A 288358-nucleotide genomic window follows, 5' to 3' on the forward strand; every position below is an offset into this window, starting at 1 on the left:
CGCTACACCGTGCTGCCCTCTTGTGGCAGCATGACGCCAAACACCCGCCAAACCAGCAGACAGGGAAGGCAAGGCCATCTTCCTCCCTTCTCCCTGGCTGCCTGCTGGCTCAGTGCGCCTCTGCCACAGGACCTCTGACCAGGGACAGGTGTCCGGCAGCACATGGGACAGTTCTACAGCAGCGTCACCTTGTCTTTCAAATACAAAATGCAAATCTTCTAATAGAAAAAAGTCCTACACTTCACATAAGTTTCCCTTATTATCCTAGGTTGGCTTTTGACAGCAGGATCTGCTGATGGTTTTGGTCTCCTTGCCTCCTGGGTGAAGTGACACTGAGTTCTACAGTGTTCTCTGAAGTAGTGAGGAGCTGAGACGACTGAAGCAGCGTACACCTCCGTGCTGCAGAAGCCCTTCGTTGCCAAGGTGACTGACGCTGCACCTGGAAAGACACTAACCACATGAACAAACGCTGACCCCACAGCGTGACCACGCACACGACGGGGAAGACACCGCTAGAGACAAACTCTAATCACGTCCCTGCTCGGAGCAGGGACACAAGTCTCCAACATTTCAGTCCCACAGTGATGACAACTTTTCCACCATAAAGCACACACACTCTCCTGCCCCTGCATTCCAGAAATCAGCTCAAATCCATGTCCCAGAAGATTCCGGACCACACCTACTGCGTTGCTGTTCAACTGCCTAGTCCACACGCTTCAACATTGAACTCACCTTCGTCCCACCACGCTCACTGCCCTCATCTGCCTTACCCTCTGTCCTCTTGGCTCACAACTATACACCATTCCCTGCCACGTGCTTGCTTCCTAGGCACGGTGACCGCAGGCCACCTCTGGGACCATTTCCCTTGAATAAATTCTTTCTGGCTACGAGTTTGCACCCCATCTCCTCCCTGTTTCGTGCCCATTTTCCAACACCTTGCATGGGGTACCCAGGCTGATGGATGTGTGCTGACACCATGGGCTAGCGCATCCTATGCAGGGGAGGCAGGGGAAAGCCTCGGAGTAGCATCCCATGGAACATGAGGAGAGTGACAGCCACTTTGGAAAGCAAGAGTCAAAGTGTGCATCAGGATTTTAGAGCACCTGACAGAGGGGTGTCCCACAGCCGGACTCCTACGCCTCTTCTAGTCGATGTGGTTAACTCCTTGCCAGACAATTAGAACACATTTCCTCCAACACACTCATCCAAACTCGACCGCTCTCAGGGCAGGCATTTGGCCGAGCAGTTAAACCACCAGGTCAGACACCCACATTCATTTTGAATGACAAGAGTGTCATCCCTGAGTCCAGCTTCCCGGTGAGGTGCACCTTAGTGGTTGGCAGTGTCAGTCCTGCCACTCAGCCGAGACCTGGAGCAATCCAGCTCCCCATTCCTGCCTGGTCCAGCCCGGCCACACGTGCACCTGGGGGGTGACCCACAGAGAGGACCTCTGTTTCTCCCCCACCTCCCTTGATCACCTTCACTTTTGTCTCTCCAAATTGAAACGTGGGCCCGGAGTAGTGGGCTAGCGGCTAAAGTGCTCTCCTTGAACACTCCAGGATCCCATCTGGGTGCCTGTTCTACTCCCGGCAGTCCCTTCCCATCCAGCTCCCTGCTTGTGGCCTGGGAAAGCAGTTGAGGATGGCCCAAAGCCTAGGGAACCTGCACCCACGTGGGAGATCTGGACAAAGTTCCTGGCTCCTGCCTTCAGATTGGAGCAACTCTGACCATTGCGATCACTTGGGGAGTGAATCATCAGATGCAAGATCTTCCTCTCTTTCTATCTGACTTTACAATAAAAATACATAAATGTTAAAGAATGTTTAAACTTTGCCAAGTTCACAAAAATTAAACTCAAATTTTCCTTTGCCACCTTTAATTCACATAAATGCTGTATGGAATTAGAAAGAAAATGCTGTGATCAGAAAGATCAGAAACTGGAACGAACCTGCACAGAGCAGGGAGAGAGGCAGCTTCATAACTCTCAGGTGGAAAGAAGTCCCTGCAGCACAGCCCATGATCTGCTGCTCTGAATGGCAGCTCCGATGCCCTGAGCACGCGTGAGCCGGTGAGCAGGTCCTGTGCCCTGCGCATGCGTGAACCAGTGCATGGAAGAGCTCTCTCTGTAGCACCCACCTTTCCAATAAAAATGGTTCCCAAATAACTGACTTCCCCCAAGCACCCCTGGGCACTAGGCAGCTCAGAGGACGTTAGGCAGCACATTTCCCCCGTGTTTTCTTTGCTCCCAGCGTCAACCTGACAGCACACAGACACCACACACAAGCAAAGGTTGCCACTAAGGCCAAAGCAGCCCAGCCAGCAGGGGCCTGCACACGGCTCGGGGTACAGATGGGGAGGCGGCTGACCCAGCACACTCCAGCAAGGGCCCTGCTCCTGTGCCCCCACAGCTTCCTTCTAAGAGGACTGCACTCCGAGTGACGCAGCATGTTACAGGGGAATTTAGGACACATGGCAGCTCTCACTGTTCTGATCACTTCTCTTTCAGTTCAGCCTTGAATACTTGATCACTTTTTTCTGCAGCAAACACTTTCAGGCACTAGAATACATGCTGAACAAGGCTTGCATTCAGACACATTTCCGGTGCAATGAGCAGCAGCATTAGCAAGCCACTCCCAAGAGTACAGAGAATCCTCCCCTCACTCCCTTTTCCTTCTCAGCGGGACACTCCTCCTAGAACTGGCCACTCCAGGAACACCAGGCACCACTGTCCTGTCCACACAAAGCGCTGACGGGAGCCACCAGCCAGCAATGACGCAGATGCTTTCAACACAGGAGGAGGACGGCTGCACAGCCACGCTCCCCTCAACGCATTGGCAGCATGCGCTCTCATACCACTGGGGCCGCAACAGCCACATTCCCACATTCTCACCACACCGCAAAAGCACACACACACCACGGCACAGCTGCCACACGGCACAGATCCCAACAAGCTGACATCGCTCTCACTAACAGCTTGAGCACCTACAACCTCTGCTAAGACTTGATTCAAGGTACATTGAAACACAGAATGCACCATTAAGGCAAAAACCGTAACTCACACTGGACACCACCATCACACATATCCTGCTCCAGAACATTCTACCACTGCCATTCTGTGCCTTCCCAGGGATGGGACAATCCGTGCATCCAAAAGTCTCTCACAGCAAAATTGTCAAGATTGCAGTTTGCTTCTTGCACAGCCAGACACCTTGCGCTACACCGTGCTGCCCTCTTGTGGCAGCATGACGCCAAACACCCGCCAAACCAGCAGACAGGGAAGGCAAGGCCATCTTCCTCCCTTCTCCCTGGCTGCCTGCTGGCTCAGTGCGCCTCTGCCACAGGACCTCTGACCAGGGACAGGTGTCCGGCAGCACATGGGACAGTTCTACAGCAGCGTCACCTTGTCTTTCAAATACAAAATGCAAATCTTCTAATAGAAAAAAGTCCTACACTTCACATAAGTTTCCCTTATTATCCTAGGTTGGCTTTTGACAGCAGGATCTGCTGATGGTTTTGGTCTCCCTGCCTCCTGGGTGAAGTGACACTGAGTTCTACAGTGTTCTCTGAAGTAGTGAGGAGCTGAGACGACTGAAGCAGCGTACACCTCCGTGCTGCAGAAGCCCTTCGTTGCCAAGGTGACTGACGCTGCACCTGGAAAGACACTAACCACATGAACAAACGCTGACCCCACAGCGTGACCACGCACACGACGGGGAAGACACCGCTAGAGACAAACTCTAATCACGTCCCTGCTCGGAGCAGGGACACAAGTCTCCAACATTTCAGTCCCACAGTGATGACAACTTTTCCACCATAAAGCACACACACTCTCCTGCCCCTGCATTCCAGAAATCAGCTCAAATCCATGTCCCAGAAGATTCCGGACCACACCTACTGCGTTGCTGTTCAACTGCCTAGTCCACACGCTTCAACATTGAACTCACCTTCGTCCCACCACGCTCACTGCCCTCATCTGCCTTACCCTCTGTCCTCTTGGCTCACAACTATACACCATTCCCTGCCACGTGCTTGCTTCCTAGGCACGGTGACCGCAGGCCACCTCTGGGACCATTTCCCTTGAATAAATCCTTTCTGGCTACGAGTTTGCACCCCATCTCCTCCCTGTTTCGTGCCCATTTTCCAACACCTTGCATGGGGTACCCAGGCTGATGGATGTGTGCTGACACCATGGGCTAGCGCATCCTATGCAGGGGAGGCAGGGGAAACCTCGGAGTAGCATCCCATGGAACATGAGGAGAGTGACAGCCACTTTGGAAAGCAAGAGTCAAAGTGTGCATCAGGATTTTAGAGCACCTGACAGAGGGGTGTCCCACAGCCGGACTCCTACGCCTCTTCTAGTCGATGTGGTTAACTCCTTGCCAGACAATTAGAACACATTTCCTCCAACACACTCATCCAAACTCGACCGCTCTCAGGGCAGGCATTTGGCCGAGCAGTTAAACCACCAGGTCAGACACCCACATTCATTTTGAATGACAAGAGTGTCATCCCTGAGTCCAGCTTCCCGGTGAGGTGCACCTTAGTGGTTGGCCGTGTCAGCCCTGCCACTCAGCCGAGACCTGGAGCAATCCAGCTCCCCATTCCTGCCTGGTCCAGCCCGGCCACACGTGCACCTGGGGGGTGACCCACAGAGAGGACCTCTGTTTCTCCCCCACCTCCCTTGATCACCTTCACTTTTGTCTCTCCAAATTGAAACGTGGGCCCGGAGTAGTGGGCTAGCGGCTAAAGTGCTCTCCTTGAACACTCCAGGATCCCATCTGGGTGCCTGTTCTACTCCCGGCAGTCCCTTCCCATCCAGCTCCCTGCTTGTGGCCTGGGAAAGCAGTTGAGGATGGCCCAAAGCCTAGGGAACCTGCACCCACGTGGGAGATCTGGACAAAGTTCCTGGCTCCTGCCTTCAGATTGGAGCAACTCTGACCATTGCGATCACTTGGGGAGTGAATCATCAGATGCAAGATCTTCCTCTCTTTCTATCTGACTTTACAATAAAAATACATAAATGTTAAAGAATGTTTAAACTTTGCCAAGTTCACAAAAATTAAACTCAAATTTTCCTTTGCCACCTTTAATTCACATAAATGCTGTATGGAATTAGAAAGAAAATGCTGTGATCAGAAAGATCAGAAACTGGAACGAACCTGCACAGAGCAGGGAGAGAGGCAGCTTCATAACTCTCAGGTGGAAAGAAGTCCCTGCAGCACAGCCCATGATCTGCTGCTCTGAATGGCAGCTCCGATGCCCTGAGCACGAGTGAGCCGGTGAGCAGGTCCTGTGCCCTGCGCATGCGTGAACCAGTGCATGGAAGAGCTCTCTCTGTAGCACCCACCTTTCCAATAAAAACGGTTCCCAAATAACTGACTTCCCCCAAGCACCCCTGGGCACTAGGCAGCTCAGAGGACGTTAGGCAGCACATTTCCCCCGTGTTTTCTTTGCTCCCAGCGTCAACCTGACAGCACACAGACACCACACACAAGCAAAGGTTGCCACTAAGGCCAAAGCAGCCCAGCCAGCAGGGGCCTGCACACGGCTCGGGGTACAGATGGGGAGGCGGCTGACCCAGCACACTCCAGCAAGGGCCCTGCTCATGTGCCCCCACAGCTTCCTTCTAAGAGGACTGCACCCCGAGTGACGCAGCATGTTACAGGGGAATTTAGGACACATGGCAGCTCTCACTGTTCTGATCACTTCTCTTTCAGTTCAGCCTTGAATACTTGATCACTTTTTTCTGCAGCAAACACTTTCACGCAGGTGACTACATGCTGAACAAGGCTTGCATTCAGACACATTTCCGGTGCAATGAGCAGCAGCATTAGCAAGCCACTCCCAAGAGTACAGAGAATCCTCCCCTCACTCCCTTTTCCTTCTCAGCGGGACACTCCTCCTAGAACTGGCCACTCCAGGAACACCAGGCACCACTGTCCTGTCCACACAAAGCGCTGACGGGAGCCACCAGCCAGCAATGACGCAGATGCTTTCAACACAGGAGGAGGACGGCTGCGCAGCCACGCTCCCCTCAACGCATTGGCAGCATGCGCTCTCATACCACTGGGGCCGCAACAGCCACATTCCCACATTCTCACCACACCGCAAAAGCACACACACACCACGGCACAGCTGCCACACGGCACAGATCCCAACAAGCTGACATCGCTCTCACTAACAGCTTGAGCACCTACAACCTCTGCTAAGACTTGATTCAAGGTACATTGAAACACAGAATGCACCATTAAGGCAAAAACCGTAACTCACACTGGACACCACCATCACACATATCCTGCTCCAGAACATTCTACCACTGCCATTCTGTGCCTTCCCAGGGATGGGACAATCCGTGCATCCAAAAGTCTCTCACAGCAAAATTGTCAAGATTGCAGTTTGCTTCTTGCACAGCCAGACACCTTGCGCTACACCGTGCTGCCCTCTTGTGGCAGCATGACGCCAAACACCCTCCAAACCAGCAGACAGGGAAGGCAAGGCCATCTTCCTCCCTTCTCCCTGGCTGCCTGCTGGCTCAGTGCGCCTCTGCCACAGGACCTCTGACCAGGGACAGGTGTCCGGGAGCAGATGGGACAGTTCTACAGCAGCGTCACCTTGTCTTTCAAATACAAAAACATAAATCTTCTAATAGAAAAAAGTCCTACACTTACATGGGTGATGACTCTCCTGTCTGCGAGTTAATCTGATGCTCTCCACTGCTGGGATTCTAGCTCTGCTTTGTTTCAGAAGGGGCCTTTCTTCCGTGAGACAGCTCCTTTTCCTCTAGGAGTGAGCCTCCAACGGCCCTATCCAAGGGAAAGCCGGGGGATCCTGGACGTCTGGACCCCAAGGTCACCGCCAAGACCTAGGCTGTGTACCAGTCACTGCACTCGTGGCCAGAATAGCAGAGATGAAGGGAAAGTGTAACTTCGGTTTTGTCGTTCCAAACAAAAACAAAGTTCCATCTCAACTTCTGGAATTCTATGAAACGTGATCTCAACAGTGAACGCCTTGAAGGACCAAATAGGTGAGGGGTCCGGCGTTCTTCCTCCCTGCACCTGCCCTGCGCGACCGCCCAGCGTTTCCCCCACCCAAGTACTTACCAGTGGCGTTTCCGGGCGCCAAGGCCGGGATGACAGCCGTCACAGCGCCTCCCTGGTGTGGTGAGGGTCTGCTCCATGGCCGAGGTCCCTGGGCAGCAGAAGAGCGGGGTTCGACTTCCCCCGGATCACCACGCGCCTCAAGTTGTAGCCTCCCTCGCTGCTCATTGCTCCGCCGCTCCTGGACCGCCCACCGTCCTCCGGCCTCGGCTGAGCACTTGGCGGGCTACTCCGCTGTGATCTGTCTCCGGGAGCCGTTGCCTGCATGCCCGTGGAACGGGAGCTCGACTCGAGAGCGGGGTTAGGGCAGTTCGGCTCCCACTCCTCCTGCCGCAGCCAGCTCTGCCCGAGCCGGGCGCCTCAGGCCAGCCTTCAGCCTGGAGAGGCCGCCCGGGGCGCGTGCCCAGCCAAGCGCTCGCACCCCGCCCGACTCGCAGCAGGCTCGCCCGGAGACTCCGCCCCGCCGCGCGGCCGGCCCTCCCATTGGTGCAGCCGAGCCGCTCGGTGCGCACCTGCGGCTGCTCACCTGCGGCGCCGAGGACGTCAGCCGCGCCCCGGGCTCGGGAAGGTGGGCCCGGTGCGAGAGACGCGCGTGGATGTCGGATCTTTTCGCGTCCTGAACTCCGCAGTTACCCGTCTCGGACGAAGAGTGGGGCGCGCGTGCCGGGTCAGCTGGAGTCTCCCCCGAGTCGTCCACGGGCTCTGCGCTCTTCCGCAGGCGTGCCCTGGGCCTGCCCTGTGCGGGGCACAGGGACTCAGAAGGGCTTGCGTGGGTGAACGAAAAGTCCTCGGTGTAATCCGAACCTCCTCCCTCACGACTTTGTTAGGGATGCACTTCAGACTTATTTCCCATTGGCAGGTTGTCGTGTGTTTTTAACACTGGCTACAATAGTGTTAAGACAATAAGCTTCAAGACAATAGCGTTTTAAGTACAATATGGGCAGCTGCCCCCCACGGTGCTCGGAAGTGGCCCTGGCTCCCAGACTCAGGCATTCCGATATGGGTTACAGGTGTTCTGAGTGGTGTCGACATTGGTGCCAAACTCCAGCTGCGCTTAGGAATCTAATAAAGGGCAAAAGGATGTCTCACTGCAGGTGTTTGGGGCAGCCGATTTTCTGCCTCCTCTTTGAGTTTTATTTTAAATAGGACCAGATTTCTAATTTCTTCATTTTATTAGATGTATTAACATTTGACTTCTTTTGTACATATTCCTAGTTCTTTCTTCAAGTTGTGCACATTTGCGTGACACTGTGTTAAGGCACATCAGTGGATGTGCCTATTCACAGATGGAATACAGTCACATGTGTGTCTCATCTGGCATTACCCTTCTCCTTGTTTCTGCTGCTGATTGTCTTCCCAAAGAAAGCATTTCCAACGGACTTTGCATTTGGCAGCTTTGTTCCACAACGCTCCATCAATCCAGTCAACAAAACTTCATTAATAAAACTTCAACTTACTGTAGGTTAGAGAACAAACTGTTGAATATCATCTTGGATGTGGTCTTGACCTATTCTGCATTTTCTTTATCAGGTGTGCCACTAATTTGTCAATACATTTTCAATGAACAGTGGGCAGGGTCCCAGCACAGGATGCTGAGTGCAGGATCACCCTGTCTCTGGCAGACACAATGCTAAGTGCTAGCCAAACCTTAGGTCTTTCCCTGGGACACACAAGGACACTGTAGTTGAGCCTCCTTTTGCAACTGAATTCTGATTAAAATGTCTTGGCCAGCAGTGGTCCGTTCTCCCTCTGCCCCAGCCTGGCACTGATACAGTGAACCTCTCCGCCTGCCTCCTGAAGCCCCACAGGGATGGGGGAGGTCGAGGGTGGGGCCTGGAGTTCCACACTAGCCAGAACTGCCTTCCATGCACAGGACGGCGCTGCGAGCCCAGAATCGCCCATTTCCTCAGTAATGGACATATGAAATCATCCTGGAAGAATGCATGGGAAATTTTTTTCATACATGTGGTTTTGTTTCAACTTATTTTTTACTTGAAAGGCAGAGAGCCGAGAGACAAAGGCCCTCTTATCCACTGGTTTACTCCCCAAATGGCTGAAATGACAGGAGCTGAGCTGATCCAAAGCTAGGAACCAGGAGTTTCCTCCAGGTCTCCCACAAGAGAGCAGGATACAAGTACTTGGGTCGTCCCCTGCTGCTTTCCGAAGGCATTAGCAGGAAACTAGAACAGAAATGGAGTAGCCAGGACACAAACAGGGCACTGAAAGGGTTCCCTCATCCTTGGATCAGCGAGATTGACAACATCTCAGAACTATTGAACCTACCTGGGCAGGACCCTTGGAGCATGCACCATATTGGGACCCTGGGTCAATATTGGGTGGCTGTTCCTCAACCTCGGGTGCTGGGCTGGGTGGAAAGCTGAGTGTGGCTTCTTCCTTTATATTCCCCTTCCTCCCAGTTAAAGGAAGAAGAAATAGAAAATTTGGAAACAATGATCACACCCACCTTTCCCTGATGCTCGATCTTCCCCACTCTGATCGACTATGTATACATCATTTAAAACATTTTTTTTAAAAATCCCCCTCCCCCCAACACCAGCCCAGGACACATTGCGAAGCCGGATGCCCCAGCGCTGAGCACCTGGTGAGGCAACCATCACCAGCCATAAATGGGCAGGTCTGTGATACTGCTCGACTCTCACATCCCTCACAGTGGTCTGCAAGGGAATGTTTGCTACATTCAGTATCCATGACTACCATCTGAGACAGAAACAAAGCCCCATGATGGATGGGAACTGTAGAGAAGTGATTTATTGATGTGCCCTACCTCTGTGAGCACCCAATACCAGACCCACAGGGATCCCTTGCCTGGGGGCCCTCCAGGGTAGCAGGAGTCCCACTTTTCCAGTTCTCTAATTCTCCACAAAGTCTATCTTAGATACAGCCTTTGCTTTTGACCACTCTCATGATCCACGTTTTAATTCTTCACCATGAGATGAGAAACTGACTCGGATTCCCAAAACACTAGGCCAAACACCCACTTAATCTTAGAATCTCAGAAGAGAAAAATGAAATAATACATCATTTACTGTGGCAAAGTAACTTAAATCACCCCTTGGGATACCTACCACTTTAAGTTTTGGCTCTTCTACTTCCCAACTAGCTTCCTGCTAATGCATTCTAGGAAGGAGTACATGATGGCACCATGCTTGGGGCCCTGCCACCTGTGGGAGACTTGGCTGGAGTTCCAGGCACCTGACTTCAGCACTGCTCAGGCTTGGCTGTTGTGGACATTTGGGAATTGAGCCATATCTTTTTATTCCTGTTATTCTGCCTTTAAGTAAAATTCATAAACATCTCAAACATGTACTCAGAAAATTAACGATAAATCTTTCAGTTACTCTCGTTGATGCATCACTGGGTAGGGATTTAAAGAAACATTATCAAAGTAATTAAGGTCACTGCAAGGAATGAATCATGCTGTGTTGGCAGCACAGGGGTTGGACACACAGGTGATGTCTTAGAGCCCTAATTAAGCAAGATGATGCATTTCTTTTAACAGGAACTCAGAAAACTATAGGATATTCTGAACTGGCAAAAACTGAAATATCTGTAGTTCTTAGTGTGTGTGTGCACGCAACTTTATGCAAGGGTAAGCTAGATGTTTATTTTGTGCAAAAACCACTTGAAATCCATGCAGTTTCTTCATAATACACATTTCCATGTCCTTTTTGAAGACCCCCTCCTATGGTTTGGCCATGTGGATACAAAAACCCCTCCCAGAGACTTTGCATAAATGTCGGTTGTCACCTGAGACTGCCATGGTACAGGTCTGACCTTATACTGAAATTGGCCACTATTGCCTCAGAAAAGGAAGTGGTTGATCAATGTCTTCTAAAAGTCATTTGAGAACTGGAAAGAAAGTATTTCGTTTCTAAAGCGAACAGTCCGGCCTCATGGTGCCTAAAGCTGCAGAGCCTAGAGGATGGCCAACCTGAATCAGGAGGAACTATGCACAAGTCCGAAGGAGGGGAGGCCTGAAGGTGAGTTAGTGTGGAGAGTCACTCCCTGACAGGAACACAGGGAGAGGGGGGGGAGGAAAGGATGGAGAGAGAGAGAGAACCTGCGTGCCAGAGACAACACCCCAATCCACTGAAGCAAACCCCACCCCTCCAGCTGCCCACGGGCTCAACCCAGGTCTCCCGTGTGGACGGCAGGACCCCAACCATCTGACTCATCACTGGAGGCCTCCCAGGATTTGCATTAGGAGACAGGATTGCAGCAGAACCAGGATTCCAACCTGATAGGGGACTCTATGGAACACATGCATCCCAGGCAGCATGTTATCCCAAGGGCTTGCACCCAGATGATGGCTTCTTTTTTGAACACAGCAGGTGTCTCCCACATTTTGTGACTTCATGAAAGAGGGGACTCCTGACCAAGAGCCTGCGTGAGCTCTGCCAGCGTCAGGCTGTACTGCTCACAGCATCCTGAAGTCATAACGCTGACACTACCCACACTACCTCACCCCGTCTCTGCTGATCTAGAGGATATTTAACAATTGGTTCTTGAATAATCTGTTCAATACCTCAGGCAGTTTTTCCACCTGAAAATAGACTCAGTCAGCAGTTCCGGGGTGTGTCCCCTGAGGTTGAGTGTGAGTGTCCTGACAGCCCCCTGTGGAAATATAAATATCGATCAGTTAAGAGTGGCAAGTACCCAGACAATGTATCATCCAGCACATGTTCCAGTTTCCCATGATTGGTATTTGGTGTGATTTTCCTTGACTGGTTGATCATGCAAGAGTTGAGATTCCATTGAGATATGTAGATGTGGCTAATAAATATTCATGTGCTCACAGCCTTATGAGTTGGCAGTAGAAATAAGACTGTTTATAGGGGAACAGTGTGCTTTGGTCACAGGCAGCATTATTACTGAGAGAACACAAAAACGGATATCCATGGAGCTCACTGGAGCTTATTTAATGTTCACCATAGAATAACACAAGGTTGGGCACTAGCGGTGTGGCGTAGCAAGCTAAGCCTCCACCTACCCAGCATTTATCTCATGGATGCTGGTTTGGGTCCCAGCTGCCCCACTTCTGACCCAGTTCCCTGTTGATGTGCCTGGGAAAACAGCAGAGGAGGACCCAGGTGCTTGGGCCTCTGCACCCGCATAGGAGATCCAGAGGAAGCTACTGGTTCCTGGCTCCTGGCTCCTGGCTTCATATTGGGCTAGCTCTAACCATTGCAGCCATTTGGGGAGTGGCAAAAACAAGCACTTAAGCCACTCTCCACAGCTGCTCGATCGTGTGAGCAGGGAGCTGGTTTGGAAGCAGATTAGCTGGGACTAGAACCCACACTGTGATGGGAACCACAGACACCTCAGTTGTGGCCTAACCTGCTGTGCCACAGTGCCCACTCCTCACTCCCAGGGTTCTGATCCCATGCACTGCGTATACAGACCGCCGAGATGTAAGCCATGCATCTGTCAGAGTGCAGAAGGGAAATGGCACGGGCACCACATATTCAAATGTGGACTTTGGAATAGTCAACATCCAATAAAACATATTCCCAAGGAGCATCTTGGAAAATCTTGCTTTTCCCATTAATCATTCTGATCACAAATGGACATGACAATGTCACAGATGCTGGCATGTTGCCATTGTCCAGTCCAAATAGCCAGGTGCCTGAGAAAGCATATTTTCAAAGACACCCTTAGCCTGAGTTCATGTGTGTAGTCAAAAATCACAAAATTTAGCAATAATTGTAACGAACAGTAAAGTCAGTCTTATCTTTGTACCTGTTGAGCTTTATAGAATTTTTCACTGGAAATAATTGAACAGACTTTAAAAAGGTAAGATTTTATCATATGGCTTGTATTTCATCTTTGATATTTATTAACTGTGCATGGCACTTATCTGGGCATAGAATGTGATAACACTGTTCCTCTAACAAAAACATTTAGTCACATGATTTTATTTTCTAATTAAGCACTCAGAATTAAGACAACTATTCATGGAAACAAAGTTGATTTTAAACATATCGTAACCACTATTAATTCTACTGAAAGAGCCCAAGTTTAAATTTTTTTTTTAAAGATTTATTTATTTTTGTTGCAAAGTCAGATATATACAGAGAAGCGGAGAGACAGAGAGGAAGATCCTTCGTCCGATGATTCACTCCCCAAGTGACCACAACGGCCGGAGCTGTGACAATCTGAAGCCAGGAGCCCAGATCCTCTTCCAGGTCTCCCACGCGGGTGCAGGGTCCCAAGGCTTTGGGCTTTCCTCGACTGCCTTCCCAGGTCACAAGCAGGGAGCTGGATGGGAAGTGGGGCTTCCGGGATTAGAACCAGCAACCATATGAGATCCTGGCACAAAAAAGGCCAGGACTTTAGTTGCTAGGCCATGGCACCAGGCCCTAAATTTGGTTTTATACAAATTCAACGAAAATGGTAACATTTGACAGTAAACAGCTCATGCAGAACTTACCAATGTGATAGTATCTTTTTTACCTTGGCATGAGCAAGTTTATGGGAAAATATTTGAAAAGATACCCTTATTTTGATAGAAAATTTGAATGGAAGGGTATTTGAAGCAGGAAGGAGATGGAACAAAGAACTAGAAGAGGAGTGGCCATTTGGTGCAGTGGCCAAGGCATCACTCAGGATGCCTGTGGCACTTGTTGGAATGCTTGGCTCAAGTCCCAGTTCTTCTCTTGACCCAGTCTCTTGTTGATGCTCCCTGGAAGACAGCAGTGACGGCTCAAGCTTGGGGACCCAGTCACCCACATACAGGAGACCCAGACGGAGTTGCAGGCTCCTGGCTGTGGCATGGCCCAGCTGTTTTAGGGCATTTGGAGATTGGAGCAGCAGACAGATCTCCCTCTCTCACTTACAATTACCTGCTGACCAATGGCATTTTTAGATTTCTTAGAATTTTGAAAAATCTGAACATATGTAACTCAGTAGTTTCAAAACCTGAACCGACCACGATGTGTGTTCACCTTTGCACGCCAGCTAACAGTTCCATGTTTCAGCTTCTCCCTGCCCAAATCTAACAGCATCTTTTTTCCACTGTACTTTTCCCAAATCAGCCTGATCATTTATCACGTTCATTGTATGCTCCCTCTTTCTTGTCTACACACCTCAGAAAGCATGAGCCTTCTTAGTTTTTTTTCCCCGATGCTTAAGTCCCTAGACCAGTATCTGACACAAATGTGCTCTCAATAAATATTTACTGAATGAATGTATGTATATGTGAATGCATGCATGGCAACCATGACAGTGCACAGCAGAAACCTGAAGTCTAGATACTGAGTCATTAAAAGGCAACAGTAACTACCAAAGCTAAAACATTCTTTTAAAGCTGTTAACACATTTCATAATAATGTTCGTAATAACTTTGCCAGGTAGACTTTTTATCCTCCTATTTAACATGAGACCATTTTTGGAGTGGATAATCTATTTCCATGGTGGATGAAGCAAAAACAGCTTTATCCTTTACACAAAGGCATTCACTGACTCAGGGGCCTGGCTGCCTTCCAGTGTTGTTCCTCCATACCTTTCACAATGGTACAGAGAACCGTATCTACAGGTCCACACACCAGGACTGCAGCTAAAGCAAAGAAAAATCATATTGTTTAAAATAAAGATGTTTATTTTTATTTGAAAGGCATAGTTGTAGAGAGAGGAGGAGAGACAGCTATCCTGCAGCCACTGCGTCTCTCCCCAAATGGCCACAGTGGGCAGGTCCGAAGCCAGGAGCCAGGAACTTTCTCCACATCTCCTACTTGGATGCAGGGGCCCAAGCTCTTAGCCTTTCACTGCTTTCTCAGGCACGCTAGCAGGGAGCTGGATCCACAGTGGAACAGCCAGGACCCAAATCAGTGCCCATCTGGGGTGCTGGCACCATAGGCAGAGGCTTAGCTGGCTACAGCATGGTGCCAGCCCCAAATTATATTATTTATTCCCTTTCATATGTATAAAAAGCCCATCTTTTCAAGGTCAGTGAATTTCAGTTAAATAATAATTTCTCTTCCTTTAGATTTATTTGTAAGAGAAGCCACTTTGAATCACTTAATCTTTGGCTAATAGCTCTTGTAAGGGAAGCAAATCTTACTGTGACACTTAATTGATATTATTAATAATTTACAACTTTAAAGGAAGTCAAATTATGAAGGTATCTGTAGAGTTTTTAAATTAGTTTTACTTCAATATGCACTAATTGAAAGGCATACTGCTGCTGTTTTAAAAATTTGAAGATTTTTATAACCTCAGCGCAGCATGGCATGGATGTGACAGTCACTGTCCTCTGGGTTGAAATGTTACAGCTGCACTGGATTATGCGGAAGACTCAACTTTCTAAATCTTTGATATATGACCATGAAATTTCTACTCTAGAACCAAAACACATTATTTTTCTTCTAGGCACAGAAATGGTGAAGTTCCTGTCGGTGTCAACCATCCTAACTTGGTGACCATTCACCTTCTAGAAGGGCACAACAGGGACACGCATCGTCAGGGACATGCAGACCCCAGCAGTCACTCAGAACCCTCTGTTTGGAGGGACCTCCAGGATGGCTGTTAATGCTCTGCACTCATGGTCTCAAAAATGTTGATTTTCCTTAATTTTCATTAATTTATCTGAGAGGCAGGCACACAACACAGAGGCCACTTCTGTATGCTGGTTCAGTCCCCAAAGGCCTGCAACAGTCCAGGCTGGGCCACACCCAGGCCAGCAGCCAAAATTCAGTCCACATCTCCCAGGTGGGTGGCAGATCACTAGGTAGCTGAGCCATCACTTGTCGCCTCGCACGATGAGCCTCAGCAGGAAGCTGGACTTGAATGAGAAGCCAGGTGTTAAACCCAGGTACAGGCAGGCAATGTGACAGAGAGGGTTAAGCTGCCATCGGAAAAGTCTGTGTCCTACATCAGAGTGTCAGTTCAAGTTACAGCTGTTTGCTTCTGATCCAATTTCCTGTTACTGCATATCCTGGGAGGCAATAAATGATGACCCAAGTACTTGGGTCTCTTCCGTCCAAGTGGGAGATCTGCATAGAGCATAGAGTCCCTGGATCTTGGTGTCTCCTCTCCGCAGTGTCCCTATTTAGAGCATGGACTAGCAGATGGAAGATTCTCCTGTCTCCCCACTTAGATGCTCTATATAAATAAATAAATAAATGATCTTCTTGCTGGACTATCTGACAATGTACAAACAATATCTGGGTACACTTAAATAAGAGATTGATAGAATTATGATTCCATATGAAGGACTACACCATTGTAGTAAAATGAGGAAAATCTGTCAGGGGAGGGAGTTTGGGGGGAAATCTCAAGCTTTATGAAATTGTACCACATAATTCAAAATTCAAAATAGAAATACATTAAAATAAATAAATAATCTTCAGAAATAAATAAGGCAAAACACTAGTTTTTGGAAGAGAAAAGTGATCTTAAGAAAAATCTACACAATGATTTCTGGCATCCTATTTGCATAACAGACGGGTAAGTAACTTTATGATGTCTGTTGGGTGCCCACAATGGGTAGAGTTGATTAGTTGCAACAAGGATTGTATTCACGGTTTCTTCTCATCACAACCTCATGCTACTCCATTTTCTGTCTGGTTCTTTTCCTCCCCAGTGTCTAAGATAAAAATCAACTCAAGGGGCTGATATTATAGCATAGTATGTTAAGTCTTCGCCTGCAGTGCCAACATCCCATAGGGAACTGGTTCAAGTACCGGCTGCTTCACTTCCAATCAAGCTCCCTGTTAATGGCCAGGCAAGGCAGCAGAAGATGGCCCAAGACCTTGGGCCCTTGCACCCACGTGGGAGATGCAGAAGAGGCACCTGACTTCTGGCCTCAAATTGGCACAGCTCTGACTGCTATGCTCATGGGGGAATGAAGCAACAGATGGAACATCTCCCTCTTTCTCTGAAAATCTACATTTTTTACAAAAAAATAAATCTTAAATTTTAAAAAAAATTGACTCAAAGCAGATAGTTCCCAATCAGCTGGGTCTGCTATAAGATGTGTCTGTAGGAGCCAGCATATTGAGCTCTTGCAGCGGTATGAGACTGTGCTCTTCCTACATGACAGGGAACACCACCCCCACCTCCCACACTGCCACCCACGCAGTGAGCACACACTTCTTTCATTACCATTTGCTATTTCAGAGCAGCACCTTCTTCATGTTGGCACTTCCTGGAGGGATCAGCTCAGCAGGTCCTCCTACCCCCAATGCGCTTTGGGAAGGGGTCCAACTAGGAGAGACAGTGAGGGACAGGAAGGGTGATATGGGGCACAAGACTTTATGGGGACGAGCAGAAATGCAGTTGAAGCAGGACATTCAGTTTTCAGGTCAAACAAGTTCTCACTGTGAAAAACACGTCCAGTGCAGAGAAGTTCACTTTCTGTTGTCTCTTGTATAAGTATAAATCAAAACGACATACACGGAATTTGCTGAAACTGGCGATCAGTGATGAGATGAACAAAAGATAACCAGTTTATTTACTGGAAAAGTTATGTATGACACCATATTCAGTTGGGTAACATAAACCAAGATAAAGGGACCAATGCATTGGCTTCTAATTATTTACTTTGCACCGGAGTGCCTTTTCCAACCATGGAGAGCATGATCAGATCCACAAACACTAGCACACAGTACACGGCTTCTGCCATGAGACACTTAGGATTGTCCACAATAAAAACCTGAAAAGACAAGCAATCATAAATCATAAGAATTCTTTGAATAAATTCATGTCTTTGAGAACATTTTCTTTGAAGTTAGGAATTTTAGAAATAATTAAGAATCAAAGTAATGTCCTAGGTAGCCTTTAGCCGTGTCTTCATGTGGTTATTATCATGAGGTGGAAATGCTTCACATAATTTAATGCCGAAAGGCATAATAATAAACCTGCAATTAAAGGTCAGATTAGGTGAGTTACACAACCGTCACAGTTTACAAATCAGGGTTGGCCATACACGACACATATACTAATGTTAGAAAGAAATACAACACCTGACTCATGTTTGGTTTATCACAAATATGCAGAATCTTGCAAATAAAAACACGAAGTTGAAGACAAAAAAAGTCATAAAACACTTTCAAAGAATCATTCCATTGACCTCAACAATCAAACCACTGAGCTTGAAATTTGTGGTAAGAATGTGAAAACGGTGTCACTCCTCTAAGATCTGGATCTCCATGGTCAACTGACAGATGATTTTCCCACAAACATGATGACATTTCCCTTGATACTTGTGTGATCTTTGCTTTCAAACTTTAAAAACACACTTCCACTAAGAAGCATCAACTGACTTCCCAGTGTTCGCGCCAGAGAACTGTTAACACTCAGAGAGTGACTCTGAACGGAAAGAAGTTAAAATCAAAGTGTGTCCCCAGTACGTGCTCTACAGCAACTCAACTCCATTCACAGAACTAACCGGGCTCAGCAGTGTAGCCAGGCATCAGTTGAAGCAGGGCCCATTTCAAATAACTCCAGAGGAGAGGGAAAAAAAAAAAACACTGAGGGTCAAAAGCATGCATTTCAGTGTGGTAAGGAGAGCAGACAGGAGCAAGCATCCCTTGACACTGTTAATGCAGAGCTCACTAGAGAAATCAGATTTCTAGAATATTTTTTAAATAAATACGAGTAAGCTTACATGATGTGAAATATCTCATGCAAACATTTTACACTGCATACTTCCATGCTCTCTCTGCCTTACACTAACGGCAGTATAACTGCTCTTCTTCGTCAATAGAATGCTTTGCGGAGAAAATTCTCAATTGGAAAATCTATCTGATGCTAACACATCTGTCCCGTGGACATTATGAGCAGTGAGGACAAAGGGAAGGCCAGCTGAAATCTCTCAGATAGCGACACAATAGAATCAGGCTACACATGCTGTCCTTCACGGATTATGGCGGTCAAGATGGGCATTCAAATCGAAGATGACTTTAACTGCAGACACAACTCATCTGAGAGCAGTCCACAATGATGGGAAGGGCCACTCGGGGCCCACTGGGCTAGTCTTGTGTATCCAGAGACACCGATTCTAAAGGGAAACAGGGCCAAGGTCAGCACTGATGTTGCCACTGTAACACTCACTCAACAGCGTTTGGAGATGTAGGTTTCCCTTGCCCCCGAACAGACACGTGTTAACTCTCTGGCAAACTCGAATGCAAGCATCACCTAAGATCACTCTAGCTGGTTCATAAACAAAGAACTAGAGAGTAAACTTCTCAAAAATCATGACCTTTATCCTAAGAATCTCTTTCCAACCTTGTCCTGACATCTACAAGACCTATGCGTGTGTGGCATCCTTGGGTGGTCAGCTCAGCTTCTCACGGGAAAGACATAGGTCACATGCTCACTTCGGCAGCACATATACTAAAATTGGAATGATACAGAGAAGATTAGCATGGCCCCTGCGCAAGGATGACACGAAAGCCATAGGTTTCTCCCACTGGGACGGATTCCATCTTTTTTTCTGGTTGATTACTATTATAAATTGACTCTCATCTCAGTAGAAAACATATTTTATTTCTTCTTTTTCAAACCTTGTAACCTGCACTATAGAACTACAGAGTTTTCTTTAAGACGGCATATTGGGAAGTCTCCACATTCTTAGTTTATCGGTCCAATGTGTCATGCGGATTTCAGACAGAAGTATTTATCTGGCAAAAATATCCTCCACAGCATGAAAAAAGCAAATGCTGTAGGTTGAAGATCCTTTTAAGAGAAGAGAAAGCTTGAGAAGCATTTCCTCCACCTAGGAGTTACATACCTTCTGTTTCTGGACTATCCCCAAGCAATCTGGGTCTTCAGACTTTTAACAAGTGAGGGATTCTTTTTAAACAGCAAAATTGCCACATTCTGGACAGGTTTTAAAGATATTATGAAATACAGATGCAAACAAAATGTATTTTTTTAAAGCAAGCATCTTGGAAGAATTGAGATGGCTATCCTATTGCCAAGGGATGTAATCTTTTCTGACTAGCCAGTAAAACTGCAATGTATGTTAAACTTTAAAACTGAAGGATGATAGATTGCGGATTCTCAAAATGATCACGCGACAGAATTGTACATATCGTAATGCTTACTAAATAACAAATATTCAGTTTAAGAAATGCCCTTATGATTACAAACGTCAATGATTAATCTTCCATGGTTAAATATCCTTTTCCTAGAATTAATGTCAATCCCACATGAAGCCTTAGTGATGATACCCACAGCTCCTTTTTTGAATATCACTATTGCACCTTTTCTTCCTTAAGCTAATTCAAGTATAACTTCTAAACAAGCCCTTTCCAGATGGTTCAATCACATTGTTTTCCCAGGGTACTCCAAACTCTTTTGATTGGAGTCCGGAAGCAGATTACTGAAGGATCTAACGAGTGGGAAGCTGAATAAAATGATGAATCCAAGGTCCAATACACTCTCAAGCGTAAGGCAATTTATTGCTTCTTTCAGCATAAGTTCTTCAGAAAAAAAAAAAATCCTGCCTTCTTAGGAAGGCGTTTCTGCACATGAACTATTCTTTTCCAGCACTAGAATTGTGCTTACTTAAAAAATAAAACTAGCCCTCTCCTTAGCTATGCATTGGTTACCTGGAATCTTCTGTGCCCGCTGGGTTTGCCAGCATTTCAGCCTCATTTCTGTGGTCTGTTTTCTTCCGCATGTACGCCTGCAGTTACTTCGAGGTTCATGCTGCTTCTCACCAACGCTTGAATCTTTCACTGTCCTTGTGACTCCTGGCGTTCTCTTTGCAGGGACTGATTGTTGTCACCACTGCATGCGTTTGTTCACTTTAAATGTTGATACACAAACACAGCTATGACCCAGCTTCCGCTGCTAGCTGAAGCCTTAGTCGAAGAGGTATGGGACTTTCTCTTCTTGCCCATTTGGTGCTTAAAATGGGAAATACACTGCTACGTTTCTCGATCCCCTAGGTAAAGGTTTGTGACACCTCATATTTCCATAGAACTAATACTGAAAAAATAAGCATTTCCCACTCTACAGAGATTTGGAATAAAATGAGACCCTAACAGAGTTCATGATATAAGCTTTGTCACTGGAAGAAATAAGTGTTCTGGAACTCACCAGCTTTAGGAAGGGAGTGGGAGGCAATGTCCAGCTGTGAGGGCAAACCACCCTGGAGTGACAGACAATTCTGACCACCAAGCTCCTCACCAGACAAAACGGAGAGGCAACAGAAAAGATGTTCTGAGGTACCAAAAAAACAAAAACCATGTTTTCCCTCAGGCACCAAGAGTTTTGAATAAAGTCAACCTAGCAGCTAAATCATTTCTCGAGTCAAAAAGGGGAAAAAGAACCGAAGCAGAGACAGGAGCAAGCTTTCTTCAGCTGAACTCAACCCAAGCCCCATGGTGTCATTGATGGCAGTGGACGGGGACAAAATAGCACCACAAGGCAGGGGACAGGAGCAGCAGGAAAGGACAGGGAGGAAAGACCAGGCAGCCAGGCTCCTGTGAGCGGGCCTCGATTCATTCCTGCTTTTGCACTAGAATCCCAAAACCTCAAGCTGCATGATAAATGGCTCCTGGGAAACAGCACTCCTACCAGAACTGCAAAACCCCTCGGCTGCTTTAGTATCAGCCACCACTTCTTAGCGGGTCTGTGCCTGATCAAAGCTCCCTGTTATGGGCTTGCTAATTCAGCTCTGCTTCCCCCGGCCACTCCACTAAGGTGTGATCTACCTCAGCAAGACAAATGATCTACTGTTGGGTCTATACTGCTAATTCCCTACTGTCGGGTCTACACTGCTACCTCTCCTATGTTAACAGGGAAGATGGTTTTACGTTTCCAAGAGAAGTTACGGATGCCGCTGCATGAAAATGTCAAACCTTCGTGGTTTTCAGTGCATTAAGACTACCTGACAAAGACAAGGACTAGGGCGAGGAGCCATGCTGGGCTCCCCTCATGGAGCAGGAGCCCGAGACTGTCCAACCTTCCAGCTAATGCGCTGTCCTTGTTTGTCATTTCATGCGCAAAATAAACTCCACCAGGAAAATCCACGATCCAGAATCAAGTCACAAGCACCCACCAGCAGAATGGGTAAGTGAATCAAAAACATGTCTTAGTTCAAGAATAACAGAAGCACTGTAGGTACCTGAGTGTTTGTCAAAAGGAGACAGTGAGCTAAGGTTTCTCGTCTATTCCTTTTGTCAAGAAGAGTCACTATGGGGAAAAAAGGGACCTTACCAACAAAACACATTGTCTTGATCAAGATCTGACCACTTTCTGGGTGAACTAATCAGCCAAAGCCTACCTCACATCTACCCCACATGCGTTTTTGCCTCTGTACTTGAGGATGTTTAGCAAGAAAGACGCGTGGTCAGGATCCTGCATTTGGGAGTACGATAGGAGTAAAAAATATATGGTCATTAACTATACCATTTTTCCCTTCGAGTTCTTTAACCTTCTTTGAGGTTATCACTGTACGCGCGCACACACACACATACACACACACACACTCTCTCTCTCTCTCTCTCACTCACACACACACAGCAGCACCAGTACAGCTAGCTATAAACCGCATTTTCAAAAAAAACCAAAGAGGTCATGAAAACTCAAATGAGTCAATAAATCATAACTCAGCCTCTTTCTTAGTTTACTTAGTAATGTCCAATGAAGAACTCTAGTTTAAAAACAACAGCAGTTAATGAGCTACTGATTAGAAAATAAGAACACAGACAACATCAGCATAGCAGCAAAATACAGGTCTCGTTAACATTCGGATGGACCTCATTTAACATTTTGTGCAAGAAGAATGATCCCCCAGCTAGCCAATTCCAGGTTCAAATTAAATTAAAACTCATACATAATCGAGCCAATCAGGCTTTCTGAAAAGAAATGAGTTAAATTTATCTCTTGCAGAAATTTTTTATAGACATAAAACATACAGCTGAGAGAGTACAAGAACTAGTGGAATCAACTTCTAAAGGCGAATGTGGAGTGTGAGGAAAGACGACATGACAGCACACGTGTGACACGGTCTTGGTTCTCTCTGATGCTATGGAGGTAAAGTCAGCGATCTGACATACAAGCTTCCTGTTAATTTTGTATTTTTTTGTAATTTATCTGATCTGGATTCATTTGCAGAAGTATATGTGTGACGAAGAAAAGCCATGAAATGTCTTGTCACTCCAGGGTCTGTGCTTCATCCTGATCTTCTCTCGTCTTCCAGGATACCGACGATGGGCAAGAATCCAACCGCACATCCATTGCGGGAGAAGCAGGTGCCAGCTGCACGGTGGATGGTGTCGGAGCATGGTCACCAGGCTTCCACCCCAGGCGCTCATCCGAGGGAGGTGAAGACTAGGGGTAAGGAGGTTTGGAGAGACATTGGAGAGGGGCACACTGTGAGCTGCATTGGGGCTGCTCCTCGGAGAGGGCTATGTCAGGACTGGAAACAAGAAACAAGCCATCAGCAAGAGACAGGTGGCCACGCGTGCTCGCAACGTTTAGACAGGGACCTTCCCGTAGAGTTTAACTCAATCAGAAAGTCTGCACAGAATGAGGTTCCAACATAAAGCATGCTAAGATACCCGCAGCACCATAAAACTAGGCATTGACAAGAAAAAAGGGGAGGAGGGGTGGACACACTTGTGCATAGGTGGACATGCATTCCATATTTGAGTTGCCCTCAGAGCCAGGATGCCAGTTTCCTGCTAAATGCAGACACCACGAGGCAGTGGTGATGACCTGCCAATCAAGTGAGAGACCACGACTGAGCTCCCAGCTCCAAACCTCAGCCTGGCCCAACCCCGGGTCTTGCAGGCATTTGCGAGAGGAAACTGGCAGATGGGGGAGCACTCATTGCCCACCAAATAAGTGAATAAAATGTAAAAACAAACCCTAACGGGGAAAAAGCAAACAAAGGTGAGAAACATTAGGGAAGTGCTCCACGAATGCACAGTCCCAAGTGGCCCATTCTAGTCTGTGTGTTTCCTGGGTTTCAGAGTTCACAGTGACATGTCAGTCAACAGAGCCTTGGCCATCTCACGGTGCAGCAAATCCCCTGAAGGTCCCGACAAAGCCAGATGCTGATGCAACAGGTGTAAGGGCCTGAGACACTAGATTCCTCACAGGCTCCTGGAGCTGCGGACAGTGCTGGCATAGGGACCACAGCCTTGGAGGCAGAAAGACTCTGCTGTCCCCTTCTGGGTCCAGATCCCACAGGGTTCTTCGCCCCCTGTGGAAGGCAGGTGTCCTTTGCTTATTTTCACTTGGTGGCTTACAAGTGACTCCAGTTTTATCCCTCCTATTTTCACACTTGTCATTTACTAATTCTATAAGGTGCTCTCCCAAAAGACCGCCTCTGAGAGTCTCCAGTGTATTTTGTTTTTAAAGATTATTTATTTGTTTGAAAAGGAGAGTTACAAATACAGAAGGAAAGACAGAGAGAGGGAGTTCTTTCCTTCGCTGGCTCACTCCTCAAATGGGCACAACAGCCAGGGATGAGCCAGGCTGAAGCCAGAACTAGGAGGTTCATTTGAGTTGTCTACTTGTATACAGGGGCTCAAGCACTTGGGCCATCTTCCACTGCTTTCCCAGGCCCATTAGCAAGAAGCTGGATCAGAGATGGAGCAACTGGGACACAAACTGGAGCCTACATGGGATGCTAGAAGGCAGCTTAACTTGCTATGACCCAACAGTGGCACAGAGGCTCCAAGGTACATTTGATTTATCTCAGAGGCAGAGGGCTATAGAAGGGAACAGACAGGCAGATAAAGGGAGAGAGATGCCACCTGGTGATTTACTTCTCAACTGCCCACAACGACCAGTGTGAGGCCAGTCTGAAGTGGGATGCCAGGAGCTCTATCCAGGACAAACATGCAAGTGGCATGAGTGATGGCTGCCTCCCAAGGGTACATTAGCAGGATGCCGGAGCCCAGAGCCAGAGTAAGGAACTGAATGTAGCCACTGCACACAGGAGGTAGCTGCCTTAACCACTAGGCCTCCAGCTTAAATGAGTCACATGCAGGCTCATGAGGGTCTGGAATAATGAATAACAAAGTAAAATTATAGACTTTTTTCCTAGGGCAAAGCTAAACTCCAGATTCTTTTTAAAAAATGTAATGAGCAGTGGGGAAAAAACTGTACCATGGGGAACATTTTTTAAGTTGAAGAACATCAGGGTTTTTAAAAGACTTGGTTGAAAGAGAGAGAGACAGACATATTCCATCTGCTGGTTCACTCCTCAAATGGCCACAAGGCAGCAGGGTTGAGCTAGGCTGAAGCCTGGAACTCCATCTAGTCTCCTGTGTGGGTACAAAGGCCCAAGTACTTGGGCCATCTTCAGATGACTTCCCAGGCACAGAAGCAGGGAGCTGCATCAGAAGCAGTGCAGCAAAGACTTGAACTGATGCCTGTTGTGGGATGCTGACATCGTAGTCAATGGTTTAACCTGCAGTGCAACAATGCCGGCCCTAAGATCAGTACTTTTTTGTTACTTTTAACATATTGGTTACTCATTACTATGTCAATTAATTCCATAATGATGTAAATTTTTGCTGATGCTATGTTGGAGCTTTCAATTGACTGGGATGATACTCTGCTGGCTCTGTCTTCAGACCAGAGAGGGTATACCTAAGAAGCCATTGAACCTGACTGGACAATAAGATGCTGGACTCTATGTTTGGTATACGCTTGCAATGGGGGAATCTCAACTGAACTTGAGCTGTGGTTATGCAACAAGGTGGAGGAATCCACCATGGTGGGAGGGTTTGGGGAGGGGTGGGGAGAACCCAAGTATCTATGTAACTGTGTCACATAATACAATGTAATTAATGAAGTTAAATAATAAATAATTATAAAAAAAAGATTGATTTATTTTTATTGGAAAGGCAGATAAAGAGAGAAAAGGAGAGAGAGAGACAGAGAGGAAGATCTTCTGTCCGATGGTTCACTCCCCAAGCAGTGGCAAAGGCCGGAGCTGAGACAATCTGAAGCCAGGAGCCAGGAGCTTTTTTGTGGGTCTCCCACATGGGTGCAAGACCCCAAGGTTTTGGGCCATCCTCGACTGCTTTCCCAGGCCACAGGCAGGGAGCTGGATGGGAAGCCAAGCCGCTGGGATTAGACCTGGCACCCATATGGGATCCCAGCATGTTCAAGGCGAGAACTTTAGCCTCTACACTATTGCGCCGGGGCCCCAAGATCGGTATTTTAAAAGCTGTGCTGGTTCCCTTTGATTTGTGAAATTCAGTACCATATAACCCGTTTCTACCAGGAAGCAATGTTTGAAGGAACTATTCGAGGTCTATTATTTTCACTTTAAATAATCAGGCTGAAGTCATTAAAATCAGTATGAAATAGCATTTTTAAAGTTCTCCAACTTTTATCTGTTAATTTGGAAGTCAGAATGATATATATCAACTTAGAGACAGAGACACAAGAGAGAGGTCTTCTATTTGCTGGCTCACTCCGCATTTGCCCACAACAGCCAGCTCTGGGCCAGGCCAAAGCCAGGGCCCCCAACTCCATTCTAGGCTCCACATGGGCAGCCTGGGAGTAAGACCATGACCTGCTACATCCGGGGTGTGCATGAGCAGGCACTCGAGTGGAGGCGCGACTCTGAAGGCAGAGCAGCCCAAAGTGGCAGGTCAGCACTGACCACTGTTCTTACCTCTCCTGGATCTGAATGGAAATCGTAACTGTGTAAAACACTGCGTGTGCTTGGGGTTATGCTCATTGCCTGACCATTTGGAACTGCTATGTGTTCAGCCCAAGAGCAGACTTGGTGTTCTGTGCTGGTGAGCAAAACCAGGCTCAAGAATTATTTTTTCAGGCTTCTTTTTAAAGGTGGGAGGGTTAGAGTGTCAGCAAAAGAATGAAAATGGTGCAAGGTTTTGTTGGTTATTTATGTATCTCTATATAGGCTGGTCCTGCAGTACAGCAGTGAGTAAAGCCACCTCCTGTGATGATGGCATCCCATATGGGCACAGGTTCTAGTTCTGGTTGCTCCACTTTTGATCCAGCTCTCTGCTAATGGCCTGGGAAAGTAGCAGAGGATGGTCAAAGTCCTTGTGCCCTCGAACACAGGTGGCAGACCTGGAAGAAGCTCCTGGCTCATGGCTTCTGATTAGCTCAGCTATACTATTATGGATATTCAGGGAACAAACCAATGGATGGAAGATTCCTCTCTGTGTCTCTCCCCCTCTCGCTGTAACTTTTTCAAATAAAATAAATATTTCCCTAAGAAGTAAATAAGTCAATAATATTTAAAAACAGAAAAAAAAAAAAAAAAGGAAAGGAATCATGGCAAGCAGCAGCTCTGGCCTCCTACAGCTGGGGTGCCTGGGGACACAGTTCCGGCCAGTGGAGTGGTCGCTTCACCCTAGGTGAGTGCACTTTGCAGACTGTATGGTTCAATACTCACATTCTTCCCCACAGCACACCCTCATAGGGGATGAGGCATAATTGTTGTTTTTTTAAGTTTACTAATTTGGAAGGCAGAAAGACAGAGAAGGATGGCAGCTTAACTTGCTGCATCATAACACCTGCCCCGCGGTGATCTTGGTAAAGGAGGACAAAGGTCCCAGCTTGACCAGTGGGCGTACTCCAGCTTAGTTCAGATACAGCTGCACCTAGCCGGATCTGACCCTTCGGCTTTATGTCCCTCATGATGGCTCAAATTTGGTTTCACTGTTCAAGATTTCTCAGAATCACATTTTACAGCATAGTATTACTGCTTTAATTTGCATAAAGGGCAATCATAGTGTGCATACCATGTCTACACAACCTGCAAGAACACACTATTATGGGTTAAGAAGTTGTTTCTTGGGTTGGGCCTGAGGCTCAGCACGCTAGGCCACACCTTGGGGTGCTGACATCTCATACTGGAATGCCTCGAGGGGAGTCCTGGCTCTTTTTCTGCCATTCCAGCTCTCTGCTAAAGCATCCTGGGAAGCAGCAGAGAGCGGCTCAGCTGCCTGGGCTGCTGCCACTCACATGGGACATCCAGATGCAGTTTCCAGCTCCTGCTTTGGCCGGGCACAGCCTCAGCTATTACGGGCTATGTGGGGAGTGAACCAGGAAGAGGGAGAATTCTCTTTCTCTGCCTCTCTCTTTGTAAATCTACCTTACAAAAAAAAAAAAATTCTACTTTTTTTTTTTTTAAGATCTCCCCCCTGTGTACTCCACGCTGGTAGAGATCAGGTTTTCTGCCAGGCAGGATCAAGAAGGGAAGGGAAGCGTTGGCTGAGTCCCTCAGGGCAGAGGGGGTGGGGTAAGGATGCCAGCCTTTCCCAGGAGCTCAGACAGGGACCCTCTTCCACCTGTGCCCATCTCCCCACTGCTGTGCATGCCCCGGGAAGGAACAGCAGTGCCCACTCTGGGCCACACCGCATGTGGGTGGGCACCAGGCGTAGTCACCATCAATTCACTTGCTTTTCCTTCTTAAAATTTTATTTATTTATCATCACTTTATCTGCGAAGGAGGAAAAGCAAGAGAGAGATACAAAGATCTTCCAATTTGTGGTTTACTTGCCAAGTGCCCATAATAACTAGGATTGTATCAGGCCCAAACCAGGTGGCCAGAATTCCATCCGGGTCTCCCGCATGCTGGCAGACACCTGTCGCCTCCCATGGTGCATGCCAATGGGAAGCCAGAATCAGCAATTCTGGGACTCAAATCCAGATGTCCCACTGTGGGGAGGACCCTCCCAGCAGCATCCTAACTAACCACTGCGTCAAATGCATATCCTACCATCTGCTTTTCTTTAAGTGACATCACCCCTGTGGAGGTCGCAAGGAAGTTGAACTGTACAATTTCAAAAGGATGGAAGTGCGCACGCAACTCTTTAGTCAAACTGATTCTCAAAAAAAAAAAAAAAAAAAAATCAAAGAAATAAGACTCAACTTATTAAAGTTTCCTCCCAGTCTTCCCATTCACTGCCTTCTACCAGACCAACAGTGATGGCCTTATACACTCTGCCCAGCAAATCAGAGCTCAGGGAAGACACTGCTCTGCTGTGAGGGTCCATCAGGTGCTGCGTAACGGTCAGGACTGGTGACAGACACATGGTAGACCCCGTGGGCCAGGCCTGTGCCTCATCGAACCTGCCCAGTGACAGGTCCCCTCCCTCCCTTTCAGAGCAAAAAAATGGACGCAAAGCCTATATACCCAGCAGGTGCCACAAGTAGGGCTCACAGCCGAGCCACCTGTCCCCTCAGCTGCTTCCTGCCATTGGTTTCCACCCATCACGGGTCGCCTGCCCAGGACACCATCCCTGGCCCCCAGCGAGGCTGCAGGGGCTTTGTGGAGAACGGGCTCTGGACTGAGGGTGGGTGCTCTCCCTGGCTACTTGTGCGCACTTCGTGGGGTGTGGGTAAACAGCAAGAGTCACAGTCAGCTCCCTGCACTGTGGAAAGGCCAGAGTAGAGCCAGTGGCTAGCAGAGGACACTGTTAGTGGGTTAGCAAAGAACGTTCCTGACACAAAAGCGCTGCTGCTTGAAGTGGGGAAGGGGGAGCAAAGAAACACTCCTAGGGAGCCCTTCCTGGCTGCCTTGCTGCTAGTTAGCCAGAGAAACACACTGGAAGGACAAAATACGACCGTCAGATACACATCCTAACACTACCAGCTTCTGTATTTGGGAAGGATAGAAAGCTCTGGACTGAGCCAAGTTACACACCCACACACTCTAGCTCCCATCTGCCCACGGGGAACACCTGTCCCCAGGGGCCCCAAGGGTGTGTGGGCAGCCTTGGTCAGGACCCAAACACTGGACAGTCTGACTCTGGGTGAGCAGTGGTGGTGTTGGGGGTTCCTGGGGGCAGCATGCAGGCGGGTGGGAGAGAAAGGAGGCGTGTTTACCTGACCGTCGGGCAGTCTGTCCTCCCAGCTACTTGTGAGCACTGTGGCGGTACGGAGGGAGCAGGCTGCTGACAATCTACAAGAAACTGATAAATTAGGCATGGATACAGAGAGACGGCACAGCGAGGTGTTAGTAACAGAACTAGAGAAGCTGCTGTGAGATTTAGTGAGGAATGTGTCACACAGAAAGAACTTGCTGAGGTCTCCCCACCTCCCCTCCCCCAATAAAAAGAGGCCTTCTTTTTTGTAATTAAAAGCAGTATTAAACAATTAGTGACAAAAATTAGAAGCAAGATTTCTCAAGTACATTTGGACAGATAGGGCCGTTCCTATCTGGTGTTCTGATAACATCTACAAAGAAAGGGTCTGTTCAAATAAAGGAAGACCTTCAGGTTCTGAAGTTGACCACGCTGGGAGCTCTGGGCTCAGCACTCAGACCTGCTGTTCCTAAAAGGAATATGTTCTGATGCCTGCCTTTACTGCCAATCCCATCACGACACAAAAGAGCATCTTTTCTGTGATGAATAACAGGTTACTGGACAGGGAAGTCATCTTTGTAATTTCTTGAAAACTGCTTTCATAGGTTGGAAGAAATAACGGTTTAATTGATATTATTTAGCATGCTTCTTGTGTTGTAAATTGTTAGCAACTTGACTGATGGAGAAGGCTAGCCTGGGTGAACAGGGACTCCAGCTGGCTTTGTTTTGGCCATTTGTGAGTCACATCATGTTGAACTCACAGCAGGTCACCCACGGTCAGCTAGCGAAAGTGCATGGTTCAGCTGACCGAGCTGTTACTGCCTTTGAGAGAGGCTGTGCGCTTGCCTGCTGTTCTACTGACATCAGCTGACGGTACTGACAGTATCTGAAAAGCTGGGGAGAAGTTCCTACATCCTATTTCTGCAGAAAGATTTTTGCAAATGGGTTACAACTAGAGTTAGAAGTAGCCTTCAGAGAAGTATTTCCTGATGCTCACTGTGTGGACCATGCACCGGCTAAGAAAACTTCTCTCCCTATAGTTTTGTGGCTGCAATTTCAGTGCAATGATCACAAACTGGGTTTACAGCCTTGGGTCCATGAGGTTCCTCTAGAACCTAGAGTTGAAATGTGAGTTCTCAGTACCAGTTCTTTAAACCCAGTCCAATCTCTTGTAACAAAACCTGCCAATCTCACTCTAGAATACCAAAATTCACAAAAGTGGTTGATGCTTTTAAGAGGTTGTAGAAACACTGAAGCTATAAACTAGAATTCGGCATAAGGCAGCCTCCACGTGAGGTTATTCGTGACAACGCCGTGACAGAAGAGACCCCGATGACTGCTGAGTAACAAGAGGAGACAGGATTCGCGTGGAGTGTAATGTTCAGGTTATCTTTCTCAGAACTATTTCGACAGTAACAAAGGTTTCATTTCCTCAGATTTGGGGAATTCACTTCCCTCCCATTAACTCTGTTCCCATTTTCTAGCTGTTGGAGAGACTCCTGGTCTTTGGGGGAGGCATTCCATTGCCCTTCCTAATCTTTACTGCTTTTATCTTTTCCAACACCTTTCCTCTCTGAATGGTCATTTAGGCACGTGTGGACTAATGCACATAACCATTTAGACAAAGTCTTGATCTGGCAGGTGTGTGCTGCCCTCCGGTGGTAGACTAGGGTAAATGCGGTGGATGTACTAGAGCACCTAGAGTCAGAGAGATGTCTCCTGAGAGAAGGTTGGCCTCTGTGGAATGCTGACAGTTAGAAATCAAGGCTAAAGATGGCTTAAGTCTTTTCTGTTCAGCTCACTTATCCTAGAAATGCTTTGCTTTACAGGGAGGAACTGTGATTCACTCGAAACCCACTGAGGAGCTCTGGATGCTGCGGATCCCAGTGTGTCTTCCCACATCTTTCCATCTTCAGCATTGATGCCTTTCGACTCGCTTAGCACTTTTGCCTGTATAATTTCTAAGCGCTTAGTCAAGTATGTCAGCCTTAAGGAATATAAAGCCAAATCCACAGGCAAGACAGGGATAGCTGGAAACACTGAACCTCACTCTGACCTGGTTGTCTTCTGACACCACAGCCCTCCAGGCCTGTTCTCTTCCACCCCACCTTGTGGCAGATGCCTGCACCTGCACCTGAGCATGCAGGGGCTGGATGGCTCTCCGAGATGCTCCTGATGTGCCCTGCTCAGTCTGGAAGCTCCTGTGCTGCACACCCGGCTGCGCGACACCTGTGGGAGAGGGGGAGCACCCAGTGCAGATCCCTCACAGCCACAGCTGCTGTCGAGCCGGCAGGGCTCGTCTCTGTCACTCAACAGTCAAGTCAGGACACTCCCCCTGGGAGTCAAAAACTGTTAAGACACAAAAGGAAAGCAGAGAAAAGACAGGCCCTGCTTGGCTGAGACGGACAGACACCCGATGCCAAACTCAAGGAGGCACGATGATGCTAGTGCTGGCTGACGGGGAGGATGGCAATGACATGGCATTGATGGGACGGGAGGTGACAACTATGAGAGCATCCAGCGCCTATGTATGTGTGCCAAGTGTCAGACTCTGTGCAGGCACTGAACAGGCCGGCCCTCCTCTGACTCTTTCTTTACAGAGGGAGGAAGAGGGGGATTCAGGGAAGGAACTTGACAAAGTCCACCACGAGGCGGAGGTGGCAGTGGAATGCAGGGTCTGATGGCTGCTGTGACAGGGGACATGCAGGGATGAACTGAGCCAAACCCAGCTCGGCTAAGTTTGGATGTTTGGGGAATGCTTCCTGCACCCTGTGCCACTGAAGCCGGCACCAAACAAAGCCCAACTGCATGTTGGCAGCCACACAGCTGCTGGTGTCAACTAACTGTAATGAGACACTTTCTCATTACATACAGGGTTTACTTGAAGTGTCCAGGATTCGCTGAAGGCTGCAGGGAAAGGCCTGAAGAGTATTACAGCACCTCAAGAGACTGTCAGTGACCCAGCAGCAGGCTCAGGGAGGTCAGAGCTCCAAGCATGCCTAGGTCTGTCCGGTCTGCAAGGGAAGAGCATCCCATTGAGACAGGAAGGTGTAGAGCCAGCAGGAGACAGCAGAGCCCAGAAGTCACTGATCCAGCAGGAAGCCATCTTCCCAACACATTAGGTATCTGGTCCAGGTCTTGGCAGTACTGTGCAGTTCTTATTTCCACTGTTCCCGTATTGAGGATATTCGTGCATTGGCATCTGAGACTGTGTCAAAATCTCACACGTTTTAAGTTAACTCCCTCTAACTTCACTCATGGTCTCTCTCACCAGTAACACAGAGCCTGGCACCCCAGGATATGCTCCTCAAAATTCTACCTCTATATACCTGGACTGGCCCAGGTCACATGGCAAGGAAGGAGCAAAACCAAGGTACAGGTGTAGACATTTCAGATGCAAAGCCCTATTTTCTACTCTTTCTCTTGTCTTCTTTCAGAGTGATGAGGGTTAGGAACCAGGAAGAGAGAAGCTGTCAGCATTCAAGACAAGTGGTCCAGGAATGAGCTCCTATCCAGCTTTTAAAAAGAGGAGGCCAAGGGGCATGCGTCTGCCTGGCAGGGAGACGGAGCTCACCAAGTGGCCTTCTCTGAGACCTCTGCCATTTTGAAACCACTCCATGCTAAAATCCAACATCTGCAGAGTTCCAGGAGCCTCCATGTGGCTGTTCTGGAAAGAAGGCAGAGACCAGGGTAGGAGACAAGAGCCCAGGTGGGCTTGGGCCCACGTGGCAGCAGTGGGTGTTGATGAAGCTGCAATGCAGAACCATACCCAGCCACACTGAGCAGCGGGGCTGAGGCTGGCATGGGGCCCAGACGCAGCAGCAGAGCAGGCCTTCACTGTGGCCAGTGTCACCTGCTGCATGGCTCGCAGCCCACCCTTTGGTCTTCCCTCACCTAACAGCTATGCATCCCTACCTCTTCCTGAGACCCTACCATCTGTAGCATCTCGCCCCCTCTGGGACCATAGAGTGCTGGGTGCTGCTGCACATACACTCCAGAAAACATCCTCGTGTCCCCCCCGAGACCAAATAATCCACGTTCTGCCTCTGCAGGCATGATGTCAGCTTCTCACCCACCCTAAGTGTGGATCCTTGCAGACAGCAAGTGTGTGTATATGGAGGGGTGTGGCATGCGGACAGGGTGCGGCTGGTGGACAACAGAATGGCCCAGTCTGGTCTGCCCTCGTACATCCCAATTCTATGGATGCTGCAGAAATTAGCATGGCATTGGCAGCAGTGACATCACACTGCTGTCTCAGGTTGAGTGGGCTTGAGTCACAGCCCCACCATCCTGTACTGTAGACTTCAGAATCCCAGTTACCCGGGGGATCCCTTCATCTTTGTGCTAACCCATAATGCCTTCTGCCTTTCCCTACCCACTGCCACCACTGAATCCCACTCTGCCATCTAGCATCCGCCTTCCTCTTCCATTTCTCCTAAGAAATGGCAAGGCAATCATCAGGACTGTGATATATGACTTACTAAGTGAGAAGAGCCCACACTGTGTAACTCTCCATCAATGAATCTGGACCCACTGCCATGTGTCATCTACTACATTTGAATCCAAACAAGTGCATTATTATGGAGAACTGATTTCTCCAGTTATCTCCAGAGCATTAACATGGGCCTGTTAGCTGTTACGCAAAGGTCGGGTATGCGGTATTACTGCTCTCGCTGATTGTAGAAGGCAGAGAACTAGGGCTGTCCAGCTAGCCTGCATTGTTCTGGATGAGCTCATGCTGCTTTTCACAGCCGGCTTTCTGCTCAGCAGAATGTATGCCGGAGGGAGGGGATGGTGACCAAATCCATGGTGTTGGGGGAAACTAAACTGATGGAAGACAGTGAAATTTAAGTACTTATGAAAGCAGACAACTTTCTGCACAATGCATCTGGGCAGAGATAGAAAAACTGCGTTGCTACAAAGGCTCCCCAAACACAGGCACCCTGCACATCCACAGACATGTCCTCTGGGAAAGGGTTTCTGCAAAGCCTCATGGGAATGGGGGAAGGAAAACTATCCGGCGGCAGGCTCCTGTGGTGCCTAGCCCTCCTCTTCCTTTTCTCTCTCCCCACTCCCAGTAGGCACATTAGGGTGCATTAGGGACACGCCTCTATTCAGGCCCCAGCTCAACCAACCAGTAACCAAGGAACACTAAAGAAGTAACTTCATTCTTCTGAGCCTCAGTTCTAGCCTCTGGATTAGAACAGTACATCTCTATCTTGCATGGTTTGTGATTGTATCAAGTGAGGGTACATGAGGGCACATATCCTAGGGTCTACCTACTGGATGAGGAAAGGAGGAAGTCATGGGGGACCTTCAAGAACACCGTGAATGCTGCTGGCAATGAGAAAACAGAAAGATAGGACTGTGTGCTGGATTCATTTTGGCAATATGGTTCCCCGACAGCTGTACTCATCTGAAATGTTGTCCCCTCTGAATGCAAGCAGCTCCTATTCGGCATTTCTTGCACAGCCCTGGGCCCTGTGCTCCTATACCGTGTCTGCTCTCCCAGCCTGCCCACGCAACTGAGGCAGGATCCTGCCTGGTAATTCTTGGCATCCTTATAGCAGTTTGCCCTGGCCCTACTGGTTTTCTAACGCCGTGTTGACTCCATCTTCCTGAGAGGATCCTGGGCTGCAGGTCTGCCCTAACACCTCATTAAGGCCAGGGCTGGATGGATCCAGTGAAGAAGCAGGGGCTGACAACTGAGGCACACCTGTTGCCATAACAACACCCTTCTAACAAATGGAATCAGAAGGAGAAAGTACTACAGCTTGATATAGATTTTAAAATTAATTTAGACATATTAGAGCATCAACTGTTCTTCTTGGGGTGTTGTGAGATTCTAATGCACAAATCTTGAAAATAATTTTAATAGCCATTACTTAAGACATTGAAAAGCATGAGTACTAAATTATTCCTCACTAAATCTACGAAACGATGGTGTGTTAGTGAAATAACACAAAAGTTAATGGAAAGAAGCATTAAAACACATTCTCCTTGTAATAACCATTTGAATGTTTAAGTTGTCCTATGGACTTCTTAACACATAAACTGAAAACACAGTCATATAGAGAAGAGAATTTAGCAAAAACAAAAATCTGAGATAGCAATACTATGTAAATAAATATGACCACGTGAGACAGAAACATTTACATTCGTATTAACAGCATTTAGAGAAAGATGTTTTAAAATTTAACCAACTCAAGAGTACATTGACATTAGTGAAATGGCAGCTGTGAACAATGTTTAGCATTTTATAATCAAACACACAGACCCTCATCCCTGAGGGTCAGGCACGTGTCTGCCCTGAGAGATCCCAGCAAAAGGTCAACTGAGTCATTTTCAACTTTGCAGGGTTGCTAATCTCTAATCCACCACACAGCTGAGACTTAGCTACATCAGTGTTTAACACAGCCAACTGCATAACAGATTTATTCCTTTGTTAGAAACAATCACTGTTTATTAAACATTCCTGAGAATAATACACGGCATGGTGGAAACATCAGAAAGCGTTCATCTGCCAAGGTAAAACCTGGGACAATCTTTGTGGGCATCTGACTTTGCCTTCAGCCTGGGGTCAAGAGCAGAAGTGCCGGCCCCACCGAGTTCAGCATTAACCCATCTTGCACAGCATAGAGTCCCGGCAGCACCTGCCAGGACGCAGCAAAGGGGCACTGTCTGGCCTTGTAGCAGCCCTCATCGACAGCCAACTGGTCCCTGCTTCATAGTTGCACAATAGTCGCAGAAACTTCTCTTTTCTTTCAAAGGTCACAAAAAAGAAATACGAAAATGCCCATTTGTACACTTGATTTTTCTGCTTCTCAACAATTTACAGTTCACCCATAACCATGTGTGTTTTCGACAGCTTGAGTGGGAAGAAAAGAGATTTATAAGGAGGAGGGATCCACAAGGAGGCAGGAAGAGGCAAAAGGCTACTTGCTACCAGATCCTTTGACCAACGCAACAGTTCTTGGGCCAGGACCATTTGGTCAGAAAGGGCCCTTTCCAGAACAACACTGGCTGGCCAGAAGGGAACATGAGCTGATAGGGTGATCTGCTCTTGTTGAGTTATCCACTTATCCACAGTGCAAATCAAAGCAAGCCTGGCCACCCTTTGCGGCATCAAAATTAATTCATCATCAAAAAGGAACAAAAGAGAAATACGTTAAACAAACTACATTCAGCAGCCACTAAAAGGATCAAATACAATGACAGATCAGAAACAAGGAATAATGAGACACAACTCGCTGCGATGTGCTTGATCGTCTCATTTTCTATTTTGTTCATTTCCACATGACAGTGTATTCTGAGGGGTTCAGAGGAGCCTCTGTAAACTGATGGGTCAGACAATTACAGGCTTTCACCAAGGTCAGTGGTTTCTTAGTGTGTTTGCTCTGAGGAGAAATCATGATGACTTGTAATGTACATTTCTAGGGGAAACAAGTCACAAGTGCCAAGCTCGCCAGAGCAAGCACCCTAGCTGTGCGCACAGGTGGGCAAAGGAAAGGCAGCCAGTGTAAACACTGGATGGTTCTTAGATCCAAGCTCTCAGAAAGTGTTTATTCCTTAAAAAAAAAAAAAAAAGAAAGAAAAGAAAAGAAAAAGAAGGAAAAAGGTTTCATAATAACAAGCTTCCTAAAAATCAAAGTGTTTGATTCTTGCAAATTCCACTAAAGCAAAGCTGTTCAGAATACATCTACTTAGGAGAACACAGTTAACCTACAATCTTATAGACAACTTACCTCTTTTTGCTTTTGATGTCAAGTAGTGCATAAAAAAAGAAAAAAGTTTAACTGATTCTCTTGTTGTTACACAATGGCTTACTCCAGAAATAACTATTCAGGGTCAAGTGCTACACTGGTTTTCAAAGGAAGCTATGAAAAGTGAGGAGGCCAGGACTGCCTGGGGCGTCAGAGACAGCTGCAGGTTTGCTGGGGCAGCCTTGTGTGGGGTGTGGGCACCACTGGACACAGCGAGAATGGCACCCTTTCCTACCTTAACTTCCTAGTCTCCATTGCCATGATCTACACTGATTTCCTATGCACAGACAGACCGACAGGATCTTAAGTACAGGTTAGGACAGAGAGAGGGGGCAGAGATTCACCCTCCTTCCAATCATGCTCTCTCCAGCTGCCTGCAGCAGTCAGGACCGGGCCAGGCCAGTCAGGAGACCAGGGCTCCAGCTGGCTCTCCCATATGAGTGACAGGGGTTCAAGTACTTGGGTTGCCATGTGCTGCCTCCAAGGACGCATCAGCAGGAAGCTGGATGGGAAACAAAGGTGCCAGGATTCAAATGGTCACTCTTACACGGGATGCAGGGGCCCCAAGTGGAGGCTTAACTCCCATGCCACAATGCTGACCAGTTTATAACTAGAAGAAAACAGCTCCTTCAACTAAAACATGAAACAAATCCAGGGTGTATATTCACTAAAAACAAGTTTAGTTGAAACGACAGTCTTGTTTTAGAGATCATGATTCTGGAAGATAAGTGTATTTTCAGGTTTATCTTTAAATGCAAATTTTAAAACTTATGCACAACTGTTTCCTTAAAATAATTATTATAAGAGGAACGATGGAAGCCAGCCCATGTTCCTAGAACATTCCCTGCCTCATGCTGACCCAGAGCAGCCCTTTGGAGGGAGAGGGGCTGGTGCACATGACACAAACATGTATATATGGCAACAGATAAGGAACAGTTGTTGGGTGCAGTTAATGAGAAAAAGCAAAATAAAATTGCCTTTGTCAGGTGTCACGTACAAAAATCCTTCTTTGTATAGTGCTGAGTGCCTGTCAGTCACTGAACTGCTGGCTGTGAGGTGACAAAGGACAATGAATGGAATGGCTCTGTGACATCTTGATGACTTCATGCTTTCGAAGGTAAAGACAGGAAGAGATCAGGCTGCCCATTTTGAGTTGCATTTTTTTCCCCTTTTCCCTCTCTGGCCTTTGAATCAGAATGCTCTGGGGAAGCAGCCATGAACATCAGCAGGCCAAGGAGAGGGGTGTGGCAGGAGGGCCATGCAGGGAGGGGACCTGCCAGAGGCACCTTGCTGTCCCATAGCGAATGCGCTGTTTAACTTCTAGGCCACTCTAAGTAGTTTAAATGTAAACACTACATTTCCACTCAGTCAGTTAAATGAGCAGGGGGGCCTCCCATGCGTGGGCTGAGCTCTTGGCCACAGATGCTGCTCAGTGCCCTTGGGGCTTGGGAGAGCCCCTGAATCTAGGGTTGGCACAGACTACAGAAATGTGCTCACAATCACCCAGGGCAGCGTGGGACTGCTGGCGGGCACCACGACAGCCTCCCTGAACACCATCAGCGGTGCCCAGACTCATGAGGCAGTGTGTGTGTACTCATGGCATCTACACCCTACCTGTGTGGGCAGGGAAGGCCCACTTTCTGCTTTGAACACTTAGTCCCTAACACACAGACACATTAGAAGCTTTGATAGACCCGAGAGTCAGACTTTCCCTTGGAAGCTGAAGAATGTGGTGCTGAGACACTATTTTTCTCCAGACCAAGTGATACAGGGAATAGCTTGGATCCCTAGCACCAGAGAGCCTCAAAGCTGGAAGAAGCCTCTCCAGGACTCCTTCAGTGGGCAGGAGGACGGTGAGCCGACTAGCAAGGGCTTCCCTGGCTTCCTGTGGGAGTCTCCAAGAACTTCATGGAAAACGAGCATTGTGATAACCACCCAGGGATTACCAAATTCTTTGCACCAAAATAAACTTTTCATTTAAAAATTAATAGATGCGTGTATTTAAAAGGCAGAGTGACATAGAGATTAGAGTCTGGGAGGGAGGAAGAGAGGAGAATGAGTGAGAATTTTCCTTTGGCTCATTCCCCAAATGCCTGTAACAGGGGGACATGTACATTACAGGGACCTAAGTACTCGGGCCAGCATGTGCCACAACCCAGGAACAGTAACAGGGAAGTTGACTGGAAGCATAGGAATAGAACCAGCACTATGAGATGGGCATGCCAACAGAGGCTTAAGCTACTATGCTACTTTAACTTGCTCCTTTAACTACCTTTCTCCATGAAGTTTTTAAAGTATGCTCATGTTAGGACTTTCTCTTAAATGTGCCAGACATAGCCTGCATATAAGACATCAAGCTGGAGCAGGTGTTTGGGTGCAGTGGGTTAAGGTATTGCCTGTGATACCAAACCCCATCCCAAACTGCTGGTTTGAGGTCTGGTTTCTCACTTCTGATTCCAGCTTCTTGCTAATGTACTCTTGGGGGCGGGTGGCAACAGAAAATGGCAAGGTACTGGGCCCCATGTGGGAGACACAGATTGAGTTCCAGCCTTCTGGCTTTGACCTAGCTCAGTCCTGGCTGTAGCAAGCACCTAAGGAGTGAATCAGCAAGCGCAAAATCAGTCTCTCTCCCTGACTACACTATGAGTGTCTTGAGGAACAGGGGTGGCACTTTGCATGAATACCATTGTACTACATCAAGTGCCAAAAGTATCCGACACCTAACAGGTGCTCAAGGAGCCGGATGCATGGTAAGTCCTTGGTAAATAAAATTCATCCAATCCTGATGAAAAAAGTCAATGAGAAACGTGCTTAAGGAACATAGGATTGGCAGTGCAAGCAAGAAGCAGAGCACTCCATGTCCACTGGTCTGACTTAAAGAAAATGCAAAGACCATTTTGCATGATGGACACATCTCTGCGTATCGTCGTCTAACAGCAAACTTTTGCATGTAAAGCAAGCATGCTTCTGTAAGCTGCTTTAGAAGTCAGTACACAGAAGAAAACCCTCAGACTTCAAAATAACACCTTCTCTCACAGCAGTTCAGTTGTGGTTCCAGAGAAAGAGGGAGGGAAAGAGGGAGGGACCGGAAACACTAGGAGAAAGCTAAACACCCATGAGGAAAGCTCCCACGTGGAAGGCAGGGAGTGGAGCACTGGGCTGCCACTCCACAGGGACATGCTCTGCTCATGCATTGCAGTCAGATGCTCACGACAGAAATAACACCACAAGCCCGTGCCTGTGAGTGGTACAGACTCCCCCCACACATTCTGATTGGCCATTTTCACCTTTTGGTTAAATGATAAGATACTGTTTGGTTATGGTGACTTGACTTGTGTAGGCCTAAGTAGTGAAGGCAAAACATGAACTCACTAAGGGTTGCATGAAGACACACAGCCTCTTGCCTAGTTACTGCCTCCTTGACAACCACAGGGTCCCTCCAGATTCAAGGGCATCAGAGCTGTCAGGCCCCCTCTCAGTCTCACTGGCCATGGAGACCGCAAACACCGAGAAGGGCACACAGGACACACTGGTGTCTCAGAGAAGCAGAGGGATGAAGTCAAGCGCAAAGAGCCAAGTGTGACCTTCTAGGAAGTCTAGCACTCCAGGGCCTGAGGCCACAGGAGCTGAGCCAAAGGGGAAGACCAGGGCCCAAGGTTCCCCCACGAGGGTCTCACCATACAGCAGATCAGCTGGGGCAGTGCACCGCTCGGTCAGTGCAGACGTCCGTGTTTGAAAGTCAGTGTTGTTTGAGAGCGGATCCCCAGAAATGAGACCCTGTGTGGTGGGATGCTGGGCTTTTCTGCTGCCTGCCTCACAGACGTGGAGCCAGCACAAACGCAACTCTGGGAGGGTAAGTCATACATTCCATGCTCTAAATTCTTACACAAGATTTATATATATATATCTCAAGTCTTCCAGTGAAGGATAAAAAGCAAATTAAACTCATTTAATTTTTACTTATATAATGACTTCAATGCTCCCCAACAGTAAAATAACCTGTATTTGCCTGTAAGAATAATTAAAGTCATCTAAGAAAATATTAAAACTATATTTTAGAGAACAAAGCTTGTCACAAAACACTCTCATAAATAAAGAAGCAACTGTCCTTTAAAAATGATTAGTGTATATTGTTACTAGCAAATACATTTCATAATAATCAATAATTTATATTAAGGTCATAAATAAAAAATGCTCATAAAAGCTACCATTTCCAATGGGTTCATGACATCTCTTGCACACAATACAGGATTGGCTTTATATTGCATATTTCCTTCTCTCAGCTTAATGAAAACATCTTCTACAATAAAAGCATCACAAAAAATAATTTAGCTAATAAAATACTACTGAAAAGGCAAGTATTCATGAAATAAGTTTGGTGTACAGAGTTTCTATAGTAATCCATTTAATAGGACTTTTTAGAAAATGCTATTGGACTTATCTAGAAAGAAAGCATTCAAGATTGATTTTGTTGGATCCAAGATACAGAATTTAAAGTTCTTCAAAGTATAAGAAAAACTTGCTATTTTCCCCTCTTTTACTTAAAGTTCAAATAAATGCTGAGACATACGAAGCACATTAGGTAGTCATTACAGTGATTTCCTAGCCTTGTCATGATTCTGAATCCCAGCTAATCCTCAGCGCTCGTCTTTTATGTAGTTATCCTGGGAAAAGCCAAGGACAGTCTCTGACTTTCCAAAACAAAAGAACGTAAGGTGGCAGGCTGGCCCTCTCACTCATATCAGCTCAGCAGCCAGAGCTGTGCAATGTGTGTGGTGGGTAGGAGAGACGCATGAAGAACTGGAATGAGTGACAACAGGAAGAACATTTGGTCGGGCTTCAAGTGCCCTGATGGATCCTTTCTGAAGGCAACATCAAAATGGAGCCAAGCAACATCAGGGTGGTTCAGTTTTAAAATAGTTGGTTCCCATTTGAGAAGAAACTGAACTAATGAGATGCCAAATACACAAGAACATCCCCAGCAGCCTTTGAGAACATAACAACTAATGGAAAACAGCAGACAACCAGAGGGAAGAGGTGATTGGTGCAACACCGCCTGATGTCAAAGCCAGCATGACAATAGCCTTTCAACATAAAATAAGACCAGGCAGCAGCATGGGGAAGTTGATGATATGACAATGGCTCAAGAATGTAATAATGAGATAAATACATATTCATGCAAACAAGAGTCAGACACACAGAAATGAAAATAGCTATTGTTAATATTTACTCTTAACTTTTAATCTTATTGGCATATCAGTTATTAAATTTAAATACAGCAGGAATGATATTTATGGCTCTTACCTATTTCTTTTTTTAAGTTCTAGGAGGTAGTGTTTGAAATATCAAAAAGAAAAAGTCTCCTGGGAAGTTCTGTCTAAGGCATGTGTCCTGATCAGTCATTATGACTAAGGTGACTTCTGGAATAGTCATTTTAGGATACCTTGCAAAAGGGCCTAGACCAAGAGGACTGCAATTATGAAAGCAAAAGAGCAGCCACCGTTCATGTAAGTGTACAGCTTGGCTGTCGGCCATTCCAAGTCATGATCGCTCCTATAAACTCTCCAGGGGTGTTGAGCATCAGCGTGCATTTCCATACTACGTCTTTCAACCCCAACAAGTAGGCTACTGATAACGACTCAGACTAAGGAAAGCATCTGAGAACTAAAGGCTGGGGGTTTCCTAACAGCAATTATGGTAAAAATGAAAGTAAAATTTTTAAAAAAAAATTCTCTGGCAAAGGCATCAAATTCCAATGCTACTGCAGGGACCAGAAAGTAACAGAGGTTCCTAGAGCAGGCTGGGGACTGCAACAGGGAGGGGTGGGGCCGGGAACAAACTGCAGAGCTTGCCTTGTCTCAGAGCAGCAGCCAACACAGAGCTGCCTGGGTTGGTAGGAATGCAGGCTCCTCTAGAATAGACCATAGTTAGAGACATTCCTGGGATGCCTCTGAGTTTGTAACTCCTGACAACTAAGTTGAATGCATTTTAACAGCCGAATTACGGCCATCCCTGGGCTTTCCAGTTTGTCATCTCTGACCCACATGTAAGATGCTGGGATTTCTCAAAGGATGATCTTGATCTGCCAGAATCACATTCTCTTTATTAGCCATAAATCACAGTTTAGGCCTTTTCTCTGGGGAAAGTAAGAAGCAAACAAAAGCTAAAGCAAACAGGAGCACATTGGTAAGCATAAACCCAAGCTTGCAAACTGCAAGGAACTGATCTTAAAAAGCAAAACCTTCGAGGATTTGTGGTTTATTTTCTTCCTCATGCCTGAGGAGACATTCTGAGACTCTGCAGAAGGTCAGCACAAGGGCAAGTTATCAAGGCAGCTCCCTTTGCTGAAACTACATTAAAGATGTCAGAAACACAACATGTGATCAAGAAGTGTCGGCACGAGCCACCAATCCTGCATAGAGTCCAGGGTCACGCCCTGCATTGCACCTGCCGCTAATGTCCCTTTCCTATCCCGTTCCTTCCAACTCCCACTCTCCATCCTTGGCTGTGGGAAGGCAGCCCATGACACTGCCGCGGAGGGATGTCCGGCTGCGGCTGAGGAGCCAAAAGAAAGCCCAGTGCATGGCAGTCTGACATTAGTGCAGGACTCATCCAAGGCCGGCTCTGTGGCCGAGGGGTGGGCAGGGGCGCTAGGGAGGAAGGGGAGAGCCCTCTATCTGGCTAACCGCTTGCATCACATGCACCCAAGGAAAAAATGTTTACCTGGTGGAGCCACGGTTAACCTTTTTTCCTTGCTGAGCCGCTGCCCTTGGAGGAATTCACTCATGGAAGGGGGGCCCTTCGGAAGAAATGATTCTGTGGAGGTGGGATCAGGGGGAACTCTTAATAAATGCTGTAGGTAGGAAGCCCCTGGTGTCCTGGGACGGCTCTGATCACAAAGGGGAGGTGAAAATTGTCTTGCAGGAGATCCAAGAAAAATACATATAAAAAACAAAAAAGTTTCACTTTAATTATCTTTCAATGCCTCATAAGTGACAACATCATTTATATCTGCATTTACTTTAATATTTATATATATATGCACATATCTATAAATTAAAGTATTTGCTAATTGCTTTAGTTTTCACATCAACATAAAACCCTATAAGAAAATACGTCTGGATGCTGGAAAAGAGATTTATCACAGTTAATATGATCCCCAGATAGAAAAGTATCTGTACTATTTGATTCTTAAAAGAAAGTTCCTAAAAATAAAAATGGTTACCACCAACTGGGAGTAAAGGGTCAATAACTTGACAGCTAGGACTCTGGACAAAGCTTATAAAACTGAGCCACTTGAACATTTTGTGAGAAGTTTCTCAAAGCAAGATACATATGCTGCAAGAAAAAGCACAAAAACCTGCTTGTAAACAAGGACTGTTTGTATTCCACTCCATTTCACAGAAGCAGAGTTGCCCCAGGCCAGTCTGTCACCAAAGGTGGTGACGTGCAGACGTGGGCAGGCCTCTCCCCAGAAGAGCCCATCCATCCACACCTGCACCCCGGCACAGAGCAGCAGGGAACCAGCACTGCGGGCAGGGGCTTGGTAAGGTTGAGAATGGCCTTGTGCCCGGCGTTGAACTTTTACCTGCTTGTTCCCTGCCCCCCCTTTTTTAAGACTGGGGATAAAGGACAAGCACACTAACGCGTATCAAGAGCAGCACAAACATCAACAGACGCTTCCAAGTGCTATTGTTAAGGTTAAGGGTGAGGCAGGGTCCGGGACAGGAAGGAGCACACAGAGTCATCACAGACCAAGAGGCTCCCCGGCAGGGCAGCCAGGGCCCACGGGTGCACCGCTCCCTCCCGTGGCCACCGCCCCCCCGCTAGTGAAGATCGCTGCATGCATACCTTTTCCTCTGAGTGCCACTGCTGACCCGAATGTTGGGTGTCTGTGGGCCCTGACTACGCAGGAAGTAAGTGTCTATGGCGGGCAGGGTGACTGATGCTTCCCCACTTACTTTAGGGCTGCCGAGCTTGCTCTTCCCAAGCTTGCCTTTGCTGCGTCGGGACTGCTCATGGTCAAACTCTAAGTCCTCCAGCCGCTGCGTCAGGGCGAGTTTTTGCTGGATAGCCATGCGCAACAAAGTGTTTAGAGTCTTCTTCTCATCCTCTGCGGCTGCTAACTGCCGCTGCATCTCATCCAATTGGGTGACGTATTCATCACATCTGGACCCAGGAGAGGAAGAACGATCAGAGCGGGAATCTCAGTGACACCAAAGGAGGGAGTCTCCCCACAAAGCCCAGCCGGCCGCCCTGGTGCCCAGCCCTGCGACCGTGCTCAGCGGAGGCCTAAACACAAGCATTTAGATGGCCAGGGCCCACTCATGTCATTTTCACCACAGTATTTCAGTGGTTGTCCTACTTTGGTACCAGTTACTGGTAATGTCTTGCTGTGCCTAACTTACAAATAACACTCAGCCACAGGTATGAGTGTACAGGGGAAAAAAAACCCACAGTGTAGACAAGGGTTGAGTATGATGCAGTTTCAGGCACTCACTGGGCGTACCGGAATGTATCCCATGGCAAAGGGGGAACTACGTAGTGAATGAGACTGGGATTTGGAGATTAAAACAAGCCATCCCAGCCACAGCATGACAATAACCTGCAATAGAAGAACTACAAAGAATGGAGCGGACAATGGAGACACGGGTCTACTCGGGGCCAAATACACCCAGGGACAATGACTGTGGGGCTGCTCTGTGGTAGCCGAGGAGCACATAAGTGTCCCAAATGTCCCCAGCCTGTGCTGGGAAGGACAGCAGCTCTGTCTATGGCATAACACTCTATGGATCCATGTGCAGGTATGCTACAGTCTATGCCCACTGCCTCCCAAAGAATCAGGTATACAAGAAGACATTTCCCTCCTGACCTATGCTCTCAGGTTTTATTTTAATCCGCTGCAGACTGCGGATGCTCCAAGTTGCCTGAATTAGAAAACACTATTCTCAACGACATTCTCACATTATTTAAGAAGCTAAGATGTGCCCAGGGTCTGATACAGATGGGACAGGCTGTCAGGTTTTCCACCTGTCCTGTAGCACAAACGCATGTCCAAGGACCTTTCTTCCCCACCAATGGACAAGCTGATCCCAGTTACATCTGGAAGGAAGTGGGGTGGAGGAGTCAGCTTGTTATTCGGTTATCCCCTGAGTTTACCGGCCTACTAGGATCTGAGTTACAAGCACCTTTCACTCACCCGCACAGAGCGACTTCAGGCAGTTATGCACAAGGCACGGGCTGCCCAAACTATGCAAGTGGCTCTAGCCTGGGGCCCTGCAAGGGGAAAGCAGGCCCTGAGGTGTGAGAAGCTGATCCCCGGGAGGGGCCTGTGATGGCTGATGCTGTGTGTTAAGCAGCACCACCGGGAGATCGAAACTTAGCAGAACTCCATGTGACTTTCAGGACCCGGGACTGACTGTCGCTGGTCAGATGACTACAGTGCAGTGGGAAAATCCTGTGGAGCAAGGCTGCTCCCATCTCTGAGCAAACATTTGAAAATGGATGAGCTGGGGGTGATGATTCGTACCTAAAGAAGACTGAGGCGTTAAAAGTCCAGTTAAAATCATTTTTACCTTCTTCTCAAGAGGAAATTTGTATTTATCTGATCCTAAATGCAATGCAGACTTCTTTCATTAAAGGGGGCTGTATTCTATCCCCCAAATGCCAACCTCTGAGTCCCTCCAGCCAGCTCCCCAAATATTTATTTGGATCCAACCTTCTCACTGCCACCTGCCAGGATGTCAGTGATCAGGGTCAAGTCTGCACCATCTCTCACCTAACACACAAAGGAAGCCCAGCGGACTCTGGGCGATTCTGACAGAGCCCAGCTTTTCTCTCCTGTATGTGGGTCACCTACAGGTAAGTTACACTTAATCTGCAAGTACAGTCAGCAGTGTTTTGTGAATTTTGTGTCACACAAGTTGCAGAACTGTCCTTTGAGGAGGGGTATTGCACTGCGACAGCAAAGGAGGCATTTCAGTGGTATATACTGAGAATCTCAGCATGCCAAGCCTCTGGAATCAGGGCACGTTTTGCTGACTGCTTCAAGTCAGAAAGCTAAATACAGCAGTGCTTTATAATGAAACTGCTGGGAGGAGGTTGAAACTAGTATTTGCATAATCATTTGGACTATGTGAAAATTTTGCATACATATTTAGGCAATATATACATAAATACACATACATGATTACATTTTAGAAATTATAACTTAGGGGTCATTGCTGCGGCTCATCAGGCTAACCCCACTGGCTTGCAACAACAGCATTTCGTCTCAGAATTTGAGTTCCAGTTGCTCTATTTTGCTTTGGCATCCTGCTAATGCTCCGGGGAGGTACCCGGAGATGGCCTAAGGGCGTGGGCGCCTGCTCCCACATGGCAGATCTGGATACACCGATTTAGCATTGGTTGTTTTGGCTATTTGGGGAATGAACTATAGGATGGAAGATCTCGCTCTTCTCTGAATCTCTCTCCTTCCTTCTTCTCTTTCTTTTCTCGTCTCTACCTTTAAAGTAAATAAAGTTTAAAAATAGTAACTTAATTCACAAGTCATGAAGTTTTTATTAGCTGCCATGATAAATACTGATCTGATAATGAAGGTATCTTCTCTGGAGAACATCTGTTCATTTATTTTTAAAAAATTGTTAACTTTTATTTGAAAGGCAGAGTTACGGGGAGAGGAGAAACAGAGATCTACTGCCCAGTTCACTCCCCAAATGGCCACAATGGCTGCAACTGGGCTGGTCCAAAGCCAGGAGCTTCTTCTGGGTCTCCCACATGGGTGCAAGGACTCAAGCACTTGGGTCATCTTCCACTACTCTCCCAGGCACATTAGCAGGGAGCCGGACAGGAAGTGGAGCAGCAGGGATACTGGCACCAAAGGCAGAGGCTTATCCTACTACATTATGGAGCCCACCCGTGTTACATTAATTTAAGCATATTTTTAGGGAGCAGAATTGCCTCATTGAGGGGGACTAGTATCGGCTCTGGAAAGCAGTATGGGTGCTTGTGGTTCAAACAGTGGGCTTGGAAGGTCAAGGGCTCTCCTCATACCTCAAGGTCCTCGGCCATGCACCAAACTCACTCAGGGCCTCTGGCCCACACCCAACTTCAGGAAGGCAAAACAGTTACCTTGTGGCAAACATGGCTCTCAAGGATGAGAAGGTGGCAGCGTCCTCTTTCAAAGCCTTCAGTTCATTCCGAAGTTTGGTCATGGTTTCCGTCACCATCGCCTTTTCATTTTCATACTTGTTCTTGAGGTTGGCCAGCGCTACCTCAGCTGTCTGCAGCAGAAACAGCACAGTGCTTACAAGGTGCACACCAACACCCATACCACACACACCTGCCTGCCACACCTGGTGTGTCATTTCACAAATGGAAAAAACAATTGGTTTAGCTACCATTACTGATTTGAAAGGCAGGGAGAGAGAGAGAGACAGAGAGAGAGAAAAAATGAATCTTCGATCCACTAGTTCATTACCTAAGTGCCTACCAGGAGCCTAGAATTCCATCTGGGCCTGCCACTCATGTAAGAAACCTGATGGAGTCCCAGGCCTCTGGCTTCAGTCTGGCCCAGCTCTGCTGTTGAAGGAAATCGGTAAGTGAATCAGCAGATAGAAAATCTCTCTCCCTTCCCTTTCTTTATCTCCCTTTCTCTGTCTCTCAAATAAATAAATCTCTTTTTAAAAAAGAAAGAAATTGGGCCCGGCGGCGTGGCCTAGCGGCTAAAGTCCTTGCCTAGAACGTGCCGGGATCCCATATGGGTGCCAGTTCTAATCCCAGCAGCTCCACTTCCCATCCAGCTCCCTGCTTGTGGCCTGGGAAAGCAGTCCAGGACGGTCCAAAGCCTTGGGACCCTGCACCTGCGTGGGAGACCCAGAAGAGGTTCCTTGTTCCCGGCTTTGGATCGGCACAGCACTGGCCGTTGCGCTCACGTGGGGAGTGAATCATCGGACGGAAGATCTTCCTCTCTGTCTCTCCTCCTCTCTGTATATCTGACTTTGTAATAAAAATAAAAAAGTCTTAAAAAAAAAGAAAGAAATTAGCAAAGAAACATGGCTTACAACTATATTCAAGTATTTCTGTATGACTGGCACTCTGAGGGCCTGAAACATAAATAAAAGACATAGATCACTGCAATTTATTATATGTTCATGTTATGTCTAAGGAAAAGAACTAAAAAAGAACCTATCATTTTCTTAGTCTTTGTATGCAACTTGCTCAAAAAAGTGGATCATAGTCAAATTCATTTTTTCATAACATCTGTAAAAGCAGAAGTTCTAAAACATTGGATGAAATGAAGTATTTATTTGAATCTGGTATATGAGCATGTCTGAAGGTCTTGGAATTACTAATGTTTCAGATCAAGAGCTAACCTGGCACACAGTAAAAAATGAAACACACACACACACACACTGAATCAATGCACAAAAGCAACAGACCTTTAGGGCATGCCTGTTTGAGGCAAAGCACATGGCATGCATCTGGGATCCAGGCCAAACACGCAGGTTTTACGTAAACCAAGGCAGTGCATGATGTAGGAAAAAGTCCAACACCTAATGAACAAGTCTGTCCCGAGCAGGAAGAGCCTTTACTGTGGGATCCCCAGAAAGACCACCTCTGGCTTTTAACATTTCCTTTTGTGCCTGAAGTGAACAGCTTCAACTTATTAACACAAACTGCTGGCACTGATAAAAACAGACTGCTGCTTTGTTTCAATGAAATCAACAACAGGCTGGGGAGGTCTGGGGACATTTTGATTCCTGAATGGCTTCTTCCTAGTTTTGGCTGAATTTAGCTTCATATTAAAATGAGGATTTTCTCATAAGATACTTACATATTTTCTAGAGCACTAATTTTTGAAGGGATCTTCAGAAATATTACAATTTTTTAAAAAACCATTCAAAATACAGGAATGGATCTAGTGGAAAATGCCAGCTGTTGAGTTTGTGGGTTTTTAAAATTGATTTGCTTAAAAGGCAGGAAGAGATGAACAAAGAGATTTTTCATCTGTTGGTTCACTGCTCATACAGCCATAGTAGCTGGGGCTGGTCTACCCTAAAACCAGGAGCCCAGCAACTCCACATGGAAGGTAGAAGCCAAGTATTGGGCCATCTCCACTGCTTTCCCAGGTACATTGGCAGGAAGTTGGATAGGAAGCAGAGCAGCCGGAACATGAACCTGTGCTTCAACATGGGATGCAGGCAAGTTCCAGGTGTGTCTCAAGTGGTGGTTTAACCCACTGTGCCACAATGGTAGCACAATGGTAGGTTACTATTTTTTTTTTTAAGTTTAGATACATTTTCTTTCTTTTTTTTTTTAACAGATCATTAGTTTTTTAAGTTGTGAAAATGTAGATGCAACAAATACTGAGCCACAGAGTCACAAAACTAGTGTCGGGAGGAATGGGAGGAGGGAGATGACAGGGGGCGAGATCTCACCAGGAAGACAAGCCCATTCATGATCTGCGAAAAGCCCCAGTGCCAAGCTCTGCTTGTGCTTCTGTTGGCTGGCACACGGCACCAACCTTCTGCAGAACCAAGGCGTCGTAGACAGCTAACCGACAGCACAGGCTCACCACATCCTCCACGCCCTCCAAAGCAAACTCGCTATCCAGTGTGTTCTAAAACACGACATATCCGGCCACAGAGGTCAGCACAAGCACCCCGTGAAGGCACACAAGGTCCTCTGTGCGTCCAGTCGTCTCTGCAAAACCCCTCCTTTTCCTTAAGAAACAAGTTCGGGAGTGACTGGCTCTGTGCTGTCTTTTTCAGCTCCTTTAGGAAACACGGGGAGCTGCCTCTGCAGTGTCCCCCTCATCAGACATTGGGTGGGTCACCCAGCCGAACTGAGCCAGGGAGCCCTCTTGTGGGCGGGAGGAGCTGTGCACTTGGTTTCTCTGAGTCTTCAGCAGCTAACAGAGTGGGCTAGGACAGCGGACTCCACACATTTGCTTACTTCATCAGAAGGCACCATCTACCAAAATATCCCCATATACAATAACAAATGTGAAGAGCACACAGAACGCCTATTTTAAAACGGGAAGATTCATTTTTTCTCTGTACCACGGATCTCTCATTTTAGCATTCATAATTAACTTTTCACGGTGTCTGAATCTGACGGGTGACATCTGCTAAGAATGACGCTATTTATGGGACATCAGCCCCAGCAATAGGCCTAGTATCAATCAAATGTAAGAGGGGTCTTCAACAATTTCCTGGAAGACACATATCAAGTTTGACGCCCAAACAAAAGCCACTTTCTATTTTCATTCTATTTTCTCACAGACTCTTTGGAGGGTGCTCCTTTGACAACTGTGTGGCTAGAAATGTGCTTCCCTTAAGTTTTTCTTACTGAGACCATGTGGGTGGTGATCCTATTGGCACCACAAACTACCAGGAGAAGCATGGTTTATGTCACTCTAACAGGCTGGGAATGCGCTGCCTGTCAACAGTGACAAGCTGTGTGGAATTCCTAGCAGGTGTCTGGTCCTTCATTTCTGCATACTTGCTACCTCCTTGGAAATACAGACTCGCTGAATGCTTGCTGGTCTCTTCTTATCTATCCCCTGCTTCAGTTATGCATCTGCACAGTTTCATACATCAGGGTTCTGGCTTCCGGGTATTCAATCTTTAGGAAAAAGTCAAGAGAAGTGGCTTGACCAAGAATGCTCCAGGAGTTCGTGTCCTGGGTAAAGGTTGCTAGTCTTACCAACATGGCATTGATGATGTATTAAATACTCTTCATCATCGTGTCTTTGGATCGCAGCAGAGTAGTGTTAAGAAATCTCTTTATTCTGGCCTAAGTTGGCAAGAGATTCCTCAAATTCAACATTCACCCAAACCATTTTTATTTCCTTAGGGTGACAAAGTCCTATTTTGATAAATAATATTTTTATCTTTGCTACCAATCTCCAATTTGGCCCGCTACACTCTGTGAACTTGAGATGAAGACTAGAAAGCTGCCTGGTAGATGACTTAATGATGACGTGGAGTCCCCCAGACGATGGGCAAAACAGAACATCATCTGACTCGGACGTAACCTCATCTCCAAAAGCACGCATTCCCACGCCCTGCTGCTCACCTGCGCTGCCTGCTTTTGCAAGAAAACACCTGACATTTGTTGCTTTTCATTTCAATGCCAACATTTACTTAGCTCCTTTCTCAAATAGGTGCATCAAAGGCTATATTTTAGAGCAATAACTGAATGGAAGCTCAAAGTATTTTTCCCACCCATATTTCATAGCACTTCTACCTAGGTGCAACACATGAATAGAAAATAAAATTAGTCATCAAGGAGACCTCTATATACATCAGATTGGTGAATGCTGTCACATTCCTACTTATTCCTGAAGGGCAGAGCAACGGCTGGGACAACCTCCTTGTGGCTTAAGGCCTGAAACAGGCGACCCTATGTTTCAGGCCCGAGGTCACTGGTGCAGCCGAGCTCCTGCTCTAGCTTTCCCACTGCTGACACGCTAACACGGCTCCATACTGTGTAATCCACATGTAACTAGCTTCCTGGTTTTGTGTGCATCTCTGAGTTCTCCCCCACCTCCACTGCTCCATCGCCTCCCTCTGACAAGTAATCCCTGAGTTCCTCATTCCTTGGATTAACCAGGACTTTTTGTTTCTCTAGATCTAAGACAAAGGGCAAGGTTCTCCTCCTTGATCTTGTTTCAACTCTAGAAATCACATCTTGACTCTCAACTCCCCCAGTTCCAAAGCCAGGGCCTGATTCTCGCCTCTCAGACTCCTGCATCCTGTTGCCCCAGCTACCTGCCAGGGCACCTGTTTTTCTGGCTTTGTCTCCCTGGAAGTATAAGCGACCATGCCAGCCCATCCCACCAGCTCTGGTTTCCATATTTGTTTAGCAGTGCCCAAAGTGCACCTGCAGCTGGTCACCTCCTGCATTCCTGCTTTAACTTCTCCTCCTCTTCCTCCACCACGCTGGGCACACCTGCTCCTGCTCTTCCTTCCACCCACTCATTTAGAACAATGACGCCATTCTGGTTCAGCCCTGGGACATGGTCTGTCTCATTCCCCCACCACCCAGGGATCTAAGCTCTGGCCTCAATGACACTGGATACCCAACACATCTAGGCAATCGGAGAGTTTAGCAAGCCCTGCGAAGCGGGTTACCTGCTTGTTGGCTTTCAGCACTGCCCGCAGCGTGGCGATCTGCTCCCGCTTGGTGCTCAGCAGGGACTTGAGCTTGAGGATCTCTTCCATTAAGGCCTCCTTGTCTTTGTCGATCATGGGGGCCAGCTCCCGCGCCGCTGCTCGCTGGCGAGACAGTTGCAAGGACCGGTCCACAGCCTTCTGCAGATGCTTGATTTGGTCCCGGATTATGGCATTGAGGTTGTAGATGTTCATGGGCTCTTTGCGGATGTCACTTGTATCCAACACGGGAGAAGATGGTGGAGCGGTGATGACAGGAGAGATGGTGGGGGTCTTGGTTGGACTTGGTTCTTTGCTGGTTTCTGTGTTTTCCTTTGAAACAGATTCAGATGAGGTCCTTGTTTCTACTGGGGATGACACACCCCTCCTGGCTAATCGTGGTGACAAGAGTCCCCTGGGATCATCAGGCCCTTTAAGGCTGCCACTGCGCGTGACTCTGCTTTGCCTGTAGTAGTCCAGCATGACCCTGTTGGGAGTCTCGTTATTACACAGACACACATGGTGGTAAAGCTGGGCCAGTTCCTCACTGAAGGTCACTAATTCGTCCTGGGCTGTGTTAAGGGTATTGTGATTTTCATTGGCTATGCTGGTCATCTTCTGCAATTCCTTCTCCATGTGGGCCATCTTCTCACCACTCTCCTTGCTGGTCTTCTCCAGGCTCGTGACCTGCTCGTCATACATTTGGATCTTACTCTCATACTTGGCCTTCTCCTCGGTATGGTTTTCTACAGATTGATTGTATTTCTCCTTGAGAGCCTTAATTTCTGCTTTCAAATCAATCACCTCAGTCACTGCCACCCTGTACTTGCACTCCAGGATCTCTAAGCCGTTGATGTCCACTTCATAGTCATGGGCCTCCTCCCCGGAGCCCCGGCCCTTCTCGGTGTCCAGCTCAGTCTTGTGCTCCTTGCTGCTCTGCAGACCCCGCATGGCGTTGACGTGCTCCGTGAGCCGGTGCACGCGCTCGTGCTGCTCCGTCAGGGCCCCCTTGGTGTGCTCCAGCTGTGTCTGGGACTCCTGGAGGTTGACCAGCAGGATGGCCTTTTCCCGCTCTACCTGCAACAGTGAAAGAGACACTGAATGACCTCTGCGCAACACGGCTGCAGCCCCAGACCGCTCTTGGCAGGGCAAGGACACCTCTACAAGCCCTATTGTTGCAAATGAAACTGCAGTGCGTTTTCTCATTTCAGCAGTTCTGGTAAGTCAGTCTAAAAATATCTCATTCATAATACAGTATCTGATGAATAGCCAAGCCAGTTGAAGGTTTCATAAGGGTGATTGGAAATCTTTCAGATATTTTGCTATGGGCATTACATATAATCTCAGTGAACATGGATTTCACAGGATTTGCTGCTTTTCTCTTTCTCTTGAAAAGAAAACAAATTTCCTCAGGAAAAAATAAATCTAAATACCATTTGACTAATATCATGGTTCCAGATAAAAGCATTTCCAAAAATCCCTTCAGTAGGAGAAGGCTGCAGAGAAAACAAAAACAGGATTTATAACATGTACTGACCAGGTCTCAGGTTTGTTTTAGAGGCAAAAGTGTTATGATAAATGAGGCAAGGACTTGAGAAGTTTACCAGGTATATTTTGCCAGTTCAAAATTCACAGAGACATTTTCCAAGTCTAAAAGGAAAAATACCCATTTGTCCAAGGCAGCACCTCCAGATAGCACCGAAGAGAACATGTGTGCTCTTTCCACACATGGCATGGCCTTCCACACTTATTTCTGACGAAACCAAACAAACAGCATCCAGAATTTATCTATAGGTCATATCCTCCACCTTAGACAATTAAGACTGATGTAACAACAACAACAACAACAACAACAAAAAAAAAAGACAATGACTGCTAAACCACAGATAATTCTGTGATAGGGTTAATTGTCAAGGTGAATGTGTCTCTGAAACTTGGGAATCTCCTAAGAAACACCTGCACCCTGTTTATGGGAAAACCCTGTTTCTTCTTCTTCTTCTTTTTAAAGATTTATTTATTTTTATTGGAAAAGCAGATATACAGAAAGGAGGAGAGAAGAGAGACAGAGAGGAAGATCTTCCGTCCAATGGTTCATTCCCCAAGTGACCACAACCGCTGGAGCTGAGCCAATCCGAAGCTAGGAGCCAGGAGCTCTTCCAGGTCTCCCATGCAGGTGCAGGGTCCCAAGGCTTTGGGCCATCCTCAACTGTTTTCCCAGGCCACAAGCAGGGAACTGGATGGCAAGCAGGGCCGCCGGGATAAGAACCGGTGCCCATATGGGATCCCAGTGTGTGCAAGGCGAGGACTTTAACCACTACGCTATCGCGCCGGGCCCAGGAAAACCCTGCTTCTGTGAACACCAGGGAGCGAGACAGGAAACAGGAATGATCTTGGAGTTTTTAGAATTCCCAGAAAGGACAGTTACCTTTGAGGCATGCTGTTTACTGTCTACATTGAAGTGATAGGATTGGAATCCTGAACTTTTGCATTGCAAACCTTTATTGAAGTAATTGAATCAGAATCCTAAACATTGCAAATTTTTTACCTGCTTTTTGCTCTGTCACAACATAACCCTTCATTATATATTTATCCAATATCATATAGTTATTGATTTTTTCATAGATAATTGCTATTAAAAATATTTACTTTGATGCGCTTCTTGTTCTTAGCAAAGAGGCAGCTGCCCAACTGGATGGACATTAAAATCATTTCACTTGCCTTGGAGACTTGTAAGATTCCTTTAAACTCCAACAATTTCACAAAACGCCACTATTATATTTTCAGTTATTAACTCAAGAGTACTTTAAATGGTATTCAGATTTTAAAGAGTAGGTGCTTAACATTCACTGTGTTCTGCATTTATAAATGTGCCTTAAATTTAAAATTACTACATGTTTCAAGTGTTTCTATTTTAATCTCCACTTGCAAAGATCGTATCCAAGGAAGACCTGCTGAGCCGATTACTGTCTTCTGTGTGACCAGGAACAGCTCTTCCCTCTCCCTTCCTACAATCTCCATCTTCTTTCTAGATCTGGGAATTTTGTTTCTTCATGACACATCTGGTTATTTTGCCAGAAAACCCAAATGCAACCTTTGTAAACTGTTTAGCATAAGTATATAGCATATATTAGCTATTATTATTATTATTGTTATCATACTCCACAGAAAATATTTTTAATTTCATGATGTGTGCATTGTTTACAAAACATTGTGCTCTAAATTCTTTTTAGAACGTATAGCAGTTACCATTAACACTTACCACCGTTAAGGAAAAATGAAATGACCTTCTTCTGTAGAAATGATCTGTTCCTTTAATTGAAAGGCAGAGAGATACAGGCACGGGGGGGGGGGGGCAGTGGGGGAGGGTGTGGGACGCGAGGCGGTGGCAGGAGGGAAGAACAACACGACTTAGACAGGCATGTGGAAGTCAGGAGCTAGGAACTCAATCCAGGCGACCCACCTGGAGGCAGAAGCCAATACCACTTCCTCCCTGGATCTCTAGTCACAGCAGCTGAAATCAGAAGCTGGAGCTGAGTGTCACACCCAGCTACTCCAATAATGGGACCCCAAATCACACCTCTACTGCTAGACCACGTGCCCACCCTAAAACTGACTTTGAAAGAGCAGATCAAAACATAGTATGACACTACTTCCTTCATATCCATGTGGATATGACAAAGCATGTCAATTTTAGTCTTACAGAAACAATATTTTTTCTTCTTCCATGTGAAACAATATACACAGTTGTAATGCTGGAAAACAATCCCAACGTTTTTCTCCTGCTGAATCTGTACAGACATAAAGTTGAGGCTACGGATCAAAGGCCAGAAATTCAGCACAAGAACACAGGACTCCTTTAAACCTATTAAATACTTAATTAGTTTTTCCAGACAGGAGCCACTTATTTTATTCTAACAAAACTCATTAAAGCACTTGGCTGTCACTGGAAAACGTCAAATATAATCTCTTTGGAATAACTGGGTCTTAAGAATACCAAAATACTTTATCCAATAATATCCTGAGATATTTCAGAGGATAAAGGATGACACTAATTGAGCTGCCTGCTCTCAAAGTATATTGTCAGGTTCACAGAAATCCTGGAAGGAATAAAATGTTCTTTTATTGTATTTTGTACTTCTGTGTTATGTGAAAGCCAGCATGACTAAGGACATTCAAAATAGTTTTCTAATTTGTTATATGAGCTAGAAGACATATGTGGGCATTTCCAAAATTGTGAGGAATCTTTTAAAAAGTTCACCAGTTTGAGCCTGTATCACATTTAATAAGATATTGTGATGTAATCAATGAACCAATAATCAATGTGAGTCAGACTGCTTATGATCTATATCAAAGAATTGTAAAACCTAATACACTCTTAAGACCCTATGCTTCTCGGTAATGGGGCGGGAGAACAGAGAAATCTTCCATCTCCTTAGAATGTGTGAGGAAAACATGAAGTATAACCTATCAGGAACATAACAGTTAACTTATAGACAACAGACTCAAATCAGCATTAAACAATAGTAAAACTACAAAGACATATAGGGGGGATCAAGAGCGATCCTGACAACCTCTTATCAGCAGGTCATATGCACAGAGCAGGGGGGACCACAGAGTGGAGCAGGCGGAGGACCACAGAGTGGAGCAGACCACAGAGTGGAGGAGGCTTGTATCCCAACCCTGGAGACTCCCGGATCCTCACCAAGGACTATCAGTATGGGCACCAAGGACCACATCCCAACTGCCAAGGAGACCACGGGGAATTGGAGTGCCTTCGGAGGCCGAAACTCTGAGGTCATTCACTCCTGTTTGGATCTACCACATGGGATGGAAGAAGCCCAAATCCTTCCTCGCAGGATCCGATGTCATCGGAACAACAGCCAGGAGCCCTGAGCAGTCTGCAGAAACAGAAGAACAATAAACTCCCTTCGGGACTAGGGAGGGGAGCTTTTTCTGGTCCTTACTTAGTTCCAACTTTAGATCCCCACCCTCTCCTGCAATGACCATCAGGGTCGCTCCAGAGCCCGCTGCCTAAAAACAAAATAAAATAAACAAACAAAAAAATTACAATAGATAGAGAATAACAAGGAAAGCTTAGAACCAAACAGATAACCGTCAGCGTGGACTCACATACACCTATTAGGTAGTACATGAAAGTAAGTTACTCCTCACTAGGGTATTGAAGATTTCTCTGCACACCCCTCCTAAAACTGTTCTGTGCCTTAACTGTTGACATATGCCTTGTTAAAGTTATAAGCCAGTTTGGTCTATCCTAAAATCCTCCAAGTTCAGTAAAAATTATGCTTCAACCCTATAAATTGCTAAATGCAAAAATGAAAATAGACACGAGACAGCTGAATAGCACCCTATAGCCATTTTAAGGTGTATAGCAGCTGTTGTGTTTAAACCAAAATAGAAACATCAATTAAGTAGTCACAGGAAGTGGTTAAGAACTTGCATTTTCTAACATATCAGTCACTCAATACCATGTCAATTAACTCCATAATGTTGTAAACTGTTGTTGATGTTATGTTATGGCTTTTAATTGGTCGGGACGATATTCTGCTTTAGACCAGAGATGTTCTCCCCAAGAAACTGTTGAATTGATCTGGACAATAAGATGCTGAACTCTATGCATGGTACATGCTTGCAATGAAAGAAGCATGACTGGATTTGAACTGTAATACTGCAACAAGGTGGAGTAATCCACCATGGGGGAAGGGTATGGGGATGGGTTGGGGGGACCTCAGAGCCTATGAAATGGTGTCATAAAATGAAATGTAATAAAACAAAAGAAGAAATCTTTTTAAAAAAAAAGTTCACCAGTTTGTATTTGAGTTTGTCTTAACTAAACGCGGAGCCAAATTGGGAATGCAAGCCCCTCCTACTCTTGCTCCCTACATCTCAGGGACTGGCAGCACACCCCTGGAGGCCCGGGGTGAAGGTGCGTGGCACACCGCTTCCTGGGGTCCTGATGGACAGTCCCTCATGCAGAGATTGCCCTTGCCAAACGTTCTGCTAAGGGAGCAACCCTTTTCAGACCTTCCAGACCAGCAGACCTAACCACCATGCAGCTGTCTTCCTAACACAGGAACCACATCTCCTCCTGAGATCAGTGCAAAAAACAATGGCTAACAAAAAATAATAGTAAGACACCAGAAAAACAACCACAAAGCATCATCAACTCAAGGCCTTGAGCATTTCCTGGGCAGCAGGCCCACTCAAAGCCTCAGCACTGACCGTCTCTTAAGCCTTCCCAACACTCTGAAGGGGGAGGCACCACTGGGACTCATTTCACAGACAGCAAAGCGCTGTTTCTCTAAGAAGGGCTCGCACCCAGCAGCTGACCCTGGAGTACTCTGGGTCATCACTTGGGCTAAGGAGCAGGAACCAATGTTCGCTGGTTAGAACCGGAGAAGCTACCCCTCCAGGACCACAAGGGACAGTGGCAGATGGCGAGCAGCAGTCCACGTCCAGCACAGATGACCACCAAGAGCCACGCTCCTGCTGGAACTCACTCAGCTGCTCTCCACCGTTCGTCGCAGTACAGGGGCCACCTTTCTCAGGCTTTTGTTCTACCCAGTTTCTACCATGCTGAGAACTAAATGTGACAACTGCTCTCAAGCAACAGATGATCTGGTTGGAAACAGCCTGGCCCCCCTGAGCTCTTCTCTGGACAGAGAGCAAACAGCCTTAACCTGCATTTTTTAAAAATAAAAAACCACCAATAGAATACTTCAAAAATATGTTAATCTAACTTAATCTGGGACACTCTTATGAAGATACATATCATGTAAAACTTTTTTGAGAAAATTTATCTTTTCTATTTTCACTAAGCTGTTGCCTTAGTAAGTGCTGGGCAAAAAAGATAGGAAAATTACTATCTACGTGGATCTTGATTTTGCGGCCAGGGGAGTCTGTATGACACTCATTATTCTTACAGATTTATTCCATTTGAAAGGCGAAGTGACAGAGGGGGAGAGAGAGAGAGATCTTCCATCTGCCAGTTCACAACCCAAGTGCCTTCAATGGCCAGGGCTGGGCCAAGAACTCTAGCTGGGTCTACCAGAAGTTCAAGTCTTGGAGCCACTTTCTGCTGCGCTCCCAGGTGCAATAGCATGGAGCTGGACTGGAAACAGAGCAACTGGGACTTGAACTGATGCCGTAAGATGGGACAGCAGCAGCTTAACCCACCGTGTCACAACACTGGCCCCATGTGCTTCACTCTTTGTTTGTTTGTCTGTTATCATATTTAAACTTAGCAGTTTTTAGTATTCAAGCAAGATTTTACAGAACTTCATGCATTTTAGGATAATCAAAACAGTCTTATAACTCTACAGCCTATATATTAACAACTGAAGAGAACAGTTTTACGCGGGTGAGCAGAGAAATCCCCAATAATTTAGCAAGTGAGGAATAACTGAACTCTACATCCTCCCTAGTGAGGTCTAGGAAAAGCCAAATCGGGAACCTTACCAGCAGGGTACAGACTGAGCAATTATAGGCCAGCGGATTTTTTCCTGTCTGTTCAAAGCTTTCTAGATTAGTCTCTGTCTATCTGAGATAATTTTGGGGCTACTGAGTGACCCTGATGGTCAGTGCAAGAGAGGACGGGGAGTCAGAGCTGGAACTAAGTAAGGACCAGAAGAAAGCTCCTCTCCCAAGTCCAGAAGGAAATTTACAATTCTTTTATCTCTGAGGACCACCCGGGGCTTCTGGCTGTTGTTCAGACGTCACCAGACCCTATGAGGAAGGTTCTGGGCTGCTTCAATCCTGTGTGGGAGATCCAATAGGAAGTGACTGACCTCAGAGTTCTTGGCCTACAAGGCACTCAAATTTCCTGTGATCTCCTTGGCAGTCGGTTTACGGTCCTTGGTGCCCATACTGATAATCCTTGATGAAGTTATTCACTGCTTCTGTGGCGAAACATGCGCTTCACGCTTACCCTCTGAGCTTCGGTCAAAACTATCACTTCTAAAATGAGGTCCCTTTTAGCAGCATGCCACTGGATATGGGAAGTGCACAGTACGTTTTCGATGTGCTTTATTAACACAAACCTGTTCACGAGCTGACACCATTGGCTTTTTTTTTTTTTTTTTTTTTTAAAGATTTTATTATTATTGGAAAGCCGGATACACAGAGGAGGAGAGACAGAGAGGAAGATCTTCCATCCGATGATTCAGTCCCCAAGTGAGCCGCAACAGGCCGGTGCGCGCCAATCTGATGCCGGGACCAGGAACCTCTTCCGGGTCTCCCACGCGGGTGCAGTGTCCCAATGCATTGGGCCGTCCTCAACTGCTTTCCCAGGCCACAAGCAGGGAGCTGGATGGGAAGTGGAGCTGCCGGGATTAGAACCAGCGCCCATATGGGATCCCGGGGCATTCAAGGAGAGGACTTTAGCCGCTAGGCCACGCCACCGGGCCCACCATTGGCTTTCTTATCTCTTACTACATCTGCTAATTTTATTTAGCCATCATCCTTTCCATGGCAGCAGAGAATTATAAGGTCTGCTTGCCATCAAAATGAGTCTCCCAGAGTCTTGACAGGCCTCTAATTACCAGACAAGCACAAAGGCCTCAGAGCAGGGATGGGGAACATTTTTCCTACCAAGGGCCTTTTAGATATTTATAATAGTATTCATGGGCCATACAGAATTCTCAAAAATCAGCCTGCTAGTGGTTGCTTTGGCAGGGCCACACCAAATGATTTCACCTGCCTTTCATGATGCTGGGACAGTAAATATCCTATCCCTGCCCTGGTAGGCAAGAATGAGTTGGAGGAGAAAGCCCAGATTCCTGATGGCACAAGTATAAAGAGTCCAACAATTTACAGTACAAAGAAGCCCCAGGTGGTGGTACTGACAGTGAGGCTGTTCCGCCCACATTCCCATTAGCACTGGATTAAGGCAGGTAAGAACCCTGAGCAAGACTTGGAAAGAACAACCTGAAAATCTGTCAACACTAGGCAAGGTTAAAAGTTAGGACTCTTTATTTGATTTGAAGATGCTAAGCGCATGTTTCAGGTGTATGCCTGTTCTGCATTTTCAACCACATGGCATCCTGGCTAATTTACATATAGGAAGTTTTTCTGCCCTTGAAGGCACACAACACTGTTGTGCAACGGCCCCTCTCACTGGAAGCTATAGGTACTGTGTGTTGTCACAGAAAATTGTGTTTTCTAACTCTTCTCCTGTGCATCACGACACTGACTTCTGTCAGAGCACAACACGAGACTAGGAAATACCCCACTCTCAACCCTCCCCGCTCCACACGACTCTCGGGACACCCGTGACAGTTGCCCACGTGAGGCACCTACCTGCATGAGCTGCTGTTTGAGCTTCTGTATTTCGGAGATGTTCAGCTCGCTGAACAGGTCCGAGACGGGATGCAGGGGCTCCCCTTTGCGCAGGGCAGGTGGCCGGTAGTCTCCGTTCAGCTTCACCAGGGGCCCGTGGATGTGGCCATTCATCTTGTCGTCGTTGTTGGGCTCGCCGCCGTCCTCGGCGAACTTGAGCCCGTCCACAGCGATGCTGAGGTGATTGTCGCTGAGGCTGATGTACTGCGAGAGCTCCTTGCGCAGGCTGTTCTTCTGCTCCCGCTCGTTCTTCAGCGTCTCCAGAGCCTCCTCCAGCTGGTGCTCCGCGATCTCCTTCAGCCGCGTGGCGTCCTCCAGCTGGCTGTTGAGCAGCACCGTCTCCTCCTCGAAGCGCTTGATCTCGTGCTTCAGGCCTTCGTACTCCACCTGGATCAGATAGGACAGGGCAGATTCACACAGCTAAACTTTAGGTCTCACCCATCTGCCAGGAAACCCACTCGTGGACTTAACCACTAAAGCCACCTGTGCTAGTTTGCAAAGACATGAGAGCATCCCATGCACCCTTAAAGTGACACAGTAAGCACATAAATACGTGTGTTAAATGTGTGTATCTATCTACGCATGCATAACATGTATGCAGAATCAGATACGATGCAATATAAGCACATATCATGCATGATACATGCAACATAAATATGTAACAGAATTCTCAGCAGAGATGAACAAGATGTCTACTGTCTTGGGGAGTTCCATAAGGATCCTATGCTCAAAAGGGGGCAGTGTTGACCTAACAAGGCCATACCCTTTTGAGTTAATCAGATATCAGAATATTCACACTCAAGGAAAGGTTTTACACCACGTGTTTCTTTCATTTCATTTCTGGCTAAACAATCAGAACATAATCTCAGCAAAATCGGCTTGATAGTAATGGTAAGAAAAGATGTGTATCTACTACATGCTAAAACACAGGTCCTGGACAAGCCAGTATGCAGTAGCCGATAATAAACCAGGTCCGCAATCAGCAGCATTTAAGAACTGTCCAAACCACCTGGACAGAACCCTCGGAATACGTGCACATGGAGACTCTGGGGTGATGTGCAGTAGTGGTTCCTCATCCCTGGGTACTGGGATGTGTGGAAAGGCATGAGCGGTTTCCCCTTTGTCTCGCCCCTTCCCCCCAGAAACAAAGAAGAAATAGGAAATTTGGAAGCAATGAGTTCACCCAATTATCCCTAAATCTCGATCCTTCCCATCCTGATCAACCATGTAATCATTATTAAAAATAAACTTAAAATAAAAAATAAATAAACCAGATCCGTACTATTATCCATGCAGCAGGAGCATGTTCAAACACAAACCCTCCTGGACCCAAGTGAACGCAGGTGGTAGGCACCTGGTATCTAAGCCCACTTGCCTGCCACAGGACCCTGTCCTTGTCATAGGCCACCTTTCAATCAACTTTTTTTTTTAAAGATTTATTTATTTTTATTGGAAAGGCAGATATACAGAGAGAAGGAGAGACGGAGAGGAAGATCTTCCATCCAATGGTTCATTCCCCAAATGACGGCAACTGCTGGAGCTGAGCTAATCCGAAGCCAGGAGCTCTTCCAGGTCTCCCATGTGGGTACAGGGTCCCAAGGCTTTGGGCTGTCCTCACTGCTTTCCCAGGCCACAGGCAGGGAGCTGGATGGGAAGCAGGGCGGCGGGGATTAGAACCGGCGCCCATATGGGATCCCGGTGCATGCAAGGTGAGGACTTTAGCTGCTACACTATCTTGCCCTCAATCGACTTTTGACCTGGACAACTACCTTTTCTCCTCCATAAAGAAAGATCTCTTTCTTCACTTACACCTCCGGCTGGGTGCCTCCAGGCTCCTGCCTCATGTTTGAAACAGAAATCTGAGCTTCAGCAAGCCTTTGCTGAATAAATGAATACTATGAGTAAAAAAAAAGGGAGGGATAGGGGCTTGGACCCAATCAAAGCCAGGAGCCTGCAATGTCACCTGAGCCTCCTGTGTGGGTGGCACACACACAGGGACTTGGGGCCATCTTCCCCCTCCTTTCCCAGGTGCATTTGCAGGGAGCAGGATAGGACGCAGGGCAGCCAGAGTTCCAATCGGCACTCCAGTGTGGGGTGGTGGTACTTCAGGCAGCAGCATAACCCTCTGTGTCACAACACTGGCCTCTGCATTTATTTTCACATTTATTTTGGCTTGAATTTGAAATTTTAGAGAAAAAGATGAAAATGCAGCAGCTGTGACTCGAACTGCTTCCCATATGAGATGTTAGTACTACACTGCTGACTCCTGGGTTTTTTTCTTGACCCAGTCCAACAAACCATGGTTCTGCTGTGTGCCCTGGAGTGTGGTGGCACCACAGGAGCAGAGCCCCAGCCAAGCATGAGACCCAGCAAAGAGAACAAGGAGGCAATGAATTGGTATCAGAATCATCCTGAGAAGCACCAGCGCTTGGCTGGGTTTCCGTGTGGCAGCTCCGAGGCTGGGGAGCCTTGTTTCAGTGATGGGAGCAGGCACCACAATGTTTGCAGAGCCCAGGACACCCAAAGTTCTTAATTTGGCCTTGCGTTACCCAATCTAACACACAACTTTGATCATTCACCTACACAGAGTGACAGTTTGTCATGTGCCTTATCCCAGGGAACATATATTTTGTTTTAAAAGACATATTTGGGGTCCAGCCTTATGGCATAGTGCCACCTACAATGCTGGCATCACATATGAATGCTGATTCAAGTCCCAGCTGTTCTACTTGCCATCCAGTTCCCTACTAATGTGCTGGGAAGCAGCAGGGGATGGCCCAAGTGTTTGGGCCCGTGGACCCGCATGCGAGACCCAGGAGAAGCTCCTGCTGCTTGGCTTTAGTTTGATCCAGTACTGGCCACTGTGGTAGTTCATGCAGTGAACCAGCAGATGGAAGATCTCTGTCTCTCTCTGTTTCTCTCTCCTTCTCTGTAACACTGCCTTTTAAATAAACAAAATTCTTCAAGCATCTGGCCTCCTGGAGAAATACCCCTGCAACAGTGTTTAAAGGAAATACTGCAAACATTCCTAGGTCTCTAAGGCTATTTCCTGACACAGCAACGTGTCCCCGGAGGGAACGTTGTTCAGAATAGAAACAAGATTCAATTATTCACTTTCACAAAGCTATGGGCTGGGGAAACAGAGGACGGAGTGTTGCTAAGCACTTCAGCTCTGGGCAGGAGATGTGAGCGACACGGAGCTCATTGTTTCTTTTTCCCTTTCACCGTCATGTCTCTACAAACTAAAACCAACAACTTCCTGCCTGTGTGCAGTGATACTGGGGCTGTGGTCCTTCTTGTCCTGGTGTCAGCAATGCTGGGCACCAGGGCCACCAGCTACTACTAGAAGAGGTGGCCATGAACTCCATCTCTCCTGCTCAGCAACCCTGTACTCCAATTCAGCTTCGGAAGCTCCATCAGCGAGCCCGAGCCTTCCAGCTCTGCTGGAGACTCTAACAGGCCCCATGTCGCCTCCTATGGTAACTGAAGTTCATCAGAGCCTCGGTCTTCCCTTTGATGATCCAAGTCAATGCTTGGCTAGAGATGAACTCAGCAAACTACACAAGTGGCGTGGGGGTGGCAGAAGAGTGAGATTTCCTCTCAGAAGGCCCCAAGCACCAAAACTCGACAGCCAAGGCCAGGCTCTTTTCTGAGAAACTGCTAGAAACCCCAGCACCTGATCAGACAAACCAATGTCCATCGAGGCCTGGAGCCTAGACACTGGGCCCAGTATGCCATTACATAGGAAACACGCTGGTGCCCATCACTGACTAACCAAAGGCAGGCCACAGGCACTACAGACCAGTACAGGAGCTAATCCTGCACTGCCCCACCTTCCCCTGGGACCCTGGGAGCAGAGCCACAGCTGCCTGACGCCCTGCTCTGCACTCAAAGCAAACCTTGCTTGCTCCCACTACTCATGCCAGCGACTGGCATACAGACTCAGCTTTGGCTTCAACAGCAATTCCTCTGACCAGGAGTGTCCTAGTACGTGACCGCCCTGTCCTAAAATCTCCCTTTCTGAGACATTACTACAAGATGTCTGTTGCTTCATTTGACTGATAGATCTTTCTGGTGCTTTCTTGGGAAACTGAAAGCTTACTGCACTTATTGCTAACATATTGCTTTATCTTTTCTTAAAAAACATATTTTTTAAAAAAAGGTAGAATTGCACAGAGAGAGGCCTTCCACCCTCTGGTTCTCTCTCCATGTGGCTGACGCAGACTGAAGCCAGGGCCAGGAGCTTCCTCCAGGGTTCGCACAGAGGTAGCCTGGGCTCAACTTTCTGAAATAAGTCACTAGTGCTCCCTCATATTTTACATTCAGGATTACAAATAAAAACTGAAATAGTTGATGATAATCTGAGGTTTTTAGTTTCCTCTCTAAACTGAAATATGAGTGTAAGAGAAAGAAAACGGCTGCTAGCACTGCCTGACCTTTTGGCTTAGATCAAGTGTAGAACAAAAAAATGCTTTATTCTTCCAGCAGGGATTCCTTAAACACCCACTGAGGGCCACCTTACGCTGCAGGTGCTAAATCTTAGTGGAAGGAGATAGAGAACAAATCAACTAACAGACACTAGAGGGAGTAAGAGGTGCTCATTAGGCAACTATTATTTAGAAAAACATCAATAAAGAGAGCTAAAGAAACACATCTCAGAAGGAACAATCTTTTCTCAACTGAATATTTTACAAAGGTGGAAACTCTGCTGTCTGAAACATGAAACCTGGCTGCAGGAGTGCCCAGCCAGTAGGGCACAGAAGAGGGCTGTGACGGCAGAGGCCTGTCTGCAGGGCCAGCAGCGGCACCATGCTGCAGCTGGTTCCGAGGGAGACTCAGCCCCTGGGTCAGGAGGCTTGGCATCTTCTGGTCTCTCCCTGGGCACAGACAACAGCCAGTGAGAGAATGAAATGGACTGCCCTCCAGTCAAGTCTGTCAAGGATCAAGTATGCTCTGATTGTCAAGGACTACCATGCAGAAGAACCTCTGTTTAATGCATAGGCCCACACTGTAAAACAGAGCCCACTAAGATTTAAACCCTTGGTTTGATTGGCTGGATGAATGTCAGCTTTGATTCTGTAAGCCAGCTCCAAAGGTATCAATTGACAAGTGCAGACTGGAATTCAGGCCAGTTTGATGAAGAATGCCAGCTATTGTCATCCGAAAAAAAAAAAAATTGTGGTGCTTGTGTTTAAATACTACATTGAACTCATAGTAATCAGAGAATTCACAATAGCTGCCAGCCTCTATAAACAAAGGCCAATAGTGGGGGGCAGCAATTCCTTAACTGGGAGAGACCTACACACAGGGCATCCCTTGGTCAAGAGCTAAGCCAAAGTGGCTCCCTGAACAAAAACCAATTTTGAAATAATTGGGCAGTTAATTGAGAAATTACCATATGACATTTAGAAATAAAAGAGATGCAGGAATTGTTCCCCATTCAGGGTAGGGCGGGAGAACCAACTCTTCGTAGTTAACCATTGGGTTCCCACAGGCTCCACACAGGGATCCCCATGGAGAGGCTCTGAGAGCCAAGGATGTGTCCACTCCACCAGGGCTGTCTTCCAGGACCCTCCAGAACCCTGTTAGGAGACCACCCAGGCCCCTGCTGGTGTGGGCAGCAGCTTGGATTGCAGGACGCAACCAGCTGGAAGCAATGCCCACTTGAGATATTTTCATCTGTGTCAGATCCTTGAATTCTTCACCAGCGACTCACAAAACAAACTTGGAAAACGTCCTACTTATTTTAAGGAATGTTTGGGGAGCATTTTCTAAATCCAGCTCAGTGCAAATGTCCCGCCTGTGAGATCATTTACCCGAGTCACAGCTCGACCTGGGATGCCCACACAGCTGCCATCACTCAGCACGGCCAGTGACTTGGCACATGGGGGTACTCTGCCAGCTTGTTTTGTTTGTTTTGTTTTGTTTTGTTTTCCAGACAAGCTGAAACTGCTCTCCTACTGGCTCCATATTCCAAAGTCAGGGGAAACAGCAGAGATGAGAAAATTAAACCATAATGGTCAACACTTGGGTATTTTTTTTTCCTTTCTCTCTTTTCCTCTTAATCCTTGGACCTAAGAAAACTGTGTTTGGGATGAAGGTATCAAGTTGGGAAGGGAGCAAAGGAAGAGGCATAGGTGTGGGCTGGCTTCTGGGCAGACGGAGGAGTGCGGCCCAGCTCTCATCCCTCACTGCCCAGCACAGCGCCAGGCACACAGTTCCAGGCTCACAGCTGCATTTAGACAGGGTGGAGGTTATGGTTGAGGAAGCCCCTTGAGAAGAACTTCAACCTCCCGTTCACCTCTGCTTAATCAAATAGCTGTACTCACAAATAAATCATTCTAAAATGACAGATCTAGAATGCTAATAACTCAAGACTAAGAAGAAACACAATGCAAATCAAGTCAGATACATTAAGCTATCAGAGCCTCACTTCAGAGAAAAATAAATCCAAGTTTAGAGATGAGGTCATCAGGTTCTATTGCTTACGGTGTACCTGACTGAAGTAAATGAACCCAGATCTCAAGTGTAATCTGGCGCCCAGGATCTTCCCCAGTAAAGCTCTAGCAGAAACTATCCTACCAAAACGCGCTCTTTTGCTGAGATAGGAGGCTGGGCGGTGCCAGAACCTCAGGACTACAGAAGATTCCACAGGTTCCTTGCTTCTGCAGAGGTGAGGAGGCACCTCCACCCTCGCCACTGGCCTCTCTGGCTCCCCCGCCGCAACCCTGCCCCAGAGCGCACCTGGTTCTGCTTCAGCGTGGACACGAGCTTCTGCAGCGTGATGTTCTCTTCCTCTAGCTCCGTGTAGTCCTGCAGGAGCCGGGCCTCCCGGAACTTGTACTCTCGGATCTCATCCTTCATCCGCGCCCGCTGCAGCTCCACCATCTCACTGTTCTGAAAGCACATAAGAAAAGGCCGCTGAGAACTGCCCTCAATCAAGCACACAACCCTGATGGTTCAATTCCACAGTAAAAACTCTGCATCAGACGGAACTGGCACTGCCCTTCACGAATGGCAAATCGATCACAATTGTCAAAAATTTCAAAGTACCTATGCACACAGCCTTAGGAATCTGACAGTTGGAAACTCATCCTTAGGTAGGTTTCAGAGGTAAATAAATTCTTAAACTGCAATTCATCTAAATGTTCACTCTGGGGGGAATAAGGAAACAGGGATGCACCCACCAAGTGTGATATTATAAAGTTACAGAAAACTAGATACGATGTACTATTAAACGTAAAAATCAAGCTACACATTAGTCTCCACAATAGGATCTGTTCTGTTACAAATCAGAGGGGTCACACACAACCTCTTACACTTTCATGTTCCCATAACATCCGTAGGAAAGCCCTGGAGGAGGTGTGTGTTGGGCCACAGGGAGATGCCAAGGCAATGACCAGAGGAGCCTGTTGCTTTGATTTTCTATCCATCTGAACCATCAGAATTTCTTTTCAACAGCAAACAAGTACTCCTAGGTTGTCTGTGCAAAAGGTACAGGATATCAATCAGGCGAATCAGGAAAATATTTTTTTTCCCCTAAACTCCTGTAAAAGTCAAGCTGTGCTATGGTTCAAAACACACAATGCCCTGGAATATGACGGGCAGGGACATTCCCACAGTAGCTTATCCTTAGCTGTGGAGAGTGGATACAGACGTTCTTTCGTAAATCAGAATTTGTGAGATTGGCTTCTATTTCTTTTGTTTGTTTGTTTTTAAAGATTTATCTATTTTTACTGGAAAGGCAGATCTGCAGAGGGAAGGAGATGCAGAGAGAAAGATCATTAGTTCACTGACTCACTCCCCAAGTGGACGCAACGGTCAGAGTTGAAACAATCCCAAGCCAGGAGCGAGGAGTGAGTCTCCCACTCGGGTACTGGGTCCCAAGGCTTTGGGCCATCCTTGACTGCTTTCCCAGGCCACAAGAAGGGAGCTGGATGGGAACTGGAGCAGCCGGGACATGAACCGGCGCCCAAATTGGATCATGGCACATGCAAGACAATGATTCAGCCACTATGCTATCACACCAGGCCCTAGATTGGTTTCTCTTTCAAGCAAAGAAAAATGTGTGTGTGTTTTGGGGGAGAGAATTGTAAAAGCCAAACTGCACATATTCTTATGCAATATTTGTGTGTAATCTAAGGGGACCAGGTGAATCCTGATAACTTGTGCTTCAGGCCATAATGTACTAACCACCTTTGGCATGAAATGTAGGACTGACATGGAACACAGTGCTGCTGTTTACGACAGGAATTTACCTCCCTAACACAAAGCTGATGGAAATACGCAGACATAGAAGAAGCCTGGACTATTCACCTACTAAGTTCAGAAGCATGCTGAGCAGCATCTCCCCAGAAGCCATGTGGCAGCCCCGGGTCTTGAGCAGGGCCAAAGTATTTGAAATGAGGTCATTAAACACAGTTCAATCTGATTTGCAGGTGCTCTGAGGAAAGGGCAAAAATTGGCCAGAGAAATGCACCTGCCCAGAGAGAAGACTCTGGGAAAAGGGAGAGGGAAGTGATGGACATGTGGCCAGGGGGGTAAAGCCTGAAGGTAGGCCGAGGAAGTGGCCGGCAGCAACAGAAGCTACAAAAGGAAGGGCTGTTTCTCCCTATAGTTGTCAGAGGGAGTCAGTCCTGCTGACACCTACACCTCTGGCCTCCAGAACTGAGAGACACAAAGTCTGCTCTTTGAGGTCACTCAGGGTGTGCATGGTAGGAATGCCAAATAACTCATGGGGCCAGAACTACCTGGACAGGTGGCAGAGTGCTTCCCACAGGTGCTGCACATGTGTTACAGTTCTCTGTCCCCAGGAAGGCCCACCCTAAGAGGATACCTGGCTCTCCTGTGCCAGCCTTTGGATGGCCCTGGTCTGACCACCTTGACTACAAACAGCCCCCTGTGAGCCTGACTTCTTCATCTCCCCTCTGCCTGAAGACGGCAATTGTTTTCTTTATGATCTGATCCCAAGGTGCAGGCCACCCTGCTTCTGCCTCCGCTCACATGAAAATAGCAAATCCCCAACTTAAAATCTCGCGAATCACTTCCTGGGCAACAAACAAGTCACTCTAAGACAGACACTGCTTCTTCTCAACAGTGATCAATCAGCTCAGGGTCTAGGGACAATAAGGGTTGTCAACTCTGAATGAAGGCAGAATACCAGAGAGGAAAAGTTATCCTGGCACTTGTTAAAACAGAGAGATGGACTTGATTCCAGACTTTTGCAATTGGAGAACTGACAGTACAGACTTAACTATGAATACAGCAGAGACACACCGGGGGTATTGACAGGCTTCCCCACCAAGCTGGAACAGCAACAGAAAGGGCAGAGAAACCCTGCGGTGCCCATTATTGGTTGCATACACTTACACTTAGGTGTTATTTCCTAATGAAATGGGTAAACCACAGGCTGGCACTGCTAGCCTTGGGGTAGGAGGAGGAAGCCATACACTTTCAGTGTTTGGAATCTCTGAAGTTCTTACCTAGGCTGTGGTTTAGGAAACACAGCAGTTGGAGCAAAGTAAGAGAGTCTGAAGGAACTTCTACCACACAGGATTCTGGGGAACAGGCAATGCCTGTTAAATAAAGCTCGGGTTGTGTTTTTGACCAGTGAACTTGACAGCTGGGAAGGCAGACTGCAAGAAGAAAGAGTTCAAGGGGACAGAGCAGTGGCTAGCACTCCCACGGGTCAAGTGGCTGAAGATGGGAGGAAAAGCTGGTGGGTGGGGGGAGTGTGTGATGAAGGGGCAGCTTAGAACAGACTGCCAGTCCTCGGAGGATGTGATGACCAAGGTAATACTAACAGTAATACACAGCAACATCCTCATAAGAATAGCAGCAACTAAACAGACTTGTGAAAAGACCAAAAAAGAAATGATACAGCAAACCGACTGTGCGCTCTTGATGTGTCCCATAAAAAGTGACAGGGAAGAGTCATTGTTTGGCCCACGTAGGAGTCTCAGATCCTGGAGAAGGCAGCAAAGTGGACTGGGCCAGGTGGGGAAGCTGGAGGGGTTGGAAGTGGAGGGCAGAGTGGGCATCACTTCCCACCCAGCAGTGTCAGGCCCAGTTCCAGCTGTTGCAGATGTCTGGGGGGTAATCCACTAGATGGGCAATTCTCTCTCTCTCTCTCTTCTGTTTCACTCACTCACTGCCTTTCGAATAAGTGAATTAATAAATCTCCTAAATAATATCAATTAAACAGCCAGACATGTTGCTGTTGACGATACTGGGTAGGAGACGTGTGTCCCAAAGCTGAGTGCTGGGTTGATTCACAGCTCCTGACTCCAGGTCCTTGCTGAAGCAATGGTGATGGCTCAGCTAGCTAGGTCCCTGCCACCTCCACTGGAAACCTGAACTGAGTTTGCAGCCTAAGCCCTGACTGTTCTAGGCGTTCAGGGAGGGAACCATTGAGTGGGAGAGCTCACTCATTCTCTTCCTCTCAATTAAAAATAATCAAAAGAAGACACATCCTGAATCTCTAAAATTCAAATGGCCCTTACATGGTGTCCAGTGGTCACGGGGTAGTAAGTTTTCTACTTCTCCCTTCTGCCACTATCAATCCCTGCCTGCAACCTCACCTCCCGTTTCCCTGGGTGAGGGCGCGGGGAGACGAGGCGATGCGCCTCCTGATCACATCCTCATGTTCACTGATCTCCTCCATTCCACTGCACTCAGTAACTGAACCTGACCTTGTCAAAGTTGTTGCCACTGGCCATGGAGGTCCCATCAGGGCCTTCCTCTCACTGGGCTTCCTCCAAGGTCTGGACGATTGCGGAATCTCTTTCTCCAGCTCCCACTTGGCTGCCTGTCCCTGTGCAGCCCATAACTGGCTCCCAGCCACTAGGCCTGGCTGTCAGGTGTCAGGTCCGCAGCAAGCCCTTCTCCCTCAGTCTGTGGACTCGCTCTCCCCAGGCTGTTTCCCCAGGCCTATATGCTGATGAGTCTCCATTCCCTCAGGGCCTAACACCTCCCTGGCAGCCTTGACTTCCAGAGGCCTCTAACGACCAAATCACTGGAAAAGTTTTCATGCGTAGTAGAAAGTGACCAAGTTGAGAAAAGTGTTGTGGTATAGCAGTTAATGCAACTGCTGGCGACACCAGCATCTCCCCTTGGGTTAAAGTTCCAACTGTTCTACATCCAGTCCAGCTTCCTGCAAAAGTATCCAACCAGTGGAGGATGGCCTAAGTGCTTGTGCTACTGCACCCACAGGAAAGACCTAGATGAAGCCCCTGGTTTCTGCTTGGTTCAGTCCTGGCCACTGTGGTCTCTTGCAGGAATGAACCAAAAGATGGAAGCTCTCTCTCCTGGCTTCTGTCTATATCTCTCTTCCTCTATGACTTTCAAGTAAATAAATAAATCCATTTAAAAGAGAGAACACGTTTGTATGGGGGAGGAGGGATGAAAGGGACTATACCACATACCCAACCATAGGCCTCTCCCAAGGGCAGAGGGCAAGCTGGACCATGAGATTCAGATAGCAATATAAAAAGCGAACCAGAGTGGGCAGATGCAAGGGTTCTAAAAAGTGGATCAAGTCCTGGTTAACTATGAGTGGATGAGGGAAGGGAGCTGAAGACAGCTGACAGATTTACAGAGAGGAGAGACAGAGAGAAAGATCTTCTGTCCATTCATTCGCTCCCCAGATGGCTGCAATGAACATAGCTGAACTGATCCGAAGCCAGGAGCCAGGAGCTTCTTCTGGCTCTCCAACATGGGTGCAGGGTCCCAAGACTTTGGGCCGTCCTCTATTGCTTTCCCAGGCGACAAGCAGGGAGTTAGATTGGAAGTGGAACAGCTGGGACACAAAACAGTGCTCTTATGGGACTTTGGTGCGTTCAAGGCAAAGAATGCATCACTGAGCCACTGCGCTGGGCCCCTGGAATCCATTTTCGAGATGAAAATGTTCTGATATCGACTATGGCAAGGCTCCCAAATATGAGGACACATCACAAAGCCTGCTGGCAATGGCATTAAATGATGAGTTGATTTTTTGTGCAGAAATAACTTGAAAAGTATGTACAGTTTTCTTTTAACATGTATATTTTTTCATAAATTTTTTTTTATTGTGTTGTTGACAATCTTTACATAGTTAATTACAGTTAAAGAAAGAAAAAGAAAAGAAAAAAAGAAAAAAAAAAAGGTTCAGGGGGATAGGGAAGTGGGTAATACTACTATGTCCACATTGTTTCCATCTTGTATCTGAGGCAAAGGGGGATATTGAGGGGGAAGCCCCACCCGGTTTCCCGCCCACCCCAAGTCCCGGATGTGGGGCATGCTCTGAGATATGTGCTCGAGTGGTGTTAATAGTTCTCCGGTTATGAATCGCTGCCAGTTTCGCTCGATGAGGTCGTCCACTGATTGATATGGTCCATCATAAAGTCTCCATTAAATTTTTAAGAGTATTTTATATGCGGCAATACCAAAAATCACTGCATGGCACACTTTAACTCAGTGAATTACAGCAGTTTCAGCTATAAGTTAGCAGTGTTGGCCAGGACGGGCTGGTGTTCTTCCTGTCTTGAGCCAAAGGCGCTGCAGATTCAAGGAGGGCTTGCAGAGCCCTTTTCTTCCCGACACACAATCCCTTGGGCAAGTTACCCTCACTGTGCCAGGAAAGGAAGCACACCGCATCACCGCACCCTGCCAGCCACTGCTGACCAGACCCACACACGCTAATGCACCCACACAACCTCTGTCTCCCACCAGTGCTTCTCAGCGGACTTTACCTACCACTCACCGCCCCACAGCCACATCCCTCTGCCTCGGTATGTCTTCAACAATCTGTCATCTCCTGCCCTAAGTGATCTGTAAGTTGTCTGTGTGGTTTTATGTCTCCTGCCAGCTGAATTCTCAGGTCCAGCCGACGACAGGCAGAGGCCAGGGAGAAATTTTTCTCGACACAAGAACAATAAAGCTGTCACAGTTCCCACTGGACAGCAAATGCAAACTCTGCTCTGATGTAAGCAGCACTGTCAAAGCGAAACTTTCCCAGGCTGGACGAGAAGCAAGACATGCAGGGGCCCATGAGATGCCTGCCTCCAGGAGAGTTCAAGGACCGCCATATCTCATGGCCACTGCATCTCCTCATTTCCAACAGCACCCATCAGCATGACTTCGACAGCAAGAGTCTGCCCTTTCCCTTCAACAGCTGAAATGAGTGGCATAGAATAGATAAATTTTGTCTCATCTCCTCACAATGTTTTCTTCTTACTTGCTGAAAAAGATATTAAAGAACACACTACTTTATTTCCTTTTTTTTTTAAAAAAAAGGTTTATTTATTTATTTGAAAGGAATAGTTAGAGACAGAAGGAGAGAGACAGAGAGGGATTTTGCATCTGCTGGCTCATTCCACAAATGACTACAACAGCTGGAGCTGGGTCCATCCAAAGCCAGGATCCACGAGCTTCCTCTGAGCCTCCCCCATGGATGCAGGGACCCAATAGGGATCTTGATCAGAAATGGAGCAACTAGGACACAAACCGATGCTCGTAAGTAATGTTGGCATGGTAGGCAGCAGCTTTACTCACTATGCCACAGTGCTGGCCCCAGAACACATTATTTTAAGTAATAAAGGTGATTACTATACATTTAAATCACATCTTGTAGCAACTCAAGTAACTGAGTCCCCCGTTCCATTTGGGAGATCTAAAATGTTTCCAGTTCCTGGTTTGAGCCTGACCAGTTCCATGAGTAGGAGCACTTGCAAGTGAGTCAGTGGGTGCGATCTCGCTTGCTCTCTGTCTGCCTCTCACACTTGGATGGACAGCGTTCCTACCTAACCTTCCAGCTTTCCTTGCTGCCGCCACTTCACTGAGCGCCTCCCAAGCCCTAAGCAGTCATTAACCTACTTTCTATCCTTCCAGATTTGCCTATTTTGGACTTTCCTTACTAATGAAACCGCACGAGAAGGGATTCTTTGAGTCTGTGTGTAAAATTTTAGACATTTTGGCTGCAATGATGAAAGTCTTGTTTTCTGAGGCTTCACTGTGGCATGACACTCCCTATACTACATTGCTAGAGTGTGCAGGCACCCGTCCCTCAGACTGCACACCCAGGCACTGGAGTATCACGTGACACAAACAGCAACACCATCCAGCACTCATTTAATGCGTTGCAAGCTCGTTTTTATTAATAAAAATGTGACTTTGTGAATTAAGTACATTGCTTCATTTGGAGCAAGCTGTTGCATATAAAATGCTGAAAATGTTTCTCTTTTTATTCTCTACCATGGACTTAGAGAATAACTGACCATTTACACAGCAGAGTGGTTAGCTCTTCCCTACTTTTTACATTTCTCTTTTATTTGTTAATTTTTAAATGTACTTTTTTTCTTTTTTAAGGTTTATTTTTATTGGAAAAGCAGATATACAGAGAGAAGGAAAGACAGAGAGGAAGATCTTCTATCTGATGGTTAACTCCCCAAGCGGCCACAACGGCTAGAGCTGAGCCAATCCGAAGGCAGGAGCTGGGAGACTTTTCCAGGTCTCCCACATGAGTGCAGGGTCCCAAGGCTTTGTGCCATCCTCAACTGCTTTCCCCAGGCCTCAGGCAGAGAGCTGGATGGGAAGTGGGGCTGCCGGGATTAGAACCGGCGCCCATAGGGATCCTGGGTGTGTTCAAGGCGAGGACTTTAACTGCTATGCTATTGCGCCGGGCCCTAAAATGTACATTTTTCATTTCTGAAAGGCAGAGCTCTTCCATTCACTGGTTCACTCCCCAGACGTTGGCAATGGCTGGCGCTAGAAGCCGGGAACTTAGTCTTTGCCTTCCCTGTGGACGGCAGCAACCCAAACACCTGAGCCATTCCTGCTGCTTTTCAGTGTGCATCAGCACGAAGTATGGCCAGAAGCAAAGGCAGAACTCGAAGCCACACACTCCAAGACGAGATGGAGGTATCCCAAAGGAGTGACCGGATCACTGTGCCAAACATCCACACCTCTTTCCCCCTCCGAACTTAAGTACACAAAGCACCAGAACAGACGCTGATCTTATCAAGTTCTCTGATATTATCTACCTTTGGATAAATGAACATGCTTGCAGCCCGGTACCACCATCAGGGGAATAAAAATAACTCATTAAATTAAGAATAGGGAACTTAAGTAGTATACTAAATAGACTCAAAATCCAGAGGAGGAGTTGAACCCACAAATTTTCAGAAATAGTTTAATCTCTAGCAAAAATCCTTACACCTCGCTTCCCAGACTCCACAGTGGCCTTGTTGTAGAAAAGGAGCTCACCCAAGAGGTAAACAGCACCAAAAGTCCACGGACCACTGCCTGCGACTACACTAGGTCCCACCACGGGAGCACGCATGTAGAATTTTAATAAAAGGGACACTGAGAAAAGGAAGTGAGCCAACAACACGCACGTAATGGTTTACGCACTATTGTGATTGGTGAAAATAGAACAACACATTGAAGCAATGAGAGAAAGAAAGAAAAACCAAGAAGGGAAAAAAAAACCAATAGAGGAGAAAGCAGTTAAGGAAGAACCATGTGAGAAGCACATCAAAAAGCAAGGTTTGTGGGGTAGGTGTGATGGCACAGCTGGCTAAGTGGCTGCTTGGGTTGTCTGCATCCCACCCTGGGGCGCCTGCTTGAGTCTTGTCTCTGTTCCCAATCCGGCTTCCTATGGTACACACCTTGTAAGGCAGCAGATCAAAGTTCAAATCCTTGGGTCCCTGTCACCCCTGTGGGAGGCCTGGATGGGGTATCCAGTTTGCAGTTCCAGCCTGGTCCAGCCCCAGCTGTTGCAAGCATTTGGGGAGTGAACTAGCAGACAGAAGATCTCTGTTTCACTCATTTTCTCACTTTTTCTCTCTCTCTCTCTCTCTCCCTCTCTCCCTCTCTCCCTCCTTCCCTCCCTCCCTCTCTCCCTCCCTCTTCTCTCAACCTTTCTGTGCGTATGTTGGGCAGGGGATGGGTTTGTCTTACAAATAAATTCTAAAAATTAAAAAAAGCAAAGTGTAAGTGGCTATGTGGCCTAGCAGCAGCAGTTGGCAGCTCAAACAGTTGGATTCCTGCCACCCCTCAATACAGACCCCTCACTACTGACTTCAAGCTTCTGCCCAACCCAGCCTTGCTTGTTGCAGGCATTTGTAGAATGAACCAGAAGAAGGAATTCTGTTTGTCTGTCTCAGGCTCTCAAATTCAAAAATAAATCAAGGGCCCGGCGTGATAGCATAGTGGTTAAAGTCCTCGCCTTGCACACGCCAGGATCCCATATGGGCACCAGTTCTTATCCCAGTGCCCCCGCTTCCCATCCAGCTCCCTTCTTGTGGCCTGGGAAAGCAGTTGAGGATGGCCCAAAGCTTTGGGACCCTGCACTCATGTGGGAGACCTGGAAGAGCTCCTGGCTCCTGGCTTCGGATCAGCTCAGCTCTAGCTGTTGTGGCCACTTGGGGAGTGAACCATCAGATGGAAGATCTTCCTTTGTCTCTTCTACTCTCTGTATATCTGCCTTTCCAATAAAAATAAATAAATTTTTTAAAAAAATAAATCAAAAGTTGAACAGAAAGGGGAATGTTAATATATTTTATAACTTGATTTGAAAGGTAAGTTTACCCCTTTAAGACTGAAGCTTATCTGGGACATCACTGTTTATTCTGAGGAATGTATAGGCACTGGCTGGAACAGCAGGATGAATTTTGTTAGAGATCCATCTCTCTGCTGGTGAACCTGCAAAGGTATTGGAGGGTCGCCCAAAAGTGGGGGTCCCCGCTGTCTCTGTAGGACATCTGGATGGATTCCCTGGCTCCTCTCTGTTGCTGTCACCTGCAGCGTGAACCAGCAAATGGAAGATCTCTCACTTTCCTTCACTTTCTCTTTCTATCACTTTGCTTTCAAATAGGTCTTTTAAAGATAGTAAAGATCATCATTAATGAAACACTTAACATGTGAGCGGTAACAAAATAATACAGCGTATATTCTAAATGAGAATACAGTTCATCCTCTATATTTGAGTTAGAGCTGATTCTTCATAAAAAACAGTCCTGGGGACTGGCACAATGGCTCCATTGGCTAATTCTCAGTCTGCAAGTACCAGCATCCCACATGGGCACTGCTTCACATCCCGGCTGCTCCACTTCATATCCAGCTCCTTGCTTGTGGCCTGGTAAAGCAGTCGAGGACGGCCCAAGGCCTTGGGACCCTGCACCTGTAAGAGAGACCTGAAGAAGCTCCTGGCTTCGGATCAGCTCAGTTCTGTCCATTGTGGCCATTTGGGGAGTGAGCCAGTATATGGAAGATCTTCTCTGTCTCTCCTTCTTTCTGTAAATCCACCTTTCCAATAAAAAACACATCTTTACAACAAAACAAAAAGCACTCTGACTTAGTGCAAAATTCAGTTTTTAAGTTTATCAGTTCGTTTCCAGAGACTGTTTAACAGAAATGGAATTAAGAGCAAAGCTACTGAAAAATCAGCAACATTTCACAGAGCCTTTTAATTAAGAGGTGGGTGAGAATGCATTTTCTCTCACTATTCAGCTCACCCGAACAGTAAACAGAGAAAAAGGTAGCTCTCAAGAAATTTCAGGTAAAACTGTGACAAGATTATAGGACTGGGGATTTACTAACAGGATGAGCCTGGGAAATTCTCCCCTAGTTCAGGCTGAAAGCCTCTCTGGAAAGCACTGTCCCTTACATACATTTGAGAGTGCACCCCAATCCCTGGCCAGGAGCAGAGCACAGCCCTGGCCCAGCTGTCGCTGTCCGAGGTGCTCATTGAAATTCCGGACAGGGAAATGGCATCGCTGGCCTTTGTGTGTCCATGAAAGGCCTCCTAATGGGCCCAGTTCCCAGTAAAAGCTCCTCTTTGCTGTCAACAGAGAGAGACTGCGTGGAAAGCATGTTCAATGCCAACTCTAATGAGTAGCAGTTGGCTTGTGGCAGGGCAATGCACTGGCCCCGACTCCAATTAGGCACCAAGAGAACACCCAGGCTCCGTAGGCTGTTTCCCAGGACTGGGGAAGGGTGTGGGTGGGTGTACCCCTGTGCGGAGACTGACACAGAGGTCAAGTGTGGTCTCATCCTCCCCACACCCCATCCCACACCTGCCTCAGTGGGTCCTGTCTGAGCTGATAAGGCTTCCCTGGAGCCCTGGGGGTGCTCTGCTGTTGCAGCATGCCCAACATGGAGCACCAAGTGAGGAACTCATCGCCCTGATTTCCTTCTTTGTTGTTTTGCCAGGGATCAAGGGGTCAAGCAGGTAGTGTCAAACAGATTAATTAGACATGGGTAACTGGGGTGGATATCAAAAGCCCCTTATCCTAGGGGACGACCAGGGACCCCAATCTTCACCCAGGATGTATCCAAGATCGTCCCACCCACTTGCAGTTTCAGTTGCTGCTCAAGAATCCTGATACAACAGGAGCTCAGCCTAAAACTAAAAAAGTCCAGTTTTAATTACATGCGTGGAGAATCCTCAGACCTGCAACTCCCAAGTGTCCATCACAAATGACAATCGCTAGTGCCCTGGCCCCATACTAGTCAACACCACTCATACTTCCAGAATCAAAGCCCCCAAAAGAGAAGAAGTGGTTCCACGTGCTCTCTCAAGTGTCCAGTTCCCCTGCAGAACGTATTTCAACCAACTTTTGCTTTACTACTTCCTGCTTTCGTTTCTCTGAATTGTAATTGGTCACACCACAGGTAAAAGGAACTGATCCAAGTCACCACTGCCAGGGACAACAGGAAGCTTAAGAGAGGGACTGGCAAGGTCATCCAGGACAGCCTTGGGGCAGCAACGGGGATGATAAAGGAAAAGGGAACGGGAGAAGCAGCAGGGAAGGGGCACGCACAGCCAGCAGAGACTCAGAAGCTTAGACTGAGATCTCACATGGGGCAGCTAGTGAAGGAAACATTCTGAAGCAGGATACGAACCAGGATCAAGCAGGGCCGGTGCTCCAGGATGCTCACCAAGGAGCCACACCTGCCTGGCTGTAACGGCTGAGGGATGGGGACAAGGCAGCTCCACAGGAATGACACATATCACCTAAGACCTGCCTCTGCAGGCTCTGTGACCTCACCCACCCAGGAAGGACACAGCTCACCCCACGATGGTCCTGCAGGCTGACCTCCTGGGTTCACAAACACACCCTGCGCAGCAGCAGCTGTGGCCTTCTGCCCTGCCTTACCTGGGATATCCACTTGTGGGCCTGTCTCTCCAGTGGTATAAGATGGCCTCACTTCCACCTCTCTGCTGACACTGATGGGCCCTCTCAGCCATGCCCTTGAAGCCTTGCTGTCTGATTTTCACTGGGAACACCCAGCGCCAATAGCACTAAGGTGCCAACAACACTAAGGTGGCAGAGGTGAGGCAATCCTCCAGCAACAAAACGGCCCCGTCTTAACAATGAACCTGCACCAGGTGGTGGTGCTGGGTTCTCCCGTCATCCTACTCACTTTCAACAAGGGTGGACAGCAAGGCTGTCTATAGCCTTTGGCTCAGTGGTTTTGCATTAGCCCACATGTTCCCTGCAGCACCACCTCCCCTGCTATGCCTATAAAGGCACTCAGACCCACTCAGAGGACACAACCCAGTGAGCAGACCTGGGCCAGAAGTGGACCAAGGTCAGAAGCAAGGGAAAGATAAAAACTTTGCCTCTCTACACTCCGCGCAACTTTGCAGCATGTTTAGGCAAGTTTTGGGTAAGTCCCTTCGCTGGGATGGGCCCATTTGCAGATAATCAATAAATGCTTAAGGAATCAATGAGCTGAAGAGCCAGTTCTGTGGGAACTCTGGGCTTGGGCCTCCCTCAGCCCTGCAGGCCCCATTCACGGCTGGCCTCTGAGGATCCTCCTGTCTGTGCCAACAACAGGACTTGCTTATGTCTGCCCTTTATCCCCCAGCCTGATCAGCAAACAAGTTCTTCCATCCAAGATCTATTTGCCAGGGAGGCTACTGTTACTGAAACAGAGTCAGATACAGAAGAGGAAGCAGGGAAACTGACAGGTGCGAAAGCAGTGATGACGTACATCAGTGCAGAAGCAGAGCATGCTCACCCCACAGTGGTGAAGAAAGCCTGACACACTGGTTGGTTTCTCCAGCAGAGCGACATCCTTAGAAGCCTATTCTGCCCAAAACAGATGTTACTTTTCACTCTCTTATTCATTGATACCTCCTACCTGTTCCTCTGCACCCCTTCCATTGGGAACAGCGCACAATCCACTCATTAACATCAGACTTGGGGATAAAATTCGCTTTGGCCAATGAACAGAACGTGAGCAGGAGTGTGAAGGGTTTGAGTGTGATCTATCATGTTGCGACCTCTCTCTTCTCTCAGTCTGGAGGCCAACAATGGCTCAGTGGGGACAGTTGTTTCATCTAAGCTGCCAGATGGCAACAGGCAGCATCAAGAACAAGCCTTAAATCTTGTTGCTTTTAAATACCACATTCTTGAATGTGTATCACTGTAGGACAACTGAGTCTCAACTCACATCACTTTACTTTGGGATTTCCCATTTAACCTTGCTAAGTCACACTTCCAATGATCCCTGTAATAATAAACATCTTGCCTGCGGGGCCCAGCGGCGTGGCCTAGCGGCTAAAGTCCTCACCTTGAACGCCCCAGGATCCCATATGGGCGCCGGTTCTAGTCCCGGCAGCTCCACTTCCCATCCAGCTCCCTGCTTGTGGCCTGGGAAAGCAATAGAGGACGGCCCAATGCTTTGGGACACAGCACCCGTGTGGGAGACCAGGAAGAGGTTCCTGGTTCCCGGCTTCAGATCGGCGCGCACTGGCCCGTTGCGGCTCACTTGGGGAGTGAAACATCGGATGGAAGATCTTCCTCTCTGTCTCTCCTCTCTGTATATCCGGCTTTCCAATAATAATAAATCTTTAAAAAAAAAAATCTTGCTTGAAAACAATATCACATCAATCACTCACCACACAATTAAAAGGTAATGTCATCAATCAGCAGGAAAACACACAATAAATCCTAATACAATAGTACTACACATTCATCAGAGGGGGTGACAAAGAAAAGGAAAGAAAATACGAAGTACTGGGAAAATGCAGAATAACCAAATTCTCCCACATCAGGAAAGCACACTGGAACAATTTCTTTGGATATTGTCAGGTATTCTTTACTAAAGTTGAATAGGGGTACCGCAAGGCCAGTCTACTTCCAGGCATATAAGTAACATAAATTTACATATATATGCTCTGAAGTATATGATGGCAAGATCTGCAAATCAGCCCTATTTTTTCGAGCCAAATATCTGAAGTAAATTTAAATTGCAGAGACTGGAAGAATCAACTGTACTAAATTCATAGTAAAATATATCTATACATATCTGCATACATATATGCTATGTATAGAATATCTATATTAATGACAACTGACAAAGTCTGGATAAACTACACAGACATAGGTACTATTATCTGAGTCTATCGTAATTTATGAATTTTACACCATAAGGTTTTGCTGGACTTTCGCAGCTCTAACAGGTGAGGCTGAGCTATTTCCCAGGTGGCTGGACCAAGTCTCACATCCACTCTCCATGGGTGCCAACTTCCCTTAGCCCCTTCATCACCAGCATCTCCCAAGTCCTTAGAGAGCTGAAGGGATTTAGCAAAACGCTGCCCTGACCATCACTGAATCTACCACGTGCACTAAGAAGGACTTTAGAAATAGAGTGGAAAATGTGTAATTGTGAAGAAGCAATACACAGATTTTTAAAAAGTTCTGCACCAAAATAAGATGATCTTTTAATTTCACTTTCCATGAACTGTTTGCAGCACTCTCATATGCCAGGGTCCGTGCAATAGGTGTGAATAACACAAAGGTGTGAAGAGAACAGCTCCCTGCATAGCAGGGCCCAGGGAGCTTCCAGCCACTTGGCAGGGCCTAGCGGATTCATCTCTGACCACCTTGACGCAGTTTTCACCCCCTTTCGCATGGGCACTCAACCACCCCACTAAGAATTTTATATTGAGGTACTGTCTGCCCCTGTGAGATGGCTTTTACAACCAGCATGAGCTTAAGAGTTAATGTTACTGATAATGTCCTGGTGAGTGGGCCTTTAACTGCACACAGGAGTACAATCAAGCCCATGCTGTTTCCAGACACCTTATTGTGTACCTATCCATTGCCATAAAATCTGGCCCGGACATTTAGCATGCTTTCTGGGAAATGGCTTGATAAGAATTTTACAAACTAATGGAAATGATGGGAGTATGGGTTAAAACTGCCATGACAAAAAATATAGCTACTGGGACCCTAAAAGCTATCTTGTTACCTGGACCCTAAAAGTTATCTTGTTACTGTGACCCTAAAAGCTATCCTGTTACTGGGACCCTAAAGGCTATCCTGCTAAGGCAAAAAAATTATAGTTACTGTGACCTTAAGGGTTAGCCTGTCCTTGCAACTCTTCAGAGCATAGAAAATGTAGTTGCTTTAGCTGCTTTCATAATTTCTAACTAGAGGATTTCACTAACTAGGCTGATTTCACTAACATCATAAAGATATACTTTTGATTATTGTTTGATCACTTATGAGGTTGTAGAACCTGCAGTTGTAGAGGAACTTAATGTTTGAAACCTTTTGTCTCAGATCTTTGTTTTTTTCTCTTTTGATGTATTCCTCACATTAAGTGATGGTCAAGTTGTAGAATAAGAATTGTAGCAAGAGTGTATTACTGAATAAGATGTGTTGCCTGCTGAGAAATTCTTGGCTGCAATGTTGGAATGGATAATGCCCTGTCTTAAGGTGAAACAATTTGTAGAATTATCTTTGGAAACACTCACTTGTCCATTGTAAAATTGAAACATAAATGGAGTAAACTTGGCTCATTGCTAATTACAATTCTTTCCGCCATTATAACTCTTGCTTTGCTTGTTCAGTTAACAAACTGTGTGAGCTTGCTGACCTAATGGCCTTTAGTGCCAATGACCCGTAATCCCCATAGACCAAGACTCCGGACTTACTAACCCATACATAATTCAAGGTAGGGGTCTGGTTGTCACAGGCGGCGCCTAGGTTAGAGCCCAGACCTGAGGAGAGCGGATGAAGACTGGCAAACCAAGATAAGCAAGGAATGCGGAATCCTTCCTCAATCATTTCTCAAGAAGTTTTAAATTGTGCCCCCCCTGAAGCTATGTCAAAATGCCCCTAAAAGAAAACTTTGTACTGCTTCTATATAAATAAAGCGGACAGCTTTCTCGCGAGGTCCACAATGATCAAGGAATCCTAGTGGTCCGTCTCTCCTTTCTTTCTCTCTTCTTCTTTCTACGCCTATCTCACGCACCCTTCCCGAGCTCCGAACTCTCGGCTGGAGCTGGACTCCGGCACTCATACAGGTAATTTCCTTTATAATCAAGAACAATAAAATAATTTAAGAGATTTCAGAGTCCAGAAAACTTTGAATTTCCATTCCTAGAAATACTTACAAACGTTTTATACCAGTAATAAGACATTGTTAACTCTTTGTTGGTGCTTGGTGCTGAACTACACAAAGTACCTAGACACAGAATTTTCTTAATACAGTTTCAGAAAATCCAGCTAACAGTGAATTAGAATCTATTGCTGCCACTGTTTCTAGTCCCTTGTAATAGTAGTAACTCCCTCCTTAGAGATAAGAATGAAAATCTAAGAGAGATACTTAAACCAACAGCAGCAGAACCAAAGAATTGGAATTCAGGCCAGATCTGATTTCTAAACACCTGTACCTTCATTCATCACCATTATCTCACACTACAATCTTTATTCGGATTCACTAGTTTTGTTGATTTTTCTTTATCATTTTGCAAAAGAGAAATCCTACTATCTTTGCTACCACTGGGTAAAGGTCAGCCCTTCCTTTGTGTGTGTGAACTGACCTCTTCAGCCTGCAGTCTGACAACCCTATATAAAATCAGAATGACCATCCTGGGAGCTGTCTGTCAGGTTCGCTGTGAGGATTCCATGTGATTGGTAAGTAATGGCCATGCCTTTCCAGGATGCCTTGAGAACAGCAAGCATGAAGTGGAGGGTCTCCTATTACCACACCCCAGACACATGTACCAACATTCGCCAGGGCAGCCCTCTTGTGGGTCTAGCTACACCGCTGATCTCTGCTGTCCTCATTCCAGCAAAGAGGCTGACACAGAGCAGTGGGGCCTGGAGGAGTGTCAGGGACATCCTGGGAGGGGCCACATTTACCTGAGACATGAACGATGAGGACAAGCAGACATGTGGGACACAGCACTGCAGGCAGGGAGGCCACCAGGAGTCACGGCCTAGGAACATGCCAGCAGCAAGGATGCAGCTATGAGTGAAGCAGGCCAGTGATGGCCCTCGGCATGTGCAGGTCCTGTCTCTGAGTTAGTACATCCTCAATAAGGAGCTGTGAGTTCATGACGGATGCAGTGCCAACAAATACTGAGAGTAAATGAGCACTGGAAAAGCCCTATCTGCAGCTGCCTTAACAAGGGATCAGACCTGGACATGTCCAGAGCTTGTCCATGCTCTAGCCACAGGAGTGGCACATTGTAGCCATTAAAGATTCAGTGTGTAATGTATCCCAAATCACTCTGAGTAATGGCAAGCCCTAACCTCTAATGGGAGGGCCTGGGTTTAGATGACATCATAAAGCTGGGGCTCTGGTCTGATGGGATTAGTGCCTTTAGAAGTGACACCAGGGAGCTTTTGTGTACATGTGTGTCTGTCTGTCTCTCTCTCTCTCTTTCTCTCAGCACAGAGGAAAGGCCAAGTGAGAATGCACCTTGAGTCAGGTACCCCCCAGGAACCCAATCAGCAGGTGGCTTGATGAGGCATCTCCACCTGCAGAACTGCAAGGAATGTGTTTTTGTCATTTATGCCACAGGTCTGCGATGTTTTGTTACAGCCACCCTAGCAGACTGCAGAAGGAGTCTTCAACAAGTTTGGGAAAACACAAATTGTGATTAAACTATACATGCATTTCAAAATGTTTGTATGTACTGGAGTCAACCTATCTTATAATCCCATTTCCCACAAACGTTTTGAAGTCCCTGTCTTGTACAGCAGTCAGGACCTAGCTCTAGGAAGGACAAATGTGGCTCAGTGAACACACTGAATGCATCTTATTTCATGCTGCTGCTTTGGGAGGGAAAAAAAATGCCTCGAGAGCTCCCAGAGAAGAAAACAGACTCATTAAGTGAGGAACACGGGAATGGAAATTGCTTTCTAAGCAATGGCACTGTTAGTTCATTGGTGCCTTCTAATTGCACCAGAGGGAAACCAGATAATGGTATTCATTGGATGCCAGAAGTCGTGACCAAATTTTATTCATGGGATTCAAAGGCCCAACTGACAAAGCTGTCCCAATGGAGTGAGACAGTGACACACACAGAGGCCCTGCTCTCAACAGGCGCATGCCGCATAGAGCACAATCTGGGGGAAGGTTGGTGTTCCATGTATTTGCTTGGGTTCTGCAGATTTCCACACAGATGTTATGAGTGTGTCTGTCACATGGCACCTGTGAAGGCGCTCTGCTCCTTTATTTGGTTGAGTCAGCAGACACTAATGAGCATCCATTAGTACCAGAGACCATTCTGGATGCTGGAGACGCAGCATGATTAGCAAAGACATGACCCCACCCATAAGTAGCCAGTGCTGTTGTTGGAAGGAAATAAAATAAACAGAAATGAATTAGCAGGTTTAGCCTAGGTCATCTCCCTCATCTGTGTATCTGGAGAAACACCAGGAAATACACAGGAATGAAGACCCTGGTGTAAGTACAGCAGCCCTGACAGGCCCCAGGATGAGGGACTCTCCTTTCTTAACCTCTCATCTCCAAGTCAAGAGTGGGCTTCTTGCACATGTGCCCCTGGTTTATTCAAGAGGTGAGAAACTAAAGTTCTAGGGGGCCTCATTCTAGGACTCTGCAGAAAATATCTGTATAATTGCTTCCAAGTGACTGAGAGGGAAGGGCTGGGAGACACACAGCCTTTATTTGAGTGCTGCTGGACTGGAATGGAATATACCACTAGGCAATCCCAGATGGAATTAGCTCACACCAAGTACAGAGTTCACATGAAGGACATCATCAGTCTGAAAGGAGAGCTTGGGTTTCCCTCCTGCATCCTGCACAGCAGCCAGCATAAGTCGTTATGTTGGCAGTGCTGGAGTGAGTACGGAAGCAGCCCAGGGTGAGCCAAGAAGCAGAGAGAGAGAGCTTCATTTTACCCTCAGAGTTCTTTATTTTTTCCTTTCAAAAACACAGGAATTCAGACAACCGCTCTCATCTCAGTCTGTCTGCATGGCTCCTCCTCTTGTTCACTGACTTCTTCAGACTGGCGTACCCAAGGCTGCATGACCTTAGGACAGCTCTTATGGGTCCACAGGTGACTTCATCTGTGCCTGCTGCTCTAAGTGTCATTCATTCACTGATGACCTGCACATGTCCTTTGGCCTCAGCCTCCACCTAGGCTCCAGGCCTGTCTGCAATCATCTACTTGCCTTCTCAACTTGCATGGCACACAGGCATCCTAGACAAAGCAGGATCAAAACAGATCCTGAGGCCACCCTCCCACACCTAATTTAGAAACCCAGTCCCTCCTGGAGGGTGTCCCCTGTGACAATAAAACAACAAATTAAAATAACATTAACAGCCCAGCTCCTTGCTGGGAAGTCCAATCCATGAGAACAAGGGTTTCGTCTTGCGTTTTGTTATGTCTCTAGTGCTGGGCCAATATCAATTAACAAATATCTGATGGATGCAGGAGAGTGAGAGAAGAAAAAATAAAACCAAGGAACACTAGAAAACTTACAAATGCCAACAGATGTCAAGGGATGCTTTCTTCATTGGTTTTCTACATCAGCAGAACAGCGCAAACAGGCAGAGACATTCAGTCCTTTTCCTAATAACTAGGTCCCTCCCATAACTCTGCTGCTTCTTGGGGGATTGTAAAGGAAGCTATGTAGCTATGAACTAAAAAGCCACCCCAGGTATTCACGGGTACTACCTACCTGTCTATGGACAACGAGCCCTGTTTTTTAAGTCTAAGCATTCTTTTGACACTGGAAACTCAACTTGGGCAACACTGAACAATTTTCCTTTTCACTTGAATAGTAAACCAGGCCACCAAGAATTTTCCCACTATCACTTCTCAGATTATGAATATTCCTATTTGCTGGGGAGAGGTGAGGAATAAGAGCTGGCTGGCCTTTGGACTATCCGGGTTTTAAGGCTAAAGGCAAGTGATCACCTTATCTTCTTCCAGGTCTGAGGGACAGAATTTGGACTTACAGCTTCTTGGAGAATTAAAAGGGGACTTCATCATCATCTTTAAATAGTACTTACGCAAGGAACTTTTGAATTAAACTTGTGGTTCTTGATTTTTAAAAAGGAACATATTTTTGCCTTCCAGATATCAATGAGGCCTCAATTCAAAACTCAAAACTATAGAAATGCCATCAGCATTTAAAAACAATTTTTTAAATTTCTTTTTAATATTGTTTACATAGTTGAGAGGGATACACGTTCATGTGGGCCTCTGATTAGGGAGTAAAGATTCAGATACAGAGAAAGGTGAGTGGGATATTTGACCCAGTCTTTCGTTTGCTTTTGTTTTCTGTGTCCACAGGGAGGAGGGAGAGGGGGCTATTCCTTGCTACCAAACTATATCAGCACCTGGGAATGGGGGATGGTCATTTGATGATGCTCCAGAGACTCCGATGTGGGGAAGAGTGTTTCAAGTTGCTACTTGAGCGGTTTTAATAGTTCTGAAACATTGTCAGCTTCATTGCACCAGGGTTGGGAAAATCTTCCAAGATCTACTGGCTCACAAAGTCCACCTTACTGTATTCACAGATCCAGACGCTTGCTACAAAAGCGGACCAGAGAATTATCTAACCTGTTGTGCTTTCCATCCTCTGAGGAGGCATTTGATGTCCCCTGATGGCTTAAGTGAGCTGGCCTTCATGTCCCCCACGTACATCTGAACATGCTGTCTACCACACAGGGATCAGCAACTGAGGAGGTTCAGTTCTGGTGCATGCAATCCAAGGTAGGATCACACATCCTGGGGTTTCAGTCCAGTTGTCTGATCAGGGAGTACCCTGAGAAACCTCACCTGGGGTGACTTCAGACGTGACTCTTGTGTTGATCAGCCAGTGCAGGGTCAGGTGTAGTCTGTCACCTGCACCAGACAACAATGGCCATAGTTCTAACACATGATTTCATCCTATATTTTTCCTTCCTTTTTTCCTCCTTCCCTTCCTCCCTGCTTATTTGAAAAGTGAATGGAGAGGGAAAGAGGAAGGGAGAGAGAAAGAGAGATCAACCTTGTATCTGCTGGTTCACTCCTCAAATATCTATAAGAGCCAAAGTTGAATCAGGCCATGACAGAAACCCAAGAATTTGAGATGCCTCTTGGGTTTCACATTATCAGGAAGCTGTAATTGATGCAAAGCCAGCATTCAGACACTGCAGTCCTCAAAGTCATGCTAAGTGGCAGTATTATGTGGATCCTCCACCACTTAAGGCAGAGAGGTAAGTGACACACTTGAGGACATGACATAGTTTGGCTCCAGACTCCCAAGCTCCAACTGCTGAACCATGTGGCTGCTCATATCTTCTTTTTTTTTATTTTTTAATATTTTATTTGTTTTTATTGGAAAGCCAGCTATACAGAAAGGAGGAGAGACTGAGAAAAATCTTCCATCTGCTGATTCACTCCCAAAGTGGCCACAGTGGCCGGAGCTGAGCCGATCCAATGCTAGGAGCCACAAGCTTCTTCTGGGTCTCCCACGCGGCTACAGGGTCCCAAGGCTTTGGGCTGTCCTTTAATGCTTTCCTAGGCCATAAGCAGGGAGCTGAATTGGAAGTGGGGCTGCCAGGACACGAACCTGTGACCATATGGGATCCCGTCATGTACAAGGCGAGGACTTTAGCCACTAGGCTACCATGCCAGACCCATGCTCATACCTTCTGCTGATGATCTCAGCTCTATTAAAATTTACGTATTATTATTACTATCATTTATGCCTTACACATGTAAAACATTTTGGCCACTTATAATCATATATATGCATATATGTGTGTGTATGTGTGTGTGTATAAAACAAAGCCGATGAAACAAGACAGGGACTTTTTAAAGTGACTACAAAAGAAGCAACCATGCTTAAGTAGTAGGACCCTAGGGACAGGCATTTGGCATAGTACTTGAGGTGCCATATTCCATATCAGCAAGACTGGCTTTGAATCCTACCTATGATTCTGATCCCAGTTTCCTGTTGATTCATGCCCTGAAAAGTAACGGGTGATGGCTCAAGTACTTGGGTCCCTGCCACCCATGTAGGAGAACCAGACTACGCTTCAGGCACTTGGCCAATCCCAACATTGCAGGCAAGTGAGTAGATCAGTGGATAAAGAATCTCTCTGTCTGTCTCCTTACTTTTCACATGAATGACAATACTATCCTTTCTATGAAGCATAACTCTAAGCATGAACATGATGTAGTATTGAACTACAACTCGGACGCTTATATCACCATTACTTACTTGTTTGTTCCAGGGGAATTTTACCCAGGAAAGGTAAGTGTATAAGCCAATAACTCAACACACTGTTTACTGCAGGAAAGTCAGCTGACCTTGGACAGTACACTGCTCACCTAGGCAAACAGCCCACGTTCCAGATAGGGGCTGATACCCTGAGCAGGTTTCCAGGAACCACCTGAATGGAACTTGAGATTGGATTCTTCAATACCAGCAAACAACTAAAAGAAAAACAAGCAAAACAATAATCCTAGTTATCTCACTTAAAAACTATCACTCACTTTGGAGAGAAAGTAGCTGGAGGGACATCTACCAGGCTTTGCCATACAGCTGGGAGCTCCTTGTGGCTTTGCCAGCAGGGAAGCCGTTCTTTTTGCACCTTTGTGTGTCCCAATGACACAAAATTTGGGAGGTCTTGGCCCCCAGCACCTGCTTATCTCACTTATACTATAACACACTTTGGAGAGAAAACTACTTGTTCACTACTATTTCCATGCCCATTATACACATGAAGAAGCTGAAGTCTACAAAGATGACAAGACTGGGTTGCAATCCCATGGAGAGAAAATGGCGGGGAACAACTGGGAATGTAGGAGTTACCAGACTCTAGAGTTACACCTGCTAACAGCACATTGTAGCACATTGCCCAGCAGAAGTGTGCAGTGTTCCAGTGCACAAGAGAGAAAGCAGAATGAATCCAGGGATGGTTGGAAAACAGGTCCCTTGAGCTATGCCAAGGGCCTATGTGTTAGCTGGGGTCCACGACAGACACAGAGTCACAAGTAGCAAATGGGGTGATTGTCCAATGAGCCCCCGAGACCTCTGCTGAAGACAGAAGGGGGATGCGTATATCCTGGAAATGAGACCAAAGAAGGCCATGTTGACAGCACCAGAGAAATGATGGAAAGCCTGATGCTATGATGATGGCTGGCTGGAGGGAAGGGCAAAGAGAGCTATACAGTCAGATGTCCTTAGGAAGAACCTGTCACACCAAGCACCTGCTGGCAGAGAACAAAATGGGACTAGCGGACTTCAGGAATCAGCACTGTCAGCTCTCTGCTTCAAATGCTAAAGGAAGGTAGGGCCTGGAGCTATAGCACAGTGGTTAAAGTCCTCGCCTTGCACGCCCAGGATCCCATATGGGCGCCGGTTCTAATTCCGGCTGCTCCACTTCCCATCCAGCTCCCTGCTTGTGGCCTGGGAAAGCAGTCAAGGATGGCCCAAAGATTTGGGACCTTGCACCTGTGTGGGAGACCTGGAATAAGCTCCTGGCTCCTGGCTTCGGATTGGTCAGCTCTAGCCGTTGCGGCCACTTGGGGAGTGAATAATCAGATGGAAGATCTTCCTTTCTGTCTCTTCTACTCTCTGTATATCTGCCTTTCCAATGAAAAATAAATAAATTTTTAAAGGAAGGTAGTACCGACATGTTCAGTATCAGATTGTGAAAACAGCTGGCTTTCAGACTTCATTTTAGAGAGCTTGTATGGAAAGCAATAGTTTCAATGATTCTCCCTACCTATAAACAACTAAACTATTTCTTTTTGAAATGTATTTATTTGAGAGCCAGAGAGACAAGCAGAACACACACACACACACACACACACACACACACACACACACACACACTTGTCCCAAAAGAGAAACTAAATTGGCACAATCTAAAGTGGTGGAGTGAAGAAGGAAGCCTGAGCCCATCTTCTCTACTGCTCTGTCAAGGATACAGGACAAAGTGATCATCTGGAAACAATCAGAGCATTTAGAAATGAGTTAGGAAAAGAATGGAACTGGCACTGTGCGTAGCAGGTAAAGCCACCAACCATATTCACCAGTGTCGTCGATGGCTACTGGTTTGAGTCCTAACTGCGTCCCTTCTGATCTAGTTCCCTGCTGACGGCCTGGGAAAAGCAGTGGAGGACGACCCAAGTGTCTGGGGCCCTGCCACCTACTGGGAAATCTGGGGATGAGGCTCCTGGGGTCTGGCTTCAGTTGGGTCAGCCTTGGTCATAGTGATCACATAGTGAGTGAACCAGTCAATCTCTCTGTCTCTCCCTCTCTCCCCATAACTCTGAATGTAATAAATAAATAAATAAACAAACAAATGGATCTTAAAAACAGAGAGAAACAAAAGAGCTACCAAACAATAGAAACATACGAAAAATGAAAGCATGTGCCTACCCTGGAATGATGCCAGGCTGAACTCCTTGGAACATTTTAAATTTTCTGCGTATTTAGCAGTTATTACAACATGACCTTAGGAGCACTGAGCCAGCACTGAAACACAACAGGTAAATTGTTGCTTGTGACACCAGTGTCCAAACTCTGCGTGCTAGTTTGAGTCCTGGCTGTTCCACTTCTGACCCCTGTTCATGCACCTAGGAAAGTAGAAGAGGACGGCCCAAGTGCTTCAGTCCCTGCCAACAAAGGGGAGGTCCCCCCGCCCGCCAGGGTTCCATCTTAAACTGCTGTTTTTTTTTTCTTTCTTAGATTTATTTATTTGAAAGGCACAGCTACAGAGTGGAAAAAAAGGAGGAGAGATACGGAGAAACAGATCTTCAGTCTACTGGTTCATTCCCCAAATTCCCACAATTGCCACAACTGGACCAAGCCAAAGACAGGAGCCAGGAGATTCATCTTGGTCTCCCACATGAGTACAGAGGTTTAAATATCTGGATCTTTTTCAACTTCTTTACCAGGTGCTTTAGTAGAAAGCTGAACTAGAAATGTAGCAGCTGGGACTTAAACTAGCGCTCATATAAGATGTCAGTGATGCAGGTGATTGCTTTATCTGTCAACACTATAACATTTGCCCTGAAAATTATTTTGCTAAATTAAATCATGTATTTGAAAAATAGAGCAATAGAGAGAGATGGGCACACACACACAAAGATCTTGACCTTCTGGTTCATTTCTCATAACAACTGAAGTTAGGCCAGGTCAAAGTCAGGAGCCCAAAATGCAATTTGGGTCTCCTCACAAGAGTAACAGGATCCCAAATACTTGAGTTTTCACCTTGTTGCCTCCCAAGACGAACATCAGCAGGAAACTAGATAAGAAACACAACAAAGATTCAAATCCAATACAGGACCTGGGTATCCCAGGCCACATCTTAAACTACTGTACCAAAATTAGTCCCAGGAAAAATCTACACACCAAAGGAAATCTCACGGCAAGATGCCTTGCTGTCATTTCAAGCAGCTATCTGGGGAGAACGGACTGCATCCCCGCTTCACTCTCCTCCACAGTCTAACAAAGGCACACACTGCCTTCTGCATGCTGGTGTTTCCAGAGCTGTGTCTGACACAGCACTCGCTTTATACAGCGGTCACTGTGCAAGGAAACCTTTTTGCAGCCAATTAAAATTCAGCCCAGAATTTCCGTTTACTCTTTGCCACAGAGCCTGGGAAATCATGGATACATATGACTCTGCACATACACATCGAAAGCATTTGCCAACTCAATAGTATTTCTCTGAATCTGAAGCTTAATAGTGGATTTGTCCATCACAATAAGAGGGTAGTAACGCTGTCTGACCTTGGGGTGACTCATTGCCCTCCTCTGCTGACTGGCCCCAGGCAGAAACGGTGTTGCAGAGTCAATGAATGTGGCTGGATACCACAGTGCCCTGGGCTTCTTCCAAACCCTACGACCTTTAAACACATCTATCCCCTTGGTTCCAACAAGTGCTTCTAACAGGTTAAGAGATAAGGAACTAACCAGCAGTCAAGATCACACACTTAGTACCTCTTTTTCTTCTTCAATCTTTCTCTCTTCTGTATTGATATACAAAATATATCTCCAATGGGAGGGGGAGGGGCAGTATCACTCCTGGTGCAGGCTGAATTAGGGCCCTCCCCAAAGATCTCCTGGAACCTATGAGTATTCCCATTAATGGCAATGGAACTGGGCCTCCATAACGGTGTTGGCTGCAAATGCTGGACACGATCAGGCCCCAGTCTTCTGATCAGCTGGAATAGAGCTAGTGTGACATCTAGGCCTGCAAGATTCTAATCAGCAGGCTCAGGAGGTCCTCTGCTTCCCCAACAGATAACACAGTCTGGAAGTGCTCCTTTCAGGGGAGTCCCAAGTCTGGGGCATGGTGCAGCTATCAGCTGTGTCTTGCCCCCAGGCAGTCGGAAGTCTACCGGGTCATCAGAGCAGCAGAGCCACCAAGCGACACTACAGGGCTAGGCTCAGCTTTCTCTGACCCTTGTCCTAATGCGATTGTCTTCATGTTCCCCATCTCAACTTCTATTGCAGAAGCATGAAACAGAGAAGGAAACAGCTGCCTAGGTGGCTCACTGGACACCAGAGGCCCAGGGCTCCTCCAACTCCTCTTTTCTTATAGCCTCTTTTAAAACGTTGAGCACTCTCCTCCAGCAGTACTGTAGTCCTCTGCCGTACTACCCCCTTCATCTGCTGACCAATGGAAGGTTCTTCTTCCTCCACTCCCAAACCTTGTTCTTACTTTGTTTCGGGACCAGGGACAGCACTCAGCTTTCAGTTAACAGTAACAAAGGTTTTGCACCTGAGCTCCACTGAAGGAGTCTTAGCCAGAGAGAGGATCCTGGGCAGACCTTAAATTCAGTCACAGCAGCTTCCCTCTTGGGTGGGGGGAGGTGGTGGGAAATGTGACACAGTAGGTGGAAAAGGTCCCCAAGGTAAGATGTGCTGCTGCCGCAACTATGCAAGACAGGACAAGGGGTGGTGAACCAATGAACAAGCCAAAGGTGGTTCTAGAAGCTAAAAAGGATGGAAACTGAAAGAGGACCCAAGCGCTCCTCACTCACACCTGGGACTGAGCACTGTCACCTGCAGACTTCTGGCAGCCAGATCAAAGAAATAATTGGTTTGTATGCTTTAAGACTGTCACAACAGTCATACAAATTCAACGCATAGATGGCTCCCCACTGGGAGAATGCTGGTTCCATGGGGCCGTAAAAACACCTTTAGATATCACTAACGCTTGAGGTCTGCCCAAACTCAGCCCTACTCTACAAAATCTAATTGTTCTGTATTTAATTTTGTAGTAATTGAAGGTACAACAAATGTAACCAAACTCTTGTACATCAAAGGTAGATGCAAGATACGAGTAGGAACCGGTCTCTCAGACTTTCCCCTCAGCTTAAGGTGTCCTTGCCCTTCCCATAAGCCACCAAGCATCCATCCACTGACCCTAAAAAATTTCCCAGTGGCTAACATCCTAATGGCCAGAATCGTCTCAAAGGGGTGTCTTTCCAGTAAACAAAGCGCTGTTTGCAGCTTCAAACTGGATGAAGACCACTGTTCCATTACAAAAACATGGTATGGCTGACCCATTGAGGTGGAAAGGGCCGGGACACCATATAACACCTGGGAACCTGAGCAGGTGCTGAGCACCCAGCCCTCACCTCAGCTTTGCATGTGAGGCTCACTGGCTGTGTGCTGAGCACCGGAAGACTGCCTGCTCTCCGCTCTGCACTTTGCAACAAAAGCTTCCTTTCTTCCATGACCCCCATGTCCGTGATTGATTTTTCTGCACGTGAGGTGGGAAAACCCTTTCTGGGGAATATTCAGAAACTTCTCCAACTAGACTTCTGAAAGAGACAGTCATAAAAAGGGCAGAGAAACAACTCAATCGCAAGCTCTGCAGATGTAGGATGAGCATGCTACAGATATTCACTACTCGCCATTGAAACTGAACCCCTTCAACGAGTGCCCTTGACACAAACTCTCTCAGGCCCCACTATCTCTCCAGCACCTGACCAAAAAAGTCAGACCCCAGCTACCCTTGGGCCCCCCACCAGTTCAAAACCAACACGCTGGTCCCTTTCAGGAACCAATCAAAAGGAGGCCCCACGCACTGTGAGCCACACAGAGGGTCACACACCAGCGATCACACACAGCTGCCTGCCAACTTCAATCTTTAAGAGTCAGAGCCTGTCATTTCTCTGGGCATCCAGGAATTGAGGGCAACCTGCTTGACTTCTTGTTCTGTGCAAGGCAAATAAATACCTCTGTTCTCCCACCCAGGTGTCAGTAACTGCCCAGGCTGGCAAGCAGAGGCCGACTTTGGGGTTCCAAAGTGATTGTGCCAACTGGTTTGGAATGTTGGGAGCAACAGGGACAGACATGCTACCCTGATAGATTCTTTTGTGGCCCTCATTCTACCTACAGACATGCTGACTACCCAGAAAGTGCCTAGGGGCCACTTGGCTGCCCAACTCCTATATCCCTTGGCAACCACACAGACCATCTTACTTTCCTTTCTCACATGCTGATTAACCTAAGCCAACTGCTAATCCTCAGACTGATGAGAGGGTCTGGTCAACTCAGCAGATAAACAATGTTTATCTAAAATGTCGGGGGCCGCTGCTGGAGGCTCAAGTCCTTGGGCTCCTGTACCCGGGCAGGAGCTCTACAAGAAGCTCCTGGCTTTAGACTGGCTCAGCTCCAGCCACTGTAGCCATTCAGGGAGTGAACCAGCAGATGAAAGATCTCTCTCTGTTTCTCCTTCTCTCTGTCAAATCAGCCTTTCAAATAAAAATAAATAAATCTTAAGAAAATTATCTGTTGACTAAACATTAAAAAGCATAACTCAAGGTATGTACTCAGATTCATTCAGGCATCACTAAGCTCACCTATTAGGTTGCTCAAGCTTACGTTTCCTATAACCTTCAAGAAACCATGTCCTGTGTAGACTGGGTACCCTTGAGTGTGAGATGAAGCTGTAAATTCCCTTAGGAGAATTAAATGCCTGACAGGAATCGTAATCAGGCTAGCCCTGCCAGCTAGGATGTTCTCTGGAAATAGAGGTCAAGATGTTAAAAAAAAAAAAAAAAAAAAAAAAAAAGGATTAAAATTGCCCAGTAAGCGTCCAGCTGAAATGCTGACTGAGCGTTACTTCCCCCTCCCAGGCTGCAGAATCTGGGATTGGGGTGGGAGGAAACAATGTGAAGCCGAATGGAGTTATTTTTAGAGTAAGAATCAATGGGTGCACACTGCGGGCTGTGCGTGGATCTTTATCATTTTCCAGAAGGTGGAAGCCTGGTGACTGATCCTATTCATCAGATAGGGAGAAGGGGACGGAGGAGAGAAGGGAGGGACGGAGGGAGGGAGGTAAATCGTCTCCTCTATCAGCACCTTCCCTGCTCCACCTTTTAAGCGGCAAACCCCTTTACTTTCATTATTTGGAAATGGTGAATGACAATTGACATAGTGCTGTCTTTGTAGAAAGGGAAGGAGTCAATGTAAGATAACTTCTGAAACAGATTTTTTTTTTCCCTTAACAGAGGTCAGCTCTAGGGCTGTGGTTTCCACAGTGCGCCCTGAGCCACACCCCCTCACCATTTCTGACTTCAGCCTGACCTCCTCTGCACCCTCCTATTTAACTGTCCATTTGGCATGGGTTAATGACCGGGAACTGCACAGGAAGTTGATGTAATTGGCACCTCAGGCCAGAAGTTTATGCCCTTCTCATGGTCTAACGCAGGGACAAGGCAATCACAAACCCAATGGCACTGAAGCTTCATTCTAAACACCGGGAGTGATTAGAATCTGCTCTGACTCTTGAACTTTACCCCTAAATGTATAATATGTTGAAGATGCAAGTTCTTATAACCATTCTGAAATAATGTCAAAAAGTCTAGAGTATTTTGGAGTGAAGACCATCTAACATCATTTTGAAAACCAACAAGAAGCTGTTTTATTATTTCTCAGTAATAGATACAATAATGAAACATCCCACACCATAAAAAAAACACATCCATTTTGTAAGCAGAGTAATTAATGTCACCTTACAAGAAAACATGTGCTTTAGGACAAACCCATGGCCACTGAGTGAGCACACACAACTATGACTCACAGACGTGCGTGATGCACACCTCACCAGCTCCAGTGGATCCCTGATCCCCTGTAACTCTCCCTGGTTCCCCGACCCCAGAGCAGGGAAGTGGGTCATGCGCACCTCTGCTCCATGGTGCTGCTCTCACAGCATTTTCGCTTTCTCCGCCCTAAGTCCTGTAGCTGACCTCTCTGTGTACGGTCCGGCACTGTCCCTCCCAGTGCTTCAGTGCTGAGATCCAATCCCACGAAGGGACTTGCATAGACTGTCCCCCCACGGTCCCCAGGGGACAGTCCCTGCAGCCACACATTCTGCCTTCCAGGGTTTCTATTGATGGAACGTCTTGCTCCTTCCTAAAGTAAACCCTTCACTTTCACACCAGAGTCCATCCTTTCCTCCACTCAATGACTGCAGCTGCTCTGACTTCTGCTTTCCTCTGATTTCATTACTATTTTTCTCCCTGCTGGACCATCAGTTGCTATTTTTTTCCATCTTCGAAAGGAACAAAAGCCAACTACTTGCACTAGGATGCATTTTGTCCCCTGGCTTCCTCCTTATTTCTTTGTTTCTCTTCATAAACTCCAGGGCAAGGTGGCCTCCACTCCCTGCCTGAAATTCCTCCCCTTCTACCCTCTCTGAAACCTATTATACTTAGGCTTTTGCACACATCAATGGAACCTTCTCTTGCTGAGATGACCAAGGACTCCACACTGCTAGCTCCATGCGGAATTCAGCTCCTCGCCTCGTTTGACCTGTCAGGAGCATCCGCACTATTGTCTCTTCCCTTCCTATCTCCCACTTGATCTATCTGGTTTCCATTTCTGGTGATCATTCTCTATTTCCATTCTACCTCCCCATTATTTGGGGGTTCCTTGGTTCCTGACTTTCTCACTCCCAACCTCTTGCTGCTGAGGTGATCCAGAGCTCGGGGCTCACCTTTGTCTTCTTTTCTTTTCTTTTCAAGATTAATTTTATTTTTATTGGGAAGGTGTGGGAGATTTCCTCTGGATCTCTGCCTGCCTGGCCTATGTGGGAGGTCATAGGCACACGGCACCCTGTGTCCCGAGGGGAACCCCCTGACAATGGTCTTGGCTAACTGAGACCTTAACCTGGTTTGTTCACTGGTCACACAGGTGTTAATGGTGGACCGCACCCCAGTCTCTCCTCTCTGTCCTTAGACGAGCTGTGCTGGGACTTCCTTGATAAGCAACTCTGAGAAGTTGGTGCAGTTTCACATTGCCTGCAAGCCACATGTGGTGTATGTGACCTTCAGCTGACCGACAGCCACACGTAGTGAACTTGACCTACATCATTCCTGCCAACCATGCATGTCGTATGTGATGTTACAGGATTGGAGACTCCTGAGAGATAGACACACCTTTTAGCCAATTACAGTGTCTTTGTTGAGTCAAAGGATTGTCAGGAGAGAACCACTGAGGTTAAGGTTAGGGGAGGTAGACGCATGGCCTGAATAAACTTACTGGGAGGATAATGGCTATCACTTTGCCCTGTCTATCCTTCTAAAGAGGTTGAGAGAATGAAATAATTTGATTAGGCAACAAAAAGTTAATGGTGTCTTTAGAAATAGGTAATATCAAAATATACAGCTCACAACCTAATTGCCCTAAGCAAGAAAAGGAGCAGTTTTTTAACAATGGCAGAAAGCACAGAAACAGGGAATTTGATCTTAAGCCATGCTGGAGGAAGCTAGAGAAAAGCAGACATTCAGAGAGAAGGACAGACAGACAGAAAGATCCTCCATCCATTGGTTCACTCCCCAAGTGATTGCAATGGCAGGAACTGAGCTAACCTGAAGCCAGGAACCAAGAGTTCCCTCCGGGTCTCCCCCACAACTGCAACATCCCAAGGCTTGGGGCCTTCTTCTACTGCTTTCCCAGGCCATAAGCATACAGCTGGATGGGAAGTGGAGCTGCCACTGAGTCAACACGCCAGACCTCCTTTTCTTCTTTTCTATGCACTCTTCTGTCCGTGCAGATCCTACCAAAACCACAGCCTTCACGCTTCTGCCAAGAACCCAAAATCAGTATCTTCACTATCAGATGTTTCTGAGAAACTCCAGGCCCTATTCTCAAATGACTTACCCAACATCTATGCCTGAAAGTCTAGTAGAAATTTCAAAACATGTTAAAAATGAAACTTCTCATCCTCCTCCATTAAACACATTCTATCTGAAGCCTTCCCCATTCTCAACAGAGGACGATTCCATTTTTCTGCGAAGGCAGAAGCCGTAAACTAGAATCATCCCTCCTCCTTCACATCTCATTCTCTATATCCCAACCATTAGGAAGTCAGGCTGGCCACACCCTCAGTGTACATTCACCCTACAGCAGCTCTTACCTCTGCCTGTCATTCCAGCCTAGGCCACTGTATTCCCATGTCTATGTGATGGCGGCAAGTTTCCTCTCTCAGCCTTACCCCAATGAAGTCACACTACTCCTTTTCCCAACACCTTCAAGTAGCTCCCTACTCACTCAAAGTAAAAACTAAGCTCCTTTCAATGGTCTACAAAGGCCTCCATGAACCTGGCACCCTGGTACCAGGTGATTTTATTATGACAGCGTGGGAGTGATGATGTGACGAAGGCACTGATCTGTACACTGGCCTGTGGAATTTGACAAAGATACAAAAACAATTTAGTGGAGAAAGGATATTACATTTTAACGGGTGATGCTGGAATATTTAGTCATGTATACGCTAAAAAAAGAACATCAACTTAATTAAACCTCACACCTTATATAAAAATTAACTTAAAATTAATCATAGATCTAAATATAAAATCATGAAACTTTTACATAAAATACAGGAGAAAATCTTTATAACAAAGAGCTAGGGTAGAATTCTTAAGCCTAACAGCAAAAGCATGACCCTTGTAATGAAATCTTTTAATATAATTAGATCCCATTAAAATGAAAACACTCCTTTTTCCTCAAAAGGCACTTTTTAAAAAATGAAAAGTCACACCTGAGAGAATATAGTTGCAAAACACATGTATGACAAAGGGACCAGTCTTCTGAATATTCAAATAATTTTCAAAACTGACCTAAGAAAAATAATCAATTAAAAACAAGGCAAAAGGGCAGGCCCAGTAGCCTAGCAGTTAAGGTCCTCGCTTTGCACGAGTCAGGATCCCATATGGGCACCGGCTCTAATGTCCACGGCCCCACTTCCCATCCAGCTCCCTGTTTGTGGTCTGGGAAAGCAGTAAAGGACAGCCCAAAGTTTTGGGATCCTGCACCCACGTGGGAGACCTGGAAGAGGTTCTGGACTCCTGGCTTTGGATTGGCACAGCTCCAGCTCCACTTGGGGAGTGCCTGGTTTGAGTTCCAACTACCTATGGTTCCAATCCAGCTTCCTGTTAATGTACCTGGATGCATCAGATGATGCTCCAATCTACCCAAGTCCTGCCACTCACATGTAAGAGCTCTGGCTCCTGGCCTCTGCCTGGCACAGTCTATCCCAGAAATGGTGGTTACAGGCATTTGTGGAGTTAGCCAACGGATGAAAGATATCTTTATTTCTACCTTTCTCCACCTTTGTCACTCTGTTTTTCAAATAAATACATCTTTTAAAAAAAATGAGGAGTATGATGGCTGTTACTGTAATAGTATTTATGTGGGTAATCAGAAATTACACCTAGTAACCTGGGTGAGTGAATGACCTGAATTCAAACTTTCTGATTTTTAACTTCATATTATACTGAACTACCAAATCAACCCACAGAAACAAGTGGGTTTCCAAAGAGCAGAATGAGGGTTTTCCTTTTGTTAGTAGAGATGGCTGGAATAGAGTTATTGTCTTCAGGCAAGAAAGACTCAGACATGAGGCAGAAAGCGATGGTCAGCAAGGTAGCAAGGTTCAAGGGAGCAGGCCATCAGACAGAGTGGGTGGGCCCTTCTCTAGACAAAATCTGCAAGACAATGCCCAGAGCCTCAGAGCTGGGTAAGCTAGGTTCCATCGCTTAGCTGGGAGAACATATCTGACATCCCAGGCGGGCATCTCAGCGAAGACCTGGGAGCTGAGGGCTGCAGCCTGAAATACACCTGACAGCCCAGACAGCCGTCTCAGGAAACAGCTGACCACACAGTCTGCATTCAGACTGGGACTGATAGGGGACTTTGGTCCAGTTTTCCCTCACCCCCTTCTCTTGGACAAATGGTATGCTGGACACAAAACAGGGAAAAATCTTCCCAAGGTTGTCTGATCTATCCAGTGTAGTCAAACCAGGCAGCCCTCTTAATGCTGCTGGGCAGAGAGGATTCTGCTGGGACACCTTCCTTGGGGAAAGACTGGGACCACCTGTAAAGTTATTGGGGTGTAGGCAGGACTCAGCAGTGTGAAACTGGGGTGCTTCCAAGGTTGTCAAAAGATGCCACATTCTGTTTTGTTTTCCTTCCGCCTCTTTCACATCATTGTCCTCCCCAGTACCTACACAAAGTGCTAGCGGCTGGGAACAGGGCATTTCATCCGCAGCTTCTACAGGAATCTCACGATGCAATGCAAAATGTTATGAACAGTATAAAACATGGCTCCCTTCTCCTACTGCAAGGACCTAAGAGTAGAAGGAAACTGTTCTGGAACACACTGAGTTTGTGTTCACCGATGCTTCTCAGGCCCTGAAGCAGCATCTGGCTCATAGAAAGCAACGAAGACAGCTTTGTGGACTGAAAAGAAATCCAAAGAGGAAAGCTTCATGAGAAACTTAAAGTCCACCAATAAAAGCCCAAATTCTCAAGGATTTCACAGGGGTGAAGACGATCAATAGAGTCAGACATCACTTTTAAGAGAACTGGATGTCAGTATATACAGTGTCGCAAGAGCACGTGCCAAGGGATCTAGATATGTTCAGTCTGAAAAACAGAAGACCAAACACTCGAGGATATTGTTGAACTTGGGATAAAACTGTCAACTGGAATAGAAAACATAAAACAAAATTCTTTTTAAAATTAATTTCTCTGGCACCATCTTCTTGCAGTTCTTCGAGGGCAAAGTGGAGTAAGAAGTGAACACACAGGCAAAAGAAACACGAGGCAGGGGTCACAGGAGACTGCTGGTGTGTGTACCAGCAACGGCCAAAGGAACGGAAGTGAGAAATGTCAGATGTCCGCGCTGGTACAGGCAGCTGGACTGTCTGTGGCTGTCTCCAGCTGCCTCTCAGAGGAACTGAAACTCCCAGGACCACTGGATCATGGAAGCTACCTACGAGATCCCGCTTTACTGACACAATGCAGTCCCAGACGACCTCTGGCCCTGGACTGTGACACTTGGCACTAGTTTTCTTCCCATTGTGGCCGAGTGTGACACATGTACAATAAGCCATCTCCTCTGCTGTGCATGTCAAAGAATAAAAATAACTAAATCCAGAGGTTATAAATAAGACCAGTTGGTGAAATGATAGCAAAATGATTTTTTATTTGCCAAAAAGAAGCAGTTCAACAATTAGAGATTTCTCTAAGTTCCTTTAGCATAAAAACACAGCTCTACATGAGTGATAACACCAATACTATTTTTAACAGAAGATGCAAAAAATTATTAGCAATACTTGTGTTTATTGTATATCAATACAACTTTAAAATAAATGTTGTGAAAGCCATGAAAACAATAAACTCTTAGGAGAACTGAGAGCTCAGAGTAGAATACTGATTTCCTAATACTCAATGTAGTAATTTTTCCATTCTCCCTCTACATTCTGTTGTAATTTCCAAATATAGAAAAGTATTTAGTCTAGGAATCATAATTACCTACACACACACATTCAAACACACACATGAGCATATATGTCAAGCTATCATGTTGTACACAAGATACAAACACACACATCTTTGCCAGGAACCACAGCCTCACTGAAACAAGAGCTGACTCCTTTAGTAAATAAACACAATTCCATTAATTAAATTCTTAAGTTTACACAGCATCTGTAGAGTGGATGAACTGTTGCAGTTCAGGTGGGATGTCTTTCTTGCTCTTTGCCCATCACGTCATACTTTATCTAAATTACATGATTTGCATCAGTAAAAGAGCAACAACAACAAAATGAGCCTAGAATAAAAGCAAATCTGAATTGAAATCTAGATTTCAATTTAATATGAAGAACCTCCATTAATATACCAAAAAATATTTTTTTTCCTATTCTCTTGTTTTTAATTCTAAATGCCAGTGATTCTATTCTCTCTATCAAGCGTTGGTAGCCAGCCCTCACTTGCATCTGGCTGGCTCCTTCCCGGTCTCCAGCAGTCGCACTGCTGGACTGGGGCATGTCCAAGGATAAAACGCAGGGTAAAGCAAAGACTTTCCTGTCAAGTTCCTCTTAGCTCATGGTATATGGAGATGAGTAAGTGCTGATTATTTATTAAACTCAGTAAGTTTTAGACAACTTGCATGTCACAGCAGTATGTCATTAACTTCAAGAACAGAATATGAATGGACTGCTTCTCTTACATTTCACACTGAGCCATCTTTGCACTTCTCTATGACCAAAATCCTCACTGATAGACCCTGGCGAATATGGATCTGGTACCTGCTTGTCAGTCACCGTCATATAGGTGCAGGAATAAAGCCGAGCCCCTCACCCTAAAGCCTTTGGTGGCAGTTTCTCTGTTCAGAAGAGCTCATTAACTGAAGAGAGTTGAACCTGAGCCTTACACAGTGGCTGGAATACAGGTGCTGGACACCACCAGGTCCCACACAGAAATTAACTCAGTGAACTGATCATACGCTGTTGCTGGCCTCAGAGGTCCTTCATCACCATCCCTACAAGACTCTCATTACCCAACTCACAAGGTCATTTGTTTCCCCAATAAATAACACCTTTACGTTAGATTTTGTCTCAAGCCTTTAGCAAAAAGTAACTGGCTCAGACTGACTGGAGCCCACGCTGGCATCATCAAAATTCCCTACAGGGTACAATACTGCTGACCAACTCAAAGACGGCCAGGAGCACACAGGCCAACCAGGAACTTTGCACAGGCACAAACTCTCATCCCCAAGTGCAATCTCTAAACGCCTTCCCCCTAACTCCCTGGGGCCCCAGATAGGAAGTGACAGCTACCCATTTCTTGCTCTGTGCTTTGCAATAAACTCCTTTCTCATATGACTCCAATATCAGCGACTCATTGTCTGCACACTGACTGGGTAAACCCAGTCAGTGGCATTCTGTAGCCACTACTCCAACCAGGTTTGGGAATGTTCTAGAGTAACACAAAAGTAAGAGACCCTGAATCATAAAGACTTGAAGTGTGCTTGACATTATCTCAACTCTGGCCTCTAGTCTCCAAGCTTTTGTAGAACTCTTGGGCCCTGATCAAAGAAATGAACCTTCAATCCATCCTCAGACCCAGAAAGACTGGAACCCACCATTGCTGTTCCAAAAGAAACACCAGCCTCTACCACTGACCAATCCCAGGAAGGCCACACACTGTGGACCAACCAGAGGTCCATATCGCACTGATCACACAGTGCTCATTCCAACTAGGAATATTAGAGTCTGAGAATTGAGCATTAGCTGCGTCACAACACACACCTGCTATTTTTCCACCAGCCCAGTATCAATGGCTAACTTCTTGCAACTCAGTCAAGCAGATTTGATTTTGGGGGTTCTGTAGCAACTCCTCCACATCTGCCTTTCTTTACAGCTTCCAGACCAACAGACAAGGTGAACGACTTAATGGGCAGTTTCCAACGAGAGGGGCTCCTGCGAAGTGGGGAGAAGGGATGATGAAGCTGTTTTTGGCTCTCCCTGTTCCAAACACCACTGCTTCCCCAAAAGACTCAGCCAGTCTGAAAGGGATCTGGCATCTGGTGCCACCTGGCAGAAGCTGGCAAGAAGCTGTGAGTTCCATGACCCCATCCATGCCAGCTACAATTCATTGCCTTCTCTCCAAGCAGAAAAGAAATCACTTAGGGAGGTGCATGGCCAGACTCGGAAAGTCCACATAACTCTCCACTGGGGAGCGGGGGGTCACTGCTTGGGGAAAGCAGCCTAGATCCCACAATGCTGGACTGAGTCAGCACTGATACAGCCAGCCATTCCTCTCCTTCCTCCCATTAGAACAGGCAACCATGAAGGCAGGAAGCACGAGGCTGATGACTTTCTCAACACCTCTGAATGGACAGCAAGGCTGCCTCCTAGCAGCCAACATACAAATCACTGCAAAGGAGAGACAAGTATATTGCAGAACAAGCTGGCAGTTCACTACAAGGCAGGAAAAACATCACAGCATCAGAGTGATGGGCGTCTTGCTTTCCAATAGCTGTTCTCTCTCATGGAGTGAAAGTCGAAGTCCTACCGCTGTCTCTGGGGAGTGCATGGATCTGATTTGTACCCCACCACACACACACACACACCCCTCTCTCATCGGGGCAGTGGCCCCCCTCTGCTCACCTCCTTCAGGTCCTGCATGACGGCCGTGAGCCTCTCATTCTCGGCCTGCACGTTAGTGGCCACGGTTCGGCTCTGCTTGAGTTCGTTCTGCATCTCCAGGATCTTGCCCAGGTAGTAGGCCTCCTTGGATGCTGACTCCTGCAGCAGCGTCTCCTCCCGCGTCTCCCCATCCTCAGCAACCTTCCGGTGGATAGAGAAGGAATGCCCAAATGCCTGCGGAGTTTGAGAAGCAGAAGAGTGTGTGATGAAATATTCCATAGTACTACTAGGCAGAGTATAGTTCTGTACATAAAAAAAGTGATCCTGAAAGACTTCCACAACAAACAAAAATTTCTACGTAACAGTCTAGCAGCTCTAATTTATGTCTGAAATAATTCAAAGTTGATTGACAATCAGAAAGATATCTTTTGAATATTTTGCAAAAGATGTAATGAGTTCAAGAAAACTACCAAAGCATTCTGTTTGCTTTATGTTAGCTCTGTTTAAACAAATCCTACTAGGAAACAGAGTACTCAGAGCTACTAAACCCATCAAAATTCACATCATCATCTTTATTATAGGAACAAATACCAAAAATACTTTCTCCGAAGAAAAATAGGAGTTTTATTTTGCTTTTCAATATGTGAACAGAAACTGGCAAATCACCTCTGGACCAGGATCAGAAAACCACTGGACAGCGTTTGCAATGCCCCGTGTCACAGAGAGACGACGCAGCATCATCTCTGCAGAAGAGAACACACATGTGCGCCTATCTGTACAAGAGGATACACAGGAAAATAAATTTGACACTCCTGAAATGGATTAGTTACCTAGTGGGGTGGCTGGGAATAGGGTAGCAAAGTACAGACGTGAACAGTGGTTGGAGGAATGAAGGACAGAGACGGCTTTCCGAGTATGCCCTTTGCCTTCCCATAAAGCTGTTATTCTCAGCACCAGTCAGGTGTCAGAGAAACAATCAACTCAGGATGTCAGAATCAACTCAGGAGGGGTGCTGGCCCAGGAGTTAAGGACAGATGCCCTGCATGCTGCATAGGGGGTGACAACCTCCGACCCAGATCTGAAATTCTCTTTCAGGGAACCCCTCGAGACAATACCTGCTGCCAACATGTTACCTATTGAGAAAGCAAACAACCTCCTGAGTCCAGTAGTCACAATCCAGTAGAGCTGACCATCACACTCTCTCAGCTCCATGAGTGAAGAGGAGAGAGGGTGACCAGGAGATGGGGCCTGCCAGGATCCAGCATTCACAGTTTCAGCTAGGATGCCCCATGTCCTGAATACAGAATTTTACACTATTGGTTGATTATAACAGTCACATACAGCTGACTGGCACTATGGTGGACAGAGCAAGAGGGTGGAGAGCAGCACAGTTATGGGGAGATGACAGTCAGAGATGCCCTAGGGACTGTGTGGCCTGGAACCTGGCCTTTTCCTGAGGGAGCAACTAGAATTCAAATGTCACTAAGCAAGCGTGACAGCACTGCCAGTCCTGTGGGTCTCGACCCCTGTACTTGAGGGCTCCAGCGAGTATCTACTGCTTAATAGGCTGTAACTAGTAGAAAGAAAAGGATGGGCAAACAGTCTGTCCCTTTGGCCACTGTCCCTAAGGAACCAGCTGACCTTCTGGAAGATAAAACAAAGATTATTTGACCAATTATTTCTTTGCTGCCAGGAAATTTAGCATTAAAAGCTCAAGAGCAGTAACTAAAATATCTGAAGTTCTGGTGACCTAGGGCACCCCAGCACACAAGTTGGGAATCACAGGTCTGGGGTAGGGTGTGCTTCATGGGTTTCTGCCATACTCGGGCTGAGATTCTAGCACACAACAGGGTTGTGACCACAGCTCTGCAGTGTGAGCTGGGAGCTGATAGGCTGAGCAGCACACACATCTCTCCAGGGCAGCTGTTCCAACCACATCGCCACACGAACAGCTTATAGGACCCAAGGGGCGACAACTCCATCACAGATGGTAGATCTGCAAAGTTCTGTCTGAAATACCATCACCTGGTGGTTTGTTCCCTTTTTTCTCTTTCTTTTAGGAAGTTAGACATTTTACTTTACTTGGCAGGCATAGAGAGAAATATCTCATTCACTGATTCACTCCAAAATACCTGCAACAGTCAAGGACTGGCCAGGCCAAGGCCAGGAATCAGGAACTTAATCTGGACCTACCACATCAGGGGTAGAGACTCAAACAGTTGAGCCATCACCTGCTGCCTCCCAGGGCATGCATTAGCTGGAGGCTGAAACCCAGAACTCCAGTGATGGATACAGACTTCCCAAATACCCAGCCCATCACCTGCTGCTTCCCATCTGCCTGGCCCTGATCCCCCAGAATGTGAAGCATCTTTGGCTTGACATTAACCGTTCACTTCTCCACTTGTGAGAGTGGCGCCTCCATTTCCAGCTTCCCTGTGGAGCGCTGATCTCCCTGTGTGGTGCAGCAGTCCCATGGGAGGTAAGCACCTCCCTAACCTTCAGGATTTCGCACATAATGACCTTGCTTCGCCTCTTGTGGAAGATTTGGACCGGAAGTCTATACAATGTGATGAATATGTATACAGCCATCCCTTCAGTGTTCTAGTTACCATATGCATGGGATAACATTTACCATCCTTTTATGTTTACTCTATGTGTGTTCCAAAGACAGAGGCGAGTTTCTTCGAGGCAGCATATTGTTAGATTTTTTAAAATATCTATTTGGCTCCTCTTTGTCTTTTAATTGGGGGAATCTAGTTAAATTACATTATAGTTAGTTAATTTACATCATGTAAATTAAATTATATGATGGATTTACTAGGATTTACTCTTGTCATTCTGTTGTTTTCTGATTGTTTTGTTGTTCCTTCCTTTTTAAAGATCTGGAGACTCCCAGATTCTCACCAAGGACTATCAGTATGAGCACCAAGGACTACATCCCAGCTGCCAAGGAGACCACGGGAAATTGGAGTGCCTTTGGAGGCCGAGAACTCTGAGGTCACCCACCCCCATTTGGATCTACCACATGGGATGGAAGAAGCCCAAATCCTGCCTTGCAGGATCCAAGGGCATCGGAACGACAACCAGGAGCCCTGAGCGGTCCGCAGAAACAGAAGAACAGTAAACTTCCTTCGGGACTAGGGAGAGGAGCTTTCTCTGGTCCTTGCCTGGTTCCGTCTTTGGGTCCCCACCCTCTCTCATAATGACCATCAGGATCGCTCCAGAAACCCCTCAAAACAAACAAACAAACAAAAAACTAACACAGATAGACAGAGAACAACAAGGAAAGCTTAGAAACAGACAGGAAACGGTCAGTGGGGATGCACTTATACCTCACTGGGTGGGACACACAGTTTAGTTACTCCTCACTGGGGTATTGAAGATTTCTCTGCACACCCCTCCTAAAACTGTTGACATATGTCTTGTTAGAGTTATAGAGTTAGACTACCCGAAAAACAGCCAGGTTCAGCAAAATCATGCTTCAATGCTATAAACTGCTAAATACTAAAATTAAAGTAGACATGAGACAGCTGAATAGTAATCTATAGTCATTTTAAGGTGTACAGAACCCAGTTGTACATAAACTAACAATTGAAATGTCAATGAAGAAGTCACAGGATGTGGTTCAGAACTTGCAATCTTTTTTTTTTTTCTCTTTTAACATACTGGCTACTCAATACCATGTCAACTAATTCCATAGCGTTATAAATTGTTACTGATGTAATGTCAGGGCTTTTAACTGATCAGGATGATACTCTGCCGGCTCTACCTTCAGACCAGAGATGGTCTCCCCAAGAAACTGTTGAACTTATCTGGACAATAAGCTGCTGGACTTTATGCTTGGTAGATGCTTGCAGTGAAAGAATCTCAACTGAATTTGAACTGTGGTAATGCAAAAAGGTGGAGGAAACCACCATGGGGCAGGGGGGTTGGGGGAGCGGTGGGAGGGAAATCCCAATGCCTATAAAACTGTGTCACGTTAAAAAAAAAAAAAAAAAAAAAAAAACCACAAATGTATTTGATGAAATAATAAAGAAAAATCCCCCCCTCCCCAAAAAAGATGATTTATTTCACCTGAAAGGCAGACATCTGGGAAGTGATCTTCCCTCTGCTGGTTCACTCCCCAAAAAGCTACCAAGGCCAAGGTTGGGTCAGACTGAGGCCAGGAGCCAAGAACTCCATTTCTGTCTCCCACATGATTGGCAGGCATCCAAGTATTTGAGTCATCTTTTACTGCCTTTCCAAGTGCAATAGCAGGAAACTAGATTTGAAGCAGAGCAACTTTGGTTCTCTACACAAATGCCCATGAAAGCAAGGCCTGGATCAGACTGGAGTCAAGAGGCAGAAACTGCATATAGGTCCCCTCACGGATGGCTGGGAGCCAGGTTCCTGAGCCGTCATCTGCCGCCTCTGAGGCGCACACCAGCAGGAAGCTGAATCAGAAGCAGAGCTGGGACTCAATGTCAGGTGCTTCTCCATGGATGCAAGTGTCCCCGGAAGTGGCTTGATCCATCATACCACAATACTTTCCCCAACAGTACTGTTTTATGCTTTTTAAAAAATACATATTTAGTTATTTTTATTGGAAAGTCAGATACACAAAGAAGAGGAAAAAAAGACAGAGAGGAATATCTTCCTTCTGCTGGTTCACTCCCTAAGGGCCGCAACAGCTGGAACTGTGCCGATCTGAAACCAGGAGCTTCTTTCTAGGTCTCCCACACAGGTGCAGGGTCCCAAGGTCTTAGGCCATCCTTGATTGCTTCTCCAGGCTACAAGCAGGGAGCTGGACAGGAAGTGGGGCTAGTGGGATACGAACCAGCACCCCTCTGGGATTCTGGCACTGTGTGTGCAAGGCAAGGAAGGACTTTAGCCACTAGGCTACCACACTGGGCCCGCTTTGAGCTTTTTTTGCAGTGGAATGCTTTACTTTCTTTTTGCATCTTTCAGGTTTCCATTAAAAATATTTTCTTTGTGGTTTCCATGGTCTTACATAAAACAGCAATGACATTCCATTTTAGGTTGGTAACCTCAATCATATACCAAAAACTTCATTTCTACTTTCCCCTCGGTTTTTACCAATGATGTTACATTTCAATCTTTTCCTATCATGTATCATTAACATGTTATGTGTAAAGTTTTTTCTTCTACTATACTAGAATTAGGCTATGTCTCCACAGTATGGATATACATGGCTACCCTTCAGATGTGATTTATCACCCAACCTACTGCACACTTCTCTTTGATCTTCTGTTATGTTCCATCCCATCTCTTAGAACTGCATTTATTTCAATACTGACATGACAGGAGCAGGGCACAGAGGAAGGGAGGAGGAGAGGGAATAAAGAGAATATAGAAGACAGGCACCAGTGGCTGAGGCTCAGGGGAAGGTGAAACTGCTTGGCACATTATTTCATTACTTTTTAAAACTAAGAGCCCAAGTATGTACCTTTTTTTAGGCCACATCATAGGTCCCACTCAAAAATGGCTTTGTAAAGGAAGGGAACTCAATACTCTGAGAGTCTTCCTCAGGGATGTTTCTCTTTCGAGGTACATTCTGAGCTCTAACTCCATACCCTGACAAGCTGCCTTCAAAGCGTGGCTGAATTTCCTCCAGTGAAAAAAAACCACGACCTTAAGAACAGAGGATGCCTTTCAGGCTTCATAATGAAATAAAAACTATAAACGTGGCAATGAATCCATGCAGCCTTCATTAAGATGAAAGGAAGGTGTGCTGGCATGGTGGTGTAGCAAGCTGATCCTCTGCCTATTGCACCAGCATCCCAAAGGAGTGCCAGGAAATGTCCTGGCTGCTCTATTTCCCATCCACTCCACTTTCTATCCAGCTCCCTGCTAAGGCCCAAAGTCCTGTGGCCCCTACACCTACATAGGAGACCAAGAAGAAGTTCCCAGCTCCTGGCTTCAGATCAGATCAAATCAGATTGGATAAGATCATTCTGGCCATTGCGGCCATCTGGGGAGTGAACCAGCACATGGAAGATCTCTCTCACTATTTCTCCTTCTGTTCCACTATTTCTCCTTATCTCCACAAATCAGCCTTTCAAATAAATGTAAATAAATCCTTGAAAATAAAAGAAATGAAGAACCTATGAGTAATGGTTCTTAGGGAGAAATTTTTGTTGTTGTTGCTAAAGATTTATTTATTGGAAAGGTAGATTTACAGACAAAAAGGAGACAGAAAGATCTTCCATCTGCTGGTTCACTCCTCAAGTGGCTACAACAGCCGGAGATGAGCCGATCCAAAGCCAGGAGCCAGGAGCTTCTTCTAGGTTTCCCAGGCAGATGCAGGGTCTCAAGGTATTGGGCTGTCCTCTACTATCTTCCCAGGCCACAAGCAGGGAGTTGGGTGGGAAGTGAAGCAGCCATGACACAAACTGATGCCCACATGGAATCCCAGTGTATGCAAGGCAAGGATTTAGCCACTAAGCTATAATGCTAGTCCCAGGGAGAAATTTTGAAAATATTAACTTTGATGCAGGATGTCTAAAAATTCAAGGTGCAGGTAATCTTCAGCACGAACAGAGAATATTTACACAAAGGAAAGAAACTTGAGCTTTAAGTTTAAATGTGCCCATGCTCTATTTCTTTTTTTATTTATTTTTATTAATTCATTAATTACATTGTATTATGTGACACAGTTTCATAGGTACTTGGGTTCTCCCCACCCCTCCCCAAACCCTCCCACCATGGTGGATTCCTCCACCTTGTTGCATAACCACAGCTCAAGTTCAGCACATGCTCTATTTCTTGTCAAACCGATCCATAGCTCTCCAATGCTGGATAAGCAGTGGCATGAGACAATTATGGTGTGTAGGCCTATAACTTTAAGGCTGTACTTTTTAAACAGACAAATTAATGTCTTAGAATATATATCACAAGCAAATGTTGTTGACATAAAGCTGTAAATGATGTTTGACAAAGAAAACTGGTTTTACTCAACCAACTTTTTATAATGAACCCAGTGTCCATGACCTCACTAACCTTGCTACAATCAACCTTGTCAATAAACGACACAGACAGAGGCATACACCACTCAGGGAAGATAACTACATTCACCTAAGAAAGTATTCTACTCCCAGTTAGACAATAAAATAAGTCAGCATTTCAGCCGGTTTGTTTTCATAACCATGGTACCTCATGTCATTCTTCCACACATTCATCAGCTATTTGCCCAGGTGAGCAAGAGAGCTGTTTGCACAGATGAGCAAACTGTTTGTCTTGATAAATTGATTTGCAAGCTTTTCCTACAGTAAACAGTGAAGTTATTTATTAATTTGCTGTCTTATCTTCCTGAAACAAAGATTCAAGTCATGTTGACACGGGCAGACTTCATTCTAATACCTCACTCCAGGCATGAATAACAAACCGCTAGGATGAGAAGGCCTGCCTGAGGCAGGAGGTGCTGCAGTGACTAGCACACGCTCTATGAGCCTAGAGTAGAAAAAATTGACAGTCAAGACAGTAAAAGCCACCTGTCCCAAATCACACTTAGTGAGACAGCCAGTAACATAACAGATACTTTGCCTTTTTATCTGCTATCCTGAGTTGGACTGGTCAAAAAATGGGCTGAGTGCCGGGTACAGTAGGTAACGTTCCACTTGGGACACACACAGCCCATACAGGAGTGCCTGTATCTGCTCCAAGGCATAGCTTCCTGCTAATGCACACTGACATGAGTAGAGCAGGCTCTGTCTCCACCAACCCTGATGTCTGGCTCTCAGAGGCTGACTGATGAACGGTGTGGACAAGACCTCATGACGAGATCTGAGTAGTAGGTGACCGTGGGCTGCGGGTCATGGAGATGAGTCCTCAGAGGTTCCCATGACAAGTCTGACAGACTTGGACTCAACTTCATCCCAGGGGTTCTCCATCTACTTCCTGCCTCCACACACACCATTAACCAGACACCCAGCTATGGAACCACATGGATACTGTCACCTCATTTTGTGAGCTAAAATAAGCCTTTTCTCTCCTAAGACATTCCTTTCCAGTATTTTAAAGTAATGAAAAGCAGACTCTCTCTCTCTCTCTCTCTCCCACCCGCCTTGGGAGACAGTGATGGCTGAGGAAGTCAGGGACTGAGTTCCGAAGTCCTGCTTTCAGTTGGCCCAGCTGAACTGACAGACACAGGGAGTTTGACAAGGAAGGGGAGATCTTTCCACTCCCTCCCCGCCCCACTGCATCTTTCAAATTAGTCAATGAATTCTTCTCTTAAAAAAAAAGACAAATGCAGATGTTATCTTACAGTGTCCTTACAGATGATTTCCAGAGGCTCAGTCATCTCACAATACCAAAGCAGATTTAAGCAGAAGCCCATGGCTTGACTGTCCCCCCACAGCCTGGCTGTCACTCATGCCCTGGCCATCATCTCAGACTCAGTTCACACACTTCACAACAAGAAAACTTTGGAACCAAGTGCAATTGCAAACAGCACCCTAGCTGTCTGCCATGCATGTCTGAGAATGGCGTGAGAGACGTATCTTGCTTGTTGCAAGTCCTTGGAACATTGGGGTTTGACTATAACCAATCATAACCCAGCGTAGCACACAATGCATTGCCTGTGAAGAGTAACACATTTCTGTGTGTGGCGGAAAATGGGACAAGGTGAGCACAAATGTTAGGTAATACCACTACCTTGAACTTCTTTACTTAGGAAATCACCTCCCGGGTCATGGGTAGGGACATTCGCTACAGCTAGGAGGCAGCAGGGCAGGGAAGCTGTGGAAGTCTAGTCTGTAGATGCCTGGGTGTCCGTGTCCCCTGCTGGACTTCTCCCCCCATCACCCCAGCACAACTTATACACACAACATATTCCTAATGAGAAGTCTGCAAGCAATCTGGAATCATACACATCATCTTAAAAACCACAAAGCTATTTCTGCAGGAATGCAATTAACAGGAGAATCTGATGTCTCCCTAGTAAGATGTCATGACTTGCACAAACCACTGAAAACCTGGGATCCAAAGTTAAGCACCTGTGCCATGAGACAGAAAGTGCCCTGGGAGTCTCTGTCCCTGCTGGCCTCCCATCTAGGCCAGGGCCTCCAGATGAACCCAGGAGGTGCAGAAGGTCCCAGGAGGGCTGGGACGTAAACAACTGGCAGAGGTTGAAGAAGCAACAGAGATCTTCACGGGCTGTGCGATAGCAAGTGATCCACACACATGTGCTCCTATGCTCCAGGGTTGTGGGTCTGTCCAACAGGTGACTGTCGGGGGAGGTGGACACATTCATGAGGCCACACAAGGGATGGGAGAGCTGTGAAAGCGAACAGCACAAGATGCTAGAGAGCAGGTGCCCACTTAACTGTGGGGCCAGCATTAAGCACAATAGTGAAGAACACTGCGTTATGGATTATTCTGGACAGCACAGGCAAGCCAAGGTGAAGGCCACGATGCAGGGACACACAGAAGGGCTTTGCTGCTGCCAACTCTGGAGACAGTGTCTCTACACACAAGACCATCATCCACGAACACCACCCCATGAGTGCCCATGACAGCCCAGTCCAAGCAGGAGATGATGAATGCTACATCCTGCCATATGCTAAGAAGGTTCTGGAAACTTTGATAATGGTTGTGGCAGTGATTAGGGTGGCAATGACAACATCGGTCATGGCTGCTTTGGTGGTAGCTGAGATGGTGGTGAATATGGTGGCAATGGGATGGTTTGGGGAGTGGCAAAAGCAGCTGGGGAGAGGGTGGAAGCTACTGTGTTTTTAGCAGTTACCAAAAAACCTTTCTTCACACTTCAGTCCCACAAGGACAGGAGTTTAGAAGCAGAGTTCTGCCTCCTATGTTGGGCCAAGTATTCACAGCCCTTCCAGCAGCAGCAGTAACTACTAGGGGCAGTGGGAGGAGGTTTGAATCACTGTCAGGAACAAAGCCTAGCAGGAAAGGAGAGCCAAAGAAGCCACGGAAAAGCCACAGCTTATTAAAGATGTGGGAAATCTGGCCATGCACTGGGTAGCAGAGCTTGGCTGCTACAAAGAAAGCTGTCTCATTTTATTTTTAAATTGTGTTTACTTAAGAGGGAGAGAGACAAGTTGGGGAGAAGAGAGAGAGGGAGAGGTGAAAGGCGAGGGTAATAGGGAAAGAGAGGGACAAAGAGAGAGCACACTGGCTCCTACCCTGGTTTACTCCTCAAACATGTGCAAAAGTCCAGGCTGTGTCTGGCTAAAGCCAGCAGCCAGGAACAATCCAGGACTCCCATGAGGGTGTCAGGAACCCAAGCACTCAAGCCATCACCAATGCACTCCCTGATGAATACCAACACAAAAATTCTCAATAAAATATTAACAAATCAAATTCAACAGCATATCAAAAAGACTTCTCACCAAGATCAAGTGGGATTTATCCTGGGTATGCAAGGATGGGTTGACATACAGAAATTGATAAACCTAATACATCAGTTAGATAGAATGAAGGGCAAAAATCACAAAACTGGGCCCGGCGGCGTGGCCTAGCGGCTAAAGTCCTCGCCTTGAATGCCCCAGGATCCCATATGGGCGCCGGTTCTAATCCCAGCAGCTCCACTCCCCATCCAGCTTCCTGCTTGTGGCCTGGGAAAGCAGTCCAGGATGGCCCAAAGCTTTGGGACCCTGCACCCGCGTGGGAGACCTGGAAGAGATTCCTGGTTCCCGGCTTCGGATCGGCACAGCACCGGCCGTTGGGGCTCACTTGGGGAGTGGAACATCGGACGGACAGAAGATCTTCCTCTCTGTCTCTCCTCTTCTCTGTATATCTGACTGTAATAAAATAAATAAATCTTTCAAAAAAAAATCACAAAACCATCTCACCTGAAGCAGGAAAAGGATTCAACAAAATGCACTACAATACAAAAGCTTTGAATAAATTAGATGTGGGAAAATTTATCTTGAGATACAAAAGGTCACAGCCAGTATCGCATAGAACAGGGGAAAACCAAAATTCTTTTCTCTAAGAACTGGAACAACTGCTCTTATTCAACACATGGCTTGAGGTCTTCTTTTTCTTTTAAGATTGATTGATTGATTGTTAATTCTTCCAGTCCACAGACAGGATAAGTCTTTCCATTTTTGTGTATGTGTCTTCCTCAGTATCTTCCATGAATGTTTTGTACTTTTCCTTGTAGAAGTTGTTCACTTCCTTAGGAAAGACCTATCATGTTCGTGGACTAGAAGAATTAATTTTGTTAAAATGTTCATATTATCCAAACTGATTTACTAAAGTCAAGGTAATCTGCTTCAAAATATCAATGGCATTCTCAACAAGGCAGGAGGAAGAATCCTAAAAATACAGAAACACAAAACATCTCAAGTAACTGAAGCAATCTTGAGCAAAAAGAACAAACACAGAGTAGCAGAGCATGTTAAGCCACCACTGCCACCGTGACACCTGCACCTCGCATCAGTGTGCCAGACTGAGTCCTGGCTGCTCCATTTTCAATCCTGCTTCTTGCTAATGAGCCCCGGAAGACAGTGGATGACGACCGAAGTATCTGGACCAGGATGAAGTGCCTGGCTCCTGGTTTCAGCCCAGTCCAGCCCTGGCTGTTGCTGCCATTTGAGGCATGAACCAGCAGATGGAAGATCTCTGTCTCTCTTCTTCCCCTCTTCTGTCACTTTGCTTTTCAAAATATAAATAAATAAATCTAAAAACATACAAACAAAAACCTCTCTCTCTCTTTCTCTCTCTCTCTCACACACACACACACAAACCAGAGGCACTACAATACTTAAACTTGGAGCTTATTTCAGGGCTTATTTCAGCAGTCCAAAAAGATCATCCAGGCCTAACAAGACACACAGACCAACAGAACGAGATTCCAGTTACAAAGCGATATATGTTTACAGTCAAATGAAATCTCAACAAAGGTGCAAAAGTATACATTAGAGAAAAAGAAGAGAAAGATGAAACTTCATTCCTATACAAACATGAAATGAAAATGGTTCCAATGTCTAAATATAAACTACTAGGAAAAAAACAGTAGTAACATTTTAAGGCATAGTCATAAATAAAGACCCTTTCAGTCAAAAATCCTGAATGATAGGTAGCAAGACAAATAGACTAAGGGGAATATAACAAGTTACCAAGTTTGTACAATCTGCAGTGAAGAATAATCTTTGCAGTGGGAGGAAACAACTGTATTACACATAACAAGGAATTCATACCTAGAATATATAAAAAATTTTTTTTAAATCTTCATCAACAACAAAACTTGAATTCCAGTCTAAATGTGAGCAAATGATCTGAGGAGGCATTTTTCAAAAGAGGTAATCCAGATAGCCAGCAAATACATTAACATTATGAGCCAACAAAGAAATGCAAATCAAAACCAGACCGAGGCACCATCTCATCCACTCAGCATGGCTGCTCTCCAAAAGCAAAAAAACAAGAAACACTTGCTGGCCAAGCCACCAGGAGGGAGCGTCAAACAGTACAGCCATGCTAGGGCGCAATTTTGCTTCAGAAACCAAAAATAGACCCACCATATGATACAGGTATGGAATCAGTCTAGGCGTTCATCAACAGCAGAGTGGGTAAAGAAACTGCATTGTGTTTATGTGCATGATTAATTAGCCATAAAAAGAATGAAGCCCTGTGATTTGTAGCAAAACGGATGGAACTGGAGGATATTATGTTAGAGGAAATAAACTGCACAAAGAGAAATATCACATGCTCTTCCTTTTATGTGCAAACTAAACAGAATGATCGCAAAGTAAAAGAGTGTCCAACAGCAACTGCCAGAGAAGACAGGGAGGCAGGGGACAGTGCTGGAGGGAAGCTGAACAGCAGCTACCTGAACACAGACAGGAGTCCCAGGGTTGCACAGCACAGCAGAGGGCCTGTGGCTCACAACAACCTATCATACACTGTATGAAGAATTAGAAGCTCAAAGACTCCAAATATTAAAAAATGGCAGAGAAGGAAATCCCAGCTGCCCTGATCTAATCAATGTGCATGGACTCGTGTGCTACAGTGGACTCTATGTAAATGATTATTCCATGCTAAATTAAAAAAAAATTAGAAAAGATTGGTGCTGGGGCCAGCCTTGTGTTATAGCAGGTGAAGCCACTACCTGCATCCCATATGAGGGACAGTTTGTATCCCAACTGCCCCACTCATAACCCAGCTCTCTGATGATGTACCTGGGAAAGCAGCAGAACATGGTCCAAGTGCTTGGACCCCTGGCACCTACATGGGAGACCTAAATGAAGTTCCTGGCTCTTGGTCAAGCCTTGCCCAGTGCCGACTGTTGTAACTATTTTGGGAATGATTCAGCAAATAGAATAACTCCCTCCTTCCTGCCTTCTCTCTGTAACCTTCTCGCATACAAATAAATAAGTCTTCAAAAAAATTGCTGGCATGTTGTACACACACTGTCTAAACTGAATGATAGTAGATAAAACTACAGATGAGAATGAGGCTTGTAATATCATCCATTATGTATCATCCAAAATTGCACTTTAGAAAAAGAAATCAAAAGTTAGAAGATTGTAGGCAAAATGCATCTACCTACTTGTGAAGTGTCACTTTCCTAAGTTCCTTTGCTGTTATCTGAAGCAAATTCTCATCAGGTCTTTAGTAAGGAAGGAAACTGGCCTTTGTGTAACACTTAATTATGGTCCGTTCTTGATGTCAGACCGTACAGTCATGAGAAGTCAGTGTGACAAGAACCAAATCAATAAATACACTCCCTGCAAGGCACCCCACTGTGCCCCCTCAGAGAACCCTTCACAGAACTGGAAATAGCAGCTTTCCTCAGCAGCCCCCAGAGTATCAGCACTGATGTCGGGAAGCGAATAGCAGAATGTCCTAAAGGAGCTAAGCAACACAAATCCCTCATCTCATCAGATGCATTCACTTCTACGAACAACATTCACCAGACTTCATGAGAAATGGTAGCAGTGCCCAGAACTCTCCTGAACTTTCAACCTTTGGAAGGTGCACCAGGCACAGCAGTTAAGTCCCTCTTAGGTCCTATACCAGGTGCCGGGTTAGAGCGCCTCCAGCTCCCTGCTGTTGCACCTGGGAAAGCAGTGCAATACAGTCCAAGTCCTTGTGCCCTTGCCACCCAGGTGGGAGACCCAGAATGAGTTCTGGGCTCCCCACTTCAGCTGGCCTGGTCCTGGTTGTTGCAGGTATCGGGGAAATAAGCCAGAGGATGAAAGCTCACTCAATTACTCATGCTGTGTCTCAAACAAAAAAAGAAAACACCTGAATCTTTTTAAAAGTGTTTGATTCTCTGAAAATCTCCAAATCTTGTGTCAGTCCATTTTATTAGGCACAGTACCAGGCTCCATGCCCAGCAAGGAGCCATCATTCACTAGGGACAGAAATCCACAGTTAAGCAAGAAATCAGGAAATGACAACTCCAAGCAGAAGGTGATGTCCGGGCCAAGAGGAGACAGGCTGTTCCCCTCCTGACGAATTCACGAGGAAACGGTGGCGACCTCAGCACCGGCTTCCTGCACTTGATTTCCAGGGAGCAGCTTCCGGTGTCCCACTGGTATCTTTCGCATACTCCTGTACTGAAATGGAGTAAATTTAGATGTGCCAAGTAAGCACGCCCAGGTGCTTTTTCATTTCCAGCAGCTTACTGAAAGGGGCAGCAACGCCTGCCCTTGTATAGTCAATGCGACTAAAAGCAGCTACCTGCACAGTTTAAGTCAGAGCCCATGCACGGCCTGATGGGCCAGGCAGACCAGCACTTCTTTCCTGCTACTCACCACAGGCAGGGCCAGGTTCTTCTACATTGTTGAGGTATTGGCAAGCAGAAGAAAAAATTAATTACAACAAAACTATGTGGGTCAGTGTTTTTCTCTGCTAGAATCACAAATAAATTCTAACATTAAGCAACAGTTGCTAAGAACATCTAATTACATCCTAAATGTCATTGAAGGAGAAACAATATTTTCCAATGGACTCATTAGCTTAGCTGCATTTGAAAATACACTTAAGGGCTCGGTGGCATGGCCTAGTGGCTAAGGTCCTCCCACATGGGAGATTCCCAATGCCACAGTGCATCCAGCAGACAGCAACGTACCCGGGCACAGGGTTCGCAGCTCACACCAAACCCAAGGTAAACTGTAAGCAAGGGAAATCATAGCTTGAGCTCTGAGAAGCAAGACACGTTTGCTGACAGGTCACTCTCCACTAGCCTGGGCTTTCTGCCTTTGCTGTCACTGACATCCTGCAGGACAATGGTCCAGCCTGTCTTGTGGTACCCAGGCAGGACCAAGGCTGAAGTCAAGGGACAGTACTTCAGGGCCTGTTCTTTCCGCATGTGCACATCTGGTCTCTGATGCTGCCCCCTTCCTCCCCTGAGGGCCACATGCAATGGTGAAGCCTTGCTGTGAATCAGAACCACTGCAAATCCTGCAGCTGACACACAGACTCCTCAGAAGTGGCTCCGACCCACAACCAGCCGGCCGCTTAGCGAAGGCACTGAAATCACACTAAATTACAGCAAACCCAGGAAAGTATAGCTTGGGCAATGTGTCTGTAAGCATCTCAGTGAGTCACACTTCTGAAAATAACTGCCACTGTTTTTCCCCATCAGATTAAAGACAAAACCCATAAACTCCTATGGTTACACACTCGCATTGGCACAAAGCAGGGTGACAGCAACCTCATTGTCATTAACACACATTCTAAGCAACGCATGTCACTCAACAGTCACAAATCATTCCATTAAGCTCACCTTTATGCTGCTTCCAATTTTTCATGATTTTAAAGTTCTGGCAGTATATATTATGTTACATAAATATTTATGCTCAGTTGAAGTCACTTAGGGACCAGCATTGTGAGACAACGAGTTAAGTACACTGTCTGCAGTTCTGTGGTACAGGCCTGCCCAAAGTCAGAAAAACTTGCCCTGGGAAAAAAAATTTGTTATTATGTTGCCTCATTACAATTGCTTCATCTTTCGCTTGTCAGCACAGAGCAATGTTGGTCAGTGCTGAACAGCATGAAGCTCAGTAGGTGTGGGAAAGGAATATGAGGCGTATAAGGGAAACTAGTTAAGCCTTATCAGTAAGGATGTACCCAGGTGCAGCTTTGTATCAGTTCCTTTAGCCACCATGTTGCATTAAGTTATCCAAGCACAAATATGTGTGACCTTATATGGTGGACAAAGAAGCTTAAAAGATACATAAAGAAACCGTGTTTGGGGCTGTCTTTTTGGCTACAAATCCAACTGAGTCTTATGCCACATACTACATAATAATAATATCACAATAGCTTCCTGTTAAAGGCCTTAGTATCTCATCTATGAATTTATTAATCCCCTCACAGTTTGAGTCCTGGCTGCTCTACTTCCAACCCCACTGCCCTGCTAACGGAGCTGGGAAACGCAACAGAAGATAGCCCAAGCGGGCTCTCAACCCATGTGGGAGATCCAGATGTCACACTATGATTAATAGTTATACTGTGAGTATTTACATAAGACAAATAAAATCTTGTCCACAAAAAGCTTAAAGAGTACCCTTTAACAACCACAAACTTAGCCTGAATCCATGGCTCTCCACCTGCTGAGCCCACCACTAAGCGCTGCATTCACAGCAGGGTTAGGGCCAGGTCACAGAACCACTCAAACGCCCTGATGGAACCTGGAAACAGGACACCGAGCACAGGAGGCCAATGCCAAAAGCTACAAACTGCATGGTTTGGTTAAATAAGATTCCAGAATACACAGTACCCATCCATGATGATAAAAACCGAAACCTTCCTGAGAGACAGGAATGTTCCTTGTCTTAATGGATATAGTGCCCATGGACATACTCATTTACATTTGTCAAAAACCCGCTGACCTGGATACTGAAGATGTGAGCATTTTACCATATATAAACTGCAGCTCCACGTGCACAATGCATGAATGGGGAGAAGAAAAGGCAAAAAAAAAAGAAAGAGGATTCGGGGCAGTGATGGCTGCTGGGGCTGGGCAGGGGGGCTTGGCCTGGTGTTTAGGCGGCAGCTGCTGTTGGCCAGTGCGCTCCAGATGGTCTTTGCTTTGGGGGCAGAATTTTGATCAGACACATGTAGAGAGTTGGGTTTCTCTAGCAACTTGCTCCACAGCTCCTGTGATCTTCTAGGGCAGTTCAGCCCCCCTGCAGCCCAGGATGCTGCCAGGAAGCAGCACCCACAAAGCTGTACGCAGGAGCTGTTCTCAAAGTCGGCAGAAGAGAATGGAGAGGCTCCCGTCGAGTCCAGGCTTTCGTGAGGAGTGCTAAACCCAAACTAAACAGAGACTATAAGTCACGTGTGTCCGAGGACCAGCCCCCGTGCTGAAGTGTTTTCATGACAAGGGGAAAATCGCTGGAGAACTCAGCATCCTGGAATACAGACAGGCTGGAAGCATTCCTGAGCACGTGTATTTTGCTGAAGTTCCCTTCAGCTTGTGTTACTTTATCAAATGAAACTCTCCAGCACCTAGAAAATCAGTCACACTTCCATGGATCAGGCTTTTACTGTGGAGCATTAAACATCGAATGGGAGTTGAAGTGGTACATCTATGGAGTTGGGCAAGCTTGACAGGACCCATTTTTAATAAATATCTATCCTCCTGCGTTTGTTTGATATCACTGATGAAATGCTGTGTAACAGACTTATGGTTAATTATGCAAATGAGAGTTTGCGAAAATTGGGCCAGTTTTGTGAACAATAGATTTTTAAATTGGGAAGATTATTAAGGAAGATGATTATTGGCCTCATGTGCTGTGTGTTCTTTTCAAAATAATGACAGAAAACCACAAAGCAAACAAGATACCCCAAGCTTTCACAGCTTGCCTACTTCTCCAAACCGTTCATCTTTTTTCATAATCCCCAGCTTTCCTTTTCCTAGAAATATTATCTGTAGTGCATAGTGTATGTATTGCATTGAAAACATTGTAGGTTCATTACAATGAAACAGATTAAAGAGTCAACATTAAGGGTACAACAGTCATAAAACCTGCATCAGTGAAGATCTGTGTTTCTGGATTTGACAGATGTTTTTGTATTTTTACGTTCTTTACAGAAAAGTTTGCTTTAAAAATGATTATTTGTAAGACCAATATATGAATAAAAACTTCAAGTTAAAAAAAAAAACAGGAATCCACACACATTGCTGATAGGAACATGAAATGGTGAAGTCACTTGGGAAAGTGGTTTGGGAAACTTTTGAAAACCATAAATCATCCATCATCAGTCACTACTAGTCACCTACGGAAAGACATGAAATTTTGTTCAAGAAAAACTTGTATGTGAAGCCCACAGCAGCACACAGACATTTCAAAAAGTTCACAGAAAATGCAATTAAAATACAATATTTATTTTGGCGGAAAAAATATAATCCATGCATTCATCATACATTTTCATGATCTTTAAGACTCACATGTACGTGGATTTCAATTTTTTTTGCACCAAAACAAACTTGTCTTTTAATTCCATTTCTCCATAATAAACTTTTAGAAAAAAAATATTATTTTATTTGAAAGGCACAGAAAACAGAAAAAGAGAGGGAGATATCCCGTCAACTATTTCACTCCCAAATGTCAGCAACAACCAGGCTGGGCCGGGCTGAGCCAGGAGCTGGGAACTTAACACAGATCTTTCACATGGGCAATAAACCCAATTACTTAAACCACCACAGGTTGCCTCCCAGAACTCACGGGAACAGAAAACAGGAAGCAGATTAGGCCCAGGGTTCACACTCAGACCCTCAGATCTGAGATGCAGGCCTACCAAGCAGAATCTTCGCCATTGTACTAAATGTCCACCCCATCGCAAATTTCCCTAGTGTCCTTGTATAACTCACAACCACCAAAAACTGGAAACAACCTAAAAGTGCAACAACTACTAAACACAAAACTTGGCACCTCCAGAGGAATAGTTCTTAGCAATAAAGAAATGAAGCAGTGCTACACACCACAACACGGTCAGAGTGTGCTCAGTGAAAGCTAACCACCATGGCCACATGTTGCATCACTCCAGTTACATGGAGTGTTCAAAACACGCAGGTCCAATGAAACCAAAGGTAAACTAATGGCTGCCTAGAACATCAATCAACTGGAAACTGACATGAAGCAGGGGCAAAAAGGTTCCAAATCGTATTTACAATCACAATTACACCATTCAGCAAAACAACTAGAAATTGCCAACTTATACACTTCAATGGATCATTTACGTGATGCATAAAATTTCAATAAAGTTGCTTTTAAAAAGTTAAAAATAAAAGTGAGGGGATGCCTCAATGCATTTAAAGCATTAAGTTAAGGATATTACAAACTTGATATGTGCTAGAAACACCAGAAAAAAAGGAAGGAAAGGAAAAGTGGAGTAGGTCATTGAATCGCCTCTGGGACCCTTTCTACGTTACTCATCCATTCATCCATTCATCCATTCATCCATTCATCGGGCCTGCTGGCAGTCTGGGAAAAACACAGAAAACGGGAACACAGTCCATCTTCTGTTTACATTCAAGACAGCAAACAGACCCAAAAAGGCCAATACTAAATGCTATGAAATATACTAAACACTAGAAAAAATTAGTAATCTTTCTTTATGATAATAACCAAGTAGATATGTAAATATTTTCAGCTCTATTTAATAAGAAACTGATAAAGTGCTTAGAAAAGGTATGACTTCTATATGAACAAACTAGTAGAATCATGGGGGCCAGCATCATGGCTCAGCTGGTTAATCCTCTACCTGCAAGCACCAGCATCCCATATGGGCACCTTCACGAGAAACCCAGAAGTTTCAGGCTACTGGTTCAGATTGGATTAGCTTGGGCCACTGCAGCCATTTGGAAAGTGAACAAGTGGACAGATTCTCCCTCTCTTCCTCCTCTCTGTAAATCTACCTTTCCAATAAAAACAAATAAATCTTCAAATAATCAACCAATAAGTAAATAAATAAAATGCATAAAAGCTGGGCCAGCACCATGCTAATGCCTGGGAAAGGACTGGAGGATGATCCAAGTCCTTGAGCTGCTGAACTCCTGTAGGAGACCCAGAAGAAGCTCCTGGCTCCTGGCTTCGGATTGGTTCTGCTCCGGCCAGTGTGGCCATCAGAAAAATAAATGAAGACACATTACATTCTTGTGACTCAAGATTCATTCTCAACAGATTCCCAATGAGGTTTTGGAACTCAATGAATAAAATGATTCATAATGACATATACAGAAAAATACACATCTGAAAATAAGATAATTGTGAAAAACAAGAATAATAAGGTCTTGACTCCTTTTTAATTTCCATTAGGGACAATGGTTTCAAACCTCATGGACACCAGCCTGTAAGCAGATCATTGGAGCAGAACAGGAAATCCTGGGGGATGGGAACACAGAGCGGCAGCCACTCACACCACAGGGCAGGGAAATCTAATCATGGGACAGGACGGGTCATCTAACTGGAAGAAAACAGGAACCCACTCCAGCAATTTACTAGAAATCCTCATCTTACAACTTTAGAAGAAATTTCAGAAAATTTATATAATTTATGAGCCTGTTTTTTAATATGTAAAAAAACACAGAAAATAAAGTAACTACAGAGGAAAAAGTAGACAGTTTGGCTACAGAAATCTTGTATTTTTGCAATGTACACAACACAAAAACAAAGCCAAGAGGGAAACGAGATTGAAGGAGAAGCTCTTTCAAGGATGGACAAAGCAGTAACAGTCACAACAGACAAAGAACTCCTCTAGACTCCTGGGGACAACAATGAATGCTTAGAGGACAAAAATGTGATGATGCTTTGCTTTCTGCCATAAACAAGATCAAAATATGTTCAAGATCACGCTGTGGGGACTATTCTAGAATTTTGTGGGCAGAAGCAGACTGGGGTTTTGTTTTAATATGAAAATCATTTCTGCAAATCTTACAGAGACTATCCATGGAGTCAGCAAGTCCTGACGAGTTCACATTCATTGTCCAACCAGTAGTTGTCAAATTCCAGGCATAGGCCATTTGTTAGAGAAGCTTTTAAGGAATGTATCTGGTAACTATATATGTTGGAGTAATTTTTCAGAGAGGAAAGTCGGAGTAAAGCGAAAGGGCTGGAGAACAGCAGGTTAGGAAGTATGAGAGGGTCATCTTTCTGAGTCTTGGAATTACTCCTGTTGCAAGGGAGGAGGTAAGACTCAAAAAGAAGCTAAAACTAGGTGAGCAGTACTCTAGTAGTTCATTTTTTTTTAAGTGAGCATCTACTGGAGTTGTGGTGTGTGCTAAAATTCTCATAGACAATTGATAGACAAGTAGACCCTGAGCTTTTCTCAGCCCAAGTGCAAGTTCATGATGACAGTCAACTAAAGCTGTGCCTAAACCGAGCAGGAACCCTAAGCTGCTGAGTGGCTGGTGAGCATGGGTATCTCATGTTAGTATGTTGTCAACTGCTGGTTTAACAACTGAACAATGCCTAAAGATGAGAAATGGAGTAGAGGGTGGCCTGGCCTTGGCCATGGCATGGCATTGAGAGTAACACAACTAATGTCTCGGATATAAGCAGTTCAAGAACAGAGAGCACATCTGTCTGACTTAGCACAGCCTATCCAGTTGGAAAACTGTCGGGCACAGGGACAGCACTTGAAGGAATCAACAAAACGGGCTGTCCTGTTCACCCTAGAGCATCTGAGGGCCACAAGCCGACCATTCATGAAAACCCTAGGGGCAAGCATTTGGTGAAGCGGTTAAGACCCCGCTTGGCACATGTGCATTCCCCATAGGAATACCTGGGTTAGAGTCCCAGCCTCCTGCTAATGCATTCCCTAGAATGCAGCAGTGAGGACTCGAGTAGTTCAGTTCCTGCCACTCACTTGGGAGACCCAGACTGAGCTCTGGGCTCTTGGCTTTGGCTTGGCTTCACCCTGGCTTTTGCAGGCATTTGAGCATCAAATCAACAGATGGAAAATCCACGTAGGCCTCTCTCTGTGCCTTCCAAGTCCACGTAGGCCTGTCTCTCCGCCTTCCAAATAAATTTCTTAAAAAAAAAAACTTGTTTGAAGTCCTATTAAACATTTCAGATCCTCCAACAGAGGCATAAGAAGAGACATCTGAGTCCTGAGTACTTCCCACCTTGAGAAGATCTGCCTCTGTGGGAACCACGGGGTAAGGTTAGAGGTAAGAGAAGAAAGTGAACTAGATCCTCTTAAAGCCTGGGAAGATGGTCCTGGACTGGGAGTTTTTGCTCCCTTTTCTCTGGAGGCCTTTTTCTCTGCCACAGAAACGTAAACATCAGAGATTCAAGATCAAGTCTACAAAATGAAAAGCAATGTGCCTCTTCTGTAAGTCCTTACCTCTGCAAGACTCAAGCTTCACCGGGAATGATCACCTTCTACAACCAGGTACCTGGCAGAAAACCCAACTGGCCAATCCCTCTGGCCACAGACCCATCAGACAATGACTCCAGTTCATCAAAGGGTTTTCCTTGGCTACCTCTCCCTCTTGGGAAAACTGACTGTTTCACACTTCCCAAAGACAGGTAGACAACTGCTGTCCAGCAATATGTCAGTGTCAACCCAGTCCTGAGCAACAGCAAACATACAAGGTAACTTTCACCAAAAAATGGGATCAAAAGATAAGTTTGGGAGCACTGCATGTTACACTCCCAAACAGCAGCAGAGGCTGATGGCCAGTCCCCAGCACAGCCCCTGGAAAAGAGGCCGTGGCCGGCCATGCTGGCAACCCAGATGAGAGAACATGGGACCAAACCATGTGCACCCAAGTCAAGTGACACACAAAGCTTCTGCTTTCCTTCCACCCACCATCAACATAGGTCCCTTCTGCTATAGGTCACAGACCCTGAAGCTCCCAGGATCCATGTCTGACTCCAGAAGGGCTGCCATATATGATGGTCCTGGAGAGGTGCCTTCAGCAAGAACACTGAACTTCTGAAAAACCTTGAAGACCTGTTCATTTTGTTCTCAGCCTCAGAGGACACTTTCTCATCACGTAAGAATGAGTGTGGGGAACAGCGTGGTGCTGCAGTGTGTTAAACCATCACCTGAGACACCAGTATTCTATGTGAGCACTGGTTCCAATCCCGGCTGCTCCATTTCTGAGCCGGCTCCCTGCTAACGCACCTGGGAAGGCAGCAGAACATGGCCCCAATCCTTGGGACCCTCCCACCCACCTAGGAAACCTAGAAGTTCTCTTGGCTCCAGCCTGGCCTACATTTAGCTTCTGTGGTCATTTAGTGGATGAAAAAACAGATGGGAGATCTCTCCCTCTTCCTCTCTCTCTCTCTCTCTCATCCTCACTCTCTCTCTCTCTCTCTCTCTCTCTCTCTCTCTCTCTCTCATCCTCTCTCTCTATATATATATATGTATTACATATTTATAAAAAAAGATTTAAACTCTGCCTTTCAAATCAGCAAATAAATCTTTTATAAAATATGCTTGTATGCCTGTAATTTAAATCTTACATCTGAAGGACAGGTTGTTTAAATTCCCTGGGCCTCAGTTTGCCTACTAAATGATGGGGCTGGCCAACTGCTCCGACCAGCAGAGCCAGTAATGTGGACAGGGAGAGGGTTAGGGATGAAGCACTGACAGGAGACCAGTGATGGTAGAAGTCTCTCCAAGTCTCTCTCCAAGATGATCTGGCAGCTGCCCTGGCATCCAACCCCACACACCAGTGGCACCAACCAGGTTGTAACAACCAAAACTGCCTCCCAACATCACCCAAGTAGAGACCTGCTGGGCCGTAAGATCTGATCTCTGATACTGCTTCAAGCCTAAGACTCACAGCTCCTCCAATGAATGAAGTATGGGCACCATCTATGCTGCAACAGTTGCGACGGATGACCTGCTATAAATACAGAATCTGGATCCATCTCTACCATGTTAACTGAAATTCATGAACTGTTTAAAGTAGACTATAATATGAGGAAGTAAGCAAGCAATATTCCCATAGAAAGCAGGCAGTCGGATCTGCTTATATAAGTCATGTTCAGGCTTCAACCCAAGAAAATCTTATTTATAAGTGGTTTAGTCATATTTTATTTATTGAATTTACATCTTGGTTCCTCTTTCCAAAAAGCATCTCAGGCAGCTGACAAAGAGGCACATGTAACAAAATGGAAAGGAAATTATAAAAATTAGGGGGAACTGGGAAAGAAGAGACAACAAACATTCCAATTTTAAAAGTCAAAGCCATTTGCTTGATGAATGTAAAACTTTCCTTAGAATTTCAGGCTATCTCAAGAAAAATTGGAAATGTTATGGAGTGCAGCCAGTGATGGTAGAGGTCTCTGTGAGGTCTCGCTTTATTGCTCCTTCGCCTCTCCTTATGTGCTCTTGCCCCCACGTCCTAGTTTTTCCAGGATATTAGATACAGATGAGTCCAATTAGTCTAGGTGTTTTTAGCTACAAGCCCAGTTCCTGTCCCTGCCCATCCCAAAGAGCACTAATCAACTCCTTAGCCTACAACACTTAGGTGTTCGCTCCTGCCAACCTGTAACGCACCTGTCAACTGAGAGGGGACAGTATTGCATTGTTGTGTAACCACACCCTCACAAGCCCCTTTAAAAGGCCTGTGAAGCGGGTGCTGCTGGTCAGGTGCTTCCACTACTCTGGCACCTCGACTCTTGGCTGGCCCAGGACAGGTAATCCCCTGAGCACGGTCCCTGTGCACTGCTTAGATTGGACAGTGGGTATAGTACTGTTGTTTCTGGTTTGTGTACTATCAGGAGTTCCAGGAGGGGTGAGGCCTAGCAGTAGTGAAATGTGGGCAGAGAAGCCAAGGAAAGGTGAATGTTTGCAGCTTTGTAAATGTGTCCAGGTTATTCATTGCATGTCTCTTAGGATGACTTATATTGTTGGGGAAGTTGGGACATAAGTCTCCAGCTTGATGGATGGACTTCAGGGTAATGAACTCTTTGGATTATGTTTGGTTGGATTATGATTGGTTGGATTGCCATATGGACTTGTGATTTGCTATTTCTAGTATGCTCTATTATCACCAAGCTTGGTTAATAAAGACTCCTTAATAAAACATGTCTGGTGTGATCTCGCTCCCACCGCATAACAGAAACAAAATAATTATTATGTAATGTGCATTGTCACAGAATGAAAATTATGTAGTGAAACAAAGTTTTTTACAGGAGTAAACTCAAAAGTTATAGTCTACAAAAACTTAAGGGAAAATGCATATTATGAAGACTATGTTGTGGACTGAAATAAATTTATCTTTTAATACTATTTCCATGAAGCTTTTTAAGTATCCACTTATCTGACAACACACAAAATTACATTTTTATATTTTACTACAAAAATCTATTTATATACATTACAAATTACTGTATGACATCTATGTTTCTGCACAGCAAAGGGAACAATCAACAAAGTAAAAAAGCAACCAACAGAATGGGAGATCTTTATACTACACAGAAGATAAGGGGCTAATTTCCAGAATACACAAAGAACTCCAGGACAACCATACCAATAAAACAAATAATCCAGTTAGGAAATGGGCCTTTTTAACCCTTTTCAAAGGAACAAATCCAAATGGCCAAAAAGCATATGAAAAAATGCTCAAGCTCCCTGGCAATAAAGGAAATTCAAATAAAGACAACACTGAGGTTCCACTTAACTCCAGTAAAAATGGCCCACATACAGAAAACTACCAACAACTCCTGCTGGCAAGGTTGTGGGGAAAAAGGAACCCTACTCCACTGCTGGTAGGATTACAGGTTGGTGCAACCATTATAAAAGTCAGTTTGGAGAATACTTAGGTATCTACCATATGACCCCGCAATAGCACTTCTAGGAATATATCCAAAAGACTTGTCACACAAGAAAGCAATATGCACCCCTATGTTCATTGCAGCACAATGAATAATCGCAAAAACATGGAAGCAACTTAAATGCCCATCAACAGAGGACTGGATAAAGAAACTGTGGTTCATTTACTCTAGGAATACTACTCAGCTCCTTTTTAAAAATGAAATACATTGTTTATAGCCAAATGGGCCAAACTGGAGACCTTTATGCTAAGGGAAATGAGCCAATCCCAAACGGTCAGATATCATATGTTTGCCCTAATATAAGATAATATTGATGTCAAATCTAAGGATCTGTGAATTCTACCTTATTGCACTTCCTAATTATCTGTACCTTTTGTAATAAGACCTTGTGATGTAATCCATTAAAAAATATTTTCTCATTTCCATTTCTTTGCAGTGACAGGAAGCCACAGCTTTCCACACATGCATTAACCAGAAACAGCTGGAAACACCTGCGCACTCTGTGATCTGGAGAACCCAGGTTTGACTATGGAAATGAGGAAAAATATTTAGCATTTATGATACAGAAGTTGAATCTGCCTTGTGAATTGATGTAAAACAAGCTCAAAATATTTCCTTACCGTCAAAGAATGCATATCACAGTATTGCAAAGACTGGTGGACCACCTAGAGAACAAAGCTAAAAGCCTGGGAATCCTAACCCACATTCTGGCACTCTAACTCAAACCACAGACCAAGCAACTGCTGAAGAACCAACTGTTGTTAGATTCCTGGTGCTGGCACCTGGTGGCTGCCAATCTGGCAGCCATGCTGGGTGAGGTCCTGCTTGCTGGGAGGGGACCCTTGTCAGAGCCCAGGCCAGCAGAGGGCAGCACGCAGCTCAGTCTCTCCTCACCTCAGGAAGCCCCAGGCCACAGGATCCGGGTAACCCCATCAAAGGTCAGCCACCTTGCAAAGAGCTCACCCCAATCCCTTCTTCTCCCTTCCCCCCCAACACCAGTGTCAGGTGGAATCTCCATGCTCCTCACTCCTCCCAAGGAGATTAACTCACAATGTGAGCTCTGGTGGGGACGTTCAGGTCATACCTCTCAGCAATCCCCAGCACTCTTTAAATGCCCAATAAATGGTAGCCAGTGTTGGTGTTGAAATAAAATAGAAAAGCTGTCAACACCAACACTGGCTACCATTTACTGGGCATTTAAAGAGTGCCGAGCAGCAGCCCTCACATTTGCTCACGTTTTCTCAGGTGAGTCATGAAGCCTATAAGGCAGGATTTCTTCCACTTCGTGTAGCAATTCAGGTTCAGAGAGGTCTGGAGCTTATGTTCAGCCAAGGTCTCCAATCCAGGCTGTAGGGCCCCCTCTGCTGCCTGCCTCAGAGCTGGGCCTAGGAGAGACTTCACCATGAGGTTAGTTTTAACTTCTTCCAGCTCGGTTTCATTCTTCATTTCAGGTCAGGTTTCCTGATTTACTCTACCTTGAGGCTTTGCAAACTCAGAACTATTCACATTGCAGTGGAGGTTGGAGTGGAGCAATCTGTTGGGTGGTGGGCAGCGTTCTGGCATCCATCTCAGGATGCCAATGTCAAATCTAAGGATTTGTGTTGCCCAGGGTATGACAACGGAAATGTCAGAATGTTCTGGGGTGGGAACGGGGAGGCCAGAAAATGGCCCCTGATTAGGCGTGATTGTCCTTTAACAAAATCTGCCACCAGCTCTGGCACCTCGGGTCTATTCCTTGCAGTGGACCTTTTTTGTAATTTACAGAAACAACTCCTCCAAGATTAGCCACAGTTTCCTGTTCACAAAGAGCCCTTCCAGGACTCCTGAAAGGGTCCGTGCGCTGCAGGTTCTGCGTGTTTGGTTTTATTGCAACTTCCCGGGATTACGTAGAGAAACTTGCGCATGTGGGAATTCAGTCACCTTGCCCATCAGGCTGGGGCAGCTTTGGCCATCTTACCCATAACCCATATCCTCTCAGCAAACACATTTTTTGCAAAACACCAACTCAATTACTTTCTATTTTTAAAAATCATTCATTTATTTATTTACATTTATTTGAAAGGAAAAGAGTGAAAGACAAACAGGTGGACACACATATACATAACCACACAGAGAATCTCCCAACCACTGGTTCACGTCTCAGACACCTGTAACAGCAAAAGTTGAGCCAGGAGGAAGCTAATGTGGATCTCCCACATGGATGGTAGTGACTCGGGTACTTACATCATCAAAGTCTGCCCTCCAGAATGCCCTTTAGCAGGAAACTGGGATTGGGAATGGGCCAGGACTCCAATCTAACCACCCCATACAGAATGTGGCACCCTAACTGGCGTCCTGGCCCTCAGACATGTTTTGTACCCAGCTGAACGGGAGATTCTGAAGTCTTCCTCTCAATATTTCTCACAGTCATTTGGCCTGACTTCTCCAAAGTTCCACTTTATGCTCATGAGCCAGGTTTATCTTCTGCCTTTACAGCACCTCTGTTACAATTCTGTGAGCCATCCCGTCAGCCTCCCTAGAAGAACTCTGACCAGCTTATCATGGTCCTCCTTTTGGATCTTTCTCAAGAGACCTCCCCTAACTTGAGGGAAAGCAGGCTAGTGTCACCTAACGACACCCCAGGGATCTCTAGACATGCCGTGTCACGACGCTAGCAGGAGGCAGAGTTGCCATGGAGCTTATTAGAAACAACTCAGTAGAAGCATACAAACCCAGATAATGGCTCCTGTGACCTTCTAAGATCCCTCTTGATGCTTTTCCCCGTGTCAGACTGCTGCCTAGAGTGTTAATGGATTCATTTTTGTCCTTTAAGGCCCTTGAAGAATAACCTTGCTTGTAAGCACCAGGGCAGGAGGGGCTGGGCATGGTGCCTCCAATCAGCAGGGTCTCCCTCAGGACCCTCACCACCCAGCGAGGGGCAGCTGCAGTCGGCAGGTCACGCCTGCTTGCCTTTGCCATCCTCCTCGTCCCTGCAGCTAACACCCAACAGTTTAGTGAATAGCGGGGAGCCCTCCCCATTCACTTACTCTCCCCCATACCATGAAAAGTCATACCGCGAAAAGTTTGCAGTCCAAAGAATACCTAGTTTGATGTCAGTAAAATACAGAAGAACCAAAAAGCATGACATGGCAGGCCCAGTATGATAGCCTAGTTGCTAAATCCTCACCTTGCATGCAAATGGAATCCCATATAGGTGCCACTTCATGACCTGGCTGCTCCACTTCCCATCCAGCTCCCTGCTTGTGGCTTGTGAAGGACGGCCCAAAGCCTTGGGTCACTGTACCCACATGGGAGACCCAGAATTTCCTGGCTCCTGGCTTTGGATCAGATCAGTTCTAGCTGTTGCAGCCACTTGGGGATTGAACTAGCAGATGGAAGACCTTCCTCTCTGTATCTCCTTCTCTCTGTAAGTCTGCCTTTCCAATAAAAAGATAAAATAAATCTTTAAAAAAAGGCTGACATAATAACAAACTTTCATTATCCCTTCACTTTTAAGTCATACATTCTGATTTATCCTCCACGTATTTGGTAGAAAGATATGATTGGTAGGGGCGCTAATGAGAATTAGGGCATAATCTGTCATTGATACTGCAGAGAATAAAAACTGCATGATAACAAATCAAGGCCATTGGAAAACAAGATGCATTCCAGGATGATCAAGACAGTTAACCCAAGCTGCTTCAATAGATACATCTGCAAATTTCAAAGATTTAAGTCAATAAGTATAAGTATTCATTTCTCACTCAGAGAAAGTTGAAAATAGGCTAACAGACCTCTTCCTTCTGTCCTCAGGCCACCTTCAAGTTCTTCTAGGTGAGATGAGCACACCAGCTCTTGGGTGCCTTGACCTGGGAGTGGCCCCTCTGTGTTCTGTTCATATCACTCTGACAATTCCAACAACAAACAGGAAAGCAAAAAATAAAAGGAAGCACATGGAGTACTGGTATCCATGGAATTCATCTTTAAAAGATTTCACTACAAGATTGAAATCATGGAGACAGCTACTCTTATACACCTGTATTTTATATAACAAAATAACAAGGCCTTTGCATCATTATTTGTTTGAAAGAAAGAGAGACACCAACAAAGATCTCTCATCTTTGGTTTATACCCGAATGCCTGCAAGAGCCAAGGCTACAGCAGGCCACAGTCATCAGCTGGGAACTCAATTCAGGTTTCCAACCCAGTTGGCCTAGACCCAACTCCTCAAGCTACCACGCTGCCTCCCAGTGTGAACACAGGAGGACACTGGGCCTGGGCCATTTAATGTCATTCTCCATCTTGTTTCTTATGGTAAAATTCTCCACCAGGAATAGATATTAATCTTAAATATATTAAAGCAAGAATTTCTATCAACCAAATAAAAGCAGAGGCCTCTGTCCACCCCAATATGTAGCAGACAGTGAACCGTTCTCTGCTGCAGTGGTGAATTAGAAGGAGACAGAAAGCGTGGAAAATGAGACTTACTGCACTCTTAGGCAAACATGAAGCATGAGAAAAACCAGTCTCAGTTTTGGGTCACTCTGGTGTAGGACTAATTGAAAGCAGGCAAAAGTACCAAAAAATTTCTTCAAAACCTAAGATCTCGGGCCCGGCGGCGTGGCCTAGCGGCTAAAGTCCTCGCCTTGAAAGCCCCGGGATCCCATATGGCCGCCGGTTCTAATCCCGGCAGCTCCACTTCCCATCCAGCTCCCTGCTTGTGGCCTAGGAAAGCAGTCGAGGACGGCCCAAAGCTTTGGGACCCTGCACCCACGTGGGAGACCCGGAAGAGGTTCCTGGTTCCCGGCATCGGATCGGCACAGCATCGGCCCGTTGCGGCTCACTTGGGGAGTGAATCATCGGACGGAAGATCTTCCTCTCTGTCTCTCCTCCTCTGTGTATATCTGGCTGTAATAAAATGAATAAATCTTAAAAAAAAAAAAACCTAAGATCTCTGCTTTAAAAGTCTACATCTGCAAGAAATTTCTATGATCTTTGCATTATCCTTCTCTAAATAAACATGTTAAAACAAGACACTGTGGCATTTCAAATTTAGAATTTCAATTTTCGGGCCAGGCACAATAGTGTAGTGGTTAAAGTCCTCGCCTTGAACGTGCCAGGACTCCATATGGGTACCGGTTCTAATCCCGGCAGCTCCACTTCCCATCCAGCTCCCTGCTTGTGGCCTGGGAAAGTAGTCCAGGACGGCCCAAAGCCTTGGGACCCTGCACCCACATGGGAGAGCCAGAAGAGCTCCTGGCTCCTGGCTCCTGGCTTCAGATTGGTTCAGCTCCAGCCGTTGCGGTCACTTGGGGAGTGAACCATTGGACAAAGATCTTCCTCTCTGTCTCTCCTCCTCTCGGTATATCCACCTTTCAATAAAAAATAAATAAATCTTTAATAAATAAATAAAATTTCAATTTTCAAATTAAATAATCTCCACTTCCAAACAAAAAGAAAAAATTGCAAGAAGAAGAGTTAAACTTATTACAGTTGGCATTTGTTGATTGGGGTCACCAACCTCCAGTTACTGTGCTAAACATAACATAATTTTAAAAAAAGAGATATTTATTTATTTTTATTGGAAAGGCAGATATACAGAGAGGAGGAGAGACAGAGAGGAAGGTCTTCCATCTGTTGATTCACTCCCCAAGCAACCACCATGACCAGATCTGCACCAATCCAAAGCCAGGAGCCAGGAGCCTCCTCCAGATCTCCCACACGGGTGCAGGGTTCTAGGGCTTTGGGTCATCCTAGACTGCTTTCCCAGGCCACAAGCAGGAAGCTGGGTGGGAAACAGGGCCGCCAGGATTAGAACCGGTGCCCATATGGGATCCCGGTGCATCCAAGGTGAGGACTTTAGCCACTAAGCTACAGCGCCAGGCCCACATTTTATAAACTTTACCTTGGTTATTCCTACACTTCATGTTTCAAAGGAAGACCACGCCCATTTCACAGGTGTGAAAACAGGTTCACAGAGATGGAAGGGATCTGACTTCAGGAAGCATGACTACAACCATGCTCTTAACCACGGCCCATCATTTACAAATGCCATTGCTTGCTTCTCTGCCTATATCACATTCTTCCAGAAACTGCTGGACACTTTGCTGAGAAAGACTAGACTGCTCCTCAGTGTCCATCGCAGCTTCCTCCTAATGGGCCCTCTTTTGTGCAAATGCCTTTACCAGAATCCTTTGCAGCTAGCTTTCCAGCACACTCATGCAGGACATGCAGGACTGAAACAGAAATACGGCTGTTTCTGCCAAAAGCAAGGCATAGAGGTGGCTGTCTTCACCAAGCCAGGGCTGCCAGGTGTTCAGACCTCACGGCCTGTGTGGTGACGGGTGTGAGTACCTTTCATTTGCCTGGCATGGTTCCAGAACCAGCAACAGTCTCTGCAGGACACTGACCCTGGGGCCCTTCCACTAGACCTGTGGCTTGGTAAACCATAAAGCCAACATCTTCCGTCATGAAAAACACTGAACAAAAATTCAAACAAAAATACAAATTCACTCAGAAAACAACTCAGTGTCTTCTATTTGCCAGGAACTACACTGTAACTAGGAGATGATAATACATGGCAGACAAAATATATACCCCCACTCTCAAGGAACAGTAAGTACACTATAGTGTAGTTGGGGATCACATGTTAACCGAATAGTTGTATCTTAATCTCTGATTATGCTCATAAAGTCCTCCCTACTTTCATGTGATCTCATTCTCTGAGCAGTAAGAGATCATCAGCAATTTCTAGAAAGCACAGTTTAGTCAAAGTTCAGTCCAGTTTATTGATCTTAACCATCAGATCAAGCTAAGTCAGGATCGGGGGATTAGATATCAAAAAAGACGAACTGACACCAGTAATGATGACAACACAAAACACCCAAGAAGACCTCGTCCTGGCATTGACTAAGTGCAATGATTACGGTAAGCAAAGCTGTTGCCTCCAAAAGACCAAGGAAGAAACACTATCATGATGTCAGCGCCACGGAAAGTAATCGGTCATATTGACATACCGTTAATGGAGTCTATCTCTGGCCGAGTCATATCGATTGCACTAATGTTCTTTCTACCGCCAGCTCCCTCTGCTCCCTCTACGGCCTGCCATCATTCAGCTGCAAGTTATGATCAGTAATGATTTGGAAAGGGTGTTCTCAGGGTGTTCAGACCTTTAGCTGTGCACATGCAGTAAGTCATATTCAAGAATGGATTTAGATAAATCTGAATATATAATGAATGATATTCAAATCATTTTTGTTATGGCATCTGAAAAGATTATGAATAGTATTACATAGTATATCATTAAGGTGAAAGATAAAAATACTACTTATAGAGCCATAATTTAGTCTATACAAATAAAGTTATTTGAGAAGCAAACCAACCAAAGACTAGGATTGGGGAGGTGGGGAGACAGAGAAAGTTCCAAACTGGAGCTCACTTCCCATATGCCCGGAAGTGCCAGGGCCAGGTCAGGCTGAAGCCAGGGGGATGGGGGGTTGTCTTGTGTCGGTCACCTGTCACCTGCTACCTCCCAAGGTGTGCGTCTCTGGGAAATTGGATCAGAAGCAGAGCAGGGGCTCAAACTCAGGCACTAAGATCACCAGAAGGAGTGTCCCAGTAATGCCTTCACCAATGAACCAAATGCCCACCCACAAAAGTGCTTTGTTATACGTGCCATAGCATATATGTATATACACGTTACACAGATTTCACATGTATAAGGCTCTATCATAGTCTTGCTGTGAATACAGAAAACAAATTTATATAGAGCTTAAGTACAACTGAAGCAACTACCTTCATTTGTTTGCATATTAATATAGGAGAGAAAAGGAAAAACACAAATACCCTGACCACCAGAAAACCTAAAGTCCTGTGTGGCCGAATGAGTGAAACATAAAAACAACATGGCATCACCGGGTTTCCAATAATTCAGATTTTCATGTCACTTTAAGAATACACAGTAATTCGAATCAGCAGTTCTTCAGACTTAATCTTAAAACATCACACTTTGATTTTCCAGAATCTAGATTGAGGCTCAAGTTTTGCTTTGTTTTGTTTTAGTGAGGTACTTCCAATTTCAAGATAAATGAACATTGTCTAAGAGTGGCCACTTGGACCTTGAGCACATTTATAAGAATATTACTAACTGAAGTGTTCAATGAATTTCTAGAGATAACTCAGCTCACAATTGAACAGCTACTGAGAGAGCAAACCTCTCCTGAATGATGCCTGGGGTCTTAGCATCTTACCAAAGGGCTGAGCAATGCTGTCAGAGACTACCCAAGCTGCCTACTCAGGGCAGGCTCAGGTCTGGAGAGGGACAGCCACCCGTGGGATATGCTGCTGATCCAGTAGCTGAGGCCTGGTTGTGGGAGAGACGGCCTTTACCATGCGCCAAAGGCTAAGCCCCTGTGAGACTAAAGCCCGGCCCCGTGTGCGTCAGATGCCGCCCTGTTACAGATGGGTAGCAGCTGGAGGTTACTCTCCCCACTTTGTGGGTGAGGATACTGAGGCTCAGAATGACTCAAGCAGCAAGCAAGTGGTCTAGATGCAGACATCAGACTGTGAGCCCCACAAGGCGGCCTGGATGCAGATGTCAGACTAAGAGTCCTGCCAGGCGGCCTGGATATGGACGTCCCACCGTGAGCCCCACGAGGTGGCACGAGGAAAGCTCTGTATCCAAATCACAAAAACAGAGCCTCCAGAGCTGGTGCAAACTAACACTCCCTTTCCTCCCTAGGTGGGGCGGGACAAGGGTGGTGTTAAAAAGGGTGGGGTGGCAGAAGAGGCTGAGAAAGATGTCAGAGTGCAAGACACACGGTGGGGCTCATGTCAGAGCCCAGTCAGTCCAGTGATGGCTACAGAGGTGACCTTGGCCACCAGTGACACCTCACACACACCCCCAGGGATATGCAGGCAAACCAGAGGGCAGGTGTGAGCAGCAGGACCCTCTCTCCCCTTACCCTTGCCTCCTGAAAACAGATCCTGCCATGACACTGCTGCCTCAAGTGCGGCCCTCAAAACGTTCAGAATCTTACAGTACAGCCATCACTTTTTCACTTTACTGCTGGAAACTGTGCCACACAAAAGTCAGCTGTTGAAGATCACACAGCTGACCATGGGCAAAGTGGGATTCAAAGCCAGCGAGGGGGAGTCCAGTATTATTGCTGAGACGTCACTGGTGACAAGGGCCTCCCATATCAATCAGAGTGCCAGATCCAGTCTTGGATGCTCCATTCCCATCCAGCACTGTTCACGTGCCTTGGGAAAGCAGCTGAAAATGACCCAAGCATTTGGACCTTGACACTCACATGGGAGTTCTGGAAGAAGCTGTGGGCTCCAGGCTCCTGGCTTCAGCCCAGTCTGGCTCTGGCTATTGTGGTCTTTGCAGAGTGAACCAGTGGATGGAAGATTTCTCTGTCTCTCTCTCTCCCATTTCATCATTCTGACTTTCAAATAAATTTTAAAAGACATGATTAGGTGAAAAGTTTAGCTCACTTGTAAAATTTTATTATTATTATTATTATATGATACAGTCCATAGGTTCTGGGATTTCCCTTATGCCTTCCCTAAGTTCCCTCTCCCCATAAACAGTCATAAGTATCATTTGCGGGCATGGACAATAGCAGACAGTCCAGCATCCTACTGTCAAGATATATTTAAGTTTCACTGGGAGTCTATCTTTGATCTGGAAGTAGATCTATATTGCACTGTATCCTCACATCTGGATACAATAGCCTCCATTACACAGCTACTATACATCTCCTTAAATGAAAAGTCACAAAACAATCAACAACAGGAAGAAAAATAGAAATTTATAACATCATGAAAGTTAAATAACTACTACCAAATGACTAATGTGTCACTGAAGAATTACAAAATAAAATCAAAGAACCCTCTTTCAGAAAATGAAGCTAAAAACAACAAACATTTTTAGACGGTATAAGCCTAAAAACTGAGATTCAGATTAATACACAGAGGCAGGCCAGTCATGCTTGTTTCTGATAAGACTCTCAATTCAATGACAGATAAGAGCAATTTCTGCAGAATCAATATCTAATATTTTCAGAACCTGCACCAATTCATATCAAACTTCATTTTTTAAAGCCTAATAAAATCAAGCTTTGGGGTTAGAAAAACAGCAATTAAGTTAATATATATGTGTCAGTAATTACATGCAGGCTACAAAGTGTTTAAATTTCCTAACTCATTTAGTGTATGTCTGTATGTCTCTTTCTATGTCTCTACAAATATGTGTATGAGCGTGAGTGAAAAGACAACAGACATTACCTAATTTCTAGGAAGACAGAGGGTGAAAATCATGTAGAAACATGTGTGGGAGACAAATGTGTGAACCCTCATGAAGCAGGCACTATCACAGACAGGTTTTACAAAGCTGGATACCAAGGCACAGATGTGAACCAGCTGAGTAAACAACAGGTCTGCACTCTGGAACCAAGCTGCACCACACAGGCTGTTCAATAGAAACTGGCTAAAGAACCAGGCACTTCACAGTTTAAACTAGAGGCCTCTCCGCTCACTCTGGTGCAACATGAATGCAGCGTCTTAGGGTCCTGGCTGGGTGACTTCCATCCCCCTGCTGCCAACCCCTTCATAGTTCTGAGTGGCTTTATTCATGCAGAGCTAACACCTGGCCAGATGGGGACGCTGAGGAGGAAACGATGGGACCACTGTGGATGGATCACTGTGAAACGTCATCCACTGCAGGTCCTGGCCCCCCAAGGGTTAACCTCACCAGGTATGCCTGCTGCACTTGCTTTTTCTCGTACCAGTTGCACTTGAGAAAGCTTGAGAAACTGCGGGCCGATCAAGCAGCACACGACGACCCCCACATGACTGATGGGTTCATGTTGACCTAACCGCAAGCTTCCTGATGCATGCAAGACATGCAATGATCAAAGAGCGTGAGAATATTCCCCAGGAGGAACTAGACAGGGTATATTAGAACGGCTTGAAGTTCCAATAAATGGCATTCTTACACGAATGACCCAGAGTGTGTGTGTGTGTGTGTGTGTGTGTGTGTGTGTGTGTGTGTGTGTGATTTTTTTTTTTTAACCCTAGTCCCTCCACTCAGCTCGGGGTACATGGCGACGTGGGTGTTGCTGCCAATCCACATGTCAGAGAACTTGTCTCATTACAGAAGCACTTCTTGGAGTGTGAACACATGGCTACAAGAACCAGAAGCATTACTTTTAGAATAGGAAAGAGCATCATCACGTTTAGGAAGTTGTCTCAGAGTCAAAACTTAGGGGTTTCCTGAGCTTTAGCCTTAGGTCTCAAGGCCATATACTGCCAAACAAGTGCTAATATTAAAATATAGCATGGGGCCCGGCGGCGTGGCCTAGCGGCTAAAGTCCTCACCTTGAATGCCCCGGGATCCCATATGGCCGCCGGTTCTAATCCCGGCAGCTCCACTTCCCATCCAGATCCCTGCTTGTGGCCTGGGAAAGCAGTCGAGGACAGCCCAAACCTTTGGGACCCTGCACCCGCGTGGGAGACCTGGAAGAGGTTCTTGGTTCCCGGCTTCGGATCGGCGCAGCATCAGCTGTTGCGGCTCACTTGGGGAGTGAAACATCGGATGGAAGATCTTCCTCTCTGTCTCTCCTCCTCTCTGTATATCCGGCTTTCCAATAATAATAAAATCTTTAAAATATATATATATATATATAGCATGACCTGACGTGGCAGCCTAGTAGCTAAAGTTCTCGCCTTACACACACTGGGATCCCATACAGGAGCCAGTTCTAATCCTGGCAGCCCCATTTCCCATCCAGCTCCCTGCTTGTGGCCTGGGAAAGCATTCAGGGATGGCCCAAAGCCCTGGGACCCTCCAGACACGTGGGAGGCCTGGAAGAAGCTCCTGGTTCCTGGCTTCAGTGCTGGGGTCCATGTGGTGGGTGTGGAAGATAGGAAGGTGTGGTAGAGTATTGTTCCACTGTAGGCAGGGCCTCAAGGAATTTCCCGCTGTATGGCAGGGCCCAGAGGATGTCTCTACAACTACCCGAATGCAGCTCCACCTCCCTTTGCATGTACACCAGACAATCCCACTGAGAATTCTGAAATCTATTTAGGCATTGTCTGCCTCTGCAGAGTTAATGTTTACTACCAATGTGAGCTTGGAAGTTGATGTTGCCGATACCATTTTAGCCAAAGGGCCTTTTATTATTGTTGCCCCCACTGACCATATACTAATCAAGGGTGTTCCGTCCCTAGGTATAGTGGGAATCTATTCTTTCCCTCTTTCTTTGATCTTTAGGTCCTTCCTCCTGTGAAGAATTTCCTCCCTTAACTGATTCAAGATTAAGTTGTAGAATGAGGATTGTAATAGGAATGTGTTACTGATTGATATGCACCATCTATTGAGAACTTGCTGACCACAGGGTCAGGATGGATAACATCCTGCTTTAAGGTGAAACAAATAGCAGAATTATCCTTGGAAACACCCACTTGACCAAAAAGTAAAAATTCTGAGCCAGAGTTTGGTTCTGTATGAATAAAGCGGACAGCTTTCATGCATTGTCCATTATGATCATGGAATCCTAGTGGTCCATCTATTTTCTCTACACCTTATCCACGCACCCTTCTTGAGTTCTGAACTCAGCTGGAGCTGGATTCCAGCACTTCAGGTTGGCTCAGCACCAGCCGTTGCGGTCACTTGAGGAGTGAATCAGCAGATGGAAGATCTTCCTCTCTGTCTCTCCTTTCTGTATATCTGACTTTGTAATAACAATAAAATAAATCTTAAAAAAAATGTCTCTCACACATATGTAAGTTCAAGCATACGCACACAAAGGTACTTTAAAAAGTTCATGGAAAAGAGGAAACTAAAAGCTAAGTCGCCTTGATGCAAAAAATCATGTCCATGCACACCATTTTCACATATGCTCTTCTCATGAACTTTTTGAACATTAAAATAAAGTCACCTTTTCATGCCATTTTTCCATAGACTTTCTGGAGTGTCCTCAAATTGTGTGTGTGCACATACATGATACACTAGTAATTTTACAGAATTATCGCTGTTCGAAGAGAAAAATTCAAAACAGTCGAAGTTGCTCTTGATCTTGAGTAATTCTCAAATAACCTCCAAAGGGCACAGAGAGTCTGTCTTCTCAGACTGTGTCCAGGCAGCTCTGCAAACACACATCTGCTGTGCTGACACTGGGGCCAACACCGCATTATTCCAAAAGGTAGACATGACAGGAGGTCAACAGCTCTTTAGGGAAAAAGGACAGCAAGTCCCTTGAGCCCAGAACACTTATACCCATTAAAAACTTTTTTTAAAATTAAAAAAACACTTGGGCCCAGCGGCGTGGCCTAGCGGCTAAAAGTCCTCACCTTGAACGCCCCGGGATCCCATATGGCCGCCGGTTCTAATCCCAGCAGCTCCACTTCCCATCCAGCTCCCTGCTTGTGGCCTGGGAAAGCAGTTGAGGACAGCCCAAACCTTTGGGACCCTGCACCCGCGTGGGAGACCCGGAAGAGGTTCCTGGTTCAGCAATGACTCAGACCTGTGCCTCATGGAGTCAGCAGCCTAAACTACCGTGAGGCAGCCCAGGCCATGCCCTGGGGCTGGCAGAAAAGAGCATTGAGTGTACCAGGAGAGACAGGACACACACAGACACCCATGTCCCCTGTCGCTCAGAATGCACTCTCTCCTTATGTGGGCATCACAGCAAGCCTGCACCTCACTCTAAACATGCAGAACATGCCATCTGCCCTGCCTCTCTTTGTAAATGACTCATGACCGACACCGTCTCATGGGAGCTGCCATGAGGACTCCAGCCACGGCGCAGACTTTGGGAGAACAGCCCTTGCCCCACCAGAACAGTGACAGTGGAAGCGATGCAGAGCCCACACCATGTCTGGTTCATGGTTTGTACACACAGCCTTGTCAGTCACCCAGCCACATCTCTTCAGAAGTCTGCGTTCGTCTGCGTTCCTCTGGAGCACTGTGAGACGGCTCCATGGGCTGGACCCTGTGCACCGCCTGGCATGGCCAGGCAGCGCTAGAGGACTCCCTCGTTGTTGTACACCACAGTAAAGCTGGGGACATTTTTTACAGATTGAATGAATATACCTTAATATACTAACAAATACTGCTCTCTGTGTTATTTCTTTTGTTTTAATATTGCTGAAATATTAAAATAAAGCATCATCTATCTTTTTTTCCAGCAGGAATTGGGAGGTGCAAGCAAACGCACAAACAACAGAAACGCACAAGACGACGGCTTCATGGCTCAACAGCAACAACAGCCATTTTCTGACATCTTACAGTTTCTCTTCTCTGGAGGCTTCCAGTTTCCTACAATAAAACACACACCGAAGGAGAACACTTTGACCTTGGGATGTTCTTGTCTTGATGGAGAAGAGGGCTGTATTTCTCTCAAAACAATGAGCTCATGACCCAGACGCTTATGATAAAAAATTTAGCTGAACGCCCGTGCCTGCCGAGGTTGAATTTTAATCTGTGTATCTGGACAGCTGAAACTTCGCCCTGTGCATAGCAATTAGATTGCCGCTCTGCACCATATGGCACTTCCTCGCACAGATGGGAACGCCAGGGATGGCTGCATTTCAGCCACAGTATGAAATGCCCCCTGGGTAATAAGAAGTGTAAATGATGGCTGTGCCTTGGAGATGAGGCGCCGAGACCCGAACTGGCTGATGGTATGCCCAGGCACAGGAAGTCTGCATCTGTTGGTAAAATATGTTGATTGACGGGGGAAAATGCTGTCCAAGATGCTGGACTTTAAAAAAACGATAGTTTTTTTTTAAAATAGCAGCCTTCTGAATATGAAGAGCAAGAAGGTTAATGTCACAGATGTTCGTTTTTCTGCCTAACTGCAAAAACAGTTTGGGGTAGTGAGTCTGAATCCTAGTCCTATTCTAGGATACACAACAGAGGAGGTGATTTGCGTACAGCCCATCAGCAGACAGACATGCCACTTAGAGTATGACTAAGCTGACTTGGGGAACTGGAACCAGGCTATTGCTAATTGGTGCAGGACACAAAAGATTTTCCTATTCTTAGGAAACTGGAAATCTGCTCTGATAGAAAACATTTCATCCATCTAGCACAGGCCATAGCCCAGCACTGGATTATAACGGCAGATATGGGAAGGGCGAGTGCATCTGGTGGGGCCTGGGCATGGTATACTGAACATCAGAGACAGACACACACAACTCCCTGCTCTCCCAAATATCCACAACAGCCGTGGTCGGGTCAGGCTGAAGCCAGGAGTCGGGAACTCAATCCAGGCCTCTTGCGTGGGCATGAGGAACAGGCACCCCGCCACCAAAGCCACCATACAACAAGAACCATGAGAACAAAGAATCACGTGGGCTACATTCACTGGGGATGCCTGGTTGATGTGGATCCTCTACAGAGACCAGCAAAGTCATAAAAACCAGCACAGAACAGAAACACTGGCTGGCAAAGTTCCGGGCACAGAGAGGAAAGGTGAACTGTGCACATCAGACTGATGAGCTGGCTCTGCCAGCCATGAAGTCTTCTGGATGAAGGAAACATTTCAGGGATGTTTAAACACCTGCTTTCTCCAGGAACCAGTTCGACTTCTGGCTACTCAATTTCCAATACAGCTCCCTGCTAAATGCTCCTGGTAAGGCAATAAAAGTGGTCCAAGTACTAGAATCCCTCTCACTCACTTGGGAGTGGCAGTCTGCCTTCAGCCTGGCCCAGCCCCAGCCACGGCTGACCTTTGGGGAGCAAACCAGGAGATAGGAAATTTCTTTTTCTCTTTCTCCCTCTTGCTATGCCACTCTGCCTTTCGAATAAATACAATAAATCCTTTTAAAAAGTTTTTTTTTAGTTAAAAATCCTGCTCTGATTATGGTGAGTGACTGGAGAGCAGGAAAGGTCAAGGCAATGACCCTTGGTCAAGGACACACAGCAGAACCACCGAGGAACCCTCTAGTACAGATCCTGCCAATATTTTCCAAGACTTTCAAGTCATTCCAGGGAATCTAATCATGACAGAGCCCAGGGCATCTAGCTTTTGAAAACCTTGAAGAAATTCTGCTATAATTCTGGCTATGTCCACTGGACCAAAGGGTTCTACAAACAAACCAATAGAAGGAAACTCTTGGATAAAGAATACTGAAGAAGGTATTCCACTGCAAATCCAGTCTGTGCTCATGAAATGGGAATGGAGAATCACAAAGCGGAAAACTCAAGGGGATCACAGGCTCTGAGCCAATGTCCCGCATCAAGCCTAGGGCAGTGAAGGAATTTAGCTGGCCTGGACAAAGCGATGTGAACGTTATTACTGGGTTTGGTTTTTTGAAAAGAAAAACAAGGGGCTGGCATTGATGTGTAAAATGGAAAGCCGCTGTTTGCGATGCCAGCATCCCACATCGGTGCCAGTTACATTCCAGCTGCTTCACTTCTGATCTAGCTGCTAATGCACCTGGGGAAGCAGTGAAGGACGTCCCTGGTGCTTGGGTCTCTGCACCCACAAGGGAGACTCAAACGAGGCTCCTGGCTTCCATCCAACCTAGCCCTGGCCGCGCCAGCTATTAGGGGAATAAATCAGCAGATGCAAGATCGCGCTCTCTTTCTCTCTCTCTTTCTCTCTCTCTCACTCTCTCTTTCTGTAAATATATAAATCCTAGAAAAAGAAGAAAAAGCAAGCATGATTACAGACCTAACTCCATATATAAGCAAATCTGTTCTAACAGTATCCAAATCTCTTTTTTCAGTGTCAGGTTTCACAACTCTACTTACACACACACACACATGCACATGTGCATTGATTTGTCTCCATGGCTACAACAAAATGGTATGGCAGCAAACACCTGATCCCAGGCAGCCTATCAACTCCTCTTGCCTGGCAGCTGGAATAAGGGCTTGAATGCACCAGGCTCGACGATGCACAGACAGAAGGTGCAATCTCAGAACCGTGGGAAGAGCCGCATCTTTCACCACGGCCACAGCAGGCGGACTGACAAACTCAAGTCAGAACACTTAGTAGCAGGTGGTCTGCCATCGCTCCAGGTACTCCCATCAGTGGTTCTCAGGCCTGCTCTACTACCTTCTGCCAGCTCGGCTGCTTCCCCTGGCATTTCTGGTCCTCTCCGTGTGTCTCCCCAACACCAGGAGAAGGCTCTGATGGCATCTGCCATCGCCTGGCATGAAGTCACCCTGGCCTGAGGATGTCTGGCAGATGCCCTTGTGTTCCCTGTGCTTTTCAACAAATCCTGTGCCATTGATGATCCTTGGGGTGGCACACACAGATCTCTCAAAAGAATGAAAAATGTAATCACTTTTAGGCAGGGCTGTCCTGTAGTCCCAGGACCTCGTTGTATACAAGCAATTAACGAGCTGCACCTGGCGAGCAGGCAGGCGCACCGCCAGGGGCTCCGAGAGTCGGCAGCACAGCCGGGTGCAGACGGCGAGGAAGGGCAGCCACAGTCTCCTGCTACAAGCTGTCCAGACGCCATCACTGGCAGCTGCAGCTCTGTGTAAAGGACCTGGTGGGGGAGACGGGAACGCGCCAGACTCTCTCTTGCTATGAGCACACATTTCTGGCCACAGCAACCTCAGTATTCTTGGACATCAGGGGTGTCACCTCTCCAGGCAACTGTGCCTGCTACCATTTTCCCACAATCCCACCGCCATCTGTCTGTATGCCTACGTGGAAGGCAAGTGCTGCAGATCCTACCTTTTTCTGAATACTCGCTGAAATAGAGACGTGCGACAGTTTTGCTGAGAAGCATGGGAGGGTTTACATTCAGATTAGAAGGCATGGAAATGCTCAGAAAGCTCAGGGAGTATGACCTGAGTTTCCCGTATCTTCCCAACCCGAAGGGGAGGTGCCTCTCTTTGGAACTGTGCCCATGAACAACAGCCTACTAAACTGGAAGTCAGCCAGTCAGGCACTCCCCAGGCCAATGCTGTGTGGCACCACCTAACTTCAGGGGTACCATGTTTCCCACAATACCTGTGGCACAACACAGCAGCCCTAGAAGTGACTAGCCTCTGGCACAGAAATGCTAGCCCAGATGTAAATAAGCTCACCAGTATCACACTCAGTGTCCTTCACACCTGCTTTTGCCCACATCCATTCTTTGAATTCCTTCCGTCCTCCACCTGCCTGTCAAAACGGAGTGAGCCCCTCCCAGGACCTTTCTGCTTATACAAGCAAGCCCAGGCTACATTCTCAAAGCTATGAAGAAAATGTACACTTATTTGCCCTTAGATCTCTATGGAAAACCTTCAGAACAGCTACAGTCCTCTACTAGCAGTGCTACCATTGCTTCATGCCCCTAGCATGCTGGAACAGTAAGAGGAGGGACCAGCATGTGAGGCCTCAGGCACAAACAGGGTGCAGGTAGCAAGCCCTCAGCACACGCTGGGCATGCTGCTGGCCTCATCCTGGGCTCCAGCCCCAAACACCACAAGCCACAGATGACTATGCTGACTTGCTTCAGCACGGGTCCTGATTCAGGGGATCGGGCTGCACAGGAAACATGAAGCACGAGGAAATACAGGGAGGTATGACAACCGTCTCCAGCGTGCCTGCAAATGCCTTTACCCACTGCACACTGGATAATGCCTGTTTTCCATGTTATCATCTCTGAATTCCCAGGGGAAGGCATAGTGGTGGTCCATAGGGGTTCCAGTAAACAGTTCATGCCCATCTGCTTTCCAGTACAACCTGGAGCATTCAGCAGGGGCAAGGATCCACAGAAAGCTTTATCCCTTCCTAGGCTCACTAGGTCTCAAGGATGCTCCCGCATGCAGATGGAACCCACAGGAGACCGATGCACAACACCAGAACTGACATTTCTCTCACAACAGGAATTCTATCACTGCCAAAAGGTCAGAGCGGGGCACTCACGGGAAATCACATTTTCTCCTCAAAGGCAGGCTCTCCCACAAGCCAGTAGATAGCAGGCAACTGAATAGATTTGCCAACTGCCTGACTCCAGCGTAACCACATCAGGCCCAGGAAACACTGTCTGTCTCTGCAGCCGGGCCTGTCAGGCTGACCCCGCAGGAGCCCTCCCGTGCTCCAGGCTGGCTGCACACAGCTAGTGCCGCCATGTCTCTGCTTCGCTCCAAAGGCTGCAGTCTTGACATTTTTCCTAGGATGACAGTCACAGTCCGCTGAGCCACAGCCTCCCTGCCTCTGACACCAAGGAACTTCCTCTTCTGTGATCCTTCAAGGAGTGTCTTGGACCATACGTCCAAGTTCATCAAGGACCTTCCCCTGCTATAACTGTGCGTTTTCTGCTCACTCTAGATCATTTTGTACTTATGCATGCTGCTAGCAAATTGGAAAGGCTTTTTAAAATTCTCTACATGGAGACTCTGAAGAACAAGCTTAAAGCAGGTAAACTTTTTTTTTTTAACATTAGTGTTTAGTCCAGTAGTCAAGATGCTCAGCTCTAGCAGCTCCCTGCTAATGCTAACTCCTGTAGGCAGCAGGGCATGACCCAGGCAACTGGGCTACTGCATGGGAGCAGCCCCAGCCAAGCCCTGCCCAACCCAGCCCAGCCCCAGTCCAGGCGTCTAAGGAGTGTCCCTACAGATCCAGTAAATGGGAGCTCTGTTGTCAAACTAAATCAGTCAATACCTTTCTCTCTGTCTCCTTCTCAAATATTTTTAAAAGCTGAGTGAGCAGTGAAGCGAACAATGAACTTGAATTATTTTAATCACAGATCATTTCACCTTAAATAGCCTAAAATATGTTCTTGATACATGTCAGCTACTAAAGAAAAGCAATTTTACTTACTGTATGGTCATGAATCAAATATCCACAACAGTAGCTAAAGAGAAAACAGTCCTGCCTGGCAACTGACCTCTGAGGGTCACCCCAACTGGTCCACAGGGTGAACCTGCTGCTTTCTGGTCTCCAAGACAACCAGGGTCAGTTTTCAACACCCCTTCCCTCCACGCAGCCCTTCGAGCTCACCCTGGGATCTTTCCATGGCACCCCCTGCCTCTGCTGGCCCAGTGGACTGGCCTGGGCCCAGTGCAGTAGTCCAGTGGCTAAAGTCCTTGCATTGCATGCACCAGGATCCCATATGGGCACCAATTCGTATCCCAGCTGCTCCACTTCCCATCCAGCTCCCTGCTTGTGGCCTGGGAAAACAGTTGAGGATGGCCCAAAGCTCTGGGACCCTGCACGACACAGGAGGCCCAGAAGAAGCTCCTAGTTCTGGCTTTGGATCAAATTGGCCATTTGGGGAGTAAAACAGCAGATGCAAGATCTCTCTGTCTCTCCTTCTCTCTGTAAATCTGTTTTTCCAATGAATCTTTGAAAAGATGACTTTTACCTGAGCAAAAGCAATCTAGCCTTGTAGACCATGCATTATTTTAGAAGCCCCTTCTAAAGATTACACAAGCCTAAAATGTTTCTGCAATCAAACCCTAAGCACCAGAAAGATGAGAGACAAGCAGAGGGGAGTTCTATCTCTGAACTCAAACAAGAGATCACGGAGAAAGAACTTCTCGGAAAGCGTTCCACTCAAACTGCTTCCTAGCTTCCAACGGGCAGAGCTGACAACTCAGAGCAAGTGAAGATACAGATCACATGGACTTCATCTGTACAAAGATGCAAGTAGAATCATGCTCTCAAATGTTCACATAAAAAAATGGAATGAAAAGTCAAGTCCACTATGGGGCCAAAGAAATATTGCAATTCATCATGTAGCTTTTTCCCTAACACACATTTTACACGAACTTTTTAGAATATATCCTGTATAAATGGCTTCCTTTTTTTTTTTTTTTTGCTTTTTGCTTTTTCACTAAAAAAAAAAAAAAAAAAAAAAAAAAAAAAAAAAAAAGATTCATTTAACTATCAGAGAGTATTACTTCTTTCTCTGGTTCACTCTCCAAACAGCCACAACATACAATAGCTAGGGCAGGGCGGGCCGGGCTGAAGCCAGGAGCCAACCACTCCACCCTTGTCTCTCACGAGGATGGCCAGGGCCCAAGGACTTGGACCATCATCTGCCGTCTTCCTGGGCACATTAGCAGAGCTGAATGGGAAGCAGAGTTTCCAAGACTAAATCCAGTGCTCAAACTAGTGTGCAGCCCAGATGACAGCTTAACTTGTCATACCACAACACTGGCCCTTAAATTTATCTTTTTGAAGTTCATTTTCCACAAATATGTGAAGTACAATGTACAGAAAACAGAGATCTGCCGCCTTCCAGCACTTTGTTCTAAACTGTTCTCCTTATGAGTCTACATTTACAGAATACCACAGCACTAAAACAAAAACATAACAAAAAAAAAAAAAAAAAAAACAACCTCCACCTCTCACTAACTCCTCAAATCAAACATATCATCAAATTCTATCAACTGGGTCCTCTAAAGATCTAGCTCAAAACCTGCTGTTTCATGGCAGGTCAGTCTAGCAGTTAACGCACCTGATCCCAGAGCCAGCATAGGCACAGCAAATTAAGCTGTCACCTAGGACACCACATCCCACACCTGAGTGCCTAAATTCAACACTCAGTTCTTCTCATTGCTCCAACTTCCTGCTAATGCAGACCCTGGGAGGCAGCAGGGTGGGGAGGATTCAAGTGTTGGATTCCTAGCACCCACATGGGAAACCTGGATGAATGTCACAGCTCCTGGCATCTGTCCCACTCAGGGAGGGACCGCAGGCATTTGAGGAGGTAATGAACAGCCAGGAGCTCCCTGTCTCTATACAAATAGACACCATGGCAAAAAAAAAAAAAAAAAGGAAAAAAAAATCCTGCCACTTGGGTCTACAATTTGGCTATGACCTAAAATCATTCCCATATTACCACACATTTTAATCAAGGACAATGATTCTTCCAGCATCATCTGCCTCCTTTCCCCTTTCCTTGGCCAGGAGAGACTTAAGAATTTTCAGGAACTTCTGTAATCAACAAGGCTTAATCCTGCACCTGACAACTTCATTGGCACTCAGTAAGCCATCAAACCAAAGGAGAAACAGGATTGAGGGCATGAACATGGTGGCAAAGATGAATCTTTTCCCCACCATGTGTCAGACCCATCCCCTTATCTCATCATGACCCAGAGATGCCCTGCTGGGGTCAGTGAGGGGCAGCCCGGTCACTGCAGGAATGGACCCAGCACCACGGTGCTTTTTCACTTCCACATCCCTCCCACACTGTGTCCTTCAAAAGCCAAGACTACAACCCACAGGAGCCCAACTCACAGTGCTAAAAAATGCAGAGAGAATATAAGCATAGCAGTGCTGACTGAAACCGACAGGAATGCAAGAGCTCTGCTTTCAAGAAACTCTGGTCTCCTCCAGGTCTGTTATCAGGCATCAGCGGAGACTCAGCGCTTCCCTAGGTAACAACATCACTTGCCCCACCCATACTAACACCACTGGTATTTGTCCATCAAAGCCAATGGATGACATCATACGTGAAGCCTTGCTCTCTGCTGCAGAGGCGTGGCACGTGTGCCTCAGAAAACAGGAGGGGAAGAAGCAATTCTCAGTAGTTTGGATTCATATCTGAATGTTAATCTTCATGAAAAAAGAAACAGGAGTTTAACTCACTAAATGAAAGGTTTCAGTAGATGACAGGGTTTTTGTTTTTTTTTTTTTGGCAGTTATGCAAGTAGATAGCATATTAACCTGCCTTGATTAATAAAAGCAATTACCAAGTTCTTTTACCAGAAGTGGGATGATTTCATACATCACATTTCCTGATGATTCTTTATTTGGCCTAGATGAAGCTAGGAGCTATGTGACCAAATATGTCTTGGATCTCAGAAGATGCAGATTTCGAGGCGGGCATTTAGTCTAGGGGTTAAGACAGTGTGAAGCTGCTGACATCCCACAGTGACGTGTCTGGATTTGATTCCCAGCTCCATATGGCTCCTGACGCAGCTTCCTACCAACGCAGGCCAGGGAGGCAGCAGATAATGTGCCAGGTCATTGGGTTCCTATCACCCACATGGCAGTCCTGGAGTGCATTCCTGGCTACCAATGGCAACTTCAGCCCCGCCCTGGCTATTGCAGGAGACTAAACCGGCAAATGAAAAAGCTCTCCATATCCTCTCTCTACCTCTCATGCAACAAAAATTAAAATTCATGAAAATGCAATGCACAGATAAGCTTGTGGGGTGGGTGCTGTGGCACAGCAATTGAAGCAGCCATTTGGAATGCTCACAACCCATATCAGAATGCCTGGTTCAAACCCTTGCTATTCCAAGTTTCCAACACAGCACCCTGCTAGTGAACCTGGGAAGCAGCAGATGCTGCCTTGAGTCCTTGGGTTCCTGCCTCCCATGTGAAAGACGTGGCTGGAGTACGTGGCTCCTGACTTCAGCTTGGTCTACCCCTGGCCTAGACCCTTTCACTCTCGCTATCTCTCTTTGTCATTCTGTCTTCCAAATAAATACATTTCTTTTACAAAGACAATTTGGAGAGAAAATGGATAAGGCTATTTTGACACCAAAACTTTGAAATTTGCAAGAGAGAGACAAGTTGGGAAGAGGCTGAAGGAATAGAGGGAAAGAGGGAACGAAGAGGGGAAGGAAGGAGAGAGTGAGGGAGAGAGTGAGGGAGAGAGACAGAGATCTTCCATCCATGGGGTCACTCCCAGAATGACCATAACAGCCAGGACTGGGTCAGGCCAAAGCCAGGAGCCAGCAACTCCATCATGTCTCTCATGGGCGACCGGAGCCTAAGTACTTAGCCCTCTGCTGCCTGCACAGGTACATTAGGAGGAAGCTGGTTCAGAAGCAGAGCAACAGGGACTTGAACCTGACTCTGAGAGCTGCCAACCTTGAAAGTGATGGCTATATCTGCAACACACATTTGTCATGACTTTTGGAAGATTCCCTCAAAAGTATTTAAGAATTTAATATGAAAATATAATGTTTATTCCATTTTCTATGGACATATATGAAAATTCTCAATATCATTTTAAAAAGATATTGAACAAGTCTGACTCACTAGCTCAATCAGCTTATCCTCTGCTCCTACAAACACCAGCATCCCATAACGGTGCCAGTGAGTGTCTTGGTTTCTCCACTTCCCATCCAGCACCCTGCTTGTGGCCTGCGAAAGCCGTGGAGGATGGTCCAAAGCCTAGAGCCCTGCACCCATGCGGGAGAACTGGAAGAAGCTCCCCACTTCTGGCTTTGGATAGACTCAGGCACTACACCCATTTAGGGAGTGAACCAGTGGATGCAAGATCTTTCTGTCTATCCTTCTCTCTGTAAATCTGTCTTTCCTACAAAAATAATTTTTTAGAAAAAGATAAATATTAAAATTTAATATTTTAAATGACTAAAAACCTAAGTAGGCATTTTCCATAAGAAATCCAAATAGGGCCCGGCGGCGTGGCCTAGCGGCTAAAGTCCTCGCCTTGAACACGCCAGGATCCCATATGGCCTCCGGTTCTAATCCCGGCAGCTCCACTTCCCATCCAGCTCTCTGCTTGTGGCCTGGGAAAGCAGTTGAGGATGGCCCAAAGCCTTGGGACCCTGCACCCACGTGGGAGAGCTGGAAGAGGTTCCTGGCTCCTGGCTTCGGGTCGGCATAGCACCAGCCGTTGCAATCACTTGGGGAGAAGATCTTCCTCTCTGTCTCTCCTCCTCTGTGTATATCTGACTTTGTAATGAAAATAAATAAATCTTTAAAAAAAAAAAAAGAATCTCACAAAATAATGACTATTAAGAGAGATGAATGAATATACACATTTATCCACTCATGGCAGGCCCAAAGGCAGTGAAAAAGCAGCCTGTGTGTGACAAAACTAGAGCAGACAGTGAAGAACATTATTAGGATGATGACACTATGGCTAGTGACTGCTAGGGCAGGAGGAGCTGTAGCGGAGGTGGGTGCAACAGGGGACCCTTGGGGCTCACAGTCCTCAGCTTCACCTGGGTGGTGGCTCTGTGAATACTGGCTTCATATTACTTGCTAAACTGTGCACTTGTGCTTGTACATTTTTTTCTGCATATACATTTCCTTTTAAAAAGATATATTTATTTATTTGCTTGTTTATTTATTAGATGGGACAAATGGGATAGAGACACCAAAAGAGAAAGAGATAGTTCATCCACTGGTTCAAATGGCTCCAACAGCTGGGGCTGGGCCAAACTAAAACCAAGAGCCTAGGACTTCATCCAGCTCACCCACATGAGCGGCAGGAGACCAAGAACTTGGGCCATCTTCTGCTGCTTTGTTGGCTCTATCAGCAGGAAGCTGGGTGGGAAGTGGAGCTCTGATACTGGATGCTGGCAGTACAGGCAATGGTTTAGCCCTCTGCAACACAACACTGGCCCCACGTACAATTTAAACCTAAAACTCATACATTAAAACTTATTCAGACATCTAGGACTAGATGTCCTAGTAACAAATTGAGAGGAAACAAAGGACAATGTGAGATCTTGTAAGAACACTGCCGTGCTCAGGTGTAAAGTGGAGACTGTTGTAATGTGCCTTACCATGAAAGCAAAAGTCAGGTCATGAGTAACAATGGCCCCTTTCTACTTTGAGGAGCTAGTTGGTTCTCATTTTTAAAAGACAGATTCATTTATTTGATAAATAACATTGATATTTGATAAATATTTGATCAGAGTGATAGGGAGAGGGAAAGGGAGGGAAGGAGGGGAGAAAAGGGAAATGAAAAGGAGACAAGAGAGAAGGGCAGGGTGGGAGATCTTCCATTGACTGATTCACTTCTAAAGTGCCTACAACTGCTGGCAGGGCTGAAGTATGGAGCTCTACCCTGGTTCCACATGGCGGCATTAGGCCATCCTCCACTGCCTTCCCAGGTTCATTAGCAGGGAGCTGGCCTGGAGGCAGAGAGAAGCCACCACTGGAACCAGCACTTGAAACACGCTGCCATCATCTGAACTGGCAGCTTCACATGTTGTGCCCCAACTCACTCCCCCACTGGCTGTCACTTATGCCAACTCCTTTTCTGTGTTCTAATCACTGCAACTTGGTCCATCGTCTTCAGTGAACATGTTTTACTCAGATTTTTTTTTTTTCGCTTAAACATGAGCTGCTCCCAGGCAAGAGTTCTGCAAACAGAGTTAAGCTTTCTGCTGCAACACTGCACTTCCTTTCTGTTAAATACAGTAGGTCCAGACAGGTGACGACTCACATGACCCACAGACTTCAGGGTGACCTCACTCTGGTGTGACACTGCCGAAGCCTGACCTGTGGGCCGCTGCCCAGGGCAGAGCTCCTAGCAGATGCAGCCCACAGAACTCTCCGTGCTGCCTTCTCTATTTCATAACCACTCTGCATCCCATGAGAAGAAATCTACTGCCTTCTCTTCTGTTCAGAAAAACGTCAGACACGGCTGAGATGAGATTTCTTAGAAAAACAGACTCCACTTAGCTCATATATTCAACAAACTCTCATCAACTGTGTGTTAGTTGCTGGAGACAAACAAGGGCCAGTGCCTACCAAGAGGCCAAGAAATGGGGAGGGAAAGGTTAAAAACAACCAATCCAGATGTGGACAGAGGACTACAGGAAATGCAGCTCAAATGTTCAAAGCAGAGGCCTCTGAATTAGCTTTCTCTCTAGTTGTTAGAAACATAGTTTTGTTTCGCCATTTTAATCAATTACAAAAACCCACACCTCATCACTGCCCAGGTCACTTTGCACTCAGCAAAGTCACGTGTTTCCATACAGAAGTCAAATCCTCATGCAGTAAGAGCGTGTGCTGGTGACCTGCCCACTGGGGACTCCCATCTCAGCCTTCCCCTCGAATCCATTCCTTCTCATGAATTACTGAGTCCAAACACAAGGCAGCAAGTGTGCTTGGCCCAAGTGGAGGCCACTGCAGAGGCACTGTGGTTGGAGGTTGCAGAGCTCTGCCACCACTGCCTCTGCTACCACTGCCGGATCTGAGGCACGGTGGGGGCAGGAAGGAGCAGTTTCTTCCACCCAGGACTTTAGGTGGAGGAGAAAATCCATGAAGCTGAAGCAATGGGAAGAAAATCCCAGGAAGATATGAAAGGCAGGAGAAACCACACCCATACAGGGCCAGGGAGCAGACAGCTGACTGGAGCACTTGTGGGAGAGTAGGCTAGGGGCAGGAAAGATGGGCAGCGGAGGTTTGGCTGGAGGAGAAAACTGAAGCTTATGTGAAGGTGAGAATGAGAAAAAGAAAGAGCAAAGGATGCGCAAGCCCAGTGACAGAGTCAGCGTTCTGGCACAACACGTTAAGCCACCCCCTGCAACACTGGTATCCCATGAGAACGCAGTTCAAGCCCTGGCTGCTCCACTTCTGATCCAGCTCCCTAGGAAAGCACCAGACGTGGTATAAGTACTTGAACCCCTGCCAGCTATGTAGGAGACCCAGAAGGAGCTCCTGGCTCCTGACTGCAGCCTGACCCAGCCCTCCCCCTTTGGAAAATAAACTAGCAGATAGAAAATGTGTCTAACTCTGCTTTTAAAATTAAGTCTAGAATAAAAACTCCAACTATCTCACCTATAGTCTTTATTATACTTTTTATTATATAACAGTAAGCTTATAAAGGCATTGTGGGGACGGGCATTCAGCATAGTAGTTAAGGCTCTGCTTGGGAGCCTCTCACCCCACGGCAGAGTCTGGGTTTGAGTCCATTCAGCTTCCAGCGAATGCACACCCTGCAAGGGACCAGGTGATGGCGCCAGGACTTGGGTCCTCTCACCCATGGGAGAGACCAGATCAAGTTCCAGGCTCCTGGCTTTTCTCAGCCCAGCTATTGTAGCCAGTTGGGAAATACAACAGTAGCTAAAAGGTTCCTTTCTCTTTCAAAGAAACAAAAATTCATATTATTTTTAAAAATAATTTTTAAACTCAGACAGGGAGATATTTCATCCACTAGCCCGTCCCTTATATACGGCTGCAATGGGCAGCAGCGGGCAACAATGGACAGCAGTGGGCTAGGCTGACACCAGGCGCTTCATCTGGGTCTCCCATTTGGTGGCAGGGGCGTAAGCACTTAGCCATCTTCCACTGCTTTACTCAAGCCACCAGCAGGGAGCTGGATGAGAAGTGGAGTCGCCAGGACACAAACTAGTTCTGACATGGTATGCTTGGCACATGTTAGTTTTACCCACTATGCCACAGCACTGGCCCCAAACAAGTGGTTTTTTTTAACATATTTTATTACTGTTTTAGGTGACAGAAAATGATTCTATATGCAAGTTTGTCTGGTATACAGTGTATATTTTCACACATGTATACATTATGGGATGATTAAATCAAGCAAATCGGCACAGCCGACCCTTTACATACATATATTGTGATGTTTCTAGATAGTAGGCATTCAAAACCTACTTGCACAGCAACCCAGAAGTGCAGACTGCATTAACTGTAGTGGGCATGCATCACACTTGATCTGAGAAGCTTGTTTCTTCATTCTAACTGAAACTTTGACTCCTGGGCCAACCCCAAAACAGAGACACCTACTGAGCCCCTGTGCTGAGCTGACACAGAGGTCCTGCTAATCTATCTGCTCACCCATAAGCCCATGCACTGCCCAACCAAGTGCAAGGAGCTGTGTTCTTTTCTATGGGGCACTGTCTAAAGACCACTGCAGCTCCATAACATTATTCTACCATGGGGATGGGGTGGGAGGGGAAATCCAAAGGAAGCCAATGAAACAAGTAATTCATTGGTGGGACAATGACAGACATTTAGCATTGTTTCCAACAAAAGGAAAGGAAAGGCTTTTATCTGACAGTTTCTCTTAAGTTTCAGCTAGAATTCACTCCCCGTTTATTTTCAAGGAAACACATGGCTTCTTGGAAGAAGCCCAGAGGAGCCTGCTGTTAAATCACAACCCATACAGGGAAAAAAAATTACCCTCTCCACAATAACATGGCCCGGAGCACAAAGGCAGCCGGCTTCTCCAGCAGGCAATGGCCCCTTCAACACCCAGGCCCCTGCTGCTGCCTTAATTACAGCCCAGCTAGGGACCCCACTACAAAGACAGCACGGGGCTGCCCCATCCTGCAAAGTGCAGCATAGAGGGCTCCCTGAGATCTTCTAGAATACTCTGGAAATGGTCACATCAACACGTTTTCCAGTATTAGTGTTTTGAAAAAAAAATTGTAAGCCTACCACATGCAACTGTAAAAGTCTCCCTGAATTTCTATCAGTGAGTCTTTACCCAGCCCTGAGAATGTGTAAGGGACAGGAAATGGGCTCAAGCAGCTTGTCAGCCAGTTTAGGGACACACTGCATCCAGGATGTAAACCTACAACCTGAAAGCATCAGATTTCAAAGGAAACATAGAGGAAATGCTGCAAGACATCGGCAGAGGCATAGATCTATTGTATAAAACCCAGGAAGCAAAGACAATGAAAGAAAAACCAAATAAATGGAATTGCACCCTGCTAAGCAATGTTTGCACAGCAAAGGAAGCAACTAAGAAAGTAGAGACAACAGACAGAATGGCAGAAAATAGTCCCAAGCTACGTATCTGATAAGCACTAATATTCAAAATTTATAAAGAGCTTGAAAAACTAAACAACAAAACAAACCATCCATACAAAATGAGAAGAACATGAATGGAGATTTTTCAAAGGATCAAATACAAATGGGCAACAAATGTTAGTTATTTAAAAGATTGAGAGTTCTAGTTCATAGGATATCACAATATTATTACGATATTATTACGTGCAGCTAATTCCCACAACCTGGTTCTTTACCGTGAGCTGAAACACACCAGACGCAAGGAGGTATCTTAGGAGGTTTATTCCACACTTGATCTTAGCCAAAAGGCCGAGAAGCGATAGGAGGTTTATTCCAACGGGGCAGGAACGGGTAGAGGTGGTGAAAATCAGGAGAAAGAGGAAAAGGAAGCACCTGGGGCCTTTTTATGCAGGTAGGCCCGCTAGGTGTGGGGGGCGGGGATTGGGAGGTCCTGGGGGCAGGCCCCAGGGGATTAGTGCCTGGGGATGATTGGTGAGTGGGCGGGGTTGGGGAGGGGGCTGGAAGATTGGGGTGGGATTCAGGTGGAATGCCAGGTTACATCTGATTGGTGGACGGCTGGACCTGCGTGAACTTCATGAGCTGTGAGGAAGAAGGAATGGCGCCGGGTCCAGGGAAGGATATTGGAATAACTCCTTACAACAAACACCTAGGAAGGTGCTAAAGATCAGGATACACAAATAAAAACCACCATGAATTATCACTTTGCACCAGTGAGAATGGCTATCATCCAAAAATCAAAAATACTGGCAAGGATGTGGTACCCCACTTCAATGGTGGGAATGCAAATTGGTACAACCATTATGGAAAATAGTAGCAGATCCCTCAGAAACCTAAAAAATAGATCTACCACATGATACAGCCATCCCACTCCCAGGAATATATCCAAAGGAAATGAAAGCAGAACTTGAAAGTTACCTGCAATTCCATGTTTATAGTAGTTGAATTTACAATATTTGATACATGCAATCAACCTAGATATCCATTAACTGATAACTGGTTAAAGAACATGCGCTGTATATGAATGATGGGATATCACTCAGTCATGGGAATGAGTGAAATTTTCCCCTCAAAAATGCTGTAACTGCAGATTATGCTAAGTGAAATAAGCCACAACCACAGACCAATGTCCTATATTTTCTTATTTGTACTAGTTAACATATTGAATACAATCACTGTGTGGCTGTGACACACACATTATTGCTCCAATTAATCTTACCATGTAAATGACTAAATACTCTTTTTTCTCACATCAAAAAAGAGGGAAGAAATAGTGAAGACTTGGCAGTGGGAGGGGAAGTCCCAATAACATTTCACTCTTAATTTAGGTGTTGATTATGGGGGTGAGCAGGACTCACACACTTGCACATGCACGTGTTTCTTGGTACATCCACCAAAAAGAAGAGTGTACTATCCTTCTACGAAACGATCCAAGGACTCAAGATGGATCAGATGGCCAGACAGGACCTGCGGGAGGGGAAAGAGGGAAGTCACACCCCTTCCCCTACTTCCCTGTCCCACTCCTTACTTCATTATAATATTACTAATTCACAGCTCATAAGTTCATTTGTTCATTGAAAGGTGCTTGATGATATAAAGCTGGAGTCTGGTGCAGGAAACAGACATGAAAAGCAACACTGCCCAAACGCAGGGTTGTTTTTTTTGAAGATTTATTTATTTTTATTGGAAAGTCAGATATACATAGAGGGGGAGAGACAGAGAGGAAGATCTTCTGTCCGATGATTCACTCCCCAAGTGAGCGCAATGGCCGGTGCTGCGCCGATCCGAAGCCAGGAACCTGGAACCTCCTCCAGGTCTCCCACATGGGTGCAGGAACCCAAGCCTTTGGGCCGTCCCCAACTGCTTTCCCAGGCCACAAGCAGGGATCTGGATGGGAAGTGGAGCTGCCAGGATTAGAACCGGAGCCCATATGGGATCCCGGCGCGTTCAGGGCAAGGACTTTAGCCGCTAGGCCACGCCGCCGGGCCCCAAACGCAGTTTTACAGGTGCCTCAGAGGCTCCTACTCACCAGGATAAAACACCGACTGATCTGGACACACAGTAAGACTGCCTTCCCAGCACACATGCAGCTGCTTAATGGGCAATGCCTTAATGTTAAGGGGTGAGAGACTAGGGGTGGAAACCTGAACAAGGATGGGGCAGGTAGGGCCGGGGGAGGCCTGGGCCGTTGTGGGAGGGTGGTTCGAGTCACGGTGTTTTTAAACTGAAGTTGGGTCTGATGGTGCTGTTTCCATCTTTACGACATCACCACTGAGACTGCACCTGCACAATCAGCCTCTACCAGATGCTGGCTCATGGGGCCGCCCAATCCTGTAACCTCAGACTGCAGCATGAAGCAAACCATCCTTTGTTCTGCCCAGGAATTTTAATTAATGCAACAAAAGGCAGAATAATGCATAGGCTTTCAGGCAAGGCTGGCTTGCACATGCCATATAATTCAAAGATAAAGAGAGCACTTGGGACACCTATATTCCACATTGTGTTCAAGTCCCGGCTCTGTTCCCAAGTCCAATTTCCTGATAGCATACACCAAGGGAGGCAGCAGGTGATGGTTCAAGCAGGAGACCTGGATGGATGGAGCTCCTGGCTCCTGGCTTCAGCCCAGTTGCTGCAGGCATTTGGGGAGTGAATCAGCACAGGTGGGGGATCTGTGTATGTGTCTACCTTTTAAATAAAAATAATTGATTAAAAACAAAACCATCAGGAAGCAAGTATTCAGGATAGTGATTGTAACACCCATGTCCCATATCAGAGTGACTGGGTTCGAGACTTGGTCCTTGTACCTGACTTCAGCTTGCTGCTAATGCATGCCTTGGGGGTTACAAGTGATGACCTGAGTAGTTGAGGCCCAGAGATTCATATGGGAGACCTGGATTGGGTTCCTAGATCCTGGCTTCAACCTGGCACTTGGGAAGTAAACCAGTGGGTAGGAGCTTGTCGCTGTGTTTGTGTCTCCCTGCCCCTCTGCTTCTCAAATAAGTGAAAAAATAACACCCACCCTGTTTACTGTTCCTGTTCAATAGGTGAAGAAGCAGAGGCTGTGAGACCCAAGAGGTGGAGTAGAGTTAACTCAGTGCTCCGGAGCCATGTCCAGGGCTCTGGCCTGCACTGTGACCCCCAACTCCCCTCCCCTCCAAACCCCTCCTATCCCCTCTCTTCATTCTCCTCTGTTTCTCTTCCCCAAGGCAACACAGCATCAGCATTTCAACCTGAAGTCAAAACTGAAGTGCCAACAGGTAAGTGGTAATGACTGAACACAACACAATGGTGGGAATTGTGGGAAAACTGGAGAATCATGTCCTTTTAAGGGAAGGGACCCCTCTGACTACACAGAAACACAGGACCAGGGCTTTTCAGGAACCTGCAAGTGTTTGAGAGACCCAGATTGTTATGTGCCTCCTTCTTGAAAACAGTAACCGAAATTAGATTGCTCCTAAATGTGGATGCCTATCTGCAGGCTCTGCTCTAGATGAAGTGGGCACTGCTGCCACTGCTCTCTGTCAAGGTGATGTTTCACCTGCACGGCCAGTAGCCATGCATCACACACATATGTGTGAGAACACACACAGCATAGCCACACACATATGTGTGAGAACACACACAGCATTGCCACATCTGTTATTACTGGGACCAATGATCTGTCTACCTACCTACTCACCAAAATGCCTGCAACATTCAGGACAGGACCAGTCAAGAGCTGGGAACCCAATCCAAGACCCCCAAATGGGTACAGGGACTCAAGCCCTCACCAGTTGCCTCCCAGGGCACACATGAGCAGGAGGCTGGGGTCAGGAACAGAACTGGGACCGGAACCCAGGTACTCTGAGAAGCAAGGCAGGAGTCCCATGCAGGGTCTTAACCTTCCTGACCAATGCCAGCCCTATGACCTCACTCTTCCAGAGGAATGAGGAAGATGGGCATCTGGAAGGACAGAATCCTGGCACTAAGGACTGCTTGGATGCTGTCTGTCACGGGCCCATCCAAGGCCTGACTTCTGGCCTCTTGGAATTCCACGTCAGCATCTCCTTAGCTGGTGAGGAAGCCACACCACCTGACCACATACAGACTACACAGACAGTCCTGCTTCACACGTGGGCACTGCAACAAGTCTGTCGCCGGGTGGTTACACATGGAACCCAGGTCTCCAGAAGGAATGAGCCGTCGTCCCACCCCGCATCACATCTGTGAATGCAAGCAAAGATGGCACAGGCTCCGACTGGTCCTGCCTCCAGCCCTCGGAAGCGTACAGTGCCATTGTACATCCTTTGCTGCAAGTGAGTCAGCAGAGACTTGGAGAAAGGAAGCTGTGCCTTCCAGCACTCGGATTTCTCACTTGAACTCCAGCTTAAGGACACAGCTCTGTTCCAGCCCCCCAACCCCAGTCCTGATCTGGAGTGCATGCACCAATTCCTCTAAATAATCGTTTCAACTCTGTGGTTTAGAAAAAGTCTGATGTCCATTTTAGTAACCAAATGGGGCAGGTTTCACAGAATGTCAAAAAGCATCCTGGACTGGCCGGCTTGACTCTGAAGAAAGAAAGACGGCAACACTGTGCCTCGGTAACAGAAATTAGGAAATGGGCTGTACCCTTAATGTGCATTATGAAAGGGAGCCAAGTGAAGTCCAGTAAATGACCTCATAGAGGGTCACAACTATAGAACGATGCCTGCTTTCCTGTCAAAGCCAGGAATCCCTCCCAAATAATAGATATTTCAGCAGACTCATTTTTAAAAACACAGTACCAGAAACTGAGATTGGTAAGAACTTTTAAATTCTAGACAACATATAATACTCCATCTCCTAAATATATTGGTGAAAGACTACTCAGTCCTTCATTGCATATCTCCTGACAATTCGATTTTTTTTTTTAACATTCTTTGTAGCTCCTTATAAAGAAATCTAGGAGACACCAGATCTCTGCCTTTCTCTGGTTTCTCATACCCACCAAACTCACAAACCTTCCAACCACCCTGACTCAGATTTCTTCCCAAACCCAGCTGTGGTCTCCCGGAGCCCTAACCTCCACCATCTCTTACCCAAAGCCCCTACAGCAGCCCCAGGCTGGGCTCACTCTGCACACCTCTGTCTGCAGGACCAGCCACCAGGACCCCTCATCACATCACTCCAATGACTGGGGCTCCACTCACGGGAAAATTCACTTGGGGTATGATACAACCTTTTCTCACATCCATACCCCACATCCCTCATAGCAACACAGGAGTCCCCCCCATAGGGGAGGGCAGGAAAGAATCATCTAGAATATGAGACAGTGTCTTTGCGATCCCCCTGACTTGGCAGTTGAGTCCCCACTGGTATAGGACAGAATTATAGAAGCCACTTGCCCACTACCCAAACTGGCAAGGCACAGCACATCTGCACTGCAAAAGATGGCTATCCACAACAGGCCAGTGACACCTGCGCCATGGTCACGAGCACCAAGCTCACTGTTGGCCTTGAGGTGTTCAGCCTAGGACATTGATGTCCCTTCCTGGCTTGTCCGGCTCACCGCCCAGGGTGCTGCTTTACTTTTACATAGCACAGAGAGGCAATGGGGTTCCTGGAAGGTCCTAAGTCATCATTAACTCTTTCATAAGATGTGAGATGTTTTCACGAGGACACTTCTAGTCACCTTCAGGGCAAAGGTGCCACTCCCCCGTCATCAGAGTTCATACAGCAGTGAGGGACCTGTGCCCAAGTGCCACAGGGGCCCGTGGGGTGGGAAGCAGCTTCATGGTGAGAGTACTAAGTCCTGACTCCACTGGGATACAGAATAAACACAACTTTTGTCAAAAATGCTCATACACATACTTTGAAAAAGAGCTGAAAATACTGCATCAAAAGGATAACATTTCTTAAAAAAAAAAAAAAAGAAAGAAAGAAAAGAAAGAAAGGAAGGAAGGAATGAGAGGAGAGGGGAGGGGAGAGAAAGGGAGGGGAAAAAAAGAAACAGCAGCCAGCCAGCGCCGTGGTACAGCAGCATACCATATGGGTGCCAGTTCCCGCTCCACTTCCTACCCTACCCAGGTCCCTGGGTGTGCACCTGGGAAGAGGAAAGCAGCAGAGGGTGACAGTTTCCAGGGTCCCTGTATCCACATGGAGGTACAGCAGAAGTCCTTGCTCCTGGCTTTGGCTGGCCCAGCCTCAGCCATTGCTGCCATTTGGGTAGTGAACTAGCTGATGAAAGACCTCTCTGGCGCTCTCTCTCTCTCTCTCTCTCCCTCTCTCTCTCTCTCTCTCTCTAATTCTGCCTTTCAAATAAATGAAATAAGTCTTTAGAACCCTTTTTTAAGGCCACTTTGAAGAGTACTAAACCAAAACTTTCCAAGACTGGGAAGCGGGCTAAGAGACAAGTGGCAAGTGGGATGTGTAAGATTACACTTAGATGTTAAAAATAAAATTCTATTTAGAATGTATAGAATCCTGGAAAGACACGTTAAAGATGTATGTGCGGGGCAGGCACTGTGGTGCAGTGGGTTTAGCCCCTGCTTGAGACATCTACATTCCATACCAAAGTGTCATTTCAAGTCCCAGCTATTCTACTTCCATGCCAGCTCCCTGCTAATGCACTCTGGGAGACAGCCAATGACAACCGATTACTTGAGTTCCTGGTACTGACATGGGAGATTCAGGTGGAATTTCTTGTTCATGGCTTGGCCTATCTCAATCCTAGCTGTTGTGGGCATTTGGGGAGTGAACCAGCATGGAATAACAACCAGAGCATGTATATACTTATACTGCTTCTGCGTTCAACACATTCATCATCTAGTCTCAAACAGAGTCTAGTGGGGCCAGTGTGGCATGGTAATTTAAGTGCTACCCATAACACTAGCATTCCGTCAGACCACTGGTTCAAGTTCAACTATTCCACTTCCGACCTAGCTCCCCACTGATGCACCTGGGAAAGCAGCAGAAGCTAGCCCTGGTATTAAGGTTCCTGCCACCTACATGGGAGACACAGATAGAATTCCTGACTCCCTGTTGCAATCATCTGGGAGAGTGAACCAGCAAATACACGATCTCTCTTATTTCAGTCTTTAAATCAGGTCTAGATTTAATATTAAATGCTAAACAGTGCTTCTCTGTGGCCACTGGCTCCTGGGGACGATACACAATGACTATGCTTGTATGGCACCACCAGTCCCAGGCGCTGCGTGCAATTTCTACTCAATATGCATGGCCAAATCACATCCTCAAAGTCTGCAGCAATTTGAACTCCATTTCTACACACTTGCGCACGTGGTACAGCACCCTTTATTCATTTAAAACAACTATCTGAACACAAATCACAGTAATTGCTTTTTAAAGTAAAGGGTGTGGGCCCAGAGGCATTGCCTAGCGGCTAAAGTCCTCACCTTGAACGCGCCAGGACCCCATATGGGTGCCGGTTCTAATCCCGGCAGCTCCACTTCCCATCCAGATCCCTGCTTGTGGCCTGGGAAAGCAGTCGAGGACGGTCCAACCCCTTGGGATTCTGCACCCATGTGGGAGACCTGGAAGATGTTCCTGGCTCCTGGCTTCAGATCGGCATAGCACCAGCCATTGCGGTCACTTGGGGAGTGAATCATCCGACAGAAGATCTTCCTCTCTGTCTCTCCTCCTCTCTGTATATCTGACTTTCCAATAAAAATAAAATAAAATCTTTTAAAAAAATAAAGTGTGAATAATTACATTTTTCATAATACTAAAAATGTAACAATGCAAAGTGATAAAAAGCAAATCATTTCAGCTTAGGACTTCACCTGAGCATTTTCCATAAGTTTTAAATTTTATATGATGTTTGTACTATTTATACCTACACAGTAGAAAAGTTAATGTAGAAATGTTTTCTTCCAATGATTATGGTAGATAGAAAATACCCAAAGCAATGATTTTTACAGAGCTGTTGAGGATATGAGATTTCAGATGCTTACTGAAATTAAGCAGATGCTCGTTCAAAGGCAACAAAATGTGGAGTAGCATTGAGGGTTAAGCCATCACCTGCAATGCTGGCATCCCATGCAAGTGCTGGTTCAAACTCCAGTTGTTCTGCCTATAATCCTGCCTCCTGTTAATGGCCTAGGAAAACAGCAGAAGATGGCCCAAGTATCTAGGCCCCTGCCACCGTATATCAGAACCAGATGGAGCTCCAGGCTCCTGGCTTTGGCCTGGTCCAGCCCTTGCTGTTTTCAGCCATCTAAGAAGGGAACACCTATATCACTTTGCCTTTTAAACAAAATTTTAAAAAATAGATAAATCTTTTAAGGACATACCATAATATATTAAGAAAACAATAAAGCTAAGTGGTTTTATGTGTTCACAGTAGTGATTTCTGAAACAAAAATTAAAAAGCATCACCTATAAGCACCAAAATGAGACAAATCAACTGAACAAATTTCTTCCCATCAGAAGAGCCCACAGAAGGAATGAAAGGACAAGCCACTCACTAAGATACGACAGCCCCCAAATCGACAACTGGAAAGGGCTTTGAAGACAGAACACAGTCACAGATATAGTCTCCCACAGTCAGTATGAAGAACATAGACAATCCCCTGGAAAAATGGGCAAGACAGGGTGGGCATTTGGCATAGCAGGTGGGACACCACTCAGGATATCTGCATCCCCTAATGGAGTGCCTGGGTGCAAGTCCAGGTTCTCCTTCCAATTCCAGCTTCCCAACAATGTGTACCTGGAGGCAGCAACGCTGGTTTACATGGCTAGGTCCCCATTATCCACACGGGAGTCTTGGGCTGAGTTTCAGCTCCTATGTATCCCACCCCAATTCCTGCTGTTGAGGACATTCAGGGAATGAATGCCAGGAGACAAAAACGTTTCTGTGTGCCTTGTTTTTCTGTCCTCCTGCCTTTCACATGAATGAAAATGACAAACGAAAATAGCAAAGAGAAAGAAAAAGGGGCACAATAAATGAAAAAGCATCTCAGCGACAGGGAGCCATATATGTCTGTCACCACGCAGGAAGATGCTCCCCCCTCAACACTAGCATCGCCTAAGAGCACCATTTATTGTCCCAGCTGCTCTGTTTCTGACCCAGCTCCCTGCTAATGCACCTGAGGAAGCAGTAGAAGATGTCCCAAGTGCTAGGGCCCCTACAGCTCGTGCAGGAGAATCAGATGGAGTTCCAGACTCCTGTCTTTGGCTATTACAGTCATTTGGGAAGTGAGTCAGCAGATGGGAGATCAATTTCTCTGCGTGGATGTCTCACTCTCTGTATCTTCACTTTTCAGATGCAGATCTTTTTCAAAATGTACGGTTTCACTAAATGCTCCATCTCAAGGTCTTACCTATCAGCTTTCTTCCAAAAATTAAGCAAAATATTAATCAAAATAAGCTTTTGAGCACTTTAAAAACAATGCAAATGTTCAGTCACTTAAAAACGCCAAAATTTAAGCATACAAATAAAAAAATAAAAAGGAAAAAATAATAAAAATAAATTAATAACAAAAATTAATATTAAAAAAGAACAACAACAAAACACTTAGCACAGCTCTTGAACCACACTATAAACACTGTTGACTGATCATAGGGAAAGAAGGAAAAACCAACCAACCACACACACATGAAATTACATGGGACACCTGTACTAGAAGTCAAAGTAAGGAAGCTCCCAGCAGGCAAAGCACCTAAGAGGGGTTGCAAATAAGCCCCTCTCTAAGCCTCGGCCCTCCACACATGGCGACAGGGATGCACTGCTTACTAAGGAGGAGGCCTCATCCCATCACTACGAAGTTCTTTTTTTTAACCCTGATCTGACTCAGAGTCTCTGTCTTGCCCTCTGAAGTCAAGGACAAATCAGTCAACCAGAACAAACCCACTGACTCAGTTCCATAAGACCTGTAAAAGGACATCAGAAAAATACAGCAAGGGGGCAGCATTGTAGCCCAGAAGGAAGGCAGACAGCATCCCTTTTCAGAGCGCCATCAAGCCCTTGCTGCTCTGCTTCTGATTCAGCTCCCTGCTAATGCACCTAAAGATAGTCCAAGTGCAAGAGCCGCTGCTACCCACTGGGAGACTCAGAAGAAGTTCTCGGCTTCTGCCTGGCCCAGCCTTGGAGAGTAAGCCAGAAGATAAAAGATCTCTTTCTCTCTCTCTCTGCTTCTTCCTCTTTCTCTGCCAGTCTGCCTTTCTAATAAATGTTTTTAAAAAAACAAAAGAGAACCAAAAAAAAAAAAAAAGAAAAAAGGAAAAACAAAACAAAATGATGGATGGCATTCTTTTTGTCCCTCCAGTTATACATATTTTTAAAAAAAATCCAATTCATAGATTTGTTCTCTGAACATCTGGCCCAAATGCATCTATCTCCCTTTACACTCACATTTCTAAAGTTCTCTGTGACCTGGAAGAAGTTCCAGGCTTCTGGCTTTGTCCTGGTCCAGACCTGGCTGTTACAGACATCTGGAGAATGAACCAATGGATGGAAGATAGGGGTGTGTGTGTGTGTGTGTGTGTGTGTATTAGACTCTGCTTTCCAAATGACCAAAACCAAATGAATAAATAAATACCACCAAAAATGGAAGATTATCCTGAGAATTGAGTGACCAGAGAGAAAATAGGAAGAAGAGCACAGAAAACAGCAGAGAGCACATCCCACTGAGAGCAAAGCCCAGGTGAAAATCAGTACAAAAAAAAAATCAGTACAAACAAGCAGTATTATTTTTGCACTATTTGAAAACCAGAATGGATACAGTGGCCAGTGCAGGGAGCACCATGGTGCTGTAGGCTAAGCAACTGCCTGTGACACCCATACAGGCAGCAGGCGATTCCCGGCTGTTCAGCCTCCAAGTCTGCTCCCTGCACAAGCACCTTAACTTCAGACTTCAGCCTGGTCCTGCCCTCACCATTGCAGCCATTTGGGGAATGAACCAGCAGACACAAACATCTCTCTCTGTATGTCAAACCAATCCTTTAAACAAGCAAAATCAATAGCTCTAAAACAAAGCATTTCAGAAATTTAAATCTGATAAAAATCAAATATTATTCTAACACCTTAATTTCACGGAAACTAACACATCCCAGGAGCAGAAGATGCCAGCTGCTCCTTTCACAGGCCCACCATTGAGGCAGCAAGAACCCCTCTGCTGAATGTGTTCTTTTGTTCCCTCTTCTGCCTTATTGGATGGGCACAGCATGCCGGTTGGAAATGCTGGCCAGCATCCTTATCAACAATCCCAAGCCTCTGTCAGAAGGCAAAGATGGAACACGGTCCTTAAGCCTGAGCGCCTGAGTCATCCTGGCCCCTTACCAAGGCCGGGCATGGACAGGATGTGGCCACACTGCAGGACCGGCTCCTGCCGGCCCCGGACAGCAGCCAAGCATTATGCTGACACATGGACCTCCAGCACCAGCCAGCAAGACCAGGAGAAGAAGCACTGCCAGTTCATCCACAGAGCTGCCCATCTTTGCCCTGGCATCATCACACAGGCCTGCCCCAGGGCAACTGATTTCATTCAACACCACTCATCACACTTTTTGCCTCTCATTTATCACCCTAGCAATCTTCCGGCACTTCTCCCAACGCCTGATCCAGGGTCACCCACTCTTTAGACATACCCTAGTTTTAGGCTCTTATCAGTCCCATCCTCCCACACCTGAGACAGCAGTGCCAGGAGGCTGGCGCTGTGGTACGGCATGTTAAGTCACCAGCTGAGATGACCACATGCCATACCACAGTGCTGGTTAAAGCCCTGGCTACTCAGTTTCTGATCCAGTTTCTTGCTGGTCTGCACCCTGTGAGGGCAGTAGATGATAACCTGGATGTTCCAATCCCTCACATTCTGGTAGGAGACCCAGACGGAGTTCAGGGCTCCTGGCTCTGGCCGCCTACTGCTGTGAATCAATGTATGAGAGCTCCCCCCAATTGTCTCTCTCTATATATTTTTCTGCATATCCGTATCTGTCACTCTGCCTTTCAAGTACATAAAATATATTTTTTAAAAAACTATCACTGTGGACCCAGAACAGTAGCCTAGTGCCTAAAGCCCACACCCTGCATGCGCCGGGATACCATATGAGAGCCGGTTCATGTCCCAGCTGCTCCACTTCCCATCCAGCTCCCTGCCTGTGACCTGGGAAAGCAGCTGAGGATGGCCCAAGGTTTTGGGACCCTGCACCCATGTGGGAGACCCAGAGGAGACTCATGGCTCCTGGCTTCAGATCGGTGCAGCTCCAGCCATCATGGCCTTAAGAGGAGTGAGCCAGCAGATGGAAGATCTTTCTGTCTCTCCCTCTCTCTGTGAATCTGCCTTTCCAAATAAAAATATATCTTTAAGGGAAAAAAACATTGATTAAAAAATAATTAATGAATAAAAATAAAAACCATCAGTGTCGTGGGGCCACTGTTTGGTGCAACTGATAAGTCGCTGCTTGGGACATCCACATTCCACATACAAGTGTCTGGGTGAAGTCCCAGCCACTCTGCTTCCAATGCAGCTTCCTGCGAATGCACATCCTGGGAGGAAATAGGGGTGCTGTAGCCAACGTGGGAGACCCAGCTTGAGTTACAGGCATCTAGCTTCGACACTGCTCCAGACCTGGTTATTTGGAAAAAAAACCAACAGAAGACCTCTCTTTCTACCTTTCAAATAAAATGAAAATAGCCCCCTGCAAGAAACAGGTTCGCTAAGAAGGCCACATCAGGGGTAGGCATTGCCCTAGTGCTAAAAATGCTCACAGGCCATACTGGAGCGCCTGGGTTCAGTAACCAGGTCTGGCTTCCTGCTCATGCACAGTCAGAGCCAGTGATGATGACTCAAGTAATCAGGCTCCTCACACCACAGGGAAGACCTGAAGTCAGTGTCTGGTTCACAACTTTGGACCCTGGTCCAGCCCACTCAGTGTCACTGCACGCATTTAGAGGAGCGAACCAGTGAATGGAGCTCTCCCTGCTTCTCAGATGATAATATCAAACCAAAATGAAAGACATACTGCCTACTAAGCTAAAAGCACTAGGTTGCAGAGTGGTATGTGTGGCTAAATCGGCTTTTTGGAAAACAAAAGCACAAGAGCAGTGTGTGTGAAAGTAATTAGCACAAGCACAAAAGAGTACCCATCAATGTGTTAACAACAGACAGGACTGAAAGGAGAGGAATGGGAAATTATTCCTTTAAATATGATTTTATCTAATTTGGAGTATGGTAATCAATCATCATAATTACCAAATGCAATACTTAACAACCACTCTTCTGACCAAAGGTGGGAAAAGCCCCCACTGAAATGAAAACTACTAATGCACCTCGGAGAGCCAGCCAGAGACTGGCGAATGCTGTTGCCCCTGGCCGGGCAACCTTGAGGTCAGCCAAGGACCTGCCCCAAGGACCCCTCCCGCATCCTCTCCAGCTGGCCAGCTTCTCCGTCCTGCAAGTCTGCATTGCTCCTAATTCAGAATGCAATTGAGGTAACTGGCAAAAAAACTTGAACTGTTCATACATCCCATATCCTAGAAATTGTTTACAATGACAAATGCACAGATTGTTCATTTGCTTTTATTACACTGAGACTTGAGCATTTAGATTTGTCATGCAATTTATGCCTCCTTTAAAAGTACTCAAGGGGTGGGCATTTGGCCCAGGGTTAAAGCATCAGTTAGGACACCTGTGTCCTCTATCAGAGTACCTGAGCTCCGCAAACAGTCCCCGCTTCTGATGTGCATGGTGGAGGCAATGCTGACAGCTCAAGTCCCTGCCACCCACGGAGTTCCCAGCTCTGGCCTTCAGACCAGAACAGGTGCATTTAAAATGATGACGGGAGGCTCTGCTGTGAGCAGTACTCATGCTCCATGGCCAGCAGCTGCCATGCGGGCTGGCTGTCTGTGGGTTGCATGGGGTGCAGGCTTTTGGGGGGCCAGAAGGATGGTGCCAACAGGGGTCTAGGGAGACTTGGGGCTTCCATCCAGGTAGGCAGAGCAAGCCTGGTATCTCTCCATGTGTATAGTCTGTGGATTGATCAGGAAAGCGGTGAAGGAGATGTGTGGGAGAGAAGACCTCTCAGGAAATAAGTTGCAGGCGAGGACTGACTTCTGAGGGACATTCATAGACAAAGCTGCTATACTTGCAGGCAAGCAAGTGGTTTGGAGGGCGGAAGCTGCGGGACTTCTATGGGTCAGACAGATACAGCAGCACACATGGGAGATCTCAGCTGGGCTAGTTAGTATGGATCATAACTAACCACCACTCTCTGGTGCACACTAAAGCTAGGGTTGGGGGTCTACCTGCAGGACTAGCTCACAGTATCCACCAGTGAGAGTTGGAACAGGAGACAGGTAATGTTAGGCTGTGTCATGACACTAACCAGCATGTGAGAGAACTAGGTCTGGGGGCAGATTCTGTGAGGGATATGTGGGTCCATCCCTGTAGAACTGCAATTTCCGCTGGTTAGTTTAAGAGCTGGGGGTAGTGATGGGCTGAGCTAGGTATGACCACGGAATCCTCTGATACTCATGGATACTGGGGTTGTGAGAAAATGCTAGGCAGGTCCAGGCTGCAGCATCCACCCAAGAATAGGGTGTAGGATGGGCTGGGCTGCAACATCCACCAGCTCATACAAAGGCTGGAACAGAGGGGGCAGGCTAAACTGGGTAAGGGCCTAGCATTCACTGGTACATGTGAAATCTGGGAGTTGGCCTGGTGGGGGAACTTGGGAAATTCCCCTAGTAGGCTGTAGCCCCCACTGGTGAGCATGTGGTTCAGGCCTGGGTGTTGGGTCAGGCCAGGTAAGGTAGCTCTACCTGTCGGCAAGTGTGAGGGGTAGTTCAGGCAGTGCTGGGCCAACCTTGCCTCACTGGCAGGTACAGGAATGACAGGCTGGGATATCACACCTACTGGTTTGCATGAGTCAGGAATGGGAGCAGACTGCACAGGGCCAGGTTATAGCACCCACAAGTAAGAGCTGGGACTAGGGGCTGGCCAGGACAGTCAGGCTGCAGCATCCAATGGCAAAGGCCAAGACGGGGGATAGGCTATGCCAAGCTGGGTCAGAGCAAACACTGGTATGTGCAGGATCTGTGTCTGGGAACAGGCTTGGTTGGGAGCTAAGGGGAGACCCTGGCTGGGTTGTGGTTCCCACTGGTAAACATGAGAGCTGGAATGGAGGTGGCAATCTGGACTGGAAATGACTGCAACCTCCCTAGGAGCAGATGTGGACTGGGTCTGGGGAACACCAGACTGGGCCAGATTTTAGCACTCACTGGTGCTCATGAGAGCCAGGATGGGTGCAGGATGGGCTGGACTAGGTCTCGGCTCCCACTGAACCACATGAGATCTATGTCTGGGTATGGACCAACTGTGTCTAGGCTGCAGCATCCAACAGTAAAAACTGGAACAGGTGTGAGTTAGTTGGGCAAGGCTACTGTTCCTGCCAGGAGGTGAACTAAGTCAGGCTAGCCGAAGGAACCTCACTGGTGTGTGCAAGGAATGCCAGTGGGAAGAGACCTGATGGGGCTTGGGGAACTCCTCTGTCAGGACACAGTCACTGCAGGTGAGCATAAGAACCAAAGCTGGGAGCCAAACCAAGCCAGGTTTGATACCCACCAGGGTATGTGTGGGTCAGGTATGAAGGCAAACCAGTTTGGGCCAGTCCATAGCACTCACTAGCAGATATGCAAACCAGCATGGGGTGCAGGATAGGCTGGGTTGAGCCGCAACACCAGCCAGTTCACATAACAAAATATGTGAACATCATCAAAAATAAAATTAAAAATAAATAAAGCGATGATGATGAGAGAGTATTTATAAGCAGGAAATTCTCATCTTCACACTTGTCTGCTATCCATGTCCCTGTAAACATGGGAAATGTGATGAAAGATGACAGTCTTGTGAAAGGATATCTGACAGAGAAATCTCTCACCAGAGACGAGAGCTCGAGTTTACACAGAAAGGAGGGATGGTACAAGTTTGAGGGACTGGTTCAAAAATAAGACAGACAGAATTGAGCAAAACTGTAACTGAGTCTGCTTGCTGAGGTTGTGGGGTGAAGCTTTCAACACACAGGTTGAAACATCTAAAATGTTTAAGTTAATGTGATATTAATGTGATATAAATAAGAGTATTTCTCCTTGAAAACATTAAGAGAGATGTTAACATTACAGTTTCAATGAATTGATTAAGCCTTCACTTTCTCTTGATGCCCATTCAGATTGGAAATGGTTTCTTCTCATACAAGTTTATAATTTAGAACAGACAGATGCAAACGAGCCCACAGTCTTCCTAAGGACACGAGGGAGAAGAGCTTATACTGTTTTCCAGTGAGTGCAGTGTTGAGCCATCACCTGCAAAACCACCCAGGCTTTCCCCACAGGATGTGCCGGGTAGCAGCCCACACAGCCCACGCTGTCTGAGCGGAGAACTCACGGAGAGCTCCCAGCTCAGCTCGCTCCCCACAGCTCTCAGCAGGGCTTCCCTAAAGCGCCAGCAATCATGCTGACTCATCCCTTCCCCACAGGTCTTTCCAACCCTACTACAGGTTATACATTTCAACCTTTGCTTTTGCTATCATGTTTTAAGTTAAAAAATAAACAATTTAAAAAAAAAAAAAACATGAACATGACATGGAAGGATTTTTACATTTTCAAGTTGTGCCCCATAGCTTTGTAGGACTCTCCTTCAGAAGTTATTTTGGATCGCTTCTTGGCCTTTTGGCTAAGATCAAGTGTAGAAGTTATTTTGGCCTGGGTGACAGCGCACAGATCCCAGACACAACATACCTGACTGTCCCTCAGGCACTACCTGTGTTCGGTCCCCAACGGGACACACTGTTCCTGGACATCCTGGTGAAACCACTGAGTCCCTGGCTTTGCAACCTGTTCCTCAGAGAGCAGAGTGAAGCAGTCCAGAGAACCAGGCACAACAGCAGGCAGCAGCAAAAGCAACTGGACCAACAGGAAGAAGTAACAAGGAAAGGGATGCACCCATTCTCTTGATCGGGCACATCTTCAGACACACGATTCAGCCTCGATCACAGCAGGACCTAGCCTGGGAAGGCGGTGGCAACATCACCTGGTGCCCACTCTGAAAGAGTTTGAGCTAGGGGCCACATGCCAACCACCAACGCCCACCCCATACTCCATTCAGTCGCTATCTGTTGACACACCCATAGACTGGCCTGCTCATGTTGCAGTGAATCCTATTTGCTGAAAGAGCCTCAGAATCAGTGAAAGCTTCCTTTCACACGTGACTTCCCAGATGTGATACCACCTCACTCACCACCCAAACCTGATCGGGAACCCGTCAGAGCACTCAGCGAATACATTCTGCAAAAGCAGCCTCATCACACTGCCATCATCTGCAAGCCTCTGTTTGCACCACGATGTTAGACTGACTTTCCAAACAGGAAACAGTCCTTAAGACTGCTTTAGTTCATTCCAGGGCTTAACACATAAACCACATCAAAAGTGGGAAAGCCACAAGTCCCACTATCAAGTTATCAAGAATAGTAGTTGTTTCATTATTCTAAAGCATATTTTCATGTAATTCTATTAGCAGGTTTACTAGGAACTTTAAATAATTTTATTATGCTAACTGTAACTCAAGATGCATATAGAAATAAGTATCACTTGGCAATAATAATCCTATATAGTTTTTATTAGCTTCCTGCTATACAGACCAAAGTTTGCTTAAAATGTTTTAGAAAAAAATATTTTTATAGAAAATTATAATAGCATTTACACTATTCTCTATTAAGAAGCCACTACTATATTATTCTTACAAAACATTTTCCCCATTTTTCTCACAACTTACAATGAAACTAACAGTTTTTTTTTTTTTAATGCCAATTCATCTATTTATTTAAAAGGCCCAGTGACACACTGGGGGGATGCAGACAGAATGAGAGAGAGGAAAAGAGACACAGATATCTTCTATCCACTGTTCTACTGCCCAAATACCCAGAACAGCTCTAACTAACCTGAGGCCAAGCGCCAGGAACTGCACATGGGTCTCCTACAGGGTGACAAGGATTCAAGAATGTGAGCCATCATGTGTTGCCTCAAGGCACATTAGCGGGGTATTGAACCACAAGCAGAATGAGCTGGAACTCAAAACAGGTGCTCCAAAATGGGATATCAGCTTTGCAAGTGGCAGCCCCAACACATCTGCCCCATACTAGTCCATTTTTTTTAGGAAAATGTCAGAGGCAGGAATTGTGCTTAAGCTGCTGTTTGGGATACACCCGGCCCATATCTGAGCACCTGGGATCAAGTTCTATCTCCATTTCCTGCCACCCACATGGGATATGCAGATTGAGTTTCTACCTTCTGGCTTCAGTCTAGCTCAGTTCCGGCTGTTGTGAGTACTCGGGAAGTGACCAGCAGATGGTTGGTGCTTCTCTGTCCACCTTTTAAATAAATGGAAGAGAAAGAGGGAGAGAGAGTGTGAGGAAGAAAGGGGAGTGGTATTCCCCAGGGGCTGGGGTGGTTGAGCGGAGGCTGGGTGGACAGAGGTCAGTGAAAGGACCCAAAACTTCACTCACATAGGAGGAATAAGTTAAAGCAAGCAAGATGACTACAGTTAATAATGACACACTGTATTCCTAAAAGATAGTGGATAAGTGATCCCACCATGTAAATAACTGTGAAGTAACGCATTCGTCCGTTATCCAGTTTTAACCATTCCATAGTATGTACATACTTGAAATCATCATGCTGTACTCGACAAACACAAACCAGGCTGTTTGTCTATCCAAAGCCAATACATGACAGATTTGGGCCTTGAGTGGTCATGGTGTTCTAGAGACCACAGACAACCACATCAAGGTGGACCCATGGCTGGTTACGCTGTATCCCACTTCACCAAATGGAGGCCAGGGCTTCCCAGCTCCGGTTTCCACTTCCCCACACTGGGCAGAGCTGTGCTTGTGGATGAGGACAGCACCAAGCATCTCTGAGAATTACAGCCCTCACTCCACTTCCCTCCTCCACCAGGGCTCACGTCACCGCAGTGAAATATGTCAGACAGATCTAATCCAAGTCGGAAAACATAAACAGATCCAACTGCTGCTAAGAACGGACAGGTATGTGGTAAATAAAAAGAACCAACTAGACATTCACTTCCTAATACATGAAAAGTAATTTTCACTTGGGTTTTTTAGCCAAGAGCACTACATTCATGTTTTGGTGTTTAGCAGCATGTACTCCAGAAGTCTGGTTGATTGGACATTTTTATTAACTATATTCCTTAACTGTAACAACACTAGATGCTTCCAAGAAAAAAATTATTGTATAAGAAAGTTGGTCATTTGTCTGGACAGAATTAACATTTAAAATGCAAAAAAAAAAAATCTAAAACATAAGCTTTGCCACAGAGGAAAGTAAGTGGTATGCACATTCACACACATTCATAGCCCCATCCCCACCACCCTCAAGAAACAGGGGGAGTATCTGACAGGAAATCAGACATTCACGCTTCTCTTCCAACAAATCCCAAACAAATGGTGGGTGACATTCTGGCTTTCTGTACACTCCAGCCAGAGGGCTTGTCCGAAACGCAGCCCTGTCCCCCCGCCCCTCCAGCACCAACAGTCACCATGGGTTCTCCGGGAACATTTGCAGGTGAGCTCCATGCTCCCGGGTCAGGGTGACCTCGTAAACCCTGCACAGTACAGACAGGTTCAGCGGTGACCCCAAGGCAGTTGGGTCAGCCAGCAAAGCCCCTGGAACATTTCCTACAGTCCAGGGACTGGAAGCACCACGGCCAGCCGCCAAGAAGGAAGAGTGTCCAGCCCAACCCAACCCAACCTTGGTCGACCAGTTCTTCTACCCACAGCTCCCTCTCCCATCCAGCACAAAGTCGAAGCACCACACACAGATATACATGCGGGACCATGTGTCCTGGGGGCACGAACCCGGGACTGTTGCTGACACTGCTTTTACAAGACATCAGCAGCTAAGAAGTTGGACACAGGCATTCCAACCCCACAGAACGTCGCCCTGGAGACCCCCTCCGATCTCCTTCCCCTTGCAGGAACTGTCCTGGGTCCCAGTAGACACCTCCATCCCCAGGCCTCCTTCTCGGCTAGAAACACAATGAGCACCCGGCCTCTCCTACCCACTCCGGGCCCCAGCACCTGGCACCCTCACCTCTCGGAGCTGCTCCAGCTCCTGCTTAAGGCCGTCGTAGGCGGCTTCCAGCTCGTCGTACTGCTGCTTCAGGGCCAGCTTCTCCTCCAATACTGCCAGCCCGTACTCGGCCGCCTGGATCTTCTCGTGCGTCGTCTCGGTGAGCTCCCTGGTCAGTCGTTCGATCTCGGCCTGGTACTGGTCCGCCGACTGCAGCGCCTCGGCCGCGGCCATAACCCCGGCGCGCGAGGCACAGGAGCGGCGGCGGCGGCGGCGGCGGGGAGACCCCGGTAGGGCCAGCAGGGACGCCAGGCAAAGTGCAGCGACTCGCAGCGACGCGCCCCAGGGAGCCGAGGCCCTGCGCGCAGGGCACGAGTGCAGGGAGGGCCGTGGCTGGCGCTGAGGACCGCGTCCGGGATGCCACCCTTCCCACCCCCGCCACCCTGCCGCGAGCGCTCAGGGGCCTCGCCGCATGGCCCGGGTGAGGCGCCCGGGGCTCCGGGCTCGTAGTCCTCAGGGGCGCGCGGCCGCCATATCTCCGGGCCAAGCCACTGCAGTCGCTCCCGGCCGCGGCGCGCGCTCCGCGCTGCACCTGCTCGCGCCGGGCCCGCAGCAGCCTGCGCCCAGTGATGCAGTCGCGCCCGGCGCCCTCCGGTGCCGCCCGGTCGCTGCTGCTGCCGCCAGGGGGGGTAGGGAGCACGGAATCGGTACACTGGGAGGGGCAGGACCAGCTGGGCGCTCCTGAGGCGCCTCCCGCAGGCGCACTGGACTGCGCCGCCAACTGCTCAGTGAGGAGGGCACACCGGGCCCGGGAGGAGGCAGCTGGGATGCGTGCGCTGGGGGGCGGGCATCCCTAACAGGATTGTCGCTGTACAAGTCCTAGTGTACCCCCCTGCCCCAGTAGTTCCGGAGAGCCTTGAGTGGGCGCCTCCTCCCAAGAAACCCAAACCAACCTAAGGCGGCGCCCACGCACCTTCTCAGCCACCTACACCCAACAACCGCTATCTCCAAAGCCTTCCAGAGGCATCCCAAGGCACCAGCCTCTCTGGCCGCTTTTCTGTGCCTCCTCCGCCCTCGAGCCTTAGGACTCGTCAGCACCCCAGCATCTCTGCGCCCAGCTGATTTCAGAATCAATGTCAGCTGAGAAAAATGCCACAAAAACAGGCGTCTAGTAAGCCTCTAGGTAGGGAGATGCGCTTCTTGCCCTATTAGGATTTCCGTCTAAGCGCTGGTTCTTCAATGCATAAGGACTACATGGCATTGCCCATATAAGGAATCAACAAGATCCTACAGTAAACATGTGAACTAGAGCTTGGTCCTGGGTGTGTTGCAGCCGTATCCTTCCCAGCTCTGCAGTCCTTTGAGACAGGAACCAAGTCCCCCATCCCGCATTTGTAACTGGCCAAGAAAGGCTCCAAAAACTGCTCTGTCCCAAGTCTGCCAGTTCTTAAATCCTTGATCATGAATTTAGGGTTGCTTCTGTGAAACCACTCTCTCTCCGCCTTAATTTGAACCCAAAACTGGATCCTTCCGTTGACTCTATTTGCATGCATTAGTGACAACCCGGCAGCTAAGCGTTTTAAGCTGCTAAGACAAACACGGGAGTCGGTGCAGAGTGCTGCGAAAGAGGCACAGAGGAGATGAAGGCAAAGGCGGATTAAAAGCAAGGGAAAACAGCACAGGAGACGACAGAACAGAGCAACAACAGCAAATACGAGCAATTTAGGGACATGTGGGAGGCTTGGGCTGGCAGGTGAATGGAGCTAACTAGTTCCTTCCCTCTCTCTTAATAGGGCCGGCTTCCAGACCTGCCCCAGTGGCCAAAATCTCTCTCTCCATCTCTCTCCCTGCCTTTTATCTCACCCCCATACACATTTAAAATAAGTAAAATTTAAAATTTTACAAGCAAAATTTATTTAATCTACTAACAAATGGTGGTAATTAGGTATTATCTGATACCTAAGAAGCAGTACATGTGTATTTAAAAAGTGAATAAAAGCAAGGGCAATGTGAAGATAAGAAAGATCAGTGGAGATCACTCTGCAGAAATGAAATCTATTATCTAAAAAACAAGAAGTGTGATTTTGATGGCACAAAGAATGAACATCAGAAGAGCTGAGATTTTGGGCACATACCAAGGAGCTGGCCCAAGGTGCCCAACAAGCAGGCAGCCCGGGGAGAAACGCAGGCGTCATGCTCCCTTGCAGGTCAGAATAAAGGCTTTCAGGACAGGGGCAGGCCTGCCTTTAGCTGGGAAATTATCTAATTTGTTTGTTTGTTTGTTTTATGAATATCACTTCTAGGATCACCACTGTGGTGTGGGTCACCACCTGCGATGCCACATCCTATGTGAGCTGCTCCATGATAATGTGTCTGGGAAGGCATCAGAAGATGGGCCACGTGCTTCAGTCCCTGTTACCAAAGAGGAAGACCCAGATGGATCTGCAGGCTCCTGACTTTGGTCTGTGCCGACCCTAGCCATTGAGATCATTTGGAAGAGTGAAATGGCACATGGAAGATCTTTTCTGTCTATCTCTCTCCCAATCCCCATGACTCTTTCAAATAGATAATTAAATCCTCAAAAAAAATTTTTTTAAAGAATTTCACTCCTGGGACTAGTGCCATGCCACAGTGACATACCATATGACTCCACCTACAACAGTGACATTCCATATGTATGACAGTTTGTGACCCAGATGCTCCCCTTCCCATCCAGCTCCCTGCTTATGGCCTGGGAAAGCAGCCGAGGACGGCCCAAGTGCTTGGGCTCTTGTACCCACGTGGGAGACCTGGAAAAGGCTCCCTGTTCCTGGATTCAGATAGGCTCAGCTCTGACTGTTGCAGTCATTTGAGGAATGAGCCAGTTGATGGAAGAGCTCTGTTTCTCTTTTTCTCAATGTAACTCTACTTGTCAAATACAAATAATTTTTTTAAATCTTAAAAATACCACTACTGCTTGCAAGAAAAAAAAAAATGCTGGAGGTATTCAAAGATAGATATGAAGTCACCAGTCAGGAGCAGCTGTGACTGTCAACAAAAGCAGAGTAGCACAGTGGTCTGAGCTGAGCTGGTGGCAAGGAGGAGGGGCTCTAGATGGTGGGGGCAGGGTAGAGAACTAGGATCTGACTGAAGACTGCCTGTGGCATAGGGAGAAAATAAAGAAATCAAAAATGACATTTAATTTCCTGACTTGGGCACTTTAGCTCCATGGGAAATGGTAGGAGCAGGCCAGTTCCTAGAAACTGAAAGCTCTGGTTTGGACATGCAAGGTTTGAGACTTGCTGGAGATACTTGAGTGGAAATATTAAGCAGACAATTTGATGTGTAGCCAGAATTAAGCCGAGACTTCCTGGGTGGTCTAATGATTTTCCTCTGGAAATCATTAGCACCTGAGTATATTTCAATCCCTGGAAATGGATGAGATTCCTAGGGAATGATATAAATAGAGCTGTGCCCTGAGGTACCCCTATGAAAGGCTAAGCTGCAAGGAAAAAACCCAGCAAAGAAACTGGGAGGGACAGGTCTGTGTGGTGGGAGCAAGAAGAAGCACTGGAAAGGGGACAAAAGAGGGAGCCTTTGGTCAGGGCCACCCAGAGGTAGAGGCCAAAGAACACCCTGGACTTATCTGCAAGGAAGTGGGCGTTGTTGATGAGAGTAGCTTGTGTAGGACAGAGGGCAGAAACCAGCCTGCAATGGCCTGAAGCCAGGCAGAAGCTCAAAATGGACACAATCTTAAGCAGACATCGCCATGGCCCCAGGAGGTATCTGGGGAGACCCTGTGCTAAGGTGAGCCACTCTGCTGATAGGAACTCTTCACACTCAGAAAACTCCAGGTGCAACTCAAGGTGAGTAGGCATGCAATCATGGCCTCCCAGGGAAGGCCTTGGTCACCAGGCTGCACAGGTGCCAGCCCTGGAGCTGCTGCCATGGTCCCCAGTGGGGAACGCTCTGGTGGTTCCTGCCACCCTCCACCCAGAGGTCTACCTGGGTCCTGGGCACCATGTCCCCAGAGCTCTCTCTACTCTGCCGCCTCATTCAACTTCTGTATCCTCCCTTTGGAAAAAGCTGATTGATCAAAGCAGGGCATTTTATATAGAGTCTGGGGAAGCCAGAAGCTGCTATCTCCCCAGATGCATGAGTTTGCTGTAGCTGCTTCTTAGCTACATGGCAGCCAAGCCCCCATGCTCTCTAGAAAGGCACTGTGTTCTCCAGGTACTCAGTTTAGGTTGGAATTACATTTTCCCATCTCTTTCTATTTCTAAATATTTATTTATTTGGGGCAGACACCACAGGGCATAGCAGGTAAACCACTGCATGCAGTTCTGGAACCCCACACCAGAGTTTCAGTTCCAGTCCTGGCTGCTCCACTTCCCCTCCAGCTCCCTGCTAATGCACCTGGAAAAGCAGCAGAACATGGCCCAGGTGCTTGAGCTCCTGTACCCACATGGAGACCTAGAAGAAGCTGCTGGTTTTGGACAGGCCCAGCTCTGGTCATTGTGGTAGTGAATCAGTGAATAAAAGATCTCTCTATAACTCTGCTTTTCAAATAACTAATCTTTTTTTAAAATTAAATTTAAAATATTTATTTGGAAGGTAGAGAGAGAGGAGAGACAGATTTTCTGTCTGCTGGTTCACTCCCCACAAAGCCCACAATGTCTGGTCTAGGAGAGATAGAAGCCAGGAGCTAGAGACTCCATTCTGGTCTCCTGGTATCAGCAGGAAGCTGAAACCGCCCGCGAGTGAAGCCAGGACTCACACCTGGACCCTCCAACAGGGTATGTGGACATCTCAAACAGTGTCTGCCAGACACCTGCCATGACCACTCACAGGTCCCTCCTTGTGGAGATGCAACAACAGTTGTCAAAGATTTAGCAACAAAGACACAAAAACAAAAGTGACAACCAAAAACTAGTAGTATAAGAAACCAGATGTGTTTGTTGGACATCATTATTCTGTAAGGAGACTGACGCTGGAAGTTTGAGATGTAAGGCATATGAAAAGCTGTGTTGGGGTGGGGACAGCCCAATGAGAGTGTACAGAATGAAGAGAATGGACAACAGGGAATAGATCCTGGGCAACCCCATATTTAAGAAACAGCTAAGAGAAAGGCATGGGTTCCTGGAAGCAGTCTAACATCTTGCAGTATTATATATGTGTATGTATGCACGCCCACACCTATTAAAATCAGTCCCAACTTGTCTAGTTCAACCTCACTTGCCCACAAGGTATGCTCTCCAACTCCCCACCCCGTTGGTCACAGTGGTGTCCTGGGCAGGGCTCCAGAGGGTGCTTATTACGTGATGGCCTAGTGGCTAAACCTTCACCTTACATGCACTGGGGTGCCAAATGGGCACCAGTTCACATCCCAGCTGCTTCACTTCTTATCCAGCTCCCCACTTATGGCCTTGGAAGGCAGTAGACAATGAACCAAAGCCTTGGGACCCTATACCTGCATGAGAGATCCTGATTTCCTGGCTTCAAATTAGATCAGCTCTGGCCATTGCGGCCACTGGGGAGTGAACCAGCAGATGGAACATCTTTCTGTCTTTATTTCCTCTCTGTAAATCTGCCTTTGCAATAAAAATAAATAAATCGGGCTTGGCAGTGTGGCCTAGTGGCTAAGGTCCTCGCCTTGATCCCATATGGCCGCTGGTTCTAATCCCGGCAGCTCCACTTCCTCTCTATCTCTCCTCCTCTCAGTATATCTGACTTTGTAATAAAAATAAAATAAAAATAAATCTTTAAAAAAAAAATAAATAAAATAAAAAAAAATAAATAAATCTTTAAAATAAAAAAGTGAGGGGTACAGCAGAGGCTTGCAATGGGGCGACCCTCAGTTCAATGCCAAGCGAGAAAGCAGCAGGGTCGTGTCTATCTCTGCAAGAAGAAACCAGTGCAGCACACTGGGGTGCTGGACATAAGCCAGGGAGGATCTGTCCGGTGGGGGCTGAGGGCTCAGCCCTCAGCCTCTCCTGGGGCATAGAGCTGCTCTCCTTCTTCACCAATAACACTGGGAATCGGCCTGTGTGTGTCTGCTGGCCCCTCTAAAAGGCCTGCCCATTGCTGCCCACCTGCCCAGTCTGTTTCACCACATGACTACATATCCACTCTCCAAAGAGATCAAATCAATACAGCATTGATTTTCTTCTTTTTTCCCCTCAGTTTGATAGGACCCAAGCAATTGTCAACTCACACTGGCACCTCTCTCTGAAGTATTCCAACCACCTAAAAAGTGTCTTTGCTCTTTCCATTGTTTTCATTCCTTCTGAGAAAGAAAGCTTAAGAAAAGGGGGGGGGGGGGAAGCACAATGGCTTAGTGGTTAAATCCTTCTCTTGCAAAAGTCAGGATCCCAGATGGGCATGGTTCATGTCCCAGCTGCTCCATTTCCCATCCAGCTCCCTGCTTGGTCTGGGAAAGCAGGTCAGGCCAAGGCCTTGGGGCCCTGAACCTGAGTGAGAGACCCAGAAGAAGCTCCTGGCTCCTGCCTTTGAATTGGCTCAGCTCCAGTTATTGTAGCTACCTGGGGAGTGAATCAGTGAATTTAAGATCTTTCTCTGTTTCTCCTTCCTTTCCAATAAAAATAAATAAAATTGTTTAAAAAAAACAGAAAGAACGGTAAGATACTGTATTAAGATCAGGGTGGGTGTTGTGGTGTGGAGATTAACTCACCACATGAGCCATTCTCACCTGTATCCGAGTGCCTGGATTTGAGTCCTACCTACCCTGATCCAGCTTCCTGCTGATGCAGCCTGGGAGCAGTAGGTGAGGATGGCACAGGTAGCTGGGTCTCTGCCACCCACAATGGAGGCTCAGATGGAGATTCTAGCTCCTGACTTTGGCCTAGACACGCAATTTGTAGCAATTTGAGGGTAAATCAAAGGATAGAAGATCTTTCTCCCTCCCCCTCCCACCCTTTCTCTTTTTCTACTCTTCCTCTCCTCTACCTCTGCCTTTCAAATAAATAAAAATAAATGCTTTTAAAAGAACTGAAGAGTCTTATCTTTCTATTCATACATGCTTTTTAAAGTTCTTTTTATTAGATTTGAAAGGCAGTGAACGAGTGATAGAGGAGAGAAATGAAAGAGAAAAAACAAAGAAATCTTCCATCCCCTGGCTCACTCCCCAAATGCCCATACCAGCCATAGATGAGGAAGGAGCCTCAAACCCCACCAGGGTCTCCCACCTTTACCACCTGCCCCGTGGAGTGCAGATCTGCAGGAAGCTGAGTCAGAAGCCAAGAAACCGGCTCTTGAACCAGCCTCTATGATATGGCACGAGCGCATTCCAAATGGTGACTTAACTGCTGCACCAAAGGGCCACACTTGCATATACTTTAAACATTGCTGAGATTATATATGTGAAAACTTCTCAGAAAATTTGAGGAAAATTAACTTTCTGGAGAAAAAAAAAACAGCATGGGTTTGAAAAAAAAATTGCAACAAAATAACTCTTTTTTAAATACTATTTTTGAAGTACCCTCTAAACTTTTTTCCTACTTTGTTTATGATTACAGCTGCCTCACCAACCATTTCATATTATATGTTTTCACGATTCCTAACCTTAATGCAATAATACTTAAAGCATGCAGGACTCAGTAACAGCACAGTAAACATAATGGCCAGGCACTCGCTGGAAAGCACTCCCTCAGTCTCACCCTCAGCTGTTTACCTGACACAACGATCATCTCAACACTGGAGGGTACTCACAGCCTCTCGTGCCCAGGTTCTCTGTGAGTGTGCTACATATCCCAAGTGAGGTCCTGGGCTACTTCCTGATGACCTGCTACTCCAGTCTGACACTGGGCCATGAGACTGTCAAGCCGGAAGACTGGACCCAGGGCCAGTGGCTGTCTCATCTAAGCAGGGATGCTATTGAGCCATTCTCTCTTAGCTTACTCCGAGTCTCTTTTTTTTTTTTTTTTTTTTATGTCCAATATTTTTATTTTTTTCCCTACATCTCTGATGTACAGGGTCTAATTCATTTATGATATTCTCATATGAAGTGAACTTGCAGGTCCACAGAAATTGAGACTTAGTTCAAAGTCAAAGGTACGTCCAAGACTGAAATGAACACTGACATGTGGTCCATTGTTGTTTCTACTGTAATATCACAGCTGCTTTCAGGTAATTTTTCCCAGACCTACAAATCTTCAATAGCTGAGACTTCTCTCTTCTAGCAGAACACCTTATATTGTTCCTGGAGGAGGTTCCTGGTTCCTGGCTTCAGATCGGCGCGCACCGGCCCGTTGCGGCTCACTTGGGGAGTGAAACATCGGATGGAAGATCTTCCTCTCTGTCTCTCCTTCTCTCTGTATATCCGGCTTTCCAATAATAATAAAATCTCAAGAGTCTTTTTACTTTGTCTTTTCCCAAAAATGCAGTCAAGGTCCGTTTTGCTCCGAGATGATAGATCCTTCCCTTTTGTGAATTTCATATAATGAACCCGATTTTTGGAAGTCTTGGACTTTTCCTCGAGGCTGAAAGATTTCTTTTCCTTGTTGTCAGAGGAGTCTGCAGTTTCCTGCCCATGACAAGTGTTCAGCTGAGCCAGGAGCTGGTTAAAATCATCCTGATGAGCAATCCAGTTATCCTCATTATTGATCATAGCTCCAAGGCCCAGGTGATTATTTTTAACTTGAACTTTAATATGTTCTGTGGCTCCTTGTTCCTGAGCCCCCAAACCCTTTCCTTTAGACCACCCCATCTTCTCTAGCATCCTCTGGCCAAACTTGGAATCATCATTGCTCCAGGCTGTATTTCTTGGATCCAGAGCCCACTTCTGCTTCAGCCGACGCTCGGCCAGCATCGACATGTTGCACAGCCGGGGGACCCCGCGCCTTGGGACCTGGCGACTGCCGGGCTGCGGGCTCCGGGACGAGGGAGAAGCGGACAAACTCTCACGCCGGGCAGCCGGCAGCCGTCCCCGGCGCGTGCTAGGAACGTCATCAGCGCACCCCGAGTCTCTTTTTATGAGACCCTCTGTGTTCTGTCTAAATAAATCTGTGTCTGACTTTCCCACTGGTGTGGGAATGGGCCCTCAGCGGAACTTAATCCAACTTCTTGTCTCTGTCAGAAATTCAAGGCAGAGAAACAAGTGCAAGGATGGGAAAATTTTTAAAGATTAAAGTGACATTACTGACACTGTACGCACACAATGGCAAGTGCGGGCAGCCCTGCGAGGAGGATCACTCACACCTCAAATCAGTTTCCTCCTTTTGTCAAGCAGGAACTGGTGCCTTAATTGAAAGTACCTATGGGGTACAGTGGGGATGGGGTTCAGCATGAGTGGCCATCTCTGTGCAGGTTTAATAACATCTGCACTTGGAGCTCAGCATACACCTGCTCATTGTGGTGTCTTCCACTTGGTGGAGAAGGCTCAGATGCATCATGGAAAAATGGGGCTGCTGGGCCCGGCGGCGTGGCCTAGCGGCTGAGGTCCTCACCTTGAATGCCCCGGGATCCCATATGGGCACCGGTTCTAATCCCGGCAGCTCCACTTCCCATCCAGCTCCCTGCTTGTGGCCTGGGAAAGCAGTCGAGGACGGCCCAATGCATTGAGACCCTGCACCCATGTGGGAGACCCGGAGAAGGTTCCAGGTTCCCGGCTTCGGATCAGCGCACACCGGCCATTGCGGCTCACTTAGGGAGTGAAACATTGGATGGAAGATCTTCTTCTCTGTCTCTCCTCCTCTCTGTATATCTGACTTTGTAATAAAATAAATAAATCTTTAAAAATAAATAAATAAATCAGTCTTTAAAAAAAAAGAAAGAAAGAAAAATGGGGCTGCTAAAGAGAGACGAGAATTGTTAGCAGTGCAGGGCTGAGCTGCAGAGACAGCTGGAAACTCGTGGCTGTCCTCACAGGCTCCTCTGCAGAAAGGGAATGACAGTACCTGCCTCTTGGAATTCTGATGAAGATTAATGGCAAAATATGCATAAAGACCTCTGGCCTTTAGCAGCTCATAGTGAAGTGCTGAGAGAAATTTTAAAATCATTAACAAGAAATCACTACAGGGGCAGACATTGTAACCTGCAATACCAAGCATCCCATCTGGGTGCCAGTTCATATCCCAGTTGCTCCACCTCCAATCCAGCTCCCTGTCAATACACGTGGGAAGCAGTAGAAGATGGCCCTAGTGCTTGGGCCCCTGCACCCACATTTGAAAACCTGGAAGAAGTTCTTGACTCTTGGCTTGGCCTGGCCCAGGCCTGGCTGTCAAAGCCATCTGGGGAATGAACCAGTGGATAGAAAACATTTCTATCTGTCTCTCTTTTTCTCTGTCTCTCTGTCTCTGTCTCTCTCTCACTCTCTCTCTCTCTCTCTATATATACACACACACACACACACACACACACACACACACACACATATCTTTGCAACTCTTTTTAAAGATTTATTTACTTTTATCGGAAAGTCAGATTTACAGAGAGAAGGAGACAGAAAGATTCTATCCATTGGTTCACTCTTCAAGTGACTGCAATGACCGGAGCTGAGCCAATCTGAAGCCAGGAGCTTCCTCTGGGCTTCCCACAAGGGTGCAGGTTCCCAAGGCTTTGGGCCATCTGGACCATTTTCCCAGGTAACAGGCAGGGAATTGGAAGGGAAGTGGAGCAGCCAGGATTAGAACCAGTGCCCACATGGGATCTCTGTGCATGCAAGGCGAGTATTTTAGCCGCTGGGCTATCACACTGGGCCCATAAAATTATAATACTTTTAAGGCCTTCACATTATCTTTAGATCAAAGCATACATTTTAAAAAAAAAAAAAATTGCCATACTGGGACTGGTCATTCTTTAAGCTCCAAGATCATCAAATCATGTCTTCTGGGTCCTGGGTTCATATCTTTGTTAGCCTTTCCAGATGGTTGTTCCAATTTTAGTGTAAGTGCTACCGAAGCGAGCACTCCAGATGGTTGTTGAAAGGTGAATGTTGTAGAGGTAAACCAACCTCAAGAAATACACTTGAGACCACAGAGATACATTTTCTTGTGTCTCCACTGAGCCCACAGGAATGGGACTTGAGGGGGCCCGGCGGCGTGGCCTAGCGGCTAAAGTCCTCACCGTGAAAGCCCCAGGATCCCATATGGGCGCCGGTTCTAATCCTGGCTCCTCCACTTCCCATCCAGCTCCCTGCTTGTGGCCTGGGAAAGTAGTAGAAGACGGCCCAAAGCTTTGGGACCCTGCACCCACATGGGAGACCCGGAAGAGGTTCCTGGCATCGGATAGGCGCGTACCGGCCCGTTGTGGCTCACTTGGGGAGTGAATCATCAGACGGAAGATCTTCCTCTCTGTCTCTCCTCCTCTCTGTATATCCGGCTTTCCAATAATAATAAATCTTTAAAAGAAAAAAAAAAAAAAGAATGGGACTTGAGTTCTTACAGATTCAGTGATTTGTCAGGGTTGGAGGTTACCATCTTCAAAGCCTGTACAAAATATTATAACATTAAGAGAGAGAGAAAGAGAAAACATACTCCTTGGAGTTAGGATAATTCACGGAGAGTAGTCATGTTAATAACCTTGAACTAAGCCAAACTATGGCTACCATTTGTCCTAAAAAAAATACAAAATTATGAGGGATGAAAAGGAGAAATTGGATAAATCCTGATTCATTCCACCAATAACATATTAATCTTTTTAAAATGTGGTTAAGTTTTTAAAAGGAAACTATAAAAATAATAAAATGGGTGATCAAACACATAGAAAACATTTGGCATACTCTACAACTATACAAGTATAAAGATCTAGGATGCTGTGGAACCTGTTCCCCAAGAGACGTCACCAGATCATGAGGATCAGTACTCCCAACCACAGATCCAAAAGATTCCATTGCCTGATGATGACAGGGCAGTCAGGCACATCCGGCCTCCAGAATACTGATACTCTGCCTCTGGATGAACTACTAAAACAAGAAGAGATTTAGCACCTAGTAGGACAGGGGCTCGACCAACATTTGATCCAACAGGACAGGTAGCAGGAACTGCTGTGTCTGACTACTGGCAAGTACATGCTTTAAAAACATCAGTGTGGGTGGTCTAATTTTGCCTGAACCTTGCTCTCATTACACCTGGCAGAAGGAGTTAGAAGTAGCTCCTCCTTCAGTCCACTTGTTACTAAGAGCACGAACTGATATCTGTCCAAAAAGCCCTAATCAAATAGATCCCTTGGGTGCACTGCAGTCAAAGTATGTCAGTTAACAATACTCATTTCTTTCCTCCTCCTGTGTGTAAAAATCATATTTTGCAAAGGTTCATGACTATAAGCTCAGCTTTCATTTTATTTCTCTTTCTTAGTGATGTACTGTTCCAGCAAGGGACTGTTCATCAACACCTGTAAACAGTGAGTCTCTTCCTACCTTGTTTCTGGGATGATTAAGAAATCATTCCAAGAAATAAGGCAAATAGGAAGGCCTCTAATACCATTTTCATTGGTGACAAGGTGTTGTTTGGAAGATGAAAGTCTGTAGAAAAGTCATTTGGTGGTGTTAACTCCCAATCCTACAATCTAAATATCAGACTAGCACAACCATAGGCAAGCTGGGGCTACAGAGCAATCAAACACCAACTTAGCTGCCATGGCTGAGCTGATAGGAGAGAAAAGCATATACAGACCAAAGCCTTCAGACTTGGGAAATTTTGATAATTTGCTTCACCCAACCAAGACACAGGGTCCAAGAACTGTCAACCAACAGGAAACATACCCAATCTACCAAAGAATGTACGGGATGAGGCCTGACTTGTGGGACAATGGGTTAATCAACTACTGGCAATGCAGGCATCTCATATGGGCAGCAGTTCAAGTTCAACTACTCCACTTCCAACCCAGCTCCCTGTTAATGCCTCTGAGATAGTAGCAGAAGATGACTTGGGCTCTGGCAACCATATGGGAGACTCTGAAGAAGCTCCTTGCTCCTAATAACAGCCTAGCCCAGCCATGGTCATTGCATTCATTTGAGAATCAATCAGCAGATGAAAGATACCTCTCTCTCTCTCTCTCTCTCTCTCTCTCTCTCTCTCTCTCTCTGCTACTCTGTCTTTCAAATAAATAAAATAAATCTTTAAAAGGAGAGAATATAAGTGATGAAGCAAGGGACTTCTTACTGAAACACCTAATACTAAGACAGAACCATGTCAATAAATGTGTCACATGGTTATATGGTGAGTTCATCATTCTTTTGGATCCTTAAACCAGTCAAGCAAAAGGCAGGACTAAGCACCTCTCTAGGCATATCCCTTGCTAGGCTCTGTGAGTCCCTCACAGCTATACTTGTTGGGCAGGGGATAAAGCAGGACCAGAAAGTGCCTGTGTTTCTGGACCCATCTCCTGGTCATGCCACGGCACTCAAGGTCCATGACCAAACAGGGAGCCAGTTTTGCACAAGTTGGTAAAGGAACGCTCACTCTCTGCTGCTTTCGGCTCCTAGCTCTCCTCTTCTGCAAACACAGCCTCAGGAAGGTGACAATGAAGCTGTCATCCTCACTCTACAGGTGATGAAAATGTTAAGACTTACCATAAAGCAGGTCTGTATTGCGCTAAAGTTCTATACTTTGGCAGAACTCGATAATGACCTCTAGAGATCAAGGAAGCAAAAAAAGCATCAAAGAAAATATATCTCCTAATTTAGATAAATATAAAAAGAAATTGTATTTTAAGTGAATTCCCTTCTCAGAAAAGGAACCAGATTTATAGTTGGGTTTTTTCATTGGGTCATCAGAATATGACATAAATATGGCTCAGCTGTTGTCTGTTTCGGCAAACTTGACTCAAGGTTCATGAAATGAACTGATTCATTCCTGTGGCTTCTGTCCAAATCACAAGTGGAGTTGAGATCTTACAGTCATCACAAGACCTGAGCTTTGATGAGCATCAACATTTCATACACAAAGAGAACAACATTTAAAAACACAGTTGGGGTTGGCGCCATGGGATAGTAGCTAAAATCTCTGCTTGCGATGCTGGCATCCCATGTGGGCACTGGTTTGAGTCCTAGCTGCTCCACTTCTGGTCCGTTCCCTGCTAATGTGCATGCAAAAGTACCAGAGGCTGGGCCAATTCTTGGGCCCCTACACCCTTGTGGGAGACCCAAAAGAAGCTCCTGGATCTTGGCTTCAAACTGGCCCAACTCCAGTTGTTGTGGCCATTTGGGGAGTGAACCAGCAGATACAAGATTACTCTTTGTCTCTCCTGTTCTCTCTTTCTCTCTCTCTCTCTCTCTCTCTCTCTCTCTCTCTCTCTCTCTCTCTCTCTCTATATATATATATATATATATATATATATATATATATATATAATATATATATATATAATATAAAACTCTGATTTTCAAATAAAAATAGGGCCTGGTATGGTAGCCTCGTGGCTAAATTCCTCACCTTGCATGCGCCCTAGGATCCCATATTGGAGACGGTTCAAATCCCGTCAGCCCTGCTTCCCATCCAGCTCATTGCTGTGGCCTGGGAAAGCAATCGAGGATGGCCCAAAGCCTTGTGACTCTGAACCCACATGGGAGACCTAGAGTCTCCTAGCTTTGGATCGGCGCAGCCCTGGCCATTGTGGCCACTTGGGAAGTGAGTCAACGGGCGGAGGATCATCCTCTCTGTCTCTCCTCCTCTCAAATTTAGTATATTTAAATTTCCAATAAAAATAAACAAATATAAGGACTAAAATTTAAATAAAAACAAGCATATCTTTAAAAAAAAAAGACACAACCTGGGAAATTAGTTGGGGGAAGGAAATCCCTGAGCCTATAGGACTGTTTCATGGAATAATAAAATAAATAAATAAACTGTTTTTTAAAATAAGACAGAACCGGGCCCAGCGGCGTGGCCTAGCGGCTAAAGTCCTGGCCTTGAATGCCCCGGGACCCTATATGAGCGCCGGTTCTAATCCCGGCAGCTCCACTTCACATCCAGCTCCCTGCTTGTGGCCTGGGAAAGCAGTCAAGGACGGCCCAAACCTTTGGGACCCTGCACCCGTGTGGGAGACCTGGAAGAGGTTCCTGGTTCCCAGCATCGGATAGGCGCGCACCGGCCGTTGCGGCTCACTTGGGGAGTGAATCATCGGATGGAAGATCTTCCTCTCTGTCCCTCCTCTCTATATATCTGACTTGTAATAAAATAAATAAATCTTAAAAAAAAAAAGACAGAACCAACTGCTTAATGTTTACAGTATGTATCTTTAATATAAGGATATTTCAAAATATGCCTGGAAAATGGGAATAAAAGATAAATTTATTTCATGCAAAAAGTATTGAAATCTGTGCACAGAAGAGTTTCAAAAAGTTCATAAAAATGTGCCTTATGGAAAATGAATGCATAGAGTTAAAGCATTTTTACAGCACAATAAATTTAGTCTGTCTCTTTTTTTTTTCAAAGACAGATTTACACAGAGAAGGAGAGACAAAGAGCATCCATCTACTGGCTCACTCCCCAAGAGGGTGCAATGCCTGGAGCAGAACTGATACAAAGATAAGAGCCAGGAGCTTCCTTTGGATCTCCCACAGGGGTGCTTTCAGGTCACAAACAAGGAGCTGAATGGGAAGTGGAGCACTTGGGACATGAACTGGCACTCATATGGTATCCCAATGCTTGCAAGGGAAAGATTTTAGACACCGAGCCATTATGCTGGGCCTATAAATTTAGACTTAAAAAAAAAAAAAAAAAAAGACTTGAACACGGGGCAATAGCCTAGCGGCTAAAGTCCTTGCCTTACATGCGCCAGGATACGGTGCCGGTCCTAATCCCGGTGGCCCCACTTACCATCCAGCTCCCTATTTGTGGCCTGGGAAAGCAGACGAGGACGGCCCAAAGTTTTGGGATCCTATATCCGTGTGGGAGACTCTGGGCTCCTGGCTTTGGATCAGCTTAGCTCCAGCCATTGCGGCTGCCTGGGGAGTGAATCATAGGATGGAAGATCTTCTTCTCTGTCTCTCCTCCTCTCTATATATCTAACTTTTCAATAAAAATAAAATAAATCAGGCCCAGTGGCGTGGCCTAGCGGCTAAAGTCCTCGCCTTGAACGCGCTGGGATCCCATATGGGCGCCTGTTCTAATCCCGGCAGCTCCACTTCCCATCCAGCTCCCTGCTTGTGGCCTGGGAAAGCAGTCGAGGACGGTCCAAAGCTTTGGGACCCTGCACCCGCGTGGGAGACCAGGAAGAGGTTCCTGGTTCCCGGCATCGGATCGGCGCACACTGGCCCGTTGCGGCTCACTTGGGGAGTGAATCATCGGATGGAAGATCTTCCTCTCTGTCTCTCCTCCTCTCTGTATATCCGGCTGTCGAATAATAATAAAATCTTTAAAAAAAAATAATAAAATAAATCTTTTTTTAAAAGGGCTTATTTTAAATTGAAAGTAGATTTACTGAGGCGGCAGGGAGAGAGTGGGAGAGAGCTTCCATCTGCTGGTTCACTCCCACAAATGGTCACAACAGATAGGGGCTGGTTCAGGCTGAAGCCAGGAGTCAAGATCTATATGCAGGTCTTCCACGTGGCTTTAGGGGCCCAAGGACTTAGCACATCTGCTGCTGCTTTTGCAGGCACATTGGCAGGGAGCTAGATGGGAAGCAGAGCAGTTGGGAATCAAACTGGCGCCTATGTCGGATGCCAGTTTTGCAGATTTTGGGTTAACCTGTTGCTTCACAGTGCTAGCCTCTAATTTATCCTTTAAAAAATGTGATTGTCTGATTTGAGAGGTAGAATGACAGATCAAGGGGTAGAGACAGAGAAACAGAGATCATTTGTTCACTCCCCAAATACCCACAACTCCTGATGCCAGGAATCAGGAGTTCCATCTCTTAATCTCCCACATGGATAGTACTGACCCAAGTACTTGGGCCTCCCAGACACATTACCAGGAAGCTGGATCAGAAGTGCACAGTGGCTGGGATTTGAACCAGGTATCCAATATGCCACAAGGGTGTCCATGCAGTATAACCTTCTAGTCGCAAGTCCACCTCTAAACTTATCTCTCTTTTTTTAAAGATTTATTTATTTTTTTATTGCAAAGTCAGATATATAAAGAGAGGAGGAGAGACGGAGAGGAAGATCTTCCATCTGATGATTCACTCCCCAAGTGACTGCAACAGCCAGAGCTATGTCGATCCAAAGCCAAGAGCCTCTTCCAGGTCTCCCACGCAGGTGCAGGGTCCCAAGGCTTTGTGCCATCCTTGACTGCGTTCGCAGGTCACAAATAGGGAGCTGCATGGGAAGTGGAGCAGCCGGGATTAGAACCAGTGCCCATATGGGATCCTGGTGCATGCAGGGTGAGGACCTTAGCCGCTAGGCCAACGTGCTGGGCCCTAAACTTATCTTTTAACTCTGGTTGTTTCTGGAATTGCCACCATAAAAGGAAATACTTTGGAACAATGAGATTAATTGTGAGTATAAATTTTGATATTTTTACATAAACAAGAGCCAAGTGGAAGTGAAAGCAAAGTTAATAAACTTCAGTGAAACAATGAAAAGTCACATACTAAGCAAAGGTTAAAACACCACGTGTGCCATCCACATCCCACCCTCAAATGCCTTGATTTTAGTTTTGGCTTCACCTCCAATCCCAGCTTCCTGCTAATATACACCATGGGAGGTGACAGGTGATCAAGTAGTTGGGTCCCTGCTTTCCATATGGAAGACCCAGTTTGAGGACTAGGCTCCTAGATTTAACCTGGCCCAAGCCTGCCTGTTGTGGACATTTGGGGAGTGAACCAGCAGGAAGGAACATCTCTTTGTCTTTGTTTTTCATATAAAACTCATTGTAATAATAAAGAAAAGCAGCATAGCTTATTCCCATCAACCACACTATTAGTGTGCAGCACAGAGCTCCCCAGAGCCCGGGCTAAAGGTGCTTACCTCAGCATGGAAAAGAATCCACACAGGCCAGGGAAGGTCACCGAAAGCCTCGCCTACAGGAGAAGAACCACAGAGAAAACCTACTCCATGTTCTGGATCTTACCTGCACACCATGCATGTGAATCAGGTAAGTCCCCAGGAGCTCAGCGCCTCTGTCTCAGGGAATCAGGGAAAAGTGTGACTGACGGAGCACTTTGTGTCCAACACTGTATCCTCGCAGTTCCTTGCAGCTGTGAAGTGTGAATGTGCATTTCCCAGACCACAATGCTGGTGCTCACTGTAGTGAGATGCGCCAGCAGCACAGCTGGAGGCCAAACCCAGCTGTGTCTTCCATGGAGTTCTCTTCCCTGGCTTAGAGTTAGGAACAGCCCAAACCCCTCACTCTAATCAGACATTATCAACTCTGTGTTCACTGTGGGGCAGGGCTGTTGAGATGCGCACAGCAGGAAGGCAGAGCGAAAAGACAAATACCAAGACTTCAACTTCTTGCTGTAAAGGCCTGATAGCCTTGGCTGTTGCAGACTCCGTGACCCTTGTCACGACTCAGTCCAGTGACTGACCTTCCGAGAGCAGTCACAGACAGTTGCAAACAGAACAGAGGGGCACCAATAAATAGTCTGAAAAGCCCATTTGTTTTCATTTTTACTTGTCACAAAAAATACTGCTCTTCTTTTGATTTTTCTTTTTAACAATTTTAAAATGCAAAACCCAGGGGTGGTATTTGATTCAGTGGTTAAGCCACTGCTTGGGACACTCGCATCTGGCACCAGAGAGCCTAGCTCAAGTCCCGCTGCACTGTGACCTGAGCTTCCTGCTGACATGCATCCTGAGACACAGCAGGTGCTACCTTAAAAACTCGCATCCCTGCCAGCCACCCAACGTTGGAGAACCAGGTTGAGCCTAGCTTCAGCCTAGCCCACCAAGGGTCGTTGCAGGCATTTAGGGAATCCATCAGCAAACAGAAGATCTTTGACCGGTTATTTTTCAGACAAAATGCAACTAAATTGAAAGGTACAAACTACTTTTGATTCAGGGGACTCTACAGAAATAGGAACTGGCCCAGATGTTGGTGGCAATTCCATCGGCCAATGCTGCCCCCAGCCAAACCAGCTCTCAACTGTTAAACAAGACAGTCTGTGATCCGGCCTTTTTAAGGCTTTCTTCCCTCACAATGACCTGCTTTCTTCTCCCTTATCCTTTACTGTTGTTTATTACATACTGCTTTCAGTTCAGCAGACCTTCTATGCTGACATACTAGGGTTTGGAAATCTAGAAAAAGTCAGGGAAATGATTATTTTCCCAGCACATGGAGCTGGGTGGTTCATTCATGCAGTTGATGAAAGCCATTCTGGACTAGGCAGCATGCCTGGTGCCAGTGACAAGATTCGAGCCCTGACTCAGCAGCAATGACATCAACCTCTTAGGAAAGGCGTCACTCAAGCACTTTATCTACCAGATATTCCCAAAGCAGTGAGAAATATGAGGGACTGGAATCTACAGTGTTTGTGGATTTGAGACTATAGACATGCTGTCACGCTGCAACCTGATGGCAGTCTGCACACTTGTCACTGCTCTGAGACAAGTGTCAGAGGGAAAGCAGGTTCTCAAGATGAGTGGACGGAGTGGGTGCTGACTGCAAAGAGGAGCTTCACTGCAGGGGGTCCAGTTTCCACCAGCAGCTGGCAGCCTTCAGGCTGACACTGGGGATCTCCCCAGCCCTGCGCAGGTGTCCCCTGCTGTCAGCGCCCTGTGGAGTAAGGGCAGAAAACTCCTACAGGACAACCTGTCAGCGTGGCTAGTGGTACTAAATGCTTAAAGGGGAAATATGTAAGGGTTTAGCATAGAAACAGAAAGAAGACAAAAGCAAAGAAATTTATAGGTTTTTCTCTTAAAATATTAAAATGTGCCCATTGCTAAGGTTCTGGGTTTGAGTGGGTTAGAAAGTGCCCCCACACTCCACTCCAGTTCATTAAGACTTCCCACAGCCAGGCAAACATCCTTTCAGCCAATGTCCTCTAATAACTCCCGTAATACAGAAGCGACCTCCCACAGGCAGGGCTTTTCCATATATTCCTGTTGATGCAGAAGGAAGTCTGCCCTTGACCGTGTTTCTCCAGAAGTGAGCTACATATAGGATTTGTAAAACAAGCAAGTATTCAATTTCTCCAAGCAGATCACTGTAATATGAAAGAACAATACAAGCGCTATTTGGGTACAGCATTTGACCCATTAACCAGCTGCTTGGGATGCCCATGTACGGTATCAGAGTGGCTGCTTCAAGACAGAAATATTTTCCAGGTATTTAATTCACCTGCAGATGCTCAAACAGCTAGGACCAGGACATGCTGAAGCTAGGAACCAGGAATTCCATCAAGGTCTGCCACATGGGTGGCAGGGATGCAACTTCCTGAGCCATTACCTGCTGCCTCCCAGGTGCCTGCAGGACGCTGGAACAGAGTGGAGTTTTTGATGGGGTTCAGCACAGGAAGCCACGGCCCAGTTCTTCTGCGCCTGAGAAAGACTCGAATGAGACTCACAGAGTGAGCGTAAGTGTAACAGCAATGGAAAAGAAAGCAAACTTCTTAAGGCAGCAGAGGCTGGCCAGCAGATCAAAGCTCAGGTGGAGACAGGACACCAGGCCCTCCAAGGCACTGGCAGCTGGGTCTCCTATGGGGTGGTAAGAGGTGGGGTGTGGGGCCTTGAAGGAGGCACTGAGATCGGCTGTCTCACCTTCAGGACTTTTCTGTATCTGAACACACGGTGTCGAAGGCAAGGTGTTGTCAGACTACCATCTCTTGAGAAAAAATTTATCAATCAAGCAAGTAGAGCAATTAGACTTTCAGAATTTTTTGGAGTTTGTTCAGCTACTGTTAAAGCACTCTTTAAGCAGGAAAGCTTTTTGTAATTTCTTTTTCTTGGCTTCCCAATTAGCTCTGCTCTGGCTCCTGTCTCAAGGTCAAGGATAAGGGAGGCATGGAAGGGAAAAGGAGAAGCAGACTGAGAGCTGAGGAGGGTTTTGAGACTTGAATTTCACAGCTGCCTCCATTAACCCTTAGCTGACTGCTGCCTCAGAGCCAGGTCTCAAACCCAGGCTTGCCAATATGGAGTGCAACCATCACAAACAGCATCCCTAACCCTGGTGTCTTAATTTTGTAAAAATCTCTTAGAGAGTTGTTGGAAGGGAGTATGTGACTTGTGTTTGGTCTAAAATGGAATCTATATTGAAACTCATTCTGGTAGACCAGGATTTCAATAGAAGCACCCATGGGCACTAGCCAAACTGACTATAACAATTATGGCACCTTTGTGGATTTAGAGACGGCTAACAAGCACACAGAACCAAGCCAGGGTTTCAGAGAACTCAGACCAACTCCACTGCAAGGAAAGAGAAAGCCAACAGGAGCTGTCCAGGGAGTCTGGTCCATACCAAATGCACTGGGTTAAGGACAGGACCCACTTGCCAGCAGGGACTCAATAAGAATTCCTTTCAAGGGCAGGAGCTGTGCTATAGCAGGTGAAGTCACTACTCTGATGCCAACATCCCACATCAGGAAGTGCTTGCAAACACTTTCTGCTACTGACTGCTGACCTTCCCAGCCAAACAACAACCTTCATTACAGATGTGAATATAGGGGTTAGGGGAGCAGGGTAAAACACTGGGACATCCTCATCCTATACTGGGTTGGCTGGGCTCCACTCCTGCCTTCACTCCCACTCACAGCTTCCTGAAAATTAGCATCCTGGACAACAACAGATGAGATTCAGTACTCGTGTCCCAGCCACCCACCTGGAGACCAGGATCCAATTCTAGGGTCCCAGCTCCAGCCTGGCATGGTGCTGGCTGCGGTGAGCATGTGGGAAGTGACCTAGAGGACACTATTTCTCTCTCTCTCTCTCTCTCTCTCTCTCTCTCTTTCTCTCTGCATTTCAAATGAATAAAAACAAGTCATTTTAAAAATTGAACAAAGAAATGAAAAATAATTCAGAAATGCAGTTTTTAATGTAAACGACCCACTTGGTCACTGCTCTCATCGTCTGCTAATGCTTCTGTTTTCAGGGAATGTGTAACTCAGAAAACATCTTCCCAAGGAGATACTCAACATGCATTATCAAAATCAACAAGCCAGGGAGAGTTATTATTTAACTAACTGGATGTCGAATGCTGTATAAATGGTGAAGCAGGCTGATAGGGTTAAGTTTATGACATTTCTAAACTAACTACCCTCCAGCTAATGAGAAAAGTTTTAACCATGGCTAAAATATCCATAAGTCATGTGGCAGAACAAACAAAAGAAATAAGAGTTTCACTAACTCATGACATGGTCAGCCACTGGGTTTACATTAATTAAAATTCAGATGTAACTGACTGTTGTTCAAAAATCACCTCCAAAGATGTCAAATTCACATAATAAGGTCCATTTCTTTTTTAAACAATCAAGAATTCTTGGGCCTGGCGGCGTGGCCTAGCGGCTAAAGTCCTCGCCTTGAAAGCCCCGGGATCCCATATGGGCGCCGGTTCTAATCCCGGCAGCTCCACTTCCCATCCAGCTCCCTGCTTGTGGCCTGGGAAAGCAGTCGAGGACGGCCCAAAGCTTTGGGACCCTGCACCCGCGTGGGAGACCCGGAAGAGGTTCCTGGTTCCTGGCTTCGGATTGGCGCGCACCGGCCCGTTGCGGCTCACTTGGGGAGTGAAACATCGGATGGAAGATCTTCCTCTCTGTCTGTCCTCCTCTCTGTATATCCGGCTTTCCAATAATAATAAAATCTTATAAAAAAAAAGAATCAAGAATTCTTATTCTAAGGCAAAATCTATGGTGTCAGCAACATCCCCTCCATCTGACAAACTCACAGGAAATGTAGTACAAAATGCAAATGAAATGACATATTGGAAAAACATGTCTCACTCATCAATTGGCAACATTTCAAAATGCATAATATCTTCTGTTAGGAAGGTTCTGGGAAAACGAGGCTCCTTCAGACAATTCTGGAAGGAACGCAAAGTGCTTCAGGCCTTCCACAGGAGAATTTGTGTGTTGAGTAAAGTTTCCAATGTGTTAATGCTTTGGCCCAACATGCCCTTTCTTAGTAGACTACACTGAAGATACTAGAGATATAAAGGTAGGGCTGGGCTTTGGATGCAGTGGTGAGGGTCCCTCTGGGGACACTTGCACCCCTATCAGAGTGCCTGATTTGAGTACCAGCTCCTTGACTTCCAGCTTCCTGCTCAGGCAGACCCTAGAAAGCAGCAGGTGATGACCCAAGTACTCGGGCCCATGCCACCCTGGTAGGAGACCCAGATGAGTTTGAGACACCAGACTTCGGCCTGACCCAGTTTTGATTATTGCAGGCATTTGGGGGAGTCTCAACAGAGTCTCAATCTCTCTCTCTCAAACAAACATAAAAACAAGAAAATAAATTTTAGAAGGGAAAAATGCACACATAAATAAACAATATTGGTTATTGGAAGGACATTCGGCCTAGAGGTTAGGGTACCAGTTAGGACACCTGTACCCTAGACAGCCTGAATTTGACTCCCAGCTGCAGTACACGATTCTACCTTCCCAGTAATGCAGATGCTGGGAGGAAATAGCTGCATTCCTGCCACCCATGTGGGTCACCGGACTGAACTCCCAGCTCCCAGTGTCCACGCATGAGTGAGTGAAGCACCACATGGGAGCTTTCTCTCTTTCTGTCTCTCTGGCTCTAAAAAGGTTTTCAAAACCATTTTTGTTAATGTTCTAAATTTATTTCTTATTCAGTTAAAAGGCAGAGAGACAGACAGGCAGGCAGGCAGAGATCTTCTACCTGCTGGTTAACTCCCTGGTGCTCACAACAGCCAGGCTAAATGAGGCCAAAGCCACTAGCCTGGACCTCAGTCCAGGACTGTCACATGGATGGCAGGAACCCCACTCCTTGACCTGTCATCTACTGCCTCCCAGGGTATGCAATACCGATAAGCCAGAATCAAAAGCTAAGTCAGGACTTGAACCCAGGCACTCCAATATGGGCTGCAGGCCTCTGATGTGGTGTCTTAACCCCTGTTCCCATGCACTTGGGTCAGCTTCTGCTGCTTTCCTAGGGGCATTCCCAGGGAGCCAGGTCGCAGGTGGAGCAGCCAAGACTCAACCAGGTCTCTCAATATCCACATTACCAGGAAGCTGGTGTCAGGAACTAGGAGCACACTGATGGGGGCGCTAGCAGCACCCTGATGGGGGAGCTAGCAGTACACTGATGGGGGATGCAAGAAACTTACTGTGTCTAAATCCCTAGGACAAACACCCACTTCCAGCTGAAATGTTTAAATATTGTATTTATTTTCACTGGAAAGGCAGTGTCTCTTGTGTGTATCTGGGCATGCTGTCCACTGCATGGGCATCAGACACTAAAGGGGCCCAGTCTGAATACATGTACTCCAAGGTTGGATCACACATCCTGTGTATTACCCTGTGGCTGGGGTTTGAGTTCAAAGATCTAGCTGGGGAGTCCCCCAAAAAACTTCACCTAGGGTGATTTCAGACCTGATACCTGCATGTGCCAGCTGTGTAGGGTCAGGTACATTTTGTCACCTGCACTAGCTAATGCAGCTGCCTGGTCCTTCTGCCCCCTGCCCATCTCTCAGGTAAACCTATGGGTGCAGTATAGCTCAGCCCAGCCCACCACAGACCAACCCTTTTGCACATCAGTAGGAACTGCAGCTCAGTCAGGAAAAACCCCAGTGACCCCCACCACTTGGCCCCAAGCTCCAGTTTTTAACATGCTGCCATGTTCTTTAGCTTAGTCCACACCATCCCACATCCCGTCTGGCTCTTATGCCTACCTATGGGTTTAGCTTAGCCCAACCCTCCCCCAGACCCAGCCTGCACATATGGTGATGGGTGCTAATGCCTTGTCCAGCCTGGCCTGCCCCTAGCCCTGACTCTCATGCTCAATAGTGGAAGCTGCAGCCTAGCAGGGGAGTGCTCACAGTTTCCTTGCCAGGCATGTTCCCAGCCCTGGAGCTTTGGCACTTGCCAAAGGGGTACTATGGTCAAGCCTGACATGACTCACACCCAGGCCTGGCATATGCCAGTGGTTGCTGTGGCCCAAATGCATCCATTGTGCACCCATTCTGGCCCTCATGTGCACTAGTGGGTGCAGCAACTAACCTAGCCTAGCCTGTTCCCAGACCCAGCCCAAATGCTAGCTGATGGATGCTACAGTCCTGCCCAGAATAGACCACTCCCAGTACTGACTCTCATGCTCACCAATAGAAATAGTGGCTTAGCAGGAGCCCTGAAGCTCCCCTACTAGGCCTATTCTCAGTCCTAGGTTGCGTGTAGCAGCAGTTGCTGAGGCCTAGTCTGGCACGGCTCATCCCCAGTCTCGGCATTCACCAGCAGATGCTATAGGCTGGCTCAGCCCAGCCCTTAACCAGTCCCAGCTCTTGCCAGCATACAGCAGCCTAGCCCAGCCTGGTTCATTCCAGCCCCAACTTTCATGTGAGCTGGCAGGTGTTGTGGTCCATCCTGCACCCCAGCCTGGCTCTTACTTGTTGTGATATGTGCTGTAAACTGACCTGATTTAGGCTGTCTCCAGATCCAGACCACAAGGATGATGACAGGTGGTGCAGCTTAGCCTGGCCTGGCTTAGCCCAGCCCAGTGTGGCCCAAACTCCTTCTTGGTTCTCACGCATGCCAGTAAGTGCTACACTGTGAGGTTGCATAAAAGCAAGACGCATCAGGTGTTCAAGGCTTTTAGGTTCATATGCAAAGAGAGCCCCAATTCATGTTTCTGCTCTGCTTGGTGTCTCCCATTCTTCCAGGGGTCGTCTACCTGTGCTACCTGTTAGGGGCTGGCTCACAGTATTTATCAGCATTAATCTCATACCAGCCATTGCTTTAGGGGATTGCACATATACAAGGTTAGCGGCTTTTACATATTTCACAGATTTAATGTAATATATATAATCTCACAGGGACTTCTTTCCCACAGGTTGAACATCTGTAATTTGAACCCCACAAATCTGATGTGCTCAAAAGTCCAAACACTTTTTACCAGTACGGTAGCGATCAAGTCTATACAAACATTTCACGATTGAAAAAAATCTCTGAGATCTGAACTGCTTTAGACCTCAGACATCTTGGAGAAGGGAGTCCCAGGCTATCCCATTTTATCCTCATGGTAACCCTCCCAGCAGACACTGCCTTGGGAGGAGAGGAGAAAACAAGTGTCCACACACTGCTGGGCCTGAGCCAAATGAGAGTGGGTTCACAGCAGACAAATCCCTCCAGCGGGTTGTGGCACCTGCTCAGACCAAGGTCTAACTCTGACATGGCCACAGCAACCATGGGCTGGTGTGTGCAGGGCCAGGGATGAAGTTCTAGCCAGTTCAGTCTGCTAGGAGGACAGGCAAGGTTATTTCTGCTTTTTATATTTATTTTTAAAAATTTGCTTTCAAAATTTACATAATGTGTGTACTTGAAAAGGAAAGAGACCAAAACAGGCCAAGAGACAGTGTTCTCCCACGTGCTGGTTCACCCTCCAAATGCCCTTCCACAGTCACAACTGAACCAGGAACTCCATCGGGGTCGCCACATCCAGGGCAGGGACCCACAACAGGTGCTGCCTCTTCTTGCCTTCCAGGTGTGCATGAGCAAGAAGCTGAGAGCAGGGGCAGAGCCAAAACGGGCATCTCAAGTGGCATCTTAAACACTATGCCAAATACTCGTAACAGAACAGAAGAAATGAATGTAACTTATCCCCGCTGTAAAAAAGTGAAAGCTGGGCCAGAGCGGTGCACAGCAGGCAGAGCTGCTGCCCGTGACACTGGCATCCCAGATGCACACTGCTTTGAGTCTCAGCTGCTTCATTTCTGATCCAACTCCCTGCTTACAGCCTGGGGAAAGCACACGGCCAAGTACTTGGACCCTTGCCACCCATGTGAGAGAAAATGAAGCTCCTGTCTTTGGCCAGGCTGAGTCCCAGCCACTGTGGCTATATCTGGCGAGTGAACCAGCAGGTGGAAGATTTGTCATTCTGTTTCTCCTTGTCTCTGAATTTCAAATGGGCAAGTCGTTTTCACAAAATAGTAAAAATTAACAAAATGACATCAGATTGAAGTCTGAATGTCAAACATAAGTTTTTGTGCTGTGAGTCTGTGGCCTATGAGGCTTTTCTATGGAAAAACGCATCACTGCCCCTGCTGTCTTCAAGTTCTCGAATAATGGATCCATTTACATTATTTATTTATTAATATATTTTTCAATGCTGTGTCTTTGCCCATCATACTATAGCCTGCTGCACTTCTGAGACCATCCTTCAGGATTGGCAAGTTGCTCCACCTCACTGTTTTAGAGAGTGGCTACAGTGGGGCAGGCACAGCAACGCAGCAGGGGAAGCCTGTGATCCACATGGGAATGCCAGGTCTAGTCCCAGCTCCGTTGCTTCCAATCCAGCTTCCTGCTGATGCTCTGGGAGGCAGGGGATGGCGGCTCAAGTACTTGGGTTCCTGAGACCAAGATGGAGCTTGTCTTTCCTGGTCTTGGCTATTGCAGGCATTTTGGGAGTGAACCAACAGATGGAAGATCTCTCTCTCTCTCTCTCTTTCTTTCTCTTTGTGTCTTTCTCTCTGTCATTCTGCCTGTCAAGTAAATAAATCTTTTTAAAAAGTGCTACAATGATATTCCACCATAAGGATGTGAATTTTTGTTGTTTATTTCTTTTAAAAAAAACTATTCTCCTTTTGGACATTTAGATTTCCTCTACTTTTTTCTGCAATACAAACTGATGACTGTGTGTGTGTATGTGAATAAAGCAGGCATGTATGTATAAACACTCAGATGAGGGAATTTCAAAAAGATCCTGAAAGTGAAATTGAGTGATGTATGTATTTTAGTACGAAATCTCTTGAAATATATGTATGACAGCCTTCTGGAAGCTCATGGAAAAATGTGTACTACAAAACATATGGATTCCAATGCTTTTTGCATCAAAATAAACTTCTCATTCCACTTTTCCATGAACTTGCTGAAATGTTCTGGTAGACATACATACAGATATAAGTACCCCTGCATTCATTTAATTATCTCTATAAGGCAGAGTTTTTTGCTGTAACTTTCTATATCGTGCACATCGATCAAAAAAAAAAAATGCACGAAAGTACCGTCCCTTGCTCTCCACGCTGGTAACACTGCCCTCTAGAGGGCAATTTAGGCATTTTTGGAAGCTTAGTCACCCCAGTCTTTGAGGCTAGGGTGGAAGGATTTGCAAGGGCACCAAAGTCATTTAGAGGAGAGGAGAGGGAGCAGCAGAGACACCCGACAATGGGTAGAACAGTACAAAACAGTTCCTGGGACCACATAAGATTTCAGTGTGTCTCCCTGCACACATTGACAGAATTGATATATTTTTATTTTAATTCGGTTGTAAATATCTAAGATCCAACATAACTTGATTTTTTACATCTATTTACATAGTATTTCTGAGTGGTCTTATGAAACACTGAATTTTTCAAGAATTCAGGCACTGAGGAAAACCTATGAAAAACCATTCTTTTCTTGGCCCAGAACTGTTCTTAGTTATAATTGGGAAAATCACTTCCCTGAAGGCAACTTCAGTTATGGTCTTTGAGTCAGAAATGTACCATGGCTGTTTCTTACACACCTGTACCCAAGCCATGCTCATTGTTCAGCCTACAGGCCCTGCCCCCAGCATGTCATGGCTCAGCCCAGAGTGATCCACCCCCAGCACTGTAGGGACTGCAGCCTGGTGGGACATCCGGGCATCACCGCCTCTTACCCTTCAGGTGACCCCAGGAGCCATCCTAAGTGTCTGGTATGGTAAACAAAGTCCTTAAGATAACTCATGGGGCTTCTCTTGCCAGCCAGCCCTGGAATGTCCCTTGTCAAATATCTGAAATACTAACATCACTTGAAAGAGTCCTGGTGCATTTCATGTTTACTTAGTTTCACACAAAAACCCCTCACTGCCTGTTCCTGGCACAGTCCACCCCGCCCCAACAAATTATACCACAGGGAATCTTGGATTTAAGAGGAGGGCGGGAAGGGAAAAGAGAAATCCTGCACTTCACCCAAATGACTTCCTCACTCAATGCAAAAGGCACTGGGCTGAGTATAGTCATCACAGTATATCCTTGGATACAATGTGGGTTCAGTAAACAGACTGAATGAAAACTTAGGGAATTTGAACATAGCTTAAATGAAAAAAAAAAAAAACAGGAATAAATAATATATTAAAGGTTTTCAAGTATTGATCAGAAAACTCAAGTCAAGTTTGGAAGTAAGAAGGCAAAAGATGGTCCCACGTATTGACAGCCTGTTGGGGGTGAAGGTCAAAAGGCTGTCCAGGACAGCGGCCACCCCACCACCTGTATAGGTGCAGTGAGTCTTGAAGGCACCACTGCTGTGGTCTTTGGGATTCCTGCTATGAGTGCAGCCCCGTCTTGCCGTCTCCGGGGACTTACAGGAACGTCACAACAACAAATCCGTGGATGTTCAATCCCTTCCCTAAAATAACAGGACATCTGCACAGCACTTACACACAAACTCCTGCATATTTTCAATCATCTCTAGATTACTTGTGATACCTCATAAATGCAAATGCGACCTAAGCAGTTGTTGTATGGTATTGCTTAAGGAATAACAAGAAAAAACCAGATCCGTATATATGAAGCACACACATACACATTTCTTTTTCCAAAGTATTTCCCACCTGAGGTTGACTGAGTCCTCAGATATAGACTCCTTGGGCGCATAAAGCTGGTGGCACTCAGTCTGCCCTTGTAGCACAAAAGCCGTCACAAAAGGAATGGGTGTCCCTGGGTTCCAAGAACATTTTATCAACAAAACACATGGACTGGACTTGGCCAGAGGTCACTGAGATGTCAAGCTTATCTTGTTATTTACTGCTGATTGGAGGTCCCAGGATGTGGGAGTCACTAACGTGGAGAGGCGTGTCTGGAGGAGGCATGAGGGAGTTGTGAACATCACTGCCACAGGGGTCCTGCTCCTGGCACTAACACCTCTAACCTTCCTCTGTGTGCAGATGGTCATGGGTGCATCTGAGGGCTCAGGAAAACAGCTGCTGCGGAAGAGGTAATGTAGGAGAGGAACTTTAATTGGAAACCAAGACCCACCGATGTGAGAGCAGGACCCAGCCTCCTGCCTGTCTCCCTTAGCACAAGGTGACCTTGCCTGTGCTTCATCAAAAAAAATTCACTGACTTAAGAACTGCATGGGGCCCGGTGCAACAGCGTAGTGGTTAAAGTCCTCCCCTTGCACATGCTGGGATCCCAGATGGGCATTGGTTCTAATCCTGGCAGCTCCACTTCCCATCCAGTTCCCTGCTTGTGGCCTGGAAAGGCAGTCGAGAAGATGGCCCAAGGTCTTGGGACCCTGCACCTGCGTAGGAGACCCAGAGGAGCGCCTGGTTTCCAGCTTCAGATTGGCTCAACCCCAGCCATTGCGGCCGCTTGGGGAGTGAACCATTGGACGGAACATCTTCCTCTCTGTCTCTCCTCCTCTGTGTGTATCTACCTTTCCAATAAAAACAAATAAATCTTTTTAAAAAATGAAACGCATGGCCAGAATTGTTCTAGAGTGATTTGGGAAGGGAATTCCAGGTCTGGGTAGAATGTAACTGCCATATTCACGTAACCCCAGACCAACTAGAGTCCACGTGGTCATCACCAATTCCCTGAAGGGCAACAGCATCACTGACCACAAAGGAAAGTTATGAGCCTGACCAATCAGGAATTTAAACATGAACTAACCATGCACCTCTCAATCTCAATTTCAATATAGAAAAATCTTCACCTCTAACACCTTGGGGAGCCTGGGAATTAAATGCTAGCTACCCGGCTCCTTGCTCTGCATTTTGCAATAAAGACCTATTCTTTCCACCACCCCAATGTCTGTGATGGTCCTTCTGTGCATCGGGCAAACAGACCCACTTTAGGGGTTCTACAATACCCCAACCAGGTTTTCTTGCATACTCCTTGGGGTACATACAGCATACTGGAGCCTACTGGCTGACACTTGCTGGTCACTAAGCGAGCACCACCAGCTGGGGGCAGCAGCGTCCCACAATTGTGAAATCATTTTGCAATGATAACAAAACCCCTTCTAGGAAGAGTGAATTTAAGTAGTTACAGACAAGCAGTGTGGGGGATGCACAGATTCCCCTGGATTACCTAGTGGCAGGAGAGTCCCTACTTCAGTGGGTTCTCTCCCCAGCTTCACACAGAAATTAAAAGCAGGAGAATGAAAGCACCATGGAGGAACCCCCACGGTGGAGTGCCTTCTGAAAGGGCAGAGAGGAAGATACCTGGGTTTCAAGAAGTGTTGGATTTTTAATCATTCTCTAACAGCTCATTATGTCACTCATCCAGCAGGGGACCCTTAGCTGGATACCAACCTGGGCAGGAACCCAGAAAAACCTTCCCTATCGGTAGTCTCTAATGAATTAGGAAATGGCTGAGCAATCCCTGAGCTGCTCACTTGAAAATATCATTCTGGGCCCAGTGCAATGGTTCAATAGCTGAATCCTCACCTTGCCCGTGCCAGGATCCCACATGGGTGTAGGTTTGTGTTTGAGCTGCTCCACTTCCCTTTCAGCTCCCTACATGGTTGGTATCCCATTTGCTCCTCTTCCCATCCAGCTCCCTGCTTGTGGCCTGGGAAAGCAGTAGAGGACAGCCCAAAGCCTCCGGATCCCATACCTGCGTGGAAGACTTGGAAGAAGCTCCTGGCCCCTGGATTTGGATCACCCCAGGTCTGGCTGTTATAGCCACTTGAGAAGTGAACCAGCAGATGAAAGATCTTTCTGTTTCTCCTCTCTGTAAAATCTGACTTTCCGATAAAAATAAATAGATCTTTTTTTTTAACCTGCCTTTCAAGTACAAATAAATAAACCTCTAAAAGTTAAAAAAAGAGAGAAAGAGAGCGAGGGAGAATCAATAGACTAAACAAAAAGTTCCAGAACTCTGAAGAAAATAATCTGGAAAATTAAGAAAAAACAATGATGATCGAGCTCAAACAACACTTATTTACACAAGATTGAATGAACTAACAAAATCCAGGGTTTTCTATTTGTTACTGAACATATTGCTAACTCTTTGACTTTCATCTTCTAGGTTCAGAAAAACTTGTTCCTGTGATTTCTATGATTTGCTGTGCTTTGGTAAACTATAGTTTGGGAATAAGTAATGCCAACATTTACCTTTCCCCCTACTTAATTCTTTCAGAATCAAAAACTTTGAGTTCAGTAATCAAACTATCATAATAGGACACAGTCAGAACAGAGTTGAAAACTGGTATGTCTAAAATCCTGCACAGAATGCCTGGCTACAAGCATTTCTGGCCCTGCAGTGAATATGTGGAGTTGTCATTTTTAGGTCCTGTAGCTTGGAAAGGTTAGGTAGTGTAGTTATTATTTTTTAATGTAAGTCTACCCTGGGTTGTCCTTTAGGAGTTTCCTGCCCCCGAGATCACACTATGGTTCACGCTTCCTCTCTGTTGCAGGTGATCAGTTACAGAATGCCTGCTATTAGGTTCTAGCCTGGTCATTGTTTCCAAGATATTTCCAGGATGCAAACCCACCTGGTATGTTCCGGATGGCTTGTCATGTATTTTCCTTTGTGAGCTTTGTGTCTGTTGCCAGAAGTGCATTCCCAGCAAGATAATGCTGCCATGGAACCTTGAGATTTTGACTCAGAGAAATTCAACCATGATTCCAGGCAAAACCTAAGAATCACGCCTCCTAAAATGCCCCTCTGTTGCCTCAAATGTGGCCAGAAGTGTCTTCATGCTGACTCCTGGTCATTGAATACTTCCCTTCCAATGTGGGATCAGATTCACACCAGGTCAGATCCCACCGGGCAATGGGAGACAAACAGAACCTGGCTATGGGAGGACTGGTCAGTGCTGTTTCCAGAAAGGATTCAAACCACAAGGCGAGAACAAACATCAACACGGGGTCCCTGGTATCAGCCCTAAACATTAGATAAAGCCAAGAGGCTTCAAACGAAGGGTTCTTGGATATGACTGTCACAGAAGACTCCTTGAGAGCTCCACCCTCTAGAAAGGCTCCCATTCCAAAAAAGGATGCTAATGAGATTCACGATCCTTGGTGTTCTCACACCTCACACTAGCACAGGGAGGTGCTGAGAAAGCTTTTTGACCTCATTGTACCTGAGAGGAAAGGATTAGGACTGGGAGCAGTGACTCAAACTCTGGGGAAAAATCAAATGATGGGAGCCGGTACTGCAGCAGGTATGGAGTTGGCACCCCACATGGGCTCCAGTTCCAGTCCTGGCTGTTCCACGTGCAGTCCAGCTCCCTGTTAGTGGTCTGGGAAAGCAGCAAGAATAGCCCAAGTGCTTGAACCCCTGCACTCACGTAGGAGACCTGGAAGAAGCTCCTGGCTCCTGGCCTCAGACTGGGCTCGCTCCAGCCAATCACAGGCATCTGGGGAATGAATCAATGGATGGAGAATCTCTTTGTCTTTCCTTCTCTTTCTGTAAATTTGTCTTTCAAATAAAAATGAAACTTAAAAAGTATGAAGTGGTTTTTGATGAACATTTCAAAAACTGAACACTATTGAAAGAATCTTGACTGGATTTGATCTGGAAGATTGCAACAAGGTGGAGGAATCCACCATCGGGAGAGGGTACGGGGAGGGGTTGGGGGAATCCCAGAGCCTATGAAACTGTGTCACAAAATGATATGTAATTAATTAAAACAAAACAAAACAACAACAACAAACACTGAACAACTGTCATCCAAGGCTGGCTGATGTGGCTGAGAACAGCAACCACTTGAAGACAGACTTGCTCATTTCTGGGCCACCCATCACCAGGTCTGGCCAGAGAACCATCCTTGTTAAATACTGAAGCTCTCCTGCCGAGCAAGGCAGGGCTCCAGAATTCCAGCTGCCCTTGCTGTTGCTCTGGGAGGAACTTGTGCCCACACTGACAGTGCGGGGCCAGGTAGGGGCAGAAGTGTCTGTGGCCACAGGATGACTCCCAGGCTTGTTGGCTGAGACCCCTGTCTCCCCAAGATAGAACTCCACGCAGATCCTGCGTGTGTTCTTGGGTGCCGTCACACTGCAGTCTTTGGTTCTCTGGGCTGTGCATAGCCCTGATCACTGCTCCCCAGAGTGATCTTACTGAAACACTCTTCTACATGTCACTTTCCACAGCTCCCAGGCTGCACCTCCTGTTCCAGTCACCAGGAAAGACCTCAAACCTGCCCAGCCACACTGTGGAATACATGCGGCCTTTTCCTGATCATTGTTCCTACAGATCTGCTATAAAGTTTTGCCTTCACATTATCTTTTTCATCCAATTCATCGAAGTCAGTGCGGTTTTTCCTGGCTGCAGCCTCTTCCAACAGGGACCTGTTCACCATCACCCATTTTGGAACGTGATAGAGTTTTCCCTCTTCCCTGGGCTTTAGATCTCGTAACATTGACTCAGTCTTGGACTGGACCATCATTCTGGTGACCTCAAATACTCTTTTCACACAAGAGTTTCCCACCTTCAGATGTGACCAAGACTTTTTCTGGAAACACATCATTCTGTTTTCCAAACACATGGTTTCTCAGCTGGTCCTGAGCTTGGTCAACCCCCACCTGCCTCCAGCTGTGACTTTGATTCAACTTTGTAGGAGATTCATGGGCGCCTGGCCTATGACAGAATTCCTGTTGTGAAGATCAAGTATCTCTCTGGGTATGTGCTAATAAGTATTATCAAAAAGAGAATCATTTCTAGTCTTATCCACTTGCAGATGATATATGCGGGGAGGTAGCCGGCAGCAAGGAGCTGAAGTCTAGTGATCTGGAAACCAAACTCCCCTAATGGTAAGAGCAGGACCCCGCCTCCTGCCTGTCTCCCTTAGCATAGGTGCCCTTGCCTGTCCCTTACCTAAAGGAATTCACTGACTCCAGGGAGTGGTCCGGCTGACCTTACAAGCTTGCTTCTCCAGTAGATAAGTTTACCAACAGCCAGTGTTATCTGAGACATTTGGGAAGGGGAATTTCAGGTCGGGGCAGAATGTAACAGCTGCATTCATATAAACCCAGACCCACTGGAGCCTACCTGACCATCAGCAATTTCTTAAACAGCATGGCATCACTGACCAACCAAAGGAAAGCCATGAGCTCCACTGGCCAACCAGAACTTGGACACGAGCTGATCACGTGCCTCTCAGCCCCAATCCCAATGTATAAGAACCTTCGCCCCTAATACCTGGGGGAGCCCATGAATTAAGCAATGGCTGCCCGACTCATTGTTCTGTGCTTTGCATTCGGTACCTCTTCTATTTCACTACCTTAATGTTTTTCTGCACATTGGGCAAGTGGGTCCACTTTGGGGGTTCTACAACAATGCCTCCAACCAGTTTGAGATGTTGCTGGGCAACAGTGCCAGCCTACAGCAGTTTCTCGTGACCTGAGGTGTGACAGCTGCAGTCGGCTCACACAACGCAGGCTACACCATTCAAACCCCCTTTCTGTGTATTGCCCAAATCCCACCACATTATATGTTCAAAAAATGCAACTTTCACAATGTTGCAAATCACAGCCATGCCAAAATAAGCACATCTTAAAAACAAACTCAAAGGGGTTCTGCGTGGTAGCCTAGTAGCTAAAGTTCTCCCCTTGCACGTGCCAGGATCCCATATGGGCACCAGTTCTAATCCCAGCGGCCCCACTTCCCATCCAGCTCCTTGTTTGTTGTCTGGGAAAGCAGTCGAGGACGGCTCAAAGCCTTGGAACCCTGCACCCGCATGGGAGACCCGGAAGAAGCTCCTGGCTCCTGGCTTCATATCAGCTCAGCTCTGCCTATTGCAGCCACGTGGGGAGTGAATCAACAGAGAGATCTTCCTCTCTATATATTTGACTTTCCAAGAAAAATAAAAATAAATCTTCAAAAAAAAAAAAAAAGGCACAAAGAACCAGAAACAGTGAATCATCCAATATGGCTTGCAGGAGCAACCCCACAGCCATTATAATAGCATTCCCATGGCTTACACTCCCATTCCCATGACATACCTGCCAGGGCAATTCTGAGAATTCCAAAAAGGGACACAGGGAGGTAGGCGAGCCCGCCGGAAGCTCCCCACTTTTTAAAACTCCAATTAATATGCACTCCAGACAATACCCCATACGCCACCCCCCTACATTAAAGAGGCAGCCACAAACAACATGCATTACAACTCATTCTCTGTCTAGCTGACCTGCAGTTATTTTTAGTACAGTTTAAATGAATCTCTTTTCTGCACACCCTCAGCTTTTTCCCATGTGGAAACCAGCACCTGGATCTAGCCTTGCCAAACAGCAGCTCACAGCACAGCTTCTGTGCCCGACATGGGCCCTGGCCCGAGGGACGTCAGAGGGACAGTCTCCCCACCCCTGGCCCGAGGGACTCGAGAGGGACAGTCTCCCCCCTGGCCCGAGAGCCGTGAGAGGGACAGTCTCCCTGGCCTTACCTCAGCAGCGCAGGTCCTGGGGACCCAGAGCCGCCTCCACCCGCCGGCTGCCTCTCAGAGAAACTTCGAAGGTGGTCCTGAGAGAAACCGGCCCACGCTCCGCCGCTGGCTGACGAGCCTGCCAAACACGCGTGGCCTCAGCGCGAGTTTCCCCACAGTGAGCACTCTAATGGACGCCAGGCCAGGCGCTAGGTGCCAAGGGAGGCCCAGCTTCGGCTCCAAATCCCCCGGGTGCGACTCTCGGTTTTGTAGTGACCGGAAGCCCCCTCTTTGGCACCGGAAGCTAGCAGGGATAGTTTGGGATAAATAGGGAGCTAGCAATCCTGTCCCCACCTGTCAGTCAATTGACCCCTACCTCAGGACAAGGGCGTGGCGTCACATAACCACGCCCCCTTTCCAAGCCCCGGAGGCGCCCTCTCGCTTCTGCGGCCCTGCTCCCTCTGTCCCTGAACGTGGCCCATGTGTGTCTGTGATTTTCTCACTGTTTTAAATGAACTTTAGCACTCTGTAAGCCGTGTTTGTCTCTGTCCTTAAAATGCTTTTTAGGTCAGAGGCAAGAACCTAGAAGAGAAATATGAAGCCCAACCTAGCCCACAATAGTTTGGTTGTCTAAAATTTATATTATCATACCAAGTTACTCTTGGATGAAGTCGACCGGAGACTTGGGTTGACAGAGTATAACTCATCTTGTGTATGAGAGGGCCGCGCAGCGTGGCCCGGCATGTTAAGCCTCTACCTGAAATGCCAGAAGGCATACTAGAGCAGCAGTTGGAGTCCTGGCAGGTCTGTTTCCCATCCAGCTCCCTGCTAATGCACCGGGAAAGTGGCACAACACAGCCGAGTGTTTGGGCCTCTGTACCCATGTCAGAGACCTGGATAGAGTTCCTGGCTCCCAGAGCGTCAATCACTGGATGGGAGATCTCTCTTTGTCACTTGCAACAACAAAAAATAAATTAATTAAGTCTTGGGAGGAAGTATAGAAGGAAGCAACAAAGATAAAATAAATGAGAAATAGGTTCAAAGTCAGCATTTTCATGCAAAACAATCAACTTTCAGGAATAGATAACTGACACTGCAAAAGGCAACTACAATTCTAAATTGTTTTACTTTTTAAAAATCATTGACAAGTAAGCTTCTTTTACTGAATACCATTTCCCTGGACGATTCATGGCAGACACCCCTGCATTGTGAACCCCAAGACAAAGCCATGTTTAATGAGCTTTCTCCCTCCCTCCTGGTTTCTCTTCCCCATTGTCACAAGATGCAGGGCAGATTGCTGTAAGTTACAAGCATCTGGCTCCACATCAACAACCAAGATCCAAGAGGAGATAGCTGCCAGCTATAACCCCAGGCCCCAGGTCAAGCCTTCCCAATCACTACCGGGAGCCGAGAACCAAATACAGAGAAAGCAGCAGATTAAAAAACCAGAGTGCAATGGTGTCAGGCCACAGATGGCTTTAGCATGTAGGTGGGAGGGTATGTGGCCTGGGTCAGATGTACTGTATCTCTCTGAGACTTGATCTGGGAAATCCCCCAGCAATACTTAAAGGAAGAGGGAAAGAAGCCACGGAACACTCAACATTTTGGGCACCAGCAGGCTAGACTTTGAGATCAAGTGCCATGCTTCCAGTTCACCCACCGGCCGACAATCCTGGTGGCCTAATCCCTGTGAGGAGCTGTGGTCATCAGGCCTGGTGTTTAGAAGCCAGAGCTCACTGTGCTGTCACTCTCTGCTGGTTTCTCTTCCAGGCAAGCAGCCACCTTCTGGTGGCTCAAAGGCCTGGCACTACCACTGACTCAGCTGCCGTGTGGCTCCTTTGGCTGTCACACGGCAGATGGTGTCATGGCAACAGCTGCAAGAGGGGAAAGCCACATAGTGAGACAGGAGGGCAGGAGTCAGGGACCGGCCAGATTCTCTGTTTTGTTTCACTTTTACATGAAAGATAGAGACAGAGAGCTCCCATCTGTTGGCTCACTCTACAAATGGCCACAATGACTCTTTGGGAACGGGCACCACAACCAGGCCTCCCACTTGGGTGACAGGAACCCAACTTCCTGAGCCATCACCGCTACCTCCTATGACCTGCATTAGTCAAAACCTGGAATGGGGAACCGGTGTCTGCAGTCAAAAATGAAAGCCCAGTACTCTGATGTGGGATGCAGGTATCCCAATGAGTGGCCTGCCAGGTCAGATGCCCACCCCAAATGCCCACCTCATCCTTTTTAGCAGAACCAGCCAGGATCCCTCAAGCACAGCGCTGATTCCTTCCAGGGGCGCTTCCCATGGGCCTTATCTCTTACAGGTTCTAACATCTCTCAGCTCATGAATCCTTAAGGGACAAACGACATCCAAACCATTGCAAGCCACAGCAGGCAGTAATAAGTACAAGTGGTAGATGCAAATATAGAAAAATGCATCTATTTGTTTATTTACAGATATGAGTAGCTAGACAACTCTGGAAAAATTAAATTCAGGGAGCTCCGAAGAACATCTCATACCAGGCTCAGGGATTTTTATAGATGTCATTGGCATTCAGGGATTTTGTGGCCATTACTTGGCAGCTCGGTGACAGATTTTGAGTAAGAAATTTGTGCTAGCTGTTTTCAGGCTTCTCCCTGGTCACTGCACACCCCAGATGCAGAGGTGTGCCTGTGTAATTGGATGTGGCGGTGCTCTCCCCCGCCTCTCGTGGTCTGCACACTGGCTTCCCACGCATCTGCAGCACCACCTACTGCTGTCTCTTTCCACTCTGCAAATGGTCCTGGAGTCAAAGCACTTTCCGAGCAGACACTCAATCCACTTTGCCTTCACTCATCACAGAGCAATTGACCAAGGGGGATAGAATTGGTGAATGGGTATTGTAGGGGATTCTGATTAGGTGTGAAGGGCAGAGAAAGAGAGAGAGGGCAAGCGAGAGAGGGAGAGAGGAAGACAATGATCTTCCATCTATTAGTTCACTATGGGACATAGCCCACCTGAGACCACCTACCCAACAAAAGATGGATTCAGCAGCATGAAGGAAGCAGAAAGCAAGGTGCTTATTGATAATGGAACTCGAGAGTGTGACCAGCAGGCGGAACGTCAACCTTTTTTGTCCCCACCATGCATTCGTCTCCTTTCCCAGCTTCTCCTTGGTTGAGGAACTCGGGGACGTATAATCTAAATCCAACATGGCTCCTGAGGCAAGGCAGAGGAGGAGAACAGGGGCAGGTGATGCTGGGCAGACCCAGAACAGGGGGTTACACTGTAGTATCATCGAGGTTACAGGAACCAAGAGGCAAGAACATTCTGTACCAGGCATCTGAAGGTCACAGATTACAGACTCGCTGAAGGTTACAAAGATAACAAGTAGTGCACAGTTTGCAAAGCAAACCCAGCAGCTGACCTACTTTGGAGTCTTTGCAACTCTATCCTACACGCTATGGAGGTCAACATCATGGCTGCAATAAGGCTAAATCTTTCATGAGAATACACCATGGTCATTTCTCACATTCATTCCTTCAAATGTTCCCAACAGCCAGAATGGGCCAAGCCAAAGATAGGAGCCAGAAAGGCTATCTGTATCTCCTGTGTGGGTAGCAGAAACCCAAGGAATTGAGCTATCACCTGCTGCCTCCCAGGGGTGCTTAACAGGAAAGAGGAATCAGAAGCAGAGTGAGACAGGCCAAGCTGATTTGACCTAGCATGTAAAAATCCCAGATGGTAGCTTAACCCTCTGTGCCACAAATGTCCACCACCTTGCGGTGGGGGGGGTGTGGTATCTATAGTTTATTGAAATATCCAAAGTGATAAAAGGAAACTCAACAGCATTCAAGCCCTTTGAATTTTCTTGCCCTAAGTTTCAGAAGGAAATGCTCCCAGGTGAAAGCACAGTGCAGGGCTGGGAATGCTCCAATCTTGCCACAGCGCTCACTCCCCACGACTCATGGCTGTGTTTGTAGCTCACTTCTGATGAGTCATGCCAAGCCTTCCCAGAACTTCTTCTCCTTGATCCACACCAGAGCTTTTGTGAGTTTCCCCTTAAAATGAATGTTCTGTGCCACATGACTGGACAGAGTCCAGATCCAGTATTTATGGCTGATCCAGTGTGCAGCTGGCAGGGCGCCCCCATTCTCCTGCCTCACTTACTGAATCAGCATCAACACTCCCCAGACACACTGATTAGTAAGGGGCAGAAACAAAGTGCCTGTGCCCCAGGATGGTACACTCTGAGACGGGAGCACGTGGGCTTTAGAAGGCAAAGTGAACTTTGATCCCCATGGTGTTGAAGCACAGCCATCTCACAGGGCCTCTCAGCCAAGATTTGTTCAAGGAAAGATCTCTTTTCTTCTGGGTCCCACCGCAGTCTGAGCAAGGTTGCTTCGGTCACTGATTCACTGTGTATGCATCTGTCGCCAACTCTGTGCAGAGCCTGTCCCAGGTGCCGGGTAGCCCATATGACTTAGACATGGTCACTACCATTGCCAAGCATAGAGGTCGGTGAGAGTGAGTCAAGAGATAGAGAAGGGTTAGCTTGGAAAGCTGGCAAAAGCAAACTCCAAAACTCTCTCCCTTCCCCCTTTCATGGGTCTGTCTCTCTCAACCAGAGGCAGGAGGCAGAGAAGGGCTCATCGGAGTAGTTGGAGTCCTTCAGCCAAGACACAGACAAGAACTAGGGAGTAAAATTGGGAATGGAGAAGCCATTTCAACAGGTAGGATAGGAGTCAAGCCAACGTCGGGGCTCTCGGCGCTCTAATTGCTTGATTGATAAATTGGCACACGTTGAGAGTTTGAAAAAATCTTCATTTACAGGCTGAAGTACAGGTACAATAATCTTCACTTAATGTATAGATGTGATAATGGCTCAGTGGCCTACATAGGTAGATAACCCCTGCCCCTCATCCAGGGCCTTTTCTACATCCTGTAAAAGGGGAGCCATTGCTACTTAGGGCTAAGGTCTCTGACCTGCCATCCTGCTCCTTCTCTCTCACGGATTGAACTTTGTTTTCTATAATAAACTTGTGCTGCTAAACTTGTAGTCTGCAGGGGCTGGCACTGTGCAACAGGGCGCTATGGTGCTGCCTAGGATCCCAGCATCCAATGTCAAAACAAAGCTTCAAGCCCCAGCTGCTGCAGTTCCAATCCACCTCCCTGCTAATGCACCGGGGGAGGCAGCAGAAGAGTGCTTGGGCCCCTGACACCTGCTCTTGGCCTCAGCCTGGCCCAGGCCCTGGCCTAGGCCATTTGAGGACTGAACCAGCAAATCAACCATATCTGTTTCTCCCTCCCTCCCTCTCTCTGTGTGCCTCTCAAATAAATGAATATTTAAACAAGAAAAGGAGAGCAAATCATGCACCTATATGAGCCCCATGGGATGTAAGAGGCTTAGAAGTGTGTCTGGTTCTTGGCTCAGTCAATGCTGGCTTTGGCTGAACAAAGCAGTGAAGCTGTGAGTTAGGATGCTCGCACCCCATGTCACAGTGATAGTACCTGGGTTCATGTCCCAACTCGGCTTAGGATTCCAGCTTCCTGCTAGTGTGCACCCCTTGGTCCAAGGACTTGGGGCCTTGCCAAGCAAGTAGAAGTTCTGGATGCAGTCCCTGGCTCCTCACTGAGCCAGGGCACATGTGGACACGTGCTGGGTGAATTAGCACGCGGGAGCTCTCGCTCCTCTTCCTTGCTCTCTCTCGCTCCTGCTCTTTGTTTCCTGGCTTTGGAAAAAGCAGGCTGAGGAAGCCTTCTGGTTCAGCTCTCACTCTCCGCTCCCAGGATCCCAAGGATGGCCTGGGGTTCTAAGCAACAGCCAGATCACCATGACACCCTTAGGCGGATGCAGCTTTCTAAGACCTCGGTGGCTTTGAGACCTACTCACTGCAGAGTCTCCCTGGAGATGACTTGATGAGTGAGGTTGAAGCAGGGACCAGCGAAGAGTTCACTGGGAAAGATGAGAAAAGCCTCTGCTGCTCTGCTCTCCCCTCAGCCATAAGGCATAAGGCAGAGAAAAGCTCACAGGAGAAGCCAAGGTAAGAGATGGAGAAAACTGAGAAAAAAATCAACCCTACTTCAAATAAACAAGAGCTAAGCAAATTCCATAATCCTAACATCTCAACTGATAAATTACATGTAGGATAAACTGGGGTACTGTGAAAATCTTCACTTACAAGCTAAGAGGCTGGTACTGTGGCACAACAAGTTAAACTGCTGCCTGTGACACTAACATCCCGTATGGGCACTGGTTCGAGTCCCAGCTGCTCCACTTCTGATCCAGCTTCCTGCTGACAGCCTATAAAAGCAGTGGTAGATTGCTCAAGTGCTTGGTCCCCTGCACCCACGTGGTTTGTGGTTTGTGGCTTCAGTTTGGCCTAACCCTGGCCATTGCAGCCAGTTGGGGGGTAAAGCAGCAGATGGAAGATCTCTCTCTCTCTGAAACTCAGCATTTCAGATAATAATCTTTTAAAAATAAGCTATATGTGTGATAATGCCCCCTTAGGAGCCGTGCATGTCAGGGAGATGGTCCACACTCCCTTTGGGGCCCTTCATCCAACCAATGCTGGCAGGACTTCAGTTCTCTGAGCTGCTGGCTGGTCCCCCATCTCAAAGAGTGAGTTTTCTTGCAAGAGACGTTTGCCATTACACTTATTTTCTGAGCCTTGTCCAGTTCAATGCTTGAGGTTCAAAGTAATCTGGCCCACACTTTCATTCCAGCTCCCACACCAAGGTTATGTGTGGGTCCTTGCAGCCTTATCTTCTACACACATAATGCTAAGACAATGCTTCTACACATATAATGCTAAGACAAGTGACTGTGATCAACAGTTTGAAAAGCAAGTGGTAGGGGCCAATGAAGCAGGAGAGGAAGACCACCAAGGAAAGACTAGTGGAGGGACAATGTGGTCTGCCCGGCACACCTCAAACCTCCAGCTGCAAAGACTGTCTGAAGCACCTATTAAGCCAGTCCTGGAGTTCTGAGTGGGCAGAACCGTGTGGGTCTCCAGAGTAAGCATTTCTGACCACTTCCCAGCTAAGACCTGTGCTGTGAGCCTGGAGAGCCAGCAGTCTAGATCCTGGAGAGTGACAGAAAATAAAAGCTGGAGGAACAGGGCCTGGTGCAGTGGCCTAGAGGCCAAAGTCTTTGCCTTGAAGCGATGGGATCCCATATGGGCACCAGTTCTAATCCCGGCAGCCCCGTTTCCCAGCCAGCACCCTGCTTGTGGCCTGGGAAATCAGTGAAGGATGATCCAAACCCTTGGGAACCTGCACCCACGTGGGAGACCCAGAGGAAGCTCCTGGTTCCTGGCTTCTGATTGGCGCAGTTCCAGCTATTGCGGTTACTTGGGGAGTTAGTCATCGGACAGAAGATCTTCCTCTCTGTCGCTCCTCCTCTCTGTATATCTCATTTTGCAATAATACTAATAAAAAAAAAAGCTGGAGGGACAGGTCATGGCCACATAAGAGGTCCTCTTGGCCAGACCTAGGCATCTCTAACAGGCTGGGGAGCCTGGGCCACTCCCCTGTGCCCTGTGAACTCAACTCTGAAATATTCAGTTATTAGCAAAGCAACACAACAAGTCAACAATCCTGACAGACCTGGCTTTGGGATCCTGCAGATACTTCTGCACTCCTAACTTCTCTGCACATTTTAGCCATGTGACTCACTGTGCACATGCAATGCATATTCCTCTTCAGATTCCAATTAGCAAAAGCTCATGGCTGATCTATTCACCAAACAGAATGCTGCCTCGCCAAATAACATCTGCTTACCAAATCCAGGGGCTGACTGCAGGAAATGGCTACAGACAGACTTCAGATAAGGAAGGAATTTGGCACCGCCAAGTCTAGCTTTAACTGCCTGGTGAAGAAATAACACACATCTTTATTGTTTGTTTGTTTGTTTGTTTGTGGGGGTTTTTTGTACTTTTTTAACCCACACTTTTCAATGGCATTTGCAGCATCACCATTGTCCTCTGGTGCCAGGGCTGCCTCTGGCTCACAGAGCTCTAGCCATAAGGGAAAGGAATGAGTATGGAGGCCTTTTTTCAACAGCTTGTACAACTGCCCCATGGCAAAACACTCAGGAAGAGGCTGGCTACAACACAAAGACTTTGAATTCTTGTGCTTTGCTTATGCACAAATGGAAACAGTTCCATAAGGTTCCAACCAATCCACCTTCCTTGAACATTCCCAATTTCATCAAAACACATTTCTAATATTCATTGCAGTAATCAGTGAAGCTGCTGCGCTTGGAAGTACAGATAATTCAAGCTTTGTAGTGGTCGTTCTATATTATGGATGTTGTGATCAGAACATCAGATAAGCTCCTTTGGTACATCCTTGCACCACCTTATAACACTTGCTATCATGGGCCCGGTACAATGGCTCAGTGCCTAATTCTTCATCTTCCAAGCGCCAGGATCTCATATGGATGCCAGTTCTGTCCTAGCTGCTCTACTTCCCATCCAGTTACTGGGAAAGCAGTAGAGAATGGCCCAGGTCCTTGAGAACTTGCACCTGTCTGGGAGACCTGGAAGAAGGTCCTGGCTCCTGGCTTCAGATCAGCTTATTTCTGGCTATTGCAGCCACTTGGGAAATGAACCAGCAAACAGAAGATCTGTCTCTCCTTTTCTGTAAATCTGCCTTCCAATAAAAATAAACAGATCTTTAAAAGATACACAGAAAACCTTGTTATTCCATCTTTTATGTCAATGTGTTTGTAAGGTAAATGTAGACAATACAGTCATAGATTTGCTAGGCAGTATACAGGACACACACCAACTTACCTCAGCATGTTGGTGGCTCTGACAGTCTGAGTCCCAATTCTTCATCCATGTGTTGAAGTCCTAACCCCCGGAGTTATGGGATTAGGAAGTGGGATCTGGGGATGTAATGAGGGCGGACCCTCAGGAACAGGATTAGGGTCCTCAAAAGGGCCTCAAGGTGCTCTCTGGCCCTCTTTCCACCATGGACCAAACAGTGAGAAGTCAGCAACCTGTGAGAGAACCCTCGCTGGAACCTGACTATGCTGGTACCCTGATTTCAGACATACAGCCTCCAGTGCAGTGAGAAATACATTTCTCCCGTCTCTAAGCTGCCCAGTCTACAATACTGTGTCAAAGCCGCCCAAACACACTAAGGCCACAGCCTAAGAACGGTGTGGAAAAGAAAGTCTCCTGAAGTTCTCACTCCTTCAGGCCAGCACTGTGGTGCAGCGACTTAACTTGCCACCTCTGATATCATTGTGCCTTAGGAGTACCAGCTGGAGTTCCAATTTGATCCCCTGTTCAAACACCTGGGAAAGCAGTGGAAGATGACCTAAGTGCCTGAGCCCCTTCCACCTGTGCGGGAATCCCAGATGGAGTTTCTGACATATTCCTAGCTGTGGTGGCCATTTGAGGAATCGGCAGACAAAAGATCTTTCCCTCTAATTCTGCCTTTCAAATAAGTAAATAAATCTTTTTAAAAAATTCTGTATCGTGGCCTGGCACAGTAGCCTAGCAGTTGAAGTCCTCACCTTGCAAGCCCCAAAATCCTATATGGGCATCGGTTCTAATCCCTGCCACCCTGCTTCCCATCCAGCTCCCTGGCTTGTGGCCTGGGAAAGCAGTCAAGGACGGCCCAAAGCCTTGGGACCCTGCATCTGTGTGGCAGACCTGGAATAAACTCCTGACTTCAGATTGGCTCATCTCTGGCCATTGCAACCACTTGGGGAGTGAATCAACGGATAGAAGATCTTCCTCTGACTCTCCCTCTCTCTGTATATCTGACTTTCCAATAAAAATAAAATAAATCTGTCGCTGTCCAGCAGCGATGGACTTGATGCACAGAGCCTATAATAACATGCGTGGACTCCAACTGATGGTTGAAAGCCAAAGTTTATTAATGGCATCAGACTTTTTAGACCTAGGGTCATATAGGATAAAGGGGGGGAGGTATTGAACTTATCAACAGAACCCATCAACTGTTTCTATACCCTTGTTTGGAACTCTTTTGTTTTGTATATCCCACCAAGTGTTCTCATTCATATGCTGTCCACTCAGTTGTTCTCAGACAAATGACATCCAATTAGTTATACAAAAGATATCCATTGGGTTATTCTCATATAAAGGATAGCCAATCAGTCACACAAATGGCATCCATCCAGTTGTTCTCATACAAATGTTATCCAATCAATCCGGGCTGACCGTCTAGGGTCACAATGTCCTTCTACATAAATCTTATAAAAAAAATTCTGTATAGGGGCCCAGCCATTTGAAGAATGAAACCCACACTGAAGGACCTGGGACTGAGTCCGGCTTTCATTTCTTTCTTTTTTGAAAAAGATTTATGTATTTATTTTTAAGAGTAACAGAGAGAGACAGGAAGAGACACACACACAGAGGCAGATCTTCGACCCACTGATTTACTCAACAGATGGCTGCAACAGCCAGCACTGGGACAGGCTGCCAGGAGACAGTCGCTTCATCTGGGTCTCCCCACATGGGTGACAGAGGTCCACATACACGAGTCATCTGCTGCTGTTTTCCCCAGACCATCAGTATAAAGTGCAATTAGAAATGAAGCCAATGGGACATGAACCAGCTACCCATATGGGGTTCTAGTGCTGTAGGTGGTGGCCTTCATTGCTATGCCACAATGCTGTCCTCCCTTTATTTCTTCTTCAGCTTCTTGCTCATGTGTCTGGTAATGATCCAAGTACCTAGTTTCCTGCCACCCTCTTGGGAGGCCCAGATGGATTTCCTGGCTCCTTGTGGAACCTGGGCAGTCCCAAGTGCTGTGAGCATCTGGGGAGTGAGCCAATGGACAGAAGACTGCTTTTCCTACCTTTCTCACTGCTACTCTGCTTTTCAGATAAATAAATAAATAAATAAATAAATAAATAAATAAATAAATAAATAAAAATAGACAAAAATAACCAAGTAGGAACACGCATTTTGCATACTGATGAAAAAAACAGGTTCGGATTTCCACCTATTACAGTGAAGTAACTGGCTTTCCTACCTAGCTTCAGCTCCTGGTTTGGGTTCCTGTTCTGCACACTCTAGGAGGCAGTGGTGATGGCTCAAGTACTTGGGTCCCTGTCACCCACGTGGGAGACTTGGGCAGAGTTCTCGACTCCTGTCTTCAACCTGCTCCAGCCCTGTTGCTGCAGTATCTAGGAAATAAACAAGAAGATAGGAGTCTTCTGTCTCTTTCTTTGTCTCTCAAATAAACAAGCAATTAAAAAAAAAAAAAAAGGAAAGTAAGTAAAGTTAACTTAAAAGGGGCCAGTTCAAGGTCAGGTTCAGTCCGTCACCTGAATCAGCCAATGAATATACCAGTGGAAGCAAGCTGCCTGGTCAGTTCCACTCTAGCCCCATACCTTCTGCAAAATGACAGGTTCTGTGACTTTTCCCAGGCCAACCCATCCTCATGCATATGAGCAGGTGCCTTGACTTAGTCCAGATGATCCCTGATAAGCCCTACCAGGCCTACCCTTATCCCCAGTTTTTGTACATGCCAGCCATTTTTGTGGCCTAGTTGAACCCAGCTTACACCCCATCTAGCTCTTGTGCACACAAATGGGTGCTATGTCTTAGGTCAGCCTGAATTGGCCTCCAGACGCAGCCCTCACATATGCTGACAGGTGTTGCTGCCCTGTCTAGCCTGGCCTGCCCAGCCCCGGGTTCTAAAATGCTCACCAGTCATAGTACCCACAGTTCCCCTGCCAGGCACGTTCCCAGCCCCAGATCTTATGCCTGCCACAGGGTACTATGGTCCAGCCTGACCTGACTTGCACCCAGTCTTGGCACTTGCTAGCAAGTGTGACAGCCTAGCCCAGCTTGGCCCAGCCTGGCCTACCTCCAGACTCAGCTCCCATGTGACTCAGAAAGTGCTGTGGTCTAGCCTGGCCTGTTGTTCTTCACCCATTCTGGCGCTCACGAGCACCAGCAGGTCCCGGAGCCTAGCCCAGTCAAGCTGGACTCCAAACCCAGCCCACACGCATGCCGTCAGCAGCTGCTACAGTCTGGTCCAGCCTGTCTTCTTCCTAGCCAAAGCTCTCACAAGTGTAGGTGGGTTCCTGTCAGTTGAGTTCTGCGGCCCAGCCTGGCTCGGCCCATCAGCACTCCCACTTCTCCTCATAAACTGGCGGTTGCCCACAACTTCCCTGTAGAATCTATCCCCAGACCCAGCTTTCTGGCGGTATTCTGGTGGGTGCTGCGGCACAGTCCGACATTGGTCCAGTCCTGCTCCAACACTCACAGGTGGTTACTGTGGCAGCAAGGCATGCCCCCAGCCCCAGCTTTTGCAAGCACCAGTGGGCAGTCTAGGTCTCCCACATGAATGAGTGCCTTGGCCTTACCCAGACATGCCATCCAGTATCCCTTATCTAAAGCTTTCTGTCTCAGTTCTCTCACCTACTGCGAGTGCAGCAGGCCAGATCAGGGAAGACCCCAGAGGACATTCCTTCCCTGTCAAACACGCCCTTGGCTCTCCCACTCCAATACCTCCTCAGACCCCCTTCCCCGGACAATCTGTAGCACCCCCTTTTGGAGCTGGGTGGCATGTCCCAGCCCAGCATTCTCCGCCTTCCCCACTCAGCTTAAAAAAAAAAAATAAGCAATTATGCTGGCACACATTTGGCATTAACCAGACCCAGAATGCCCGCCAGCTACTTGCTACTTTTCTCCCAGCAGTGTAACACTTGCCTAGATACAACGCAATCTAGGCAGTTGCTTACAGCTAGGAAAAATAAACAAGTTTTCATTCTACTTTCCACGAGCTTAATAAATGTTTATTTAAGCAAGTAAGAGAGACCTTTTCCATCTTCAGGTTTATTTCCCAAATACCTGTAGCATCTAGGATGGATCAGCCAAATCCAGGAGCCAGGAATTCACCTGAATCGTCTATGCAGGTGGCATCACCTGCCACCTCCCAGGCATTCATCTGTAGGAGGCTGGATCTCAGCAGGATGGACTTGAGCCCTGCATTTCCACCTGAGATGTAGGCAAGAGGCTACCTGGCTGCTGTGCCATATGTCTGGCCTGCTGTGAACTTTCTTCATAAGTCACCTTTGTGACACAACAGACAGTGAAGCCATTTACTCCTTAAGCCTCATTCTTCTGTAGAGGGGACACCTGAAAAGACTTAGACTGAATAATAAATACACTTATGGTGAATCTGAACTGAAGTAGTTGCAAAATTGAAAGTTTGGGACACATGGGTTAAAACAAGACAGCCCAGACGCCTGTCTGCTCAGTCACTTTTTCTCCATTCACCCCGTGTTTAACTAATCTGTGATCAGGTGGCTTAAGGGCTTTGTCCGGTTCTTGGAAGTGAGAGAGCACCTGGCAGTTGTACCGTGTAGTCTCTGGCATCAGTGTCTACTACCTTTCCCCCCCGTCACTTCAGACCCAAGCAAGCCCATCATTCCCGGCTGTCAGGTTTGGATGCTCTGACTGAGTTTGCAGCCTGCAAAGCATGAGGTGTGGGCTGGGGAATACTTGGCAAAGATTGTGAAAAGGCAGGCAGATGGTCTTTGCTGTTTATAATGAGCACTCGGCTTACAGCACAACTGCTACAACATATTATTGGAAGACCATGGAAGAAGCTAGCAGCTCAAACTGCTGGTCTACAAAACCCATCCCAGTCGAAAATAATACAAATATTCACGATGACACTGTTTAAATGTGGTTCTCAAAATGGGACAAGGATGAGGTGTGGGTCCTCAAAGCTGACTTCCAGGGCCCTGAAGATGAAACGGATCACAGAAGAAACTAGATTCATGAGATGACTTAGGGATCTCCTATCAGAGCTGGAAGGGATCCTCACTGAACCGCTTCGAGTGGTAGGGTCAGGAGCTCTCTGCACAATGTGCTCAGTTAATCCCAAAGCAGCAAAGATGTGGCAACCAGGAACCATCTGTTCTGATGAGTTTGGGCTTTCCAAATAATTCTTAGCAGGTGCATCAAACAAGTGCAGAAGCCAAGTTGGCTTCAGGGCAGACCGAACAACCACAGCCCCTTCCTCCATCCCTGGCATCAGCCCCCAAGCCAGTCTCGGCACTTGGAGTAACTCCTTCCTTTACTAATCGATCCAGAGGAGGGCAGCTCATTTTGAGCAGTCCTCTCTGCAAATGAAATAAGACTCGGATGAAAGGCGGGACAGCAAGGCAGCTCTCTGGAGCGTATATACGCTTTCCAATGAGATAGATCCACACAACTAAATAAAACCCACTTTGTAGTTCAAAATTACTGTTGAACGCATGCATTAAATGGATAACAACAATGAATCCTTCTCTTATCTTTGGCCTCATAGAGAGGGTACTTCAAACAGAAAATAGATGTTTATTGGGCCTGGCGGCGTGGCCTAGCGGCTAAAGTCCTCGCCTTGAATGCGCCGGGATCCCATATGGGCGCCAGTTCTAATCCTGGCAGCTCTACATCCCATCCAGCTCCCTGCTGGTGGCCTGGGAAAGCAGTCAAGGACGGCCCAATGCATTGGGACCCTGCACCCGCATGGGAGACCTGGAAGAGGTTCCAGGTTCCCAGCTCCGGATCGGCACGCACTGGCCCGTTGCGGCTCACTTGGGGAGTGAATCATCGGATGGAAGATCTTCCTCTCTGTCTCTCCTCCTCTGTGTATATCTGGCTATAATAAAATGAATAAATCTTTTTTAAAAAAAAAGAAAATAGATGTTTATCTTGGTGCAAAAACAAACTGAAATCTATGCACGATTTTTTCCATTGTATACATTTCCTGTGAACTTTCTAAAGATAGTTCGATAGCAAAATAATGGGGTTTGGGCCCGACACGTGGCCTAGTGGCTAAAGTCCTCGCCTTGAGCGTGCCCAGATCCAATATGGGCGCCGGTTCTAATCCCGGCAACTCCACTTCCCATCCAGCTCCCTGCTTGTGGCCTGGGAAAGCAGTCCAGGACAGCCCAAAAGCCTTGGGATCCTGCACCCGTGTGGGAGACCCGAAGGAAGTTTCTGGCTCCTAGCTTCGGATCAGCACAGCACCGGCCGTTGTGCTCACTTGGGGAGTGAATCATCAGATGGAAGATCTTCCTCTCTGTCTTTCCTCCTCTCTGTATATCTGACTTTATAATAAAAATAAACAAATCTTTAAAAAAAAAATAATGGGGTTTGTGAGCAAGGCCTTGACTCAACTTCATCTCACAAACATTCACGAGGCAGTTTCTGAGAGTCAAAAGCAATCTAGAAACTTGGGCGCACTGACTGAGGAGCTCACATTTCCTGGGGTGGACTCACAGCACCTGGCACTGGCGCTCCATAGGGTTTGAAGGCTGAGCCGATAGCAGGAGTAACTGCCGGATACCGACGCCTGGCTCGATTGGTTGTACCTGGAAGGACTGGGAAAGTGCTGTGCCTGGGGTGAGAGTTGAGTGGGGCTTGGGAGAGAAATGGGACACACTACTCCATCTGCTGCCCGAGCAGCGATAAGGCTTTCTAGATAGCAGAGCCACGAGAGTCGTGTAACACCAGGAGCCAGCGTGTGAGTGTGGGGTGAGAAGTTCAGCACCTCTGGCACAAATACACGATCAGATCAGCGGTCTGGTCAGTGGAAATGCACTCATACCAGCCTTCTGAGGGGAGGCAGAGGGTGTCTGTCCAGGTAGCAGAGGGCTCAGTCACATGTGCCTTGGCAGGGACTTGAAGGCTGGCAGAGCACAAAGTGTGATGGTGGAGTAGGGAAGGTTTCGGGTGCGTGCTGGTGCCCGGGCCTAGGTTTCCAACTTAGGATGGAGCCAGGAAAGCCAGCTTTGCTCTCCTCCCCAGCGTCTTGCAGACTCCTCAGTTGGTGTGTGTCCCTGCTCCTCCCTCCAGAGGCCAAGCCCCATTGACTTCCAGCTGTCAAGATTTCCCTGGCAGCTGGAATTCAGCCACTCCCCCAGCACCGGATGTCCGTCCAATGACTGGAGGTGGTGGACATTTAAATGTGTCAGCTCCCTCACCCACCCCACAGCACATCCCTGAAGTGTGCTCTGCCCTGAAGAGGCCCTGCAGGATTAAGCTGCAGTTAGCCACTGAGCAGCTGTCGTGACATCAGCTCTTCTTAATAGCCTTCCCTCTCCCGTTTAGGCTCGGGCTTTCACTACCAGGGTTTCCTGAGGTCAGCTCTCAAAAAGGTTACTTGCTTTTAAATCCTTCCCCGAGGGCCTGTACCTGTGGTAAGCAAAGGACACACAGTGGTAGCTTAGGAACAGCCTAAGTCACCTTTCTTCTAGTAACAGACCCGGCTGTTCAATCTGCCACCCTACCTTCACTGACACATGTGTGTGGGCAATATTAAAAGAGAAAAAAATTGGTAATGCCATTTATAATTTCAGGAATGACAAGCATCTATCGGGTTCCTTACCACTTTTTAGAAAGTTGTATCACTCTATTTTTTTAATACTTTGGTCCTATAAGACTAGAGGCTGGCGTTGGGGTGATGGGTAAGGGCCAGTACTGGAGTGGTTATAAGGCGTTGCTTGGGGTGCCCACATTACATGTCACAGTGCTGGGTCTGAACCCCATTTCCACTCCTGACTGTGCCTTCCTGCTAGGGAGCACCTAGAAGGCAATAGAAGAGGACTCTAATACTTGGGGTCCCACAACCCACACAAGTGTCCTGGATTGAGGAGGCCACACCTTCACCACCCCCAGCTGTTGTTATTCTTTGGAGAGTGAACCAGCAGTTGGAACATTCCCTCTCACTTCGCTTTTCTCTCTCACATGCTATCTGCCTTTCAAATGAATAGTTTTCTAAAACAAACAAAAACCAAAAACCAAAAACTGGAGGTAAACCATTATACAGCAACAACTGATGAGAGAATGAGTGGTAAAACAATTTCTGGGAGTGGAAACATGATCAGAGGAAGGATACCTGTCATTTACAGAAAATGAACACGGATGAGTCTTCAGGGAGGCAGAATAGCAGGTGCTGCATTAACAGCAATTCTCAGTTCCAGCTCAGGAAAAACTCAATTTGATGCATTTTCATGATTTATACTGAAAAAAAAAAAAAAAGTTTTGAAGGGGCTAGTATCCAGCCAAGCAGTGAGAAGCCTGGCTAGGACAGGCTGGTCCTTGGCAGAGTTGGTGTTTGATTCCTGGCCCTGGATCGTGGCTCACACACAGCCTGGGAGGCTGCGGTGATGATTCAAGCAGCTGGGTAGCTGCCTCCCATGTGACTCAGTTCCTGGCTCCTGGCTTGAGTCCAGCCCAACCCTGAACTCCTGCAGCACTTGGGGAATGAATAAGCTTCTCTCATTCTCTGCTTCTCTGACTCTCAAGCTTAAAAAATAAATAAATAAATAAAATTTGCTGGGGATTCCACTGGACATTTCTTTGCAGTTTATATTTGTTTTTACTACATTATAAATGCAAACTAAGAACTTTGAAGTAGTTATTAATTCCTGTTTAAAATGGCAGCAATAAATGCAAGCAACCCATTTTTATTAAACAAACAAACAAAATCTATGTTTTCCCAAACCCATAATTTTCACTGAGAAGACAGGCATTGTGTGGCAGATCTGCAAACCTCTTTGGTGTCTAGCCTGCTGAAGACAGCGGACATGTGGCCTTTAGAAAGCTCCAGCACAAACTCAGTACTGTTCGGAGACTAGTTTTGAACTATGGCACTCATACCAGGTCTGGGGGATGCCCAGGGTCCCTGACTCCACAGAGAGAATGGCCACCATGAAGGACACAAGGTCGGAGGCTGTCGAGCATGTTGACACCAGGGGAGGAAGATGCTGGGGACACATGACGCGGCCTTGGCCTTCCGCATCTTTCTATTTCCTTATTGAACCTTATGTCCTTATGTGGAAGTAACACTCTGAGTAATTGACAAACCAACTGCACCTGTTGTTCATTTTCTCCCTGTTGCTATTTATGGCCACTGCACGTACACAGACACACACACACACACACACACACACACACACACACACACTCTCTCTCTCTCTCTCTCTCTCTCTCTCACACACACATCCCTTCCCCCCGCACCAGCCCCAAGCTGGGGACTTTCCAACTGAACACCAGGGCTTGGGGGACGTCCCAGGAACAGGCAGGGAGGTGCAGAGAGATCTGATGCCCAGGCACCCATTCCCATGTGACTAGAGTTCTCCTGCACCAGCTCTCAGTGGACTGTGTTTGGGATCCCTGAGACAAAATTCAAGGTTGCTGCTCAGGCCCGGCCAGGAGTTTGGATCCATCCCAAGAAACAGGTAGGGTACAGTGGAACATCATCTCATCTTTGCTGGGGACCCTTTCGGCAGTTCCCTTTCTGTTCCAGGATGGGGACAGAGAGGTAATGAAACCGTTGTCGTCCCACATTCTTCGTCGCAAGATAGACATTTTTCTAATTTGAGAACTGTGAAAATGAGCAGCAGCGAAGTGACAAAGCTACAGTGGGAAGGAAGTACACCAGCAGCGAGGAGGGTTAGGAAAGGAAGTGAGTGAGGCCAAGGTTCAAGAGGACACAGAAATGGGTTTGGACTTCAGTGCAAAAGAGAGAGAGAGAGAGAGAGAGAGAGAGAGAGAGAGAGAAGTAAGTTAAGGAAACACAAGCCGACTCAGCCAAATGCCAACATTTGTTCAGTCTGGGTAAGGGTAAACCAAGAGCTTCGTTCGTAAACCCAAAGCTTTGTTCTCCCTCTTGAAAATGAAAGAAGAGATTAAATTCCCCCCTCCCCCAATTCATAAAACATTTTCTTCAGATAACTTTATAGTAAAATTTCCCCCTACCTCTTTGAGATGTACATCCATTTACTAGCCCAGGCCCCTTCCTCTCAGTGCCTATGGGACTTCGATGAGTCAGCTAATTTTTTTTTTTTTTTTTTAAAGATTTTGTTCATTTTATTACAGCCAGATATATACAGAGGAGAGACAGAGAGGAAGATCTTCCGTCCGATGATTCACTCCCCAAGTGAGCCGCAACGGGCCGATGCGCGCCGATCCGATGCCGGGAACCTGGAACCTCCTCCGGGTCTCCCACGCGGGTGCAGTGTCCCAATGCATTGGGCCGTCCTCAACTGCTTTCCCAGGCCACAAGCAGGGAGCTGGATGGGAAGTGGAGCTGCCGGGATTAGAACCGGCGCCCATATGGGATCCCGGGGCTTTCAAGGCGAGGACTTTAGCCGCTAGGCCACGCCGCCGGGCCCGAGTCAGCTAATTTCTACAGACGGCAGAGTTATGGGTGCTGGTTCACATCCTAGCTGCTCCATTTCCAATGCAGCTCCCTGCTAATGCACCAGGGAAGGCAGTGAAAGATGGGCCAAGTATCCATATGGGAGAGCCAGGCTCCTGGCTTTGGCCTGGCCCAGCTCTGGCCATTGTAGCCATTTGAGGGAATGAATCAGTGAATGGAAGATCTCTCATTCTTTTCTGTAATTCTGCCTTTCAAATACATTTTTTAAAAGAGTGTAGGGATTTGCTGTTGATCTTAAAATTTGAATTTTCCAAATCTTCTAGGTGCCTAACCCCTTCAAGAATTGAATGATAATACAGATTTTTGAAATGACAGAGTCCAACATTTGCCTTTTCCTACAGAAGAAGGAAAGAGGAGGCCTGACACTTGGTGCTTACCCCAGCCTGCAGGAGGGGACAGTACCTCAGTGTTCCTCAGAGGAACCACTCCCTGAGTGCCAGGCCTCCCAACCCCACACAGGGTCAATGGGGGAACATCATGAGGATGGCAGGTCACCCAGAATAACAAGCCAAGATTCCACTGGGGAATCTCCTTGCCTAAAAGGGCCAGTGCTGTGGCACACTGGGCAAATCTACAGCCTGAACTGTTGGCATCCCTCATGAACACTAGTTTCTGTCTTGACTGCTCCATTTCCAATCCAGCTCCCTGTTAACGTGCCTGGAAAAGCAATGGAGGATGTCCCAAGCCGCTGTACCCTCCCATCCATGTGGGAGACTCAGATGAAGTAATTGCCTTTGGCCTGGTCCAAACCTGGCTGCTGGAGCCATATGGAAAGTGAACTGGTGGACAGATTATTTCTCTTTCTCTTGCCTTCTCTTTGAGTTCCGAATAAACAAATAAATCTTAAAAAAAAATCCAGACATTGGAACTATTCCACATCTTTACCTCCAAGTAGTTGTAGTTGAGTGCAAGAAAACATATGGTGGCCCATTTCAACACAGAGGACTAAACAGAAAATTGCTATAAACTGTCTTGGGTAAATGGCTTACAGATGTGGCAACTGTCAAAGTCCATGGAGCTTGCACAAATAGCTCACAAATGTAGCAACTGCTCAAGTGCATGCATGCAATCTGGAAAGACCCTGGGCAAGCAGGATGGTAAGAGTGGCCAGCTCACAGAAAGGAACAATACTATCCAAGGAAGGAGAAAGATGATCTTGTAAGGAAATGATGAAATATACTCAACATCTGTTTTGGTAGATTGTACACCCATAGTCCTCAGCCAATGAGGAACCAGGGGAGTGGCCCATGGACTGGGAAATAAATCGCTGTAACTGCACCAGGAATGTCTGCTCACTAGACACCCACTCTTTCAAGACCTTAATAAAGTCTCATGGCTACTGCACTTCCTGCATCCAAGTCCATCCATGGACAGATGAGTATTTCGCACGCTGGGCCTCTGGAACATTTGTCTAGATACGTATCTACCAGAACTCCAGCATGGGGAAGAAGTCCACGGTTTTAACATACTGTCCTGTATTGAGAGGACAATGGTGAAGAAAAACACTGGGATGTAGATGAAGATTTTTTTTTTTAAAGATTTATTTACCTGAAACAGAGTATCTAGGGAGAGTGGAAGGTGAGATATAGAGCTTTTAACTCCCTATATAGCCAAATAGCCAGAGCTGCACCAGGCTGAAACCAGGAGCCCCAAACTCCATCCATCATGTGGGTGCAGGAGCCCAAGCACATGTGCTGTCTTCCACTGCTTTCCCAAGGGCATCAAAAGGGAACTGGATCAGAAATGGAGCAGCTGGGACTCATATTGGATTCTGGCATCACAGTCAGTGGTTTAACTCATGGTGCCACAACACCGGTCCCTGGTGCAGAAGCTCCGCTCTGCAGAGATCCCTGGAGCACCTCTCTGTGGTGGGTGGACAGAGAAAACAGTAGCCGAGAGGACAGACCACAGCAAAACCATGCAGTGCAGGCTGGAGCACTCAGAGGTCAGTGTGCGCCCTGAAAAGGTGGCATGGCTGGGACACAGAGGTCAGCGTGCGCCCTGAAAAGATGGCATGGCTGGGACACTCAGAGGTCAGCGTGTGCCCTGAAAAGGTGACAGAGTGCAAAGAAAATGACCAAAGCAAGAAGCCAAGCCAGGCTGCACAGCCAGGGACTGTCCCGGGAAGTGCTGTCTCAGCAGAAGTCTAGAAGTGTGCATTAGGGCAGCAGAACAAAGTGTAGAAAAAGGGCAGAGGGAAAAATATGCCTAGGAAGAGATCTGTGAATGTGAAAGCCTTGAGTGCACCAGGAATGTGGAGCACCAAAGGAGCAGAGCTGCTGTACAACAATGAGAGACTGGGAGAGGGTATTATGTGTGTGTGTGTATAGAGAGGTGAGCGTTGATACAGATAGGAGCCAGAGAAAGCAGTGCCTTGAGTAGTGTTAAGGCCACGGCAATGACCTTCAGAACAATGCAGAGTCATGGGAGATCTGAGGCAGGGCTGCAGCAATCCCACGTGGGTGCTGGTTCAAGTCTCAGCTGTTCCACCTCTGATCCAACTCCCTAATGACCTGAAAAAAAGCAGTGGAGGACTGTACAATTATTTGGGCCTCTGCCACTTATGTGAGACACCCAGGTGAAGCCCCTGGATTCGGGCTGGCTCACTCATAGACACTGCAGCCTTCTAGGGAGTAAACCAGTGGATGGAAGATCTCTGTCACTCTTCTTTTCTCTGTGGATCTGCCTTTCCAATAAAAATAAATTTTTAAAATATCTTTAAAAATGTTTTAATTCTTTAAAAAATGTTTGTAAAAAAAATACTTTGAAATCCATAGTCTGTTACCGTAAGATCCATTTACTTGAAATGTAGCACTACAGAATAAAGACTGAGAGAAAGAGGAGAGATTGATCTTCCCTTCGGTTTCACTTCCCAAACGACTGCACGTGCAAAGGCCGCGTCAGGAAAAATCTATGATCCAGGAACCTTAGTGGGGCTCCCCTGTGGTCCCAGGCAGCTGGTGCCTCTCCTGCTGCTCTCCTGGGTGCATTAGCAAGCAGTAGGATTGGAAGCAGAGTAGCTGGGACTAGAATCAGTGCCCAGAGGGCACACAGGCTTTGCAAGTGGCAGCTTCACTGATGCCAGGGTGGGCCACCCTGATAGACATCGCGTTTCAGAAGATAGGCAGGTGGCACACCAGGGAAGGATAAGGGCTTGATGTCCAGGTTCCAGTGCTTCAAGGACGATCTTCTAATGCAGATACCTGGGAAAACCTTCCAACAAGAAAAAGAGGATTTTGCTACGGCAAGCATTTGATCCAAGCAAGTTATCTTAATAGGAGAATTGCTCCTGTAAATTACCTTCTGATATATAGCAACAAGCAATCATATGCTGAGTTTACCAAGCTTATCTTCCTGGACAAGAATTCCCTACAAAAGGATGGGCATTCCACACAGCAGGCAAGACTCTGCTTGGGAAACCCACATCCCATAACAGAGCGCCCAGGTTTCTGCCCTGGCTCTCCACTCCAGCTTCCTGCTGAGGCAGACCGTGGGAGGCACCTACCACTCATGTTTGAGACTCAAACTGAGTTCTGAGCTCTTGGCTAGTGTATGAATTTGGAGATTAAACCTGTTGGCAGAAGATCTCTGTCTTTTTGTGCCTATCTGTTCTTCTCTCTGCTTCTCAAATAAATAAATAAGAATTTTTTTTGAATAATGGAAATGTAGTTCTCATTACGTGGATTACTAGGTTTAAAAATCAAAGTCTGGGGCCCAGTGTGATAGCATAATGGTTCAGGTCCTCGCCTTGAACGCACCCAGATCCCATATGGGCGCCGGTTCTAATCCCGGCAACTCCACTTCCTATCCAGATCCCTGCTTGTGGCCTGGGAAAGCAGTCGAGGATGGCCCAAAAGCCTTGGGATTCTACACCCATGTGGGAGACCTAGAAGTTCCTGGCTCCTGGCTTCAGATCGGAGCAGCACCGGCCATTGCATTCACTTGGGGAATGAATCATCAGATGGAGGATCTTCCTGTCTATCTCTCCTTCTCTCTGTATATCTGACTTTAGGAAGCTGGCGAGCAGGAGGTACTGGGTCAGCCCAGAGAAGAATCCAGAGTGTGCCAGGTAGGTGTTCCCAGGGTCCAGATAAAGTAACTTGCCTATCTGGTCACAAGTTGATGGGGAGCCCAGTGACAGAGAATCCACATCCTAGCCTCCCAGCTGAGAAAGAATGCCAGTCTCGCACCAACTTTAACGACAGCCTGGGGAGTTGACTGAGGACAAATGGCTTGGGTCTGAGAAGGGAAGCCACACTGCCTGGGCTTCTTGCCTCTTGATTATATTGAGTTTCTGTTTTGGCACATGTAATTAATGATCTATTGTGTTAAATGACCTTTAGAAGTTTCAATAGAAAGAATACGTAACAATGTAAGTGAAGCTCAAGAATCCATTGAGGCAATGGTCTATAAAACACTCTTACACTTCTATGTTGATTTATAGTTTTGTTTTTCAGGCCCTGGTGCTAGAGATTTGGGTCTGGGAGTGGGCCAGGTAGGGGAACTTGAGAAACTCCCCTGGTGGGCTATAGACTCCACTGGCAAGCATGTGATCCAGGCCTAGCTGAACAAACTGCTCAACTGCCCAGTTGCCCAGTCAAGCATTGAAAGAAAATATCTGGGTAAATGGAGACTTTGGAGAGGACTGTGCCAGCCAATGGACATTGAAGGATTTCCCTCATACTTGGATCAGTGAGATGCACATTTCAGAATTATTGAAGCCACTGGAGCAGAATCCTTGGAGCAGACCCTGTCGGGTACTCTGGGATGGTACTGGGTGGCCATTCCCTATCCCCGGGTCCTGGGGAAGGTGGGTGTGGCTTCCCCCCTAATTTTGCCATTTCCCACAGATACAGGAAGAGGGGAAAGATTGGGAAACAGTGGTTTCACCCACACTCTCCTAGTCCTTAACCCTTCTCACCCGGTCAACTATGCAAAAATCATCAAAAATAAAACATTAAACAACAATAAATAAAACCCTTCTGGTTTTAGGCATGTATGGCAAACATCTACAAATGAGCTGTACAAAACATGCTGATGCATGTAACCATGTTTTCTCTAAAAGTAATCTGCATCTGTTACTGCAATTTCCATTTCTTCAAATTTCCTTTTATCTTTCAGTTCTCACAAAAATAGTCTCCAGGAGTCACCTTCAGTCTTTCATCAAGAATCGTTCTCTTTACAGGTAAATTCCTCATCCTGAGCTACAACCAATTAAAACCTTTGAAATAAAAATATAATCATTACAGAATGAAGTTATGGTCCAGCGGCTAAAGTCCTCGCCTTGAATGCGCTGGGATCCGATATGGGTGCTGGTTCTGGGTCCAGCAGCCCCGATTCCTATCCAGCTCCCTGCTTGTAGCCTAGGAAAGCAGTTGAAGACAGCCCAAAGTCTTGGTATCCTGCACCCACATTGGAGACCTGGAGGAAGTTCCTGGTTCCTGGCTTAGGATTGGAGCATCAGCCATTGTGATCACTTGGGGAGTGAACTATTGGACAGAGCATCTTCCTCTCTGTACATCTGACTTTGCAACTGAAAAAAAAAAAAGGTACCCACCACAAGCAGGCGGCCCTGCAGTGATGCTGCTGCTTGGGATGCCCTTTATCAATGGGCCTTGGTCTGGATTTAGCCTAATTCGGACTCAAACTTCTTGGCAGTGACATCCTGGGTGGCAGCATACAGCGGCTCAAGCAGCCAAGGGAAGTTCAACTGAAATCTTAGCTGCTGGCTTCCGCCTGGCCCAGCCTCAGCTCTTGGGGGGTGTAAGCAGAGCGCAGCAGAGGATACAAACACACTCTGGAATCTCTCTCTTGTGGTAACTCCCTCTGCCTTTCAAATGAGCAGATAGTGCAAACCCGGAAACACTGAATTAATGACATCTTGAATGTGACACTTAGTCAAAATCTTCTGTCCTCTCAACTGAACATGATCTGAAACTCTACACCTACAGACTATACTTGCTGATGTGTGGACAGAAAATCAAAGAAAGAAAACCAGTAGGATTTTAGTGGCAGCTGCTGTGGGTTTCTTAAAAAAATAAATGTTTATTTCAAGTACGAAAAGTAATGTGAAAACAGAATACAAAAATTGCATTCAGTTTTACAAGTAGAAAACAAGGCTTCTGAAAAGAGTTGACAATTATATATAAAATACATAAGAGGATACTTTGACATTCACAGTGAGTATTTCTTAAAAAATAAATTCTGTTGATGTAGCTTAGAAATGAGAACGCACGGACAAGCGCAGTTTGGTAAACCAGACCACGAGTGACACTCCCCCCTCAGCACACGCAGGCAGCGCTTCCAAGGATGATTTGCACACATCTGTCACATGGCAAGCTTGCTTCAACCACACAGAAGTTCAGGCGCAGTATGGCTTCCGTGACAGGCACCATCTGTGTATGCTCGTTTACCCAGAGTTCCCAGGCAGTATTCATGAAACAGGGAACCTTAGGCGGCAGCCAGAATCTGACCAACACATCTTTATTGTGGCAACCGAGGCTCTGCAGCAGGGCGCTCTGGTCACCTGCTGTACTCATTTCACAGGACTACTGCCCAGACTCCTGCTCCTCTTCTCCAGGTACATCTGCTTGTAGGTTTGAAATGTCACTTTCGAGTCTTTCCCAGAGTTCTGCAGTGGCTCAAATCCAGGTGCACTGGTGCTTCTTTTAGAAAGTCTTGGATTCACATCTAAGGTAATAAAAGTTACAGTTACTTACTGTTATGGGGTCTGTACCATCCTGGCCTGGAGCCTGCTCATCTTCTCATTTAGAAACTGAATCAGCATAAGGGAATTCATTCTCTTGGTTTCTCACATCAAAAAGCCAAAAACAAAACTCAGAGCGAAAGTGTGCATTCACTTGCAGGAGTTGAAAATAGAACTCAGTGTGATAGCCCAGTGGCTAAATTCTCGCCTTGCATGCCTTAGAACCCATGTGGGCAAGGGTTTGTATCCCAGCTGCTCCACTTCCCCTCCGGTACCCTGCTTGTGGCCTGAGAAAACAGTACAGGACAAAGCCTTGGGACGCTGGACATGCATGCATGGAAGACCAGGAAGAAGTTCCTGGCTCCTGGCTCAATTCTGGTTGATGCAGCCATTTGATGAATGAACCAATGGATAGAAGATGCTTCTCTGTAAATCTGCCTTTCCAATAAAAATAAACAAATCTTAAAAAAAAAAAAGGCCTGACGTGGTAGCATAGCGGCTGAAGTCCTTGCTTTGTATGCATTGGGATCCCATATGGTAGCGGTTCTACTCCTGGCAGCCCCACTTTCCACCTAGCTCCCTGCTTGTGGCCTGGGAAAGCAGTCAAGGACGGCCCAAAGCCTTGGAACCTGGAAGAGGCTTCTGACTTCAGATCAGCGCAGCTCAGGCCATTGCAGTCACTTGGAGAGTGAATCATTGAATAAAAGATCTTTCTCTCTGTCCCTCCTCCTCTCTGTATCTCTGACTTTGCAATAAAAATGAATAAGTATTTAAAAAAAAAGAAAAGGAGCAAGGGTTGTAGACAGAAGTTGTATATAGGGGCTGCTGTGGTGGTTCAATGGGTAAATTCTCCATCCATAACTGCTGACATCCATATGTGTTCAGGCTATTCCACTTCCTTCAAATATTTACAATCGAGCCCACCCAGGGATGCAAAAAAAAAAAAAAAAAATTACAATGTGGTGTAAGGAGCGTTTTTCTTGTTAAAAGGAAATATAAGCTTCCCAGCCCACAGCTCAGAACAAAAGACGCCCTTACCATTCATCCAAACGATGAATGAGAAAAAAACATGAATAAAAATCATTTTACAACAGTATCATGAGCAAAATGCAATGTGCATGAGACTGGCAGAGAAACAAACTAAAAACTTAAAGAGAATAATTTTACCTATTTCTTGGCTGGCTTCCTGCATTCTTTTCTTCGTAGCTGAGCATTTTATCCAGTCTTCTTTTGTACTTTTTATTCCTGAAACTATTTATGATTTTTGATGTTATCAAGGAAAGTCACTCAAGTTGAAAACATCTTTAAAGGCAAGCAGATACATCTTACCCACACATGACAGAACCCACCTGGGGCCTGAGAGGAAATGACCTATGGTGCATGTGTTCAGACAGCTCCAGATCGGCGAACAGGCCGTCTTCCAAGCTTACCATCCTGCCACGCTGCTGGGCCCCTTCCCTCGCAGGGCCCAACACTAGCACATCACACCACATTAAAGGGCAACTCGCAGTGTCCCAACTACATGAGACACTCAAGGCCATAAGACTCAGCTTCCAAGTGAAAGGACTGTTTCCCACAAATCACACACTGGCATCACCTTCCAATAAAATGCGCTGCTTCTCCTACAAATTGATGCTGTCCAACACATACATTCAGAAAAGCACAGCAAGACGCAACTGAAGTCCTTTCAGTTCTTCCATGTGGGTGTCTCGATGCACCGTCGCCTTCCTACCCTGAGCCTACGCTGGACCGAGCAGTACACAGGCTTAGGATCCTGACATCACTCAATCTGCACATCCACACAGAGCAGCTGTGAGGTTACAACTCCATCTTTGGGGCCCAGCGTGATAGCATAGTGGTTAAAGTGCTCGCCTTGCACGCGCCGGGATCCCATGTGGCCACCGGTTCTGATCCCAGCAGCTCTCCTTTCCATCCAGCTCCGTCAAGGACGGCCCAAAGCTTTGGGACCCTGCACCTGCGTGGGAGACCTGAAAGAGCTACTGGCTCCTGATTGGCTCAGCTCCAACTGTTGCGCTCACTTGGGGAGTGAATCATTGGAAGGAAGATCTTCCTCTCTGTCTCTCCTCCTCTGTATATTCACCTTTCCAATAAAAATAATCTTTAAAAAAAAAACTCTATCTTTGGCACTGTCATCGATGGTTTCAAAGATGGCAATAAACTGACCCTTTTCCACATGTAGGAACAGAAAGGTGACAGTGCCTAGGGCCAAATACCCCAGACTAAGGACAAGCTTCCAACTGACAAGGTTGCTTTAATATTCCAAGTACAAAGAGGGGAAAAAGGTGATCAAAACCAAGGCCTTTGCAATGACAGACACAAGGTGTTTCTCTAACTTACAAACAAGAGATATTCTTCACACCTGAACCCTCTTGGTACTAAATTTCAAAATTACATATGATAAGCTTAACAATTTTACAGAAGTCTTGTCATTACTGCTAATTCTCTTCAATTTATCACAAACGGCCAATAGGCACACCACAAAGGATGCCAGTGAACTGGAACCTCACGACACCCCAAGTGGCGTGACACGGCGGCATTTCTCCCAGCCAGCTGCTCCCTGTCCTCCAACTTCTTAACACGCAGAATCAAGAAAAACATACTGCACCTTGCACAGGGGCCTGCTCCTTCACACGAGGCTGTGGCTCCCTGTCCTCTCCCCTGGGGCTTGCCTTCTTCAACAGCATTTCCGGACACAACTTGAATTCCAGCCGGTGTGCTTTGTCTGTGGATACAACTACTTTGGGCTTCTCAGGCGGACTTTGTTCCTTATCACTCAGCTTCCCGGGTGCACTGTCTAGCTTGGAGAGACAAATGCTTTCCCGTTCAGTGCATTTAAAGGCAACCCTGTTCAGGTACAATTTTCTTTGATCCTTCGCCTGGGAAGGTGCCAAGCTGGCTTCGGTGTCATTTGCACTGGCCAACTGGTCTAATTTGCCTTGATCCACCTCCATTCTGTCAGGCTGCTTTCCATCAGCTTTTCCTTTATTGCTCTTTGCAATGGTGTGTGTCTTGGACTCCTCAGAATGGGAGCTTTTGAGGTTTTTGGCATGGCTTGCAGAAGGGTTTAAGGGCTCACTGGAAGTCAATCCGCCACCAGCCCGTTTCTCCCCTGCCTTCCCACAGCTCCCTTCCTGCGCTGGAAGCTTGATGGCTGCCGTGGCCTCAGACTCGGTTGGCACACCTGTCCCGCCGATTTCCTTGGAAGCCTTACTTGCCAATGCTTCTTTCTGCTTCCGTCTTTCTAAGTACTCCTTGGCTGTTATGACTCGCTTAGGTTTTAATGATCCAGCCTTCAAGTCTGAGGATGGAGGAGTGGGTGCTGTCTGTTCTTTAACAGCGGCGCTCTCGCACAGGCCTGATGAAGTGCCACGTGGTGAGGGTACACTTGGGCTGCTTTTATTCTCCTCTTGCTCTTCACACCTCTTTTTCTTTACCTCCATACCCACAATATTCCCCATATCTAGCTTCCTTTTTTCCAAATATTTTACTCTGGAGCCACCTGCTTTGAATTTCAATTTTGTCTTTTCTGGCGATAGTGACCGTATGCAAACACCACTCGAGGTACTCTGTTCTTGGCTGGTGCCAATGGTTTGTAATGTGGCTTTCGGTGCTAATGGTTTGTAACGCTTCTGCAGGCTTCCTTGAAGGGCTGTTTCACCAAATGATTTTTCTGACTCTCTGGCCTTAAAAGTCACCACGTGGAATTTCAATTTCCGTTCCTTTTTATCCTTATCATTCAAGGAATCTGGTTTCTTATCACACTCAGGGGTATCTGGAGTGGCTAATTGTGGCTGCGTCCTCACAGAGTTGCTCTGTTTGGGCTGGGATCTGTCCTTTGTACTAGAGCCATCACATTTAGGTGAACTCTGAGCAGCTGGGCTGTGCTCTGTTCTTAATAAATTCTTCTCTTTCGTTTCAGATCTCTCTTTTTGGCTGTTGTCACATTTAGGGGCACTCGGAGTGGCTAATTCTGGCTGTGTCCTCAGGGAGCTGCTCTGTTTGGGATGCAATCTGTCCTTCACACTGGGGCCATCACATTTAGGTGAACACTGAGCAGCCACGCCACGCTCTGTCCTTGATGAGCCCTTCTTCATTTGGGTTTTATCTTTCAGGCTGCTGCTGTCCCGTCTGGAAGAACAGTGACCAGCTAATGCGTGTTCCTTTTTCAGGGAGCCGCTCTGTTTGGACTGAGATGTGCCTTTGCTATTGCTGCCGTCCCATTTCGGTGAACACTGAGCAGGTAGTTCTTGCTTCGTCCGGAAGGAGCTGTTCTGTTTGGACTGGGACCTGTCTTTTGTATTGGCACTGTCACCTTTGGGCGAAGAGTGACCAGATAATTCTTGCTTCGGCCTCGGGGTACAGCTGGCTTTTAACTGGGATCTATCTTTCATGTGGGGGCGATCATGCTTAGGTGGGAGCTGACCCACAGTGAGCCCACACTCTGTCCTCAATGAACTCTTCTCTTTCATTCCAGAATGATCTTTGAGGCTGCTCTTCTTATTTCTGGACGAACACTGATCAGGCAGTGCCTGCTCTGTGCTCAGCGAGCCGCCCTCCCTTGATGGAGGTCCACTTTTTAGATCGATGCTGTCACGCTGCGGAGAAAACTCACCAGGCTGTTTTGGTGCTGGCCACGGGCAGGGACTCTGCTTCATTTGGGATGTACTTTCCACAGTGCTGCCTTTTATTTCAGGAAAGGGGTCTTTCTCTTCCAGAGAAGTCCTGGTCATTTTCGGAGAAGCAATGGGGGCCACTGCAGCAGAGGCCCCTCCACTCTGGGGATGGGTGGTGGGCTCCAGAAGACGACACTCCTCATCCTCATTGCCTTTTTCTCCTATTGGAGCTGAGCCCTTGGTGGAATTGCACTGACACTGGGGTACTCCCTCATAGACCAAGGAGAGCCAGCCCAGTGCACAGCAGTGGATACTGTCCTTCTCTGTGTCCAGGGCCACAGAACGGTGCTGTTCTTTCACTGGAGCTTCCGGGGAACATGGGCTCTTGACTTCCTGGACAGACTTCTCTGGCTGGGTTTCTACCAACCTGACTGCATCATCAGGCTGATCCTCATCCTCTTCAGAAAACAGTTCTTTCATCTCCTCTGAGCTTAACACTGTGATCTGTATTTGTTCTGTGGACTCCCTGGCATCACCATCGGTCTTAGCAGCAGCGCACTCTTCGGAGGTGCTGGCCGTCCCCGGCTGCTGTGCGCTGCATTCATGCATGTTCACAGCCTCAATGCCATAGGGGAACTCTCTTAGAAGTTCTGAGAGCTGGTCCTGCAGGTACAAGGCAGATGTCTTGTCATCATCCAGCTCAATGCTCGGAGGATCCTGGGCAGACAAGCTACTGCCTGTATTGAGTTCCTGACCACAGACATCTTGCTGAGTGCTTCCGGATGCTGTGCTTTCTGTTTTCTGGGCACACTCCCCACTGCTTTCCTGTGGAGCTGCTCCACTGGGTACCACGAACTCAGCAGGGGAAGGTCCAAGAGGCTGCACTGGCTCTGGCGGCTTGGCTTCTGGAGCAGAACCACCTGCACATTGCACCAGCACATCCTGTACATCACATCCGGCATCTACAGCACTAGGTTCTAATTGTTCTTTTCGTTGTTTGCTACTAGTCTCTTCCTGATGGGGCTCCGCTTTTCTCAAAGGGGAGCCGTTGAATATCTTTGCTATTTGAGAATTGTAAGAAATATCACCTTCGACAAGGGAGCAAATGCTGTCGATCTGCAACATGGCCCTCTCCTCAGTGGACAGCGGCGAGGTCTGCTTATCACTGGCAGGGCAGCACACATCTCCCGACTCATCCCTTCCCATCTCAGGATCTGGTGTGCCTTGGGAGCCCCTGGGGACCGTCAGGTTCTGCTTTTCCTTTGGAGTCACTGGGACAACCTTGGTTGATGTCACGGTACTTGCCACGGGGCTGGCAAGATAGACTTTCAAAGCCGTGGGTGGCTGTGGGTATTCGGCCACGCGACTCTGTAAGCTACACACACTGCCTTCTTTGATGACCGGATATATGGCTTCAGGTGAAGTGTCAGCGGTCACCGCTTTCACTGACAAAGTTTTGACATCTGAAAGAATTAATGGCGTCACCACTGCAACTTGCAGTTCTGGTCCCTTTGTCACATTTATACCTGATGACTCATGATTCGGTATTACTGCTGAAACTACGGGATCTTGCAAGGAGCCAATTTCTTTATTTTGAGGATTTTCTACACCTGAACAGCTGACATAGCCTTCTGTAGTCTTGGAAATTCCAATGCCTTTTCTATTTGTTTCTAACTCATGACACTGCTTTGCTTCGATGGTTTTTGGTGGCTGCTTTTTCCAAAGAGAAAGACAGGTTGCCAACAATTCCACAGGACACTTATTTTGCCCACATATTGCATCTGCAGAAGGCTGCTGCTCAAGGCAGACAGAGTTCTCTGAGGACCCAGCACCTGCATTGGAAACACTTGGAATTTGTACTGTTTTCAAAGTTACCTGGTTGTCAGCGGCTTGGGTATTGGGATTCATTTCAGAATTGCTTGATGTTGAATCCGGAATCATTTTAGGGGCATCTTTTAATAACGTACTCTCAGTCTTATTACTCGTTGTCAGTAAATTGAGAAGCAGTTTATTTTTAACTACAAACGCCTTATAAGACACGCTCTGGGAAACAGGAATTGCTTCAGAAACGGCCAGGGTATTTTGTCCAACTGCAACAAAATTGTCTGATGGCAACTGGCCCTTATTCAGTGTTGTCTGCGTAACATCAGGAGGTACTGTCTTCACAGAAGTCATGACTCTGAAATCATGACCCTGTTCCGGCGCTGGCCGCTCTTCTGCACAGGGAGCAGTTAGTGGAGCGGGGCTGAGCTGATCTAACGTCTGCCGTAGTGTCTCCTGAAGGCCGGGATTCACCTGCCAAGTTTTCAGTGTTTTCTCAGAGGGAACCACTGTTGCTGGCTGACCCTCTGTGTTTGCAGGAACGATCGGCATAGCCTGTAAGTTGGGCTGCATGATGGCAGTTTCTTTTAAAGACAATTCCGAAGTTTCACCTGGTTCCTTGCAAGAAGCATTTGTTATCTTGCTGCAACCTGCTGCCATCAAAAGGTCTTTATTAATCTTAATTTTCCTTGCAAGCTCTGAAAATTTTTTTTTAATTTCCATCAACGTTTTAATATCTCTCACTAGCTTTTCTTTGGTCATGGGCAAATCCAGCACTGGATCTGAACTTGGATTGGAAGCAGTTATCCTTTTGTCTTGATCATTCTGAGCAGGGCCCTGAACACCAGGGACGCTAGGTCCAACTGGCTCAGGGTAAGGCTGTCTCCCATCGGTGTTCATTTTCAGGTTACAGAACTTGCCAATCGTTACGTCATTATGACTCGTGTTTTGCCACTGCTGTTGGAAGCTGCTACACATGTCTTTCTGCATACTGGAAGGATGTGTCTCCTGACCCTGTGGCCCTTCCAACTGCCTGCTTACCCGCTGGGCACTGTGCGAAGGCTGACCTCCGTACCTGCAGGGGTAAGCAGGCTGGACTGGAGGCTGAAGAGGGGGAGGGAGTCTGGTGTTGGTCTGAGCAGCACAGTGATAGGACTTCGTTGCCTCCACCTGCTTGGGCTGTGATGTCAGTGAAGGATTTGGGAACATTTGAACTTGTAACGATGGGGATGGCTCGAGGCTGTGTTTCTGAAGAGCAGAATCCTGCAAAAAGTTTTGTGATGAGTAACTGAACTGCCTTGGAAGCGGCCTGTAATCCGAATAGGTCAGGTCATTGGATGTATACTGCTGCGGCCAATCAGTCTGTTGCTCCGGCAAAGACTGGTTAAGTCCCTGGGTTCCTTGGAAAGTGACAAGCTCTCTCAGAGCATTTGAAGGGACAGCTGGCACTCGCACTTGATAGCTGTCTGATATCACCCGTTGACCCTGGAGTGCGTGTACAACACTTGGCGCCCCCAAGCCAACGCTGGAGTGCTGGGGTGTGTTCTGCCCCATGTGAGAGGACACGGAAGTCCGTACGGGAGGGTTTATCCAGGGACTAGGTGCGATTCCCGATGACAGTGGCGAAGTGTGGTTCAGCTGCTTGGTACTTTTCATGTTTGCAAATGTCATTCTTTCTACTGAAGTGTGTGCAGTCACAACTGTCCTGTTATACACATCAGACACAGGGACTTGACGCGTTATCTTATAGTTCCTGATATCCAGTAAAGGCTGAGACACTGTGTAAGGGTCACTGGGGTATAGGCAAGCTTCGGGATTCCCAGGGTAGCGGACGGAATTCTGGCATGTCGCCTGAAGCTGGTTCAAGGAAGACTGCTGTCGAAAAGGCTGGCTTTTAGAATACTGTGGTGGTAATGACGCGCTCTCTGGCTTAGCGCTCCAATTCATTGTTAATCTGTTATGGCAACAGCTATTCGAAAGTCAGTTGTCAACGTCGGGTCTGCAAGACACAAAGACCTTTTATTGAAATGCTGTTTTTCCTACACAGATTTTACAAGGAAATCAGTTACTGTGTTTGTCAAAATTCCTCAAGATTCAAAGTATGCAAGCATCACCTTTACTTCAGGAAGAAGGGCAACAGTAAAGGCGAAGACACAACAAAGTCAATAAAATGCACTGTGTGACAGCAAATCATCACAAAACACAGCTATCACTACATAACAATCACTTTCTGCTTGGACTCCATTGGAAAAAAAATATGTATCAATTCCTTCTTCTAAAAGTAGATAGAGATAAGATCTTCCTTCTGCTGGTTCACTCCCCACATGACTCCAACAGTCAGAGCTGTGCAGATTTGAAGCTGGGAGCCCAGAGCTTTTAGGTTGCCAACATGGATGCAGGGTCCCAAGGATGTCCGCTTTCCCAGGCCATAAGCAGAGAGGTGGATTGGAAGTGGATCAGCTAGGTCTTGAACCAGCATCCATATGGGATGTCAACACAACAGGGCGGAAGCATCCACACAACGTTACCCCATCTTTTCTTTTTTTTTTTTAAAGAATTTTTTTTTTTAATTGTTATTGGAAAGCCGGATATACAGAGAGGAGGAGAGACAGAAAGGAAGATCTTCCGTCCAATGTTTCACTCCCCAAGTGAGCCGCAACGGGCCCGTATGCGCCGATCTGATGCCGGGACCAGGAACCTCTTCCGGGTCTCCCACGCCGGTGCAGGGTCCCAAAGCTTTGGGCCATCCTCGACTGCCTTCCCAGGCCACAAGCAGGGAGCTGAATGGGAAGTGGAGCTGCTGGGATTAGAACCGGTGCCCATATGGGATCCTGGGGCTTTCAAGGCGAGGACTTTAGCCGCTAGGCCACGCCGCCGGGCCCAGTTACCCCATCTTCACAAAGTATTGCTGAGAGTACGCCAGACACAAGTATAAAAAAGGAGCCTATCTGCCTAGCAGGAGCCACTATACTGCCTGGCTCAAGTCAGGGGATCTTGAGCTCTCCAACACCTGAAGCGGTTAACTGAACTAACTGCCTCCCAACTGCCCTGATTTCCTGCCAGGGCGCCTTCCCCATGGAATTACAACAAGCCCAAACTGCTTTAGCATGAAGGGCAGGGTGCAGGAAGCTGCTGGAGCCCCAAGTTTCTGCAAAGTTAAAACATTTAACTAGTTTAGCAAGCCTGCCCACAGCTATGGGGTACTATCACACTGATGCACTCTGTCACAATAGCTAGCCATAAACAAGCACTAATCCATAAGCAAAGCGTCTTTTAAAATCAACAGACTCAGGCCCAGTGCAATAGCATAGCAGCTTGAATCTTTTTCTTGAAGGCACCGAGATCCCATATGGGCGCCAGTTCTAATCCTGCCGGCCCCACTTTCCATCCAGTTCACTGCTTGTGGCCTGGGAGAGCAGCCGAGGATGCAGAGGGCTGGATTGGAATGGAGCAGCAGGGATACAAACTGGCACCCATATGGCATGCTGGTGCTTGCAGAGGATCAGTCTGTGCCAGCCTCATTCACACCAACACTTAACCACTCTTGAATTGAAAAAAGCTGCTTCCAGCATGGCTCTGGAGCCGGGGTTAGGGCAGAATGTGTTGTGGTATGACAGATCACGTCACCGTATAGGAGGCCAGCATCCCAGCTGCTCAGCTTCCAATCCAGCACTGGGACAATGTGCATGGGGCCACCACATGGGAGGCCAACATGGAGTTCCTAGCTGCTGGTTTCCTCCTGGCCTAGACCTGGCCATTGAGGTCACTTGGGCAATGAACCAGTAGGTAAGATTTTGCTCTTTCAAATAAATACATCAATCAGAAATAAACCTTTACCTGACACTGAATAGCCTTGCTTTTATATTATCTGTGCCAGGGCCCGGCACAGTAGCCTATAGGCTAAAGTCCTCACCTTGCACACCCAGGATTCCATATGGGCACTGATTTGTATCCCAGCTATTCCACCTCCCATCCAGCTTCCTGCTTGTGGCCTGGGAAAGCAGTCGAGGATGGCCCAAAGCCTTGGGACCCTGCACCCGCGTGGGAGACAGATAAAAAAAGCTCTCCTAATGTTGATAAAGGGCAGCTGGAAGAATCACAGGAATCCTGTTCACCATTCTATTGGAAATTTGAGCTGATACATGAAAAAGTAAAATAACAACAACAAAAGTAAGTATCAGAGAAGAAATATCAAACCAGCATTAAATGCTATTCACAAAATCCAAAACATCCTTGAGATCTTTTTGTTTCATTGTTACAATTTATCAAAATTCCTGAAAACAAGTCTGAACAGAAACACACTAGTGGGCCTAGCAGCTAAAGTCCTCATCTTGCACAACCGGGATCCCATATGGGCGCCAGCTAGCATACTGGCAGCTCCACTTCCCATCCAGCTCCCTGACTGTGGCCTGGGAAAGCAGTAGAGGATGGCCCAAAGCCTTCCGATCCTGCACACGTGCAGAAGACCAAGAACAAACGCCTGACTCCAGGGTCCAGGCTCCTGGCTTCGGATCACCTCAGCTCCAGCTATTGCAGCCACTTGGGAAGTGAATCAGCAGATGGAAGATCTGTCTTTTTCTATTTTTTAAAAGATTTATTTATTTTATTACAAAGTCAGATATACAGAGAGGAGGAGAGACAGAGAGGAAGATCTTCCGTCCGATGATTCACTCCCCAAGTGAGCCGCAATGGCCGGTGCGCGCCGGTCCAAAGCCGGGAACCAGGAACCTCTTTCGGGTCTCCCACACGGGTGCAGGGTCCCAATGCATTGGGCCGTCCTCGACTGCTTTCCCAGGCCACAAGCAGAGAGCTGGATGGGAAGTGGAGCTGCCGGGACCAGAACCAGCGCCCATATGGGATCCCAGGGCGTTCAAGGCGAGGACTTTAGCCGCTAGGCCACGCTGCCGGGCCCGGAAGATCTGTCTTTCTTTCACTCTGTAGATCTGACTTTCCAATTAAAAAAAAAAAATTAGTGATAACTTCATAGTAAAAAATCATGTTCAGTCCCATATATAATTAAATACAAATGGTTCCAACCTCAGTGCACACCGTGATGCTGTCTGTCCCCTCATCCTGTCCGGGTTAATAACAGTCAATGCTGTAACAATGGGTTGAGATCGTACATTCATACCAGCAACCAGTATAGTTGCCAGTTTGAACCCAGTTTGCTCCAGCTGTAATCCAGCTCCTATCTAACACCCTGGGAAAGGCAGCGGAGGTTAGCTCAAGTGTTGGGACGCTTCCTGGCTCCAAACCTGGCTCAGATTTGGCCATTGAGGCAGCATATCAAAGATCGCTCTATCGCTCCCTCTAAGAGTTCAACAAAATAAATCTTTTTAAATAGCAAACTTGTACAGAGCAATACAACAGTAACAAAAATGAACTCGGTTACACACAAGCATGAAATTCATACAAACAGAAGACATGAGATAGTAACACAGGATTCCACAGGCACATAGACACAAATATATGGGCAAGTGTGACAGTGCTGCCCACGTACCAAATCAGAGTGCTGGACTGAGTCCCAGCTAATCTGCTTCAGTTGCAGTTTCCTGGGACCAGCAGGGTGATGGCTCCAGTGCTTGGGCCCCTGCCACCCACATGGGAGACTCAAATGGCCTTCCAGTCTTCTGGCAACAATGTGACCCACAACTGGCTACATTACCAGCCAAAATTAGGTCCAAGCTATTCATCACTAGACAGCCCAAGGCCTGAGAGGGAGCAGCTGTGCCAGAGAGCAGTTTGTTGAAACTTTAGCCCCAAATACGTGCTTCCCCAAACTGCAAGCGGGCATCTAGATGGAGGGATAGGTTATCAGATGCTCCGTTATTGAAGATTTGTTTACTTGAAATGCAGACAGACAGAAGACACAGAAAGAGATCTTGCTTTTGTTGATTCAACAAACAAGCTGACCATCCAGACCAAGTGAGCCACATAGCAGGTGGCCCCTGATGGCAGACCTCAAGCTCCAGAGCACGACAGCCCCACGTTAGCCACTGCGGCAGCTACCTGATCTGTGCACAGCAGAAACCTGAGGAGACCACCTTATCCTTACCAGCCGGTGGCTGCGAAGACACTCGAGGCCCGAGGGGCTGAGCGGGTACTATGGTCCTGCCACCTGCACAGAGAATGGGTTCTGTGGCTCCTGCATTCCCAGCAGTATTTGCTCAGCAAATGGAACCGCAAGAGCTCTCACTCTACTGGCCAGCCACTCAAACACACCATGCCAGCCTTCAAAACTGCTCACCTTTGCACTACTCGCCTTCCTCTGAGGGAAGAATGTGTGGAAAATTTAAGCTGGGGAACTGCTACTTACAGACAGATAATGTGGGCAAAGTCTCAGAAGAAATCACAGACTGTCACCCATGTCCCTGTCCACATTTGGGAAGGCTGAGATGAATACTCACTTGTGGGATGGTTTTCAACTTTCGGGGGATTTGACATCCTTGTCCGTGGCTACAGTTTTCCTTTGAAGGGTTTGCCTGACTCAACCCTCCCTGGTACCATCGGTTATGTCATTGAAAGAAAAGCAGCAAAAAAAAAAAAAGCAGCACCTCACGTGATGTTCCAGCACTAAGTCCCTGAGCCAGGATGTGCTCCCACCCTGCAATGGGGAATGTAGCAGAGGCCCTTCCTCAACAAAGCAAGAGTAAGGAAAGCTGAAGTGGGAAGCCTGGTAGGGGCTTTCCAGGAACAAAGGAAAAGGGAAACAAAGAACCCAACTTAACTTGCTTGGATGTATACACATGCAACTCTGTAGCAACCCTGCTAGCAACCCTGCGACAACTCTCCTGGGTATTAAAGCTTCCTTCCAAACAGAATCCCTTCATGTGGCCACATATGTAACCAATCAGAACTGGTACATGTGAACCGCATATGTGAGGGGAACTGAAGCTGATTCTGTAGAGGGTATATAAGATGATGCCCTGCTGGGTTCTGAGCTCAGTCTCTAGAGGGGAGCTGGTGACTCAGAACCACAGAACCAACCTGTCTGCTATCAAAATGTCAACATTTTAAACCATCCTTGTGGCAGGTGATGAGCCCACCAGTTAGGACACGCATCTACCACAATGGAGTACCTGGGTTCAAATTCCAGCCTTTGGCTTCCTGCTAGTGCAGAACCTGGGAGACAGCAGTTAATAATAGTTCCTGTCACCCATTTGGGAGACAAGGATGAAGTTTACAGCGTCCAGTTTTGGTTTGGTCCAGCCCTGGCTGCTGTGACAATTATGAATCAACTGCAGATGGCTTCTCTCTACTTGTCTGTTTTCTGCCATTTTGAAAATGACCAGATGGGACAGGCATATGAGGGAAGCGAGGGAAAGCCACCTCCTGTGAGGCTGGCCTCCAAATGGGTGCCAGCTGCTCCACCTTTGACCCAGCTTCCTGTTAATGCACCCAGGAAAGCAGAAGATGGTCCAAGTGTTTGTGTCCTTGTTGCCCATTTGGGACACCTGGCAAAAGCTCCCAACTTTGGCTTGGCTCAGCCCTGGCCATCGTAGCCATCTGGGGATGAAACATCAGATGAAAGCTGTCTGTCTCTCCAAATCTGAATTTCAAGTAAATAATAAGAAACAAACAAAATGTCGTTCCCCTGTCCTTTAAAGCTGACATCAGCCCAGCTCTGCTATACCAGCTCTTACAACGGCGTACTAACCACCCGCCCCAGGTCCCATGTCTTACCACCTCCCTGCTGACTGCAGCTACTCTGCTGAGACCTCACAGAAACCTTCCAACAGGAGCTACAGACCTGCTGTCCAACTGCTCCTGAACCTCTCCTAAGGTCTCGCTAGGCATGGCAGCAAAACACCTGGTGACAGAGGCCTGAGGTAGACAGCCAGGGACAGGAAGGCCCCAGGAGAGAACACATCAGGTCTGCAGTTCAGAGGGACACACTTTGAGCAAAGTAACTCACTACTCAACAGCAAGACAGAGAAGTGCAAACAAAACAGGATGTGGATTACAACTGAACCCATCTAACTTGATACCAACTTGTCAGCAGCAAGAACATCACCAGTGACTACATGATGAGTTTGCAAAATCCTGTACCAGCATGCTAAGAGCCCAGAGGATGCCAACACCCAGATTACCTCCACTCACGGACAACCCTCATTAGAGACCCTCACTCACAACAAACCTCACTTCTTTGCTTGCCCTTCCTTGTGGGTGCTCTTGACTTCACAGTCGAGACACAAAAATTCAGCAGATCTCTCTGTATAAATCTGTCTTCCCAACTAAAATAAATCTTGAGTAAATAAATAAGAGTGCCAGTTCGTATCCCAGCTGCTCCACTTCACTCCCAGCTCCCTGCTTGTGGCCTGGGAAAACAATCAAGAACAGTCCAAAGCCTTGGGACCCCGCACCAGCATGGGAGACCTGGAAGAAGCTCCTGGCTTCTGGCTTTGGATTGGCTTAGCTCCAGCTGTTGCGGCCACTTGGGGAGTGAACCAGCGGATGGTTCACTTTGAAGATTTATTTATTTTTATCTCAAAACACACACACACACACACACACACAAAAACAGGCAGAACCACAGACACATGCATTACGCCAAAAAATATTCTAAAAAAAAAAAAAAAAAAAAAAGATTTTCAAGTTGTTTCATGAAATTAACCCTCCTTTCAATTCCCCTTTCTCAATACCGTCTGAGGCATCAGCATTAATTCCCTGTATTTCACATGCCCAGTGTGTTTGGAATGCCAGCCCAGAGCCCTAAGACCTGGTTTGGTTCAGGGTATTCCCAGAACTCTTCTGACACGCAGTCAACAAATACCTGCTTGATGAATCAACTCGGCAGCTTTTTCTTCCATTGAACTTTTACTCATTTTCTTCCACTGAACATGTTTACTCATGTTGCTTTCAACATTTAAGAGTCAACAGACAATATTCTTTGAAATGTTAAAACTTTTAAGTCCTCATAACACGTGAATCACAAGCACAAACACCCATGTGCCTACCTGGGTTTGGCTGCAGACATCAAGCTTCTCCTGATGCAGACAGTGTGGTACCAACAGGTGATGAACAGACAATCAGCATCTTGCAATCCACTTGGGAGACCCCAAGTGCCTGTCTTTTCACCTTGGCTTGGCTAAGCCTTGTTTGCAGCTGCCATTTGGAAAGTGAACCAGCAGACCAAGGATACCTTCATGTCTCCCTCTCCTGTGTCACTTAGACTATTGAATAATAATTTTTAAAAAATCGTATTAAAAAAAAACCTACTGGAAACTCTTTTTTGGGGGGCGGGGCATCGGGACCCAAACCAGTGCCCATATGGGATCCCTGCACGGACCAAGCAAGGTGAGGCCTTTAGCTACTAGGCCACCGCGCCGGGCCCCAGAAACTCTTTTATGCATTGTGCCAATCAGTTATTTGTGGTAGATGTGGCAGGAAGGAAGGCAAATCTAAGGTTATGTTTTGTTATCTGTAGAACTTTTTGTTTCACAAGTTTACTGTTTATTTATTTTGAAAGAAAGAGAAACCAGGCAAAGAGAAAGATCCGACTGTTGGCTGACTCCCTAAATTGCTGGGCCAGGCAGAAGGTGGGAGCTATCGTCTTCCATGGGAGGTTCCAGGAGCCCAGGAACCTGGGTCAGCTTTGTCTCCGCCACCTCAGGTACATTAGCAGGGAGCTACACTGACAACAGAGTAGTGAGAACTTCTGGCACTCCAATAGGGATGTTGGGGTCTCCCTTGGCAACAAAATCCACCAAGCCACCAAGTAGGCATCTTTCAAATTTGATTAAAAAAAAAAACCCTACAAAACCCATCTTTTGGCTTAACAATTTTGCAACTTAAACCTAATATTATTCTTACTATTGCTTCTTATAAAAATAGGAAAAACCAACTCACTAAAAAAGCCAAAGCGCAAGAAGTGAGGAAGTCTAAGCTGCCAGTTCCAAAGCTGATGGGAGGGTGAATAAGAGGGAAAAGAATGGCTGCAAGGACCTGTTAAATATAACTACTGATAATGGCACCCTAAGTCTCAAGGCAAGACAGAGAAGGGCTGAGAGTGGAAGTTGATGAAGGAGACAGGTTATATTGTGGAGAGTGAGAGATCATGCCAGACACAAGTGTAGAGAGGAATCTGTAGTGCCCAAACTTTGCTACAGCAGCTCCCACTGCACTGCACTGTCTGGCTCAAGGCAAAGTTCTTAAGCTCTCAGACACTGAGAGAAGTTAACTGAACTAACTGCCTCCCAACTGCCCTAATTTCCCACCAGTGGGCCTGGCCTCTTGCATTCCAACGGGCACAACTGCCACATTCCAATATGCCCAACTGCCCACTGGCCCAACTGACTTCTCACAGCAATTCATGCGGGAGGAGGCAGGAAAGGCAAGGAATGTGGAGCCATGGAGCCCCAGGTACCCATGTAACTGAAACATGCAGTTATCCTGGCAAGCCTGCCCATGACTGCCCATCACCCAGTTGTACTCCATCACAGTAAGAGCTAATTGGGAAGCTCAGAAAAATTCCCAAATCCTTTATTTATGTTCTTTGAGCAGCTAAGCAGCTTAACTCCAAAAAGTTTAAAAGCTCAGCAGCTATAATTACCTAATCAATTTATGATTAAACACTGTAAACTTGAGAGCAAGCTACCCTTAGTCGTTATCTGTACGCAGCGGGTGATGGCCAGACAACCTGCATCAAGGGAGCCATACCACGGTCACTCAACCAAGGCATAGCCACCAGCGCCCAGGAGGTCTCAAGTCTGAGCCAGAGGCACCTGCACGTGGGTCTGCTGGCCCATTTCCTCCCTCTAAGATGTGTACTTTCCTTTTCTGACAAATATCCTTGCTATTACACTTAGTGTCTTGTGTAAGTCACTTCTAACTCACTGTCTCAGACATAAAGCAAGCTGGTCCCTGACTTCCTACTCTGGACTCTAATTACCAAGTATTATATGGCAACACAGTACATAATTTGCATGAAACAAATTTCTTGAGAAGGGCCTGGCGGCGTGGCCTAATGGCTTAAGTCCTCGCCTTGAATGTGACAGGATCCCATATGGGCGCCGGTTCTAATCCCGGCAGCTCCACTTCCCATCCAGCTCCCTGCTTGTGGCCTGGGAAAGCAGTCCAGGACAGCCCAATGCATTGGGACACTGCACCTGTGTGGGAGACCTGGAAGAGGTTCCAGGTTCCCGGCATCGGATCGGCGCGCATCGGCCAGTTGCGGCTCACTTGGGGAGTGAATCATCGGACGGAAGATGTTCCTCTCTGTCTCTCCTCCTCTCTGTATATATGGCTGTAATAAAATGAATAAATCTTTTAAAAAAAAAAAAAGAAAATACTGTGCTAATACAAGTAAAATTTAAGGAGATATAGGTTCACAAAAACAAGGAGGGAGACAAACAGCAAGAGTTAGGGAGGGATGGAGGAACAAAATATCACCTAGCTAATAACCTTGTCATTTATCAATGAACCTATTAAAAAATAAAAATTAATTTTGCAAAAATACAGATAAAAAAAAAATCCCTCCACCAAACAGCCAGCAGATTAAAATAATTATATGCCACAATCAAGTTTAACTTATTCCAGGAAAGCAAGGGCTGACTTCCCATCAAAAAAAGTTAATATAGAATAAAGCACAACAACAAAATGCCCACAGGATCTTCGCAACTGATACAGAAAAGCATGGCAAAATTCCAATGATTTTTGGTGCCAAAAGCATAGAAGGTATTGCTTCTCAACCTTCTGGCTAAGATCAAGTGTAAAAGCAAAAAATATTATTTGGGAATTAACTTAGAATACAGCACAGAAAAAAAGCAGAGAAATACAGCAGAGAAAAACTTAAGAGTGGGGCCCAGCACAGTAGCTCAGCAGCTAAAGTCCTTGCCTTGCACACCAGGGATCCCATTTGGGTGGAGGTTCTAATCATGGTGGTCCCACTTACCATCCAGCTCCCTGCCTGTGGCCTGGAAAAGCAGCCGAGGACCACCCAGATCCTTGAGACCCTGAACCCACTTGGAGACCAAGAAGAGGCTCCTGGCTTCGGATTGGCTCAGCTTCAGCTGTTGCAGCCACTTGGGCAGTGTGTATCAGTAGATGGAAGATCTTCCTCTCTGTCTCCTCTCTTTGTATATCTGACTTTCCAAACATAAATGAATAAATAAATCTTAACCAAAAAAAGAAAAAAAAATCGAGTAGCCTATTTGCTTAAACTCGATTTCCAGTAAGTGTTCCAGGCAATTCACCTTCTGGCACTGTCACCATAGACCGAAGAAAGTCAACTGCCAGGAAACCAGTGTAAGGGCCCGGCAATGTGCTGCAGGGTTGAAACCTGCCGCATCCCATTCAGGAGCACTGGCTCCAATTCCAGGTGCTCCACTTCCCACCCAGCTCCCTACTAATGTGCCCAAAGAAGCAGCAGCACATGGCCCAAGTGTTTGGGCTCCTGCCACCCCTGATGGAGAGCTCCTGGCTTCAGCTTGTCCTCACTCTGGCTCTTGGGGCCATTTGAAAGCCAACAAATTGATGAAAGATCTTTTCCTGTGTATCCTTTCACTCTTTCAGTTAAACAAGTCTTTGAAACGAAACAAAACCAGAAACCATTCTGAGTCAGAATCCAAGCACACAATGAAAACGTGTGAACTTGTTTAAACAAGAATGGCCACCCACCCCGCTTTCCTTTCCCTCTTTCGGGTCTTGTTTTTGTTGTTTCAGTGTATTCATCCAGAAGGTAGAGCAACACAGAGAAAGGCCTTCCATCCACTAGTCTAATCCTAGCCAAGGCTGTGCCTGCAAGACGGGAGCCAAAAATGCCACTAGTGTGGCCTAGTTAGGTGGTTGAGCCATCAGCTGATGCCTCATTAGCAGGAAGCTGGACTGAAAGTGCAGCCATGACCAAAGCCCAGGCAATACAATATACAGTGCAGGAGTCCCAAGTACTGGTACAAGCCAATGTGCCATAATACCCACCTGAGTCTCTCTCTTTTTCTATATCCAACTCCATTCATGCTGGTTATACAAGCCCTGGCGAACTGCTTCTCAGAGAGGCGGCTACCTCAGGAAGGTACCTTCTCACTGTCCCTTAACAAGTATATGCAGCAGGAACAGGTTGCCAGAATGACTTTATTTTCAAAGACGAAATGGAGTAATCAAGCTAAGCCCCATGACATCACAGAAGGGCGTAACAATCACAAAGAACCACTCAGTTCCAAGAAAGACCGTGGGAGATATCAAACAGAATAGACTCCTGGGCTTACACATAAGGAAACAACTCCATTCTAGCTGACCTCAAAATAAAGTTGCTCTGGCTCTGTGCTGTGCAATGTGCTCCCCAGCTGCTATGAACACTGTACCTCCAAAGGACAGTGTGGAAGAGTACCATCTCAAGGAACCTGACATCCACCTGCCAGAAGAGCCCAGCATCCCAAACAGAATTCGTTCTTCTACTTCCTCTGATCTCCCATGACATGAGTAACATATATTACTGAATAACTAACAATTTTATAGGACTGATTTTTGTGTTTGGCAAATATGACACTGTGGAAAGACAAACGTGTGCAGTTTCGCTTCTTGGTGAAGAACACCTGCCAGGGATCCACCCTTGGCCCAGAACAACAAAGCCTTCCTTTGATCAACCCCTGCTTGAGGCAGACTATTCTGCAAAACCCAAGGTGAAACATCTTATGTCTGCTAAGGAAACTAGAAACAAAAACAACTTCCAGGGGCCGGCATTGTTAATCTACTACCTATAATGCCGGTATCGCACAGAGGCACTGGCTCAAGTCCTGGTGGTTGCACTTCCAATCCAGCTCCCTGCACCCACGTGAGAGACCTAAAAGAAGCTCCTGGTTTCTAGCCTAGCCAAAAAGCCATCACAGGGCCCAGCGGTGTGGCCTAGCGGCTAGGGTCATCGCCTTGAACGCCCTGGGATCCCATATGGGCGCCGGTTCTGATTCTGGCAGCTCCACTTCCATCCAGCTCCCTGCTTGTGGCCTGGGAAAGCAGCCGAGGACAGCCCAATGCTTTGGGACTCTGCGCCCATGTGGGAGACCAGGAAAAGGTTCCTGGTTCCCGGCTTCGGATCAGCACAGCACCGGCCGTTGCGGCTCAGTTGGGGAGTGAATCATCGGACGCAAGATCCTCCTGTCTGTGTCTCCTCCTCTCTGTATATCTGACTTTGTAATGAAAATAAATAAATCTTAAAAAAAAAAAAAAAAAGCCATCACAGCCATCTGGCAAGTGGAACCAGTAACTGGAGATCTCTTTTCTGTCTCTTCTAATCTCTTTGTAACTCTGCCTTTCAAATAAATCAATAAACCTTGAAAACAAAACAAACAACAACAAAAAACAAAGTATATAAATAACATCAACACAGCCAGCTACATGGAGGGATCTACTTAATTTGTGGTTGACAAAAGCAAAAGGATTTCTAGAGGCCGACACTGTGACGCTGTGGTAAAGCCAGGGCTGTGTGGTGCTGGTACCCGATATGGCCCCTGGTTTGAGTCCCTGCTGCTTCCCCTTCTGACCCAGCTTTCTGCTGACGCCTCTAGGAAAGCAGCAGAGTTATGCAGCCCCTAGGCCCCTGTAAGAGGCGGAAGAAGCAGCCTGTGGCTCCGAGCACCACAGCAGTCCAGCTTTGGCCATTGTGAACCAGCAGCAGCTAGCTCTGCCTCGATCCCTCCCCATCTAAATCTGGTTTCCAACTAAATAAATGTTAAAAGAAAGAAAAAAAGAACTCCAACACGAAAAGGACATCCAGGAAAAACCCATAGCTAACACACTTCATAGTCCAAGGGCATGATTTCCCTCTAGATATCAAGAACAGAACAAGACCGCCCACCTTTGCCACTCGCATTCTGCACTGTACTGGAGGAGACTCAAGCATAGCCGTCAGGCCAAGATGTGGACATCCAACAGGCAACGAAATAAAACTATCCATACATGATCTGATCTCATACACAGACTACCAGGAATCACATACACAAATACCCCAATGTGACAAAACCAATAAACTGCTGTGGCTCAGGCTGCATAGTACAAAATCAACATACAAAATCCACCTGGATTTCTATACAGAGTTTAATCCAAAAAATTAACAACTCCACTAACACCAAAAAGAATAAATCACTTAGGAATTAGTTTAACAAAAGTGAAATATCTGAACAGCACAAAATATTGCTGAAAGACATCAAAGACTCAAGTAAGTGATAACAATTGCAACCATGGATTAAAAGGCTTCATACCATTAAGAGGGCAATGTTAGGACTTGCTAGGTCATTGAGACACAAAGTAACTTCAAATCTGCTGGAAATGACATGGTGGATTTTACTGCCTAGAATCGCTGCGACACTAACTTACATGGTAAACAACACACATCAACGGGCTCTGACCCACCCAAGACTACCCTCCACCCAGGAGGGATAAAGTCTGCATTCAAGCCCCCTTCCCTGCCCAGGCGGGCTGCACCTCTCTTCACACTCCCAGCACCCCTGCCCCACTTGATGTCCAAATCTAAAGCTTATTTCTCTTGCCATGATGTCCTGTCTGCTGTAGCTTATCACCTTGTCACCATATTGGGACATGTAAAATCCTAAAACCTAACAGTCAACACTCCCAAAAATACAGATTTAATGCACCCTTACTCAAAACAAAACAAAAAAAACCACCCTAATATCTTTCCAGAAATGAAGACTGTGATCCCAAAGTTCAATGCAACAGACTGAGAAGTCACAACAACCTCTCCAAAGGAAAGTCAGAGGAGACACTTCCCAGCTCAATTCTTGTGCTACTTACACTACAGTACACACTGATGGGGAGGGGGGCAGTGTTGTGGCGCAACAGGTTAAGGCATAGACTGGGACACCCCCATTCCACATGGAAATATTGGTTCAATTCTTCGCTGCTACACTTCTGATCCAACTTCCAGCTACTGGACCCAGCAAGGCAACTGATGATGGCCCAATCACTTCGATTTCCGCCACCCAGACCTGGTTGTTGTGGCCACTTGGAAGTCAACCAGTGCAGGGGAGCTCTGTTACTGTACCTTTAAAATAAATCTTAAAAACATATACACTGACTAATGAAACAGAACTCAGACATAAGCTCACTTTTATGCTCAAAGAGAGAATGAGACCAGCTTTATGGGACAGCAGGTAAAGTTACTGCCTGCATTCCAGCTCCCTGATAAAGCATTACAGTGAGCAATGGAACATGGCCCAATTGCTAGGGTTCCTGTACCCATGTGGGAGACCAGGACAGAGAATAAGGCTTCAGCCCAGTTAACATCAACCAGTGGGGATATTCAAGAATGAACCAGCACATGGAAACTCACCCTTTGATTCTCTCTCTGACCTCGAAACCCCTCTGTAACTTCAAATCAACCTTTAAAGCATATAAGAGGATATTTTTAAATAGTAGGGGAAGGTCCAGGGCAATAGCCTAGTGGCTAAATCCTTGCCTTACACGAGCTGGGATCCCATATGGGCACTGCCTTGTGTCCTAGCTGCTCCTCTTCCTTTCCAGATCCCTGCTTGTGGCCTCAGAAAGCAGTAGAGGATAGCCCAAAGCCTTGGGACCCTGCACCCACATGCGAAATCGGGAAGAAGTTCCTGGCTCCTGGCTTCACCTCTTACTACTGTGGCCACTTAGGCAGTGAAGCAGCAGATACAAGATCTATCTCCTACTCCCTGTATATTTGCATTTCCAATAAAAAATAAGACAAATAAAAAAAAAGAAACACTGAATTTCTTAAAATATTTTATTTTTTTATTAGAAAGTTTACAGAGAATCTTCCATCTAATGGTTCACTCCCCAAGTGGCTGCAGCAGCCAGAGCTGAGCTGAGCTGAAGCCAGGAACCTCTTCCGGGTCTCCCACGCGGGTGCAGGGTCCCAAGCATTGGGCCGTCCTCAACTGCTTTCCCAGGCCACAAGCAGGGAGCTGGATGGGAAGTGGAGCAGCTGGGACATGAACTAATGCCCATATGGAGGGAAGGAGGGAAAGAGGGAAAAAGGAAGGAAGGGAGGGAGAGGAGAGAAAGAAAGAGAAAGAGAAGAAAATAAGAGAGAGAAAGAAAGAAAAGAAAAGAAAAGAAAAGGAAGCAAGCAACCAAGCCTGGCACCGTGGCCTAGTGGCTAAAGTCCTCACTTCGAATGTGCTGGGACCCCATATGGGCACCTGTTCTAATCCCGGCAGCTCTGCTTCCCACCCAGCTCTCTGCCTGTGGCCTGGAAAAGCAGTCAAGGACGGCCTAAAGCCTTGGAACCCTGCACCAGCATGGGAGATTCAGAAGAGGATCTGGGCTCCTGGCTTCAGATCGGTGCAGTACCAGCCGTTGCAATCACTTGGGGAGTGAATCATGGGACGGAAGATCTTTCTCTCTATCTCTCCTCCTCTCTGTCTGACTTTACAATAAAAATAAATAAATAAAAAAAAAAAAAAAAAAAGGAAGGAAGGAAGCAAGCAAGCAAGAAAGAAAAAGTAAGGGATAAGGGCGCTTTAGGGACTTCCTTGCTGAGCTGCTGCTTACACTCGTAAGTGTGAGAGCTGGGACTGGGGGGTGGGCCAGGCTGGAGACAGGACAAGATGAGCTAGGCTGCCTAAACCACTGGCATGCAGGAGAACCAGAATGGGTGTGGGCTACCTGGGCTAGGCCACAGCACCACTGGCAAGCAGGATTGGATGTGAGCCCTATCAGGATATGACACAATGGCCTCTGGCATGTGCCAAGATCAAGGGCTGGGAACTGGCCTCAAAGAGAAACTCTGGGCATTCTCGTACTGTGCTACAGCTCCTGCTGCTGAGCACGAGCACCAAGGCTGATGGTGGGCCCGGCTGATCAAGGTAGCAGAATACATACTGGCTGGATGGAAGGGCAGGGCAGGCTGAGCACTCATGAGTGTGCACAAGACTCAGATGGGATGCACGAGGATCTGGACTAAGGCACAGTACATACCAGAACATGCAAAAATCGGGGGTAAGAGACAAGATGGGGGTCACCCCAACTAGGCCAGAGGCACCTGCTGTTGTATGTGCAGATGTGGCCAGTGTTAGGCTGCATTGGGCAAGGCTACAACACCTATCAGTACAGATGGGTCTACAGGGGCAACTGACGAGGCAACTTGCATTCACCAGCATGTGCATTGGCTGATATAGTGACAGACCAAATCTGACCTTATACTGGCTGGCACACCCAAACGTCTTTGGTCACCCCAGGCAAGGTTTCTTGGGAAACTCTCCAACATTACTGCTGGATTAAACTTTGGAATGCTCAGAGTAGTCCAACCTCGGAGTGCATGTACCAGGACTGGGCCTCCTCAACTGCTGATGTCTGTGCAGTAGACAGCAAGCTCAGATGTACACAGGGGTCAACAGAGGACAGCAACTGCTTCATTAGAGGATGGAAAGCAGAATAGCTGCACAATTCTCCTAGCCAACCTTTACAGCATGTTCCTGGGTCTGTGGATGCACTAAGGTGGACTTGGTCAGCAAGTAGATCTCTTGAGACTTTCTCATCCCTGGTGCAACAAAGCCAACAACAGCTTAGAACTATCAAACCCACTCAAGTAACACCCTCGGAACAGTGATTTTCACATGGGGGTCTCTAAGACATCATCCAATGACCATCCCCATCTCTGGGTGCTGATGTAGTTAGACAGCAAGAAAACAGCTGGCTCCCTCCACTTCCTCCTATGTATAAACGTATGTGGAAAAAAAAACCGAACATTTGTTTCAGCCACCTTCCTCTATATGCCGACCTTCCCCACCCTAATCGGAGACCTACATAGGTATGCATGCTTCCCAACTACATAAACAATATGACAAATCAAAGACCTTCAAAGTAATTCATATAATTTGACAATAGTTCTGTAACAAATTTAATAAAGTTTTTAAGGGCCCAAGCACTTTTTCATATATCTACTAACCATTTGCATTTGTTCTTTAGAAAAATATCTGCTCATTTCCTTTGCCCATTCCTTGTTTGTTTTACTGTTGTTGCATTTCTAAAGTTGTTTGTAAATCCTGGATATTAAATCTCCTATCTGTTGTACAATAAGCAAAAATTTTCTCCTGTTGCTTGCTTCTTCGCTTTGTTGATAGTTTCCTTTGCTGTACAGCAGCTTAATTTGATGTAATTTCATTTGTTATTTTGGCTTTGACTAGCTGTGCTTTTGGTGATTTTTCTAAGTCTTTACCAATGGCTGTATCTTGTACAGCGCTTCCTGTAATAGTTTGATGGTGTCTAGGTGCAGATTTAGAACAACGTTGAGGTTTTACCCAACTCCAGTGAGACTGGCCTACATTCAGAAATATAACATCTGCCACTGTGAATGCAGGGAGAAAGGTACCCTAATTCATTGTTGGTAGGAGCACAACCACTATACAAGTCCATACGGAGAGGGTAGTGACAACTGAAGATGGATCTACGGTGTGACCCAGTTATCCCACTTCTGGGAATATATCCAAAGGAAGTGAAATCTGCATATGAAAAAGTGACCTGCAACCCTGTATTTATAGCAGCACATCCACAATAGCAAAAACAGGGAAACAACCCAGATGCCCACTGAAAAGAGGAATGGATAAAGAAACCATGGTACATCTACCCCAATAATAATCCTCAGCCAGTGGACAGAAAAAAATTCTACCATTTGCAACAAAATGGTTCCAACTAGAGACCATTATGCTAAGTGAAATAAGCCAATCCCAAAAGGACAAATATGTTCTCTGATATAAGGCAACATTCATGCAAAATACAAAATGGAACAGATACACATGCACACACATAGATTCTCACAGATGAACTATAAAATGGAGAGTAGAGAGAAGATATACTGCAGTAGTGTCTTTACTCCCGAATAAAAGATGAATCTCAAATAAACCTTTACAATGACACTAGATGGTCCACCATTGCCAATCCCTAGAATATCATGATATACTTAAATAGCAGAATGTTGGATTGGTGACTATTACTGAAAACTAAACTGTTGCAATAACATGGGGAAGATGGCGTGGGGGGGTAACTGGGAGGGAAGAAGGGCAGGGACACCAGGGAAATCCCTACTCTTACAGGCACACAAAAATTTTTCAAAAAAAAAAAAAAAAAAATCACCTTTCAATAAATCAACTTTAAAAAACAAACAGGGCTAAATTCCTCCCCTTGCACACTCGGAATCCTGTATGCATGTAGGTTTGTGTTATGGCTGCACTTCCCTTCCAGCTCCCTGCTTGTGGCCTAGGAAAGCAGTTGAGGACGGTCCAAAGCCTTGAGACTCTACATCCTCATGGGAGACCCAGAAGAGGCTCCAGGCTCCTGGCTTTGCATAGGTTCAGCTCCAGCAGTTACAGTCACTTGGGGAGTGAATCAGCAGATGGAAGATCTTTCCATCTCCTTCACTCTGTATATCTGACTTTCCAACAAAAATAATAAATAAATCTTGTAAACCTTCATATGTCATTGTAGAAAATAGTATACCTGCTCTGCGTAAATCAGGTAATTCATCAAGCGTGCCAAGGGCTCCCATGGCATGGAATTTCAGTCCAGAGTTTTTACCAATGAGAACACAAAGTACAAATCCCTGAACACTCGGCAGTGAGTCCTCAGCAGCCCAAACAGAAGTTGGCTAGACTTTATACACAAGACGTAAGGATGTATATTCCTTGAAAGCATCATGCTAGGGCAAAGACAACCACTCATCATTCATTCTATGATTTCAGGCCGACTGACACGGAAACTACACAGTGGGTGCCGAGGCATGAGTGCGGTGGCAGAGGGTAGGTTATCACCAGCTGTAAATCCACCTATGGGGGCAGGAAAATGTTCTTCTGGTGGCAGCGGTAATGAATGGCTGTGAAGCTCTAAAAGCCCATCAGACTGTTCACTGGGTAAAAACTGGGTGGATTCATGTAAGAATTGTCTTGTGGTTGTTTTTTTTTTTTAAAGCCCAGCACAGAGAAGCTCCAGGCAGCCTGTAGTGGGATAAGATACATATCTGGAGAACCACCCAAGGGCGGGAGGACCAGCCCAGGGAACCAGTGCCCGAGGTCACTGATAGTACTGTGCTGCTGGTTCCACTGACACCAGAAAGTCAGGCTAGCAGAACTTCAAAACTATGTTATCTTATCAACTCCCCCTCTAGGGGTTTCTACACTGTCTTAATTGGACAATACAATTTCTTTAAGCACACACTGCAATTTTAACCAGAGTTTATTTATAAATGAAGCCTGGTAACCTGATACACCTCAGGAGATGTCATCGCTCTGGAAGGTCTTAACAAAGAGCAGAAACACAGCACAGTTCTCATCTCACAGATGCATTTACCTGCTGGCTCAGCCTCCTGCCTTGGCTGTCCATTTGCAAGGGCTTAGGGCACGGCAAACGCAACAATGAACTTGGATTTTCTCAAGGATGCGGAGATCTCTTTCTTCTTTCAAGGATTCTTTCACTACAAACTTCTACCTTGGATTTCTAAAGCCAGGCCTAGCAGGCTGAGCTTGCTTTTATCTCAGCTTGAACACAGTGAGGAGTGGATGGGAGGCTAGCCCAGGGAGTCAAAACAAAGATCCTTGCAATTCATCTTCACAGAAACAAGATTAGATCAATTCCCTAAGGGGAGATACTACTATGTCCAAGATACTGATAACCCAAAGGAGGGACTCCAGTAAGGTTGCTTGCAGAAGTCAGCAGAGCTGCAGGGCATCACAGGATACATTGCAGCCATTTTGTTTGCAACTGGGTGCCATGGGTGCTGGCAAAAGCAGATGTGGCCAAGGAATGACTGCTACTTCTAACAAAACGATCATACATCACTCACCTACCCATCCAAAAACCCTACAGGGACTACAGTGATGGGTTTAATCAATGCAAAACGTATCAATGTGGCTTACATGAGCACAGCAAGTTTTCTGCAAGACACTGTGAACATCTCAGGCCATAGGATACACAACCCATGGTGAGGACAGCTAAGAGTTACGGGGCAACTGGTATGTATCAGGATCTGTGCTTAAGCGTGTTCTATGTACGCAGCCCATGCCTTTGGTCTCCAGGTAGACGCTACTGTTAGTCCTTCCAATCGCCCCAAGCCTTTGGTCTCAATAATCCCATGAGGTGAATGCTACTGTTGTCCTCCTTCCAATCGCCCAGTGCCTTTGGTCTCAATTCCATGAGGTAGACATTTACCGTTGTCCTTCCAATCGCCCCATGCCTTTGGTCTCAATAATCCCATGAGGTAGATGTTACCACTGTTCTCCTTCCAATCACCCCCCGAATGGTACAGCAGGTGGAAGAGTCCAGCTCGGGATGAGTTGGCCTTCTTTCCTAGCATCCTCCCCCTCAGGATCATGGTTGCAAGACAGAGATCCGGTGAGCATCACTGAGCCTGTGCTGGTAACAGGTAACAACTCTCTACCTGAGTAACATCAACCACAGCTGTTGCACCATCAACACCAATGCCTGTCGGTATCGCACCAAAGGGACCACTCCTTCTCCAGCCAGCACCACCCGCGTTAATGTTCAACCAGGGTTGATTCACACAGAGTTAATCATTTTTTTCCACCATAGATAAATTACTCCACAGGAGAGTGAATGGGTTACACGACTGAATCAGAGCAGGCGTCTCAGTGGCCAGTGACCCACTTACCTTGAAGTATACCTTTGCTCTATAACTAGTGAATGTGTTTCCATTTCCTTCCAGTGCCTGCACTTCCTGGATCCTAGGGAGAGCACAACAATTACTACAATTACAATATCAATGGCAGTCCCCCCCCTCCCCCGCTGGCTAATGTGTTCACCTGCTCTGACCGAGCAACTTCAGGACGAAAACAGTCAAAGTGAACACTGATTCAGCATACTGAAAACACAAACGGGAACTAGGTCTGGACTCAAAGTGCCATTAGCTCAGGATACAGGCCACAGATTCCTCCAGGTCCACTTCTGTCCTAGCAGTCTGCCATAGAAACAGCACACCTTAGCGATTTTCTTCATTACATTAATAAGACTGGAGCGTGAGGGGTGGGAGGAACCTCGCGGAATGCAACTCCCAACACGAACCAGAGCTACCAAGTTCTGCCACATATCACCGGCTTTCACCCATATTCTGCAGGCAATCACTCAGGACCCCCTCCGAGTTCTCATTGCAATGACTCCCCTCTCCCCCAACTCCTGCTGGCGCATGCTTGGCCGGCCTGGGAGCGTGCATCCCAGATAGCTGACCCCGTTGTCCTGAGGAGCGCCCTGAGAACCGGACTTCTCTGCACAAGCGCGCCCGCAGGCCGTCCGCACGCAAGAGTCAAGCGCCTGCTTCCTGGATAAGGCTTACACGGAGCCAGGAGGAAAAAGAAAAGCAAAACAAAAAAGACGGGTGGATGTTGTTGTTGATTTCTCTTCCTCCGTAGCACAAGAGCGCCTACAGACGCAAGCGGTCCCTCCCGGCACCGCACCGCGAGTGCCCGCCCGGGCCCCTGCGCCCTGGGCGCTGCAGCGCGCAGGCAAGCAGCCCGCGAGGCGCCGCCCTCCGCCCCGTGTCCCGCACCGAGGGCTCGGGCCCCGCCGGCCCGACGAGGCAGTGAACGGGGGGCGGCCGAGGGCGCAGAAGGCTCGGGCCTGGGGCTGCCCACCGCCGCCGCTCGCTCCGCGCCGCAGAACAAAAGCCCGGAGCCGCCAGCGCGCCCAGCCCCGGCCCGCGGCCGCCTCGGGCCCCCAGCGCCCCGCGCTGCGTCCTAGGAAGACGCGCGCCGCTCCGCGCGGTACCCGGCCTCCTACTTACCGCGAACGCGGAGGACGGCCGGGCCCGGGGCAGGTTGGGGGAACGCGGCCGCCTCCCGGTCCCGGGGTTTAAGTCAAGTGAGGTCCGCCTCCGAGGGCGGGCCGGGCAGCCAGGCCCCGCTCCCCGCCCCGCTGGCCCCGCCCCGGGCGCGCCACCGCGCCGCGGCCTCGCTCCCGGTCCTAGTGCCGCCCGGGTGTGCTCCGGCTCTTTCACAAGGCTTGAGCGAATGAGGCCGAGCCGTTTGCATGGTCCTGCCCTCTTTCTTGATTTGCATTAAACTATGGCAGCCTAGATAAGAAGCAGCTGGGGGCTTGGGATGCGCGGCTGGAGTCTTACTTTACTCCTAGTCCCAGCTTCCTACTTCTGTGGCATAGTCAGGTTTGCACTTCTCCACATTCTCCTGCTTCACTCATCATCCGAGTCAAATCAGCACCAGCAAGTCACAGGTCCTAAGGGAATGTGGAGGTGTCCGTGAGTAAACGCGGCAGATCCTTAATCCCATGGACAAATCACATAATCCGAGCAATCAAGTGACACGCTGAATTCACAGCTCAGGTAAATAGTAGTGAGAAAAGCAAACAAGCGTGGTTTGTTTTTAAAGAGTTTAGCTGCCATTGAAACATGACAGCTAGCTAGCTTGCACTGCAACTTGCGGATGTGGTGGCCATAAAGTCCAGGAACCTGAAAACCCCTACAGAAAAGCAGGATAATAATTGCAGAAGGGTCGGCTTGGCGGAAACTTGAACAGGAGCAAGGAGGAAGTGGAGGAGTGAAGTGACTCACACACAAAAAAACAAAGTAGGCAACTTCCACAAGATGGTAACCACATAGTATTCAGCAAATGAGGAATGGGGGAGGGACCAGTTCATTAGGGAAATCAACTGCTTGTTGTGACTGCCTGCATGCAGTGTGCCTTCCTGTCTGGCTCCGTATCTTGCTCTTGTGCAGCCAGCCGTTCCTTGGGTTTGGGCAGGTGGGAGTATTTCCCAGAGTTTGGGGGATGTTTCCCACAAGTAGGTAAAAAGTAACGGTTGTGATAACCTCAAGGGTTGGCTACTGGGTTAAGGAGTTGAAAGCCCGGCAGTAGGCCAAGCAGAGGGTGGTGAGCTGCCTTAGGTGAGGCAGTGCAGCCCCAGGTAGGAAGCCCGACTTTACAAACCACTGGGTTTTTAGCCTCAGACTGGGTTTGGAAAGGGGTGGTGCCAGGGACAGAGGCCTGGCTGCTGACACGCCCTTGTTTTTTCTCAAACTCTGGTTCTGGTCTTATCAGTGTTTGCAGACATCAGTGCCCCACACTGCAATTTTAACTCTATTTGCAGCTGTGAGCTTTCTGTTCTTCACTCAGCATGTTTATATTTGTTGTGTGAGATTATGCTGTTCATGGCGACTTGAAAGCCAGTTATGACAGTAAAAAAATGGAGTCGCCTTTGTGGCTTTCTATATGCTCTAGGTACACAACGCTGGCCTGCAGCAGGTAACGGTTATTCAGGCATTTGTGGAGTCAAGTAACAGATGGAATCAATGTCTCTGTGTGTGTCTTTTCTCTATTTCTGCCTTTCAGATGCGTTTTTTTTTTTAATTTAAAAACAAAAGGGAAAAAAAAAAACAAAAGGGGCTGAAAGGCAACACCTGCAAAATTGCTGACTCAGTTGGCTTGTGATGGGGCTGGAAATTTGCATTTCTAATGAGTTGCAGTTCTACTACTGAGACAGAACCTGGAGGTACTGCCTGCTGATCCAACAGCTACGCGCCAAGAGCCCGACCGTGCTTCTGAGGAGATGATTTTTTCCAGGTATTATAATACAGATAGGATATGTTATGGCAGATGAATGTTCTTGTAGAAGATGAAATAGGTCAATGGTTTTTATTTCTCTTTTGAACTAATCTTTCTTTGAGAGACAACAGAGAGCTCCCGACTGCTGGTTCACTCCCTGAATGCCTGGGTGGGGCTGGGCTTGTACTGGAGCCAGGGTCTGCACTGGTAAGCAACGCAGCAGGAGCTGGAACGCAGATCCAACCCACGAGTTCAGATGGGAGTCCCAGGTGCTATTACTATCCTTTGAACTACTACATCCAGCACCAATCCCTGACTGGAAATTTTCACAGCATAAGGAGTTATATGAACTAAAAAGTAGCCAGGGTCATCTCCCTGTTGGAATGAGAAAGGTCGGGGAGGGTGCCTTTGGAAGTATATACAATGGCTGTTTCTCCCAGAAGCTACCCTTAGGAAGCAAAATACCAATCACACTCCTCCGACTTTCTACTGTTATCACAAGAATAGCAAGGAAGGGGTGAAGTCTCTTTAAGAGGGTGTTGAACGCTTGCTTCTCTCCAAAAGCTGCGTCCAGTGCGCTCCCAGACCTCTGAGTTTCTGGTTTTATGATGAGAATAACATAGGCAGTGATGTCACCTTGCTGAGTTTTTAGGTTAGAAAATAGAAGTTTCAAAACACATCCATCTGATGGATTTTTAATTAACTTTGTCCCCATCCTTGGATTGTTAACTGCTGGGATTTTGTTTTTTGTTTATTTGTTTTTTTCCTACCCACACACACCCCAGCACCCCCCCCCCAAACAAAACAACAAATGAAACGGCTTAAAAGATTCTGCTGTGGGGCCTGGCATGGTGGCCTAGTAGCTAAAGTCCTTGCCTTGAACGTGCCAAGATCCCATATGGACGCCATTCTAATCCCAGTGGCCTCATTTCCCATCCAGCTCCTTGCTTGTGGCCTAAAAAAACAGTCAAGGACGGCCCAAAGCCTTGGGACCCTGCACCCACGTGGGAGATGTGGAAGAGACTCCTGGTTCCTGGCTTTGGATCAACTCAGCTCCGGTCATTGTGATCACATGTGGAGTGAATCATTGCATGGAAGATCTTCCTTTCTGTCTATCTGTTTTTGCAATAACAATGAAAATAAATAAATCTTAAAAAAAGAAAAACGATTCGTTGCAAGGCCTAGCATAGTAACCTAGTGGCTAAAGTCCTCTTGTCCCTACGGCCCTGCTTCCCATCCAGCTCCCTGCTGTGGCCTTGGAAAGCAGTCAAGGATGGCACAAAGTTTTGGGACCCTGTACCCCTGTGGGACACCCAGAAGAAGCTTCTGGCTTCACATCAGCTCAGCTCTGGCTTGTAGCAGCAACTTGGGGAATGAGTCAGCTGACAGAAGATCTTTTCCTCTGTCTCTCTTTCTCTCTGTAAATCTGCCTTTCCAATAAAAATGAAAAGAAAGAAAGAAAGGGAGGGAGGGCGGGAGAGAGAGAGAAAGGAAGAAAGAGAGGAAGGAAGGAAGGAAGGAAGGAAAGAAAGGAAGAAAGGAAGAAAGAGAAAGAAAGAAAGAAAGAAAGAAAGAAAGAAAGAAAGAAAGAAAGAAAGAAAGAAAGAAAGAAAGAAAGAAAGAAAGAAAGAAAGAAAGAAAGAAAGAAAGAAAGGAAGAAAAAGAAAAAAGAGAAGAAAAGAAAGATAGGTAGGTCTCAGTTGCAGCCAGATGGGGGCCTTCCTCTGTTGGAGCCCTGCCTCCTGGCTGATGTGGCAGGAGGTTTCTGACTTAAAAGAATTCTTGCTTTACTCAGGGTGATGGCCTAATGGAAATTCTTTCCTATGAAACCAGAACCAAGGTCACTGCCTTCCTATCTTCCATTTCCATAACAATAGGAGGAAGTAAACAGGGAACCCTAGACTTCAGATATGCAAGACCTGGGGGATCCTTGGGCACTCAAGTTTGGATCTCACCAGCTCACATCCTGAGGGGGAAATTGCAGTCTGTTGACTTTCTTCCTCCATTGAATGGGCATAGGCCTGTAGGAGATAGTTACAGAACCCAGTGCACACACTTCACACGGAAAAGCCCGGGGAATGGAGGGAGATGCATTTGGCTTGGGAAAGTGTTTTCCAGTACCTACCTCCTAACCACACAGGGCAAATGAAAATAAATTCAAGTCCAAGAGAGATGAGTTACCACCACAAGTCTGTTACAAATCCCACAACTATACAGGTTAAAGGAGGCTACAGGCAAAACAATGTTTAATGCCCACTTCTGAGAAAATACTGATACCAGAGACCTGGAATACCACAGGCAGAAGGGGCCACAAGATCACAGAAAGAGGTGAACAGTTTCACAATGATAGGCTAATAGGTAGCTAGGGTCTTTGTTCCCAGTGAAGTTACTTTATGAAATATAAAATTTTACTTCTCTCCATTTTTTTTAATCCTCCCAATGGCACATTCTTCCTGGCTTTGTCCCTTAGTCTCTGAGAGAGAGCCAAGGGCGAAAATCAGAATATCAATTCCCATCACTTTGAGTTGTTGTCTTGACAAAAGGAGACATACCAAAGCCAACCCCGCCCCACCTGTGAGTTACCATCAAAGAGCTGGTGAAGAGATTTCAGCTTATCTTAAGAACGAGAGAAGGGGGCTGCCAAGGTGAGTGCTTTCTCCCTCCACCCTTTGACTCAGTTGTCCCCCTTTACTGAGATGGTGCAGAAAACACACCACTGTCAGGATTTTCTTCCCTTTCTCAGGTCTTTCTTCCCTTGAACTTGTCTCCAGGACAGGAGACCTCTTTCACTCTAATCTGAAATTGTCCACATGAAAATTCCTCTTTTGTGTGAGAGAAGAAATGAGGTTACTGCCATCTTTCAATTCCCTGCAACAATGTACACGATGTAATCTGTTAGGGACTGAGGCAGAGCAGCACTTCTTGGGGAGTCACAGGTGGGAGGATTCTCAGCCATAAGGCAGGAGAAAGGATCCGAGGGACAGTAGAGGCCCAAGTCAACCAGAAACACTGCAAGCTTCCGATGAGCTCCGAATCGAGCAGAGACACTGCAGGCTTCTGATGAGCTCCAGGTCAGGGTTTGTTGGGATGTCTGTGAAGGCACGTAGAGGACATGATCGTGGCTTTGTGAGGAATCAGATGAGATAGTGGACAGTTAGGGTACAAGTAGAGTAAGCAACCTTTCAAAATGCCTGCACCCCTTGTCATAGTGCTGAACCCCGTCCTGGCTCCACTTTCCATTCTAGCTCCCTGCTAATGCACATCCTTGGGGGCAGCAGAGGATGGCTCAAGTACTTTGGTCCCTGTAACCAATGCGGGAGAGAATCAGCCAGATTTTTGCTTCCCGGCTATGGCCTGACTTCAGCCCTAGCTGTTACTGGCATTTGGGGAGTGAATCAGTGGATGAGAGTGGTCTGCCTCTCCGCCTTGAAAATAAATACATAAAAATCATTATACAAAAAAATTAAAGACAAGCTTTAAAGATTTTCACTTAAAAGGCAGAGTGATGGAAACAGGGAAAGACAGAGAAACAGAACTTCTATCTGCTAGTTTACTCCCCAAATGGCTGTTATCAACTGGCCTACACCAGGCAAAAGCCAAGAGCCTCTGTGGTTGGCAGGAGTCTCAACATTTGAGCCTTCTGCTGCTGCTTTCCCAAGGGCATTTGAGGGAGCTGGGTTGGGATGCTGTACCTGGGAACAGTTGCTACTCGAACTGGTATTCTGATATGGGATGCTGACAACATTGCAGGAGGTAGCTTATCCCACTATACCACAACGTTAACTCCAAAACTTAAAAAAAACAAACAAGCAAAAGAAACTTGTAGGAGTCAATACTTGCTCTGAACACACAATGTATGAAGATGTATGTTACTTGAACAGGCAGAACCCTCCCTGCTTGCTACATTCCTCCCCTAACTTGCTAGAAAATACCCCAGCAAATGGTTTCTCGGGGAGATAGTTACTCCTTGGGAACAACCACCTCTCCTTCTGTCTGTCTCCTTGCCCAAGGACTGATTTGTCCGGAAATGTCTCTCTCTTTATCTGTCTACCTAGACTGCAGAAATGGCAGTAAGCTAATGTCACATAGAATGTGACAGGAGTTCTTTCCTTTGCTTTTGTGCCATAAACTTCTCTGCCTGTTGGCAGAGTACATGGATCCCTGCATATAATCATAGTTTTGAATATATAAAACATGCACAATTGTAACTGAGATTAATTAAAAACACAAGATATCAAATTACGATATGTGATATGCTTAAGAATAGCTGACTTTCAAATGGTCAATAAAAATAACATTTCTAATTCTTTGCATTAACTCATATAATGTGAAAGTGTTTGTGATTGTCCTGGAATACTGTAAAAGTTACTGTGGATTTCCCAACAATATCCATAATGGAAAGGAAATAATACATACTGGTAAAGTTTTCCTTTTTTTTTTTTTTTAAGATTTGTTTTTATTGGAAAAGTAGATCAGATTTACAGAGAGAGGCAGAGAAGAAAGATCTCGGACCACTGGTTTACTTCTCAAATACCTACAATGGCTAGAACTGAGCTAATGCAAAGCCAGGAGCTCCTTCTGGGTCTCCCATGTGTGTGCAGCTACTGCTTTCTCAGGCCATAAATATGGAGCTGGATGGGAGGTGGAACAGCTGGGACACCTACTAGCACGCATATGGGATCCCTGCACTTGCAAGCTAAGGATTTAACCATTGAGTCATTGTGCCAAGGCCACTGGTAAGCTTTCATGAAAATAAAAAGGTAGCTATCTTACCATCCAAATCTGTGGCATTGCTGAATTCCATCCATGAACACAATAGGTAGAATTAAGGACCCTGAGCCTTCCTTTTCCAGTGTTACTTCATGGTTGTAGCATTTACATACACAGCAGATATAACTAAATTTACTAATAATCTGACCTTGAAGCAGGGACCTTATCTTGGGCTGTCTAGGAGCAGCCCGTGTAACTATAGGAGCCTTGAAGACATCAGCAAGGGAGGGTAGGAGGTCAGAGAGACCTGGGGGAAGGAGATATTGAGAGCCTGAAAGCTCCAGGTGGCTTTGACCCACGTTTGTTGGCTTGGATGCAGATAGAACACAGGGAAAGTTTGAGAAGGCAATGCAGCCTGCAGAAGCCTAGATGAGCTTGGATGTGAACTCTTGCCTTGTGAAACCCTCAGCAGAGACCTGGCAGAGCCATGTGCCAAGCATGGTTTGCACACACACTTGAGATGCTAAGTAGGATTAGTTTCAGTAGTTAGTATGGGGATTTGTTTGGACAGCAACAGAGAACGAATCTCATGAATGTCAGTTTGTAACCTTGCTCAAAAGAAATCTTCAAAAAAGAAAACACAGGGCCCAGCATGGTAGCCCAGTGGCTAAAGTCCCTACCTTGCACATGCCAGGATCCCATATGGACACCAGTTCTAATCCCGGAGACCATGATTCCCATCCAACTCCCAGCTTGTGGCCTGGGAAAGCAGTAGGAGACAGCCCCAAAGCCTTGGGAACCAGCACCCCTGTGGGAGACCTGGAAGAATCTTCTGGTTGCTAGCTTCAGATCAGGTCAGCTCCAGCCATTGCAGCCATTGGGGAGTGAATCATCAGACAGAAGACCTTCCTCTCTGCCTCTCCTCCTATTTATCTGCCTTTCCAATAAAAACAAATAAATCTTAAAAAAAAAAAAGGACCTGGTGTGCTAAATTCCTCACCTTGCATGTACCAGAATCCCATGTGTGTACCAGTTTGTATCCCGGCTGCTCCACTTCCCTTCTAGCTCCCTGTTTGTAGCCTGCACCTGTGTGGCAGACCCAGAAGAAGCTCCTGGCTCCTGGCATTAAATCAGTTCAGGTCTAGCTATAGCGGCCACTTGGGGAGTCAATCAGTAGATGGAAAATCTTTTTGTTTGTCTCTCCTTCTCTCTGGAAATCTGACCTTGCAAGATAAAATAAATAAATTGTCCCGTCCAGCAGGACAGTCAACTGGGTCATAGCCACCTAGGAGAGAATGACTGGACAAGAGACACAAAGAATGGACAGCAAGACAGTAGGTCTGATCAAGCTGTCAGTTTACTGATTTCAACTGAGGGTTTTTATATTATTCAGTAACTAAGGCTCAGGGAGGGAAGGAGAAACTGGGATGCAGGCCATGGTCTCAAGACCGATTGTTCTTGAGCAGCCACCATATCAACAATAGTAACCAACATATCGACAATAGCATAGGTAATCAGTAATAAGATGTCGGTAAGTACAGCATCAATCACATTCTGAAAGAGTTGCTAGAAACAATTGAAGCTAAGCATGTGATTAGTTTCATAACCTCTTTCCCAAGCATCTAGCCAACCGGGGGTTTTCCACTGTCCCATAGGTCTATATTCAAAATGGCTTCAGTGTGGCTATAGTATGTGGCTCCTGACAATAAATCCTGAAAGAAAGAGAGAGAGGAGAAAGAAAGAAAGAAAGAAAGAAAGAAAGAAAGAAAGAAAGAAAGAAAGAAAGAAAGAAAGAAAGAAAGGAAGGAAGGAAGAAAGAAAAGAAAGAAAGGAAGAAAGAAAAGAAAGACGAGACACCTCAAGATCTGTGAAGACTTCGACACAGCCTGGAGCAGCCAGACACTTAATTGCCAAGAAAAATAATATTTTTCAACAATCTAAAATTCATTTTATTCTCCTTGCTTGACAGGAAGAGAGACAGATATCTTTCTTTCCTTTTTTTATTATTAGCATTTTATAATACGGTTCCACACATCTTGGGATTTCCCTTATCCCCACTACAAGTCCCCTCCCAACTCCCACTGAGTTCCGCTATATTATTACTATAGTATAATTCTTCATAAACAGTCATATGCCCATCATTGTGGGCATAGACAATGCAAAGAGTCCTGCATCCTATTGTCAGGATATAGTTAGCAGTTTCATTGGTAGTCCATCTTTGATCTGGAAGTAGAGATGCCCACTGCATTATATCCTCACATCTGTAGAGTGCTGTGGGCCGACATCTCCTAGACCCTAGCATGGGAAAATTCCACCATCTTGCCTACATGCTGGTCACAAGGATGCTTGAGTGATTCCCAGAATTGTTTGCTTAGTTATCTGTGCAAACTTTCAGGAATTGAGAATGTATATCTTGGGCCATCCCCCCAACTGCAACTTCCAGGTAGTGTGTCTGGAAGAGGTTGAATAATGCCATATGGAGAAATAGATAAGCCCCCAGGAGTAAGGGTGGACACGTACAGAGCACCAGAAAATAGTATAAAAACAGCAGCATTTTCTCAATAAAGCAGCATTCTCCTTACACGAATGACCCACTGTCTGTTGTCCTTTTTTCAACCCTCGTCCTTCTGCTCGGCTCAGGGAACACGGTGGCATGGGCATCACCCCAGTAGAGTTTATAGAGTTCAACACTGTTCAGCTCAGGTAATGTTGCAGGGAATTCACATGAAACACAACCGCAACTTTGTTTCTTGTCTCACAGGAAGAAAGTTTCCTGCGAACAAACTCTAGTTTTAAAGCAAGATTTATTTAAGGAGAAGAGGGAAGGTGGTTTCTGCCCTAGTGGCAGGAGAGGCTCCAAGGCAGGAAAGACCCCAGATTACTTGCCATAGTGGCAGCAAGGGATCCAAGAAAAGAAAGAGAAAAAACCCAAAGTAATGATGGAGGAGGTGTCTTTATTCAACAACTCAAAGACAAAACAAAGAAAAAATTTTGTTCACGATAGCACCTGGCTCTGAAACAAAAGAACCTCAGAAGGCTGGAACTGGTTAACTTCTTCCTCTCAGTCTAATGATAAGCTTACCCAGAGATAAGATTAGGTGGGTCACTTCTCCTTGCTTTTGTTACAAATCTGAAATGGTGAATAATTGATATGTTAATTTTGCCCCTCTGTCCTTCTACAAGGGAAGAAGTTCCCCTTGAAAGAAATATGTTCTTGGAAAGTTAAAAAAACGAGGGAGAAATATGATTTTATTTTTATAAAACGTAACCTTACCATGTGGTAGGGTAGGCAGCTAGTTCAGGGTCACAGGCTTGGAAGCCATTCCCACCCCACCGTCTATGTGTTCCCTCCTGCCCACCTGTGATACTCACCTATCATCACCTGGAATCTCACAGGGGGCAGTATTGTATTGCTGTATAACCACTTGCCTTACTAGTCCCTTAAAGGTCCATGGTAGGGAGAGGATCGCTCTCTTGGTCACAGGCTTCCGACTCCAGGCCAGGATAGACTCTGAGGACAGGTATTCCTTGAGCATGGCCCCTGTGTGTCTGTATTTCTCACCTGCTCTTCACAGCGTGGGTGGGGCAATGAAGACAGCGATGCTAAGATGTTTTGTGTTTCTAATTTGTGTACTTTCAAGAGTTCCAGCAGAGGTGAGGCCTAGCAGTAATGGAATGTGAGCAGAGATGCTAGGGGTGCAAGCGAGATCACACCAGATATGTTTAAGGTTTATTAAAGAGTCTTTATTAACCAAGCTTGGTGATAATAGAGCTTACTAGAAATAGCAAATCACAAGTCCATATGGCAATCCAACCAATCATAATCCAACCAAACATAATCCAAAGAGGAACAAATGGTCATTACCCTTAAGTCCATCCGTTAAGCTGAAAACCTATGTCCCAACTTCCCCAACAATATAAGTTATCCTAACAGACATGCAACGAATAACAGTTTGAGCACACTTACAAAGCTGCAGACATTCACCTTTCCCTGGCTTCTCTGCCCACATTCCACTACTGCTAGGCCTCACCTCTCCTGGAACTCCTGATAGTACACAAACCAGAAACAACATTATTTTAACCATTGCCCCATCTAAGCAGTACACAGGGACCATGCTCAGGGGATTGCCTGTCCTGGGTCAACCAAAATTCAAGGTGCCAGAGTAACGGAAGCACCTGACTAAAAAGAGAGCGGGCCTCCGCTTCATGGGCCCTTTAAAGGGGCTTGTGAGGGGAGTGGTTACACAACAATGCAATACTGTCCCCTCTCAGTTGGTAGGTGAATCACAGGTGGGCAGGAGCAAATACCTAGGTGGTGTGGGAAGAGTGGCTGAGGATGGAATTAACATTCTATTGCTGTTAGGACCCACCTTCAGAACAGAGGGCAGGGGACACAGCCACATTTCATTTGCCCACTGTCAATGGGTGCTGGCTATACTGGCTGCACCCCATAACAGGGAAAGGTATCTGCAGTCTGAAAGTGTACCCAGGTTGTTCATTGCATTATTGTACCCACTCGACCACTAAGACAGAATGTTACATTCACCAGTGACAGTCGCAACAAAGTTTTATTATAAATGAGAGGCAAGGCAACAGACCAACAGGCTGACCGGCCAGCCGTGACCAATACCCCTTACTGGAGTGCGGCCCCGAGCAGTACATTTACAAAGTTTTTATAGGGGCAGTTTGACACAGCTTCAAGAGGGGTACAATTTACAATAGCTGAGAGGTGAGTGAGGAAGAATTACACATTCCCTCCTTATCTCGGCTTACCAGCCCCTGCCTGCTCTCCTCGCTCAGGTCTGGGCTCCAACCTTGGCGCCACCTGTGACAAGTAGACCCCATCTTGAATTATCTGTGGGTTAATAAGGCTGGGGCCTTGATTTATGGGAATTGGGGCCATTAGCACTAAAGGTCACGTTGGCCATTAGGCCTGCAAGCTCACACAGTTTCTTAGCCAAGCAAGCAAAGCAGAAGTTACAAAAGCAAAAAGAATTGCAGTTAGCAATAAGCCATGTTTACTCCATTTTGATTTTAATTCTACAGCATGTCTCTTAGGATAACTTATATTGTTGTGGAAGCTGGGACATAGATCTTCAGATTAATGGATGGACTTTAGGGTAACGACCATTTGTTCCTCTTGGGGTTTTGGTTGAATGGATTGCTATGTGGATTTGTAATTTGCTATTTCTAGTGGGCCCTGTTATCACAAAGCTTGGTTAATAAAGACTCCTTAATAAAACTTAGACCTATCTGGCATGATCTTGCTCACACCCTGTAACAACCAGGGACCACAAACCCTAACTGCCTATTATCCCATCCGGCTCCTCACACAGTAACAGCCAAGTAAATGAACTAGAAATTACTCTGTGGATTTGACAAGATTAGAGACTGGGGTCTGGAAATACAAAGATCCAAAATGATGAAAACAGCTCTAATTTTGAAACTTACTACAAAGGATACACCACAGCTCCCAGAAT

The 288358-nt window shown here is 46.7% G+C and overlaps 3 protein-coding genes and 1 pseudogene across 8 annotated transcripts; 1 reads left to right on the forward strand and 3 right to left on the reverse strand.

Annotated features, from left to right (window-relative positions):
• The first annotated feature begins 19427 nt into the window (after positions 1-19427).
• Positions 19428-19549, forward strand: LOC131478151 (U6 spliceosomal RNA; annotated as a pseudogene).
• Positions 19550-22671: 3122 nt separating this feature from the next.
• BICD1 (BICD cargo adaptor 1) lies at positions 22672-184694 on the reverse strand. 3 transcript variants are annotated; one of them, XM_058655879.1, is made up of 11 exons: positions 184041-184694; positions 108835-109047; positions 69900-70052; positions 63113-63542; positions 53784-54874; positions 48775-48926; positions 45496-45813; positions 44368-44561; positions 37627-37635; positions 29904-29979; positions 22672-23490 (listed from the first exon to the last, which is right to left on the reverse strand). In XM_058655879.1, the coding sequence occupies exons 1-11, from the start codon at positions 184251-184253 to the stop codon at positions 23403-23405; spliced, it is 2937 nt and encodes a 978-aa protein (XP_058511862.1). In that variant the 5' UTR covers positions 184254-184694; the 3' UTR covers positions 22672-23402. The 3 variants fall into 3 exon arrangements, with proteins under 3 accessions (XP_058511862.1, XP_058511860.1, XP_058511861.1); XM_058655877.1 differs by lacking the exons at positions 37627-37635; positions 44368-44561 and having other exon boundaries at positions 45606-45813; XM_058655878.1 differs by lacking the exons at positions 29904-29979; positions 37627-37635; positions 44368-44561 and having other exon boundaries at positions 45606-45813.
• Positions 184695-185100: 406 nt separating this feature from the next.
• Positions 185101-192938, reverse strand: LOC131478091 (PIN2/TERF1-interacting telomerase inhibitor 1-like). Its single transcript, XM_058655674.1, has 2 exons — positions 192342-192938; positions 185101-185159 (listed from the first exon to the last, which is right to left on the reverse strand). The coding sequence occupies exons 1-2, from the start codon at positions 192829-192831 to the stop codon at positions 185101-185103; spliced, it is 549 nt and encodes a 182-aa protein (XP_058511657.1). The 5' UTR covers positions 192832-192938.
• Positions 192939-245990: 53052 nt separating this feature from the next.
• Positions 245991-277047, reverse strand: RESF1 (retroelement silencing factor 1). 4 transcript variants are annotated; one of them, XM_058656063.1, is made up of 6 exons: positions 276395-276495; positions 275421-275575; positions 275270-275342; positions 248856-254683; positions 247397-247480; positions 245991-246213 (listed from the first exon to the last, which is right to left on the reverse strand). In XM_058656063.1, the coding sequence occupies exons 4-6, from the start codon at positions 254629-254631 to the stop codon at positions 246059-246061; spliced, it is 6015 nt and encodes a 2004-aa protein (XP_058512046.1). In that variant the 5' UTR covers positions 254632-254683; positions 275270-275342; positions 275421-275575; positions 276395-276495; the 3' UTR covers positions 245991-246058. The 4 variants fall into 4 exon arrangements, with proteins under 4 accessions (XP_058512046.1, XP_058512049.1, XP_058512047.1 ...); XM_058656066.1 differs by lacking the exons at positions 275421-275575; positions 276395-276495 and adding an exon at positions 276731-277047; XM_058656064.1 differs by lacking the exon at positions 275421-275575 and having other exon boundaries at positions 276395-276518.
• Positions 277048-288358: the final 11311 nt, after the last annotated feature.

Source organism: Ochotona princeps, chromosome 27 (genome assembly GCF_030435755.1).
Source record: "Ochotona princeps isolate mOchPri1 chromosome 27, mOchPri1.hap1, whole genome shotgun sequence".
Classification (NCBI taxonomy): Eukaryota; Metazoa; Chordata; class Mammalia; order Lagomorpha; family Ochotonidae; genus Ochotona; species Ochotona princeps.

What these genes read in the sequence shown, in the direction of transcription:
- RESF1 (XM_058656066.1), bottom strand. Translation starts at nt 254,631, where the DNA reads ATGAATTGGAGCGCTAAGCCAGAGAGCGCGTCATTACCACCACAGTAT. An exon ending in GGAGCAGGCCCCTGTGCAAG is followed by an intron (nt 247,481 to 248,855) that starts GTGCAGTATGTT and finishes AATCATAAATAG; the next exon opens with TTTCAGGAATAAAAAGTACA. An exon ending in GGAAGCCAGCCAAGAAATAG is followed by an intron (nt 246,214 to 247,396) that starts GTAAAATTATTC and finishes TTATTACCTTAG; the next exon opens with ATGTGAATCCAAGACTTTCT.
- BICD1 (XM_058655879.1), bottom strand. Translation starts at nt 184,253, where the DNA reads ATGGCCGCGGCCGAGGCGCTGCAGTCGGCGGACCAGTACCAGGCCGAG. An exon ending in AGCTGGAGCAGCTCCGAGAG is followed by an intron (nt 109,048 to 184,040) that starts GTGAGGGTGCCA and finishes CAAACTCCGCAG; the next exon opens with GCATTTGGGCATTCCTTCTC. An exon ending in AGTGGCACTCAGAGGAAAAG is followed by an intron (nt 44,562 to 45,495) that starts GTATGCATGCAG and finishes ATCTCCTGCAAG; the next exon opens with ACAATTTTCACCTCCCCTTT.
- LOC131478091 (XM_058655674.1), bottom strand. Translation starts at nt 192,831, where the DNA reads ATGTCGATGCTGGCCGAGCGTCGGCTGAAGCAGAAGTGGGCTCTGGAT. An exon ending in GATTTTATTATTATTGGAAA is followed by an intron (nt 185,160 to 192,341) that starts GCCGGATATACA and finishes CATTTTTCTCAG; the next exon opens with CTGACATTGATTCTGAAATC.